The sequence below is a fragment of the Diospyros lotus genome, chromosome 5, assembly GCF_014633365.1.
Source record: "Diospyros lotus cultivar Yz01 chromosome 5, ASM1463336v1, whole genome shotgun sequence".
NCBI classification, from domain to species: Eukaryota; Viridiplantae; Streptophyta; class Magnoliopsida; order Ericales; family Ebenaceae; genus Diospyros; species Diospyros lotus.
In genome coordinates this window covers 42,383,151-42,642,903 of record NC_068342.1, presented here as the reverse complement: position 1 = coordinate 42,642,903, position 259,753 = coordinate 42,383,151, and the positions used below count along the sequence as shown (strand labels likewise).

Here is a 259,753-nt window from a genome sequence, read left to right as displayed (position 1 = left end):
CAAGATCAAAAATCTTAAACTAAACGAGACATAGTATAATGCAGCAGATACATTAACATCAAAATACCGTGGCCTACCACGAGTTCCATACAAGGTATTTCTACACTAAACTACGTATTACAAACTACCAAATGACAACATCATTATCTTACAACTATTCATACATAAATCGAATTACATACTAAAGCCTCCAAAAAGATACAATGACTATCAAACTAAACACCATTGGCCCTGAGCTGGCCACGTCCTTGCCCTCGCAGCAGTCCCTGGCTGGAACATTGAATGTTTCAGAGGCATAACCCATGTTAAATGATAAAACATTTAAGTGATGGCATGAAACAATTTACTGAATGCATGAAAGGCACACGAGCATGGCATATACAGACAACAACAACATGTAACACGTCTAACTTGAGAAATCTACCTGGCATACTCAACCTCCCTAGCATACTCAACCTCTCGTGGAAAATTCATTCCACACACCGTTGGGGTTGACCTTGTTGCGACATACTTAATCCCTCGAGTGCCCTACCGTGTCACTCGTTCACCTAGATTAACCTTGTCCCATTCTCAAGAAGACCCCATCTCGTTCCCCAATGACATAACAGCGACACGAAAACCAATACCCCGATGATATGAAAATCACACACCATGCACCGACTCTTTTATATAAGTAAAAACAGTTGATGCAATATACCACATGTTCAATATGCATACAATGCCACAAGTAAATAAGTAAAACGCCTACATGTTATAACCCAAATTTCGGAGGGTATAACCGCTCACAAGAACTTGTTTAAACACATACAACCTAAGCTCAGGAGGGTAGAACCGCTCGCGGGAACTTGTTTAAACACATGCAACCTAAGCTCGGGAGGGTAGAACCGCTTAGCTGAACCCATTACACACACACCAAATCATTTTCAAGGCAAAGGGTAAGACTGGAATCGAACCACTCATCTTTATTCGACAAGTCAATTTGCACCTCGTAATGCGTGCTGAGCCTCAAAATGCGCGTCTGAATAATTTCCTGGCTTTGATATGCTCCTCTAGCCTTAAATTAATTCTCAAAATTTTTTGAGATTTTTCGGAAGATTTTCCCTATTTTTCCTCTATTTCTTCCATTTTCTTTTTTTCCTTTCTTTTCTTTTTCTTTTGCTTTCTTTTCTTTTCTTCTCCACTTCATCTTCTTCCTCCAGCGCCTGCAACTCCGGCGCGCACAACCAGCTTTGCCGCAACGCCGCGTTTCCGGCCTTGCTGCCGCCCACACTGGCCGCAATCGCCCTCACCGGCCTCCTCCGCTGCACCCACAGCGCCGTCGCCAGCCGCCATCACCACAATAGCTTCCCTGCACGCTGCAACCTTGCAGCAGCTGCCATGGTCGATGCTGTTATGTGGCTAGCTTTGGCCGCCCCCGGCCTCGTCGACCGCCGCTTTGGCCTCTACCGAGCTGCCCTAGACCCGCCATACCTAGCTGTGCCATCGCCTTGGACACCCGTGCTTGCTGCCCACCTCCTATGCATGCTGCCATGGCCGTGGCTTGCAGCCATGGATGCTGTTCAATCTAAGGTAAGTAATTTTCTAATTGTATAAGTTTTGTTGTATAGGTATTTATATCGGTTTCATATGTCACTTGTTGCAATATAATTCACTTGTACCCTAATATATATTAGGAATTCTCAATTGGTATTTATATGTTGGTATTCATATATACCAGTGTATAACTGATAGTTGTATTGATATTTATATATCAGTTATGAAATCTTTATCGGCATTCATATATCGGTAAATTTTATATCGGTTTATTATCGATATATGTAACCGATAGTTGTATTGGTATTTATATATCGGTTATGAAACCTTTATCGGCATTCATATATCGGTTTATTATCGATATATATAACCGATAGTTGTAAGAGTTTATTGCATCGATTTTCGATGTCGATTACGAGCGTATATTTATAACCGATGGATAATTATGACATTTTGTTTAAATCCTTGCAGCACATCTGTAATACCTAAGAGTTTCTAAAGGACTCAAGGGTAATTTATCCAGGGGCAAAAAAAATGAAATTATTAGAAGTTTTGGGGTTTGAGTATAATTTCTTGGAGTTATAAACAATCGAATTGATTGAAGGGAATGCCCCGGAACATGAGTATCTTTGGAAGAAAAAGTATGTTGTGGATGAAAATAATATCCCATGTTTCGTTTGGTTGTCACGTTGTTTGGATGAGTTTGGGATACCAAAAAATAACTATGATAGCAAATTAAGTCATCGAATTAGCAGGAGGGAATACCTCGAGACTTAGATGTCTAAAAGAAAGGGTATGAAGTCATCAAGCATATCAAAGCGTGATTTATAACATTGAAAGAAGCCAAATCAGAGACATTTTTTGGTATAACGTCGATTTAGCCTAAATTACCGAATGGTTATAGGAAACCTTTGGAAAATTAACGAAAACTTGAGGGGGTTTCAATTTTTCATAAGAAACAACTCTTTAGTGGTTTTGGGATGAAACAATAGTCCGGTGAAGACGTTGGGGCGAAATCGTCCTTATCGAGTAATCTTGGAGTTATTAATGTTTCATTTTCGGTATTGTAATGCAAATTAATTTGAGGATTAAGGATGTAAATGTAATTAGAGATTTACCCAAGTAAATTTAAGATGAAATTTAGGGTTTAAATATGTAATTTTATGTATTATAGTGTATTAAGTGATATATATACATAAATATATATATAGGTGCGTGTGTAATATCCCGAAATTTGGAAATAAATAATAATTATAAATATCGGTATTTGAAGACATTATTGAAAATTTGGGAATTTAAGAGGAATTATTTATTTATGTGGTTTTGAGGAAAATAAGGAATTAAAGGTAATTAATTAAATTATTTGGAAATGGTTAATAATTAACAATTATTGTATTTGTCGTAATTATTAAATATTTGTGGGTTAGGGAGATAAATAATAATTTGTGTATTTTGAGGAAATAGGATATTTATGTGTTTAATTAATTTATTTCAGAATATTTATGGAAATAAACAAAAATGAAAGTAAATTAATTTAGTGGATTTTCTGGAAACTATGGGGTGAAAGTGTAATAAGAGGAATTGGAGATAGGGGGTGTATGTGGTATTTTCGAAAGTTTTTGAGTGCTGAATGCAATTTGCGAAAGTGGTCGCAAATCACTATAAATTTAATTGGTGCGCATATATAGTTGAAGGCGAGCGCGGGCGCGAGCGGTCGCGTGCGAGGGCGACCAGGTGGGCGATGCGAGATCGAATCCACGTGGGCGCGCGCGAGGCTGGGTTTTGCCAATTTTAATTGGCTAAAGAGGGACTGAAACGACGTCGTTTTGGCCCCAAAGGCGGTGGCCGCGAGCATGGCCCAGCGGCTGCCATGTGGCCGATTTCGGCAATTTAAAGGCCGATTTCGGCCTTCTTCGAGCAGCAATTGCAGAGGACAAAAATGGCGGAAGAAGATGGCGCGCACAGTGAAGAAAGAAGGGAAATTTTGGGGAAAAAATTCAAGATTTAATGTGGTTTAATCGCGATTTAATTAGCCAGGTACGTAAATAAATATGTATTAAACATTTTCTACGGTTGAAATTTTATTTTAGGTCCAAATTTATTAATTTTGGGAGTTTAATTTATTTTACAGCGTATATTAATTTGGCGGTGTTTAAGCGTGGAAACGCTGTAATCAGCTTAAACGAGGCAAGCTCCTTCTACCCTTGCGATCTCTTTCCATTTTGTGAACCCCTTTCCTTCCCTTAATTCGTTTTGATTTCGCGTATTAATTATATGAATCGATGATTTTATTGGCATGATTTAATTTAAAATAGCTATGAAATTTATTGGGATTTTATTTGTGGTGCGCCTACGTGGGATTTTAGATGATTAAATTATTTATATTACACAGTTAGATTTAATTAATATGAGCCACGATTTTATTAATTGCTAGAGAAACGTTTTACTTCGCAACAGGAGTGCAGGAAAGGCAAGGAACGGCTGTGTAAAGGCAAGCTCCTAACCCTCCCTTCATGTTCTTTAATTCCCATGAGAGACTCTGTGGTTTCTCCTATTTTATCCCATCTCTTACTCTGATTCGGTGCCTAGCATTCTTTATTGAATTATTATTCATTTATTTTAATTTAAATTAAATCCGAGGCTTTTAGAATTTTATTCGTTGTGAGCCTACGGGGGTTTGTACCCCCCCTATTCCTTTTGGGAATGATGCTGAACTAGCCTAGGGACTAGGTTCCTAGACGTGCGGGTTTATTTATGATTTTTCTCGGATTTATTTATGGTTCGGTTAGAGCTATCGAGCAGTGGGGCAGGGGTCGACTGTTTGGTGATGTTGTGGTAGACTATTGTACGGCCCTGCAGTGGACCGTCGGGTGGACGCTCCTAGTCATTGGTCGTTGACCGGTGCCGGGCACTGCTGACTAGCTCTGCCGGTATGTGATTTACTGCATGACCATATACATTGTATTACTGTTCATGATTTGATATGCACATGGGTACGGGTTGCATGTTGGGATATTCATTTATTGAGTATGCTTAGACACAGACATTCTAGCTTGGTTAGGTTGCATCCAGCACAGGCATATGCATCGCGTGTGGTTTACTATGTGGGCGGAGCATGGCCTGATGTCTAGATGTATGGGCGCCAGTGTATCACGTTGATGCTCACTATGCCATTGCATTTTTATGTGCATTGCATGGCTACTGGTAGTATATAGTTCTCGGGCGGGAGTACCGTTCCGAGGGAGCCTATGGCTCGAGTGTCGGGAGTACCGACCCGGGACAGCGTGCGCAAGTTTGTTGGAGATACATGTTGCCTCTTAGTGCAGTGGCAAGTTGGTATGGGACTTGGGTGCCGTGTGTCTTGTGTGGGCTCCAATGACCGGTATGTGCTTTTATTATGTTATATTATTTTGTTATAGCGTCGCATGGCTTGTGTGTACCTGGGGGTTTATTCTGGAGAGAGTTTATTGGATTTATACAGTCTTTAACCTTCTTTTCCTTATGCTTGCTGAGTCTCTCGACTCACTTTGCTTTCCATCATTCCAGGTAGTGGCAGTGTGGGCCATGGCAAGGAAGTCAGCTTTTAGCGGCAGAGTCGGTATGGTGTACAGGCAGTCCCGTTTGTCCCTGTCAACTCTGATGTCTGAGTAGGATTTACTCTATCATTTTGTACTGTGCCAGGTCTTTTCTTGGGTCTCGTGTATGTCAGCACAGGAGTCTGTGTTTATTTATTTATCATGTGACCACTGTGCTAGCGGGGTACCCGTAGTGCATGCATGTGTTTAGCTTCGCTTCCGTTGTTCTTATTTTTGTGTATGCATGTCAGGGTGGTTCTTGTCTTGTGTTTCATTCTTTTTCTCTTTCGTAGGCTCTCCCGTTCGGGTAGTCCGGGTGGTTGGGATATCCAGGCGGGGGTGCTTACAGCGTGTATGCTGGAGGCAGCTTCCGAGAAGCTTTATGGCCGAATTGCTTGGAGTAATGGTCAAGTCTTGCTGGATGAGTGGTGGCCAAGCCAGTTTTAAGGCGGTGGGTTGCATATAAAAGAGGGAGAGCTTGAGTGGAATGAAGGGAAATGGAAGCAAAGTGGAAGCAAGGTGGCCGATAGTTGCAGCAAGAGGATGAGTGACCAAAAGCTTGAAGGAATGGCTGAGAGCTTGAAGGATCGAAATGGAGTGTTGGGAGCAGTGCTGGTGGCCGGAGGAAGCAACAGGGTTGGTTGGAAGTCGATGGAACTGGCCGCAATGAGCTGGACAGCATCCATGGCCACAAGAAATGACCATGGTAGCAAGGTTGGACGGCTAGCGAGCAGCAACAGAGGAGGCAGGCGTCCAACCGGGCGGGGGCAAGGGAGGTCGGTGGTGGTCGCGACGAGCGTTGGAAGTGGCCAAAGTTGGCCACACAGCAAGTTGCGGCCATAACTGCAAGCTTGCTGCGGCTGGGCAGCATCCATGGTGGCGGGAGCAGCTGCGATGATGGCTGCTGGAACGTGGGGTGATGACCAGCGGGGTCGGGAAAGACCGGCGATGGCGGTGGCAGTAGCAGTTGGCAGCTGGCCCGCGTAGAGGGCTGGCTGAGCAGCTGGTTCACACGCGGGAGTTGCAGACGAGAGGAAGAAGATGAAGTGGAGAAGAAAAGAAAAAAAAAAAAAGAAAAGAAAGGAAAAGGAAAAAAAAATAAAATAGAAGAAATAGAGGGGAAATGGGAAAAAATAGGTAAATCTTTCGAAAAATCCCAAAAAATTATGCAGATTAATTTGAGACTAGAGGAGCATGCCAAAGTCAGGAAATTATTCAGAAGCTCATTTTGAGGCTTAACACGCATTACGAGGCATAAATTGACTTTTCTAATAAGGTGAGTGGTTCGATTCCAGTCTTACCATTTGTCTTAAAAATGATTTGATGTGTGTAATGGGTTCTGGTGAGCGGTTCTACCCTCCCGAGCCTAGGTTGCATGTGTTTAAACAAGTTCTCACGAGCGATTTTACCCTCCGAAATTTGGGTTATATCGTGTAGGCGTTTTATTTAAGTACTTGTGGCATCGTATGCATATTGAACATGTGGTATATTGCATCAATTATTTTTACTTGTAAAAGAGTCGGTGCATGGCGTGTGGTTTTTCATATCATCGGGGTATTGATTTTCATGTCGTTGTTATGTCCATGGGGGACGGGATGGGGTCTTCTTGAGACTGGGGCAAGGTTAATCCCAGTGATCGAGTGACACGGTAGGGCACTCGGGGATTAAGTATGTCGCATTAAGGTCAACCCCAAATGTATGTGGAATGGATTTTCCATGGGAGGTTGAGTATGCTAGGGAGATTTCTCAAGTTAGACGTGTTGCATGTTATTGTTGTTTGTATATGCCATGCTCGTGTGTGTTTCATGCATTTAGTAAACTATATCATGCCATCACCTAGATGTTTTATCATCTAATCTGGGTTATGCCCTTGGAACATTCAACATTCCAGCCAGGGACTGTTGCGAAAGCGAGGACGTGGCTAGTTGAGGGCTAACAGTGCTTAGTATGATAGCTGTTGTAGCATTTTGAGGCGATAGTACTTACTTTGATATATGTATGAACGACTGTGTGATAATGTCGTTATCATTTGGTAGCTTTGTACAACATATTTTGTTGTGGAAATAATATGTAAGAATCTCGTGGAAGGCCACGACATTTTGATGTTATTATATCTGCTGTGTAATATTATGGCTCGTTTAGTTTAAGACTATTGATCTTGTTAGTTAAACGGGCATGACTGAGGTTTTTGGGATCTTATGTGTATGTGAGGATTATTCTTGGAATCACCGCAGGTGTCGGCCTGTGTGTGCATTTGAAGGTTGTTCTTGATGCACCACACGTGATGAACTTGAAAAAAAAAAAAAAAAGATTCCCGAGAATTCCCTTATAGTGACCCGCCTGGCGAGGCGAGGTGTTACAACAAGGACACCTATGTGTATATGCTTAACAAAAGAATGAAATAATCAGAGATATACAATAATGAGTTATCATTGGTTGATACAACATTTGCTGTAAGTTCTATAACAATTAATATATCTCAAAATCTTTATGTGGAATTTACTGTTTATTTTGGAAATTAATCCTGGATCATTTTAACCGTACACAACAAACATTGAAAAGTGATTGAGAACTGTATAAGACAGGTAAATGGAAGATGTGGGATGGCCACGACATCTCAGTAGTACTTTTTTGAGTTTAGACAGGTTACTCAACCCCTTTTTGAACGTGGATAACATGTTATGCCCTGCAAACATCGATAATAATCACTGGGTTCTGGTTAGGGTTGATATGAGCTCTCAACGTGTTCATGTTTACTCCTCTACCAGACCCATTGGTTATGAAAATAAGTTTCAATACATGGTAGAGATGATTCCAAAATTTCTAACAAAATGCGGATTCTCCGATTTGAAATCTGAATTTGTTGTTGTTGTTGCCAAAATACAACAATTAAAATTTGTGATGTGGGGTCCACTCGAGCTCGGTGTCGGGTGAAGTTAGGTTGCCATAAGAGAGGTCACCTCAAGGGAGTTTGCTGCTAGGATGCTCACTGCAAAGATTTCGTCACTAGCTCTTGCCATAAGGTTTTTTTTCCACAAGGCTTCACCACTAGCTCTTATCACAAGGTTCTGTCACAAGGTTCTGTCACAAGGCTTCGCCACTAGCTCTTTTTGCCACTAGATCTCGCCACAAGGTTTTTCCACAAGGCTTCGCCACTAGCTCTTGCCACAAGGCTTTGCTTTCGCCTCTAGCTTCGCCGCAAGGATTTAACCCTGTTGATGCTTAGAAATGGGTTAGAAGGCTTGCGGGAATCTTCCCCCACGAAGACTCTCCGATGCCAAAGTTAGTTTTGAATCTCAATGACTATTCACGAAAACAGTAAATGTGCATTCAAAGTGTCTAGATTTTACCAAAATTGGAAGTCCCTTTCAATGTTCTGTAACTAGGTATTTATAGGGCACAATTCTCAAAGATGCTTGGTACTGACACATGTTGCTTGTTGAATGAACCATGTTCAAGGTTTGTTGCTGCAATAAAGTCATTGCTACAACGTCGCAAGCCTTGCGACCTACTGCCGCAAGGCCTTGCCACAAGGTTTTTTTGCCATAAGTAACTTCGCTATAAGGTTTCGTCACAAGGCTTTAACTTTGCCGCTAGGTCTCGCCACAAGCTTTTTTACCACAAGCTTTTGCCGCAAGGCTTTAACTTCGCCGCTAAGTCTAGCCGCAAAGATTTGCCTTCGCCATAAGGTCTCGCAGTAAGATTTTACCACAAGGTTTCGCCTTCACTCTTTCGCCACAAGGCTTTGCCACTAGCTCTCGCCACAAGGCTTCGCCACTAGCTTTTTCCCCACAAGGCTTTGCCATTAGCTCTTTCGCCACAAGGCTTCGCCATTAGCTCTCGCCACAAGGTTTTGCCATAGGACTTTGCCACTAGCTCTTTCGCCACAAGGCTTTGCCACTAGCTCTCGCCACAAGGTTTTTGCCACAAGGTTCTACCACAAAGGAGGCTCGTGGCACACTGCCGCAAGTGGGCTTGTGGCATACTGCCGCGAGCTTTTTTATTTTTTCTTTAAAAATTCTCATTTTTTCTCAACCTATTTTTCATGGCATAATATGTTATATATACATAGTGTTGTTGCCAAAATACAACAATTAAAATTTGTGATATGGGATCCACTCAAGCTCGGTGTCGGGTGAAGTTAGGTTGCCATAAGAGAGGTCACCTCAAGGGAGTTTGCCGCTGGGATGCTTGTCGTAAGGACTTGCTCTTCTCGCCCTGTCGCATATCTCCTCAATCCAGCAACAAAGTGCCTTCCGGAAACTTTCTTGTGCTCAAATGCAACGATACCACCGGACTGGGAGGCATGGAGCGTTCAGAGCAAGGAGAAGCACACGTAGCTGGATTGAGGAGATATGCGACAGGGCGAGAAGAGCAAGTCCCATATGTAGCGCACGCTAGTCAGGAACAACACTCATTTGGGTAGTCTTCAATTTCAAATGGAAATCTCGTGGGAACTTCAAGAATAGCTCCACCCACGGTCTTAGTCTTAGATTATGAATTATTGCGGAAGAATTTTGAGGAGCTGAAACAACAGAATGATGAACTCAGGATGAATAATGAGAAGAATATGAGAAGACTACAGGAAGTCATTGCTTTGTTACATGAAATAATGACTAACATTCACATTCCCCATATGGGACAAATTGATACGAGTGGAAAACATCGGAGATCCCAAGACAACCCTCCAAGGGCCCTTCGGTAGGGGATAAGAATCATAACTCCAATGCTGAATAGCCAAGTCCCGGAAGTAACAGACTCGAGAAGGAAAAATAATAGGAGGGCAAGAAAATCTCCCACGTATAGAGAGACAACAGAAAACACCTACTGAGGAGTCCCTTATGACCCTTCTCTTTGTCAAAATGAAGTGAAACAGGAAACACTCAATGTGATTGACATCAAACACCTCATAGAAGAGGTGCTAGAGTAGAAACAAGTGATGATGGTGCCAAAGGTGACTCCCCTGAAAGGGTTCCCTCTATCAAAGGAACTCCAAAGGCAACCAGGGTTCGAACTGCCACAACTTTTGGTACACTCAAGAAGGGAAGACCCCGAAAAGCACTTGCAACATTTCGTTGCAATGACCGTGTTGCATGGATGGAATGAGATCACTAGGTGCAGGGCTTTTCTGCTCTCCCTGGCAGGACAAGCATAGCAGTGGTTCACTGAATTACCAGCATGACATATACGATCATTCAAATAGTTAATGAAAGAATTTCTAAATGCATTCTTCGTCCATCTCCAAAAGAAGAAGAGTGCAATATATCTAATGAGCTTACAGCAAAAGCCAAATGAATCCCTAAAACAATACATTTAACGATTTAGAGCCGCGATGCAGGAAGTAGGGATCTCCCAATAGGATTGGCGGCATTAGCCTTGCTAAACGGAACTACATACGCCCCTCTTAGAAGATCCTTAGCCCCGCTTAGAAGGGAAGTGATCACATGATAGCTTTAGCCTAAGCCCGCTCCCGAAGGTCAAGTTGCCTAGTGGCAATCTGGTGTTGATGACTATGAGCTGGCCCGGTATCACCAGAGGATCTGACGCCTATGACCGTAAACTCACCCGGATCCCTCGTTTGAGTTCGATGCTATGCCTTTTTGGCTAGACCCAACTCCTCGATTGATCTGGTGTCCAGGTCTCCCGGCAAACTCGGATGCCTGGTAGGAATTTCGCGCCGGACTACTAGCCAAACCCAGATCCCTTGAGGTAGACTGGCACAAAGAAGGCATGAAGAGATAACAATTTGAGTCACCCTATGACAATTCTACCATGATCTCACTTATCGGAGTTGAGTCACCCAGTTGCAGTCTAGTGCCGATGACCACATGTTGGCCCGGGATCACCAGAACATTCGATGCCTATGCCTGCAGACTCACCCAGATCCCTCGCTTGAGTTAGGTGCTATGCCTTTTTGGCTAGACCCAACTCCTTGGGTCAATTTGGTGTCTAGGTTTCCCAGCAAACTCGGATATCTGGTAGGAATCTCGCGCTAGACCACTGGCCAAACCCAAATTCCCTGAGGTAAACTAACCCCGAAAGACAAACATGGAGAACACAATAGCTAGTGCGCTATAATCTGCGCTTAGCATTACAGGGTGTACCGAAGCCTGTGCCCGTAAGCTCATTGGGATCCCTTGGTCGAGTCCAGTGCTATGCTCCCAAGCTAGACCTAATTCCTTGGCTGATCCGGTGCCTAGGCCTCACGACAAGCTCGGACACCCAGCAAGAATCCCGCAGCGGAACCTATATCTCGAGGGCCTGGTTGCCCAGAGATAATCTGGTACCTAAGCCCCCGGTCGACGTAAGATCTTCGGGTATCTTGGAACCCTTGATTGAGTTCAGGTGCTAGACTCGGTTCCTTGGCTGATATTTTACTCTTCAATTTTTTCTAAAGACAAAACAGAAGAATGGGGGGCAATTGTTGTGCCATGAAAAATAGGGTGAGAAAAAATAAAAAGACTTACAACAATGTGCCACAAGCTCACTTGCGGCAAAGGGCTTGTCGCAAAGGCCTTGCGGCAGTGTGCCACGAGCCTCCTATGTGGCAGAACCTTGTGGCAAGAGCTAGTGGCGAAGCCTTGTCACAAAAATCTTGTGGCGAGAGCTAGTGGCAAAGCCTTGTGGCGAAAGTGCTAGTGGCGAAGCCTTGTGGCGGAAGAGCTAGTGGCAAAGCCTTATGGTGAAAGAGTGAAGGGCGAAACCTTGTGGCAAAATCTTACGACGAGACCTTGTGGCGAAGGCAAATCTTTGTGGCTAAACCTAGTGACGAAGTTAAAGCCTTGCGGCGAAACCTTGTGGCAAAAAACCTTGTGGCGAGACCTAGCGGCGAAGTTAAAGCCTTGTGGCGAAGTTGCTTGTGGTAAAAAAACCTTGCGGCAAGCCCTTACGGCGTTGTGGCAAGGCCTTGCGGTAGTGTGCCGCAAGGCCTTGCGGCAAAGACTTGATTGTAGCAACACACCTTGAACATGGTTCATTCAATAAGCGACACGTGTTAGTACCAAGCTGTTGGTCCCTTGACATACAATGGCCACTCAAGAGAGGGGTGAATTGAGTGATTAAAAACTTATTGAATCGATTCTTTCCTTTTTAAAACTCTTGAGATTTTCTTATACACAAAATACACTTGTTATAAATATATATGTTGTTTGGAAATGATAGCAATATAAATACACAAACAACCACAATATAAACACAAGATATATAGTGGTTTGGTGTATCCAACACCTACTTCACTCTCTCAAGGTCAAACCGACACTTGAGGTTCCACTAAAACCACCACTAGGTTTCCACACAATAACACCTAGCCGAGATTTTCCCCTTAGCTCACCCCGGAAACTAATATAACATAATAATACACCTAAATTACTTGGGCTCTAGGATGCCACTCACAATCCACAATCTAATACAAATAAATTAATCATATGTCCAACACACTCGGACTACAGTGGATATCAATAAAAAACAATATACAAGGAAAAATGAAATGATACAAGTTATCAATAAGAAGAAAACTTATTCTTTGCCTTGAGGCTCCAATGGATAGATCTTTGAAGCTCCTTGGGCCTTGGATTGCTTTGATTGAGTGTTTGAGAGCTTGGGTGTGCTTTAGGAAGATAGGAAATGGTAGAGCATTAGCCTCCTCCAGATTTTTCCTCTTGATATTTATATTGGGGCTCCCAAAATGACCTGCAACGGCTCCAAAAATCCGATCGTTGGAGTCTGGCAGTCGACTGCTCTAACCGACAGTCGACTTCGCAACACCCATAGTCGACTCTTACTGCCGACTGTTGACTCTCACTCAACCCACAATTGACTTTCTCACAGACAGTCGACTCTCATTGACCTACAGTCGACTCTCATTGACCTACAGTCGACTGGGCAAAACCCACTCTCGGTTACCTCGATTCTGCATAAACAATGCTCGATTATGTCGACTGATGCACATCCACAGTCGACTACCATTTTGACTTACAGTCAATTGTCCCTCATCGGGAGTCGACTCTCAGTCCAGATTTCAGAAAAATAAGATTTGCTTTGATAATACAATACATAACATAAATTCATTACAAGATATTTACTTAACAAATATCAAAAATCCATTAGGGGTTTTAAACATAATAAAAATAGTTTTACTAAAATTATGTTTTGTTAAACATCAAAATACACAATAGGTTGATTGGAGCAACTTGGCTCAACACAAGCATTCTTGAGAATTGTGCCTTATAAATATCCAGCTACAGGACATTGAAAGGGACTTCCAATTTTGGTAAAATCTAAACAATTTGAATGCTCATTTACTGTTTTTGTGAATAGTCATTGAGATTCGAAGCTGATTTTGGCATCAGAGGGTCTTCGCGGGGGAAGATTCTCGCGAGCCTTCTAACCTATTTTTTGAGCATCAACAGGGTTAAATCCTTGCGGCGAAGCTAGCAGCAAAGCTAAATCCTTGCGACGAAGCTAATGGCGAAAGCAAAGCCTTGTGGCAAGCGCTAGTTGCGAAGTCTTGTGGCAAAACCTTGTGGCAAGAGCTAATGGCGAAGCCTTGTGGCAAAACCTTGGGGCGAGAGGTAGTGGCGAAGCCTTATTGTGAAAGAGCTAGTGGCGAAGCCTTGTGGCAAGAGCTAGTGGCGAAACTTTGTGGAAAAAAAACCTTATGGTAAGAGCTACTGGCAAAAACATTGTGTTGAGAGCTAGTGGCGAAATCCTTGCGGCGAGCATCCTAGCGGCAAACTCCCTTGAGGTGACCTCTCTTACGACAACCTAACTTCACCCCACCCTGAGCTCAAGTGGACCCCATATAATAAATTTTAATTGTTGTATTTTAGCTACAACAATTGTAAATGATAAATATGAATTAGAGGTTGAGGACGTTCTGCAGCAAACTAGTTAAGCAACATTTATTTTATTATTATTAGTTGGAGTTGTTTTGATTGTGATGCCTATTAATTTTTGTAACTTGCTTACAATTGGCAAGCATGGTGATTGTGGAATTTTTGTTTTGAAGTTGATGGAATTAATGGCCCACAAAAATCAATTGTAGAAATGACCCAGTCAAAATCTTCACAATTCAGAACTCGAATGGTTTAGGAGCTTTATGGGTTTGCAATATTGGATGCAAAGGATTTTGTTGCCAATATTGCCGACAAATCCAAGAAGAGAAAGACAAATTGAACAATGGTTTTGTAGTTCTTTTTAAATTTACATTCTTTACACATAGTATATTCACATAGTCTTATGATTTACTTGGTACATAGTTGTAATTCTTCGTACATGGTGTGTACACGTAGGCAGAATAGTTGCAATGATAGTTGTTATTCTTTGTACATAGTTGTAATATAACTGTAGATTTATATTATTGTAATAAATATTTAAATTTACAATCATTTATATAGGTATTTAAATTCTTGTAATATCAGTGGAGCATGTATCAGTATTAGATGCACTGATATCGGACATGTAATCGAAATAGGTAAACTGATATTAGTCAAAATATCGGCTGATGATTGACTCAACATGACCGATATCCTTTGCATTTGTTTTCATCGACTTACATACATAGATTACATGACTGATGTCCTTTGCATTTGTTTTCATCGGCTTACATACATAGATTACATGATCGATATCCTAATATGCAGATACTTCTGGTTAAAAATATCGGCCAATGATCGACGCAACATAAATGATATCATTTGCATTTTTTTTCATCGGTTTACATACGTCAGTTACGTGATTGATATATATGCACTGATATCCTAATATGCAGATATTTCGGGTTAAAAATTTCGACCGATGACCAACGTAATATAACCGATATCCTTTGCATTCATTTTTATCGGTTTACATACATCATAATGATAATCGATATGTCCAAACCGATATCAATCCCCAAACAATTTCTTTGAATACTAGAATGATACTTGTTTCATTGTTATTACCATCTTTGAACATATATTTAAATATTTATTACAACATTGTCAAAAACAACAAAAATATGGGTTCAATACAAGAATTTTGTACTAGACATGTTCCATTCTTGCACCTTTCTTGCTGCCTTTTTTTTTTTTTTTTTCATACAGAGTTATTAGATTTGAGCAAGTTTGGCGATTGTGGCTAATTTGACCACAACGACCACATTTTACCCTCATCTTCTCTCCACCAGCTGAAGGAATTCGGCATGTCTTGGGTCTTCTACATTTGCGTCTAGTTGCCGACGGTAGTAATTTAATAGATGCACTTTCATCCTGCACGATCTAATCAGCTTGACTGTCCACCGACATAATCGGATCGGCATAGGCACACAACAGAGCCTCTGATTGGTAGTATGCAAACAATAAAGTGTATGTGTCAATATTGCGTGAACGTACAATAGCCAGGGCATGTCCACATGATAATTTATCGAAATCAAACACTCAACATGTGCAAGTTTTCGCCTCGAGTCTACTATGCCACCAGAGTTACCATCTTTGACATTGAATCTATACATATTAATCGGTTCTGGTTGCCAATATTGGGATAATGTCAATCTTTTGGCTATTTCTCTAGCCCAAGAGGTGAGATGTCCACCCATCTTACCAGCATGACCTCGTCTCTCATAAAACCATTGTTGAAGCATATTCCTAATATACTCCATCAAACATTAAATCGGCAATTTACGTGCATTTACCAAAGCTATATTGAGGCATTCTGAAATGTTTGTCGTCATTATATCAAAAAGTTTCCCATCTGAATAGGCACATGCCCAACGACTAAGGACGACCTCTCTAGTATAAGTCCCGATGGCTGAATCATATCGCTTGAGCTCATTAAATAATTCGTGAAATTCTGATTCTCGATAAGCCTTTGTTGCCTTGTAGAACAAAGTATGCATATTTCCATGCTTGAATTTAACCTTAACGTTCTAGCCAATGTGATATATACAATGTACATGTAATGCATTAGGGAACACCGTCAGTACCGCCTTACTGATTATGCTTTTATGCCTGTCAAACACAAATACCAAATCAGGTATCTCATGGCTAATTGCTTATCGCAATTTAGTGAATAACCATTCCCATGAGCCATCATTCTCAGAATCTCCTACTCCCCATGCTATAAGATATACATTGTTGTTACCATCTTTGCATGTGACAACAAACAAACTACCAAGATATTTATCCTTGAGAAATCAAACGTCAACTGCAATTACATGTCACATTTGGCTACGAGATTAGACAAGGCATGCACTAATTGCCATAAATAGGTACTTGAATTTGCTCTCACTATCACTCTCGAATTCAGCAATTGTCCTAGGATTTTTCAATTTCAACATGTACAAATAAGATGACAGCAATTGGAATGATTCCTCCACCCTCCTCGGATCATGTCCAAAGCCTTTTTCCCGCAATCACCAAGCCTTTGAATAACTTATGTTGATCCCAAATTCCTTGCGAACATTGTTGATAATGTTCTTAGGCTAATGAATACGCTTCACATCTTTGTAATAGGGTTTTACATGAGAACCAATTACTATGCTCTTCGCTTGGCAATGACCAAGCTGCATTATTGAAGATGAACATGAATGAATATTTACATATTTTATAACTACTCAACCAAAATAAGTGCCAAGCGTTGTTGCCCTCAACCACCATCGACACTGATTGTGCTTACACTTCATGTATAATACCTTTGTAGTTGACTTTACCACATTGTATTCATAATTCTTTCTCAATGCTAACAAACTCATCATTTGATGCAATTCAATTTTTTACGCGCAAATTTGGTTTAACTCAACTTCTGACATCTCGGACGATGTTCTCAATTTTTAAACATCAATTCCAAGGAAAACTTCTTTAGACCCTACTCTTGCATCATCACAATTAAAAACATCTTCAAACTCTTGTCTATCATCACTTAATTAACATCTTCAACACGATGTCTAGCATCATCACATTTGACATCTTCTGTAAGGCCCAACTTCTGGGCCTTATATTAAGAAGGCCCAAGACTTGAAAACCCAACCCAAATGGCCATATAAAAAGCCTTAGGGTTCCCAGCTCATTCCCTTTTCTTCTTCTTCTTTCCATTTCAACGCACTCTCTCCCTCTCTCTCATTTTCTTTTTCAATTGGTTTTGCAAAATCTAGCCATTGAATCTTGAATCCAACCGCATTATCACCGTGAAATCAACCCCGATCTACAACAAGGTAAGCCTTTTATTTTCATTAGCTTTATTTTTAGTTCAGATTTGTGAGAGATGGATGTATACGCGTGTGGGTGTGTTGGCCGAAACTTTAAACCTATATCTAGAAAGATCTAGCCGTTGGATCTTGTTGGTTTTTGGGTATGTTAGTCAATGGGATTTGAGGTGTTAGATGGCTGCCTCGGATCGTCAAAAAATGACAGTTGCGATGGCCGGCGACGGTTGGCAGTGTGCATTGTAATCTGGCAAAAAATTGAAAGTTAGATATACGAAGATCTAGCTGTTAGATTTTGATGGTTTTTGGATATGATGGTCTACAAGGGTAAGAGAGTTGAGTGGTGGTCTTAGATCGCCAGAAAATGTGGCCGGCGGGGTCAAACAACTTATTTTTAAATCTGGCTAGAAATTAAAAACCAGATCTATAAAAATTTAGCTGTTAGATTTAGCTTATTTTTATATGCATTAACCCCATTAGCTAGGTGTTTCAAATGGTGGGTTATGATCGTCGGAATCTTGGGCCGGCGGTGGTAGCTGGTGGTTGTCGGCGGCGGCGACGACAGTGTAGTTGGTTAGTCTATTTTTATTTTTGGGGTTTTGGGACCGTTGTGGTAGCCAATGGGTTGGTCCACATGTTAGGTGACTTGAGGTTTATATTTATTTAATGCTCATGTGATTTGATGCTTTTGTTAGGTAATTTTGACTCACCCCTACCGAGAGGTGTTTGAGGGAATCCCGTATCTGCTACAACATTGTGAGTGGGTGATTTGCATTATGGTGGTATTTATTGCATTCATACCCTTCATTATTCTAGTATTCTATGTATACTGTTCATGACTTCATTTGTGATTTGCATACAGGGGAAATTAGAATCCATATTATTTGTTTTGCACATATTGATACCTGTGAGTGATTGTCTTTCTGTTAATGTGGATCGTGAGCTATACGTGATATATTACATGTGGCAATGACAATTCTAAATGTTGGTATGAAATGTGTGATAAATGGAGTAACAGTTAGAACCCTGTATCGTTAACCATAGTAAGGGTTAGCCGTTGGTGCACCACATATGTGTTAGGGTGTGAGATAGTCCACCTTGGATGGGCGTGAGATAGTCCGCCATTATTGTTTATAACCGGGGTGAGATAGTCCGCCGAAGTGGATCTTGGTGACGTTGAGATAGTTCACACCAAGGAAATGATATGTGTGAATTTGGTTTTAATTGGTTTACTCCCAATGTGCATATTTATTCATCATCTCCCATCCGATATTATATATTATTTGAAATGTCATGGCATGACGATTTGTATTCGTTGCACATATTTTATATTTCCCCCAATTATAATGCATGTTACCCCACTAAGCCAGTGTCAGGCTTACCCCCCTTAATATTTTAGATTTTGTAGGTCGGCATACATTTTGACTGTATACCATAGCCACGTTTTGGTATAGCATATACACATCATCTCACGGGGTTATGCATGGGAAGGTTTAAGTTCTTCTTGTTGCAAATTGGCAACTTGCGAATATTTTTGTAAGTACATGCTTATTTTTGGGCCTAGGACACCCTAATTTATGTATACATGTTATGGTAGCATTTTTATAAATGAAATGAATGTTTATGTGTTAAAGGGATGTGTGTTTTGCAGGCTTGCTATCCCTTAGTGGAGTCTTCGGCTTCTTAGGGGGTAGTGTCGGTCATGGCCGTGGAGTTTTGGGTCGTGACATCTTCAAACCCATTCCCATCCACAGGATCGTCACAATTAATATCATCGTGCAAACTAGTCGTAGTCATGTTCCTTGTGGCCTTGTTGTTCAACCATATTAGACTATCGCTGCCCAATTGTATCACCAGAGAATTACTACATCCTTAATTCTTTGCAACCTCTTCATTATTTATAACACCAAAATTTAGTTGTGTACTCGGTTGTAATTTGTCCACAAAATCAACACACAATGAGCTTCTAGATTATATTCGAGAGCATTCAACTATAAAACACTCAACATCTATATCACTTGAATCTCCATTGGAGGTGCAAATAGATCTAGCATCTTAAACTTGTACTTCAGCTCAACCGACTTCTCAGCATGACTAAAATTGAACCTTTTATATATGGAACTTACCAATTAGTCGAATGTGCAATTTGGCTTCACACATATTACACAACAACATTTATTGGCCACGTATTTATATTTGCCTCTATCAACATTATATTCCCATCGATCTCCATACATCACGGGTACAAATATAGGTCTATGAGTTGCCATTCCTGTAAATTAGAAAAAAAAAAAAAAAAACATACCGGTTCTGTAAGTAAGAAAAGTTATCGGTTATTTAAGGTTATATCGGTTTCATAATATTAGACGTGCAAGAATACATCAATTACTATATATCGGTTTACATAAAATTAAAATCGATACAAGTATACCGATATAGCATTTGTTATAAGTGAAGGATCATCTCGAGGATACATAGCATGCAACGGAAGCGTTTTTAAATAAAAACTTTCCTCGTATTGATTAGAATCTATGAAACTTACTTTTCCTTCGGATTATCGGAAGGAATGAAGCGATAGGAGGAGGATGGGCAGGAGCTTCTTCTCGTGGTGGAGATGACGGCTGTCCTGCAATCCTTCGGCTCCTTCGCATCAGAACTTAAACGTTCTCTTGATCTTCCAAGGTATGACTCAAAACTTGTGGCCTCTCTTTTGGTGAAGAAGAGTAAAAATAAAACCCTTAGGTGAAAAACAACCAATGAGAGAATATATATAGGGAGAACCCTAGGGTTAAAACCCTAGTAGGCCAAGTTCATTTAATTAATTTTCTAATTGGGTTAGCCGAATTAATTAATTAAAGAACTAATGAACTATTATTTTATTCTAGCCCAATTAATTATGGACCATTCTGAATAAAATAATTCTCTCTCAATGTAATTCACCCAACAAGCCAAATGTATTAAATAATACATGAGTTATATCGAGCTACCCCGGGGACCAAAAGACAAATTATTCATGGCTACTAAAATGACCAAAATATCCTTGCTACCTAGTAGCTATATTTTGTCATTCTAAGTGTTCCAACTATCACCATATGGTAACACTGACCCTACGAATAATTTTGCATATGCAATGTCTTTTACCTACTAGTGTAATGACGAAAATACCCCTCTGCGTAACACCCATCATTTAGAAAGGAATAATGTACTAACACCTCTCTAAATGATTTCTACCATCCTTAGATCACTAGTCCAATAATCCGTGACTACTCGAATGTACTTGCTTATCACTGGGAGCTACCCAGAAGCACACACTCTTAAGTCACGTTCCTAGGGCCCTGGATTATTTGATTATTTTTGGACAATCACAAGGGGGTGAATCACAGAAACTATCTTGTATTAGTCTGTCTTAGCTAATTAGAAACCATACTCCCAACTCAAAAGGTTATTGATCTTTGATAGACCTCACCTACAGTGAATCTAAGAATATAGCTCTAGGTTCACTAGACCACCAACTAATACTCAAGCATTAGAGTACTCGTCCACGTAGTAGCAGTGATAGACTAGCTCCATGATAATTAGTACTTTGTCATTAGCTTCTATCACAGGTCCACTCTACGCATTCCAAATGCGCTTGTACAATTAGAGTAAACGGACTGTTTACTGGCTAAGGCAAGCCATCCTCCATTAGGATCTATTGCACAATGATCTTATCATGATAGAATGCCCAGTTCTATCAAAAGATCAAGAGTAATATTTTCTTGCTTATTAAGTACCCACGATTCATGCCTAACTATGAAGAACGACCCATCACATGAATCACTTACTTAATAGCATGGACACTTTTCCAACAATTAAATGCAAATAATATATGTGCCATAAACTGACTAAAAGAAACATCATTACCATAAATTAAACAAAACGTGTCTTTAGGGCATACATTTTCAACAATAAGATATATGTCGGTTACTATATATCAGTTTACATTAATTTAAAACCGATACAAGTATACCGATATAGGATGTCGGTACATACATACATATCCTTATATATCTTTTCACAACCGATATATGAACTGAACCGATATAAAACTGTTATATGTATTTTTTGATCACATGAAGCGGGTTAGACTCAATCCAGCAGCTTGGCCCAATTTCTTGAAGCCCAATAGGCTTGAGCTCATCAGAACAAGCTCATACATCGTTGAAATCCGACCTCAAATCGCGAAACCAAGCGAGCTCTTAGCAATATGCTCAACGAGCTCCTCATAACGCTTCAAGCTCGCTGGCCTAACTGATTAGCTTGCCGATCAAACTATTCAACTCGCATAACAACATTGTTGCTGAATAACCGGAGGCAGGGACCCATCCACTTTATTTAAAGCAAACTAGATCCCTCGTAATGAGGATCCCACTCTCGATTTTATGCAGATGATAAGGATAACTTGTCCCTCATTATATCATTTTTATACTTTTTGTATTTTATGCAATTGTAAACACCATTCACTATAAATAAGGGTTAAAAACACATTTGTAAAGGAGAAAAAAGAGAATAACATACTGTTACTATGCCAGGATAATCAGATAATAGTTGTGGAGTAAACATCGTTCTGGTCGAACCACGTAAAAATTTATCGTGTACGTTCTATTTTATTCTTCCTCCTTGCATCTGGGTTTATTTATCTCATTGTCGGCCTACGAATCACGATCGGTTAAATCTAAACGTCGATAAAAATACTTTTGGGGATGATTCTGGTTTGAACCTATATCAGTTGACATATATCGATATCTAACCGGTACATCAATCGATATATGTTCAAACCAATGAAATGCATACTCTTCACTCAATCGAACTTTAAAATGCAGAACGAGAACGACGTTCATTTGCATACCCATTATATAGTCCTTCAAAAAATCTCATCAAATAGGATAAAAGACTCTAAAATCACCCAAAAAGAATACCAATCGTCTTTAGCCAAAGATTTTCAAAGATAAGAAAATGAATGCATGCTTACAATGACTTTAAAGGCGATGACTGACGAAGAAACAACCTTGCATGTAGAGAACAGAGGATGAGCAAGAGAGATATTTTTGGACAATGGATGATTGTGGATGTGCTTGCGAGACGAACATGAAAGAATTATAGGGCCAATTTAAAGTGAGGGCATTTTTGTCCAATAAATTCTAAAAAATCATAGTTTTGCAAAGATTTTTAAAGAGTCTTTGCAAAGTTATTTTCCCGAACTACTATTTTTGCAAATTTCCCTACTAATCATAAAGATCCCACTGTTTAAACAAACACACTGGGACTAATACTATGGGGAAGAAGGGGATTGGAGAGTCGGTGACGAACCCGACCAAGTCATTTTGGAAACACCCACAAAAGTAGCATCGGAGGAAGAGGAAGTGGAACACACAACAGACGACAGAGAGCCTTCTTCCGGCGAGGCTGCCCCCCCCTCTCTCTCTCTCTCTGGTTTGCTCGCTCGCCCGCCGGCCCTTGCCACATTGATTGCGCCACGGAAGGGAGGGCGGAAGAGGGTCATCATCAGTCTGCTATTATCACTGCCGCTTTCCAGGTCCTCATAGTCTCTACGGTGAGAGGATTTAGATATAGTAGGTTTAGGGTTATTCTTTATATCCTCGCCCTTCTTCTTACTGCAACCACCGCCAACTCCTCTTCTTCCTCCCCCTTTGTATATATGCATACACGTACAATTTCTTTTATTTCTTTCGGCGTTCGCCCTCGTTTTGTTTCGTATATTCATCCGCAGGTGTATCATATCCATGATTTTAACCTCTTAACAGACTTTCGCTCGAAGCGGTACAATTCCTTCATAATTTCCTCAAAGCGGCCACTCCTTGATCCCCTTTTCATTCTCAATCGCACAAGCTGCCGCACTCAGGAAGGCAGGTATGCTCTCTACATTCTCCTGCACTCAGGGATAGTGACCGACCCACAGCGCATTCTACAAATCCCCTTTTGTTTTCTCGTTGAAAATTTGGCTTGGATAAGCGTAGCAATCTTGTAAACTTCTGCAAGCCAGAAATATTACCACCACCTCCTGCAAAAGTTGGAGATTTGAAATGACACTACTCTAGTTGAACTTCTCACATTATTCAGTGAGGCCTAGGGTTTACAGAAGAAAACTTTATTGCCCTTTTTTTCGTGGCAGAATTGACTTTCCTTGCTATTTGGGAAAGGGAAATAACCATGACTGATTATAAGACTCGTGATGGCAAGGAACCCATGAAAGATTTACAGGACGGGGTTACCAATGATACCTCGATGGTTGATGCAGCGGTTGCAGAAGAGGAACAATTGTCTCGCCCAGAGGAGACCCAACTTGGAAGCAAGGATTTCCCCTCCTCCAATGTCTCACAAACTGGAAAAGAGTCTCCTGAATTTGATGATGCAAAAAATGAAAACAAAGAATCCCCTCTCCCAGATCATGCCCAAAACCTAGTTGCAACTGCAAAGCTGTCCCCGATCAAAGATTCTAACCACCCAAATGTTCAAAGTATTGAATTTCCCAATGAAGGTATTGAACTACAAGGTTTAACCGAACCTTCTGTTGTAATCTCAGCCCAGGCAGCTATTGATGCTCGTATAGGTGCCAATGTAAATGAGCTACAAGTCAACAGCGAAGAAGTTGATGGCACTGTGGAACTGAAGAATGGGCTGGCTGCGGTGGAGTTGAATCCAGATATTGTAACGAATGAAGAGGAATTAGTTATCGGCGAATCAGGGATAGAGCTTCCATCTGGAAATGATAGAAAGAACAAGGCATCTAACACTGAAGTCAGCAGGGCAGAGTTGTCGCTGGAAAATGAAATAAAGGAAAAGGAATTCAGTGTTGGGGTAACTGAAATAGAGTTACCTCCTGACAGTGGAACAAAGGAGGGGGAATTAGACAATGTTGTGACTGGGACGGTGGTGCCACTAGTTAATGAAATAAAAGGAAAATTAAACCATCCATCTACAGGGGTGGAGTTGCTACCAGACAATGAATTAAAAGAAGAAGCGCCAAAGCCTGAGCTGGATGTAGGGGATCCAGCTGTGAACAAGAGTTCAAACAAGTCATTCCTCTTGGAACCAAATGTTACTGGGGATGATGAGCCAGGAACAGAAGAGGAGCAAGCAGCATTCATGAAGGAGCTGGAAATTTTCCACAAAGACCGTTGTTTGGAATTCAAACCACCAAAATTTTATGGAGAGCCACTAAATTGTCTCAAGTCAGTTCTGTTTAACTCTAATTGTCAAATTTATCACTGAAAATTTTGGTGCCTTCCTGATTTGCACTGATGTTTATTTTCTTTACACGAGTTAGGTTATGGAGAGCAGTCATCAGACTTGGTGGCTATGAACAGGTTACCTTAAGTTTTAGTTGAACTGATGTATTTTATCATATTTTTCATATTTATTATCCTTTGTGCTAGTTTAGTTAAGCACATCCCTTGTAATTTATGTTTTACCAGACCTTGAAGGAAATATCAGATATAATATGTACATGACTCATTTGATGAGTTAATTAGGAATCTTATAAGTACCCTTGTTCATAGTATCTGAGATTGGCTGAACAATTATATTAGTTCATACATGATGCCTATGAGCAAGTTAGCAAGCTTGCTGAAGTCCACCATGGTGGTGTCTTTGAAATGATAATATTTTGCTACTAGCTTTATCCTCTACCCCATTTTTGAGCATTTTCCCCTATGTGTTACTTTTGGACTGCAGATTTTTTTTTGATTATCCATTGAGAGACTTGGAGAAATCTTGTGGAAGGTGTTGGAGAAGAAAGGAGTTTCGATTGCTTATATGCATATTTAAGGACATGTATTTTCAAGCAAAAATGTGTTAGGATTTTTGGAGGAGATACTGAGGCTTTCCCAAATACAATTAAATTACATCAAGGATCTACATTGAGTCCTTACCCTTTTGCTTGGTATGATTGAACTCACAAAACACATCCAAGTAGAAGTGCCTTGGGGTATGTTACGTATAGATGATATTGTCTTCATAGATGAGACAAAGAAAACATGAATAATAAACAAGAATTATGGAGAAACACCTTGGATTCCAAAGGTTTTTGTTGAGAGCAAAAATAATAACATAAGAAGAAAAAATTAACTCTCTATCTAACAACTTAAGCTTTTAGATGAGATGATGATTAACAATTCAACATGGCACTAGAACAAGTAAAGGTCTTGAGTTTATATCTCACCACTACCCCAATAATTAAATTGTTGGACATGTTTGGACTAGTTATGCATTGAAGTTTGGCCACACATGTCGAGAGTAAAAATAATAATATAAAAATATAAAGTTAAACTCTAGCCAAGTCTTAACAACTTAAGCTTTTGGATGAGATGGTGGTTAACAATTCAATTGTTTTAAACTAAGTAGGCCAACACATGCAAAACATGAGTGCAATTGAGATAGGAATGTTACTTTGGATGTGTAGTCATACTTATACAAGAAAAGACAAGATAAGAAACAAAGTCATTTGCAATAAGGTTGGTATGGCACTTGTTGAGGATAAGATGAGGGAGAAGAGGGTTTTGACATGCGTGGAGGGTTTGGTGAAAAATCCTTAAACATGGCATAGGATATAATGACCTTACAGAGGAATGGACATTGATAAAGATTGGAGATCTTGAATTTATGTACCCAAACGCACTTAGTAGGATAAATGTATGTGATTATTGTTGTTTCCATTAAGAGTTCAAATCTTTATTTTATAGCATTCGTAAGCAGGATACATGCTTGCAGTTCTTCTTGTTTCCATTTAGTGTAAAAATATTTATTTATTTATTTTTCCAAGCTAAGTTGTCATGTACCTAGGGTTTTGATAGGGAATTGAGAGAAATTAGAGGGGAAATCAGATTGAGAGGGAAGAAATGGGGGAGAATAGACAAAACATCAAAGAGAGGGAAACCAAAGAGACCGAGAGAGAAATCAAAATATTCAATTATCAATTCAAAAACATAATCCCCCATCCTTAGCTGTGGCTTGTATATAGCCTACTGTCATGAACCTAGGGTTCATAACAGGGTTGGATGGGCAATCGGAAGAATCCAATGGAGTAGAATTGAGAACAAAAAGTTTAGAGGGATATTTGGACCAGTGTTCTAAAAGGCGCTAGGCGCTAGTCGGGCGCCAGGCTGGGCGGCGCTTAAGAAAACTGCTATTTTTTTTATTTTTTAAATTTTGTGATATAATTTGATGTTATTTTTAACTAAATCAAAGTTGAAAAATATTAATAATGCAACATAAACCAATAATATATAGAATTAAGCATGAGAAATAAATTATTGTAATTAATAAATAACATTTTAATTAGTCATACAATCAATACTATAAGCAAACAGCTAAGTGGATTTTTTGGAAATATTATAGAATATATATAATTAATAATAAAACTAAATATAAATCTATAATTATATATAAATATTAAATAGAAAAGAAAAATAAAATAAAATAAAAACAAAAAACAAAAACGGAGCAAATGCCCCAATAACCACACAGAGAGACGGGGAGACGGGAGAGAGAGAGAGAGGTTACGACAGATGGAGCTTGCCGCAGCGGAGATGGAGCTCGATGGCGAGGACGGGGGTGGCGACGATGACGCTGAGGACGACGAGGACGCGACAGATAAGAGGCGGTGACGATGAAGCTTGGCGGCGAGGATCGAGCTGGACGCAACGACAGCGGTGAGCTACTGGCGGGCCGATGAAGCTTAGCGGTGTTGAGGCGACAGCGTTGAGGCGGCGACAGCGTTCAGGTGAGAAGAGAGAAATAGGGAGATGTTGAGAGGTTCGATTTAATGATTTAGCAAAAAAACCCCTAAAAATGGCTGAGCCAACGAGTTGGGCGCCAAGGCGCGCAGGCCGACTAGGCGCCGCCTACGCACCCAAGCCGGCCGATTACTCGGGCCGGCGCCTAGGAGGCCCGACTAGGGCAATTTCGGGGCGGCCAACGGCCGCCTAGCGCCTAGGCGGCCGCCTAGGCCGATTTTTAGAACACTGATTTGGACAGAAATGGGGGAAGGATGTAGAGAGAAACGAGAGAGAGAAGTAGAGAGAAAATGAGAGGGAAAATTGTAGAGAGAGAGAATCAGATTTTCTTTTCATTCAATTCAAGCATGCTTTCTTCCTATAACATTGGCTTATTTATAGCCCACTGCTCATGCACCCATGTGCAGTCCGTTTGGCCTCAACCATGCACCCATGTGCATAACAACTGAAATTCTAACAAATTGCAAAATACCCTCTAACAATTATTTATATCTCTATTGCAATTTTGCCCCTCTATTGCTTCTAGGGTCATGACAATGCACCCATGTGCAATACAACAAACAACCTAACTGCCTATTAGCTAAGGACAAAGCCCTATAATAGAAAATATGAAAATAAAATTACAATTATTGTGTAATGCATGAAAACTCCTATTATTCTATTTACTAATCTATCCTTGGGGTCATGACATAAGCTTCTTTACAGAAACTACTTTTGGTAGATGGTTTGTTTGGATAAGTAACTCAATTAAATAGAATGGAAGAATGAATGTCTTAGGGGGGCATACCTTGTATAGAAAGCCCTAGGGCTTGACACAACCAAGGATAAGCATGTATAAATCTAGTCCACATAACTCATCCAAACAACTAAACAAAGACTTAGATTGAAAGGGACAATCCACTCCCATCCACCAAAAAAAAAAAAAAAAAAAAAAAGAGGAAGGAAAACTAGAGAAAGGTTTCCTTTAAAATAGTTAGAGAACACTTTGAGCCTTTGACAACTTTGTTATTATGTTCCTTCTACATGGAGTCCTAAGCAAGGTGTGAGGATATCGCTACTCTTGGTAAGAAGAAAACCTTCTACAATCTGGTGATGGTCTAGTGACTCCTAAATGAAAAAGAAGAGACCACATGCTTCATGAACCACCTTGCTGTGATAAAGAAGGTGATAAGTTATCTTATTGGTTCTCTTGCACGTGTGGCGTTATCTGTTACTACCTGCCTCATTTTCTCATGTTGTTAGTATTAGGTATTGCCTAAAGGCAAAAAACCAAACATAACAGGATACTCTAGCGGCTTGTTTGGTACAAGGATTAGCTAGAGGTTTTGCCATCTGACAAGGTAAACTCTAAACCCTAAATAATCCCACTTCCCACATGAGATTAATCCCATTTTGGTGTGATTAATTTCTCTGTCTTGGCCCATTATGCCCCTGATATAAAAGTTTCTCTCAACCATTTATTTTCTTTTTTCTCTCTCATCTCCTCTCTTCCATTCTTCTCTAGCTATCTCTCATTTTGGTCGCTGGTGACACCATTATTTAATTGCTTATTATGCTCTTCCCTACCAAATGTAAGAAGAGATAAGGAAAAAAATAATATTGAGTAGCGATAATTGTTTGATTCATTTTGTCATATCTCCTATGTGTTATGGTCTATTGTAAGGTACGAGACTTGTCCCACGTTGGGAAGTATGGGCTCTTGGTGTGGGGTTTATAACCTCTTGGTCACCGTTCCCTTAACATCTAGATTTTGGGGGTGAGTTTTATCCAAAGGGTTGTAATAGTGGTATTAGAGTCGGCCCCATGGCTCCAACCTGCCAGTGTGGCCTTGGCCGGGGCTGTGGAGCGTGGCTCCAACTTGCCGACGTGGGTGCTGGGACTGCGGAGCGTGGTGGTATGTTATGGTCCATTGCAAGGTATGAGACTTGTCCCACATTGGGAAGTATGGGTTCTTGGTGTGGGGTTTATAACCTCTTGGGCACCCTCCCCTCAACAACTAGCTTTTGGGGGTGAGTTCTACTTAAAGGGTTGTAACAGATTGTCAAGTATTGGGAGGGAGACTTGAATTCGAGAATGTTTAAGAAAAGAGAAAGGGAGAGAGAGGAGAAGAACAGGGGGAGAATTTGGAGGGAGGGAGAGAGAGAGAGAGAGGGGGGGGGGGGGGGGAAGAATTCAATTCACATTCAACAATGAATTCCCATCCTCTCGCGTGAGAGCCTTTTATAGGCTATTCCCAGTGATTACATTCAAACCGAGAGTATTTTGGGAAGGCTATTGTAACAGAATCGGTTAGCTCTCGCTAATACAACTAAAATTTCAAAAACAAAAATTATAATGTGACCCTTGGGTCGTGACACTCTCCTCCCCTTCAAAAACATTCTTGCCTCCAAGAATCCTTCACAGTGGGCCGATAGCTCGTGGGAATCGCGTCAGCAACTTTGGTAGGTACTCCCATGTGGTATGGTCTAGTTGTAGCTGTGACCATTGGACCAAGACTTGTGTTAGGGGCACTATTCCTTGATAGACCACCCTCCTATCTAGGATGGCCCTCGACTCCAGGGTCTCTTCGAGTTCATCTTCTATTGCTGGCAGTTGTTGGCTGGTAGTGGCCCCCGGTTCAATGGATTTCTTGAGCAAAGACACATGGAACACCGGGTGCACATTAATTCTTGTAGGCAACCTTAGCTTGTAGGCCACCTTCCCCACTTTAGCTTCCATAGGGGCCAAAGTACTTGGGATTGAGCTTGGATGCAGGTGTTGAGGTGAAGGGTTGTTGCAAGAACCTCTTCACTAGCTCCTTCTTCAAGATGGAGAGCATGTCCCTCCTTTGTTGTAAGTATTGCTCCTGTTACTGTTTTGCCTAAAGTAATTGAATGCTGGATTTTAAGAAGAAATCAGGACGAAATAAAGATGATTTGGCAACAGTTAATTAATAGGGCATAAATGTAACTAATTGTTTTATTAAGGGTAGATTTGACCTTTTATGAGTTAGTTATTTCTCCCTTAGATAGTTCCGCCCCTCTAGTCTATATATAGAAGGGTGCGGAGGTCAGTCTTTATCATCAAACATTCATATCTTTCATTCCTTGTGTTCGGATACAGTGAGAGGCGAGAGTAAGAGCTGTGCGATCCTAGTTCTTGTTGTCTTCATTAGAGTATTGTATTCGAGAGGCAAGGTGGAGTGAAAGTGGGGTATTCTTGTACTGGTTTCATATTCGTTTCTAGTGGATTGTTTGCTTCTTGGATTGCTGGATGTAGTGCCATGTAAATGGCATGAACCAGGGTATATCTTGTGTGTTGCAATCTGGTTTGATTTTCTCTACTTTTAATTCTGTTTTTATTTTCTACTTTCAGTATTCAATATTGTTTTGAATTCGGTGAGGTTCTTGAGTGATTCTTGAGAGATCATAGTCTCGGTTTCAACAGCTCCATTGCTGCTAAGCTAGAAGAATTGCTACCTATACCTGGCAAGAGAGGGGGCTTGTACTCGAATGTCATGTACTTAGGGTTAGATTGGCAATCGGAAGAATCCGATTAAATAGAATTGAGAATAGAATGATTGGAGAGAGAAATGGGACAGAAATGAGGGAAGAAATTAGAGGGAAATGAGGGACAATTGCAGAAGGGATGGAGGGGGAGAATGAGAGAGAATTCTAGAGAGAAAAATGAAAGATTCAATATCATTCTAAAACATGAAAATCCCTTCTGTTTACAGTAGCCCTTTATATAGGCTTATCTGGTTTCTAGCTGAATGCATAACAACCCCCATTTGATTCTAACCATTTGCTAAAATATCTCCTAACAAACTGTTATAAGCTTATTATAATATTACCCCTTTATTGCTCCTAGGGTCATAACAATTTTCCCCTCCTTGAGAGAGTTATTATCCCCAAGAACTTGCAGCAAGTAGCCATTGCTCTTCATCCAATTCTAGCCTTCTCTATTTGGTTCGTCCTTATTTCTTTCTTTCTCCTTCTAGGTCTTTTCTTCTTCATTCTTAGGTTCTCATCAACTGGAACAAAAATGATGATTATTGCAGTCACGGCTGCATTTATCTCCAAGTAACATACCATTTCCCTTGGGTTTGCAATAGCTACCAAATTAAGATTGTTGGTACCCATTGTCTGAGGATTCAATATGATGCCAAAACCTGTCAATATGTCCACATTAAGCGCCTTTAATGAATTTAGCTGCTCCCTACCGTAGGTAGCTGAAACCTGCAACCCTACAACCCTTAAACGACGATCATTCTGAAACTCACACATTCGACCAGTTACCACATATGTTCCCCTCTTCTCATCATCTTCAATGTTGGTTGTTTTGAACCCAGAGGGTTGACTAACTAGTTCTCCCGCCATCTGTTTATCCGTCAATGCAATAGACAAGTATTTAGATTTGCCAACTGGAGGAAGAACCAACGTAGTTGCGGGAATTTCGTTCCCTTCTGCAAAACCTATGACTTCTTCACCTATCTCCCTTAGCTTTCCCCCAGCTACAACTGACTTCCAAAATTCCTTGCCACTTTGAATTTGGTGCTGGTGGAGAGAACTTTTTCCAGGGTCATAACTCGTAGAAGATTTCCCTTGTCTGAAAGATAAATCAACATCTCTCTTTTTAGCAAGTGTGTCCCGCTCCCCTGAAATCCCTGCTTTAGTTACCTCTATTACCATTAGCACTGACAACAGGTTCGCACCTTCTGCAATTTGGCTTGCCCTTTCTGAAATGACAGCAACACCACCATATTGTTCAATGCTAGAGCCTTTTATGTTGGTGGTAAGATATTCTCCAACTATTGCTGTCTCCACCTTCTCACTGCCCATTTTAAGCCAATCTAAAGAATCCTTAGCTTTCAGTAGGTCCAAAATTGGAGGAAGGATTCCAGCCCCAATATCTGTGTAGATTAATGGTCCTTCAGTCAGATTTTCCTGATCCAATGCTATTCCATTTCCCACAAACTTCTGATTCGGAACACCACCAAATCCTTAAGCCCATGCACTAGCCAACGGGGGTAACAAGTTGGCATCTTCCTTGTCAATTTCGCCTAAACTGGTATACTTCTTCCACTCCGCCTTGGAGGTAAGCAGTGAATCAATTTCCCTCCATCTTGACTTCTCTTTCAGCTGCTCCATTTTAAGGAATTCATCTGGGTTAAAACTTCCACGATAATTATCGAAGAATTCAGCAGAAAAGTTGTAGGAATACTTCTTAGTCAGTATCATCGCAAACTCCTGCAACTGCTCGTGTAACATACAATCGAATTCTTTGCACGCTCCATGTATCCCACTGCTTGTTTCCTTATCAACTTGGCTAGACTCATTATACAACTTTTCCCATGCCTGATTCTTCTAACTAAACTGCTCATGATTCTTGTTATTTCCAACTAAAAATGCATCCTTCTTCTGCTGGCATTGAGGCTCTGACTGTCTCATGTGTGCACTGTGATAGGATACCAGATAGAATTCCAATAGCAATCAAATAGCAATAGTTTCCAATACTTTTCAGCAAGAAAACAAGAATAAACCAGGGCATTCGAGAGGCCCTTAACTCTCCCAATTCTTCTATCAAAAACCAGCTACCCTCTCTCTCTTCTTCTTAGCTACTTATACCTCTCCTCTACTCCTCTCTAACCGAATTCCCTTGCACATGCAGATTATTCCCTTAGCCTATGGATTACAAAACTACCCCCCATGCACATATGCTGGTTGTAACAACTTGCATGTGCTAATTCCCTATTCTAACCTTCATGCATGCTGCTGTTTGTGATGTCTTTGGTAGGTCCGGTACACCGGTGGCCTATCATTACTCCCCTCAAGGTGAGACTCCCTCCAAATTACCAGTTTTCCATATTATTTGTTAGCCCAGATTTTTAAGATCAGAAGTAAATGGCGCATAGCGATAAAGATAAAACCATTGCCAAGAACAAACCCCTTTAGGATAGTAGTGCCTAACCCAACATAGGCCTTCTGTGTACCTCAAAACATCTTTCTGTATCATCTCAAGCTCCTTGGGAGTTTTGACCCCAAACTTTTCTTCATAATATCTCTCTTTCCATCCTGGCTCCCCTAATTTGACCTTGTTTTCCTTGGAATTTTCAGAGTTGAAAACGCCAGGACTCTCTCGAAGCAACTCCTTCAGTTTTGTTTTCAAGTCTTCCTTATTTTCATGTGCCTCACTTTCTAGATCATTCTCTGCTTCTATAATAGCAACACCCAAAGTGGACCCAAATGACATGCGTGCAACTTTCTGTGCTCTTAGACCATTATGTAGTCCAGTTTGAAATGGTGAAGGTGAAGGACCTGACGCAAGACGAGAGCCATGATATCGAGCAACAGGGATGACAAAATCAGGTTTAACTTGAGGTTCTATATAGTCAGATATGCACTGGAACACCTCATTAAAAATGGTAGGAGATGGTTGGACCCTTGATGGCGCCCCAATCATCGGTACGATGCCCTTCTTGGATGTTACCAGATCTGCTGTCCTTGACATCAGATTCCTCGATCTTCTTCCTCGGCTGCTTAAATGCCTTGGCTGCTTCCCGTCTCGTCTTGAACTGGACGAAGCTGTAGCCCTTGGTCTTACCCATGACCCGATCGAAGATGACGTTGTAGCCCTCAATCTCGCCGTATGACTCGAAGGCAGGGACTAAGGTTTCTCGCGTTGTGCCCCATGCGAGGTCGTAGACGACGAGTTTGTGACGAGATATGTCGCGATTCGCGGCATCGCGGAGGCGAGTGAAGAGGAAAGCGTCGGGCACGGCGGCGCCGACAAGGAAGTTAATCCGCTAGTACTTGGTGTAGGGCTCGAGAAGTTTCTGGATCTTCTCGGGCTTGGTCTCACCGGAGGAGGAATTATCGTTGGCGTCCGAATCAGACTAAATTGGCATCGCGGTGTCTTTGGTTGGGACTGGAGCTTGGTATTTTTGAATCTTCTTCTTCTTCTTGCGTTTCTTCTTGACGCTTTTGCTGTCACCTTGTGGTTGTCTAATCATCGGCTTTCCCTTCTTCGCCTTCCCCTTCTTCACCATTGCTTAAGCAGAGATGCGATGGCAGTGTCCTATGGCTTCGTCTTTCAGGTTTGCTTTCTTACCCACACGAATCTCTCTTCGTCTCCTTCGCTCCCACTGGGCCCATGGAAGTGCAGCACCCTCCAAACATAGTGTTGTTGTGTCCGTCTTCTCCTCGTCAGCCAACACTGCAACTCCCAACTCCTCACCCGTCGCCTTAGCGACAGCCGGAGGCTAGTGTGATGAGGTGGGGCTGGGCATCACCCATTTTTGTGCCATCATCGGAGGAGGCAATATCACTACCCACTGGTGATTCGAAATTGGGGACGAAAGGGCCTGACCTTTGTTTGGGCCGGGTCCAAAAAAGCTTCCACGAATCACCAGATTCATCTCCTCAATTGGTTGGGCTAGGTCCATCATCTGCTCCAGCCCAATTGACCTCGATGCCCTCATCTCGGCTCGGATGACCGGCTCCATTCCATTGATAAAGTGGCCCTCCAGCAACGCCTTTGGCATGCCTGTGAGCGGTGAGGTCAGAGTCTCGAAGCCAAGGCAGTAGTCCTTGACGGACCCCCACTGTTGAAGAGCAAGGACCCTTTCTTCCACCGTGCTTCCTGCGCGGGCCTGAACCTATTCCTCAACATTGCCTTGAGCTCCTCCTAGCTCCTCACCTGTTGTTGTCTTTGCTCCCACTGTAACCAAGAAAGAGTAGCTCCTTCAAAACAAAGAGCCGCTGAGTCCAGCTTCTCCGCATCGGACAACTGGTTCACAATGAAGTAGCGCTCCGCCCTAAAGATCCAGCCATCTGGATCATCTCCCTCGAAGATGGGTATTTCCAGGCGTCTCCCATGGTACTGCTGCCTTCCATCACCATCGACCCAGTTGCCCCCTTTGTCACTTCTCCCTCCAGCTACCGGCGTTCCCTTCCTTGACAAGGGCGAACCCGCAGGTTGGTCTTCCTCATCTCGCTTCCCCTTCCTCCCTTTCTCCCGGTCTTCCCATCTCTCCTCGTTCTTCCTCTCCCGTTCTTGCTCTTCCCACCTCGTTCTCATCCAAGCGAATCGTTCCAGCAAGCTCGCTGCCTTCTTCCCCATCGATTGAACCATTGGCATCAAGTTCCCGTTGCATGCCTTCCATCCTCCCTTCCAATTTCCCTACTCGGTCTGTCAAGTTCACCATTAGGATCGTTGACGCTCTGATACCAAATTGATAGGATACCAGATAGAATTCCAATAGCAATCAAATATCAATAGTTTCCAATACTTTTCAGCAAGAAAACAAGAATAAACTAGGGCATTCAAGAGGCCTTTAACTCTCCCAATTCTTCTATCAAAAACCAGCTAACCGAATTCCCTTGCACATGCAGATTATTCCCTTAGCCTATGGATTACAAAACTACCCCCCATGTGCACATGCTGGTTGTAACAACTTGCATGTGCTAATTCCCTATTCTAACCTTCATGCATGCTGCTGTTTGTGGTGTCTTTGGTAGGTCTGGTACACCAGTGGCCTATCACACTACTTCCTAAGGCTTCACAAGCAGGACATCCCATTGAAAATGCAACATCCTTCTGCTGCAATTGAGGCTCCAATGGTCTCCTATGTGCACTGCTCCCCTTAGTCGACTTTTCACAAACGACATACTTCAAAGACTAAGGAGTAGGAGTTCTGTACATCCTTCTGTTGCTATCTGAAATTTTCGTTAAACCTAACTGCAACTTCTGAGCCAAGAGTTACTTCTCCCCTTCGGTTATGATCGGCAATCGAACTCGTTGGAATATTTTGCTTCGCCTCACTAAACACACCTGCAACAACCTCGAAAAAATCAGTCGTAAATCAACTTGCTCTTCCGCTTCTATGAATTGTCGGATTTTCCTTCGAGGACGTCTTGTCTGCTCAACCACAATCTTTGACCAACACTTACTGAATTTCAAACCAAGAGTCACCAAAGGCATTGTCAGAACCAATTGGCCAAGTCGGCTCCAGCACAACCTCCCGAATGGATCGACTCTATTATTCAATCCATTCTTTGTTGTGCCCAGGATTGCTTCCTACGATCCTTTCCGTTCCACAACCAATTCACCTATCAGTGTCGTCAACTTGGACGGAATTCCTTCACTCGTCGTCCACTCCAATTGCGAATCGTCCTAGCTGTCTCGTCTTGGATTCTAGACAAGATGACCAGAGTCTTAGCCGTGAGCCAATCCCTTACTTCTCCTTCAGATCCTAGCCGACACTTCTTTCCTTGTGCATCAGAATCAATTCCGAGATTCAATGGCTGTCTTTGTCTTCAAAACTCGGACAGGAGTGCCCAAAGTTTACAGGCGACTATCGCCTCACATCAGCCCAGGAGAATCGCTCACCCAATGACCGTCTAAGGAGTGTCGAAAGTCACCTGAATTTAGTGCCTCTGATCTGCAACTGAATTATTGATCAGAACCGACTAACATGATGGATCATCAACCTCCAGACTTGCTTGCGATTTGCACACGATCGCTACAAATTCTAGGTTGTTCGGACCTACATCCACTTCTCGCCTTGGTTGATGGTTACAACTTCCTAAATCATAGCCGAGAGACCAACCAAGCTCGCTGGCATGTTTGAACTCGCCAATTCCGTTGAATCTCCAGACCCTAGTTTAATCATTGAAATTGATTTAAGTAGCCTTCAAATCAAATTGGAACCACAACCAAGAATCGTTAGCTCTAATACCAGTTTGTTATATACCTAGGGTTGGATTAGCAATCAGAAGGATTCGATTGAATAGAACTGAGAACATAATGATTGGAGAGGGAAATGTGATAGAAATGGGGGAAGAAATTAGAGGGAAATGAGGGAGAATTGTAGAAGGGAACGAGGGGGAGAATGAGAGAGAATTCTAGAGAGAAAAATATAAGAGATTCAATATCATTCCAAAACATGAAAATCCCATTCGTTTACAGTAGCCCTTTATATAGGCTTATTTGGCTACTAGCTGAATGCATAACAACCCCCATGTGATTCTAACCACTTGCTAAAATAGATCCTAAGAAACTATTATAAGCCTATTACAATATTATCCCTTTATTGCTCCTATGGTCATGACACCGAACACTGCCTCAAAGGGGCTTCTCTTGATAGCACTATGGAAACAAGAGTTGTACCACCATTGAGCCAGTGGTAGCCACCTGTTCCAACTCTTCGGTTTAGTAAAACACATGCACCTTAGGTAGGCTTCAAGACATTAGTTAACCCTTTTCGTGTGGCCATCGATTTGAGGGTGCTAAGCAGTGGACATCTGTAACCCTACTCCCAGCTTCTTGAACAATTCTTGCCAGAAATTGCTAGTAAAAATTGTCCCTGATAGATACTATTGTCTTATGGACCCCATGTAGCTTTACCATTGAATCCAGGAACACCCTAGCCACCTCTTGGGTTGAGAAGGGATGTATGAGACTGAGGAAATGCCCAAATTTTGTCAGTTTGTCTACCACTACTAAAATCATGTCCTTGCCTTCAGATTTGGGTAAACCCTCCACAAAATCCATGGGGACCCCTTCCCATGCCTATTCTAGAACCTCTAGGGCTGCAACATGTCAGGATATGGCACTTGCTCGTGTTTACATCTTTGGCACGTCTCACACACCAGAACAAACTCTACCACATCCTTCTTCTGTTTTGGCCAAAAAAACAGTTGCCTAACCTTGTGATAGGTGGCCCTGATCCTTGAATGACCCCCTAAGGGTGAGCAATGTAGGGACTTCAATATCTTCTCTTTCAACCCCTTATCATCTCCCACAACCAGCCTTCCTTGAAATCTAATGAGGCCATCATATATTGAGTATCCTCTCTCCCCTGCATTTTGAACTGCCAGTTTGGGTAAGATTTCTTTCACCCACTCAGTTTGCTCATAAATTTGCACCACTTCTTTCATCCATTCTGGTACTACTGCTATGATGGCGTGGCATTAACCCTCTCTGTCACTGCCCTCCCTTCTTGATAGGGCATTAGCCACTAATGTTTTCCTTCCCATTGCGGTAGAATATGGTATAATCTAGTCCCAAGAGCTTAGATACCCCTTTCTTTTGAAGTTGGGACTGCAATATTTGCTGGGATAAGAATATGAGGCTCTTGTGATCTGTTAATTACAAAGGAGTTACCCTCTAGATAATGGCTCCATTTGTCCACTGCCTTCAACACTGCCAACAACTCCTCCTCGTACACACTCCACCCCAAATGCTTAGGTCCCAAGGCTTGACTGATGTAAGCAATAGGCCTCCTCTCCTGCATTAGGACTGCCCCTATCCCTTTGTCACAAGCATCCGTCTCCATTGTGAACTGTTTGGAAAAGTTCGGTAGGGCTAATATGGGGGCTTGTGTTATAGCCTTCTTGAGGGTCAAGAAGGCTACTTTAGCTTGAGGATTCCAATGGAAACCTTCTTTCTTCAATAGGTCCGTTAAAGCCTTGCTAATCACCCCATAATGCCTTATAAATTTTCGGTTGTAGCTTGTCAATCCTAGAAAGCCTCTAAGCTCCCTTACAGATAGAGGCCTTGGCCCCTCCACCATTGTTGTGACCTTGCTGGGGTCAGTTTTAACTCCTTCCCCTGAGATAATATGCCCCAAATATCCCACCTCATTCTTGGCAAAAAAACACTTAGATAGGTTGACATACAATTGATTCGTTTTAAGGACTTCAAATGTTGTTTTAAGGTGGGTTATGTGTTGTTCAAGGCTTGGATTGTAGATTAGTATATCGTCAAAAAAGACTAGGATGAACTTTTGGAGGAAAGGGGCAAAAATCTGGTTCATGAGTGCTTGAAAGGTGGCAGGAGTGTTTGTAAGGCCACAAGACATGACTACAAATTCATATAAGCCTTGGTGGGTTCGAAAGGCTGCTTTGGGGATATATGTGGGCTTTGTTAAAGGACGGAAAAATAATTCTTCAATCTTATTCAAATCAATGGGATACATGCTAATATATAAACAATCTTCCTACTAAGTTAGGAAGTTTCTAAAAAACTAGACAAGAAAGTCTCTAAATCTATTTTGGAAACTATACAACTTAGGATACCACTCAAAGATAGAAAGATACAACAATATTTATAACATACATTCCTATTCTAGAAAAAGGAAAAGACATTAATCCCAATCTTGCTCTGATTGATTGACACAAATTGTTGATAGGCTTCATCCGGATTTGGTGGTATCCGGATCGAAGGTCTAGCTTGGAGAAAATCTTGGCTCCTGCCAATTCATCCAACAAGTCATCTATAAGAGGAATGGAGAATTTGTTCTTGATGGCGTGAGAATTGAGTTGACGATAGTCAACATAAAATCTCCAAGAGCCATATTTCTTTTTTACCAACACAGGAGATGCAAAAGAGCTTTGGCTTGGTTCAATGAATGAAGTGGCCAGTATGTTGGAAATTTGTTTTTCAATCTCAGCCTTTTGGGTGGGTGAATAGTGGTTGGCCCCAATATTTACTGGGGTAGTTTAGGGCTTAAGGGGAATGGCATGGTTCAGAGATCTTTGGGGTGGTAAGGAGTTAGGCTCTTTGAACAAGTCCTTATACCTATCCGAAACTAAATTCAAGCCATCTATGGTAGTTACCTGAGAATAGGTTGAATGGAATCCCCTCTTCTCACACGGTTGAGGCCCCATCTCTCATCCTTTGGTTCTTCCCTTTCCATAGCCTAGATTGAATAGAGCTGTGTGATCCCCCCCGCCCCCCCCTCCCCCTTTTTTTTTTCTTGCAATAGCTTATGCAACTTATTCCCTTTAATCATCTTACACTTCCCCTGTTCCAGGCTGCCAGCCTATGTGAGTTTCTTACCCTCTATTTCCACAGTCACCTCTAGCTTGTTGAAGTTACAGGTGAGTGGATTGGATGAGGACTCCAGTCCACTCCAAGGACAATATCGCAGCCCCCTAACTCAAGGATCCTCAAGTTAGCCCTGAACTCATAGCCATGCATCACCCATTTTGAAATCAACGCACTTACAATGGCTGTACATCTTGTGCCCATTGGCCATGGCCACTGAAAGTGGGGTGGTGTGGGTAAGTCTACATTTCAACTCACTAGCAATAGCTTCATTCAAGAAGTTGTGAGTGTTGCCACTGTCGATCAACACCATCAACCTCTTCCTCCCAACTTGTCCCACAACCTTGATAATCTTCCCAGTAGGACCTCCCCTTAGAGCACGAAAGGAGATTTCTCCCTCTTATTGTCCTTGATCCTCCTCACATGCATCCTTTGTCTCCTTACTTTTTTCTTCCTGTTTCTCTTCCCCAATGTGTTCCTCTTACTCCCCATCTTCTCCTTCTATATCGAGCAAGTGCCTCCTGCATTGATGGTCGGGGCCGTATTTGTCGCCCGCATTTGAAACATAATCCCAACATTCTCTTTTGTTCCATTGTTGGGGCTCGATTAGCAGGGGCATTAGGACCCCCTTTTGCTTTCCCCGTGGACATAGTAGGCATTAAAGCCTTAGTGTTGCCCCTTGTCAGGTAGCTAGCAGTAGGCATCGCCCTTGGCACCGATTTGTTCCTCTTGTAAATAGCCTCTAGCGTTAATTCCTATAACCTTGCCTTCTCCGCTGCCTCTCTCACCGTGGTTGGCAACAATATTTTTACCATGGACCTTAACTCATCCTTTAGGCCATTAATGAAACTTGGAACAAAATATTGATCTGTAAGAGTGGGTTGAGCACTCCACATCAATGCCCCAACTCCTCAAATTTCTCCTGGTACTCAGTGACCATTCCCTTTTGTTTAAGTTTGTTGAATTCCTCAATGACATTGGTCATGTTCCATTCTCCAAATATAACACATAATTCTTCTGTGAAATTAATCCACTTCGCCCCCATGCCCCTAGATTTGGACCATCCTTGGTACCAACAATCGGCCGCATCATTAAGATATGCCGTAGCCAAGGTGATCCTCTGATTCTCCGGTATGTGATAGAATTGAAAATACCTCTTACACTTTTGGATCCACCAACGTGGTTTGGATCCTTCAAACATAAGTATCTCTAGCCTCGATAGGGGGCCTTGGCTAGATCTAGAGGAGTTCAATTCTCTTACTTGATCATTCACCTCTTCGAAGTGTGAATTTCCCGCCTTTGAAGCTCCCTGTGGCCTAGGCAGAATGCCTGGTCCCGATGACCCCATCTCCGATGCTGCTCGAGGAGGGAATTCCGGTGGCAATTGGAATTGGGGGAGTGTAGATAGCATGTTAATCACGTTGCAAATCTGCTGATCCATAGACTCCCTCATAACTCCGTCATGGGAAGCCACCATATCCTCTCGTAGCTCCTCACGAATTCTACGCATTTCTTCCCTATTCTGCGTCACCACGTCCTAAGTTTGGGTGCGCCCAACCTTCGTTGCCTCCATCCTATTCTCCAATTGCTTTAGTCTAGTGTCTTCTACCATTTTTCCAGACTTCGCCTAAATCGTGATCTCGCCCAATTCCGTTCTACCGTCACCAGATCACAGTCGAGGATGACCAGCTCTGATACCAATTGTCAAGTCTCGAGAGGAAGACTTAAATTCAAGAATGTTTAAGAAGAGAGAAAGGGAGACAGAGGAGAAGAACATAGAGAGAATTTGGAGAGAGAGAGAGTTTAGAGGGAAATAATTCAATTCACATTCAATAATGAATTCCCATCCTCCTGCGTGAGAGTGTTTTATAGGCTGTTCCCAGTGGTAACATTCAAACCGAGGGTATTTTGGGAAGACTACTGTTATAGAATCGATTAGCTCTCGCCAATACAACTAAAATTTCAAAAACAAAAATTACAATGCAACCCATGGGTTGTGACACTATGATCAAGATAATGGCTGTAGCTGTATAGTTTTGTTACATTTTTGGTTCTTGTTTTGCTTGTCTTCCCAATTCCACCTCTTCATAGGTTGAAGAGAAATTTGAATTTTGGTTAGCGTGTAGGACATCTTTTAGAAACTTATGTTGAATTGTACCTTCACTTTTGTTGTTTGATTTTAACTAAGCATGTTGACATGATTATAACATGGTTTTGGCACCATCAGTTATGGAAAAACAATTCAAGTTGCATGTCCGTTTTCCCTATGGCAACTGCAGGTGACATCATGCAAGTTGTGGCGGCAAGTTGGAGAATCATTCAAACCCCCAAAGTAAGGAGTACCTAAATTGAGTGTTAAACTATATTTGATTCTAGTTTAAGTGACTTAAAAGGAAGTGATATTTGTCTTTCTGTGTCAGTTTTTAAGATTTTAACAATGCTTTTATATGTGTAGTGTTATTGTTTACTTGGATAATTTTTATGACATCATCTTGTGCCCAGTATATGTATAAATTGTTAAGATGCTAGCTTTGAACTTATGGTTGGTAGAAGTATGGTGCAGCACTTTGTGTTCCAAATATGAAATCATAACCACTGGTTTGTTGTCACCTTGAAATGAAACTGAAATTAGGAAAAGTTTAGAATATTTGTCTAGTATAGATTGACCCAAGGACAGAATGTTGAAACCCTTAAAAAGGAGGCAATTCTTGATTGGTGAATAAAACTTGTTGGAAATCACAATTATAGAAAAAGAAAAACTATAGAAGAAAGGAGGGCAATTATCATCATGCAATTTTCCTCATATGGACAGTTATTTTTGTCAGCAAAGAAAAAAAGAAAAATACTGAACAAATTTTCTTGTTATAGATGTTTCTAATCTCTTCTGGTGTGGACTTCAGCAGTGGTTGTTCAATGACTTATCCAAATCTTCTGTTTCCATCTTTGAATCTTGATATTTGAGAGTTCCACATATTTGATATTTGTACTCTGTTTTATAGTAAATCAAACATCCAATGTTTTTTGCATTCCCCTCCTTTTTCATTGTTTCACTTTTCACCTTAAAGAGTTACTGTATAGATAACTCAAAAGTTGAAATTTAAAGTGGAATCTTGCTAATGGCTGTCGTAACAAAAAAGGTTAAAGCATTACCTTGAGCAAGTGAAAATGAAAATTTTTGCATCTGTTAACAATCAAACTTAAAACATGTTAAAATAGTCTTAATTCTTTTCATAGACATGAGCAAGAGACACATTTGTGTATTGTTACCAAGCAAGCCCCTTACTTCCATCTATGGATCAACTTTCTATGCTCTTCCTTCACTCTTTTTATTGACAGCGATTATAACTTATTTTATTTTATTTTATTTTAATTGAAGTATGGGCCTAAGTTTTGCAATGTTTAATCTTGTGCAGGACCTGCACTACTGTCTCATGGACATTTCGGTGTTTCTATGAAAAGGTTATGCTCAAGTTGCTTTATTATTTCTTCCCTTTTTCATTCTATTCAATTTTTTAAATTTTCATGACTACTATCTTCTCATTGTATTTTGCTCAGGTTGGTTGACTCTAGTTTTGAACTACTTATTCCTATTCAATAATAAGTTATCCTGTGATGTGTTACATGGCATTGAGTCACAAGTTGACACTTATGTCTAGCCATGTGAGTTTGGTGGAGGTGGAATTCTGTGGTCAATTGTGTTCTTGAGAGTAGTTGAATGGTTGGAGCATACATCAGCTAGGTGCTTGGATAGCCATTCTAAGTAGTGTGCTTGACAAAGTCGGTGTTTTTTTATGAGATTGACAGTTGGCCAGGGGTCCGATGCAACTAACAAAATTAGAATTGGAGTGTATTACATTTTGGTAACAACATTGTGTTCCCCTAGTAGGGTAATGTTTTCTCTTGTCAGGTGAGAGATGGCTCAAATGCATATACAAGGGATGTGAGGTATTTGGCTTCCCTTAGTACTAAACAAGTGAGGTGAGTTTTAGTTGACGAGTGATGATTTGGGGTTGGTTATTGTGAAAGAAAATATTACGTGAAGCTGCTGTTTCTAGCTGTTAATATTGTATTTGATGTGTTGTTCTTTAATTATGTTATATTTGTTATTGTATGGTATAGTAGACAATCTTAGTCTTGCACTTATGTTAGCGCCTCTATTATGTTGGTGGTTTAGGCTCTTGCTGAGTATATATAGTCAGCATAGCCTTATTTTATGTTGTCTTTGGATCATTCTTATATTCAAGTAATATTCAAAGCTTTTCTTCCTTTTCCGTTTGTGCCCTAGCCTCTGCCCTTGCTTGTCAATCACATGGTATCAGAGCTGCGACCAAGGTCAATGGCATCCGATACAGATCATAGTGCCTTCTCTTTCCTTCCACTCATTCATCTTCATCTTTGTCCTCTGCCTCACAGTCAGATTTTGCTGCGAATCTGCGATGGCGAAAGCTTTCAGCTACATACCTATTAGGCTTGATCCGAACAACTATATTTTTTGGAAGGCGCAAATTTCAATAACAATTCAAGCATTTGACCTTCAGTCATTCCTCAATAAAGCACTGCCTCTAGCTAAGTACGTGACAGATCCTAATGCTGGCGAAGATGGAGCGCCTATGATGAATCCAAAATTTTTGAGTTGGATGCGATCGGATTAGCTGCTGCTTGGGTGGCTTTTCTCAACAATTGACAAGGAAGTCTTGACGCAGGTGATTCATTGCAAATCATCTGTCGAGCTATGGTTGTCACTTGAAAATTTATACTCTTGTCAAACAATTGCCAAGTCTTTTCATTTGAAGCAGTAGCTTAGGCCAGTTAAGAAAGATTCCTTTCTATAAATGACTACATTCTTAAGATCAAGACTATAGGCCGCTCGCTTGCTGCCATAGGAGAGCCTCTAAGTGATAAGGATTTGCTTCTTGCAATCCTCAATGGATTGGATTATGAATATGAGACGGTAGCCAGTCTTATCACCTACCAAATGGACAATATAGATCTTGAGAAGGTCTAGTACTTATTACTGATGCATGAGCAAAGATTAAATTCTAAGAATTTGGCACATACTTCATCTGTCAATGTTGAGTCAATTATGCCATATTCTATCCATGTAAATATGACTGCATACACACTGAGGAGTTTTGGAAATTCGGTGCATAATAGAGAAGGTTTGCTCCAAATAGAGGTGGTTTTGTAAATCGAGGGGGAAGAGATAGAGGTAGACAATCGAAAAAGAGGATTTATTGTCAGCTTTGTGGCAAGCCAAAGCACTTTGTTGATAGGTGTTTTCATCGGTTTGATAGAAACTTTCAGCGAAATTCTGTTCCTATGTCTAGTCCAAATTTTGGAAGGCCTCCAATGGTTTCCCAATCAGATTCGCAAGCGTTTCTAGTCTCTCTTAGTGATTCTAACGAGGCCTACATGAGTGATCTAGGTTATGTCCAAGGAACTCATTATAATAATTTTTCTCAGCCTATTGATAATAAATCTTTGTCACAACCTTCTTTAACAGATTCGGCTTGATTTGTTGACTCCGGAGCTACAAATCACTTAATCTCAATCCGTAGCAATCTCTCTCTTCATGCTCCTTACAACAGTAGTGATAAAGTCTCCGTTGCTAATGGTAAGAAACTCATTATCTCTAATGTTGGTCTTGGACATTTGTATACTCAAACCAAACCTATTTCCACTATTTCTTTGCCAAATGTTTTGCATGTTCCTAACATGAAAAAGAATCTAATTAGTGTTGTTGAATCTAGGATCGGATTTCTCACAATAAAACACTCTCTCACACTCAAATATCTTACCCGATAGAACTAGAAACACAAAAGAAATGCAAACAGAACAAATAGAAAACAATAACAGAAATAAGAGAGTCAAGAACTTATCCTGGTTCAGGCATGAAAATGCCCTACATCCAAACTGCCGAAGACTTCAGAAAATCCACTAGAACAGAGTTCAAGATTACAGCAATTCCCTCTCTCTCTTACACCTAGCTATGAATCAATAGCCTCACCTCTAAAGAATACCAAGGACTGAGCCTTAGCTCTCTCTCTATTCTCTAGAACTTGCGCAAGACAGAAGACAAATGAATGAATCGCTGAACTCTCATAATACCCGAGAACCTACCTGCCTCTATTTATAAGATATGGAGGCGGTTGCAACATAAGGACTGAAATGCAATAAAAGGAAATACAAGGCTTACTCGGAAATAACTTGAGAGAAGATATTTCCTTATATTCTAAACACATAAAACATAAGAATACAATCATTTCCCAACAGACAATTCTGCCCTTTACTGAGACTAACAGCTAGACTAAAACAAATTCTAACAAGTGTCTCACAACTTACAATAGACCATGACCTTGTTGATGAATGTAATTGTAGCTCTTGTTTGATTAAGGACAAAAGTACCGAGAAAGTGCTACTCAAATGATGTCTTAAGGATGGGCTTTATCAACTAAGTTCAGCACTTGATCTTGTTGTTTCCAGTGCTCCAGCCCAGCCTATCGAGTCTAACTCTGTTGCTAGTAGTATATCTTTGTTAGAATGTAATGTTTTTCCTATAAATAAATGTAAGGGACAACTTTCATTTTGTCATGGACAGCTTTCATTTTTCCTAGTGTTCATATAGCACAAAATGAAAGGATGTATCGTCAATGGCATGCCAAGCTTGGGCATCCATCATCTAATATACTGCATTTGATTCTTAATAAAATTCATCTTCCTTGTTCTCATTCCAATATTTCCTTTTGTGATTCGTGTAAGATTGGAAAACTTCGTCTAACTTCCTTTTGCTGATTGTCCAATTACAGTAAAGAAACCTCTTCAATTGATTTACTCAAGTTTGTGGGGTCCTTCTCCTACTTTGTCTATTGAAGGACATTGGTATTTTATCATCTTTGTGGATGCCTATACAGGATATACATGGCTATACCCCTTAAAACTTAAATTAGATGTCCTGTCCACATTTATAACCTTTCATAAACTTGCTAAAGTTTAGTTCCAAACCAAACTAAAGGCCTTACAAGCAGACAATGTGGAGGGTTTAAGGTGTTTTTACCCTATCTTCATAGCTCTGGCATACAACCACGTTTTACTTGTCCTTATACTCACCAACAAAATGGTGTTGTCGAGAGGAAACATAGGCACATAGCAGAAATGGGGCTTACTTTGTTGTCTCATGCCAACATGCCATTAAAATTTTGGGTTGAAACTTTCCAAACAGCTATCCATATTATCAATTTGCTTCCCTCCTCTTCTCTCAGATTTGAAATACCTTTTGAACTTCTCTATCACAAGCAGCCTAATTATCTAATGCTGCAACCTTTTGGCTGTGCTTGCTTTCCTTACCTACGCCCTTATAACAAGCACAAGTTTGCCTTTCATTTAACCAAGTGCATTTTCATTAGGTATAGTCATGTACAAGTAGGTTATAAATGTTTGCATCCTTCTGGTCGAATTTATATCTCTCGACACATGCAATTTAATCCAGATGAGTTTCCATTCAATCGTTTATTCTCTTCTCCTACTACTTCTCAGCCCTGTACAAATGGATTTTCAACTCTCTTTTTCGAGTCTCTTTCTACTCCTACTTCTTCTACAGTAGCACGACCCATGTCTTCTTCCTTATCAAACACTACTTCCTCACAATCCACAGATTCTTCCTCTATTAATTCTCCTACTACTGCTGCCATTCCTGAGCCTTGTTCTAGACCTGCAACTCGTATCGCTAAACATACAGTTGTACCTCTTCCTTCTATTCATCCTATGCTTACTAGGTCCAAGGCCAAGCAGCTTCAGTTTACCTCTCATGCCCTAACAAGTTCTCTAGTGCCTAGTTCTGTTCATGAGGCCTTTTTAGACTCACAATGGGTTAAGGCTATGGAGGAAGACTTCACAACCTTGTAGCATAATCACACTTGGGATTTGGTTCCATTTTCTGAGGATATGAACCTCATTGGCTGCAGGTGGGTGTATAAGATTAAGTATAATCCTAATGGGACAGTGCTTAAGCACAAGGCTAGGTTGGTAGCCAAGGGTTTTCTTCAAACACCAGGAGTTGATTATGCTAAGACTTTCTGTCCAATTATTACAGCTCCAACTATTTGAGTTCTATTCATCGTAGCTGTTACCTTTGGTTGGGACATACAACAAGTAGATGTTAATAATGCCTTTTTGAATGGAGATTTGACTGAGAAAATTTATGTCTCAGCCCGAGGGGTTTATTGATGCTCGGTATCCCTCACATGTGTGTAAGCTAAGCAAATCACTCTATGGCCTTAAATAGGCGCCTTGAGCCTAGTACACTAAGTTGAGAGTTGCTTTGTAGTCATGGGGATTTGTAAGGGCTGTGTCTGATGCCTTACTGTTCATTAAAGGTATTTCTCAGTTTGTGCTAGTTGTATTGGTGTATGTTGATGATATATTGGTCACCGGTTTTGATTCTACAACCCTTGGAGCTTTTATTCATGATTTGGACACAAATTTTGCTCTAAAAACTCTAGGAACTTTTCATTACTTTCTAGGCTTTGAAGCTCACAAAAATCACACTGGAATTTATCTTATAGTCTAAATATGCTTTGGATTTGTTGAAGAAGGCAGGTATGCAAGACTGTAAACCATGTGATACCCCTATGAATTCTGTTGTGTCCTTAACTGATGAGGGTGATTCCTTTGACAATCCATCTCTATACCGTACCATCATTGTCTCCTTGTAATATTTGACCTACACTAGGCTAGATATATCTTTTGCAGTCAATAAACTCGGTCAATTTTATCCTCTCCTAAACAACAGCATTGGATAGCTTGTAAGAAGTTGCTTAGGTATCTCAAGGGTATCCTTGGTCTTGGCCTATTTTTCTCACCAGCACCTATTGATTTACCATTGATTGTATATACCGATGCGGATCATGCTGATTGTAAGGTTAACAGGCGGTCTACTAGTAGTGTTTGTGTGTTTCTTGGGCACAATTTGATAGTTTGGAGTTCAAGGAAGCAAACAATGGTTGCTCGGTTAGTTGGAGAGGTTGAATATAGGGCTATTACTCAAGGGGTGACTGAAATATTATGGCTGAAGTCTTTGTTTTCAGAGATGGGGTATCAGTGTAGTCAAACACCAATAGCGTGGAGTGATAATATGGCTGTTAAAAGTATTACTAAAAATCTGGTGTTTCATTCTCGCACTAAACATATTGAGATTGATGTACACTTTGTGCGAGAAAAGGTTGAAAATGGTGAGGTTGAAATTCGGTATGTGCCTACTATACATCAGTTAGCTGACATCTTCACTAAGGGATTGCCAAGGAACATGTTTCGGTGTTTGTGTGATGGACTCAATCTAAAGGTATCACCTATTCAAGCAGCCTTAGCTTCTCAAGCATTTACAGAAAAACAACTGGTCAGAAGGGAGTCTCAATTGAGGGGGAATGTGAAAGAAAATATTACATGAAGCTATTGTTTCTAGCTGTTAATATTGTATTTGATGTGTTGTTCTTTAATTATGTTATATTTGTTGTTGTATGTTGTAGTAGACAATCTTAGTCTTGCACTTATGTTAGCGCCTCTGTTATGTCAATGGTTTAGGCTCTTGCTGAGTATATATAATCAGCATAGCCTTATTTTATGTTGTCTTTGGATCATTCTTATATTCGAGTAATATTCAAAGCTTTTCTTCCTTTTCCGTTTGTGCCCTAGCCTTTGCCCTAGCTCTAAGAGCAGGCTCTAAGAGCATTTTGTAGGCTTCATGAAGGCGTGGCAAGTGGCGCTTAGCTAGTAGTTTCAAGGATGGCTTGGAGGATTGACATTGGGAATTACCTTAAAGAGCTAGTTTATGTTTAGTTGCTTATAAATGTTTCTTGTTTTAGTTGTGCTATGCTTGCTAAAAACTTTAAGTGGGCAGCATTGCATTATTGGAAGGGTGCTATATCTTGCAAGTGATATTCAAATTGATTAGCTCAGCTTGCTACTTGTAATGCAAGAGCACATAAATCACTGGAGGGCTTCTGCCTAGCACATGACAGCAGATTGTGCATCTTAGGACATGCGGAGCTTAGCATTTGTAACTTGTAATGTGTTTCTTTCTTTTGAATGCCAACTCTAGGTTTGGTTGCAGTGTGTATTAGTTATCAGTGTGCATTTACATAACCATTGCCATGATTTCAATTGGAGCCTTAAAGCCTGGAGATGCAAGGATTAGCACACTACACAGTATTTGGTATAGTTTGTAATAGGGTGATATTGGGCAAATGAATTTGTATTGTCCAAGTGCTTGAGTATGTAATAAAGTTGGAGATTTGGTACCTTCACAAGCTGTTTGACTGGTCAAGGTGAAACTCGGTTTTATATACTAGTTTTACTTCCAAGTTTGTAACAAACAGGCCTAAAACAGAAGTATACTGTTGGTTATGTATATTATTGGTACAATATTCAGAAACTTGGTTTATTCTGATTTATATGTTGTGCTTAATAGACTTCATTTGATTAGATATGGATCACATATAGAATGATATTAATCAAGGTATATTTTTTGTTGCTAGAAAACTCATGATGTTCTTATTTGTACATTTGAAAGGAAGTTGTCATCTCAAGTACAAGTTTTCCATCCTGCTTGAAATATTTCAACTATGGATATGACATGTTTTAGCCAGTGTTACTCCATCAGTTTGTTCATTCTTCCCTGAGTTTTTGGAGTCTCTAACATTTGCTCTTGTAGGCGTTGCTAGAATATGAAAAACATAAAATGCGTAGTGGTGAGCTTCCATTTACCGATGCTTCCTTTGCAGAGCCTGTGAGTGCTGGTGATCCAGTAAGTTCATACATGTAACTGTGCACTACATATTCTAGGCTCTTTCATGTGTTCAAGAATGAATGTTTTCTTTTATTTGTAGCAAGAATGTTCGTGTTTCTGTTAGTGGTTTTGATCACAATCCCATTACTATATTCAAAAAATGTCCAGGAACTTTGATACTATTTATTTATTAAAAAAAAAAGAAGAAAAGAAAAAAGAACTTTAGATACCACTTGATTTCGGAAAGGAAATTAGACATTGTTTTAATCTATACAAATGCTTAGGTGGTGTTCTCTTTGTGTTTTAATTTTGAGTTTTGAGTTTTGAATTCATTTTCAATTTTGTGTTTTGAGTATCTGTTTTGAAATTTTTAAAAACGCGTTCTTTTTGTCATTTTGAAAAACTGTTTCTTAAAATAGAAAACTGGAAAATGCATTTACTTTAAAATTTTGAGAAAATTTATTTTATAATATTTTGTTAAATAAATTTGATTTAAAATAAATTATAAACATTTATTAATACATTATAAATTTAATTCAAAGACTTTAAACTATAATTCAAGAGATAATTGATAATTTAATTTTAGAAATGAAAGAATGTAATTATAATTACAAAATAACATAACATTATCATAGGTATAATCCAAAAATTTAAAAATATTTAAAAAAAAAATTATATTACATATTTAATTTAATATTTAAATAAAATAAAACAAAAAAATAAAATAAAACAAAATAACAAAAAAATCAAATCGTAGAGAGAGGAGCCACAGCAAGCAGGAAGAAATGAAGAGAGGAGGAAGGAGATGGGGGGCGATCAACGGCGGTGGGTGGTGGAAGGCGCAATGCTAGGGTTTTGGTCAATGGCGGTGGGCAGTGGCGGGCCAGAAGAGAAGAGAAGAGAGGAGGAAGGAGACAAGGGGCGATCAACGGCGGTGTGTGGTGGTGTCGGTTGTGATGTGAGGGTTTGCGATGGGGGCGGTCGACAGCGATGGTCATGGTGTTGTTGGTGGAAGCAATCGGCTGCGATGATGGCGATGGCAGTGGCGGGCCAGAATCTCAAAGAGGAGAAAGGAGACGACAGGCCAGAAGCTCAGCGATGGCGGCGGCGGTGGTGGTCAACGGCCAGAAGAGAAGAGAGGAAAAAATGGAGAAGAGAGGAGAGAAAGGAGAGGTTTGGTCTTTGCAGCGGGTGGGTGGGGGGGGGGTGGTGTTGGATGTGTTTTCTGTGTTTTGGTAGTTTTCAGTGTGTTTTCACTGAAAACACCTTGTTGTTTTGGGCTTTCTTTACAAATTTTTTTCTTGTTTTCAAAAACGCGTTTTTAAAAATAGAAAAGAGAACGTGTTTTCAGTGTTTTGAAAAATTGAAAACTCAAAACGGGTTGAAAACAACAAAGAGTATAGGCCCTTACTTTGCCTCCCACTAGTATTTTAATTTGGTACTGGAGACTCTCATTACTCAAGATCATAAAATATTCTATTGGAAGAGTCTATAACAATAGGGACATGCGACATGCAGGTTTTTGAAATTCCTCCTTTTGTGCTTTTTTAAGAATATTGTAAAACGAATATACTAGGGTGACTGGAGTGATTTGATTAAAATTGAGGCTGCTCCTATTTATCCCAAGTGAAATGTAATTTACCATACTTTGCTATTTCAAGCATTGAAGTTTTAGGTAATGAAATAATTTACAAGTTGAACAGTGTAGGTGATTGGATTTTTTTCAAGTATTTATTTATTTTTTTTTAAGTCTCACATGTATTTATATTTGTTTTTCCTTGATCAGAACAGCACTTTTGGAGTAGGTTTTCAGAGCATTAGCTCTTCCTCTCCTAGTTGGTTTACTCATATCCTGTTCCACTAAAAGATTTAGAAGGGCATTGGCAATGTGTTTGGTACTTAAGTGCCTAAAAGTTACACTAATCCATTTGGCCTTACCTTATGACCTTGGTCAATTTTCCTATCCCTCTTTATCACTCCAAGATAGCATCCCATGCATCGCCTTTTATGAAAGATCCTTTCTGCTTTGAGTGTTATGATGATCTTCTTTCTTTTGTTCTTTTGGAAATCCTTGGAAAGCCCTTACCCTTTTGTTCTCTTGTGCAAAACCATATCATTGGCAAATAGACACCAAAGTAAAGAATTGAGGAGGGGCTAGAAATAGTCATATTCAGTTGAATGAGGCAACGTGCACTGGTGGTTGTGGTGGCTTCTCTACTATATGGAATGGAGCCTCTCAAGGTGGTTGACCTCTGAGGTCTGCTCAATCTGTGCCGAAGAGAATGAGTTCCATTTGCTGAAGGAAGAACTGGAAGGCTGGTGTTAGACCAAGCAGGAGCAACAGCTTTATAGATGAGGAAAATAAAAGCCTTTCTGTGAAGTTTTCTTTCACCTCTCCCTGTTGGTTAGCTGTGTTTTTGTTCCATTTTAGTTGGGATCACTTGGCAACTGCAGAAACAATATATCAAGCCCTAATCCCACTAGGTGTGTCAATACATTTCTAGCTTGCCAATCATTTCTATTTATGGCCATATCTTCCATAAGGCCTTTATAACTTGTATTATGCCTAAGAGTTTCCTTCAAATTTTTTTTTTTTTGAGTCTTTCTCTTACCTCTTTTACTAAAGACTCGTCCTATTCCATCCACTCTCCTCATGGGAGCCTGGATTGATCTTCTTGTCACATGACCAAGACATCTATTACCATGTGTATATTCCTTGGATGCGATTTCATGACTTTTTGTTTAAATTTTTGTTCCCTTTTCTAACCCAAATTGTTATTCAAGCGAAATAACATCTGTGTGAATATTTTATATTTTCTATTACAGTGTGTATGTTCCTTGTTTTGCAAATCTAAATGTGAAAAGCATATGAATATATCCAATACTGCTTATCAAAAAATGAAATATAACAAAATAAGCATCCACTAGAAGGCAAGCCTTGGTAGTGACAGTAATGTTGCTCCTTTGAGATTGTGAGGTCATGGGTTAGCATTGTGGAAACCATCTCTTTGCAAAGTAAGGGTAAGACTGCATACTCCACTGACCCTGCACTCACCCTCACAAAGCAGGGTTCATTGTGCACTTTTTTTTTTTTTAAATAAAACATTCAATAAAGATATATTGCTGGCCATTTTGTTTGATAGGCCAACTTTTAACTGTTTTCCAGGTTGATGCACAATCTTTGATTAATTTTGTTGATGCAGTTACATGAAATTTTCTGTTTTAGTTCTACCCTTCTCAATATTTAGCTAAACTAGGAACAACAATGTAATTAGAGGTTTTGATTCAATTATGCAGTCCAGTGACAAAGTTGACTACAATTTTGACCTTTTAAAGTTATTGTTGTTGGGTAACATATGTACATTCAGTTATTCATGTGCCTTGATGTTAACACTTTCTTGGATCAAGATTTAGTAACTCCGTACTGATTGTGGGCCACATGTAACACCTGTTATTTGCTTACTGTGATGTTAACCAACTTCTGAATATGTGCCTCATATATGTATAACTTAATTTCATGTAACAAAATATTTTCTCCTCCAAATTCATCACTTATGATTTGTATGTTTCAGTTGCTAAAATTTCTTGGCTATCCTTCATGGTAAATTTCCAAATCTAACTAGTAAACGGGCAAGCAAATTGTGATATAAAGGCTTTGTATGACTTCATATCTGATTACACTTTCAAGCTTATTTTATGCAGTCAGGCATGCAGCAAGCATCACGATCTGGCACTGGCCGGGCTAGAAGAGATGCTGCAGCTCGTGCAATGCAGGGTTGGCACTCTCACCGTCTTCTTGGGAATGAAGTTGGGGACCCAATTATAAAGGTTTGTTGAGGAAAACAGAGATATACCCCCTGGAAATATTTCTTGTTGGTTGGTTTGCTATCTGTTTCTTAGTTGTCCCCCTTGGGGCTGAGAAGTGAAACTAATAACAGAGAAAAAAAAAAAAACAGAAAGGTAAAGATGACATGTGGTGTTTTCTTCTCCCTTCATTAATATGATGTTCAACTTTTGTAGGACAAAAACTCTACCTCGACACCAAAACGTGAAAGGCAGCTTAAAAATATTGGTATAATTTCTCAACTTAGTCTACATTTTACCATGTTATAGGCGCCTTAGTTTCCTATTTTTTATCGATGATTCAGGTTTGCTTAAACGTAAAAAGGCATCTCCTGTTGAACGTGCTGTCAAAGCTGCACGGCTGAAAGCATCTAAATCACAGTTAAGATCACCACATTTCTGTTTTGTGATCGTTTTGGATGTGGCAAATTAATTTCCTGGTGATTTGACATAAGTTGCTTACTAGATAACTCTTGTCTTTTTTTCCCCCTCTTATACCGTGTTTACTGCTAGTATCCTGATAATGTTCTACAGCTTTCTATTGATTCTTTTAACCTATACTAACTTTTTGCTCCTATAATTTTAGTGATACCAGAGTTCAATGTAATACCATGGAATACGTTATTGTTGCTTAATGGAAATATTCATGCCTTCTAAGAAGGCCTTCTGATGGACATGGTCCCATCTGTCCTTAACAACGTTAAGAACATAATCCTAATATAACTGGAAAGGGGACCATGTTAATGCAAAGAAAATTTTCCTTCAATCTTTTGATGTCAAAGGAGTCTAAGACTGTCCCATTCCTTCATTTAGTTGATGGAGGGACTTTTTTCCACATTGTTCTTCTCTATGAATTTGTATTATTAATGTAACTTCTATAAGTCTATTGATATTATGAGTGCTGTGCCACCAACCTTAACTTAGTTATGTGACTGTATTGTTATGGTTTTCACCAATTTATTCTTCCTTTTTGTCAGATCTGATACAATGGTTGTTGAAATTGGCCCCCCTGCTGACTGGGTAAAAATCAATGTGCAGAGAACTGTATGTCTGTCTTGCGTAGCTCTTCTGTATAGCATGGTGTATGGTGTATGGTCTCTGTGGATTTTAACTAATTTTACTTTGTTGAGTATGCAGAAAGACTGCTTTGAGGTATATGCTTTGGTTCCTGGGCTTTTGCGTGAGGAGGTTAGTAGAAGAAATTCTCCCTGTTCATCACTTTTGTTTGATCATTTTTCTTATCTGTGACATAATGTTTCTGTAACTTCTGAAATTGGCATGAAGCGCGTAGCGATGGTTTTATGTCAGGGTTGGCAATAACTAATTTCAATCCTGGATGTTGGAGCCAGACTTGGATCAGATTTGTTAAGATTAGGAGCTCTTTAGATACTCTCAATACTTTGTTTTGCCAATTGTCTCAACACTCCTCACCTGAAATCAACTAACAACAGAAAATATAAACTGTAAAATACAAGAACAGAATTTAACAATGAAAGGAATGAAAGAGATACAACCAAACCAACACAAGAGGCGCACGATGTATCCTGGTTCAGGCCGCAAACACAGCCCTACATCCAGGCACGAGACCAATCCACTAAAAATCCGGGAAAAACAGTTTTCAAGAACCCTATCCTCTATCACAGAGTACACTGCCACACACACAGATTACAAAGAACTCTCCTTCTCACAAAGCCTTTCCTCTCTTTACAGCAATTTCACTTGCATTCAGAGACCAAAATGAAGGATAGTTTTGTTATGTCCGACTGCCTTGCCAACTCCTTCTATTTATAGACTATAAGAGGCATTATTTACGGTCTTTTAATTTAGGCTACACAAAGACTAAACTAACCCTTATAATAAAACACCTAAGTTAACTTCTCTTTAACTTAGAATTTCCAGCCACATTCATTCGCTTAAGGGATCTACTGTCTTCTTAATCTTCTAGACAGATTCCTCAATGCAAAAACCCAACAAGATTCTACTCACAATTGGAATTCTCTGCACCTTGTGAATTCTTGTCCTCTTAAAGTATTCACTGGATTAGCAAATAATAATAATAATAATAATAATAATAATAATAATAAAGTGTTCGCCGATGTCACCACCACAGTTGCTACCTGTTTTTCTACGTTTAAACAAACATAAGATTGTTACCCTCTGGACATCCACATGCCATCAAAAATTTATATTTGCTTTCAGTATATAGAAATAGCACTCTTTTATTTATCATATACCATTATAGTATCATCTAGTATTTTTTCTTAAAAATGTGTGAACACACACACGGAGAGGGGTGGACATAATGCCTACTAGCATTATAAGAACTGTCAATTTAGAAGCAAAGGTTCTAGAAAGTGAGTGCATGAGATGAGTTATTGAGGCAGTTTGGCTTAAAGTTTTCAATTGTTTTTTTTCTTTTTTGGGCTGGGATTAAGGTTTTCAAATTTGTTTGTTTGTTTGTGTTTTTCTTTTTCTTGCTTGAGGCTCTAGGGATTTGTCATGAACCTAGGGTTCATAACAGGTTTAAGGGTAATTGGGGTGGAATTGGGGAAGTTAGATCAGAGGAGATATGGGGGAAGTTAGGGAAGAACAGAAAGAGAGGGAAATAACGAGAGTGATTAGAGAGAAATTGGAGAGAGATTGAGAGAATTCAAGAGAGGGAAATGAGAGATTTCAATTATCAATTCAAAGATGATTCTTCTCCTATAACAGTGGCTTATTTATAGCCTCACAGCCATGGCACCCATGTGCAATACAACTGTAATTCTAAAAAGTATTATATCTTTATTACAATATTGCCTTCTATTACCCTAGGAACATGACAATTTCCCCTGCCTTGAAACATTTCTTGTCCCCAAGAAATGCCAAACCTCCACAGCTTCTAGTATGCTTTTTCTTTCTCTTCCACAGCTTGGATGGAGAAGTTCTGAAAAACCTCTGTAAGCATAACAAATTTGCAATGGTTCTCATGTCCTTGAATATTTCATCACCCTTCGCAACGATATTCGCAAACGCCTTTACATGCAGCAATGTAGAAGTGTCATATTTAGGAGTTGCTGCAGCAATTCTGGTTGTAGCAAGAATGAACAGAGCAACAAGAGCTTTGTTCTCCACCACAAAACTCTTGGCTTCCTTAGCCTTTTTTCTTAGCTGAAATCTTGTTAGGAATTTATTTGCTGAAGCCATGCTCTCTTGCATCTCCAAAACAGTATTTTGCTTTATCAGTGCAAAACACTGTAACCCTCCTTGAGAATTGGCATTGTCCAACTTATGCAAAACCTCATTTCCGATCCTACAGCTTGAATCAATTCTTTTCGGTAGCTGTCCTTCAATTACAAGCCGTCCCCATACTTCCTTATTAAATCCAAACATCTTCACAACATTAGAAGATATCCCAGCTAAGGACATACCTCCAAGCATACCATTTCCAACAATAGTAAGGGACAAAAATTTCCTTGCCCCTGCTGTCCGGACATACTGGTTGCATAGAAAGTGACGAGAAAGTCCCACAGGTTCCTCAATGGCTGAAACCAGGCCTCCATCACAACCTTCATCCCAAACATGATTTATAATCGGGTTATCTAATGAGATAATAACCCTGGCTGGAATATCAATTGCAAGGAAGTCATCTTTGTAGCAGTTCCCTTTCCCAATCTGATTTATAGGCTGTTTTTCAACCGAGTCATCAGCCTCACGCCCTTGAAAAACGTGGTTCACACCAATCTCCTTATCCACCCTCCTTTCCTCTCCGGCATCCTGAGTTATCAATGATAGGTTCCCTTCAGTTATAGCGCTAGCTTCCTTAATATTGACTGCAGTTTCAGCTGGAATCTCTTGATTCCATGCAAATAATTCAGCAACTCTTTTTTCTTTGTGCTTGTCGGAACATCCCTCTGCATGAACGTCTTTTTCAAAAAGTTCCATTGGTTCCTTTGGATAGGCTGCACTAGCAACCTGATTGTTATAGCTTTCCGCCTTGTTAATTTTGCTTAAACTAGAATACTTCTTCTGCCCACAGTCAGAGGTATGCCATGAATCATTTTCCCATCGTTTTGAACAACCCTCCTTAGGCTGCTGTATTTTAGGAAACTCCTGAAGCAGTGATGCTTCCTTTACCACGCCCTCCTCATCTTTTTTTGCCTTAGACATTTTAACATCCCATTTTGGAACAAGATTTTTGTTCCCCTACCTTGGACGCTGAGATTTGTCCATGGGGTTCCGATTCTAGGGATGAGTGAGGTAAGGATTCCCCACTAAATTAGGTTATGCTCTAGTTCTTCGAGGACAGTAAGGAGTAGTTGTAGGATTTGGTAGCGTCTCTATAATAATCGGATCAGAATATTCTCTAGAAAGCAAACAAGCAGGTAATCTAACCTGATTCCGTCTGGCGAACATTATCATGCACTGGTCCCTCATCTAATTTCTGAAGTCATCAATAATTTCACGCCTGTGATTGATCTCCTCTTGCAATAGATTGGCAACACTATTCAACTTCTTTTCCAATGCCGATTCTACAGATCCAATACTGTTTTGCCTCGTTGTCATCTTTGCCGACACTTACTGCCATTGAGATTCCTTGTGCTTCATCCCGATATCATTTGCCATCAAAGTTTAAATAGCTGGTGGATAATCGATCGCCTCGAGGATTGATAGCTAAGAAACCACTTCCGTTGGAATTAGTGCCTGAATTTAGTTTCCTCCACTAGCAGATCGCACCACCTCTTGGCTCGCTTGCTGCCAAAGCTTCCTATTCTTGTCTCAAATGCCTTCCGACTTGGAAATTAGCAACCTCGGGAATCGGAACTCACAGCAACGAAGTTGGAGGAATCCGTCTCTAAACAAAATTCACCTACTACTTCGAGCTGAAACTATTATGCAGCGATGGAAGGAAGAATCAACAACCTAAGATTTGTTGCAATTGCCGCCACCAATCAAGACTTATGACGGCCACGACCCACACCCAATCATCGTCCAATGGCCAAAGGACCCTGGCTCGGCTTCGGAATTCAAGCGACTTTGTTTGGATTGCCACTGTAGCAACTGCCGGCAACCGATCTGCCAAGAATCAACTTCCTGTGACTCCCTCGGTCCTTAAAAACGGCCTGCAGCAACCTAACTCACCTCCGACTCTGATTCTAGGAGTGGCAAATTGCAAGTGTTATTCCTCTTCAAGCCGAACCTGTTGCAACAATTTCCTCGATTCCCTCAGTCCTTCAAGTCGCCTTCCAATTTAGAATCGCCCAGCAGAATCTGTCTTCTATGCTGATCGATTCTGATGTAGTCGAGACTCGATACAATTTGTCAGATTCAAGCCGGAAATTGCTTGACTTGCTTTGCAAGTCAATTATAAGCAAGAATTACTGAGATTTGCAGCCGAGAGTCAACCTCCCACTTTGCTTCCAAGTTCGCACCGAAAGTTACGAAAATCGCCTTGCTAAATCGCATTCGCTGTCTAGATCACTAGCAGTCACTTGGCTCGCTCTCAATTCCACTTGCGATCTCCCTACTCACAGCTTCCAAAGTCACCCGAACTAACATTGAAACCGCTTCTATACACCACCTACCATAGTCGCAATCTACCGGCTCTGCTTCACCTTCCTTGATGGACTATACAACTCAGAGAATAGCAGCAAATCAACCTGCTGCTCCGCCTTCACCAATCGAACCTTGTACTTTTCCTCTACAATTCCAACTGAGAGTTCGGCGTTGGCAATTAATCACATCGGAAAGCAATAGCCTATAACCGATCAGAATTCACTTGGCTAGACTGCTGTCGAATTCCAAACCTAAGTGCTACGACAGCCATAAATCACCTTCATGCATCGGAATCCTTTCCAAAAATCAATCGTCTCCTGTATTACTTCAAGCTATTTCAGAATTTAAGTGACTGTGCCTGAATTCATTTCTGAAGTCGCTGGAAACACCGTTGGAACCTCCTATGAACAGCAGCCGAAGAACAACTGCTCTGATACCAATTGTCATGAACCTAGGGTTCATAACATGTTTAAGGGTAATTGGGGAGGAATTGGGGAAGTTAGATCGGAGGAGATATGGGGGAAGTTAGGGAAGAACAGAAAGAGAGGGAAAGAACGAGAGTGATTAGAGAGAAATTGGAGAGAGATTGAGAGAATTCAAGAGAGGGAAATGAGAGATTTCAATTATCAATTCAAAGATGATTCTTCTCCTATATTAATGGCTTATTTATAGCCTCACAACCATTGCACCCATGTGCAATACAACTGTAATTCTAACAAGTATTATATCTTTATTACAATATTGCCCTCTATTGCCCTAGGAACATGACAGGATTATGCTTTTTGAATCTAATTTTTTGTTTGTTCATGTAATTTGACACAAGGGTGAGAAATAATAAAACTTTAAAATTTGTGAAGAAAAGGTTATGGTACAAGGCAGTTAGGTTCGTCATATTGTTGATTAAATGAAGGTCATTAAGTGAATGATGAAAATTTGTGTAGAAGAAAAGCTTGCGATATAGTTTTCTATAAGAGCTTTCAATATAGTTTATGGCTATAGAAACAAGAGGCACCAATGAATTTAGATCTTCCTTGTATGAGAGATGAAATTGTACACAGAAAAAGGTGTGAACGGGAGTGCAGCAAGGGTGCAGCTAACTCTGTTTACTTAGGACCTGTTTGATTTTGTGTTTGTTTCCTATTTTCTATGTTGGTTTCCAAAATTTTGAAAATGAAAACCAAAAATAATGTTTGATTTTGTGTTCTATGTTCAAATACATAGAAACTCAACTCAAAAAAGTGCCAAAACATGGAAACACCAAAATGGTGGTTCCACCCTAATTTCCTTTTTTGTCATCATAAATGATATAATATATTATTAATATATTATATTAATTTAATTAACCATTGATTAATTTCATATTTTTTTAAATATTGATTAATGTATCATAATTGAAAATGTAATTATATTAAGAAATAATATAGTTATTAATTTTATTAATATATTTGCAATAATGATATAATTATATCAAAAAGTTGAACATAAGCACAAAAATCATACAATATTTTGTGTTTCTGTTTGCAGATTTTTAGCAAATGAAAAATCTAAAAGATGACACTAAAAATGAACACATAAATATTAAGTTAAAAATTTTTGTCAGCTTTACTTCATCTCAAGCTTATTTTCTTGTTTCCCTACTTTCTACTGTTTTGCATCACATTAGGAGATATCTATAAAGCTGACAGAGAAAGAATATTGAATTGCAGAAAGTGAGGTTTCTTTCTGCTGATCTAGATCTTCTATCTTCTGTTGTTAAATTGAAAAATGTTGCTCCCTAAACCACCATCCTTGTAAAGCTTTTGTTTGTTGTTTCTGTATTCACATTGCAATTTATTAATATAATTTTAATTGTTTCTATTTTATTTATTTTTTGAATTTTCTAGAACTTCCCTTTTAACATATCTTTATTAGGATCGTGATGTATCAGAATAAGGAGATAGGTAGACACAAATTAGTTGGTCCACATTGAATGTTAGGAGTACAACTCTACTCTAGCATGCTGATTCTTGTAGAACTCCATACTAAAGGCCTCAACAATAGAGAACTCACATATAAGTTTAACAAAAATTGGAGATAACTTCAGTAATATTGATTAAATTGTAGGGAAGAGAACTTACTTTAGTTTTGTGAAAATCAATAATAATCGAAATCCCTGTTGAGGTGAAAACTAAGAAAATTACAGAAAATTTTCAAGAATAGAATCCTGGTTAAACCTGGAGAACCCTAATTTAGACTTGTAATAATATGCCTAAACTGACAGAATTAAAATCAGGATTGTACAAAGGAGGTTATTAAATATAGGAAATTCTTTTAACTTTGATGCCCTCAGTGATAAGCCAAAACCAATATAATGACTTTTGGCCCCCTTTTAATATAGTTAGTTGCACTTCTTCCCTTGCTTTCTGCCACTGCCACATTTGGTGCAATTTTGAGATTTTGTTATACAAGTTCAAGCATTGGCAGCAACAGTAAGGTTGCTTTTTTGTGACTTGAGGGTCATGGGTTCCAATTGTGGGAACAAAATCTCTTAGTCTTTACGAAAAAAGGTAAGGCTGTACACAAAAATGACTTTCCTGCCTCATGCGAAGTGATAACTTTCCCGACTCATATAAAAAAGGCAATGGGGACTTCATCATTTGTTCCATGAACTCATTCATGTTGCAGGAGTCCTTGAGTTTCAGGGGGGCCATTTGGCTGAATTGCTCGAAGTTATTTGAGGATAATGAACAGTTTATGATTGATAGCAGTATCCCCCCCCCCCCCCCTTCCCATTGTCCAATAATTTCAGCTCGCATTTGCATTAAATTGCGACTGTACACGTTATTAAGTAATAAATTTATATAGAACTCGATGCATGTAATCAATCAATTGTTGCATTTATGTTCATAGAGACATGCTCTAGTTTATATTTCTGATGGTACCTGAATTTTCATTTATCCATACATTTCCATTAAGAAACTGCCTGGAATACGACACATCTTGGAATCTTGGATCATGCTCTTGCTATGCCTATAATATACAGCTTATGGTCTCAGCTGGTGTGTTAAACATGCTTTGTTTCTTTGGGAAAATCAGGTTCGAGTCCAGTCTGATCCAGCAGGGCGCTTGGTTATATCTGGTCAGCCAGAGCAATTGGACAATCCTTGGGGCGTCACTCCATTCAAAAAGGTTTGTACTATTTTATCTTCTGAAAGCGTGTATATAATGCAAAAATCGAAGCCTGGTCTAAAGCGTACTAAAATCAGATGAATGAAACTGGCATAATTGCGAGGGGTAGAGATATATACTTGGAACATATCTGCTTTGAGGTCAACTGTTTTGTTTGAACTATATAAATAATGCATTTGTTATCGTTTTCTTGCTTCTGTAGGTTGTCAGTCTACCTTCTAGGATTGATCCTCATCAGACCTCTGCTGTGGTCACCTTACATGGGCAGCTGTTTGTGCGAGTTCCATTTGAGCAGCCGGATCTTTAGATGTGTAGGGTGTATTATGTTTCTTGTGCATAAATTGCTCTAACCATCTCTGGGAAGAGAGTTGGAGTTTTCTTGGAAGAAATTATAGGCTTTAGATATATACATAAGTAGCAACTGGATGCATTTTATGCTTGGGGCGCTAGTGCGTGGAACTGAAGCTTTACAATGTAGCTAACTCAACCAGTATGATATATACAACGTAGTTGAATAGTGAGGAATTATTGTGGTTTGGCGTGTCCTTAATTGGGCATGGGGCTGTGTGTGTGTGTGCGTGTGTGGGTCTAGTGGCGATATATATTATCATCAATGGATCATGGGAATGCAATGATCCATTGATGATGCATCCTTATTTATAGGATTGATGCATCCTTATTTAATTGATGGTAGGTATTCTTCATTCTTCTTCTTTTGAATACTAAATTTCATGTCTCATTAAAGATCAACACTACAAAGCACAAACTGTTAAGAAGACAGCATCATCATCTTTACTCAAATCAAACAATGAGCGAGAGGCTTCTTCGTGAACCCCCCCCCCCCCCCCACAATTACCATTTTATGATAAATATATATGTGTGTGTGTGTGTGTAGATCTGGACCACCCAAATTAAAAACCAATGCAATGAAGAAACAGAACTAGCATGTACCATGACATGCTGCTGCTCAGCTCAGCTCAGCTTGAGCTAGGAATAGGATGAAGCCTAAAAATTACAACCATCTTCTCTCTTAGATGATCTGTTGTACTTCATGTGACTCTTGACGAGCTGCCCAGCTGCAAGCGCCGACATTAGGGACAGCTCCCCGGCAAGAACAGATGCAGCTACAATAGTGGCCAAAAGCCTCGAGTTCGATCCCGGCGATTCTCTGCTCGCACCCTTCACCCCAAGCAGGTTCAAACACGCCGCCTGAGATGCGAGCTGGGTGCCTCCTCCCACCGTGCCCACCTCAATGGAGGGCATCGTCACGGAGACGTGCAGGTCCCTGCCATCCTTGACGGCTTCCATCATGGTGATGCAGTGAGAGCTCTCCACATTTTGCGCCGGATCTTGCCCAGTAGCTATGTAGATTGCCGATACTATATTACTGGCGTGGGCGTTGAACCCGCCCAGGGCTCCCGCCATTGCAGAACCAGTGAGGTTCTTGAGCATGTTCAGCTCCACCAAGGAGGCGACATCCGTCTTCAGCACCTTTTTCACCACTTCTTCCTTGATGATGGCCTCGCATACAACTGATTTGCCCCTTCCTTCTATCCAGTTCACAGCCGCAGCCTTCTTGTCGGAGCAGAAGTTTCCTGCGATTAACACATTCAATTATAAACCATTTCAAAGAAGAACCAAATCTTATTCTTTTTTATTTTTATTTTAATATCTCTCTCTCTAGAAAACTGGGAATTCATTCCATTCTGATCCGAAGGAAATTACCAGAGATGCCCACAACGTCCATGTCAGGGAAGTCATTCCCTAGGAAATCCAAAACGTTCTGCACCCCTTTGGACACCATGTTCATTCCCATGGCATCACCCGTGCTGCAGGAGAACCTCATATACAGATTCTTCCCAGCCATGGCGCATTTGATGCTCTGGAGTCTGGCGAATCGGCTTGACCTGCAAAATACCCAACAAATTTAAAAACAATAATTAGTTTTCGGAGCAGAAGTAGAGAAATCAAGAAGAATTCAAAGACGCCAATTACCTGTTAAAAACAAGGGCCAAAGCCTCGAAATTGCGGGGGTCCTCCACGAAGAACTTCAATTGGGCGGCCCTCAGGGCTGTGGGGAACCTGACAATGGGAGCCCTGGTCATGCCGTCTCTCAACAAGACGCTGGTGGCGCCGCCGGAGGCGTAAATGGCCTTGCATCCCCTGTTGGTACTGGCCACTAAACAGCCCTCCGTCGTGGACATCGGAACCCAATACTCCCTTCCGTCCACCAGCAGGGGACCCGCAATTCCCACGGGGATTTGAACATAGCCAACCGGCATCTCGCAGCACTGGCCCAGAATGGACTCGTAGTCAAAGCCATCCAACGGCAGGCCGGCGAGGGACTTGCCCGTTGTCCTCTGCAGCGCCTCCCGTCGGATGGCGGCGGCTCGGTAGCAGTCGCCGAGCTGGGACTCGAGGGCATGAGAGGAAGTGGTGCCTGCGAGCACTGAATCGACGATCACCTCGTCCTCGTCGTCCATGGAAGGAATTATAAGGGGGGGCTTGGCCTTGGGAGAAGCGAGCACTGGCAGTGGGGGAAGGGGGGAGCGAGCGTGGAGGTCCTTGAGGTTGAGGAGGGTGATGTCGTCATGGAGGTCGAGGTCGAGGTCATCGTCGTCGGAAGAGCGGCAGGTGGTGAAGGGGGAGGAGTGGAATAACAGGGGGGGGATGCCGAAGAAACGGAGAAGGTAGAGGAAGGAGGAGAGGAAGGCGAGGAGGGCGGCGATCTCGGAGAGGGAGAGGAGGTGGAGAGGGGTGAAGTTGCGGATCTTGTCGCGCCAGCGGAGGAGGAGGAAGTAGAGGAGGGAGAAGAAGAGGGAGAAGAAGAGGGCGCTGGCGGCTAGGTCGTGGTGGTGGTGGAGAGAAGGGGCGGAGGAGGAGGCCTTGCTGTTGGGGTTGGGATTCAGCGACGACGGTAATCGACGGCGGGCGTCCATCATGTATAGTCCGAGAGTGAGGCACATAGTAGTGCTGCTAGTAGTGGATACTGCACATATTTATAGTGAGAATGGCGTGGCGGCTTGGCTGCACTTGTGATGGAGTCAAAGGGCGAAAGCAAGGAATCTATGGGCTGTTGCCATTGGCTATCATTGCTGGTTACTACTTACAAGTGGATGACGACACCCACGGGCACACACGGTATACAATATATATAATATCAAACAATGGTTACCTTCACTCATCCTTCCTTGCTTTGAACACACCCCATATGGCTGGCTGGCTTGGGTGTTGGGTCATCATCATCAGAAGAGCCATTTCAGGCCTCCTTGCTCTTCACTTAGAGCCTGCCTGCCCATTCTTCCCTCACCATCACATGCCTAGAGTGAATTCTTACCATCTTATCTTATCACTCTTCTTAACTATTTACTACCACTTACTTTCCCATCTCCCAACAATTAAGTAGTCCCAGTACCACTCTTGGACAATTATGGTTTAATTAATTTGGAAGATTACGTTACAAGAAAACAAGAGAAAGAAGCAAAATTACGCTGTGGCTTGGGGGGGAGGGGGCGCATCCTCTCTATAGCTTTCACTTTTTGAGTCCCAAAAACAAAAAAAAAAACATTATCACAGTTAGAGAACTATGGGGCCTATACATGATTGGAAAATGAGGCTTAGAACACGCTGCACTTCTCCCGAACTGTGCTCACTCCGCACAAGCTCAACCAACAATGGGAATAATTGTGATGCATACCTCCTAAACGAATCACTAACGAATCCGCTCATGATCCGCAATGCCAACACCACCAGAGGAGTCCTGGCTGCCAGCTCTTCCCTTCTTGCTGAAGCCAAGGGCAGAATCCAGTGAACCTTCTGCTGCTGCTGCCGGCGGACTGATTCCAACCCCGAACACTCCAGGTATATCTGCACCACTTTGCCGCATACCGACACAAGCTCCGGCTCTACGTTCAACTCTTCCGACACCAATCCGTTATTCACAATCAAATCATGCAGGAAATTTAGGTAATTCTGGTAGGACTCGATTTCAAAGTGAACGATTGGGGGTTCAGGGATCTCCAGGATTGAGCATGCTCTCTGCAGCTTCTGCTGAAGCCCCATTTCTGAGTTCAGCTGGTGGGCATGCGATGCAACCGACGAAAGTATATCGACAACGACCCTGATGTTGCCCGATGTCAAGTACTGCTGGTGCATCTTGAACAGATCGGTAATGACCTGCGCCACACGCAAAACATGAGACGAGATCTTGAAGCAAAATCAATACGCAAACTGTGAAAATTCAAAAGCTTCTACTCCGTGAAGCTTATGTACTCCTTTGGCAGAGAATAAATAAAGACCCTAAAAAAATAATACATTCCATTGTTGTGTCATGAAACCCAGTAAGGACGAACATGCCCCATGGAATCGTGTTCTGATACAGGCACTACACTAGTAATTGGGAACATGTTATTGATAATTTGAGATCTTTATATATTAAGGAACATCTAGGAGATGCACACAGCAAGAATTAGCAACATATATATGTACGCAGAGAGAGAGAGAGATAGAGAACCTGTACAATGAGAAGCTGTGCTGCTATATGACTCTTCATTCGTGAAACAACATATGCCACTGTCTGCAAGTTGTCATCTTCAGAATCTTCATTGCTCAATTCATGATCAGAAGCCATTTCTGAATCATTATAAGAATTAGCAACATCCGGGACCTCAGTTGTATCCATGGTTCGCACAAGTTTCCAAAATCCTGGCAATGAAGCAGCAGCTGACTCTTTCAAAGAAAGAAATAGATTTCTCCATTCATCTTCAGAAAGTCTGTCTCCCAACTCAACCGCCAGGCGGGTAAGTGCAGCAACCCCAGTGCTTGCCGCACCTTGACCAGGACTTTTTATGAAGCCCACCAGTATTGACACTGCTCCATGTAGTTTAGACCGCAGCATACTGAAGAAACTGACAAATAAGTCTACTAGACATTGAACAGCCACTGCAGAGGTTTCAGGATCCCAGATACTTCCACCAGAAAGCTGGTCATCACCCGTTTGGGTTTCTTTCCTATCACGTGCACATTTAAATATGGGGAGAACTACAGAATTGAAAACATTGTTCCACAATGGTTGTGAAAAAAGATGACCATGATCCTTTAAAATATTAAAAAGCACCTCCAAAGCACCCTTTCTGATGGCTGATCTTGGATCTGAGGTTAATTTTGATAAACCTGAAATAACATTCACAAAAATAATGTGCGTCTTTAGAGGAAAAGCATATATCCACCCTAGTCAATCAAGAAAGTATCACACTGAATGTAAGAATATGACCCTCACAAGACATAGACGAAGCAATGTAAATTAAAATGGCACAGGTACTTCTCCAGGGATTTCTATAAAGGCTGTGGCATTGTTGCATACGGATGAATAAAATACGTGGCTTCTTCTAATTAGAACATGGACATCATGATAAGGCAAGAAAAAGCTTCCTAATGAAAAAGCAAAAATAGATGATAGAAGTAAATTGTACTGGTTTTTAAGTATGATCAATTATTTTCAGTCATTGATCAAAAGAAGGTTTCTTATCAAATCTTTCTAGGAGGAAAAAGTCTTAGACTTTGAGCCAAAAAAAAAAATTGTCTTGCCTGGAATGTTAAGGGAAAAAGTTACCTGCAAGCAAAGGAACCCAATAGGATGAATGATCATCTTTATCTGTGACAATTTGTCTATCTGAATAATTATCATTATTTCCTACTGGAACAGATAAATCATCAATCTTGCTCTTCTCATTGGAAACAAGTGCCCCATCTGCAAGTTTGACAGCACAGAACCGGAGAAAAGCAATAGCATTGAGGCTAACATCACTGTTAAACCTACTATTTGTAAAGGTGATGAGGCATCTAACACAATCAGTAAAGGTCACAGCCTCGGTCTCTGTTATATAAGGGAAATATTCCCGTACTATCTTTTCCATGGTTTCAAAGGCCAACAAGACAATGTTCTTCCTTTCATCGGCAGCAGCAGCTGTAAAAACCTGGAAAAAGAGAAGGTAGATGTGAAATGCAGTATATTTGCAGGGACCAATTTAATTATCAACCATTTCAGATAGGACGATTTGAATAAAACACACTAGTTACATGCAGGCACTCGTTCGACCTTTTATACAGTAGCACAAGACCTAATGCATAAAAGCATCATAATCTAAAAGAGTAATTCTAAATAAGCTGGACCAGTAATCTCTTCAAGATCATATACAAGCCAGAAAATGACTAAGAATTTACGGGTGGAAATAAGAGAATCCATGTAATTTTAATACAACTCTTCTTTACCCGGACAGATTACTTCTGAGTTCTGTCCACACTCTCTCTCTCTCTCTCCTCCCCCCCCCCCCCCCCCCCCCCCCCTTTTTCCAAACTAAAACTTCAACAGAGCCATTTCTAATATTATAGAAGGAAGTAGTCAGATTCTTGATCAAGTATCATAAACCATCTATTTTTGGAAAATTAAGAAAATGTCACAAGGGCAATAAAAATAGGAAATTGTTGGAAGCTGTAATCATACATACATAAATATGTACTTTTTTGGTCATATATTGAATATGTCATGCCATGATTTTTTCACTGCCAATATCACATTGTATCCTTGCGTGTTCATATTGGTGCTTCTGAAGAAAAGGAGTTTCTATTTGGTAAAGATGATTGTAAAGATTTACATACCATAAAAACACTCTTCCAGCCAGATTTTACATTACTGACTCGGCTGAGGACCATCTGTGAAATGCACCTAACTATTAGCTCCCTGATTTCAGCAGAGCTGCTATTCTGCATCACAATTACGAATGGTCTCAAAAATTCATTTTGGAAATTGTAGTTTGCCAACTCCTCTCGCTCTAAGAATTTCATGGAAAGTTGCCGCAATGAATCCATGACAAAAATTGCAACAGAGAGATTTTCTGACAAGCCAACAGACACAAAGAAATCTGAAAGAACACTCCATATACGAGACCACACCAATCTGATTCTGTTTATATTGTAGTGCCTGCAAAAAGAAAAAGAAAAAAGAAAAAAGAAAAGAAAATATGGTGTGATTGCATGTTTGACCCCATATCTCCTTGACGCTTAAGTTGTAAGCAAAAGATGCAGCATACATCTTCAGGAAATGTTTGAAATCAGGAAACTTTTATAAAGATTAGAGATAATGGAGACAAAACCACGGAGATAGAGACTAGAATCTTACGCAACTTCAACTATTTTTGTGAGGCTGAATACACGAGGATCTGTTGGAGACTGCAACTCTGACATGGAAACTTTGCAAAGGGCTTTCACAAAAGCTACAATTGCCTCACTATTCAACCTTTGGCTATGAGCAAATATATGATTCAGCTCAAAATTCCCAATTTGCTCAAGCAGATTCAAATTTGAAATGAAGTTATTAATCTGTTCAGGGGTTACCAGCCCTGAAGAATTGACTCCAATGCTAGTACTGTCGTATGAACCCCCTCGAACAACAGCCATCACAGCTGGATTGTGGAGAGATCCTTTTCTCTTTAAAGAAGGAAAAGCAGTGGAGGACTTCAGTGTTTTCTCATCTGCTTCATTGGATACAGTGAAAAATGAAGCTTCAGATGGTGCTCCCTCCCCCAACAGTTGTAGATTCTCAAATCGAGAGAGACATGTTAAGATATGTTCCCAAGATTCCTGGAGATAGTTCCCATCTTCAATTGCAACTGATATTATTGCCTGCCAAAAGTAAAAATCAAAAATCAAAAATAAATGTTGGTGAATGTGTATCACAAGAACTTGCCTACAAAAAGCACTTGGTATCGGTGCTGGATAAGGAACTAAAGTGCAATAACTCCATATACAGAGGTAATCTAGCCACCAATTAAAACTTCAATATAGGGGGGAGAGAGAATAATAGCGTTAGATAAGAGGCAGGATGATCTATTAGGCAGACTGTAATAAATGGGAAGGGACATAGCATGCAAACACTCATTCTGCAAGCACTCCTAAACATTCACATAGGTTATAGTGTTAACCAAAACATAGAAACACTCATTTCACTCTTGATATTGCTATAAAGACTGCCTAAATATGCTTTCAAATCATATACGTATATATATATATATATATATATATATATATTAGGACAACCACCTTGACAGCATCAACATTTTTTTGCTTCATGTCTGCAGCACAGTGAAGGTAGGTAAACTTGGCAACAGTTGTAACGAAAGCATCTCTCTGGGTCTGCATACCCATCACTGCAGTGACATGCACAGCATGTCGAAAGCCCTGTAAGCATTCAGAAGTAGCAGTCCTGTCATCACTCTGATCAAGTGTCACACTGAATGCTGCAAGCATTGGACCCCAGCAGACCTCCACCATAAACCTCAATATTGCAGCATCTGTGACAGAATGGTAAACGCTCCTGCAACAGCAAATGGGATTGACTCCATCATGCTTTTCTCCAAAATAGAGGAAAGGACATATTGGAAGCTCATGACATTTAGTATGGCCACAAATACAGGCAGGAAGAAATCAAAGTTATGATCATCCATTAAACAACCTATTGAGATCTTCTAATTCAATAGTTAAAGAAAATTTCAACCTCAACTTCCCCCCACCCTAGACCCCCCAAAAAAACAAACCCAGAATATATTTTCTCCCAGCCTTTTGACATACAGACAACCTTACCTAAAAAAAGAGAGTAACCATGAAACAAGAGTAAGACAGTGAATAAATCAAACTTTGGAAGTCTATATCTTACTCTGATTTTCCTGAATTTGCTTTAAATTGCTCTTGAATGTTCTTAATAAGAAGCCCATTTGCACTCAATGGTTTCTCATCCGTCTGCTTCCAAACTAGGTTGAGAATACCATCCAAGCCCAATAGTTTATTTAGACTGTTTGCCTGCTTGCTCTGTGGTGCAGAGGAGTCGGAATTCATCTTAATTTCATTTTTCACAACTTGATCATAGAGAGCACCCAAATACTCCTCCAGTAAATCCTTGCCATCATCAATCCCGCGATTATTCCGAACGAAATCAGCCTTCGTCATCTTAGTGGCCAAAAATGTGATATAGAACATAGTCAGAACAAAAAAACAAAAACAAAAGAAAAACAATTCCAATGTTTAATTATTAAAATAATCAACGTTTTCTTGTCAAAAAGAAACAAAATTTCAACATCCATGATTCCATATATAGCACATGTATATCTGAACTCCCTGGTTCATAATATTTAATCAAAATTTGGGAATAGATGTGGAAAGAAATATTTAGTCAAACAATCACAAAAAACAGAAAACCTATATAAATGGCAGATACTGTCTTTAGGAAGATACAGTAAAGACATTGACAAGAAAGTAAAAGATGAATTGAAAGCCAGTATTTGTTCACAAATTACTATGTTTTTCTTGGTTTCAGTAGAGAACTAACAGTGACAAAGGAAAAGAATATGAATAGGGCTTAAGCCTCCTTTGCACAGAAAAAGGAAAGAGAAGTAATATTAGAAAGATCAAACAGTGAAAAAAAATTTGTTAGACCAAAGGATAATACATATGAATGACAAAAGTAGAAAATGGTGGAGACAAGTTCAGGCAATTCACCTTATCTTTTACCATGTTATTGTGAGCATCTGTGTTGAGCATTATCACAGAGTAAGCAAGAACATAAGCCGTGTCTGCACTTGTAAAGGAATTTGGATTGCATTTACAATAACGTTCAGCAAATTTTTCCATAATACGGTCAATTTTTTGTGCCTCTCCAGGTAACCTGAAGCCTCTTAGGAAGAATCTAATTGCTTCACCAAAATCCATTCTTTCAAAGTTAAAAGAATCCACATAAGCATGCATAACTTTTAAAGCAAACTCCTGCCTTTCGCCCAAATAGTCACCTATCACAGTTTCATTGAGGCCAGCAGTGTTCTTCAAGAAACAAGCCACTGCTTCAGGAGAATTGCCAATCTTTTTTGTGCTTATTAAAAAGTCAATTCCCTTGGAAGGTTTTCTGTTGAACAATGAGACACCTTTCTGCATATAAACAGTAAAGTTGTCACCACAACCAAACCAAATTTCTTATGCGAACAGAAAACTGTATAAAGGAAATCAGAAACAATTTTATAGCAAAGAAAGTTCTCAAGGTAATAAAAGTTTCTTATGCATCTTAAGAATGTATCCCAACCATCCTCCACCAGTTTGATACATTAAGAGATCAGAATGTATAACTGGCATTAGAAAACATTATGGAAATAAGGCTATTCTCTCTTCAAGTAAACCATTATTTAACCTGGAGCTCTAATTTGTAAGCCCGGCGTTGTTCAAGGGTAGCAGCATTTGAGAATTCAGAATTTGCTTCTGAATGCATGTCATAATCAGGGAGAGTGCCTTCTTCTCCACTAAAGTTCGTATAATTCACTGCTGAACTGCCATTATCAGTGCTCTTTGATGGGCAAAAATCTCCTATTCTCAATTGCTGATCCATCCATGTTCCCATTGACTTGATGATCCTAACCAAACATTTCACAGATTCAAACCGGAATGTAATATCCTGGGCTGGAGACAAAGTGGTAGTTGAACCAGGAGACGGTCCTAGAGCAGTTTTCAGAAGACCATTGACAGTCCTGCAAATATCTGATGGAATTAAAATAGTTTAAATACAATTGAAGAAACCACAGTTATCAAAATGATATGGGAGCTGATACAATGGAAAAATAGCATGAGCATATTTACACAACAACAACACATCCAGCCTTTATCTCATTATGTGGGGTCGGGCTACATGAATTCTAGACTTCTATGTGGGTTGCCCCAACAGATAGTTTGTCTAAAATTCATATTTAGATCCGACTAAGTTTTACGTTAGATGTCGGCTACCTAACGCAACCCTCCTCCTTTATCCGACCTTGGGACCTGCAGTGGATAACATCCCTTGGCGGAGTAATGATGAAATGAAGTTTCAACACCATTTTCATATAGAGAAGTTTCATGAGATGGTGGTGAATGAAGATAATTAATATAGTTGTGTTCCATCACTTAGTTGACATGGTGAAACCAACAAGTACAATATGGAAACACAATAGAACATGAGCATATTTGCAAGGGAAAAATCCGAGGAAATTGTGAGCTCTTAAAAGTAATCCATATTTCAAAAGTTTTGCATTATGAAAAAGAACCAGCCATCAAGATAGTTTTACAAAGAGTATAAAGCCCTAGATCAATCAGTATCATTCAGTGGCAATCATAATTCCCCTTCTCCCTTTCTCTCTCTATCTTTGTGTTCTCAACTAGTCCAACTTTAGTAGCAAAAGGTTGCATGTTTGACACATGCCTGTTCCCTCACCAGTGGTTAGGGAGGCAAACTGCTCATAATAATGGTTTCCTACCTAAACACTTCTGTAAAATACTGAAAGGAATAATTTCATTCATAACTCAATCTGTACATGATTAGTCCTCTTATAGAGGAAGAACAAATACAACATTGGAAACACATATCACACAAGAAAGGAAAGATATATGTATAGCATTTAGGGAAGTTTCCTAATCCTGATTTAGGCAAATATTCTAAAACAGATTTGGGAACTTTTAATTTAGAAACTCCTTGATAGATCAGCCAGCACACCCTACACCTATTTTCCTTCCACATATTCACGGATTCACGGGAACCAACACTTCCCCTCAAGCTAGAGAATGTATGTCTATCATTCTCAACTTGCATATTAGATACTCAAACCTCTTAACTGCTAGTCCCTTAGTCAACACATCAGCCACTTGTTCCTCGAATGGAACATAGGGAATATGGATTAGGCATGCATCCAACTTCTCCTTAATGAAGTGCCGGTCTATTTGCATATGTTTTGTCCTGTCATGCTAGACAGGATTGTGGGCGATGTTGATGGCTGATTGGTTGTCACAAAATAACCTGATTGACCCTTGAACCTTGATCTTTAAGTCTTCTAGAATGATCCTTAGCCACAACAACTCACATAGGCCAAGAGCCATTGCTCTAAACTCTACCTCACTTCCTCTTGTCACAACACTTTGTTTCTTGTTCCTTCAGGACACAAGATTGCTACCCAAAAACACACAATACCCACTTGTTGACCTTCTATCAGTAATAAACACAGCATAGTCAGCATCCGTAAATCCCTTGATGTCCAATTCACCTCCTGACTTGAACATAATGCCCTTACTTGGAGTAGCTTTCAGGTAGCTCAAAATTTTTCTCACTGCCTGCATATGCTCCTCGGTTGGGCAGTGCATAAATTGGTTGACAACAAATGCAATGTAGGAATGCACTCTTCACATCCAACTACTGTAAGTTCCATCCAAAAAAGGCTACTAGAGATAGAAGAATTCTCACAGTAGTCATCTTTGCTACCGGAGCAAATGTTTCAAGGTAGTTTATACCATATGATTGAGTATAACCCTTGGCTACTAATCTGGATTTGTACCTTTCTAGAGTCTCATTAGCCTTGTATTTTACATTGAAAATCCATTTGCAGCCAACAGGTGTAACCCCTTTGGTCTGGACACTAAGTCCCATGTATGGCTCTTCTTTAGTACTCTCATCTCATCTAGCATAGCCTGCTTCCAGTTTTGATCATTTAGAGCCTCATCAATTGATTTAGGGATTACAATGGAGTCCAAAGATGTTAGGAAGCCCTTGTGGTTTTGGAAGAGGCGATAGTAGGACAGGAAATTAGCTAAGGGGTGCCGGGTACAACTTCTAACCCCCTTTCAAACAACAATAGGAAGGTCTAAATCCTCATGAATAGAATCAGTTTGAACTGTGGGTGAGGGTTGTATGAAGTCCTTACCTTGAGCAGGGACTGATATTGGTGCATGCTGGGGCTACCTACGTTTGAATACATAAGGAGATCCCTTATACCTTAATGGATGCTGCTATTCTTGAGAGATTGCTTACTCTTGCTCAAGAGCAACTTGATCATCACCATGGTCATGGTTGCTTCTTGAAGGGTAGGTAGGAGACTAAGGAGATGGGATAGGAGATGGAGGAGATGGGATAGAGCCAGGCTGCACAAGAGGCTGATCAGTATTTGAACAAATAGGAGAGGCTGCTCTTAGGTTAGGAAAGAAGAAGAAATCATTATCATGGCTTTGGTCACCAACCAGAATCTCCCCCTAGTGACCAATCGGAGATGAACCAAAAAATGGAGTGGATTCCACAAAGGTCACGTCTTTGGACACATAGAACTTCCTAGTAGGGAGATGATAACATTTATATCATTTTTGAGTGGGTGAGTAGCCTAGGAAAACATACCTAAGAGCTCTAGGATCAAGCTTATCCTGACTATGTTTAGGTATGTGAACAAAGGAAACACATCCAAACACCCTTAGAGGAAGAGGAGTATGCAAGAATAGCTCTAGAAAAATGTGATTAAGTTACACGGAATCCCAAAGTCAATTGTATCGGATTGTAACAAAATATTTACCAGCCTCTTTTGGAAGGAGCTCATGAAAATCCTAGGAACCAAACTCCTTATGTCTACAGCATACCATCCAAAAACAGATGGCAAAACAAAACGTGTTAATTAGTGCTTGGAGGGGTATCTACGGAGCTTGCGTTTTGTGCAACTGAGGGGATGGCACAAGTGGTTGGCAGTGGCTCAATGATGTTACAATTCGAGCTTCCACAGCTCGATCAAGATGACACCTTTCGAGGCTCTGTACAGTTACAAGCCAAACCTACTTCTTGCCCTAGGAGGTCACACAACAGTAGCAACAATTGAGGCCTATCTACAACAAAGACAAGAGGTGCTAAGAATGGTAAAAGAGGAGCTGGCCAAGGCGAGGAACAGGATGAAACAACTAGCAGACAGGAGGAGGATCGAATGAGAATTCTCAGTGAGGGAAGAAGTGTACCTAAAGCTCAACCAGCAGCACTTCAAGGCACTGACCAAACAACCCATATCCAAGTTGAAACCCAAGTATTATGGGCCATTCACGATTTTGGAGAAAATAGGGGCAGTAACTTACCGATTGCAACTGTCGAAGGAGGCGAGAATACACCATGTCTTCCACGTCTCTCTTCTTAAGAAGGTCATGGGCACACAAAGATCTACACCCCCAAATTACCTCCTATGGTAGGAGAAGCGCCTTCAGACGTCGTACCAACTGCTATTGTGGACAAAAGGGTCATACAACGCAATGGAGTTCCTCTGATCCAGGTGTTAGTCCAATGGTCTTCCCTTCACTCTGTCAATAACACTTGGGAATTCTTGCCAGAGCTTCTCCAATAATTTTCCAATGCTGCCAGCTTGCTACATATTTCTTGCGGACAAGAAATACTTTTAAGGGGCAAGGATTATTATGGTAGTTAGCTGAGTAATCTAAATAAATGTGTAGTTAGGCTACTATAATTTGAATTTCCGTTTTAGCATGCTGGTAGAATGTTCCAGCATGTTGTTAGCTATTGTAAGCACACATGGGCAAGGGACCAACCGTTTTTGGTGCCCAAACTTAGCCCGGATTAGTATAAGTAATTGATCAAGCACCAAACTATATATGTTAAATGAATTTGAAAATTAGTTTCCCTCCAATTCTCTGTCAATTCTCTCTCTCTAAATTTCTTTCTCCATTCTGATCTCTCTCTCTCTCCCAAATATCTTCCATTTTCTCCCAATTCTCGTTCTCAATTCCTCGAGAACTCTCTTGTCAGATTTGTAATCTGACACACCACACATCAGAATGGATTAAAGCAAATGGTTTAGAAGAAATCTTATTACTGATAGGGTAGAACACCCTATGATGTTTAGAGATAACACATACATCACATTGAAATTGACTTGGATCTAGGGTACCAAATAAAGCAGAGAACATATTCTTTAATAGGGTAAAATGAGGATGACCAAAGCGGTAATATTGCAGCCAAATTTCCCTATGATCTTAGGTGACCTGAGATGAGCAAGCAACCTACAACTAATCTCTTTTAGGATAAGTCCCCTCCTTCACTAGGTAGCACAACCCCTTGTGTTCTCTAGCAGCACCAATCATCTTCCTTGTTGTCATGGCCTGAAATTCACACAAATGAGGGGAGAAAATTGCACGACAATTCAAATCTTTGGTTAGCTTATGAATGGACACAAGGTTCGCTGACAAATGTGGTAAATGAAGTACCAGTTGGATAGGAAAGTTAGGACCAAGAGTGACCTTGCCTTGTCCGGTGATTGGAACTGATGTTCCATTGGCTATTGTGATTTGTTTAAAGGTTGCAAGTGGTTGATAGGAGTCAAACACATGAGGATTATGGGTTATATGGTCAGTTGCTCCTGAATCTAGGATCCAATATCCTTTTTATCAGTTTTTGAGGTAGAAAAGGAAGCAAAGTGAAAGCAACTACCTAGATTACCTTGAGCGAGTGAGCAGGCTCCATCCGGAAGAGTCTTTAGGAACGACTTGAGCTTGCTGATCTCATCTAAATTCAATTGAGTAAGGTCAAAACCCGAGAGGAGTTCTGTCTTATCAACTAGTGCTTCTTTTTCTTTTTGCCCCTTGTTAGATAGACATGCCTGGTTCTTCGTTTCCAAGTTTTTGAAGCCTCCCATGCAGCTTAGAACAACTTCTTTCCCATGAAACTTAAAGCAAGTATCCCAGGTGTGCTTTGGCTTCTTACAGTAAGTACACCATAGGCCTTCTCTATGGATGGTTCTAGATTGGGCCCCTGCTGTCCCAGCCCTAAACCTTGCTCCTTCTCCTTTGTTTGTCACCATGGCTGAACTCTCTAAACTATTTTCACTAAGCATAGCAATCCTCCTATTCTCTTCACTTCTAACTATAGCAAACACCTCATTAAGAGACTGGAGTTTCTCTCTACCCAGGATTTGCACCCTTACTTGGTCAAATTCTAAGTTAAGACCAACTAGGAATTCCACAATTCTCTCTTTCAAATATTCGGCTAAAAGATGAAGCATCCACACTGCATACCATTTTGATATTTTGATAATGATTTAACTCTAGCCACAATCCATTCATCCGGTTATAATATTCTGTAACAGTCATTCCCCCTTGTTTAGTATTACTAATCTTGGTTTTAACCTCAAAAATTACTGAGGCATCTTGGGTCTTAGAATAAGTTTGCTTCACAGTCTCCCAAATCTCTTTTGTTGAAGCTAACAACATGTAGTTCTTGCTTATCTTTGGTTGCATGGCATTCCAGAGTCTTGACATAATCTGGGAATCCTCAATGTCCCATGCTGGGAATGTGGGGTTAGCAGCGTTTGGAGGAGGTGCAGTCAAATGATTGATCTTCCCACGACCCTTGACGAAAGTCCTCACCAACTAGGCTCATTGCAGGTAGTTTCTACCATCTATACGGTAGAATTGATAAATGCTAGGCAACTCTCCTGCTACTGCTCCATTTCCAACTTTGGTTGGCTAATCCACTGGTGTGGATTCTCTAGTTGCCATGTAGGGGGTGACTTCTGAGATCTAGGACATTATTTCCCTTATCATCGAGTAAGAATCAAGGCAGCAATGAAGGCTAGGATTAATGCTAACAAGCACAGAAAAAGATGTGCAATGAAGGCACACTAAGGTTTAGGAGGTATCGGTGACTCTGATACCATGTAAAATACTGAAAGGAATAATTTCATTCATAACTCAATATGTACATGATTAGTCCTCTTATAGAGGAAGAACAAATACAACATAGGAAACACATATATCACACAAGAAAGGAAAGATATATGTACAGTATTTAGGGAAATTTCCTAATCCTGATTTAGGCATGTATCCTAAAATAGATTTGTGAACTTCTAATTTAGAAACTCCTAGATATATTAGCCAGCACACCCTATGCCTATTTTCCTATCCTTCCACATATTCATAGGAACCGATAACTTTTTTTGGGGGGGTTTTGGGATTTTGGGTGGGGGGGAGGAGACCAGCTCACTTGTATCCCCCAGTTGAGATAGACGTATAGCAACAATTCATCGGGGGTTTTCTTGGGTGGGATAAATTTGCTCAAGTCACATCTTGGCCCAGGGCTATTCTGTTCAAGGAGGAATCAAAAACAACCATGCCATGAATAGTGACACTGGTTATGTTAGTTTTAACAAGTAATTTAAAAGAAATTAGTCCTATTTTGATTCTGATTTATTGTGGAAAGATCACAGCAAATAGCTCCAACCTATTAGAAGTACTCTTTCCAAGGACTGGATCAACTCTAATATTTCATTTTGGAGTAAAATTGCAAATATAAGTAAGTTATGTTTCCATCTAAATATGATGATTTTCGAATAAAATCTCAACATAACCAAACCCCCCCCCCCCCCCCCCAAAAAAAAAAAAAAAAAAAAAAAAAAACAAGAGCTAACAAGAGAGGATTATGTATTACAATCACCAACTTCTGTCGTCATCATTATCTCCACAAGCCTTAACCCCACCAAGGTCAACTAATCATATCCTCTTTAAGGATAGAGCTGTCAATGGATCACTTGACCCGATGATCCAACCCGAATTTGACACAAAATTAGTGAGTTTGGGTCGACCTTTAATAGGTTTAGGGTCGACTCGATAAGAGTTTATTGGGTTCGGGTTGATAATAGGTTAACCCAAAAATGACCTGATAGGAAGACAGGTTTAAAAGGGTTGACACGAAACCCAAAACCAAAATTGACTTGTTATGACCCATTAATTAAAATATCTATTAATTTCTGGCATGCCCTTTAACAACTTTTCTAATTTTCATTCTTTCACTTTTTGCCAAGTCATTTTTCATACAAGACTTTAATATTTTGATTATGTTCCAACTTGTATCATGGATGAAGGATGTATTGTTCTTAGTTTGTCTTGACTATTTTGTATTGTTAAGAAAAATTAGAACGAAACTAATTACTTAATCAATAATTTGTGGGTTACTTTATTTTATTTTTAGTTTTAATATTTTGATTAGTATTTAAATTCAAATAAGTACTTAAACAAGTCAGTGGGTCAACCTGATCTGTACATGTTAACGTTAATAGGCATTTAACAATTTAACCTGTTTACCTATTTAGTTAACATGTCCAGGTTCAAGTTGAAGGTTCTTAACCCAATAAGTTAACAGATCAACTTCAGGTTGAACCTTAACAAATCATGACCCGTTAGTAACCCGACTCGAACCCAGCCTATTTACCTATTTTGACACCCCTATGTAAGGCTATTATATCCCTCATCATGCCTAAAAATTTCCTATCAATATCTTTGTTTTCGACCTTATTTGTTAAAAATTTCCTTTCTTCCATCCACTCTCCTCGTATGTGTATCTATTGGGCTGCTTCTCAAATGTCCAAACCGTCTCAATCATGACCAACTTCTATCACTATCATCATCAATTGCATCTTATCCTAACCAAGTTAGGTCAATAGTATGACATTCATAACGTCAACTGACTTCTAAAAGTCACATTGACAATTCAAATTCATACAAAAAGAACAATGTGACAAAATTTTATGTTGGATGCCCTTCCTAATGTAACCCTCTACTAAGGAGACAATGAGATAAAGTTTCAAGTTTCAACATTATTTTCATATGGAAAAGTTCCATGAGATGGCAATGAATGAAAATAATTGATATGATTGTGTTCCATCACAAGGTTGATATTGTGAAACCAAAGAAAGATATATATGTTTCATTAACAAATTACTATCTTCAAATATTTTAGATAAGTGTTATCAAGAATGTATAAATTTCCTGTTTGCATTGAAGATTGAAAACTTGGTATTCACTTATCCAATTTATTTTGCAAATCTCGTAATTCCATACAAAAGTTTCAGACTTTCAGCCTATGCAGATATGCTACACGAACTTGAGACGGGTAGGCATGGACATTTTTACGTGCCAATTTCATCTAATTCTCATGCCCAAGCACACAGCTAGATCTCATATTTCTCAATTAACTATTTTGTTTCCTTAGAATATCATAAACCTCTCATTCAAATATAGAGTATTCATGCATAAAACATGAATGCCGAGCATAGTTCTCATGTAAGCTCCATATTTAGTTATACTTAATGGGTGCATCTTCAACTAGGAATTTTCCATCATCATTATTATTCTTTGATAAACAAATGTATTAAAGATGAAGCACCGTAAACCCTAAAAATAAACAAAAGAAAGGCCATATATCTGAAGGCCTATAAAAGTCTTCCAAAAGCTAAGTGAAAGAGGAATCAACCCCAACCACAAACAATGGGACACAAGAACAGTTACACCTTCAACTGATGAAAAGGCCTCTCTGCTCCACCAAAATCTCTTTTGGTTCTCTCCTCCTACAAGCTCCACATCAGACAAAAGGGAGCTTCAAACCAAACATGTGTCTAGCCCCTCGAGGGGCACCCATACACCAAGAGTATCAAAAATCAACCATGGACAAAGCCACAAAGGCATTATCCCATGTACATAGAGAAGAGATGAGACCAAACCCAAACATCAAACACACACCTAGGCAATGAACCAAAGATGATCCACAGATTCTACCCACTGTTCTTGTACAACAATCCATTTCCTCACTCTCAAATTATTAGTGATGAAAATGGCACCATGGGTGGCAGATGAAGAAGGAAGCTTTGGAGGGAATTGATTCCCCAGGTCAAAAGGCACACTGTAAATAAAATATACTGAAAAGGATCCGCTCCCAAAGGCCACCAATTCATATGTCCTCCCCTTCCCCTAAAACAGACTGAACCTAAAGAGTAACAGAAAAGCTATCATAGAGTTGATCTTCCAATCCTGCAGATTAGATCTAAAGCCATGCGCTCCAGATAATGCTATCAAATGACAAAAGGAAGCACTCAGAATGGGGTCCCTAGACCTAGCCTACTAGAAGGGATCCAAGTTAAATTTTGCACAAGGGCCTGTACGGCTGTACCCCATGCCAACTATCCAACCAACATCTAACTTAAGCCCCATTCATACCCCATGCCAACTATCCAACCAACATCTAACTTAAGCCCCATTCTCTTAACTGAGTTAACTTAAAGAACACATGCCAAATACCTATAATGCCTTGCCAAAGACCCAAACTGTTCATGCCCCTAGTGCTCCCCATGGACCATCCACCCCTTATGCTACTGTATTTACCCATGTTTACCCTGTTCCAAATACCATTTTCGTGCACAGCAAACCTCCAAAACTGCTTGTCCAAAGAGTTTGGTTAAAGAGATTGAGATTTCTGATCCCCAGGCCTCCACAAGCTACCAGGAAGCAAATCATATTGCAAGAGACAAACTGGTTCTTGAAACTAACCCAGGCCAGCTCAAATGCATCAGCGAACTACTTATATATTAAATACTAAAATATAAAACTTCATAAAGACAGTTTATTTTCCCATAAGCTGTCATATGGACTCCAGATCAGCTTGATTGTTTTCTTATGCTCCTGAATCAGAAACTAGTTCTCAAGCCAATCCCTTTAGAGTTATTCAAATCTATTAAACAAAGACATCAGATAAGTTACCAAAGAGGAAATAATGATCTGAATATGCATCATTATTTTCCATGGTTCAGGGACATTACTACGTCCAAGAGACCAATCTCTTCTCATACCTCTCTCCACTTCTATCTCTTTTTTTTTTTTGGTAACTGAAATATTGTTGGCAGTTGGATTTATCAGTTGATTTATTTCATTAATCTTTTGAGTTGTTGTAATCTAGTAGGGGTCCTAATTTATAGGAGAGTAATCAACTCCTATACATTAGGAGATTTGTTAGGAGGTTGAATAGTCTTAGAATTATTCAAGGATTAGGAGTATGTGTGTTATAAGTAAGATTGTATTAATTAGTTTTGATATATAAAAGATTAATTCTTGTTCTTTCACATGGTATCAAAGCCGATTGTCTAGGGTTCTATAGCCTTCATCGCTGCTATCTTTGGTAGTGCCTCTAGGGTTTTGTTTTTACCCTATCTAGCATTTATCGCCGTTGGCACTCTCCAACTTGGTTTTCAGCCGCCCAGCCATAGCCGCCTCTTCCCTATCTTCCCTTCTCCCGCATCTGTCGCACCTCCTCCATTACTGTCGTCGCCGAATCCACCTTCTATGAACAAATCGACCATCGCGCGCCCCCCAGTGTCGTTGCATCTCCTGCCGCCTTCTTCTCCTTTCTTTGTTTCCACCGTAATCACGCCGTTCTCTACCGCTGCCACAGATCTGAAGCAGCAACTGCTGCCCCCAGCCACCCCTATCTTCAACCTTGATTACTGCAAGTTGTCTCTAGCAAATGAATGGTAGAAAACTCATATTCTAGCGGGAACAGTGGAGAAGCAGCCACTGAAAATTATGTAGCAGGTGTTAGTTCGAGTGCCGGTATTGATTTTGGGGCAGGAGTAAATGAGCTTCTTGGAATGCTACTACCCTATCGATTGGATGGTAAAAACTACCTCCAATGGGCGCAACTGGTTCAAACTTTCCTCAAAGATCGAGGAAAACTCAGACATCTTACTTCTCTTCCTTCGGCAGCAACTGATCCCAATTTCCAGGTATGGGATATAGAGGATTCTCTTATTATGTCGTGGCTATGGAATGCCATGCAACCTGATTTGAGTAGGAATTATATGTTTCTAAGTACTGCTAGGGAAATCTGAGAAGTAGCTAAGTAAACCTACTCTAAAGTGCAAGATGCATCGGTTATATATGAAGTTAAAACCAAGATAAGTAGTACTAAACAAGGGGGGATGACTGTTACGGAGTACTACAATAGGATGAATAGCTTGTGGTTGGAATTGGATCAATACCAAAAAATTAAGATAGTGTGCAGTGCTGATGCTGCAACCCTTAATAAGATCATGGAAAGGGATAGAATTGTTGAATTTTTGGCTAGCCTTAACTCGGTTTTTGATCAAGGGTGCAGATTCTTGGCCGAGAGAAATTGCCCTCACTCAATGAGGTATTTGCAATGGTAAGTGAGGAAAATAGGCGGGCAGTGATGCTGCAGGGGGCATTCACTGATGGATCATCTTTATTGTCAAACAAAGGAGAAGGATCAAGGCAAAGAGGTGAAAAATCAAGGGCACAAGGGCGACCTAACAACAGAGAGGGACTTTGGTGTACATATTGCAAGAAACCTCGGCATACCCGAGATAATTGCTTCAAGCTCCACAGAAAGGAAGTAGTCCTAAGAAAAATGGGAGGATTCCCAAGCACAACTACTCGGCCTAGCACTCAATCCTATCTATCACACATGGGACAAGAAAAGGATGGAACTATGGAAAAGCTGGAGGAAAATTTTAGTTCAGATCTCACTCTTCTCAATAGTGAGGAAATCAACAAACTGAAATCTTTTTTAAAGACCATACAAGATGATGGCAACTGCTCCTTGGCTCATCAAGACCTTTCCAGTAAGCCCTTAGGTAAGTTTGTTTATTCTGTAATTTTTCCAGCATCAAACACTGATAGGAATGATACTTGGATCTTGGATTCCGAAGCTACAAACCATATGACACCTAACTCCCATGTGTTTACTACCTATCAACCCCTTAGGGCCACAAAACAAATCTGCATTGCTAATGGCAGAACAGTCCCTATAATCAAACATGGCAGTGTTTATCTAAGCCCAAACATAACCCTTAACCATGTTCTTCATGTGCCCCAATTATCAGCCAACCTCCTCTCTATCTCTCAACTCACAAGAAACCTATACTGCCATGCTGTTTTTTCTACTAAGGTGTGAGTTTCAAGCAATGAAAACCGGGAGGAGGATTGGGGCTGCTAGGGAAACAAATGGGTTGTATTGCTTGACAAGGAAAGCAACAAAGAACCAGCAACCAGTGGCTTGCTCCTCTCAAATTACAACCATCACCAAAGCTGCATCACTACCGGTTGGGTCACCCACCATTTTCTTTATTGAAATCTATGTTTCCAACTTTATTTCTTCCTTTAGATCCTAGTACTCTTCATTGTGATGTATGTGTTATATCCAAACAACATTGTGTGTCTTACCCAATTAGCAATAAACTCCATTCTATTCCATTTGCATTAATTCATTCTGATATATAGGGTCCTTACAAAATTCCTACCTATTCTGGGACACGTTGGTTTATCTCATTTATCGATGATTGTACTCAAATGACATGGGTTTTTTCGCTAAAAGACAAAGCAACCATCCAAACAATCTTACCAAGCTTCTGTAAAATGATAACGACTCAATTTGGAACTCCCATAAAGAAATTTCGAACCGACAATGCTCGAGATTATTTTAACTCTTATATAAACCACTTTTTCCTACAAGAAGGGATCGTCCATAAATCTTCTTGTGTGGATACTCCACAACAAAATGGAGTAGCTGAAAGGAAGATGAGACATCTCCTTAATGTAGCTCGAGCATTGCTTAACATCATACCATACCTAAAATCTTTTGGGGAGAGGCTGTCCTTACGGCCACATTTCTTATTAACAGCATGCCTACCAAAGTTCTAAACCAATAAAGTCCTCTTTCTTGCCTCACTACTTACTTTCCTGACTCTAATTTCCACACCACTCTTCCTCTTAGAGTATTTGGGTATGTTTCCTTCGTTCATATTTCCAAATCCTCTCGGGATAAGCTTGATCCAAGAACTGTGAAGTGTGTCTTTCTTGGGTATTCCCCCACACAAAAAGGATATAAATGCTATCATCCTCACACTCGCAAGCTCTATGTCTCTAAGGATGTCACATTTGTCGAGACTGTTAAAGATTGTCTAGAGTTAGTGATAGGTTAAATAAACAGTTTTGTATGCGATTTTCAGTACTTGATAGGCGGGTGGCTTTCTTGTAATAATTTGTTATTAATGGAGGGCAAAACCGATAATATCATAACCGGCCCTAGGTAATATCACCTTATTCTCTATAAATAGGGTAGGGGGGCTGAGGGATAGAGAACCGCATGTTCTCTTCTGTTTTTGCGAGAGCCTAGAGAGTGAGAAAACTGTGAATTAGAATAGGCTTATTCATTCTTGGAAGGCTTGTATTGTGAGAGAGAGAAGAGGGAAGTTTTGTACTATTTTCATCAAATAAATAAGGCTTCTCGATGGTGGTTTCAATGCTAGATGTAGTGTCAATTCAATTGGTATGAACCAGGATAAAAGGTTGTCTTCTTATATGGTTTGAATGTTTCTTTCTTGTTCTGTTCTTACTTAAATTCTGTTCTTTATTGATTGTTTGTGTTGTGGTGTGTTGGGCGATGAGTTGTGAGTGTTTGGAGGGGTGTTTGATCGGTTTATTGGAGGGTTTAAAGGTTACCAGTGCTCCCAATTTATAACAAATTGGTATCAGAGCTAGGCCTCTCATCAAGAACTATCAAGAACTTAGAATTTCATCACATACCCACAGGAATGGCTTCTATAGCCTTTGCCGCACGGTATGATGTTGAGAAATTTGATGGCCAAAATGATTTTAGCCTATGGAAGATGAAGATAAGAGTCCTTTTGGGAAATCTTGGACTAGAGGAAGCCTTAGAGGCTAAAAAGCCTATGCCCGAAACCCTAACTGAAGTCCAAAAAGAGGAAATTAGGGATAGGAGAAAAGAAACCAGCAAAAGAGCCTTTAACACCCTTATTCTAAGCCTAGGAGACAAAGTCTTGCGAAAGGTGTCAAAGATGTCAACCACGGAGGAGCTTTGGAATAGGTTAGATTCACTTTATATGACTAAAACCCTCTCCAACCTGCTGTTCTTGAAAACAAAATTCTTTTATTTCAAGATGAGTGAAAATCAAAGGTTGCAAGATCATATGGACAGTTTTAATAAACTGTGTTTGGATCTTGAGAATATAAATATTAAGTATGAATATGAGGATAAGACTTTGGTCTTATTGCACTCTCTTCCTAAGTCCTATGAAACCTTTGTGGATATCTTGAAACATGGAAGAGATAAGTTGACCCTAGATGATGTGATAGGAGCTTTGAATTCCAAGGATTTGCAGCACAAAGTAGAGTCCCAGAAATCTACCATAGAAGCTTTGGCAGTGAACTCCAGAACAGAAAAAGGAGACCCTAGTTTTAAAGGTAGGTCTTGGTCTAAGTCTAGGAGTGACAATAAAGTGATTAAATGTTTTCATTGCCATGAAGAAGGGCATATGAAGAAGAATTGCCCAAATAGGAAGAAAGAATCCCAAGAAAGAACCAGCCCCAAATGTTCAAACACCATGTGTGGTTTTGGCTATGAGAGTGTGGATGTCCTATAGTCTTTCTAGGCATGAAGAAAAAATAGCATAGGTCCTAGGGTTAGGGTGTAATTCTCATAGGAAAAGGGTTTTTTTTTTTACCCATAGAGACATGGTGGAGGGGAAATGGTTTGTCTAGGCAACAACTAAGGTCAAGGAAATTGGAGATGGGAGAAATTAGGATGCATGGTGGAGCTGTTCCAAATTATTAGAATCTGTAAAATATGTCCCTGTTTTTTAATAAAAAGCCTAATGTCCTTACGAATAATTAGATAGTGAGAATTGGAGTCCTAAGAGTTGCTAGGATCTCTTAGAGAGATGGAAGCAACCCTCAAGAATAGAGGATATGTGGTGCATGCTTGCAGGTTTTGTGGATAAGCTGCAGCCACTAAGGATAGCCTATGATAAGTTAGGTTAGGTCATTTCTTGAGGATAGCTCACAATGGTGAGCAAGAATTAGGAAAGGTATCTAAGGCTAGAGATATTACAGGATGGGAAAATTTGCAGGTGTATAGGAATAGGAACCATGTAGTTTTGTCTAGATCTCCAAACGTAGAAGTCTCCAAAATCAGTAAATCCCATTAGAAATCAGTTTCTAGGATGTTTTGGGAACCTATCTAGGCCTTGTCTCATGGTGGAGCTAGGTGAAGTGTACCTAGTAGTGATGGTGTGTCCCTAAGGAATTCCCAAGCGTATATCAGCTTGCTGGAATTAAGTATGAGCTTGCTGGAAATTGCTTCTGGTGTGAAAGGCTAGGTGGAGTAGAGTTGTGGAATAGGTATGCCTAGGTCTTCTAAAGCTAGGGTTCTTACCTATGTGGGAAAGCTCTACCAATAGGACATAAAATTAGCTGTTTCTAAGTGCAAGGGATGAAATCTGGGATGCTGTGTAAAGAAAACAGCAAGGAGAAACCTTTGGGAATGTCCAAAACTAGCCTATGAACCAGGATATAGCAATAGGGAAATCTGGAAAATGTTTTGGTCATATTCATTGTGTAAGCATGGTGGATTGTGAGAGGGAGAAAGCTAGTGTTTAAGATGGTTTTGGCTCTTGCAGTGAGGATCCTTGTGAACAGTGAGGAAAAATGGTGTGTGCAAGTGTGTACTTGTATGGTGTAGCCATTATTGATCAAAAGTCCAGATTAAGCAAGGAAAGGGAAGGAGAATCATATTGTAGGAAATGAGCAAGGGAATAAAAGGTCTAGTGTTGCCTAGGATGGGTAAAAGATAGAACCACTAGTAATCTACCAGTGAGGTATGGAATGTTAGGTTTGAAGGATGCTTAGGCTCAGGTTTGAGTGCTAAGGAGTAGGCTGGAAAATAGAACCTCTTGTATAAGAAGAGGTGATGCACTCTTGTCCAAATGAATAGCATGGAGCCATGTAAATTTGGGGAGAATGTTGGTCTTAGATGAAAGATCCCTTATTTTAAAGGGGTGGAGTGCTGTGAAGTGTCTATTTGAGAATTAAGGAAGGTGCTGGAAATGGGGAAAAGTCTAGGAAAAATGCGAGACAAATGGCCATTGTGTAAAGCAGCACATGCAGGCTTAATTTGGATCAAATAGGTATAACTAACAGCCATTATCCATGTGGAAACTAAGGGAAAAGTGATCTTATAGTATAGCCAAGGGATAAGAGGCTAGAGGGAAAGGTAACTAGGTAAGCAAGGATTGGTTGCTTAGAAGGTCTCTCTAGGTATGAGGTATGATAGTAGTTCCTTAGGTAAGATATAAGATTGGAAGAGTCCAAAAGGGTTAAAATTGAGTGCATAAGGAAGCTGTGAATATTTCAGTGGTATGCATAGTATATTGATAGGCAGCTTTATTAGTATTTTCTCCGAAATAGAACTCTCAAAGTGTAGCTGAGTGTTTAGATCAGTGTTTGAGAGTGTGGGAGGAAGGATAAGCTGGGAAATACTAAGGCATAGAGATTGGAATAGGGTTTGGACAGCTTAAGGCAGCCTAGGTTACCCTAATCGTAAGCACATCTTAGTAGACTAGTAGGTAGAGATGAGCAGTCCTGTTTGTTTGAAGCAAACATAAGAAGGGAAGACAGCTATAAATCCAAAAAGACCAAATATGGGAGCTAGAAGTAAGTTTAGCAGTGATAAGGTCTATCCGGGTGGGGTACACTGGTGTTGTGATGCTGTATAAAAGTTTGGTCACTTTGGGATTAATGAGTAACATTGAGTATGGATTTGGTTTATGGTGGAGTGTATGTAGACACCATGTAGAGACCAATCATATTGATGTTAGGAATATATTCATAAGGAAGACCCTTGAGGAGGTAGATAATTCTAATGAGAGTTGCAAGTTTAGTTAAGTTAAGTGCAGCTGAAAGTATTGTCCTAGGTGATCCATTGGTGAAATTTACAGCATTGTATTTGATTTTCTTAATGTTTGTTGATTGATTTGATGAGCAGGTTATCATGCAGGAAACCAAAGAAAGAGCAAGCCAAAAGTTTTTGATGGATGAAGATGGAAGTTATCACACTCAAGACAATGGTGGAGATTTGTTAAAGATTGTCTAGAGTTAGTGATAGGTTAAATAAGCAGTTTTGTATGCGGTTTTCAGTACTTGATAGGCGGGTGGCTTTCTTGTAATAATTAGTTATTAATGGAGGACAAAACCGATAATATCATAACCGGCCCTAAGTAATATCACCCTATTCTCTATAAATAGGGTAAGGGGGCTGAGGGATAGAGAACCGCATGTTCTCTTCTGTTTTTGCGAGAGCCTAGAGAGTGAGAAAGCTGTGAATTAGAATAGGCTTATTCATTCTTGGAAGGCTTGTATCATGAGAGAAAGAAGATGGAAGTTTTGTACTGTTTTCATGAAATAAAGAAGGCTTCTTGGTGGTGGTTTCAAGGCTGGATGTAGTGCCAACTCAATTGGCATGAACTAGGATAAAAGGTTGTCTTCTTATATGGTTTGAATGTTTCTTTCTTGTTTTGTTCTTACTTAAATTCTGTTCTTTATTGACTGTTTGTGTTGTGGTGTGTTGGGCGGTGAGTTGTGTGTGTTTGGAGGGATGTTTGATCGATTTCTTGGAGGGTTTAAAGGCTGCCAATGCTCCCAATTTATAACAGACTACTCCATTCTTTGGGTCTACCCAAGCTGGTCACCAGGGGGAGACTTCCTATGGTGAGTCGAGTGACATCTTCTTTCCTCTACCATCTTCCTAGTCCACTTTTCAGCTTAATGCCAATCCTCATTCGGTCTCTAGTGAGCCTAGTCATGCCTCTAATCCTAACCCTACAGCCAGTCTATCTCCCCAGCACTCAAACAGCCTTAAGCCTTAACCATGGAGATGATCAGGCCAAATTTGATGAGCAAGAAGCCTGCCAGTGGCTGCAAGGAAGATACAAAGGGTCTCCCTATATATAAACAAAAACAGCCAAGCCTAGAAGACCAGCAAGCTCCAAACTCCTCTCCCATTCAAAGCCAGGATCACATGCAGACAATACCTCCAGCCTCTATCGGCCAAATCCTTGATGATATCGACCTTCCCATAACTCTTAGGAAGGGAGTTAGAAGCTGCACCACCCAATGGCCAATTACCTATCCTATCATGGCCTCTCCCAAAACCATAAAAGCTTCCTAACATCTCTAGATTCAATTATCATTCCAAAATCAGTAACTGAGACTCTAAAAAATCAGAATTGGAAGCTTGCTATGCTTGAGGAAATGAGGGCTTTAAAAAGGAACCATACATGGGATATTGTGGACAAACCTAAGGGAGTTAATCCAGTGGGGTGTAGATGAGTTTTTAATGTCAAGTATAAGGCCGATGAGACACTTGAGAGGTATAAGGCAAGGCAGGTAGCTAAAGGCTACACTCAATCATATGGGATTGACTACCGAGAGACATTTACATCACTGGCAAAGATGACCACAGTTCATATTCTCCAGTCATTGGCAGCCTCATTTGGGTGGAATCTATAACAAGTAGATGTTAAAAATGCGTTTCTCCATGGAGATTTAGAAAAGAAAGTGTTTATGGATTTACCACCAGGATTTCATAAGGGACTCAGTGGGAAGGTATATTGGCTAAATAAGGCCTTATATGGGCTCAAACAATCCCCTAAGGCTTGGTTTGAGCAGTTATCTAAAGCCATGCATACTATCGGTTACAATCAAAGTTGGGGGGACCATACCTTATTCATCAAACACTCGACAAGAGGAAAAGTTACTGTGCTACTAGTATATGTGGATGACATGAAAGTAACTGGCAATGATGAAAGAGAACAGGCAAAGCTTAAAGAAAGGTTAGCTAAGGAATTTGAAATCAAAGACCTGAGTGTGCTCAAGTATTTTTTGGGAATTGAAGTAGCTTATTATAAGGCAGGTATTTTGCTCTCTCAAAGGAAATATGTACTTGATTTATTAATTAAAATAAAATTGATAGAAGGAAAAGGGGCAAAAATTCCTATTGAACCTAACTACAAGCTATGGAACAACCCTACTAGCAAGTTTATAGACAAAGGAAGGTATCAACGACTAGTTGAAAGATTGATATATCTCTCTCACACAAGACCAGATATTGTCTTTCCTGGCAGCTTGGTAAGTCAATTCATGCACGACCCAACTGAGGAGCATATGCTAGCGGTTAGAAAAATCTTGTGTTATCTCAAGGCTACTCCAGGTAAAGGGATCCTATTTAAAGCAGGAAATAAATTAAACATTCAAGGTTTTTCAAATGTAGATTATGCAGGGTCCATAACTGATAAAAGATCTACAAGTGGCTACTATGTATTCCTAGGAGGGAATCTGGTATCCTGGAGAAGCAAGAAGAAAGTGTTGTGGCAAGATCAAGTACAGAGACAGAATTTAGGGCTATGGCCCTTGCTTTATGCGAAATTCTAAGCCTACGAATTGTTCTTGATGATCTAAGAATTTTAGTCCAAGACACAGTTAAGTTGTGGTGTGATAACCAGTCAGTAATCAGTATAACACATAATCCAATCCAACATGACTGGACTAAGCATGTTAAGATAGACAGGCACTTCATAAAAGAGAAGTTGAAAGCTGAACTCATTCCCCTACCATATGTTCCATTAGAGAAACAAGTTGCTAATATATTAATAAAAGGGTTGCCAGTAAAAAGATTTGAAGATCTAGTAAGCAAGTTAGGAATGTGGGATATCCATTCTCCAGCTTGAGGGGGGAGTGTTGGCAGTTAGATTTATCAGTTGATTTATTTATTAATGATTTGAGTTGTTGTAATCTAGTAGGGGTCCTAATTTATAGGAGAGTAATCAACTCCTATAGATGAGGAGAATTGTTAGGAGTTGAATAGTCTTAGAATTCTTCAAGGATTAGGAGTATGTGTGTTATAAGTAAGATTGTATTAATTAGTTTTGATATATGAAAGATTAATTCTTGTTCTTTCACAAATATATATATATAAGGGGGGGTGTTGAGAAAAAAAAGCTACCTTAAGGGGAAAACCCAGTACAAAAAGACTAAATGTCAATCAAAATATATATCCCATCAAGAGAATAAACGAAGGAATAAAAGAAACAAGGTGTCAACCAAGACAATAAGAAAAAGGAAATAATAACAGATCCCTTAAACCCAAGAATGGAATGCCCCAGACCATCAAATCCTCTACTATTTCTCTCCATCCAAAGGTGGCACACAGCAGGGAAAAGAACGAAAGAAATATAGCAAGTAGTCATAAGTGTTTATGCTCTGAGGATGGTTAAACATGATGCCAAATGAATAAAAAATCAAACAGTGAATATCGAAAACTACGAAGATAAGGCCCCAAATTTCTCCGGAACCAAAACAATGACAGATCAAGTCATCGAGAGACTCACGACTCTCCTCGCATAAGAGCCACAAATCAACCACTAGGCTATCTATTTGTCAAGTCCGGAGGATCTAACTAAAGGATTCTCGAACAATAGGCTGATCGAGAGAGTTGGGAGAGGGAAATCAGAGAGAATTGAGGGAGAAAGAGAGAGGATTTCAGAGAATTAAGTTGTAATATTGCCTGAAAAATGCCGAGAGAGAGAGAGTACCCATATATAGTTGGGATACTAGCCCCTCACGTGCGGTAACCGTTTACATCATTGGGGAATGTACAAGCTGCCACAACAACAACAAATTCTGTACCATACCCCTACAACCACTAACTAACTCGCACCTAGATTCTTCTTTTATTACATTTAGTTTCTCCATTACATTTAATTGCTATACTACCCCTTATATCACGCAGTATGTGACAATTACCCTGCCCTACAAAACTTTTCTTGTCCTTAAGAAACGTGGAGGAGGCTAGCCACGCGAGGGAACTGGTTAAGGATGTCCGGAAGATACTCTCATGTGTTATTCTCCAAGTGTAGATCAGAACACTTAATGAGAACTTGGGTAATTAGGGCTCCCTATCTGTAGATCACCCTTCTGTCAAGTATAGTTATAGGCTCCCGAATAGGAGCTTCAGCCTGGGGAAGAGTTGGTAAGATGGAGTTTGCTAGTTGTGCCTCTACTGCCTTCTTAAGGAGTGAAACATGGAACACCAGATGCATATTAGAACCCTCTGGCAACTGTAACTGATATGCAACTGTTCCCACCCTTGCAGTAATTGGAAAGGGACCATAGAACCTTGGATGTAGTTTGGAGCCGGAGTGAGGAAGTAGGGTTCTTAGGTGTCCTGACTTCAGCTTTAGATACACGATGTCACCTACCTAAAATTCCCTCTCACTCCTCTTGTCTGTAAATTGTTTCGTCCAATTTTGGGAATTAGCTAGCTCCTCCTTAATCACCTGCATAGCCTATTGCCTCTGTTGTAGGTATGCATCGAGGGCTGCCATAGTTGAGTTGTCTCCCACATATGGCAGTAGGGGTGGTTTGTAACTATAAAGGGCTTCAAAGGGGGACCTTTTTATGGTTGAATGGTGGTTGGAATTGTACCACCATTGAGGCAACGGAAGCCATTTGTGCCATGTCTTTGGTTGAAGGAAACAAGTACACCTGAGATATATCTCCAAGCACTGATTAACCCTTTCGATTTGCTCGTCCGATTTAGGGTGGTGAGCACTGGACATCTTTAGTTTCACCCCCAATAATCCCATCAACTCCTTTCACAGTAGGCTAGTAAAGATTTTGTCTCTGTCTGATACTATAGCCGTAGGTGTCCCATGTAGTTTAACCACTTAGTCTAAGAACATTTTGGCCACCTCTTGGGCAGTGTATGGATGAACCAAACCCATAAAATGCCCATATTTGGTGAAGCGATCCACCACTACCATAATGCAGTCTCTACCTTATGATTTGGGCAGCCCCTCTATAAAGTCCATTGAGATATCCTCCCATGGACCCCCAAAGATATTCATAGGTTGGTGTAGCCCGAGTGTTGTCGCATTCTTTGACTTGCACTGCCTACAAGTGTCACATCTCATTACAAATTCCATAACATCTTTCTTAAGTCCTGGCCATTTGAAGAGCTATTTGACTCGATGGTATGTGTTTACAATACTCGAGTGTCCCCCGATGGGAGAGGCATGCAGTGCCTCTACTATCCTCTTTTTTAGTGCCTCCTCTTCCCCAATCACCAGTTTCCCTTAGCATCTAATCATCCCATTTGTTAGAGTGTAACCCAATTTAGATGAAGGGTCAACCTCTAACTGTTGCAGGACCTCCCGGGTCTTCTCACTTGATGTATAGCTAGCAGCCACCTCTTGGCACCAATCTAGGACAATGGTTGTGATTGCAGCTACACTCCCCTCTTCAAAACACCTGGATAAAGCATCCGCTGCTATGTTTTCCTTACCCTTCCTATATTGAATCACATAGTCCAAACCCATTAATTTAGTCATACATTTTCGTTGTAACTGTTCAATGATGATGGCGACACAAGAGTTAGATTGGGACATCTTAGTAACTCCGAAGGGAACGTGAGCTATACATTTTATCGACGCATAAGTCCAAATGAAATAAGATAAGCATTAAAAAAGATGAAAAATCATAAGGCGGTGGGACCGGATAATATACCAATAGAAGCATGGAAATGCATGGGAGAAGAGGGTATCTCCTAGCTAACGAAATTATTTAACGCGATTCTTAAATCAAAAAAGATGTCAGGTGAGTGGAGGAAGAGTACTTTGATCCCTATATATAAGAACAAAGGAGATGTTCAAAACTGTGAAAATTACAGAAGAATTAAGTTAATGAGCCATACCATGAAACTCTGGGAGAGAGTAATACAGCAGAGGCTCAGAAAAGAAACAGAGGTCTCAGAAAATCAGTTTGGTTTCATGCCCGGTAGGTCAACAATGGAAGCTATATACCTACTGAGGCGCCTAACGGAAAGGTATCGGGATCATCAGAAGAACCTACATATAGTGTTTATAGATCTAGAAAATGCCTATGATAAGATCCCTAGAGAAGTATTATGGAGGGTTTTAGAGAATAAAGGAGTCCGAATAGTCTATATACAAGCCCTTAAGGACATGTATCATGGTGCAGAGACAAGGGTCAGAACATGTGGAGGGGATACTGAACCGTTTAAAATTACAATAAGATTGCATTAAGGTTCTGCACTAAGTACACACTTATTTGCTTTAGTAATGGATAAACTCACTAAAGATATTCAGACAAATGTGCCATGGTGTATGCTATTTGCAGACGACATAGTGTTGGTGGATGAAACAAAAGAAAGAGTGAACACTAAGCTTGAGTTATGGAGAAACAATTTAGAATCTAAGGGATTTAAATTAAGTAGAAAGAAAACAGAATATATGGAATGTAAATTTAGTAAGAATGCAAGAGTAGAGGATGTTATAATAAAATTGGAAGACCAAATCTTACAAAGAAAAGACCATTTTCGATATTTGGGATCAGTGATTCAAAAAGATGGAGAAATTCACGAGGATGTCACACATAAAATTAAGGCAGGTTGGCTAAAATGGAAAAATGCATCGAGGGTGTTATGTGATGATAAAATCCCATTAAAATTGAAAGGAAAATTCTATAGGACAGCTATAAGACCAGTTTTGTTGTACGGCTCAGAATGTTGGGCAGTCAAATACCAACATGAGCAAAAGACGAGTGTAGCAGAGATGAGGATGTTAAAATGGATGTGCGGCCATACAAGAAAAGATAAAATTAGAAATGAAGTTATTTGTAATAAGATAGGAGTAATGCCAATAGAGGAGAAGATGAGAGAGATTAGACTAAGATGGTTTGGTCATGTGAGAAGGAGACCAAGAGACGCTCCTGTGAGGAGAGTTGATGAAATGGAACAATTAATCAAAAAAAGAGGTAGAGGCAGACCTAAGAAAACTTTGAGGGAAACATTAAAGTTTGATATGAAGTGTATGGATCTCAATGAAGATATGACAAAAGATAGAAATACATGGAAGTCTAGAATTCATGTAGCCGACCCCACATAGTGGGATAAAGGCTGGATATGTTGTTGTTGTTGTATTTTCGTTGTAACTGTGTATGCAGCTTCTGTTGTAGCAAAAATTTAAGGCTCTTGTGGTATGTCTTGATCACAAACCTTCCCCCCTCGAGATAATGACACCATTTCTCCATTGTCATTAGTATTGCTAGAAGCTTCTTTCCATAGATGCTCAACCCTAGGTGTCTTGGGGCAAGGGCTTGGCTAAGAAACACTATAGTTCTGTCTTCTTGCACCAGGACTACTCCAATACCATTAGCACTCGCATCTATTTCTAAGATGAATTGCTTGTTAAAATCCGGCAGGCCTAAAGTTGGTACTTCACTCATGGCCTATTTGAGCTTACAAAAGGCTTCCTCTGCCTTAGAATCCCACCGAAATCCATCTTTCTTCAATAGGTCAGTAAGAGGTCGACTGATAATACCATACCCCTTAACAAACCGGCGATAGTACCCGGTTAATCCTAAAAATCCCCTCAATCCTTTCACATTGTGAGGCCTTGGCCAGGCCACCATTGTGGCCACCTTACTAGGGACAGTGCTCACCCCTGAACTAGATGTGATATGCCCTAGATATTTAACCTGCTACCTGGAAAAAATACACTTTGACTCCTTAACATATAGTTTATTGAGTCTAAGGATCTCAAAGGTAATTTTTAAGTGGTTTAGGTGTTGTACAAAGGTAGGGCTGTAAATTAAGATGTCATCAAAGAACACTAGGATGAATTTATGTAGGTATGGTTCAAATATTTTGTACATTAACGCCTGAAAGATTGCAGGGGCGTTAGTGAGGCCAAAGGGCATTACGAGGAACTCACAATGCCCTTGCTGAGTCTTAAAAGTTGTTTTAAGAATATCTTCAGACCGCATTCTGATTTGATGATAGCCTGATCGAAGGTCTAGTTTGGTTAAGACATAGGCATTTTTTAGCTCATCAAGTAGATCTTCCACAATTGGAATAGGAAACTTGTTTTTTATGGTCATGACATTGAGTTGACGGTAATCAATGCAAAACCTCAATGATCCATCCTTTTTCTTAACAAGTAATACCAGTGATGCAAAGGGACTATGGCTGGGTTGAATAATGGATTTTTGCAACATATCTTTGATGAGTTTCTCTATCTATGTTTTCTGTCTGGGAGGGCATCAGTAGGCTCTTAGGTTAACAGGCTCTACATTAGGCTTAAGATTGATAATATGGTCATAAGGTCTCTTTAGTGGTAGGGAACTTGGCCCAAAAAATAGGTCCTTAAATCCAATTAACAGCATGTTAAGAGAGTCAAATTCTTGTACCTACCATGGCTTATGAGAACTGCTGCCCACTGCCTCTACCAGATGACCCTCTTCTCCTTGTTCCCCGAGGGTGGATTCCATGGTATGGATAGAAAATAATTGAGCCACCTGTGATAACTTGCTCTTGAGCATCCTGTGCAGCCTCTTTCCCGAAATCATTTTACACACCCCTACTTCATGGATGCCCACTAGGGCCTTCCCCCTTCCCTCCTTCTCAAACGTGACCTCCATTTTATTGAAGTCAAAACTAATAGGACTGACCTCCTTCATCCAGTCCACTCCCAACACTACGTCACAACCTCCCAATTTCAACAGCCTTAAATCAACTACAAACTCTTCCCCATTCAACTCCCAGCAAAACCCCAAGCAAGATGACTGACTCACCACCTTGTTTCCGTTTGCTACGGTCACCGATAGTGGATGTGAATTAGAGACTTCACACTTCAACTTCTTGGCCATGGTTTCATCCAAAAAGTTGTGGGTACTCCCACTGTCAATGAGCACCAATATTGTGGCATTTCAAACTCTCCCCTCTACCTTAATAATCTTGCTATTTGCTAACCCCTTCAGTGCATGCAGGGATATCTCCCCTCTATCTTCTTCCTCCTTTTCCATACTCTCGTCCCCTTCTTCTTCTTCTTCGTCCTCTTCCGCTTCTAACAATAACAACTGTCGTTTACATTTATGCCTCACAAAGTACTTATCTTCCCCTATTTGCAGGTGGAGTCATTGTCGAAGGTAAGGCCAGGACATTCTTGCTACCTTGCCCTGCATCCCTGCCTATAGCCCTGTTTTTGGGGAGCCACCCTCCGGTACTCAACCCTTTCATCTGACTCCTTTGTTTCTTTAACATGGCCTCGATAGTCATCTCCTGCAGCCTTACACTATCAGTAGCCTGCTTAACTATCCGGGACTGCATCATCTTTACCATTGGTCTCCCATCTTCTCCTAATCCACTGATGAAACTTGATACAAAATATTCTTCAATTAGGTAGGGTTGGTGCATTACCATTAGCGATCTCAACTATTCGAACTTCAATTGATAGGCCAGCACCGTCCCATCCTACCTTAGCTTATTGAACTCCTCGATCACATCCCTCGAATCTCTGTCCCCAAATCTCGCACAAAGGTCCTCTGCAAATACATGCCAAGGACTCCCCTCCTTCGATGCGAGCCAACTCTAAAACCATGCATCTCCCATATCGTTCAAGCCCGCCACGGCCAAACTTACCTTCTGCTATTCTTGAACTTGATACAATGAGAACACCCTTTCACACCTCCTTATCTCCACCATCTTGGATTTTCACCCTCAAATAGTGGAATCTCCAATTTCGCCATTGGAAAATTTGGTTGGGTCCAGTTCGCCTGCACTCCATTCCTCCTATTTTCACCCAGGGTCTCTATTTCGAATTCAAAGTCCAAAGTTCCCCCCTGACATTGCTCCACTCCCACTCCAGGAAATATGGGCTCCGTACTTTCCCTAGGCAAAAATTCCAGCAACAGCCTCCCCAGCTGTTGTGATGCAAACACTCATCTGAACATTTGCGTCAGCTCCCAGTTTTCTTCACGCCACCTCCCCATCACCTGATGAATACGGGTATCCACCCCAGTTCCAATCGAGGGTTCCAAGGATCCCAGCCTCAACTGCATCTTTGCCATGGCTGTCGTCACTTGCTGCAATTGGGACTCCATCTGCTTCATTCGCATCCCATAAGCCATTGTGTCAATATAGTAGTATCCGCCTGACGCCAAAGAGCGAGCTTTGATACCAGATTATCAAGTCCAGAGGATTTGACTAAGGGATTCTCAAACAATAGGCTAATCGAGAGAGCTGGGAGAGGAAAATCAGAGAGAATTGAGGGAGAAAGAGAGAGGATTCCAGAGAATTAAGTTGTAATATTGCCTGAAAAATGCCGAGAGAGAGAGAGAGAGTACCCATATGTAGCTGGGATACTAGCCCCTCACGTGCGATAACCGTTTACATCATTGGGGAATGTACAAGCTGCCACAACAGCAACAAATTCTGTACCATACCCCTACAACCACTAACTAACTCGCGCCTAGATTCCTCTTTTAATACATTTAGTTCCTCCATTACATTTAATTGCTATACTACCCCTTATATCACGTGATACATGACACTATCATAAGAAAAGCACAAAGAGAAACATAGCAGAGAAAGAAAGCAATCTAAAATGGGGATTTCAATCTCCATACCCATCCTACTAATAGATTTGCTTCGATCATGAAAAGCATCATAACAACAGGATTATATATATATATATATCCATCCATGTACTAGCCTCCAAGCCATCCCTCCTCTCTGTGCCTGTCAGAGGATGATCCTGAAGCATCCCTAAGAATGTTGTCATCAAATAAGCCTTCCAATCTTGGAGATTGTCCTAAAACAAGAAGAGCAAGGAAGGAAGAAAGCACTCACCCACTGTCACCTCATGATTCGCAACCAAGCAAAAAACGTATGGACAACACCCCCCACCCCTCAGGAGCTGGTGTACGAGGGCTTATGCCCACAGCAACTATCTAACTGAAACCTAATACTTTCCCCATGCTTAACCTCAAAGCCCATGGTCCGACAAAAATGATGCCTTGCCAAAGCCCAAACTCAAAGGGTAAGGAAATGGAATCTGAACACAAACTATCCTAAGAGCTCCCATACTTTCCCCCACCTACCTTCCTCCAAAAGCTATCCCCCCCAAAAGAGCAAACCTCCAAAGTCACATACCGAAAAGGGCTTATTAAAGAGCAAAGATTAACACCCAACACACTGTTCCACCAAAAGACAAACATTTTCCCAGCTCAAAAATTAGCACTTGAATCATCCCCAATACCCCCAAAATAAAGTGCCTCTAAAACGTCTCTAACCCTAACATCTAATTTAGGCCCCAAAAAGAGAGACACCATATACAACAGGAGGCAAGACAAGGTGCTCTTATAATGGTAAGCCTCCCACCCTTTGTCAAATATTGCTCTTAGGGTTTCCACAAACCCTTCCATATCAACTTGGCCTTTGAAAATTGAACCAAGGAGAAATAAGTAGTGGGTAATTTTACTCAAAACTGTGCGCAGCACCAATAAAAATGGTCTCACTCTTGGCTAAATTAATATGAATTTCCTTACAGACCATTGATTAACAACTTACCAATGTGATTATTCCTTCTACAGGCATATCAATCCTATGGAAATATTTAGGATTGTTATCACCTAGTGTCAGATGTCTACCTCGCTAAAATTCATAACAAGGGAAGCATATCAATGAATAGCACTACCAATACCTTTCAAATATATTTGGAGCATCCACATCACAGTCATAATTGACAAAAATATCAATAATAATCTGAGAATCTTGAGAGATCTTTTCCAGTAAATTGAGGACAGTCATCTTCTGTAAGAAACTAGGCTGAACTACATTCTCAAGCACACGCAGGATGAGCATAGGAAAGAAAATTCCAATTTCAGCTTTCAGTGCTGATCTTAACTTTGACAACAAGCTCTTGAATATTGAACAGAGAAGCTGGTAAATAGTCATAACTGACAATGCACTGTTCTTTAGAATGGATAAACAAAGATACTGCTTGACAGCATTAAGAAACCTGAAGCAAAAGAAAAGAAATATTAGCATTCTTATTTTAAAATAGGAAAAGTAAGACTTTAGAGTGACCAATCAGAACCAGGGAATGAATACCATGATTTATTAATGATATAAAGAATTGGCATGATAGAGTGGAACAACCTACATAACAACATATACAGAAATAAAAGAGGAGTTCAGTATCAGAACAAGAATAAAATGTTGCAATCTAAGGTTGTGACGGTGCAGGCCATTAAACTTAAAGCACGAGAATCCCTCAGGACTGAAAAGGGCCTAAGACTATCAATATCAACCTCCTTGAGGATAGGCAGGCCCATTTTTCATAAGAAAAGGTATAATGAGGTCAAAGTGGAGACAACTTGACTTCAAGATCAATAAGATTCTCATGCAAGAATCCCCTCAAAACCAAATGAGGTATGAAAGGGTCAGTTTGTACGACCTAGTGAGCTCCTCGGGAATCAATAAACAATCAAAGTATGGTTTCTCTCAACCATTGAAGAGAAACAATTGAAATGTCTTACCAAGCCTATAAATATACCTTATTTATATAATGTGAAACTATATTGTTGAAGCTAGATAAAATTTAAACATTTGGACCTTCGAGGCCTTTGTTCTCTCTACTCTATCCCATTTCCTTCACCTTTTCTTATCCTTTTCTCTCTTCACTTTCTATTGTCACTCTAGGCTTCTCTACACCCTTTCTCGTTGGTTCTTCTTCCCCTTTCTTTCCATTGCTATGTTACTCTCCTATCAGGTTCTTTCGTTTCTTTCACCTTGACATCAAGATCTTCTCTTATATTATGAATCTTCTTCTTCACTGCCCATGTATCACTTCCCCTCGACTGGCTCTCCTTGTACTATGCGTCATAACCGTATGAGCAATAAAAGAGTATTATTGTAATAGGATAGAATAGTTTGTTAGGAATATTTTAGCAAGTGGTTAGAAGCACATGGGAGCATGTGCTAGGCTGTTATAAGGCAAATATGCCTATAACAGGTTGCTGTAATGGTTTGTTTCCTTATCTAAGAAATTAATGAATTGAAATCTATTTTTCTCCTCTTCCAAATTCTCTCCCCTTTCTTGATCTTCATCTCCCTCTTTTCTGTTTTTCTAATCCCCCTAACACTTCTTCTAATCTCTCCCTCATTCTTCCAATTTCCTCCTTAATTTCCTTTTGTTCTTGGCTTTAGCTGAATCGGATTCTTCCGATTTCCAAACTGATCCTAAGTTAAGCCCTAGGATCATGACAAATGGTATCAGAGCAGTTCATCCTTGGTTGTGGTTTTGATTTGAGTTCCAACAGTGATTATCGGTGAGTTCCTACGGTAATTATCGGCTATTGATAGGCGATTGTTTCCAATTCGATTTGGAGGATATTAAGATCGATAGTGAACGAGAGAGAGCAAAGCAATTCTCGCCAACTGCATCAATTAATCCTAAGTAGTTAGAAATTGAAAGATGAGTAGCGTCAGGAGGTGACGGCCGGAACTCGGGCAATTCTTGTCTAATGTTGAAGGCGAAGCAGGCCAAGGGAGTTCCAACAGTGGCTCCAAGAAGATTGCAATAGAGCCAGGGTTCTTCGGCCACATCGGTGATTGGGTGATTCGATTCTAGGTGAATTTTGGCTGAACCTCGGAATTTGATTCCGCGGTTGAGGAGGAAACTGTGGTAGCAAGATCGGCTTGAAGAGGAACAACACTTGCAATTCGCGACTCCTAGAATCAGTGTCGGAGGCAAGTTAGGTTGCTGAAGGCGACTTTGAAGGACCGAGGGAATCCCAGGAAGTTGATTCTTAGCGGATCGATTGCCGACAGTTGTTACAACGTTCAATCCAGGAAGTCGCGATTGGTGCAAGAGTTTAAAGCAAACGCGAACAGCTAGGACGTCGCGATTTGGATTTGGGAGTGTTGCGATGCAGTGGGTTGGACTTGGGGGTGTCTCGATATAGCGGGTGTTGCGATTTGGACTCGGGAGTGGGGTGTAGCTATTGAACTAACAATGAGTTCTGGTGATTTTGGAATCAAAGGCGATCGCAATTGGGCTGGGAGCCTTGGACGGTGATTGGGTTGAGAAGAACTGCCATTAATTTCTAGAAGGCACAACAGGCACTCTTGTTCCGAGTCTTGAAGAGGAAGGCGGACAACTGAGGCCGAAAGAAGAGGCGCAACTAGGAAGATCGCTGAACCATTTCAGTTCTAGCGAGCAATGAAGGCATGAAGTAGACCTAGATCCGAGTCATCTAGAAGCTATAGCTATCGCGAGCAGATACAAATCCCGTGACCGCGACAACTCTCTGTTATGTTCTCGTGATCAAATTCCTGCTGGATTTCAGAATTGGATTCCGACGTGCTAGGAGGTGAGTGTCGACTAATACTTTAGGCTTGGAAATTTGAAGGTGATGGGGCCAATTGGTTTCGACGGTGCTTTTGGAGACGCCTAAAGCAGTTCCAATTGATCAAAACTTATAGACGAATACAACCTCCTTGATTCCGATGGAGGAATTCTTGGCTAATTGGCCTTGAGGCAGTTGATCATCCAATTACTATGATGTCGATTGTGTTTTTCGACTGAGAGTCAGACGCTCTAGGAGACTCTAGGAGACCAATCAAGTTGCTAGAACTATGTAACTCCTTCTACTACTACAATAGACCTGACCTTGAAGCAGAACAGTGGCTGCAATTTGACACTTCTTGGATCAGCTTCAGGGTGACTGTTGAGAGGTACATACTGAAGAGAAGTGAGGGATTTAGGATGTACAAAGCTCCTGTTTATTGGCCTTCGAGTTGTCCTACTCATGAAGCTAGGGGAGGCAGTCCATACATGGAGCAGATGAGCCTTCAATTGCAGCAGAAGAAAGCTTTCTTTTCAGCTGGAATGGAGCCTCAGTGGAAACCAAAAAAGGCTGCATTTTCAGTTGGCAGCAACAGGGAACAGAAGAAGGGGATCGACCAAGTTGACAAGGAAACAAGAAGTGTAATTCATGAAGAGTGCGAGAAATTTGGCCGTATGTTCCGCAAGAAGCTACAAGAGTTTGAGATGATACTTATTAAGAAGTATCATTATAACTTTTCGGTGGAATACTTTGATGATTATCATGGAAGTTTTAATAAGGAGGACTTCCTTGAAATAGAGCAGCCAAATGAGAAGTCAAGATTATGGAAAAGCGAATCAATGCTTACCTCCAACATAGAGTGGAAGAAGGATACCAATTTCAGCAGAACTATTAAGGAGGAGTGCAAGATCAGTGATGAAATTGGTGGTGAATGGCATTGTTCAAAAGGAATATATGATGAACAAAGGAATCTATGATAAACAAATTGATGGGACAGCAAAGGCAAAGGGACAATCTGAAATTGTAGAAAGAGAGGTTCACAGAGAGGGAAATTCCAGCAAACACAAGGAAGAAGGAGTTGTTGAATTATTTTCATGTAATCAAGAGATTCCAACTGAAACTTCAGCCAATATTAAGGAAGTTGGCGTTGTAAATGAAGCGAACAAGTCAATGGAAACTCAGGATTCCGAAGATGAAAGAAGATTGGATGAGGAGATTGGGGTAGACCACATTCTACAAGAGCAAGAAACTGATCTCGGTGATGCACAGCCTAATCTAGATGTAAATCATGTTAGGGAAGAAGGTCGAGATGAAGGCCAAGGGTCAGTCATTGAGAAATTGTTGGCTGGAATTGAAGTGGCAGCAGCTCCTAATGTTAATACTCACAAACAGCCTTGGTATGAACATTCAAGGTAAGTCTACAAGTTCCCATTGCTACATTTCGAGGCTATTGTTGATATTTTTGCAGCAGAGCATGGCTGTGGATTGAATGGGGGTACAATAACAACAACTATGGTTGTAGATCTGCTTTCCTTACTTGTAGTGGATGGTAATGAAGTTTTCCCTAATGAAATTTTGGGCCAATTTATACTCGGAATTAATCTTGAAAACCTAAGAATGAAGAAGAAGAGACCTAGAAGTAGAAATAAAGAAAGGAGGATGATCCGCATAAAGAAGGTTGGAATTGGATAAAGAGCAACGACTACTCGTGGCAAGTTCTTGGGTCAAGAACTCTCTTAAGGAGGGGGAAATTGTCATGACCTAGCAATAAAAGGGTATTATTGTAATAGGATAGAATAGTTTGTTAGGGATATTTTAGCAAGTGGTTAGAAGCACATGGGAGCATGTGCTAGGCTGCTATAAGGCAAATATGCCTATAACAGGTTGTTGTAATGGTTTGTTTCCTTATCCAAGAAATTAATGAATTGAAATCTATTTTTCTCCTCTTCCAAATTCTCTCCCCTTTCTTGATCTTCATCTCCCTCCTTTCTGTTCTTCTAATCCCCCTAACACTTCTTCTAATCTCTCCCTCATTCTTCCAATTTCCTTTTGTTCTTGGCTTTAGCTGAATCGGATTCCTCCGATTTCCAAACTGATCCTAGGTTAAGCCCTACGATCATGACACTATGCTACTAAATCTTTTTCCACCTCTTTATATTTTCTTGGGACTCAACTAAGCTATTTCATTCTTGCTCCATCAATGCTGATTTGTTTAAATCTAATGCACTTGTTTTTGTAGGGTGGGGGGTTGTTTAACATCAACTTGGTACAAAATTCTGGAACATTTGCTAAAGAATCTTCTCAATGTTGGGGTCTGGCTTCTCCACTTTGACAAACATCAATGTGCATATGTAGCATGCACAGTACTAACTGACCACACATTTCTCTTTATGGACACAAGAATGATAATTCCCTGAAGTTATTACAACAGAGAAAGTACTTGTATCATACTCTTTATGAAAAGAATTGAGAAAAAATAGATGTCATACGTGAAGCCATAAGAAGTGCTGAGGAAGAAATCAAAGAACTAGGCAGAGATAGTCCATAACAACCATCTCCTTATATTGGTTCACTTACTAGCAAAGAAATAGGCATCACAATCAGTGGCACATGCGAGAAACTAACATGTGTTGGAAGTTCTGTGGTTACAAGTATTCAAGAAAGGTGAAAACAAAATCCTAAAGGAGGCAACTTGTTTATCTGGCCATAATGGTATCATCAATCAAAAAGCAACAATTATGTCCAGTGATAAGCCAACAGTAATCAATCGTACGCAGCTTACTGCAAGAAAAAAGCTATACAGCTAAATTAAAACACAATCTAATTGTAACCACTCAAGCATCAAATCCCAAAATAAAGACGTCCACATGAAATAATAACAAGGGATAAAGTTTCCATAACAACTTGCCTCTCATTTGCACGCCAAGTTGGATCCACGTTGTCCATGATTACGTTAAGAAGCTCCAGAGACAATATCTTCCCCCTGAGAAGGATGTGATCATCAGGCTGTTCCTGAGATGAGAACTTCATTGATAATTTACACAAATTTTTGAAAAGCATAAAACCATCCTCCCGAATCTTAGAGTCACCAGTGGAATCAACCGTTTCCTCTAATTCCGCATTGTCCACTTTAGCTTTTCCATCCAACGTGGCACTGGGAAGAAGTCCATTTTGCATGTCTGGGAGAGAATTTGAATCAACAACCCCTTCAGTAACTTGCACAACCTCGTGCAGGAAGTTCTGCGCGAATTGAATTGAACTTCCTTCATTCAAGTTCCTGTCCGAGAACTCCAAGAGCTCGGAAACAGATACGGTGCGAAACTGAACCAGCGGGGAGTCGTGTTGGACCCTGGTGAAAATAATGATCATCATCTGGGCAAGAACCGACTTTGCACAGATCTGATTGGTGCCATTGGCGCCACCAAGATAGACATTGTAACAGGTCCTGACAATGTGGACGAGGCAATCGCCCCTGATGAGGACAGAGGGAGATCGGACGGCGGAGAGCAAGACCCTGAGGACGCTGAGCTCGACGGCGTCGTCCTCGCCGACAGCAGCGGTGCAGTTGCAGACAGACTCGAGGAGGCGGGGAATGAGGGGGGAGGGGAGAGGGTTCGGAGGAGGAAGAGGGGCGGTCAATTTCGCAGCGGAGGATGAGGCCAAGGGAGAACAATCGGAAGGCGCAGTCGAGGGCGGGCTCGACGAGCTTGGGGGAGGCGGAATCGAGGGCGAGGAGGAGGGGCTGGAGGACGAATTGGGCGTCGGAGGGGTTCGAGAAGCCGTACAAGGGGGAGCAGGAAAGTATCGGATCGGGGGAATCGGAGAGGGTCTGGAGCTTGTCGAGCACGGATTTGCAGGCGGAGACGATGTGGGAGTGTTTTCGCCAGGCGGCGTTCTTGATGATCTTGTCGAGCGATGGGCCCAGCACCCGCCCACACCTCGATTCCCCTCCTAGCCCTCCTCCTTGCCCACTCTGCGATGATGAAGAAGAAGAAGACGACGACGACGACGGGGCTCCTGACATGATGACGACGATGGTAATGGTGTCATACGAACAAAATCAGCGAAAACAGACACGCAGGTAAAGGTGGGTTATCCCTCAGAGCGAAGCGAAGAAACCCTTCTTCTTGAGCTTCAGCTTGAGGTGTACGTCTTCTTGCTGCCTCCCCATCGTTGTCGCTCGCACTGGGCGGCGGTGATCAGTTGCCATCAATTCGGGCGTCGATGGTGATTTGATAGATGAGAAGCCGATCCACTCCAAGAGGCAAAAACAGAGGTTGAATTTAAAGCAATGCGAGCGAATCCAAGTGTTAGAATATTGACTCGCTCACTATTATTATTATTGTTATTATTATTATTATTGTCCTCCTCCTCCTCCAGAGTCCTCCTCCTCCTCCATTGATGTTACGTTATGCTGCCAAATTTTTTTATTTAACATTGCGCCTGCGTCAACAACGGAGAGTCACACAACACACGGATTTAGGCCAAATACATACTTTTATTCCTCTTGTTTCTACGTTTTTTTTATTTAGATATTTTATTATTTTAATTATATTATTAAATTATATAATTTTAAATTAATTATATATTTTATCATAATTAAGTAAGCTAAAATATTCAAATTACACCTCACGTGCATGTCAATTGACCATTATCTCCGTCGTAACTTATGATCGATGATGAAGATAAGCGTAAACCGTCAAAAAATGACGAGTAAAAGCATCAACTACATGCAAAAATAATAGGTGTAAGCCATCATCAATAAGAAAAAGTAAAAGGCAAATAAGTGACTTTTTTGTCAATAACTTCACCTCTTCACCTTTTACTTTTTTTGACATATGACAATCTACACCTTTTTCTTTATTGGTCACAAATTATGACAAAAATGGTGATCAATTTATACACATGCAATATCAAGTGTGATGAGTTGTGTAATTGATTCAAAATTAAATAATTTGATAATATAATTAAAATAAAAAAATATATTAAGTACAGAGACTATAATATGTATTTGACCCATGAATTTAAGTTAATATCTCTCTCTTCCCCCATTAAATGTCAATTTTTTTATTTTTAATATTTCAAAGGGTATGTGATTTTATAAAAATGACCCATAAATTAAAAGCAACATATTATAGTTGAAAAGTAGAACATTTATTTCAGAGATTTTGTTTTATTATTTTTATGCTCACTTGTAAACAGAAGATGGTGACAACACCGACAAGAGATTTATATTCAGAGCGAGCACAAAGTCAAATAATAATAGTGTTAAAAGTAACTTCTTTGTCATTTATAAAGACAGCTTTCAGTTGGTTTATTATCCAGCATTCCACTCAAACATGCATGACCAGAAATAAGCTCCACCATATACACAAATTAAGCGCCCAGCATTCCACTCAAACATACATGACCAGAAATAAGCTCCACCATATACACAAATTAAGCGCCCACCATGCTCCAAATCACAAATGTCACAAGAAAACTCTTACCACTTAACTTGCTCTTTATCATGTCCATTAATCAAAATCTTCTGATGATCTATTATGTGTCCTGTCGCAGTACTGGTAAAGCCAGAAGAAGAAGAAGAAGAAGAAGAAGGAAAATCTCAGCTGGGTACAGTGGCAGCAGACTCCAAAACTGTTTGGTCTTCAAATGATTCCCATTTGATTTCCCTCAGCATCTTGAACCTTTCATCCAATGTCACAAAGCCAGCCTGCTCGGATACAACATTAGATGTGCCAGCTTTGTGGAGGAGAACCACACTAGCCCCCATGTCAGGGCCGTGAAGCTTTCCCGTAAGCAATACCCGAAGGGGCATGAAGAGAGATTTTCCCTGGAATGGATCGCAAGAATGAGCGTTTTACTACTTCCATTAATACAAAAAAACAGAGGAAACCAACAAGATATTGCGCATTTGCAGTACGATGAATCTGTATGAAAACCAACCAACCTTGCGTTTCAGTGATTTACCAAAACTCTTTACCCACTTCTGCCATCCAGGGTGGCCTTCCCCGAGGGCACTTGCCAATTCACCGCTATCATAGGCAGCCAACAAGCTAGATGAAATTTCGGGCAGCCCATCTTGCAAGACAGGTTTACCTTCTGAGCTGCACAAGGGCACAACCACACAAGGGAAAAAAACAAAATCTCATGGATCTGTTACCATTATAAATCAAATTTAGTCCCATAACTGAATGGTTACATGTAGACTTATCTGATGGCCTTGAAACTATATATTTCCCCGAATTGACATATATAACCCATTCCTTGAATTGCACAAAGATGTCTATGTATCCTAAATAATCAGTAATATCAAATAAAATAGCTAGGCTTGTTGGAGGAGGAAAACCTAACACAATAGCTAGAATATACATTTGAAGGGAAATCATGGAATGCGTACATTATTTGAACCAGAGTAGCAATGTACATCAATATTGAGGTCCAATGAATTGTATCAAGATTTTAAGATTTGAGATCTTCACAAGGTCCACAATCAAAGATCACACAGAAACTCAAGGGTATATTATTACAGGCATGAATAGCGAGCGATGGAAATTTCAACCTTCCAAAATATAGTTCTACAAAAAGTAAATTATCAGTGGACTCTTGTATTGGATCTTTGTTTGCTGGTGTCTTCCTCGGTTCTGCTGAGTGGTGACAATCACTGAGGTCCGAAAGGCCATAGTCAGTTTGCGTCAAAATGAAACATAATTAATGGGCTCAACTTACAACTTACAGTCCGAAAGGCCATAGTCTCGCAAAAAAAATGAGAGTTTTGCCCTCCCTCCCTCTATGTACCAGGTTTTTCTAATTTGCTGCCAAACTGACAGCCTGTCCAATCTTCAAGTTCACAATCCCTACAATGACACTTAGTAAGTTTGCCATTTCCTAATACCTCTTCTATACCTAACATAAGATCATGACTCTAATCCACGTGGTGATAAACTTTTTTCTTCTCTCTTTTTCTACCCAAAGAGTGTTGATAAAGTACATCCTCCAAGAACACATGCATATCTAAAAAGTTCCCTACATGTTGATACCCAAGCAATTAGGCACCATACTAAAGTTCCCCACACATCATAGGCCATCCTCAATATTCCTATGAATAGTTTGTAGAAGTTTCATCCTAAAGGCTTTCTAACAGTTGCCAAAGCAAAAAAGGTAAGCCAGCATGGATGAAATATGAATGGCCCGGACACTTGATCCAAAAACATGCTAAATAATACCACATATTGGAACATTTAAGCAAATAAGTCCAGGAATCACCTTGCTAGAGTAGCATGCAAGGGGTAAGATAACAAGTTTGAAAGCACTTTGTCTGAATCTGTTATCAAGTCGATTCCATCCTTTAGCAAGTGAACTGCCTCCTGTTCATACAGATTTTATGCGAGCACATTTATTTATGCAGCCAGATAATACACAAAATCCTACAAGTAAACGCATGGAGACAAAAATAACAAGTAAAACTAAGTTTTATGATACAATAAAGAATATACCAAAAATTGCCTACAAGCGCCAATGCGTTGCATTTTGATATTCTCTTCTGATTTTCACTTAGATAAACAAATTACTTAGAATACCCTTATTAAGCATTAAATATATGGGGCATCTGGTTGAGGTTCCTTCATGCTGTCAATATATTAGATGATCATCTCTGCCACAATGGTGAAGATCACAGAACCATCCAGTCACTGATACAGTACTGGGGAGTTGTTTTTACAAAATTAAACCACGAAAGAGTCTTACTTCTACAAACAGTCCCTCTGATTCAGTGAGAATGCCAGTATTCTTCCAGCGTTCTCCTATAAGTTTTGCTAACTTCTCCGATGAAAGAGATTTTAAATGCTGACCATTCATCCACCTTTAATTAGTAAGAATACAAAGGAAAAGCTATCAGGAAACTATTGAACGTCAACAACTTGCAGATTAATATTAATCACACTTAACTTTCACAAAATTTACTGAATGAACTATATGCTCATGGCATCAAGAAAATTAAAACAAACAATCATGACCATTCAACATGTTTGGATGAATTTTCCAATGATAGAGATCCTAAATGCTGGCTGTTTATCCATATTTAGTTTGAAAAGTACAAAGATAAAAGTTAGCAGGTTACTATTGACTGCCATAATGCCTTGTAGAGTCAAAACATTTCACAATACTAATACCTAATAATAAATACCTCACTGTTTAACAAATATACCAAGTTATATGCATATGGCATCAAGAAAATCAAAATAACCTTCAGAAGTTGAAAGGCCGCATTCACCTTAACTTAGTGGAGTCAAAGACAGCCCCACTCTTGTTGACACGGTCAATCGAGAACTTTTCAACTGTAAATGGCATGAGGAAAAAAAATTAAAAAGACCAAGTTACATTAGTCAAGAGTTGAAATATCATTTTGTCCCTTAGTACTAGCTCATACACTAATACTACAAACAAATAAAACAAGGAGGAATGACTAACCGAGATTCTCTAGGGTAAAGAATTCATTTTCAGTACCATCACCCCAACCCAATAATGCTAGATAGTTTACCATTGCCTGAGGCAGATACCCCATCTCCCTGAACTGTCAGATGACAATTACAAAAAACTGTTCATATTGGAACAGACTACATTTACAACAAAAAAAGAAACTCTACTCTTAGTAAGGAAACACTAAGGAGAGTTGTAACAATTAACAACCTGACCCACTGAAGTTGCACCATGCCGTTTTGAGAGTTTGCTCCTATCCGGAGCAAGAATTAAAGAAACATGTGCAAAGTAAGGCATTTGGAATCCAAGAGCCTACAATGGAGAATCAGTTCCTATATAAGCTTCTTCCAGCATTAATGGAAGAGATTAATACAATTAGGAAACCCCCAAAAAAATTAAATTTCAGGGTTATAAGATCCTCACTTCATATATTAATGCTTGCCTTAGAGTATTTGGTAAATGCTCTTCTGCTCTGGAAATGAAAATTTTGATGGGTTAAAAAAATTACAAAAAAGTAAGTAATGCCACTATGTGAACACAAATCAAAGAAGCAAGTAAGAGAGGATGAGAGTGAACTGTTTCAATCGAAAGGTCTAAGGAGGGCATACTCACACAAATGTTGCAGTAATGTTTACCTTATAACATGGGAGATGGCCATCGTAGCATCATCTACAGTGACACAAAAGTTGTAAACAGGTTGTCCATTGCTTCTCATAATCACAAAATCCCCAAGTGTGTCCAAGTTCCAACTAACCTTCATGATACCACCAAACAAAATTAGAAACCAAGAAACAATTAAAATTACTGAATGTCATCTGAGCTGGTCATAACCACTGACCTATGGCAAAATGGGAAGGATCCCTAGGTCAGGCTTTTCCAGCCAGCACAGTAGGTAACCAGTTAATTTGGAAATAAATAAATACAGAGTTAGCAAAGATATACGGCCTTCTAAGTTCATTAAAACACTAAATATGCCTGCTAGTCTTGACAGATATTATATGTTTTTTCTTTTTCATTAAATATCTTTGCAGATTTTATATGCACAAAATCAAACTATAGGTCACTTTATCAATGATGCACAACCATGCGAAGACATTACTGTTTGGCATCCAATGAAACTCTGAGAACAAAGTTACCTCTCCTCGTATAAGATCATGAATTTGCAGTCTCCCTTCCTTTGGCACTCGAAATCGATATGTATAAGGGGTTCCCTTTTCCAGCTCTTCTTCTACTTCTTCATCTGTGGCATGGGCCCATTTTCCAGTATATACTGGAGGCAGTTGCTTTAACTTTGCAATCTCCTTCATTTTTTCTAGTTCCTGAAAAAATAAAAAATCAAAAAACTTAAAATGATACACAGACACAAGATCGCATCCACTAAGAGCCCAATAGTAGTGAACTTAAATTGATGCCACTCTGAGTCTCTGAGCAGGCTAGAAATGTACAAAAGAGTAGTTACAGAATTTCTGAAGAGTTCTTTTTTATGGATGTCAATTCCAAGAGATAATACATACTGACTTTTTATCGGAGAATGTGGAATTTGAAGGTCTCAAAGTAGTCCTATTATGCTATTTCAAACACTAAAAACAGAAGACAAAAGCAACAATTTAGACCATATAGAAATGCACATCCTGTTTGTCATGGCCTGGATCCTGTAACCTAAGCTCATTAGAAAAAGAAAATAAAAATAACAAATCAGACAGATCCACAAAAAATTTGGGGTATCAGGTGATATTCAACGAGTGCAGTTTCACTTTCAACCAGAGTTGCACAAAAATTCCATCTATAGCTCAAATTATGATTAAAACATCAGAGAGAAGCCAGATGCTGCACACTTAGATTAAACCAATCTAATTGATTCCATACAACACGAATAAATCAGAGAATACATCAAATAAAAATAAGACATTGATCCATCTCTCTACTAGATTTCAGATTTACAAAAGGCTTAATGGGCTACAAGCTCCAAAAGTAAGACAGTCCTATGGTGAATTTGTCACAAAGTTACATACTGACCAAACAATATTATTCAACTATATCCACTTCCATATTGTCCATAAAAATTGCCATACAATTTAAGGTTCCAAAAATAATGACAAATTCAAATGCATATAAGTCTTTCTTCATGCCCAATGAGAACATAAAAGAAGCAACACCAAAACAACTGTGTACTTTAGAAGCTTCAGGATTTTCACCTGAAAAATGGTAGGAATGAAAGAACTTACCAAGTAGATAAAAAATAATAATGTTAATCGTCTACAGGGCAATATGTGCAAAACATTACAAAACACATAACATAAATATCATAATGCATATGATATAATTTGTACCAAACTCTTTGCATTATCCTTTCACTATCACAACAGAACTAGTATTACCACTTCTTGTCAAATTCCCAATCACAACTATAATCAAGTTTGTGTAGCCCCATTTTGATCACCTCGCAAATGGCACAAGTACTATGTGAAGTAGAGACTTCCAAGTTCCAATCACCTAAAATAGCATAAGCATCATGAATTGTTGGCTCTACAGTCAGAAATCTGATGGGAATGAGTTACCATCTAACCAGGGCTAGGGTCTTTCACTTAAAAGCTCTATTCATACTTGCTTAATGTTCTCATGAGATCCTAGCTCACACTCATCAATTTCCCAACATTCTATAACCATTTTCATTGTCACAATGATATCTTCAAAATACGAGCATCACCATTCATGTATCTCACACAAATGTACCTTAACACCAATCATCTCAACTATAAGCATATAAATATCTCATCATTAACAAAGTTCATGGATCAAAAAATCAAGAAATAACTTTTTACATTAAAATTCATAATCTACTCAAAACAAGAAATGATAATCGATATACAGCATTTTAAGTGATGGACAGTTGCAAAAGTTAGTGAATCCCTCAAGGGCAGTCTTACAAGCCATAGTTCTCAATCTCAACCAATAGAAAAAAGAACACACTGACGAATGTGAAGTTCTCAGCAAGTAGAACAACTCTAATTCTAGGCCCAAAGAAAAAGATCTAAAGTTTTTCCCTCCAAATTAAAGGGCAATCAGGGGAAGTGAAGATGGTGAGAAAGGGATGCATATGAGAGAAAGACAAGAAATATAATGTTATCTAATGCAAAAGGCTGTTATCATACTCCTTGAGCTGAAGAAAGATTGTTTTGCCCTCTGAACATATCATAGTACCAAATATGGCTCTAAACCCATTAAAATTCATGGAACTAATTCTCAAATATTATGCTGTGAAAATGTTGTTTTGACGTCCAAAAACATGTATTGCATCCCATCACACTCATGGACCCCATAACCAAGACGATAATCAATTTTTTGAGTATCAAACAAGCATGCTAAAATCACTCACACCCATCATAAAATTTTACAAATATATCCTTGTGACAATATATAAACAATCATATTTATGCAATCAAAGAAAAAGAAAATTTTGGATACATAATTTATTTTATTCTCCTCTAAACAAGTTGGTCATAAGACAAGTAAGACAAATTATCTGGAAAAGAGCAAACAAGAAAAAGTATAGCTTAATCCCTGCAATTTTCAAATGACACAAGTGCAACGTAGATTTGGAAACAAACACTGCTTAAAGGAAAAGCAATTAAGAGGGAATCTGCCAGATTTCCATCCAAACAAAAGGGCCTACACAGAACACAGAAATACCAAACAATCTTAGATTTTAAAATACTGAACTCTATACTTCAATATGGAACAGAAAAATGGCTAAATCAGATTAATCTGAAGCTCCTCCATCACCATGCCAACAGATCTTTAGGTATTGGTAAAGGAAAACAAACAAATGCCACTTTAACCATCAGCAATCTCCTCATTTAAATTAGTACCATAGCTTTTGATCTTGAAAACTAAGAAAAAGATCGAAACACATAAATTGAATTAACATGAGTCTTAAATTTTACAGATGCCCTTAAGCTATGTCTGGGACCAAGATTTGTGGGAGGAAAAGACAAGGAAAATAAATGTTCTTATGAACATGAAAAAATGCACGTGTATATATTATATATTTTTTATTATTTTTGTTAGCGGATACGGTAGCTCTAGTTATGGTAAGGATACGGTAGCCTAGTTATGGGAAGTCTTGAAGAAGTGATCGTGCCTCTTTGTAAGTTTCTATAACCAAATTAGGATACTTCCTAATCTGGTCTTAGGAAAGTTTCCTAATGTTCATGTATATTGTTTTCCTTTGTAAATATGTAGTTTTCCTTTCTTTGTATCTTCTTTGTTTCCTTTCTTGTATTCATTCTCCCTCCATAAAAGAGGGTCGTGTACATTCTTTAAGAAATAAGAAAAGAAGTATTTTCTACATGGTATCAGAGCCACTCCTTGCACCCTAACCCTAATTGTGCCTTCATTGCACATCTACACCACCCTTAGTCTGGACGGCACTACTTCCTTCAGATCGATCATTGCTTCCCTTCAGATCGGTCTCTTAGAGCCCCGCCTCTACTCTTCTTGCATCTGTTTTTTCTTTGGCTATACCCCTTAGGCCTTCATTTCCATCTAGTCGATCACTCACCATGTCAGAAGTTTCAGAAGTCACACCCGGTATGACAACTGGAGAGTCATCACCGGTGGACCAGATTGCTAGTGCAAGTACCGATGCTAGAGCTAGGGCGAGTGCTGGAGTTGGAGAGCTACCCAAGGTGCATCTTTCCTACCATTTGGATGGTAGGAACTACCTACAATGGGCACAGCTAGTAAGAACTATACTCAAAGGTCAAGGGAAGCTTGGACACCTCACCTCACCTCTCCTCCACCAAAGGCTGTTGATCCATTCATTCCAGCCTGAGACGTAGAGGACTCCCTCATCATGTCATGGCTATGGAATTCCATGCAACCCGAGGTTAGTAAAAACTATATGTTTCTAGCTTCTGCTAAAGAAATTTGGGACACCATAAAGCAAACCTACTATAAGGTTCAAGATGCCTCGGTAATCTTTGACCTTAAGACAAAGATTAACAATACTCGCCAAGCCTCTTTAACTGTGACTGAGTATTTTAATAAGATGAGTGGGCTTTGGTTAGAACTCAACCAATACCAAGAAATTAAAATGGTGTGCTGCACTGATGCTGCCACTCTTAACCGGATTTTTGAGAGGGATCAAGTTGTGGAGTTCCTAGCAGGTCTTAATAATGAATTGAATTTGATCAAGTAAGGGTTTAAATCCTTGGTAGGGAAAAGTTTGATAGGTCCCGATTCATGGGACTTACCAAAGAAGGTCTAAGAGGCAGGGGTGGGGTGGTAAATTGGCTGGCTGACATAACAGCTAGCCATGTGCGTAAGGGATAGAGTGGGAAAATTGGGGGGTTGTGTAACAACCCAGCAAGTGTGCGTAACAGAATGCGGTTGAGGGGGGAGAGAGGGATACATGTAGAGGGTGAAGATATTGAGAAGGGGGGAAGATTTTGGTATTGAGTTCTTGGGAGAGTTAAGGGCCTCTCGAATTGCCCAATTTTCTTGTCATTTTGTTAATTTCCAGCTTGTAATTTCTTTTGATTATCAGTATCCTATCATTTGGTATCAGAGCGTTTCAATCCTAATGGTGAACTTGACTGATCCAGTCGGTGATTTGGAGATGAGGGTGGAAGGCAGTCCACTGGGAGATGATGCCATGAGGAGTGCGTTTCAAAAGATGGAGAGACACCTAGCGAACCTGTTAGAGCTGTTCGCGAGGATGCAAGCGAGATGGGAAGAACAGGAGCGGGCGAGCAAGAGCAAGAGGAAGAACGAGGAGAGATGGGAGGAGCAAGAGAGAGAGAGAGAGAAAGGGGGAGCGTGATGAGGAAGACCAACCTGCGGGTTCGCCCGTATCAAAGGAGGGAACGCCGGTAGCTGGAGGGAGAAGTAGCGAAGGGGGTGGCTGGGTCGATGGTGTCGGAAGGCAACAGTGCCTTGGGAGACGCCTGGAAATACCCATCTTCGAGGGAGATGATCCAGATGGCTGGGTCTTTAGGGCTGAGCGCTACTTCCTGGTGAACCAGCTGTCCGATGCGGAGAAGTTGGAGTCGGCAGGCCTCATGCTTTGAAGGAGCGGCTCTGTCGTGGTTCCAGTGGGAGCAAAGACGACGACGGGTGAGGAGCTGGACGGAGCTCAAGGCGATGTTGAGGGATAGGTTCAGGACCGCACAGGAAGGCACGGTGGAGGAGAGGTTCCTTGCGCGTCGACAGTGGGGCTTCGTCAAGGACTACCGCCTTGGCTTCAAGACTCTGACCTCACCGCTCACAGGAATGCCAAAGGCGTCGCTGGAGGGCTCCTTTATCAACGGACTAAAGCCGGTCATCCGAGCCGAGATGAGGGTGTTGAGGTCGATTGGGCTAGAGCAGATGATCGAGGAAAAGATGGAGGGGATGCAGAAGGGCGTCGACGCTAAAAGAGGGGAGGTGCAGTCGATGGAAAAGAAGGTAGCAATCAGGCGGAACCAGTTCGCATACTTGAGGACGAAGTGGGAGGATCCAGAACGGGAGAAGAAGAGCAACGCGAAGGAGGGGGATAGACCTTTGGAATTTACCCAGAATTCTGAGGGATCACCTGGAATCAAAATGGGTAGGGAGTTCAAGGGTGGAATTGGAGGGAATTGGCGTCCAGACGTGCGGGGAAGAAGGCTGGAGATGCCGCTCGTTAAAGGTGAAGAACGTGAGAGCTGGATATTCCGAGTCGAACGTTACTTTGCGGAGGCTGGGATGACTGATGAGGAGAAGTTAGATGCAGCAGTATGGTGTTTGGAGGGTGTTGCATTTTCATGGTTCCAGTGGAAGCAACGGAGACGAAGAGTGAGAAGCTGGGAGGAGTTGAAGGGGCTGCTGAGGAATCGCTTAGGGTCCATGCTGGAAGGCGCGGTGGACGAGCTGCATATTGAAGGGGGATTGGCAGTTGAGCAGATCAGGGTGTCGCGAGGCAGAGTGGTTGTCGACGACGGCGGTGTCGGGGGGTTCCACGGCGAGGCAGAAGGGCAGCCGACGATCGATCCATTTAAAAGGCCACGGACGACTGATTCGGTGACAGCCAAGGAGAGCATCTTGCTGAGGAAGGGGGCGCCATCAACGGTCCAGGTTGTCTGGTTTTGATTATTAGCCCAGTTTCTCAGATATTTCACATGGGGTGGGCTGATGATGGAGGGCCCCCCATATATTCTCACCATCATGAGCGGCAGGGTGCCTCGTCCAAGCAAGTTATGATGGTGGAAGGGCAGCCTTTTTCTAGAAGTCAAGGGCTCAATTTGCATTCTGTTGAGGAGCCCAATGGGATTGACCCAAACATCTTAATTAATGATGAGAATTTAGGCGAATTTCATGACGAGGTTGAGAAGTGGCCAGTCATGAAACAATTGACAAAGTCAAGGGGCTGGGAAGTTGTATCAATAATCAAGGATGCAGTCATTGGAATGGGAATTGCTGAAAAACAAAAACCTACTACAAATGGGTGCTATGAAGAAAGAGCACAAAGTGAGCCTCCTATCAATCAAGAATCTAATGACCCTAATGTTGCCTGGAATGTGCCACTGCAAGCATGCATGCACAAAATTCCTCTTGCTGAAACAAAACGAGGCCATCTCTTCTCCAAAGTTAAAAAGAGATGGGATTTGATGGCTGGGGTTACTAAGGTTGACCAGATTCTCAACCTAGAAGGGAAATTGATTGCTCGCGACAAGGTGGAGATCATCAACGAGGTGGAGGAAAGGATTGGGGGGCTGGAGTATAAGTGGTCTCTACCCCCATCATATGTGCTAGAGGAGCTCATGCAATGGAAGGGACTACCCTCATTGGAAGCTACTTGGGAGCCTTACCCTTTGATCCAACAGGAATTTCCATTTTTCCACCTTGAGGACAAGGTGAAAGTTGGGGGGGGGGGAGTAATGATAGGTCCCGATTCATGGGACTTACCAAAGAAGGTCTAAGAGGCAGGGGTGGGGTGGTAAATTGGCTGGCTGACATAACAGCCAGCCATGTGCGTAAGGGATAGAGTGGGAAAATTGGGGGGTTGTGTAACAACCCAGCAAGTGTGCGTAACAGAATGTGGTTGAGGGGGGAGAGAGGGATATATGTAGAGGGTGAAGATATTGAGAAGGGGGGAAGATTTTGGTATTGAGTTCTTGGGAGAGTTAAGGGCCTCTCGAATTACCCAATTTTCTTGTCATTTTGTTAATTTCCAGCTTGTAATTCCTTTTGATTATCAGTATCCTATCAAAGTTGTCTTCCCTGAATGAGATGTTTTCTATTGTAAGAAGTGAGGAAAATAGGAGAAGGGTTATGCTCAATGAGATAGGGATAGAAGGATCAGCCATGGTTTCAAATAAAAAGGAAGGAACATGATTTAAGATAGGCAAACCAAAAAATAAGCCTACTAACCGTGAGGGGCTGTGGTGCACTTTTTGTAAGAAACCTAGACATGCCCGAGAGACATGTTTCAAACTCCATGGGAAAGGGGTTGTCCTAAGCAAGATGGGAGGCTTAAGAAGCATGGCACAAAAGAATCAGGCTCATGTTTCCACCAAGGAGCATGAGGAGGAGGACATAGCTGGTAAGACAGAATCTTCTTCTACTTCTGATCTTGCTCAGCTTAATGTTGAGGAAATCAACAAACTGAAGGCTTTCCTTCGGACTATCCATGATGGAAACTGTGCATTTACCCAGCAAGGTAATTGTTTACATTCTGCCTCTTTTACTGCCCCTAAAACTGATAAAAATGATATTTGGATCCTTGATTCGGGTGCCACTAATCATATGACCCCTAATCAGTTTGTTTTTGACCCTTATGAGCCTATTATCACTTCCAAACAGATTACTATCGCCAATGGAACTTCAATTTCCATTAAAGGTCAAGGTACAGTCATCCTTAGTCCCAATATTACTCTCAAAAAAGTGTTGCATGTTCCAAACCCATCCACCAACCTTGTGTCTATTCATCGGCTTACTTATGACTTGAATTGCCTTGCCATTTTTTCCCCTAATCTGTGTGAATTTCAGGCCTTCAAGATGGGCAAGATGATTGGTGCTTGCTAGGGAACAACACAGGTTGTACTTTTTGGTGCACAAGGGAGGCTGCTCTACTGGAAATCAGTTGTCCAAGGTTACTAGTTCTTCTTAATTCACCTCTAATCCTACTACTCAGATTTGGCTACAGCACTATAGGCTTGGTCCCCCTCCTTTTCTTCTTTTAAAATCAATGTTTCCTTCCATGTTTAAGTCTCTAGATCCTAGTGCTTTTCAGTGTGATGTATGTGTAATTTCTAGACAACATTGTGTGTCTTATCCTGCTAATAATAAAAGGTCTCCCAAGCCTTTTTCTTTGGTTCATTCGGACATTTGGGGACCTTCTAAAATACCAAATTGTTCTGGGGCTTGCTGGTTCATTTCTTTTATTGATAATTATACTCCTATGACATGGATTTTCTTATTAAAAGACAAAGCGGCTGCTGGAACCATTGTGCCCTAATTTTGTAAGCTAATTTCCACTTAATTTCACTGTTCTATTCAAAAATTTCGAACTGATAATGCAAAGGATTACTTTAATAATCACTTGAATCAATTTTTCCAACAAGAAGGGATTGTCCATGAGTCTTCCTGTGTCAACACTCCACAACAAAATGGAATGGCTGAACGGAAGATGAGACATCTTCTTAATGTTGCTAGGACTCTTCTCCATCATCATCATGTGCCTAAGCATTTTTGGGATGAAGCCATTCTTATCGCAACATACTTGATAAACCAGGTACCCACCAAAATCCTCAATCACCAGTCCCCATTTCAGTCTATGTCTACTCATTATCCGGACCTAACTTTGCATTCCCCTCTTCCCTTAAAGTCTTTGGCTGTGTCTCTTTCATTCATGTTCCCAAGCAACATAGAGACAAGCTTGATCCTAGGGCTCTAAAGTGTATTTTCCTGGGTTATTTCCCTACTCAAAAGAGATACAAATGCTATCATCCCCCTACCAAGAAGTTTTACACTTCTAAAGATGTGACCTTTGTTGAGACCACACCATTCTTTTCTTCACCCAAGGCTGGTCACCAGAGGGAGAATTTAGTTGAGGGTGACCACTCTTCTTACTATGGGAATGTACTTCCTCCCTTAGAAGCATCCCCAATCTCTATCCCACAGCAATAATACTCAGCTCCAGCCTTACCCGAATCTCGTTCTCAATCTCCCGTGGCCTCTAAGTTCCCTCAGTCTCCTCTTGCTGCCCAAACTTAGTCTAACATTAGTGCACCAGCCGTTCCTCATCAAGAACAGCTATTAGTAAGGCTTAAAGGATCTCCCTATGTATTAAAAAGGAGACAACCCGCTCTAAACTCTCAGCAAGCATCACCATTCGATCCTAATCAAGGTAATGAATTTATATAGTCTTTTGTTCTAGAGCCTTCTAACTTAATCTGTGATGATCTAGACCTTCCTATTGCTGTTAGAAAAAGGGTCAAAAGCTATACCCAGCATTCCTTTGCTAATTTTTTTGTCCTATCATCAATTGTCACCAAGTTACAAAGGTTTCCTAGCATCATTGGATTCAATTATCATTCCTAAATCAGTAGATGAGACTTTAAAAGATTAGAACTGGAAGCAAGCCATGTTGGAGGAGATGAGAGCACTGAAGAAAAATCAGACATGGGAGATTGTTTCTCGACCAAAGGGGGTCATGTCGGTAGGTTGCAAGTGGGTTTTCAATGTGAAATATAAGGCAGATGGGACATTGGAAAGATATAAAGCCAGGTTGGTGGCCAAAGGATATACTCAATCCTATGACATAGATTATTTTGAGACATTTGTCCTTGTGGCAAAGATGACAACGATGAGAATTCTTATTTCATTTCCTACTTATTTTGGATGGAAATTATAGCAATTTGATGTAAAAAAAAATCCATTCTTACATGGAGACCTAGAAGAAGAAGTTTTTATGGATTTGCCTCCAGGATTTCAAGAAGGAGATGCCGAGAAAGTATGCAGACTCAAGAAAGCTCTTTATGGGCTCAAACAGTCCCCAAGGGCCTGGTTTGGCTGATTTTCTAAGGCCATGAAGACTATGGGATACAATCAAAGCAGGGGTGATCACACTCTCTTCATAAATTTATTGCTTTGCTAGTCTATGTGGATGACATAATTGTCATAGGTGATGATGAGGAAGAACACAAAGCGCTGAAAGGGAATTTAGCCCAAGAATTTGAAATTAAAGATCTTGGTGTCCCCAAGTACTTCTTAGGAATTGAGGTGGCCTACTCTAGGGATAGTATTTTTCTATCTCAGAGAAAATATATCTTGGATTTGTTGGCCGAAATAGGGCTGATAAGGGGAAAAACGTCTAGTATTCCAATAGAACCTAATTGCAAATTGTGGCAAAATTCTAGCAGTTAACCAATTGATAAGGGTAGATACCAACGGTTGGTTGGTCCTTTGATATATCTCTCCCATATTAGGCCAGATATCACATTTGTTGTTAGTCTCGTAAGTCAATTTATACACAACCCAACTGAAGAACATATGTAGGCCGTAAGGAAAATCCTTGGCTACCTAAAAGCTACCCCAGGTAAAGGAATACTGTTCAAAAAAGAAAATGAGATGGATGTTAGAGGCTTTACTGATGTTGATTATGTTGGATCCCTTACTAATAGAAGATCAACTACAAGGTATTGTGTTTTCCTAGGTGGAAACCTAGTGTCTTGGAGGAGCAAGAAACAGAGTGTTGTGACTAAATCAAGTGCAGAATTAGAATCAAGGCAATGGCTCTTGGTATATGTGAGTTGCTTTAGCTAAGGATCATTTTAGAGGACTTGAAGATCGAGACTCAAGGTGCACTTAGGTTGTTTTGTGACAACAAGTCAGCCATAAGTATTGCACACAATCAGTATTGCACACAATCTTGTCCAGCACGATAGAACAAAGCACATGAAATTGATCATCACTTCATAAAAGAAAAGATAGATGCAGGCCTCATTCAAATCCCTCATGTTTCATCTAAGGAACAGGTGGCTAATATTTTCACAAAGGGTCTAATGGCCAAAAGGTTTGAAGATCTAGTATACAAGCTGAGAATGACAAATATCCATTCTCCAGCTTGAGGGGAAGTGTTAGCGAATATGGCAGTTCTAGTTATGGTAAGGATACTACAGCCTAGTTATGGGAAGTCTTGAAGAAGTGATCGTGCCTCTTTAGAAGTTTCTATAACCAAATTAGGATACTTCCTAATCTGGTCTTAGGAAAGTTTCCTAATGTTCGCGTATATTGTTTTCCTTTCTAAATATGTGGTTTTCCTTTCTTTGCATCTTCTTTGTTTCCTTTCTTGTATTCATTCTCCCTCCATAAAAGAGAGTCGTATACATTCTTTGAGAATTAAGAAAATAAGTATTTTCTACAATTTTTATTTTTGTTTTCCTTTCTGTAAAAAAAATCCTAGTTCTGAACATTGAAGCAAGAGCTTCTAGGGCATGAAAAGAAAACGTGAGAAGAAGAAAGAAACCTCACTGAAATTCTTACTAATTCTTACTAAATGAAAAATGAAAATCAATACAAGATAGAAGGTAAATACTCAACTATCCTTGATAACAGATAGTTGTTGCAATCTGCAACAACCAGCTAACAACTAACCACTTGAACAATAGCCTAACTAAACAATCATCACTTATAACAATACAACAAAAGTATAAACATTACAGTTACAACAATATAAGGCAACCACATCATAACATAAAAAAGTCCACGACAGCTACTCAAACATTATATCCTTCTACATTCTCCCTCAAATCAAACTCCATGGTAGAAGAAGCTACTTTGATCTTTAGGCTATCTGAAGTGATAATAGGATTGTGATGCACTGGTGACAACTTAAGACCAAGCTTGTCACATAAGAACAAAAACCTATTCCTTGGAAATCCCTTAGTAAAAATGTCAGCCAACTAATCAAAAGTAGGAACATATCTGATTTCAACTTCACCATTCTCCATCTTCTCTCAGACAGAATGCACATCAATCTCAATGTGCTTAGTACGAGAGTGAAATACAAGATTTTCAACTATGCTCTTAGCAACTAGATTATCACTCCATATAATTGGAGTATTAACACATGGATCTCCCAACTCAAAAAACAATGTCTTCAGCCACAAAACCTCTGTAACACCCTGTGCAACAACTCTATATTCAGCTTCTCCAATCGATCTAGCTACCACAGACTGTTTCCTTAAGCCCCAAACTACCAAATTCTTGCCAAGAAACACACATAACCCACTGGTGAATCTCCTAGTGGCTTTACATCCTGCATGATCCGCATTTGTGTACACAGTTAAGGATAAATCACTAGGAGAAGGAGAAAACAGTAGGCCTGAACCGATTGTCCCCTTAAGATATCGAAGCAGTCTTTTACAAACTAATGTCACAACTCTAATGTGATAATGAGAACAACCTTCTAATTCAATGTAAATTAGATAGTGTAATAGGGATTATGGAGAAGAAGAAGAAGGTAAAGAGAGATTGGAATTAGAGGGAGAGAAGAGAAAACACACAGAGAGAGAGAGAGAGATGAGAATAGAGAGAAGATATAATTTCTATTGGATTTCACACATGGCTCTACAAGCCAATTCTAGAGGATATTTATACGTCTAGCCTAGGTGCTGCCACAGCAGATCCCCACCCTAATAACAAACTATTTTGTCTTTTTCCCAGGTCTCTTTACACGTGACCTCCCCTATAGAATATCTCTAACAACCCCCCCCCACACCCCCACCCCCACCCCCCACAGTTGTAATATCCAAACTAACACAAATACATAAAGTAAATAAAGACATAACAACATAACATAAAGGAAATGAATAAGAAGATGTTGAAGTTTGCCTAGAGTTTGTGCGGTAGAAGATCAGTAAAGTATGGAAGATTATTGGCTGGAAGTTATTAAACATTTAGGGTTTTTTAAGCCAAAGTGTAATTAATGTAAACTTTGGGGGTCTAACTGTAATTTCCCTATAGTCATTAGTTATATGGGGGTTCTGCCTCCTCTATAAATAAGAGGGCAAGGCGGCAGTCTAACACCTTCCTCTCTCTTGCCAAGTTCTCTTCTTCTATTGTGAGTATTCTTTGTTCTAGAGAAAGTGAGTCATATGTATTGTGTTCTTGAGTTTTCTTGGAGTGAACAAGGGCTGTACTTGAGCGATAGGATTGAGAGAGAGGTTGGGCTTTGTACTGATCAGTTTCATCCTAATAAAAGGCTGCTCTTGGTGGGTGTTTGAAGGCTGGATGTAGGATTGCCAAAGGCATTCCGAACCAGGATAAAATCTGCGCCTAATGCTGTTTGGTTTGATCTTTTTATTCTGTTATTTCCTTTTCTGTTGTCCATATATTCTGTTTCTATTCTTTCATTGCATCCGAGAGTGTTTGAGAGAGTTTATGTGAGGGTTTTCTCGCCTAAGGTTGTAACCTAAGAGTCCTAAGGTTAACAATTTGGTATCAGAGCCTCCCCTAGGATCAAGAACTGCTTTCTTGCAAGGTTTCTTTATATTTCTTGTTGATTTAATCTACCTACTGTCTTCGGCCATGGCTGCAACAAGATATGATGTAGAGAAATTCACTGGCCATAATGATTTTGGCCTTTGGAGGATTAAAATGAAAGCTTTACTAGGGAACTTAGGACTGAAATCAGCCTTAGAAGAGGAAAGAAAATTGCCTGAAACTCTCTCGGCAGAACAGAAACAAGAAAAGCTAAAACAGAAAGAGGAAATTGATGAGAAGGCCTTTAATACGCTGATTCTTAGCCTTGGTGATAAGGTTTTAAGAGAAGTATCCAAGATGACCACCGCCCTATCCCTATGGAATAGGTTAGAGACCCTATATCTAACCAAGACCCTTTCTACTCGGTTGTTCTTGAAAACCCGCTTCTTCTCATTTAGAATGGGAGAAGGTCAGAAATTGCATGATCATATTGATGATTTTACAAAGCTGTGTTTGGACCTAGAGAACATAGATATCAAGTATGATGATGAGGACAAGGCCCTCATTCTCTTGCATTCTTTGCCTAAGACCTATGAGACCTTTGTTGACATACTAAAGCATGGCAGGGAAAAACTGTCACTTGATGATGTAATTGGAGCTTTAAACTCCAAGGAACTGCAACAAAAGGTAGAGGTAAATAGTTCTCCAGGAGATGCCCTAGCAGCTTTGTCTAGGCCGAAAAAGGGGGATCAAAGAAATAAGGATAGGGGAAGATCTAAGTCTAAAAATAGTAGGAGATCTGTTAGGTGTTTCTTATGTCATGAGGAGGGCCACATCAAGAGAAACTGCCCAAACAAGAAGAAAGAAAACCAGGAGAAAACCAGCCCCGAATGCTCTAACACCATGTGTGGTTTTGGCTATGAGAATGCGGATGTCCTATAGTTTTTCTAGGTATGCTGGTAGAGTAGCATAGGTCCTAGGTTTAGGGTGTTCTTCTCATAGGAAATGGGTATTTACCCATAGAGACATGGTGGAGGGGGAAATGGTTTGTCTAGACATCAATCTAAGGCCAAGATAATTGGAGATGTGAGAATAGGAAGCATGGTGGAGCTGTTCCAGAATATTAGAAGCTGTAAAAATGTCCCTGTTTTTAAATAAGAAAGTCTAATGTCCTTAGGAATAATTAGATAATGAGAATTGGAGTCCTAAGAAGTTGCAAGGATCTCTTAGAGAGATCGTAGCAACCCTCAAGAATAGAGGATATGTGGTGCATGTTTGCAGGTCTTGTGGATAAGCTGCAGCCACTAAGGATAGCCTATGATAAGTTAGGTTAGCTCATTTCTTGAGGATGGCTCACAATGGTGAGCAAGGACTGGGAAAGGTATCTAAGGCTAGGGATATTAGGGGAGGGGAAAATTTGCAGGTATATAGGAATAGAATCCATGTAGTTTTTTGACTAGGTCTCCATATGTAGTGTTGCCTAGGATGGGATAAGTTAGAAGCCAAAGGTTAAGTTACAAGTGAGATATGGAATTGTCGGGTCTAAGGAGTCTTATGCACTATTTTGAGTGCTAAAGAATGGGCTGTCAAATAGAATCTCTTGTGCAGAAGAGGGATGCACTCTTGTCCAAATGAATGGCATGCAGCCATGTAAATTTGGGGAGAATCTTGGACTTAAATGGAAGATCTCTTAGGTTATAGGGGTGGAGTGCTGAGAAGTGTCTATTTGAGAATTAAGGAAGGTGCTGGAAACGGGGAAAAGTCTAGGAAAAATGCTAGACAAATGGCCATTGATTAAAGCAGCACATGAAGGCTTAATTTTGGATCAAATAGGTATCACTAACAGCCATTATCCATGTGGAATCTAAGGGGAAAAGTGATCCTATAGAGTAGCCCAAAGGAATAGAGGTTAGAGGGAATGGTAAGCAAGGTTGATTGCTTAGAAGGTCTCTCTAGGGATGATGGTAATTCCGGGTGAAGGTATAAGGAATCTGATCCCTTTAGGATAAGTCCAAGGGTTGAATTGTTGAGTGCATGGAAAGCTATGTGTATTTCAATGGTATGCCTAGGGAAATGTAAGGCAGCTTCATCGGTATTTGTTCATGAAGGATTCTCAAGGTATAGCTGAGTGTCAAGATCAGTTTTGAGAGTGAAGAATAAAGGGAGAAGCTGGAATTTCTAAGGCATAGAGGTTGAAATAGGATTTGGATAGCTTAAAGCAGCCTAGGTTACCCAATCTTAAGCATATCTTGATTCCCTGGTAGATAGTTAGAGGAGAGTTAAGAAAAGAAGTCTAGCAGTCTTGTTCTGAAACAAACATGAGAAGAAAGGCAGTGGTAAAGCCTAAAGGCCGGATTTTTGGGAGCTAGGAATGGAGTCTAGCTGTGAAAGGTCAATCCGGGTGAGGTGCACTGTGTTTGTAATGCTGTGTAAAATTTTAAACCCTTGAGGAGGATAATTTTTAATAAGAGTTGCAGGTTTAGTTATTGCAGCTAGAATTTATCCAAAGAGTGGTCCATTATTATGTTTTACAGCATTGATATGTTTTTCTTTGATGTGTTTGTGTTTGATTTGATCAGGTTTGTGTCCATCACTCATGTGGAGAGCAAGTTTTTTTTTGGCTATCGGATGAAGAACTCAAGGCAAATGGTGGAGATTTATTGAAGTTTGCCTAGAGTTTGTGCGGTAGAAGATCAGTAAAGTATGGAAGATTATTGGCTGGAAGTTATTAAACAGTTAGGGTTTTTTAAGCCAAAGTGTAATTAATGTAAACTTTGGGGGTCTAACTGTAATTTCCCTATAGTCATTAGTTATATGGGGGTTCTGCCTCCTCTATAAATAAGAGGGCAAGGCGGCAGTCTAACACCTTCCTCTCTCTTGCCAAGTTCTCTTCTTCTATTGTGAGTATTCTTTGTTCTAGAGAAAGTGAGGCATATGTATTGTGTTCTTGAGTTTTCTTGGAGTGAACAAGGGCTGTACTTGAGCGATAGGATTGAGAGAGAGGTTGGGTTTTGTACTGATCAGTTTCATCCTAATAAAAGGCTGCTCTTGGTGGGTGTTTGAAGGCTGGATGTAGGATTGCCAAAGGCATTCCGAACCAGGATAAAATCTGCGCCTAATGCTGTTTGGTTTGATCTTTTTATTCTGTTATTTCCTTTTCTGTTGTCCATATATTCTGTTTCTATTCTTTCATTGCATCCGAGAGTGTTTGAGAGGGTTTATGTGAGGGTTTTCTCGCCTAAGGTTGTAACCTAAGAGTCCTAAGGTTAACAGAAGACAACAAAAATTGTAAATGGGCTGCCAATGTCGCACCAAAATCTCTGTGTGTGACAATTGCCCTTCCCAAGAAATGCTGAGGAGGCTAGCAGTCCTTGGGAATCGCTAAAGGAGGCTTGGTAAATACTCGCAAGTGTTGTTTCCTTTGTCCCCATGCTCCCACTTAACCAGCACCTAAATGAGAGGAACCCCATGGTTATAGATCACCCTCCATCCAATATTGCTCTTGGTTCTTCCGCCCTTTCCTTTTCCTTAGGCAATGATGGTAGTTCGGGATTGACTTACTCTTTGCCTGATGACCTTTTTAAGAGAGACACATGGAAGATGGGTTGAATTCACAATCCCTCTAGAAGATGCAATTGGTAGGCTACCTTTCCAACCTTAGCTATGATAGGGAATGAACCAAAATACCGAGGAGTTAGTTTCATAACCAATCCTTGAGTAATGGACCTTAAATGGGGGTGCCTCAGCCGTAGATAAACCTCCTCCCCAACCTCCAACTCTTTGTCACTTGTCCTTTGGTTTTCATACTGCTTCATTCTTTTTTGGGCTAAGGTCAGTTCTTGTTCCAGCTGTCTAAGTACCACCCTCCTTTGCTGTAAATACTCTTCTACTGAAGCAATTGTAGCCTGTCCTCTTATGGCTGGTAATACAGGGGGCTTATAACCGTAATTAGCTTCAAATGGGGACATTTTTAGAGTGGTGTGGTGGGTAGAATTATACCACCACTGGGCCAATGCAAGCCATCTATGCCATTGGTTAGGATGTAGGATACAAATGCACCTAAGATAAGTTTCCAAGCTCTGATTCACTCTTTCCGTTTGCTCATCTGTTTGGGGGTGGTAATTAGTTGACATGTTAAGTTTTATCCCCATTGACCTCATCAACCAAAAGGTGCTGGTGAATATTTTGTCTCTGTTCGATATGATAAATCTTGGAACCCCATATAGAGCCACCATCCGGTCCATGAACGCCCTGGCCACCTCTTGGGCCGTATAAGGGTGAGCCAAACCTATGAAATGTGCAAATTTAGTAAACCTATCCACCACAACCAGGAAACTATCTTTCCCCTCTTAGGTAAACCCTCGATGAAATCCATGGACACACTTGTCTAAGCTTGGTCAGGTATTGGTAGGGGCAGAAGCAATCCGAGGCATGCAACATTCTCATACTTGCACCTCTTGCAAGTGTCGCAAGATAACACAAATTCCCTCACATCAATCTTCAATTTTAGCTCTTCAATTTTGGCCAATAGAACAGCTGCTTCACCCTTAAATAGGTATTTTGGACCCCTGAATGTCCCCCCAAAGGAGACTCATGCAGTGATTGTAATATTTTTTTTTCCAAAGGTTCCCTTTGCTGCCAATGACCACCCTGCCATGAACCAGCAGCATCCCCTCTCTTAGGGTATAATCATCAGTTCCTTGTGATCCCACAACCATCTTTGTATGAATTCTTACACTTCCTCATCCCCTTCGTAACTATCCACCACTTCTTTACACCACTCCGGTACCACCATGGTAATGGTTGTCAAATTCCCATCCTCATGGCATCTTGAGAGGGCATCTACTGCCACATTCTCTTTGCCCTTCCTATATTGTATTGAATAATCCAATCCCATTAATTTGGCCATCCCCTTCTTTTGTAGTTGAGTTTGCAACAAAAATTTCAAATTCTCTTGGTCCGTTTTAATTATAAATTTCCCCCCCTCCAGATAATGATGCCACTTATCAACCGCCATCAAAACCGCCAAAAATTCTCTCATATATACTTAGGCCAAGTTGTCTCCCACTTAGAACTTGGCTTAAGAAGGCTAAAGGTCTTACCTTTTGGGTTAATACTACCCCAATGCCACTCCCACAAGCATTTGTTTCTACCACAAACGATTGGCTAAAGTCGGGTAGCCCCAAAACAAGAACCTTACTCACTACCCTCTTCAACCTCTCAAATGCTGCCTCGGTCTCCTGCCCTCAACTAAAGCTTCCCTTCTTTAAGAGGTCTGTTAGAGGTTTACTTATGGCCCCATACCTTTTGACAAATTGACGATAATAACCCGTCAGCCCAAGAAATCCCCTCAAGGCTCTCACTGTGGTGGGTTTGGGCCAAGCCAACATAGCTTCTACCTTCTTAGGATCAGTACTAACCCCTGCCCCTGAAATTAAATGCCCCAAATACTCCACTTGATTCTATCCAAATGCACATTTTGGCCTTTTGATGAAAAGTTGGTTAGCTCTAAGGACCTCAAAGGTGGTTTTTAGGTGACATATATGTTGGTCCAAGGTGGGGCTATATACAAGGATGTCATCAAAGAATACTAGGATAAATCTTCTTAGGTATGGCTCAAAGATTTGGTTCATTAGTGATTGAAATGTGGTCGAGGTGTTGGTGAGCCCGAATGGCATCACCAAAAATTCAAAATGGTCGTGATGAGTCCTAAAAGCAGTTTTATGGACATCTTCGGTGGTAGTTGGATCTAAGGTCAAGTTTTGAAAAGAAATGGGGATCATGTAATTCATGCATCAAGTCCTCTACTAAGGGTATAGGGAATTTGTCTTTAATAGTTAAGGCATTCAATTTACGATAATCAACACAAAAACACCAAGATCCATCCTTTTTAACTAGGAGGACTGGCGATGCAAAAGGGCTTTGGATATGCCTTATGAAGGATCGGTTCAACATATCCTTCACCATCTTTTCAATTTCGGTTTTCTGGATTAGAGAGTACCTATAGGACCTAATGTTGATGGGTTCAGCACCAAGCTTAAGGTTTATGGAGTGGTCCAAGGCTCGGGTAGGGGGTAAGGCTGTGGGTTCAACAAATAGGTCCTTAAAGTATTCCAACAGTTCATCAATTAGGTGTTGAGAATGTACTTGATCAAGTTCCTGGGGTTGAGACGTGACAATCAAGTGTACTTCCCTTTGCAGCACCTTCTCGGACCCTTCCTCCACTGTTATAAGTGAGCCTTCCCCCACAACCACTAGTGAGAACAATTGGGACAGTTGACACCATTTGTTCTTGAACATTTTGTGCAGTTTCTTGCCCGAGATCATTTTGCAAGATTCGGTCTCCCTCCCCCCGGGTCAGTGTCATTTTTTTCCCCCCTTGTCAAAGGAAACCTCCATTCTATTGAAATCGAAACTTATGGGGCTGACCCCCTTCATCCAGTCAACACCCAACACCACATCACATCCTCCTAATTGTAGCAGTCTCAAGTCTACCTCAAATTCCTCTCCTTACATCTTCCAAGTAAACCCATGGCATGCCGATTTGCTAAGCACTCTGTTGCCATTTGCCATTGTCACACTTAGGGGCTGAGTTCTTTGGAGAGGGCATTTTAGCCTCTTAGCTATTCCTTCGTCAAGGAAACTATGTGTGCTTTCGCTATCAATTAGGATCAACAAGTTATGATTCTTCAAACTCCCCTCTACTTTAATTATCTCGTTGTTAGTCACTCATTTGAGTGCATGTAGTGATATTTCTCCATTGTTTTCTTCCTCTAATTCACCTCCATCTTCTACTTCTTCTTTGGGCCCCTCAGTATCATCCTCCTAGTCTCCTTCCAACAATAAAATTTGCCTCTTACATTATACTTATCCCCACACCTAAAACAAAGGCCAACCAACCTTCTTTGCTCTCTCAATTGCTCCCCATAAGGCACGGTGTTGGACCCTGCCCCCTGTTTCATTCCTCCTCCACTCTTGCCTACCTCCCTGTTAACATGCTTGACTCCCCCACTGGTTGATCCCACCATTAGCCCATTATGTTGTTGTCTTTGCTTCTTCATAAGTGCTTCTACAATCATTTCTTGTAACCTTGCACTTTCAAATGCTTGTTCTACTATTTGGGGCCTAATCATCTTCCCCATTGATCTTATATCCTCACCAAGACAACTCAAGAAGCTTGATACGAAATAAGCTTTAGTAAGGTGTGGGTTTTGTTGGGTCATATAAGACCTTAAATCCTCAAATCTTTTTAGGTACATGTCCACACTTCCAATTTGTCTTAGCTTGTTAAACTCCTCAATGGTGTCTACCCTATTTCTTTCTCCAAATCATTAACATAGTTTGGCTACGATCTCCTCCCAAGTAAACTCATTTTGCAAACTTAAACATCCTTGAAACCAAGCGTCAACAACCTCATTAAAGTAGGCTATGGCGATTGTGACTCGCTACCTCATTGGTATGTTGTTCCACACAAAAACCCTCTCACATTTCTTTATCCACCATCGGGGGTTAACCCCCTCGAATATAGGAATTTCCATCCGGGGCATGGTGAACCTCGGGTGCTGCCCATTAGGCGCACCATTCCTATTGTTTCCCACCACTCCTTCCAACGTTTCCTCTGAATTGGCCTCCATTTCTGCATTGGCACGACCCCTGTCTCCCTCATTTATATGCAACAGAGGTTCATTTCTATCTCTAGGGGGAAAGTTTTCAGCCACCCTTACCTGGTTTTGGCGTGTGAACATAACCATAAATTATTGCACGTCATCTCGCAGCCTTGCCATTGACCCATCTAGCCTTTGCTCCATCCCTTCTAGCCTCTGCCCCATTCCTTCCAGGGCACCTTCCATCCTACTATCCATAGCCTTGATAGCCTCTCAGTGTTCTGGGCTTCTCTTGCCTCCATCAGACCCATTCTATTCTGAAGCTTGGCCATCGTTGAGTTAACTTGCTACAATTGCACCTCAAAATTTTTCATACGAGTTCTATCCGCCATCCTTCACTTCCATTACTATGCCTAGGATCAGTGCTCTGATATTAGTTTGTCACAACTCCAATGTGACAATGAAAACAACCTTCTAATTCGATGTGAATTAGAGTGTAATAGGGATTATGGAGAAGAAGAAGGTAAAGAGAGATTGGAATTAGAGGGAGAGAAGAGAAAATAGAGAAAGAGAGATGAAAATAAAGAGAAATGATAGAATTTCTTCTAGATTTCACACATGCCTCTATAAGTCGATTCTAGAGGATATTTATACCTCTAGCCTGGGTGCTGCCGTAGCAAATCCCCACCATAATAACAAACTATTTTGTCTTTTTCCAAGGCCTCTTTACACGTGGCCTCCCTTATAGAATATCTCTAACACCCCCCCCCCCCCCAATAGTTGTAATATCCAAACCAACACAAATACATAAAATAAATAAAGACATAACAACATAACATAAAGGAAATGAATAAGAAGACGACAAAAATTGTAAATAGGTTGCTAATGTTGCGCCAAAATCTTCGTGTGTGACAAGTAACCAGTGTTGTATCTTTGAAAAAGACAAAAATTGACTCAACTTATTAACCACAAAGGCAATGTCCGGTCTAGTGTATGTCAAGTATTGTAGAGAACCAATGATAGTCTTATAGAGTGATGGATCAAAAAATGAACCACCCTCATTAGTCAAAGAAACTCCCAAATTCACAGGTGTGGCACAGGGTTTGCAATCCTGCATGGCTGCCTTTTTCAACGAATCTAAAGTATACTTGGATTGAGTGAGATAAATGCCACTGTCATCTCTATGCACTTCAAACCCTAGAAAGTAATTCACTGAACCTAGAGTTTTAAGGGCAAAATGAGTATCCAAATCCTGAATGCAAGTCTGAAAGGTTGTAGAATTAGAGCCTGTAACAAGAATATCATCAACATACACCAAGATGAATAACACATACTTAGAGGTCCTTTTAATAAATAAAGAAGCATCAGAAACAACCCTTATAAAACCCCAAGCCACCAAGGCAGCCCTCAGTTTTGTGTACCAAGCTCAAGAAGCTTGTTTGAGACCATAAAGAGACTTCTTCAGTCTACAAACATGAGAGGGAAACTGAGAATTAACAAATCCTCTAGGTTGCGACATAAAAACCTCTTTAGTTAGATCACTATTGAGGAAAACATTATTAACATCTACTTACTGAATAGCCCATCCAAAGGTAACAGCCAAGGAGAACAACACCTGAATAGTAGGGGCCTTAATGAGAAGACTAAAAGTTCTAGCATAGTCAATCCCGGGAGTTTGAAGAAACCCCTTAACCACTAATCAAGCCTTATGAGAACTGATCCATCAAAATTATACTTGACTCTAAACACCCATTTGCAGCCAATAAGATTCATATCATGAGAAAATGGTACAAGTTCTCATGTATGATTATGCTACAAAGCAGAAAACTCCTCCTCCATAGCCTTAACCCAGTGATAATCTAAGAGAGCCTCATGAACGGAATTAGGTTCTAGGGTACTCACTAAGGCATGAGGAGAAGTGACAACAAGCTGCTTAGATGTAGACCTAGTAAGCATAGGATGAATAGAAGGGGCTACAGTAGCTTTAGGTTTAGGTAAATGGGATTAAACTGAATGTTGATCATGATTAGGAGTCAAGTGAGAAGGAGAAGAAGAAGAAGAAGAACTAGCAAAAAGAGGAGTAGATAAGGCAGGAATGGAGGGTTGTGCTACTTGAGGAGAAGAAGAATTGGAAGAAAATGAAGGAAAAGATTGAAAGAACAAAGTAGAGAAACCATCAAAAGCTTACTGATGTTTAAAAAAGGAGCAAGAAGAGGATGAAAACAAAGTAGTAAATGGATACTCATCAGGATTGAACTGCACATGTCTAGAAACATAAATTTTCCCTGACGGATGCAAACACTTGTAACCGGCTTGAGCATGGCTATATCCAAGAAACACACATTTGGTAGAATGAAAATCGAATTTGTGCCTTGTTATAGGGTCTAACGTAAAGAAAACAAGCACAACCAAAAGGTTGCAACAACAGGTAATTAGGTTGTCTGTGGTAAAGCAATTCAAAAGGAGTGTAAAACTTGAGAGGAGAGGTTGGTAACAAATTGATGGTGTAGACAGCAGTTTGAAACGCTTCTACCCAAAACTTTAAAGGAATGTGAGCATGGGTTAATAATGTAAGACCCATCTCAGCTATGTGTCTATGTTTTCTTTCAACTACACCATTCTGTCGGTGTGTATAGGGACATGTAAACCGATGTTGAATGCCATGGCTATGAAGGTAGGGTAAGAAGGCTTTAAATTCTCCCCCATTATCAGTTTGAATAGCTTTAAGTTTGGTCTGGTACTGTAGTTCAGCAAACTTATGAAAAGTTATAAAGGTGGCCAATGCATCAAATTTTAGTTTCAAAGGATATAACCATGTATATCTAGTATAGGCATCAACAAAAATAATGTAATACCTATATCCTTCAGTGGATACAACAGGAGAAGGACCCCACATATCATAATAGATCAATTCTAATGGTTTCTTTGATGTGATTTCACAATCAGCAAAAGGAAGCTAATGTAATTTTCCAATTTTGCAAGAGTCACAAAATGAAAGGACTGAACGTGAACAAGGAATATGAATCTTATCTAAAATCAAATGCAGTACATTAAACGAGGGATGCCCCAATCTTGCATACCATTGTTGACATACATTGTTATTTTGGGCTATATTTACATTGGGAGACAGTTCATGAGAAAATGAATTCTGTCTTTTACAATTATTCAAAGAAGAAACACTACTGGAAAACTCATTAAGCTTGATGGATTGGACTAAGTTGTTGTTAGCAGCATGACCAAATGTTGGAGCCAGCTGATAAAGTCCATCCTTAAGGTGTCCGCGAAGTAGCACTAACCTTGAACCCCTGTCCTTTCCTTAATCAAACAAGAATCAAAATGAAATTCAGCAACAATATTTTTGTCTCTTGTAAGCTAAGAAACACTAATGAGATTTTTCTTCATATGAGGAACATGAAGAACATTAGACAATGAAATGATAAAGGTAGGATTTGTCCAAGTATATAATTGACTAAGGCCAATATTAGAAATAGGAAGTCTCTTACCATTTTTAACGGCAACTTTGTCAACACCGTTGTATGGAGCATGCAGAGATAGATTGTTTAGGCTGGAAGTGATATGGTTTGTTGCTCCCGAATCAACAAACCATGAAGGTTCTCCATGATAAGGAGGCAAAGAAGACAGGGATAGGTTTTCTGAAGGCTGAGGGAAATTACCATAGTGAGCCCCGTGGACTGAACCTACTTCACTCAAGAAGACTTCATTAGAATCACTTGGGGCAGCTATATATGCTTTTGGATCTGATTGTGTAACAGTTCTAGGCCTTCCAAAATTTTGGCTAGGAGTCCTTTGAAAGTTTCTATCGAACTAGTGGTAGCACTTATCAACAAAGTGACTAGGTTTGCCACACAATGGACAATAGACTCTCCTACTAGTAGATCTACCACGACCTCTTCCTCCTCTATTCATATAACCACCTCCTCTAGGGTTCACAAATGTCACAACCTTGAGGGTATTTTTGTAATAAAACCTATAGATGCATAAGCGATTGTATTAAGCAGTTACTGCTTTAACTACTTGTACCTATTCGGTTGCGCCTAACAAACCAAGGGTGCTAGCCTATAAAAGGCCATGTGAGGAGGATAGGAATCATCAATGAAGAGATGGGTTCTTTCCCTCTCTTTTCTCTCTCTAATTCTCCCTCCTCTTTCAAATTCTCCCTCCACTTTCTTCTATGTTCTTAATTTCCAGAATTAGCCACACCTCAAATCCAAGGCATGACAATAGATCCATTACCATTTCTCAGCCAGTATGAAGCAACATTAACATGCATGGATGAAGATGCAGCAGAATCAAAATTGACAGCAGAGTGTAGCATATTCTTAGCAGCTAGTCTTTGCACATGCATCAACAACAAATATTGGACTTTCCCCAAATCTATATTATCCATTTGATAGGTAAGGACTAACAACAGTTTCATAATCATGATCTAAACCATTAAGGATAGCTAGCAGTAAATCTTTATCGTTCAGAGGTTCACCAATGGTAGCAAGAGCATGCCCTATGGTTTTGACTTTCAGCATATAGTCGTTTACAAAAAGAAAATCCTTCTTGATTGACCTCAATTGCTGATTTAATTGAAAAGATTTAGCGATAGTTTGCAGAGAGTACAGACTTTCAAGGGAAGACCATACCTCCGCAGATAATTCACAATGAATCACCTGTGCGAGTACCTCTTTATCGATTGTAGAGAAGAGTCATATGAGTAACAACTGATAAGATCTAATCCAATTCATGTACTCTAGATTGACAACAGGAGAACTAGACTCACCGACTACCAGATCTAATACATACTTCACTGGAGACGGAGATTTGTTAAGGAATGGAAGAAGATCGAATGCTCTGATCATTGCCAAGATCTGAGCCTTCCAGAAGATATAATTGCCAGAGTCCAGCTTGATAGCAATATAATTGAAGGCTTTCCCCATTGCCGCAAAATCAGATTGTGAAGCTGATGATAAGGAAGAGGAGGAACGAGGTAGAGAAGAGGAGGAACTGAGATCTGGATTAGAAACCATTGACGTATGTCGATGGCTCTAATACCATGAAGCAAGAGCTTCTAGGGCACAAAAAGAAAATGCGAGAAGAAGAAAGAAACCTCGCTGAAATTCTTATTGATTCTTACTGAATAAAAAATAAAAATCAATACAAGATAGAAGGTATAGCTAAGTATTTATACTCAGTTATCCTTGATAACAGATAGTTGTTGCAATCTGCAACAACCAGCTAACCGCCTAAATAACAGCCTAACTAAACAACCATCACTTATAACAATAGAGCAGAAGTATAAACATTACAGTTACAACAATATGTCACAACTCAAGGGTAGTTAGAAGGGTATTATTGTAATAAGGTTGTAGTAGTTAGTAGGAGGTACTTTGTGAGTTGTTAGGAGCACATAAGTGTTATTTTTCAGATTTTATTTCCTGTTGAATAGCCTATAAATAGGCTCTAATATGTAGAGAAAGGCATGTTGATGAATGAAGTGGATTCTTATCTCTCTCTCTCTCTCTCTCTTTTGATTTCTCTCTCCCTCCTTTAATTCTACCATCCAATTTCTCTCCCTAATTCCAATCACAACCCTAGGTAACCCTAGGAATGTGACAAATGGTATCAGAGCTGGTCCTTCCTAGGCTATGATTTTGGTAAATTTGTATCAACTTGGTTCGAAATTGAGAAGCGAAACAGAGCTAGTTGATTCTAGGTTTTGACTGGCGATTACAAGCATTTGTTCCATCAGAGTTTAAAGGACTTGAAGGCAAATTGGAACCGAGCAGAGTCAGGCTAACCTTGGTCATAATTCCGACAATGATTATTAGAAGGGATTTTCTGGAAGCAGGCAATTCCAGGCGTGAGTGTGCGATTCAAGAGGGCGACCTCGAAAGCAAAGTTGTGCATCAAGTTTTTGAAATCCATGATGAGAAGCAATTCCGATCAAAGCTGCTAAAGCCAAGGCAATTCAGCGCATCTAATTCCAATGGGCCCGATGATTGTCGGTGCTTCAAGTGAGTAAAATTCAGTGGATAATTGAAGCAAAGGTGACTGAGGCAAGAAGGAACGGCACCGACGATTCTTTGCGAATTGTGAAGATTGGGCAAGAAGAGCGAATTGAAGCAGATCCAAATCTAAGTGGATTTAGTGAGGTGAATCTGGAGGCTGAACATATTCAATCAAGTTTCAGAGGTGAAGCATAATTCAAATTGAGAAACAGATTGGAGCAATCAACCTGAATTTGGAAGGTGAATTCAGAGCTATTGATTGGAGACAGAAGTGAACAAGCAAGGTCGAGACAATCGTGCATCTGTAGCAATCACGGGCAGTTGCAAGCAACTCTAGCAATCGGCAACTGCTGTAGAACTTGGAACGAATTGAACTCAAGCCAATTCAATTCCAGCGATTCCGACGGAGAATTGCCCCTCGGCTTGAAAATCTAGGAGGCATTGATCAATCAAGGAAGGTGTGCATGTGACCAAGTCTGCGATTGGAGATTACTAGCAGTGCTTTCGATCTGAGTTTGAAGGAATTTTGGATCACATTACTAGCAGCGATAGGAACAATGGATTTCAGCTACTGCAGTTGCAATTCAAGAAAGCGATTCACCTTCATCGCAACACAGTAGCTGAGATCCAGAATCGAAGCACGTCTAGAGTAGCTAATCCAAGAGGCGAGTTCCTTTGATCAGTTATAGACTCAGAATTGAAGACGCAGTGGAGGCATGGTGGTTTAGATGATACAGGCTTAAGTGGATCTTGAGTGAAGCGAGAAGTGTTGTCATTGTATGTGACTGAGTTGCGACAGCAAGTGCGATTGGAAACGGTTTAGATGAGAATTCCGTAAGCAACGATTCTCAATTGACTTGATTTTAGTTATGATTCTCAACTCAGATTGGGAAGTGGTGAGAAGTGAAACGGAGCAATTAGAGCCATTGCAATCACTATCGGACTTTGGAGAATTTGATTTGGAGCCTGTTCAGTAGCAAGAATTGAGATTACTGAACTGAAAGCAACCATTGCAGGGTTGAATTAGATTTTGGGGATAAAGGATTGCTAAATTTTAATACAAGGAGGAGTTTCCGAAGGGATCCTTAGAGGCTGATCAAGAGGCTGTTACAGGATGTAATTTTAAGGAATTGAACTGAGGAGATGGCCGAAGGACTAATTGTTGCAACAAATAAAATTAAGGACCTCTATAGGCAGCTGGACGATTTTTTGATCCTGCGTTCACATAAATTTCATATTGCTAATCGGACTTTGTCGACCTCAATTCCAAGTGCTGATTTGCCCACTCTTGCTCCATTGGCTATTCCAGTGTTTGACAGGGATAGGCTAAAATGGTGGATCGGGCAATATGAATGGGTGTTCTACCAACACCGAGTAGCTGAAAATGAGAAGGTAAAAATGGCTGCAACTAATCTGAATGGAATTCCGTACATTTGGCTCCAGAATTGGAGCTGGGGAAGGGTGGAATTGAGCTGGCCACAGTTTGTAATTGACTTGTGTAACCGGTTTGGAGAAAGGACCAAAACCTATAATATCAATGGAGCTTCTAAGGCTGTTAATCTGGAGATGCAAGAAGCTGATGAGGAAGAATAAGAAGCGGAAGAAGGGATTGAAGAATTAGGGGATGGCAATCCAACAGTTGGCAGCATCTCAAGCACCCCCACTGGTATTGAGAATCCAAATGCTAAAACCCTCAATATGACACCGTTGGACGAGGTAATTGTTGAGGATGAAGCTGAGATATTCGCTAGCAATCCGAGAGCCAAAGATCTTGAAATGGAAACGACCACAACAGCCTTAGATTGTAAAGATCTTAAATCTATTTCTCTTGAAAGAATAGGAATGGAAGGAGTCGCTGAACTATCTACTATAGATCAGGTAACTCCAATTGAGAAATCAGTCAATTGGGAGGAAACCTGTGCATTAATCGAAGTGGATAACAATGGAGGGCAGTTTAAGATTGGTTAGAGGTTAAGAAAGGATGCTTGCATGAAATTGATTATACTAAAACCTTCCAACAGTATGTTTCTGATCTGGAGCAATGGAGGATGCAAAAGGATAAAGCGAAACAAGATGAAAGGAAGAAAGGGAAGGGATTCTTTGTTGAAGGGACCGAGACCCTTGTTGTTTTGCTTATTCATGTTTTCATGGGTGTGACAGCAAGACATAATGTTGTTGCTGCTAAGGAGAAAGAAAAGAGAAAGCAAAAGAAAAGGGAAAAACAAGATAAGAATAAGGAAAAGCGAAGAAGAAACCAATGGGTGAAGAGGCATTGGATGAAGAAACAATGGCTTGGTTGTAATAAGTTTCTTGGGGACAAGAAACCTTTCAAGGGGAGGGGAATGTCACAACTCAAAGGTAGTTAGAAGGGTATTATTGTAATAAGGTTGTAGTAGTTAGTAGGAGGTATTTTGTGAGTTGTTAGGAGCACATGGGTGCTATTTTCCATATTTCATTTATTATTGAATAGCCTATAAATAGGCCCTAATATGTAGAGAAAGGCATGTTGATGAATGAAGTAGATTTTTATTTCCCTAATTCTCTCTCCCTCTCGTTTCCTCTCTAATCTCTCTCTCTCTCTCTCTCTTTTGATTTCTCTCTCCCTCCTTTAATTCTATCATCCAGTTTCTCTCCCTAATTCCAATCAAAACCCTAGATAACCCTAGGAATGTGACACAATATAAGGCAACCACATCAAAACATAAGAAAGTCCACAACAACTACTCAAACATTATATCCTTCTACAAACATAACCCTAAAGGGTGCCAAAATTCTCACTTTCGCATTCTGAGCCAAATTTATGTGTGCCAGGAAGTGGTTACATGCTACAAGCTGATATTCAAAAACCTAGGTCTTGTAAGAAGTTATCATAAGATCATGCAAAATGAAGAGATATTAACCAATTACCTCATTAGTACAAAAGCAACGATAAACATGACCAGATTTCAAAAGCTTTTTGGCATGCTGTTTATACAAAACATTTCTTTCAGATTGCCGATAGGGACCGTAGTCTCCACCAACACCAGGACCTGCACAATTTTAAAGTCTTTCATAATCAGCATTATTTCCAAGGTATTAATGCAACTGGGATCAGAGAAGGGAAGCATAAAATATAACTGAAAGTGAAGAAAACATAAGAAAATTCAGATGTCTGCATGGGACAAGGAGGGGCAAGCTAAAGTCTGACATGAAAAATGGTTCATTTTCTTGTTGCTAGACTCCCACTTTGTCCAAACCTACCGTTAGCAGCTGTTTGCCTTTATTGCTCAGGGGCTAAATCACGTAGCCCCGAAGGAAGTCTGCTAACCAAGAAACCAGTTTGATTAACTTAATTAATACAAATAATGAGGCTAAATGTGAGGGCGGGGGGGGGAAGGAATTGTACAACATTTCAAAAGCATTGAGCATTCTTTGCTTCTGCTTATTTATTTCTTTCTTTCTCATGTTTGGAATGAAATTCCCTTGATAACTACCACATACATGTCAATTCCACCAAGTTAAACCAACAAAGAAACCCTAAACAAGACAAACTAAGTTGTTAAAAAAAAAAAATTACTCAGACCAAGATCAACCAAACCCACAGATGAAAAGATGATAGACTTCAAGCGACAGAGCCAGCACGTGAATTTGTACAGATAGACCAAGTTTTCCCTCCATGGAACCCCCAGATGCAACCGGTATAACTCCAAGTAAGAAAAGAAAATCTCAAGATGTGGAGAAGCAATTCCAAATTTAAGCCGAGCTCTTATGGAACGAAATGCATGTAATTGTTTCGCCCAAATCATAGGGGCAGAAGTCCCTATTTGGGAAATGAAAGGACAAATGTCTAAACATGGAAAATTGCGGAGAACCAGAATAAAATAACAGAGAAACAGAAAGAAAGGTGTAGTAGTAGTGGTGGTAGTAGTAGCAAGCAAACCTTCATCCCAGTGAAGACCGAGCCAGGAAAGATCGTGTAACATGGCTTGCTCAGACTCAGCGGTGGACCTCTCCAAGTCGGTATCTTCAATTCGGAGAACGAACTTGCCAGCGTGGGACCTAGCGAAGAGGTAATTGAAGAGAGCAGTTCTGGCGCCTCCAACGTGGAGATTACCAGTGGGTGAAGGAGCAAAGCGGACTCGGACTTGTCCACGGTGGTGGACTTTGTTTGGAGAATCGGCCGGCGCGGATGCTGAGATCGAAAAGCTTCTGCTTGTCGTTGTCCGGAAACGAGACGACGCAATATCAGCAAGGGAATATTTAGAGCGTAAGGATGGAGAATGAGGGAGGAAGATTGGAGGGGCCACTTCCGGAATAATCCTAATTCTCAACCATGGCGATCCAATTGCCCCCAGCGCCGTCGCCATTGCCGTGCCGGGCTAGCAGCGTAGGAAAGAAGAAGAACAAGAAAACGACGATGCCGACGGCTTCCAATGGATAACCCCTTTCCAGTTCCAGCACGTGCTGGTCTTGGGCCTTGGGCCCTGGGCCGGCAGGCCCAGATTAAAAGATTCAGAGAGATGTATCTGATCCGTGGCCGTTGAAATTGGTTTGATGCTTGCTTTTTCTGCATGTAGAGACGAGAGGAGAGAGGGGAGAGAAGAGAGGGCGATGACGATGAATTGGCGTCCAATTGCTACTAGTACTACGCCAAGTAGCCCTTTCTCAGGCTCGGGGGGACTGCAAGAGTTGGAATTTCTTCTTCAGCAGCGACACAACGGAAGAAGAAAGCAGCAGCAGCCGCTGTTACTGCAGCCGCCATTTACGATAACAATGAGGGACAGGAGCAAAAACCGAAAGCCCCTTCAGCGGGGAAGAAGTCTCAGCACCGAAGCCATCCACGCTATTCAGGCCTTGAAGCGAGCCCATCATCATCATCATGCGCCTCTCCTCCACCGGGCTTTTGCCTCCAACTTCAAGCGCTTGCTCAAATCCGATATGATGGCCGTTCTGCGCGAACTCCTTCGTCAGAACCAATGCCTTCTAGCACTCCAGGTCTCTCTCTCTCTCTCTCTCTCTCTCTCTCTCTCTCTCTCTCTCTGTTAACGGTGGAGGCTATTGGAAAAAGAAATTAGTTAAAGAGAAAACTTTAAACTGGATATCACAGGTTTACTTACTTCTCCCTTTAATGTTTTCTGACTGCCTAATCTGGATGAACACCTTAAATAAATTTGCAACCACAACAGTCTTATCATATAAAACCAACAACTTGAACCCGGCATTGAGGATTCATTTCTGAAACTGCAATAGCCAAATGACTAGTCAAAGCAACAACAATCTGCCACAGTTTGTAGAAAAACATCAACTTCCCCGACTTTGAATTGTTAGCAAGCGCCCTCATACAAACCTTTGTTTGTTGTTTGGTCATCCCATTTCCCAGAGAGTATGAGGCAGCCTTACCCTTTTAATCTCCTCCTGACTAGTCCAAAAGGAAACAAGGGTGGTTCTTTTTTCTTTTCTTCTTATGGTTTGGAAATAAGTCCCTTCTTTGGTGGATGTTTCCAATACAAAATCTTCTTCCGTATAACAAATGGCAATAAGTTTTTCTGTCCATTTGCATTACATCCTTTTTCATCATGCACTTTACATCTCATCCACTAGCTCATTTGATAACCTATTTCTGCCAAACTTCCCAATTTTCTAGAACTTACCTTTCTAGGCCAGTGGCTTTCATGTGGGCACAGCAAAGATTCGAGATTGTTTTTGGCAGAAATTTTTTTTTCCCTACTTTCCCTAAGGGGAAGCAAGGGGCTTTTAGAGAGCTGGATCACTTGATCCACTAAAATTGGTATAGAAAATCAAATTCTTACTTTTCAAGAGGTAGGATGCTGTAGATTTAATTTGATCCTTATTTTATTTGACATGGGGTTTCAAATTTTGTTCGAGTTAGTGGTCAAATTGAGTGAAGTATAGATTTAATTGGGTATATCGGGGATCAAATGTTCAAGGGAAGTAGTGACAACTTGTGCCTTACCAGGAGGATTTCATCTAAAGTTCATGCGTTACGTTCACGAGCCTAGCACAGGGAGCATTTAACAGATTAGCAAAAAGCCTGTATTTTTACTTCCATTAGGTGATAAATGATACTTTTTAGGAGATAGTTTGAGCTTCCTAATTGTAACACACAGCATTGGGCTGTTATGATGTTATCCTCCATGTCAAGTATGCTGGATGTTGTATAAACCACAGTAATATAGGTTTTAGAGGAGTTTCTGAAGAAAATATTCTCGAAATTGTGTTTTCTGCTTTAGTTTGTAACTCTTTGCTTACATAGGTTTTTTGGGGCCAATGTTTGTAATAAATGAGCCGTTACATGCTGAAAATTGATATTTTCCAATAGAATAAGAACTTGTGCATATTTAGGTACTTGTGAGTTTATTTGGTTCAAAATTTCAGGCAAGGTACCTTTATGACCTTCAATCAACATTTCTATCAATATTACATATTTAACAATATCAAATATAAGCAAACCTCAGAGTTTTTTGGTTACATCAAGCACAAGGTGGGAGAAGAAAAAGAAAGAAAGAACATCTTTTAAATTCATTTATAGTCCTAGAAACAGTTTGTATCAATGCTCATGATTCTATTAGTTCTACATAACTTCAAACCAAATGTCTTTGCTGTATATATGAGCCAAGAGTACCTGATGATGAGGCTCTATCTGTGTTTCACAAAGCACGCAATTCATTTTTCTAATAATTCTCCTAATGATCAGTGACCTGTCATGAGTGGATAAGATGCATAGCTAGGCACATAAAAGATGAATGCTGAGGAGTTTTATTTTGAGGACTTCATGCATTAGGTTTAGGACCAAATGATAGTAGAAGCTTTGTTTCTAAGAGCTATTGTGTCAAGCCCTCAGATTGTGGGCTGGACAATTGAAGGAATTCGAATTGAATTCCAGAAAGAAGAATTGAATTTTAGGAAGAAATTAAGCAGATAGACTGAAGAAGGGAGAAAGGAAGAATGAGAGAGAATGAGAAAGAAAGATAGATGAGAAAAAGAGATAGAATATGGAAAAGAAACTTCTGTATTATTCCATAAGATCCCCAACCTATTCTACAACAGCCTTATTTAAAGGCAATTGCTTCCTGCTAGGTGTTTTAACTGTCAGCTAGAGTAGTTGTATTATTCTAACTACTTAACCACTAGCTGTTACAGTTAGTTACAATAGTTTTCCCAAGACTAATCTACCCCTGGGTCGTAACATATTGTAACATTTCCCACTGGCACATGTCAGTTGGTGGAGCAAGCCAAATACATTTTTAGTAGCCACATGACATGGTAATCCAATTTTTGCAGTAGGATCAAATTGGTTTGTGGCTATTTCTGACTATTCTGCAAAATAATGTAGTAGCAGAGTCGTATAGAGAAATATTATGAAAACATTTTTGCGAACAACTTGGCACTCAAACTAAATTTTGTACAAATATTAAATGCTTGCATACATGAAGTTGAACTTGTAATGAATCCAGAAATGGTATGAACTTATACTCTAGGCTTTTGGTGATGATAATGTGTGCAATAGATATCTATTGGAAATAACGCTTTGTTAATATTTTGCTCATACATCCTGCAGCAAAATATTTGAGCCATCTAGTTGTATTCCTTTTTGTATTGTTCTCATTTTCTAGTCTAGAAAAGAACTGATCGGAGGCTATGTAGTAATGTTGTTTGCTGTGTCCTTTTTCCTTTTTCTCTTCTAGATTTCTTGGATATCTTGAATTTGACAATTATCAAATGGGGCATGGAATACTTGTTCTGTTTTTGTTGTCTTTAACATTTTAAAGGTGTGTTGTAACTGCTATGATTGTGATGAGTGATGATATTTGCATTTCTTGTCTTTGCTTGATTAGTACAAGAGTTGCACCCTACTGACATTATCTACGCATTGCCCTTGCCTGATCTAGGTTTTTGAGCATGTTCGAAAGGAGTACTGGTATAAGCCTCAGGTCTCATTGTATGCTGAAATCATATCAGTTTTGGGAAGCAACGGGTTGTATGAAAGCATAGTCGTTGTCTTCGAAGAATTGAAAATGGAAAATGGTTTAGATCCTGATCGCGAGGCCTTGAATGCGCTGTTAGAGAGTTTGATGAGTTTCAACAACCCAAGACTTGCAATGGAGTGCTTTTACTTGATGAAATTATTAGGATGCGAGCCAGATAAATCGTCATTCAGAATATTGATAAATGGTCTAGAATCGAAAGGGGAAACGGGCCTTTCAGCTGTTGTTAGGCATGAAGCTGAGAAATACTACGGCCAGACTCTGGAGTTGTTACAGGAGGAGGAGGAGAAGGAAGAGTTTGCAGTATGCTGAGACCGAATGGATTTAGTATATATGTAGACAGGACTGAGCAGGAGAGCTTGCACCACACCACTGGGGAGAGTACACTGATGGAAGTTTCCTCTTTCCAGTGTTGCCCCACAATTGGCTTCACCACAATAATATTCAGCTAGCAGCTTGATTATGTTTCCGAGACATTTGACTAGTTGCAATAGTTGTAAACCTGAAACATTTTCTGCATATATATATGTGTGTGCGTGTATGTGTATTCCAGTAAACTGATCAAGATACATAGCTTGTGAAGTGTGGTACACTGGAACTGTCTTCTAGCTTGGACGATGATGGGTTTAAGGACTTGAAACGTGTGAAGTAATTTAAGAAAAATGGGGCTTTTAACATGTGCAAAGTGTAGTGTCATTGAGTTGAAACCATGTGCATCTTCAACAGAGGATAATGGTTAACGTAATTAACAATGTTCCAAGGTTCAAAAGGGAAGACAAGCCAGACAGAATTAGAAACACGGGGCAAAAATAAACACCAGCCCCTCAAATGATTGCACGTTCCATCACCATGTGCATCTTCTTCTTGAAATACAGCAAGAAAGCCAACATCTTGGGACCTACACACACCACGCTAGAGTAATGTTTTCAACTTTCCTCATCGTCTCTACTTTTGACCTGGAAGAACCTCATCGGATGGATGCCGTGAATGCCGGAAAAAGGTGAATGGGGGTCTTGGCGATGGCTAGAACTGCTTTCCCTGAAAGGTCTGGCCGAATCTCCAGTTGGGGGGGGCAACGGCATAGGAGGTGAGGGTGGTTGCGGATCTGGTGGTGACCTCGAAGGACAGAGGTTGGCCGACGAGGTTGAGATTGGAGTGCCAATTCTGGCCCCAGTTCCTGGCCATGGGGATCCAACCCGTCTTGGAGCCCTTCACTTTTAGAGCAACCACTTCGCCGTCGGAGCCCACGTTGGTGACCAGCACTTGGCAGAAGAAGGAGGTGCCGTACACCGTGAACCGCACTCCCCCGCTTCTCTCGCACTTGACCCTCCTGTACTGTACCGGGACAACATCGGCGGTGGTGCGTGCGATGCGGGAGAAGGCGGGCTGGGACATGTCAAAGTGGGCGCGAGGGAAGTTGCACCAGCCGCCGTAATCGGCGGGGAGGCCGTAGTTAGGGGGGCAGAAATCTGTGGCGGTGAGAGTGACGGAAGGGGAACCGGGAAGGCACCAGAGGATGTGGTCGACGCAGCGCACCTCGAAGCAGCCGCCACAGCTACTCCCTCTGTTGAACAATATGCTGCTCAGTGCGGCGGTGTATTCGCCGTAGCTGCTGCCGCCGCTGCTTCTGTGAAGGTCCCCGTACCCACATGCGCCTTCTGCAACAACAACAACAACAATACAATCAACATGTAATTAATAATATACATATTTGAGCTGCACATGCTCTTGCTCTTGATGATAATGCTTGGATCGGAACAATTAATTAATTTCACGAAACATAAGGGAATGACTTATTATTAATTTTACCTGTGATGATTGAACCATCGGTTGCTAATGTTGCGGTGGCAGATTTCCATTCGGCTTGTGGGTTGGCGGCAGCCCTGCTGCTGCTGCACCTTTGAAGCAGAATCAGGCATATGACTGTGAGAGGCAGGGCACCCATCTGATCTAAGGTCTGATCGAGGAGCCGCTATAATGAGGGGGGGCCTAGTCTATATGAAGCCCATCTCTCTCTCTCTCCCCTCTCTCTGCAGAATCCAAATGGGTTTCTTCTTCTTCTTCTTCTTCTTCTTCTTAGCTAGGCTTCTGCTTCTTCCTTCTTGGTCTAGCTAGAAAGACGGCTGCTTACTTTCTTTCTGAGCCTCAGGAATGCAAAAATAAAATAAATGGGTCTCAAAAGGTGAAGCTACCAGACCTGGATGTCCTCCAGTTGTTGTTGGTTGAAGATCAAAGTTGGATTGGGCTAGATAGCTGCAATAAAGAGTTCACATTTCCTACTCTGAGAAAATGGAAGCGGCGGCGGCGGCCGCAGCAGCAGCAAACTGTAAAATTGTTAAATGCTCCTTCCTAATGGCGGAAGGGAAATGAGATGCAAGTCAAAAAGTCAAAACTCAAATGCTTTTTGTTGTTGAAGGTGGGGGAGACAAGGGGAAACAAAAGGCCCCAAAAATAGGTATCCAAGGCCAAGGTGGGAGCAGCAAGCAGCATTCAATTTCAAAAGCCAAGCGCCTGTACTGGGGGACTCTTTTTATTATTATCATTATCATTATCATTATTGGAAGGAGAAGGAAAAATCTTATAATAAATGAAGAGGTTGCACTTCACATCCTATCTTCTAGACTTCTACTACTACTGCTACTGCTGGCTGCTGCTACTAAACAAAATATTATCAAAAGTAGTTTTTGTCAAATCCTCAATTGAACTTCACCAGTGCTAGCTCCTCCAAGTTTCAAACACCAGAAACAAGATGCCCAGTCTCATTGTCTTCTTCCAGGTGTCGTAGTGACAGGCCCAGTCCCAAACCAAAACCAAAACATTCTTTTGGAATCTTCTGAAAGCTCAAGGCCCATAACCCATATGTTAGAGACCACTATCCAGAAGCCCTTTTGAAGGAACTATACATCGTACACTAATCAAATATACTTCTTTCTGCCTGCCATTCAAAACGGGACAAATTGCAGAAAGGTCGGTTTACTACCGAGTGACAGATAGGAGCAGCACCTGAGGCTTATCCAGGATCTTTGATGGTTAAAAAAAAAAAAAACAAACAATCAATCAATCAAGCAAACAAGAAAGATTTATAGGAGCAAGGAAGTTTAGATAGGATATAAACCGCTTTTCTGCTTGCAAACAGTTTATCCATATTCATCATCCATTCATCCAGCCATCCAGCCAACCATCCCAAAGAAACCATTGTCAACATTTCTTCAGTTCAAAAGTAGAGACAGAAATCCAAACACACATCACCATCCCATTCATCATCTATGCCTCTCCGCCATTTTTCTCCAATTCTTGCAGAAAAATTGGGTCATTGGCCAGCAGCAACCTAGCACTGTGAATGCCACTAAAGCAGGCAGGCTTATGTTAGTTCTTATGCCCAAAACAGACAATTAATTGGCTTAAACTAAACATATTCGGGGAATGCCCCGACCAGGTTTATTCTAGTTCTTTCTGTACCAGGTTTATGTAAAATATCCAAACTACCCTTATCTCCCTATGATGTCTGTCAAGGGAACAACCAAGGCTTTCGGCATATTGTTGCCCTTGCTGCGGATGAGCATTGAATTGTTTCTCTTGATGCCACTGCTATTCTCATTTTTGTTTTTCTGATAGTGGGCACAGGCTGCTTGATCCAGCGTCCCCTCTCTGTAAACAAAGACACTATCATCTTCTTCAATTCGACGCCACTTCTTGCTGCGGTCATGAACTTTATGGAGTGGCATCCCCCTGAAATCAAATTGAATTTATATAGATAAAAACACACACACACACGCACAAATTTTTGACCATTGTCAACACATCAACATCATGATGACTAATGCTGGTTAATAAGGCTGTGACGACTATTCTTCAAATGGATTGACAATATAGCAAGATATTCACCTGTTGCACTAAATCATTACATATTTATAATGCCAATCCTGAAATGGAATTATGTAAATATTCTCTTCAAGACTTACTCAGAAGACAAGATGATATACTTTCAACTAGATATACAAGTCAGGATTGGGAGAAAATGAAGTGCCTAGCCAGCTAAAGACAAAGGCATATCCAGCTTGCACAGCTAGCTCAGTTTCTCTACAGGGATAAGCCCGCAACCGTCCAAAAGCATTCATCTAATGAGTTTATTTGGCAACAGGGATGTCAGCACTTGAAATCTTTGCACCCACACACCTCTTTTCTTTAACTCTGATGAGCCATTCTAATTGAATTAGTGCTTCATTGTCAAATTCAAGTACAAAAAATTAGTCTATGCAAAATTTAGGGATCACTAAGCATATTCCATGTCGCACATTTGCAATGAACTAAGTTCAAAGCCCAAGCGGGTAACCATAACTTTATTGAGATTCCATTACATTTCCATCAGTGCAACTATAGCACTGGGTGATGTTTGACATTCAATATAAAGAGTAGAGCAACAACTATGGAAAAGGTTGAAATTTGAAATGGATAAATATTAGCGTCAGCCAACAGAACGATAACAAACACCATTTATATCCCATGCAGAAAACAAATGACAACCATACACTACTCAATTATTTCAAAGTAACCTCACCTTGAAAGCATATAATTTGAAATCATAATAAATGCTCTCTATTTGTCTCTCTCTCTCTCTCCCTCTCAAATCTTCATACAACCAGTACAGAGCTCGGATAAAAGAAGAGGGCCACGTTAAGAAACTGACACTCTTGCAAAATTTTATTAAATACCTTCATAATGGAGTATAATAAATTAGTGAATGTCATCTTCATCATATATAATATTAAGCAGGCCTTTTTAATTTTTGACCACTTGCATTGTCTTTTACCATGCCATATATCAAATATGCTACAAAGGATATATGATGAAGATGGATAAATTTGCATACAAGTGCTAGCATGTTATGTAAAATCTTTTGAATAATTTAACCTTTTTAAGATCAAAATGTTTGGGAAAAGAATTTAAACATATTAAAGTAAGTAAAACACATTTGCAAGTATTGAAAGGACAACAACGCGAATGTATGATCAGAAGTGCAGGACACAAAGTCGTTGAAATGCAAAATATTGATCCAGAAGACCAGCCCAATATGCCTAGGTGAGATGATATAGTGTGCATTACTTACCATTAACGTTTTGCTTTTTCACACGATGACCCATCAACCTTAGTTATAAAAGTAACTTGGGAGCTCCTTTTAGTCCTTATGAAATCTCTCATAAGTAGTGCATCTAGCATTTGTGTGTGTGCACATGCAACTATATGTGCCTTTCCGTTGAAGAACATGTAGTTTCAGGTCATTAAGCCTCCCTACAACAGAGGTCATGGCATATATATATGAAGGTATAAGCATTCATAATGATAAATGAGTTTCTCAAGCAAATGCGAGAATAACCTCAAATTTGCATCATAAAAGTCTGTGCAATTAAGAAGCCAATCCCTAAGGAAAAAAAAATAAGAAGCCAAATCTTTTTGCTATTTTTCTCGTTAATTGCAAATCTAGATCAAATATGGGAAAGTACTGCCAGATATGAAAAATGCGATAACGACGATAACAAGGGCTAGCAGGTAATGGATGCATTAAGCAACCAAGACCAAAAGACCAGCAGTATCTAAGGTTTACCGAATAAAATTGTTAGGGCGCTTCAGAGCAAAAGGTTTCAACATTCTTGATCGAGAATGATTCAACCTACTCCTTATGTGATCGGTTAATAGTTGCGATAATGTAACAGAAGAGGAAGGTGCCTATTCCTGATGTAGAAAAATGAAATTTCCTTCTAAACGCCTAAGCAATGTCTATTTTAGGTTAAGCATTTATATATCAATCCACAGCTAAAGGAATAAAATTTATCGGTTGATGTTTGAATGCATTGTCACAAAATTGATTTACTGCAATTTAGGATATCCATCCATCAATCTACTGCTCAGCCAATGTAACAGTTGCCATTCAATTGTCTGTCCCAAATATTGTCAGCAAAACAGTGCAAACACGAACGCATAAACGAGATGTGAGAAAAACAATTTTTTTTTTTTTTTTGAGCCAAGTTCAATGGCAGTCAGTTGAAACCTTTTTCTTGGACTTGAAGAAATGTAAAGGTGCTAATTAAGTCCAGAAGCTTTAAATTTCTTCTCTTGAGACTTGAGAGGAACAAACTAATGACTATATCTATTTGCATCCAAACCAAAAGAGAGGCAGAGTAAGAAGAAGACATGATGTGCCATTACATCCTGCTGCCCATTGCATTCACATAATCAAATCAAAGACCAAGGAAAAGAAAAAAAAAAATTGAATCAAACAAGTCATACAATATAGTTGATGTAACCGAAACAAAAACAAAAGGGGAACAGAGAAAAAAACCCAAGAAATATATAGGACAATAGAGAGAAAACTAATTAAGAGAGAGAGAGAGAGAGAGAGAGAAGTACCGAATGTGGAAGATATCAGAGATGTCCGGTCGGCAGAGATGGAAGTTGAGGGCGTCCAAGAAGGCGGAGTAGGTGTGGAGGTGGAGGCCGTCGATTCTGGGGTAAGGAAGGCGGGGGCTTGGGGGCGGCTGGTCGGGGGCGGGGGCGGCGACGGCGGCAGAACCACAATAGTAATACTCCCTCCAATCGGCGGAGGGCGGAAGGGGAAGCGGGACGAAGCCGAGGGTGGCCATGATGGGCTCCAGCTCGTCGTGCGCCATGACGGGCTTGAAGTTTCGGGTATTCCACAGTGCAAGCTTTCTCATACATTCCCTCATACACTCCTCCATCAACATGATCGAACCCAACCCGCCTTTCTCCTCTCTGTTCTCGTCCTCTCTTCTCTTCTCTTCTCTTCTCTTCTCTTCTCTTCCTCTCGCTCTCTCTGTCTCGCTCTCTCACATTGCCCGCCTGATACTCTCCCCTCTGTCTCTCTCTGTCTCTCTCTCTATTGGGATTTTTACTCGATGATTTGGGCCGGACGACGATGACGATGGCCGTAACTAATCGCCACGTTTTCAGTTTAATTTCCTGAAAAGAAAAATATAAATAATAATCCCAATTAGATAAATAACCCTTTTTAAATGCAACAATTAAGTTGTATTAATCAATTAATTATATTATTATTATATTTCTAAAAGTCAGTAACGTATACGTTTCTTACGTTCCTCCCCCCCCTCGTAGTTTCTCTCTCCCAATTTCACTTTTACCACTTATTTTTCTATATTCTTGTGTACCCCCATCTAAAATATCTTTTATTTTTATGCAAGGGTTAATCACGACATGACATGTGTCTCGCCAATTAAGTAATGCCATGCTTTCTCTTGTTATATTAAATAATCTATTTTACATTTTGAATTTTTCTCCATTTAACATGAGAATCTATCGTCCATTATTATCGGAGATCTCATTTATTTGTAATAGAAAGATAATTCCACCGAGAATCTCGCATACCCATTAACGACTAAACTATATAAACAGAACAATCCCTAAAAGAAAATACAAACGCATGATAAAACTTACTCGTTATTTTGTTTCTCATTCTCTCACGTGCATTAACTTGTCTTTTGAAATAATATATTAGTTTGAAAATAGTTAAACTTATACCTTTATGTTAAATGGAGAGTTTTTTTTCAATATTGTGAGAAATATATTTTTATTAAGTAATTTATAATAATTCTACCCCAAAATTAACAATAATTTATAATACTCCATCCAAAATTACCAATAATTTATAATACTTAACTATTATGGACTATTATTAATTATTGATAATTTTTAGTATAATTATTATAAATTTTATGTGTCACGTCAATTTGTGAGAGTTGTTTGTCAAATTTATTTATAAGTATTAATCAACATAAAAATTAATCATAAAATAATTGATGTGTCATAGGCAAAAACATATTAAAAAGACCAAAAAAATCTAAAAACTAAAAGTAATTTTTTGAGGTAAAAATATATAATTTTTTCCCAAATCGATAGGAGTCCTTACAAAGAGCAAACAAGATAACTCTATCATTTGAAAAACCTTTCAAGGGTTTTACAAAAAAAATTAATTTTGATTATAATGAATAACGATGAATTTATAAACGCCAATAAATTACGAAATCAATATAACAAGATATCATTTAATTTGATTAGCGTCTTTATGGATTTCAAAATCAAAATATGTTAATTTTGATAACAATCTAATTTTGATTAGCATATTTTATGGATAAATCAAAATAAACGTTTGTATCTTTATAAATTATCAAGATAACAAGATAATGTTTGTAGATGAATAACAAGATAATTTTAATAGATTTTGAAACGTCAAGATAAACGTTATTCATAAAAATCATAATACTAGTGAATCTCAAAATATTAAAATTATCATTATCTATAATAATTATAATTATATGATGATTTAAGAAAAAGTTTTATTTTCCTCTATAAATAAGCATGTTATGTAACAACCGAGAATTTCGTGAGGTTTTAAGTATAATTTATCTTGGGCCATAAGTGAAGTCTTTAGCGAATTAGGATTATAACGTAATTATCGGTAGGGGAGAGCATTCGGTTATAACCGACCGAACCGTCAACTTTTTTACCAACCGAACCGAACCGATCATAGCCTACTAACTGAGCCAAACCGAAAGGATACGTTAATTGAAAAATTGAAACCGATATAACCGAACTTCACTAAAACTTACCGAATGGGCAAGCATGATTGGAGATAGAGAGATGCAGCTGGGTCGGTGTCGGAGGGGTCTTGAGAACGATAACCAAGAAGGCCGACAGGCATGAGCGAAGCGATGGACCACTGGTTTGAACTTTTTTTTGGGACAGAATCGATGTCGTGAGGCTGAGAGGTTTGGACTCTTTTTGGGACAGAATCGATGGAAACGCTAAGCAGCCTCGCTTGCCTTCTCACTAGAACACATCTGCAACCGCCATTAACTCCTTCCCACGACCATCACTACTGCCGCTGCAACTTCAAATTGCCGAAGACATCTCTACAGTCCCAAACACCCACAAAAAAACACCATCCTATCTAAGGGAGAGAGAAGTTTGGAGGGGTTGGGGTGGGGCCGGTTCAGTGGCACTGTCGAGTGCTGCCACCTTGTTGGATGAAACAAAACAACATCAAGGATCAAACAAAGAGAGAACAAATCAGAACCTGTGGACATACTCAACAATGTGTTTGTTAATTTCATCAGGCTTCTCTTGGTTGATGTAGTGTGTTGCACCTTCAAAGACAACAACTTCATCCAACTGGGGTACATCCTTATAGAAACCACCATTGTGGTTGTAATCCTTGGCTCCTGGGAGGTTAATGAAGGGAACCAGAATGTCAGGGTCACGTGTGGGGGGGGAGTAAACCGTGGGTGGCGTGAGGGAGAAAGAGAAGAAGCTTGCGTAGGGGGGAACCGTCTGGATGACAATAATTAAAACCATAGGAGGTAAAGTAGGGGAAAACAGTAGGCGAACAAATTCGATTATTTTGGTTATTCGGAATTTTTTATAAATATAACCGAACCGATTTTTAGCTATTTAATTGACCGAACCGAACAAACTAATTCGGTCAATTCAGTTGAACTGAAAAATTGCACATCCCTAATTATTGGTATAATTTTAAATGATTGAATCAACGGTAAGAAATGCTCGAAAATCTAGACATTTAAGGAAACCGATATGGTAGTAACGAGCATTACAAGATAAAATTTATAACATCAAAAGAAATCATACCAGAAACCATTTTCGGTACAGCTAGGATTCAGGCTAAGAAATCAAATGATCGTAAATGACTTCCGGGAAGTCAATGGGACCCTGAGTATGTTCATATTTAGCATAAGGAATAATTCTTAAGTGATTTTGGGATGAAACAAAAGGATTTACGATCGAATCGTGCATTTGAGGCCTAAGTATAATTTTCGATTATATTTAAAAAGATGGAGAAAATGATATTTTTCAAAATTTATCAGGCCAATTGAGAAACATGAAACTTATGGGTGCATGTGGTGAAATATCAAAGTATAAGGACTTGAGAAAGATGGTCAAAATGGCATTTGAAGAAAGGTTGTGGTGGAAGTGTAATTTTCAAAAATGTTGTATCAAGGCATGGTCGAACCTGCCACTGCGCATGGGCCAAATCTAGCAATGGGACAGCCCTATCTCAACTAGGGTATGGCCATTTTTGGCCTAGGATGCGTGAGGGCGAAGTTATGGCTGTTGATTGACCGAAATGAGGTCAGGTTTTGATCATCTTGTATTTGAAAGCAATTCTAGAGAGTTTGGTGAGATTTCATCAAGGTTTGAGTGGGTTTTGAAGTTTCGCCAGAAAGTCACGATCCGCATGAACCAAGGAATAAAGCGGTCGTTTGAGGTTGTTCCAATCATTTTTTCGAGTCCTAAGGTGGTCCATTGTGTTCGTGAGGCATGGAAGAACAAAGGGAAAGAGATCGAGGTTTCGTGGTGAAACCAGGTGGCCGACGACGAGCAGCTCATCGAGAAAGAAGACTAGAAAAAGTGTGCAAAACGCAAGCGTCAGGCCAGTGGCAACACGTGAAGAAGTAAGTAAAATAATAAAAGGAAAAAAAGGAAAAAAAGAAAAGAAATTTCAAAAAACAAATCTAGAAAGTTTTGAAAAAATTGGAAAATTATTTTGTGGATTTTGGTAGAGGAAAATTCTGGAAAATATTGGAGGAATTATTTATTTTGTAATTTTTAAGAAAAAAAAAGGGAATTATGAAAATAGGAGAAAATTTTCAGAAAATTTCAAAAAATTAGGAATATTATTTTATGAATTATTGTGGAAAAATACTTGATGAAGTATTTATTTTAAAATATTTGAAAAAAAAAGAGAAAATATAGAAAAATTATAAGAAAATTAGGAAAAATATATATTGATATTATTTTGAATAAATATGATGTCCAGAGATCATTGAGGCTTGGGCTTGAGCATTAGTACGATTACTTGAGGTTTGGCACGAGAATCGAGATGGCCCAATATATGTTCAAGATGAGAGTTTATACTTTAAACTTGATTTATCGTGAGAGTTCTTACCCTAAACTTGATTTACTGTGAATGTTCTTACTTAAAAGTTGGTTTTATTTTGGGTGGTTTGATCCTATATATGATATGTTTATACAAATGATTTGACTTGTGATAAGTTGTTTGCATATGGATGGTTCATCCAAAATGGTTATTTACATGTGCATTGAATTTTGTACTTTATATTATGTGCATGAAAATGTTGGTTTTTATATGATGCACGATCTATAATAGTAACATTGGCATGTTAGTGTGATGTCCTTGTGGGATATGGGTTGTCAACATGTGTTATGACACTTGAGTGATAGCACTCGGGATGCGTGCTAAGGATTAATGTTATATGACCCATTTGGGATGGAGTTGAGATAGACTTCACCCTATGGTACTCAAGTGACGAGGCTGAGAGTAGATACCACCCCAAGTGATGAGGCTGAGAGTTGACTCGAGTGGTGGGGTGAGAGTGGACATCACCCAAGTTCCTTTGAGAAATAACATTATTGCCTAGGTGGACGTTGGTTCTGATGATAGTGTTAATCCTCTTGTGGCAAAGGTTGTGTTGAGATCCGAAGTGCTTTTAAGTGAGAGCGTAATGCCTAACATAATATAGAGGTGATATCCAGATTCATGCATTGAGGTTATCTCTCTTAAGCAGAATTGTGTTATGTCATTGTGTCGATGTGGTTATGTTGCCTTTAGAGATATTGCATTTTTTTCGATTTGTGTTAAGTGTTGTGTGAGATTCTCTTGGGATGGAACACATCGATTTTATTCATGATTTTACATATATTCATGAAAATGTTTTAAACTATCGCTTAGATGATTCATCATCTAATTTGAACTTTGTCACTGAAATATTCAAACGTTCCAGGTGAAAGTAGATGCGCAAGAGGAAATGAAGTTCTCGGGATGTAGCTGATGGCTACATATTAGATCTTTTGTAAGTCTTTTATTATGTATAAGATATTCAGTTGTCGATATATTATTTTGATAATGTCATGTTAAACATCGATAGTAAGATTTTTATATTATGGATAAAGAAATTACGGTTGTGTATTATCGAGATTTTGATCTTGCTTCCGCTGATGTGATGATATTACTTATATTATCTTGTTCTTTTAAATTGATATGCTGAGATGATAGATTGAGATTTAATTTATGTTGAGTGTAGGATAAAAAAGAAAATTCCCGAAATCGATTATCTCTAAAGGTGAGTTATCCTATCCTATATGATATGATTGTTTATTATGCATGATATTTATGAAAGATATGATTCATGTTGTCATGTTGTCATATTGCATGAAAGTTGTGATATTTGCATGACATGATATTATTGTCATATTGATATTTGTGCATGGAAATGGGATGTCACCTTAAAAGTGTAGCCGTAATTCCATAAGGGTAATTGATAGAATAACGTTAGGATTATCTTACCAGAGGTGCCAAGATTCTACCTATGATTCCATGACGGGCTTCTAGGCTAGAGAAGTTATATTAGGGCAAATGTTTGTTCACGTTATTGTATCATACATCCATATATATGTTTTTGGACCCTCACTAGAAGTTTCATCTTCTAATGGATTATACCTTGAAACATTCAACGTTCCAGTTTAGAGTTGCAGATATGGCAATGAGATGATTAAGACGTAACGGCACATGATGACATGGCCGATAGATTTGGTGAGTTGTCTTGGTATTTGCTTCCTCATAAGGATTCAATATATATTATTATACTGATGATCATGTATAATTGTTATGGATTAATGTATTTTTGAGGTATCATTAGGTTGTATCATTTAAGGTACTAAATTGTTATATTTTGATGAAAAAAATATTCTTAACATTTCTAAGTTGTTTAACGCTCGGAAAAAGCGAGGCGTTATAAATGTACGCTTATAAAAAGTTGGGTTGTTACGTACTATAATTTTAAAAAATATACGCCTCTAATACTAATTTCAATACGATATTCAAGTATTCAATATATGACTTAAGTATCGGAGTGTTTGCATAAAAATTTATCTACATCGCCTAATTGTTCTCTTTCTTGCAAAGTTCAGCCGACTTGAGAATAACGTTTCCAATCAATAAATCTATGTTACGTTCAAGCGACAACAATAATACAATATACGAAATTTACATGATTTAGCTCAGTAATCTATATTCATACCAAACACTATATCATGTTAATCTAAATTGACTAATTTCACCACTTAGCTAATTGTTACGTTATATCATCAAACAAATTATTGGGTATTATATATTAAACTAAATATGCTTGTTTAGGTGTTTAAAATCATAATCATGATTAGGTCTACCAAACCTATCTCAATCCTTTAACTTTATCTTATTTGTAACTTAATAAATATGTGTTAATAACATAAAAGGATATTATGGGAGTTTAAGAAAAAAACAATGGTCTTGCTTGTCAGGAAATAAAAAGTACACCAAATATATGGTTCAAAAGTCAAAAACATAGATTGGCTACTGTGAGCGAGTAATATTTTGATTAAATTAAAATTATTAAATCAGGTAAAATTGATAGGTTGGTTTGGTTTTTAAATTTGAGTATTTTGGTTATTTCGATTTTGTTTGATCTTCTTATTAAAAAAATTAAAATAATTAAATCGAATGAAATATAAAAAAATAATGTTATTTTTTTTACTAATTATATATATATATTTTAGTTTTTCAATTTGTTCGATCGATTCAATTTTTTTAATTTTTTTAAATTTTTTGATTTGTTCTATTTGAACATCTATTTATCTATTTATCTGACTCAATTTGATTTTTAATTTTTTTTTAATTTATTCCATTTGAACAATTTGTAACCCAACTTACCAAATGTTCAACCTCAATGCTACACATACAAATAAATAAAAAAATCTTAAATATATTTTCATGGAGTGGCACTTGATAGTTATATTTTATTTTTTATTTTAAGTGAATTTTAAATAAAATAAGGTTTGATGTAATAATAAAATTATTTAAAAAATAAATGTTATTTAGAGATGATCAAATAAAATATTATTTGTGATAATTATAACTTAAAATTCTAATTCAGTGATTTAATTTCCTAATTTGACCACAATTAAGATTTTGAATTTAATTATGATTAAAATGTTGTTAAATTCAATTTTGACTATGATTTATCTTATTTAAAAAAATATCATTGTTATGGGTAATTTCCAGACCATATTTTTTATGAACTGGATTCAACCCAGCAGGCTGACCCAACTTCTTGAAGCCCAAGGCCAAGATTGTCAAAGTAAGGTCGCACATCGCCAAAATCCAAGCTCAGACCGCGAAATCAAGTGAGCTCCCAACGATGCTGTCAGTTAGATGGTCGAACCGTTCAGCTCACATAATAAAAAAGCCACGGAATAATAGGATGCAATGCCCATTTGTCTTATCTAAGGCAAACTAGACCCTTGATAATGTGGAATCTATTCTCGATTTTATGAAATTGATAAGTACATCTTGTCTCTATAATATTATCATTTTATTTTGGATTTTATGAAAATTGTAAACACTCTATACTATAAATAAGGGTCAAAGACCTTTGTATGATGGATGAACAATAATGATATATTATTACTTTGCCGGATTAATTAGAGAACAATCGTGGACTAACATCATTCTGACTGAATCACATAAAAACTTTCATGTGTGTGACTTATCATTTATTCTATTTGTTTCTCCTATTTGCATTTATACTTATTTTCTCATTGCAGACCTACGAATTATGGTCAACCAATTCTGAACGTCGACAATCATCATGACTCATCTTTTGATTATGATATGATTTTTTGTGTATATTTATAAATAATTTTAGATATATAAACAAGTACTTAATAACCATAAAATTTGTGTGGTAATATAATTTTTATTGTAGTAATATTTGCTTAATGATATTTTATTATTTTTGTTCGTAATTTTTTTATTTAAATTTTATATATAAAATTATGTATTTGTATGTGTGATTGATGGTTTAATTGTAGTTCATTTTTTTTTTTATCAAATTTGGTAACATTATTAAGATATAATGAAAAAAGACATCCAAAATAGTTTAGTAAAATTTCATAAAAATGTCCAGGTGGCGCGTATATTTTGTAATTTAATTATTTTAATAAAATTTTATTTTTATTTATTTTAACAAACACTGCGATGAAATAAGTTACCGAACACTTACTTGGAAAAATTGAGGAATCAACTTTTTGAAAATGCTGTTAAAATAATTATAGAATAATTCATCAATTCAAAACTGCCAGTTTTCTTCTCCGCTCGCGAGCATCAGCTCCCCCAAAATCAATGGCTAGGGCTCCGACTAAGCACGGCCGCGATCAAGCGCTGGTACGGCTTCTCTTTCTCTCCCTGTATCGGCTTCTGCTTTGATTTGTCTTCCATTATCTCCTGTGTGCTCATATTCTCGTAATTACTTCATTTGGAAGGATTTTGTGGAATCGGAAGCAAAATTTGTTTGTTGGGTTTAGGTTTAGTCCTTAAACTTTGGAACTTTGATGATCCTTTAGGTCGGCCTACCAGAACTTGCTATGCGACTTGTTCCTTTCGGTTGTGTCACTAGACAAACAAAAGCAAGCAAATGAAGATTTTGGGTATTGTGCTTGACCTAATACTAATTGTGTTTGCAAGATAAGTAGAGAGAGAGAGAGAGAGTGTGTACGTAATTGGGAGAAATAAATTAACCGCCATGCTTTGCTGGAGTTGCTTTTGTTGGAGAATTTGGTAAAAAAAAAACCCAGTATTTTGAATCGTGATAAATTCCAAACACAAATGAACTGTAAAAAAGAACATTTATTCTATTATTTAAGCAAACACTAGGTTTGGCGTCCAACGCTTTTTTCATTTCCCAAAATGTATTATATATATATATATATATATTTTGCTTAAAGAAACTAACAATCAAAGGAGTTGACCTGATGACCTTCAAATCAAAATAGAAGAAGAACAAACTTAACATTACGCCAAAACTCATCTTCATTTAAAAAAAAAAAAACTGTGACCACCAAGTCCAAGTGCCACCCCTCAAGAGCGAGCCTTCATTTGGGACTTTCTATCTTTTTACTTGCACGTGTGGAGCAGGGGCCACCCCTCTAGTTAAAAATAAATAAACATTAATTAAATCTATAAATTAGGGAGAAAAACTTATCCTGGTAAATGTCACTTTATGTAAGAATGGTTTGCACCCCGCTGTGATTTGGTGCATTGGATTATGGTACTCTACCTTTAGCATTTATATACTTCCCATAAACAATGATCAATTGTCTCAATATGAAAGAGAACAAATATGATATTTTCATAAAGTTGTGTAATGGAACTGAATAAACTAATTTAGATTTCTCTTTATGTGTACAAATTAACCTCATCATATGAAAAAAGCACCCCTTCTATTGGTGTGCATGCATGGAAGAAGAGAATTCCAAGAGTTAGCCTATTGTTAACCACCACCAATAATGTTAATATAGTACACACGATTTTGAGATTAAAATCATAACCTACACATGAATAAATCTGAGTAAAGCACCATTAAAGATAATACAAATTATCTAAACAAGAAATCATAATAGTCAAGTACATAAATTTTATAAAGACAACTAATTTGGTCAATATAATTCAGACCATCATAAATTAAAATCATAACCTACACATGAATAAATTAGAAAAAACACCATTAAATTTAAATAATTATTATCTAATAAGAATCACAGCAATCAAGCACATACATTTTATATTTAATACTGGAATTAATTTGTATATTAAAAATTGTATTTTGAAATATATTAAATTACTAATAGGTGTTCTATGATATTAAAAAGAAATGAAAGTTGTAAAGCTTCAAAAACAAAATTTGCTGTTGTTACTCTTAAGAGACCTACTGGGGAGTTTCCCATATTCTTGTTTAGAAATAGAACTTCTAGCACACAAATTCTTATCTTTGATTTTCTTATTAGGCTGATTTTAGTGCTGGTAATTTTAATTTCAAGATAAGTTCAGTTGAAGAAAGTAATACTCATCTAGTTTTGTTGGAAATTAAATAGATTTGAATGGGTGATTTTCGTAGATTCTATTGTTCAAATAAAATAAGAATACCTATTTTTACATGCTGTAATTTCTGTTTGGAACATCCAACAGGATTTCCAGGGGTTTTTGAACGACTTGCAGGATTGGGAGATGTCACTTAATGACAAAGACAAGAAACAGAAGATGCGAGGCCTTGACAAACGTGATATGGTAAAAGTAGAAGTGATTAGAGTTTTTCCTTTCATTGCTATCGTGGAAGTCATTTCATATTTGGAATTGGGGAATTGGTCTTTTGTTAGAGAAATCACAAGTCTTATTTCACTGTTGATATCATATTTCATCTAGTCAGTGGTATATATAATGAATTGGTGTTCTGTAAATGATGTTTCTATATTTTCTTTCTTCGTTAATCAAATGAACTGTGCACTAACTGCACGAGCTTAGCAACATGTTTGGATATTTTATATTCTTAAATAAAAATTTTGATGGAACCCCTGACGAAGTTGTAGTCTGAACAATGTGACTCAACTTATCTGTGTCCTGTGAACATTTTTACAATGATCACTTGTGTGGCTAGTTGAAGGTGTCCATGTGACTGTATATCTATTATCTATCCATACCTCAAATTTTGATTTCATTGTTGAAGGTGTCATCTCCTCAGAATATTGGGTTAGTTGGTGAGGATAGAAGACCCATGACAAATGCTCCTGCATCTCATAGTTCAAGTACAGTAAGACAATATCATTACTCAACAAAATATGATACAATCAGGAATTTGTCAAGTGGTTTCATGCCAGAAGAGAGTTCTCTTGATGCTGCATCAGAGAAGGAATTGGTATGATTCATTCTGTTAAAAATTAAATTATGATTTGTCTGCAATTGTAGAAATAGACACTCCTGATATTGACCTTCACTGTCCATGATTTTCAGGGAAATGAATACTTTAAACAGAAGAAGTTTCAAGAAGCAATTGAGTGCTATTCTCGGAGCATAGCGTTATCACCAACTGCAGTAGCTTATGCAAATAGGGCAATGGCTTATCTAAAAATAAAAAGGCAAGTTTTCTTTAGAAGAAAAACAAATTTTACATGGAAATAGTGAAGAAATGGTTGCAGAGGATATAGATCCATTTGTTAGTATCTGAAATTTTGGATCATGTGTGATGAAAGCCAATGATCTAACTGCCAATTTTGTGCAATTGATTGTCATATCAGATCCTTAATATAAAGCTGTCTCACTTCTCTCATCAACAAACTTGGACCTTTTGCATTCTCAAAATTCAACCCTGTACGAGAAAAGATAGGACATCTTTTAACATGTATAAAAATTTCCATGATGAGTGTGGCAACCTTCTGCAAGCCATGCTGGCCTATTGTGATAGCATTTGTGCCAATTGGTTAATGGCCACATGAAACGCATCATAAGTTTACAATTTCAAATTTAGTGACGAGGACAGAGTTCTAGATGTTTATTTCTTTTCTTTGGAGAATATTTTGTGAAAAATAGAGAAACAATTGTATTTCTTCTTTTTTTCAATGATACATAGAGGTTAGCTATATATACATAAATTTCTAACAATAAGAGAAAGCTATATCAAATCCCATAATTTGTGGAATCTCCTAAGAATAGGAAACCAACTAAATCAGCCTAATTGATCATAAAATCCTTCCTAAAGTAGCTAATATAGAATCCTTCCTAAAATGGCTAGCTATACACAGTTTTTCCACACTCCCCCTCAAGTTGGTGAATAGGTATTCTCCATTCCCTACTTGGATATAATATTCTCGAACATTGAGCTACTCAACCCTTTGGTAAGAACATCGGCTAGTTGACCATTTGTAGGAACGTAAGGTGTGCAAATCAAACCACTTTCCAACTTCTCTTTGATAAAGTGTCTGTCAACTTCAATATTCTTCGTTCGGTCATGCTGAACTGGATTGTGAGCTATGCTAATTGTAGATTTATTGTCATAATAGAGTCTCATCATTCCATCCCATTTAATTCTCAAGTCTTCTAAGATGATCTTCAACCAAAGTAGTTCACATATTCCTTGAGCCATTGCTCGAAATTCAGCCTCAGCACTAGACCGTGCTACTACATTCTGTTTCTTACTCCTCCAGGTCACAAGGTTTCCTCCAAGAAAAGTGCAATATCCAGAGGTTGATCTTCTGTCAACAATTGACCCAGCATAATCAGCATCGATGTAAACCTCAAGGACTAAACCTCCATTTCTTTTGAACAGAATCCCTTTTCCTGGTGTCCCCTTAAGGTACTATAGAATCCGGTGAACAACTTGCAAATGAACTGTCTTCGGATTGTGCATAAACTGACTAACTATACTCACTGCATATGCTATATCTGGCCGTGTGTGAGATAGGTAAATGAGTCTTCCTACCAGCCGTTGATACATTTCCTTGTTAACTGCCGCATCCTCTTCTGCTTTCCCAAGCTTAAGATTTGGATCAATGGGAGTGCTTGCTGGTTTGCATGTAGTTTTACCCGTTTTCTTGAGAAGATCTGTAACATACTTCTGTTGTGAGATAAAGATTCCTTGCCTTGAGTGTGCAACTTCAATTCCAAGAAAGTACTTCAACCTTCCTAATGCTTTGATCTCAAATTCCTTGGCCAAACATTGACCTAACAACTGCTTCTCTCTATTATCATCCCCAGTTACTATTATGTCATCAACATACACAAGGAGAGCTGTAATTCTCCCTGATGGAGAATGTTTAATGAATAGTGTGTGATCTCCTTGGCTTTGTTTGTATCCCATAGCCAACATAACTCTTGCAAATCTTCCAAACCATGCCTGTGGTGATTGTTTAAGACCGTACAAAACCTTTTTCAATTTGCACATCGTATGATCAGCCAAGTTCTTCCCATAACCTGGTGGAACTTCCATATAAATCTCTTCTTCTAGCGCTCCATGTAGGAATGCATTATTGACATCAAATTGTTGCAATTCCCAGCCATAATTAGTAGCTAGTGACAGCAATACCCTAACAGTGTTCATTTTCGCGACCGGGGCAAAAGTCTCTAGATAATCAATTCCATAAGTCTGAGTGTATCATTTGGCTACCAACCGTGCCTTGTATCTTTCAATTGACCCATCTGTCCTGTACTTCACCGTATACACCCACTTGCAACCCATTGGTAATCTTACCAGTTCCCAAGTTTTGTTCTTTTCCAATGCCTCCATCTCCACATTCATAGCTTGTTTCCATTTTTCATTAGACAATGCCTCGGACAAGGTAGTAGGAATGGTGATAGTATTAAGACTTACAAGGAAGGCTTGGTGATGTGGTGAGAAGTTTTTAAATGATAAAAAGTGTGCAAGGGGGTATAGAGGTCGCTTTGTACACTCTCTGGTTCCTTTTCTGATGGCAATTGGAAGGTCTTGGTCATTACTATCCTCCTGAACTTCAGTTTTAAGTTGTAATACAAAGTCAGAAATTGTTACCTCATTCAAGGAATCTGGGTTGGACTCTTGGACCTGCATAGGTTCAGGAATAGCCGCCTTCTTTCTCACAAACACCTTGCCAAATCTCATATCTCCAGGAGCAACATCTCCAAGAGCAGAATCAAGTTGTTCTTGTGGTATTTCTGGCATAGGTTCAGGAACAGGTTGTTTAGGCATAGAGTCAAATGAGTTCCTGGGCATATGGTGGGGAGATGATGAACAAGAAGGAATCGAATTGAGCAAAAGACTTTCCTTGTCTTCCCTAATTGAATTCTCCCTCGAAAGAGAAGGATGGGAGAAATACGATGCATGTTCATTGAATGTGACATCCATCGAGACATAGAACCGTTTGGATGGAGGGTGATAACACTTATACTCTTTCTGAGTAGAAGAATAGCCCACAAAGACACATTTGAGAGCCCTAGGATCTAATTTTCCCATGTTTGGACTATGCACATGGACAAAGGACACACACCCAAAAACATGAGGAACAAGGTGAGAGGTAGTGGTGAGGGTTGGATAAAATGTGGAAAGGACATCCATAGGACTCTTGAAACCCAAGACCCGAGAAGGCAACCTATTAATGAGATGAGTGGCTGCAAGAACTGCTTTCCCCCAAAAAACCTTAGGCATATTGGTCTGAAACAATAGAGCTCGAGTTTTTTCAAAGAGGTGACCATTCTTCCTCTCCGCAACTCCGTTTTATTGTGGGGTATTCACACAAGATGATTCGTGAATGATTCCTTCTTTTTGAAAATAGGGAGTAAGAATGTGGTTGAAATAATCCCTAGCATTATCTGACCGGAACCTTTTGATAGTAAAACCCCAAATTGAGTTTGAATCATGGAGCAAAAATTGGGAAGAACTGTACTAACATCAAACTTATGTTTGAGTAGAAAAATTCAGGTGACTCGAGTACAATCATCAATGAAAGAAACAAACCATCGTGCTCCAGACACATTAGAACTGGTAGATGGACCCCAAATATCACTGTGAACCAAGTAGAAAGGAATATGACTTCTTTTATTGCTAATTGGAAAAGGAACACGTCTGTGTTTGGCAAATTCACACACCTCACAATGAAAATTTTCAGTAGCTAAATTGGTAAACAAGGAAGGAAACATAAGAGCAATAAGCCTAAATGATGGATGTCCTAGTCGGGAATGGAGATGCTGAATTCTTTCTCTATTAGAGGGAACACATTCTGATATGAAGGAATGGGATAAACTGCCCTTGGTCATGTTCGATTGACTACGTGTCTCAAGATAGTAGAGGCCATTCCGTTCGCTAGCACGTCCAATCATCCTCCCTAAATCCTTGTCCTGAAATACACAATAACTGTCGTGAAAAACAACATTACAACATAAATCTTGGGTGAGTTTTTGTATAGAGACAAGATTAGTGGACAATTTAGGAACATGTAGGACATTTCTCAAGGTTACTGCTGAGCTTATTTTGACATCCCCTACTCTAGCTATAGTGGCTAAGGAGCCATTGGCTGTGGCTATTTTCTGATTGCTTGGACAAGGAGTATAGGTGAAGAAACATTGGGATGAGTGGGTCATATGACCGGTAGCTCCTAAGTCCATAACCCAAGAGTTGGTAAAGACTACACTCGAGGCATTTAATCCAAAGGAAAATGGAAACTCACCTAAATATGCCAAAGAGCAAGTACTTGAAGGCTTTTCAAGACTTCTAATAAGGGATCTCACCCTCTCAATCTCCTCTTGGTTGAGACTACTCGGCTCCTGTGATGCTGATTCACCTTGTGGTACTGCATCCATGTGAGCTTGTCCATTGTTTCGAGGTTGATCCCCTCTTTTTAGTCCCCATTCACGGCTTGAAGGCTTACCATGAAGTTTCCAGCACCTTTCTCGTGTATGCCGAGGCTTCTTACAGTAAGTCCACCACAATCGATCACGGTTTTGGGCTTTTAATTGACCATTCTTTCCTCCTTCAAAGGCTGTTCCTTTCTTCGTGTTTATGGCTGATCCTTTACCACTAGCCACCATAGCCGAACTGTCAATGGTTTGTGGTTCAAGCATGACCCCTCTTCTACTTTCTTCTCCTCGGAGCTACAACTTCATTAAAACATGGGACCTGCAGCTTTCCAAGGATTTGTATCCTTACTTGGTCAAATTCTAGATTAAGTCCAACCAAAAAATCATAAACCCTATCTTGTTCAATGAAGTTCTTTAAGACCACTGCATCTTGAGAACACTCGGTCTTTTGCACTCGGTAGTGGTCCAATTCCTGCCACAAGGCTTTCAGTTGATTTGCATATTCTGTGACTGTTTTGTTACCTTGTTTAGCAGCCATAGTTTTCACCTTGACTTCATATACTTGAGCTGCATCCCTAGCCTTGGAGTAGGTTTGCTGCATTGCATCCCATATATCCTTGGCAATGGCTAAGAACATACATGTATCACTGATTTCAAGTATCATAGAATTCCATAACCATGCCATGATCATGGAGTCTTCTTCATCCCATGCTTCAAACTTGGGATCTGTGGGTTTAGGGCCTGTACCAGTAAGATGAGCAATTTTTTCCTTTCCTTTCAGCACAGTCCGGATGAGTTGAGACCACTTAAGATAGTTCTTTCCATCTAACCTGTAGGTAGCATGAATACTCTGCAATTCTCCAGATTGTTGAGACCGGACTTCCTCTTCCGATTGGGTTGTAACAGTTGCTGTCCCAAGTGTAGTTTCCCCAACGTCTTGACATCTTCCTCAACTAGCCTCCTATGCGACTAAGGCTGTTTCACTACAGAACTGGATTTGGTGGCAACGTCAATAATGATCGTTGGCCGCATTTGTAGCACTTCCGACGGTTGCCTTCTAGATCGCGGCTGCCTCTGCTCGAGTTTGCCGCTGTCGAATCTAGGGTATTCTAATTGCGGAAGTGTCGATCAGTGATAGCAAGGATGGAAGCACGGGCGTTGACCGCGACGGTGAAGGCGGACCTCTCAATCTGGGCAGAGATGGTGACAGACTTCTCGATTCGGGCTTTTTATGAACTGGCGATGAAGGCCAGTAAGAGTAGAAAGAAATCGCACTACTACTAGAGGCGATGGTAAAAAAAAACCCTAGGTGATGAAGGCAATTAGGGCCAGCAAATCCTAGAAAACCTGCTCTGATACCATGTGAAAAATAGAGGAACAATTGTATTTCTTCTTTTTTTAAATGATATAGAGGTTAGCTATATATACATAAATTTCTAACAATAAGAGAAAGCTATATCAGATCCCATAATTTGTGGAATCTCCTAATAGAATAGGAAACCAACTAAATCAGCCTAATTGATCATAGAATCCTTCCTAAAGTAGCTAATATAGAATCCTTCCTAAAATGGCTAGCTATACACAGTTTTTCCACATATTTTAAGAATTATAAGACCAAAAACTTTCAAAACATTTATGAATAGAGCTCTCTGAAATAACTATTAAGATTCTTTATGTTTTGGCATATTCCTAATCCGTTGTATCCTGAATTTTCTAACTTTAGATAGCATGTTACTATTGTATTGCATCCATGTCATGGTTAGAGTCTGGTCTTCTTCCATGGACAGTGAGATACCAAGGACATCTTTTATGTACCATCCTCATCCTTCTGTGATACTTTATGGCCATGAGTCTTATAAAGTAGTCCAAGACACTGACCTACTTGCAAGAGGTATAAGCCCGAGAGAATGCCCCCAGATCACTTGGACATTGCCAAGGCTTTGTTACACAAATGGTCTCCCTTGGTGAATACACCACTAGAAATTTTTATCAGTTTAGTTCTGACACACAAATGGAAAATGGTTGGATAAAGCTTGTGTGCTGATAGAGCATTAACATGTGTGGGAGAAGAAGGCATCTTATAGGCAACAGAATTATTTGATGTGATCCTTGAATCAAAGAGAATGCCTGACAAATGGAAGAAGAGCATTCTAGTGCCCATTTACAAGAACAAATGAGATATTCAAAGTTGGGAAAATTACAGCAGGACCAAGCTAATAAGCCAATACTATGAAACTTTGGGAGAAGGTGATTGAGCAAATGTCAAGAGGAGAAACTAATTTGGTTTCACATGTAGTACATCAATGATAGAAGCTATATACTTGTTGAGGTGCCCGATAGAAAGATCTAGAGGTAAACAAAAAGATTTACCCATTGTGTTAATAGACTTGAACTAAGATAAGAGTCACCAAAATGTTCTATAGAAAATTTTAGAGAAAAAGGGGATCTAAGTTACATATGTATAGGTTACTAAAAATATGTGTTGTAGAGTAGAAATAAGTGTTAGGACAATGGAGGAAATGTTAAGACATTTTCAATGACAATTAAATGACATCAAGGATCTAACTGAATCCTCATCTCTTTTATTTACTGGTGGTTGAAGCCTCTAAGCACATTTAGGAAGAGGTGCCTTGGTGTATGTTATTTGTAGATGACATTGTCTTGGTGGCTGATACAAAAGAAGGCATGAATTTTAAATTTGAGCTACTAAGGGACACCTCAGGGTTTAAAAGTTTCAAGTTGAGCGTATTAAAACCAAATATGAAATCTACATCTAGTAAAATAAAGTGTGGATGTATGAGAGTAAGACTTAAAATCAAGTTATCCTAAGAAATTATTAGTTCAGATATCTTGAATTAATTGTTCAAAAAGACATATACATTATTTAGGATGTTGCACATAAAATTAAGGCAATGTGGTTAAAAAGAAATTTTTATGATGTGTTATGCAGTTCTAAAATCTCTTTGAAGTTAAATGAAAAAAATTATCTGAATACTACAACACTACTTTTGTTGTATGGCACAAAATCTTAAGCAGTTAAGCACTAACGTGTGCAAAATATGAGTATTATTGCGATAATGTGTTGCTATACTACAAAAGACAGAATTAAAAATAAGTTCAGTGTGGTTCCTACTGAAGATAAAATGCATGATGCATTTAAGATGGTTTAGTCATGTGAAAAGAAGACTTTTGATGTTATGATGAGGATAGTGAATGGAATGGAAAAAATTTGTAGGTAGAGAATGGCCAAGAAGAATTTAGTGATAGACTCTTAGACTTGATATAAGATATAATGGTGTTACAAAGGATATGGCTGTAAATATAGATTAGTGCGCTATTCACATAGCCGATTATATAGGATTAAGGCTCGGCATGTTGTCTTGTTGTAGTGTTTACATGTCAAATCATTCTACTTTTTAAATATTACATATTTGAGAGGGAACTATTTTTACGTACAGAGCCTTACATTTTACTTTCTCTTCTTGTTGGTCAATTAGATTTCAAGAGGCTGAGGATGACTGCACAGAGGCCTTAAATTTAGATGATCGTTACATTAAAGCATACTCACGTCGATCAACAGCCAGAAAAGAACTTGGAAAATTGGAAGAATCAATTGAAGGTATGTTTCTAATGAATACTCGTTCTGTTAAAAATAATTGAATAATTGAATGATTTCTGAATGCTGATGGTTTAATATTTCTGATGTCTGATGTGGTAAAGCTAACTGCAGATGCTGAGTTTGCCTTGAGGTTGGAGCCTCACAACCAAGAAATCAAAAAGCAGTATGCTGAAGTCAAATCATTATATGACAAGGTAAACATTTTACCCATAGTTCAAATGTATGTCTTTCTGGAATTTAGCATACAATCAACATTTAGCTGATTCAGTAACTTAATGCTTTTGTTCCATTGTGAATGCTCAGGCTTAAGATGTTTAACTACACATTGGGTGGCAATGCTTTAGGAGAACTAGGAAACCATGACGAACAACAAAGTTGCTCATTGCTGTCTGAATTGCAGTACCATACACTTTTTCCATATAGATCTTTTTACTTAATGGAACTGGACACTTGAACCTCACTGTTTTAATTGAAGCACTGCTGAGGATCATAATACAGATTTGAGTTTGAGTTAAGATTGATGTATAATCTGTAATGGGCGAACCTGACTGTCTAGCAACTGTTTAGATCAAATTTCTACATGGACTAGCAGGATTACATGGAAAGTGGTGCCTCTCTGTCTCTCTCTCTGTGGTAATAAATAAGAAAACGAAGTTAGCTGGCTTTTGTTTTTTTTTTTTTTTTTTTTGGGGGGGGGGGGGGGGGTAGGGGTCCACACAAGGCACCCAACTGAGCTGCTGGGGAGAAAGCCTTGTGAAAGACAGGAAAGAAATAGAATATGAGCTTGAAACTGAAGAAATAATGAGAAACAATAGAGCCTCTGGGGAAATATATGAAATGCCAAACTGCATGAAAGGCTTTACAATTCTGCTCCCTCCATAGGCGCCACAACCCCAAAATGGCAGAAGGCCTTACAACTGTCTTTGCTCCAAAGAAGACATGGTGGCTCTCTCACACAAACCAGAAGCCCTCAACTGACTTTGGCATAACTCACTGTAATCCAGCAACGCTGGAGAAGAAGCCCCAAGCATCTCTGACCAGTGGAGGTTCAAGTGGATGTGCTGCATAGCAAAATGCTACCTGCTTCTGTTTTTCTGCTTTTTTTTTTTGCTAAGACCTGAATCTGTTTTACAGAAGAGCTGTGGTAACTGTCAGTCAAACTCATAGCAGTCATGTTTGATTTTTAAAACAGGAAATGCTGAAACAGGCATCTGAATCCTTGAGAAGCTCTGTGCAAGAATTACCAACAGTGAGAAAGCCAAAGGTAGAAGTGAACGGACAACTGGGGTGTGCATCAAATAGTTCTGAGAAAATGAGAGCTGCTGCTATTCAGGAAAATAGCAACAAGGTGCTAATGCCATTGGCTTTTGTTTTTGTTTTCTGATTGCTGTAATTTACTTGTGACCTACTTTCTGGGGTAGTGTTTATTAAAATGAACAACATAAGATTGTATCAAAATAAGGTTGGAATGTTTTTCGGACTAAAATATGGAATGGTCAAGATAAAACTGAGAGGCATTTTAAGATTTTTATTAGACTGTTTGTTAAATTTTTTGAAATGCATTGGGAGACATATGTGTCATTTTTTTCTTATCTGTAAAGTTCAAAATAAATTTATCTAGAAAGAGGGAAGAGATACATTTATTTGAACAATCCCAGATAAGAAGTCACGTGACTTCTTTTCCAAGAGTTGCCAAATAAATTTAACAAAACACAATGGAAAACACTTTTGTTTGAAATGTTTTTCATATTCCACTTTTTCTAGCCCATATCTTGGTTAACAAATACTATCTGGGTGGACAAAAGTTGGAAAAATATTTATGTCAGAAGTTCCTATCTTGATACATTCCCAAGGAGCAGCAACTGTATTCTAATTGTTTTGGGGACTTCATGGAGAACAATAAGTTGATGGCCCACTAGTTAATGTTGCTTATCATTCTTTAACTCACTTGATTTGGTAATGGTAAATGAATTACAAATAGCAAAGATCAGTTGTTCTACAAAAATCTGATCATATTATAAGAATTGAGGAAATACTTAGCATAATGCTATTGTATAATCCTGAAGAAGTTGTTTCAATGTCATATTCTTGAGGCTTAAGATTAACAGTTTTTTTTGCTTGGTAATATTAAGATCAATTTTTTGTGTCAGCTAAAGAGTGCTTGAGGTTCCTGATTTACTGGAATAATTTGCTACGTTTGTTCTTGAGAAGTTGGTGCAAGATTCACATCAAGTTGCTAGTTTTTTTATATGTTGTTTTTTCTTTTTTGTCTTTATTATTGTTATTTTTTTGTTGGGTGGGGGGTGTGGGGGAAGGCTTGGGAGTGGAGATTGATATGGAAAGCAGTAAGAATGGTGATTACTGTACTTCCAGTAGCCATTTTAGTTTATTTTCTCTAGAATATGACGTGTCCTATTATTTTCCACTGAGTTTGCAAATGCTGCTGCCAGGACAGTGACTGCCAGCAAGTTCCTACAAAAGCACCTACATCTGTGCTGGAAATGGAAAGCAAACGCTCTAGACTCAGAGAACAAGAAGTCAGTCCCTCTCATAGAGATGCTGTTCAGAGTTCTGATTTTAGGAGTTTTAAGGTCTTATAATTAGATCCAATTTTAAGAGTTCACATGGAACTGAATTTTTTCCATGGAACTGCATATAATAAAGATGAGGATTTTCAAATGGCATGGTTCTATGGGCACTTACCATTTTCAAGTGGATGTATTTTGAGTCTGAAAACTTCTCTCACAAAAAATTTAGTTAATTTTTTTAGTTTTTAATATCAGCTGAGGGCCAGCCTTAGTTGCAACACTAAGGTTGCTCCTTTGTGACTAGAAGGTTAGAGGTTTGGGTTGTAGAAACAGCCTCCTTGCAAGCAATCTGATCCATACAAAATGGGAGCCTCATGCATTGGGGAACCCCTTTAGTTTTATAATATCAGAAAGATAGAGAAATCCAAGTGAGTTGTACATTGCCGGGGAGAAATGTTTTCCTACATGTGCAATTGTAAATTACATCTTATAATATTCCATCTTACGGTATTCTAGGCAATTTCTAATGCTGGTGTTGTTCCCATTTCATCCTTTGGTCTCTCTTGCAACTGGTGTTTCCTTGTATGATTGTTTTTGTCCCTTATGATGTTTCACAGGGAAATCTTGAAAAGCAAGAGCTGAAAGCATCAGTGCAGGAGCTTGCTGCTCGAGCAGCCTCTTTTGCTAAGGTTGAAGCTGCAAAAAACATCACACCGCCAAATTCAGCTTATGAGTTTGAGCTTTCTTGGCGAGGACTTGCTGGTGACCGTACTTTACAAGCTCGTTTGTTGAAGGTCTGCAATGGTGATCCTTTTGTACATATATATATATATATATTATATATATGACTACATTCTGATACTTTGGTGAAAGTACCAGCTACCTAGCTGGTCAAGTATCTTGGAGACCATTTATCACTACCTTCACCTAGACTGGAGAGTTTTTTTTTTGGAAAATGCTATTGGTACACCCATTTTGTACATCTTGAGCTACATAAGGGGGTATTATGACAAAAAAATCCCTCATGAGGCGCATAGAAGTGCGTGAGGCGCATAGTATTTTGGTCATAATACCCCCTTATGTAGCCCAAGATGTACAAAATGGGTGTACACCTAGCATGATTCTTTTTTTTTTTTTTTTTGGGGGGGGGGGGGGGGGGGGAATGACTACTTGCATCAGTAGCTATTGCTGTTGAACCAATGACAATACATTTATTCATTTGGAATTGGAAGAATGGAATTTCCAGATGAATATCTATCAAAAATCTTATTTTACTTATCCAGCCAGGTTGACAAACTTATGGTTTATTAGCTAACCAGAACTGTCTTTGTGCTAGCCTGATTTTAATTCCCCTAGATGCCTATCATTCCATAGTTGAACTAATGGCCATTCATGCTTGCATTTTGAAGTTGGGGCACCATTCTTCCCGGTGCTCTTTGTTTGGACGTTATGTTATTTCAGCTGGTTCATCTATGTAGCTCCTGATCATTTTTTTTTTGAATGTTTAGGTCACATCACCAGTTGCACTACCACAGATATTTAAAAATGCCTTGTCTGCTCCAATGCTAATTGACATTATTAAGTGTATTGCCACCTTTTTCAAGTAAGTAGATGATTTCTATCTGGTAAATTTTCATTTTATTGGGTTGACATGTCTGGCTGTCGAGAAATTTTATGAGACATGTTTGTATTCCTGTTTTCTTTATTGCTTAAATGTCATGGTTTATCCATTTGGCAGTGAAGAAATGGATTTGGCTGTGAAATATTTGCAGAATTTAGTCAAGATCTCAAGATTTGACACAATCATTATGTGTCTTGCTTCTACAGATGGAGCTGGTATGTTTTCATTAAATGACCTTTATGTGAAGTTTATGTACTTCTTTCCTATAGCATCATCATTATTGTATTAGAAAATGAAAAATTTCCAGTAATCACTGTTTTGCATTTCGAAATCATCTTCACTTGCCAATTTTACCACGTGATCTCACCTGCTGCACAAAGGTTGCTTGTTTAGTGGAAGTCTATGAGCGGTATAATATTGATGGAAAAGTTTGGAAAAAACCATCTGAGACTGACTGTTGAGTGGTATAAGATGATCATGGGTTTGGATGGGTTCTTCAATTATGCAATGCCAGCATGGGATACATTCGCTAGTGGTTAGGTCAAAATTAATATGGCACAGAGCAGACTGTCAGAGACCAAGATAGTAGGGGTTAAATGCCATGCAAGCACCATGGAGGGGATGCGACATGGAATGACTGGATCAACCGCATGCATGAGCACTCTGGACCTTCTAAAATGTTCCAACACTTTCTAGTGTTCTCTAGTATGTTCTATATTGTTCTTGTATATTCTTTAATGTGAAGGGTTAGAATATGAAGGGTTAAAAGTCAGGTAGATGGAAGGATCATTTTCGTAAGCCGTTAGATCACTTTGATCTCAACCGTTGATTGTGGAGATGGATGGCTATATATACCTCCACCCTCCCCTATTTGCACACACTTCAGTTTCTAATCAAAAGCGTTCTCCAAGTTCTCTAAAGATCACTCTCTAAAGGTTGCTAGCTTCCTAAAGTTCTAAGGCACCAGGAAAGTTGACATTTCCCCGAGGGGGCTCAGTACAAGCTAGGTGCCACATACTGGCTCGGGGGGTCTGCGGATAGTCTATGGAAACCTAAAAGGTGGTGAGGTGCAAGAAAGCTGGGAATTCAATAATTTGTGATAGTGGAAAAGAGAGAAAGTTGGGACTATTCATTGGAAAGGTGCTTGTGTTGACTAATTATGTGAAGAAAACACACCTGGACTAAATATTGTGAGATAAGACCCCCCTCCCCAACCCCAAAAAAAAAACGAAACTGGAAAAGTTGACTTTACATATATTTGTTTGATCTCAAGTGTTTACTGCTTGAAGCTAATATATTTTTGGACTTGGTACTCTTTGCTTTTTCTTGCTCCTCTTGTGGACTGTAGTATTCAATCACCAAAGAAAGTGTCTGCACTTTAACACTAATCTAATCTAATGTTTAGGCATTCTTAAAGAGGCAAGAGGTGAGTTGCAATTACAAATGTTATTATATTATTATGGGTTGTCGTCTCCGCTCTCTCTGTATAACTTTTCTAATCGTTATTTGAAGCCAAATTTATAGGTATGTGTGTGTATAGAACAGAAGAATGGTTGTTAATATAATTGTGGTGGGTAATGTTGACAATGGATTGATTTCATGTGAACAACAGATCTGCAGAAGATATGGGATGATGTATTCTGCGGCAATTCAACTCCAATGGAGTATGTAGAGAGGCTTGATAAATTGCGCCCCAGATATTGCCGGAAGCGGTGATGGATACCGGTTTTAAGGAAAGCGTCACAAACAATCAAATTGTTCTCTCTAATCTCTAATATCATTTCACACTTATGTTCCTGTTATAAGAGTGCTGCTCTCTCTATGAGCTTTGGTTGATGAACTTTTTTAATTTTTTTTAATTTTTTTTTTTTTTTTGGGGGGGGGGGGTCAAGTACAGTTCTAATACGATATGAAAGAGTTCCCATCCAGTGATGCCCGATGTCAATATATATATATCCCCCAAGTCAGAAATCCAGTTCAGCAGCTAGGTATGTCCTATTTCATTATGAACCCTTTATTAGTACAGTCGAAATGGTCAATGGAGTTTGACATGAATGGCATTGATGGCAGAAGGGGGTCATGTGATTGCAGTGTATTTATATTATTGATGAAAATTGTACCTGGTGTTGTAGTTGAGCCCAGTTATTTGTTATTTGCAAGCGGCTCTACGTTCGGGCTGATAAAATTTCATTCTAGTTCGTTTCTTAAAATAAATAAATTGAGTTTAAATTTAATTTTGAAACTTAATTTTTTAAATGAGTTAAGTAAAGTTTGATTCGTCAAAATTCGTAAATATGTTTAATTAAAAATTTATGAATATTAATAAATTTGATTAAAAATTTATAAATATACTCGATTAAGGTTGTTTGTTTAAAAATATATTATTTAAGATAAAATTTATTAAATTTTAAGTTATTATAATAATATAATTAAATTAAATATTTTTAAAATTATTATATATATTAATTTAATTATTTAATATAATAATAAATCAAATGAAAAATTAAAAATTTGACTTTAGAAATGAGTGCGATTTTGTTTGCCTCTTGACGGGGTGGAACATAATCCTTAGTCTTTTGAGGGTTAAAACTAATCGAAGGGTAATCAAATAGCAAATCAAAGTATTGTCTTTCTGATAATTTTAACCCTCAAAAGATTGAGGGGTATGTTCACCCCGTTAAAGGGGCACTCTTAGAAATTAGTTCACAATACAAGTTTGAGTTGAGTGAATTTTAAGCTGATTTGATTGTAATCTTAATTGTATTTTATCACCGAAAGAATTTGAAAAGAAAAATTGATTTCAAGAACAATTGTTGTCCGAATTTAACTTTTAATGACAAAAGAAAAGAATTCAATATATATATATATATATATGTGGCTAGAATTAGAGGCATGACCATGCTCTAACCGCTGACTGAACAAAGACTAACAAATGAAGAGCACATATATACATCATACGTACATGACGATAGAAGCATAACTAACAATACAAATGAACAACATACATGATGATGGCCTAATTAAGCAAGCCGTTTGATGAGGTGATATGATGATGGTCTAATTAAGCATGCCGTTTGATGAGGTGATATGATGATGGTCTAATTAAGCATGCCGTTTGACAGTTGAAAAAGAAACCCAAAACGAGCAAGAGAACCACTTTCCCCTGGTACGTACCATTTCATTTTCATGGAACCACCCTACCCTACAAAAGAAGCCATATATATATATATAAAATAGCAAGCATGTGTGACATATATATATATATTATTTATTTCCTTGCAGTACATAGATTCAACTTCATGGGATTGGGGAATTCTTCTTCAGCACCACTGCTCCAAAGGGTTACCTTATTCCTTGTAAATAAGTAGTAGTTCGAGACACACAACAAACACTAGAGAAACATATATGCTGCAAAAACGACAGCATATTCAGAGACTTGCCTAGAGGGCTAGTAAGCATCAAAAGCAAAGCAGAGCCAATTAGAGGGTCCAATTCCCCTTTGGCTGAGATCATCACAATCATAATATATATATATATATATAGCTTAGAGAGAGAGAGAGAGAGAGCTTTCAAGAGATATGCTTCTCAATGGCCAACTCGTCAATCATGTGCAGCTTGTTGAGGGGATTGAAAGGATGGATCTCATCACAATACTTGCAAGGCACTGGCAGCATATGAAGAGAGCCAAGCCCCCGTCCCCAATCAAGTGAAGACTCATCATCCGTAGCCACAGGAAACTTACGCGCGATCACAACCGAATTGATAACGTCATCAGTGGGATGGAAAATGGACAGCACCTCAAAGCCTGGAAGATCACAAGGATTAACCACCGGATACAGAAATGCCCTGGCTCCATGGGCGCTCCTCAGCATCAGAATGGCTCCCGGAGCCATGTACTTAGCCAAGTGATCAATCACTCGAAGCTTTTCCTCCTTGTCCATACCCACCAGAGCCGCCAAGAACACAACTTGATAGTCTTTCAACTCACTCTGAACGTCAAGAATATTGGACGTGTGGAAGAACATTCGGCTGGAAAGGTCAGGGTCGGATGAGACTAAGCGAGACGCCAGTGAATTGGCGAGGGGGTCGACGTCATAGTTGTGGAAGGTGGTGGCGTTGAGGTGGTTCCTGGCCAGGACAAGGGAGGTGAGGGGAAGAGGGCCCGAGCCCACGAAGGCCAGCTTTGTGGGGAGCTGATGAGAGGAGTGTTGGGAGAGGATATTGAACTCAGTGAGGCTGAGTTTGAGGTAGTTGGACAGGTATGGGAAGAGGGTGAGATGGGCAAGCGGGTAGTCAAATGATCCCAAGATGGTGGAGAAATGTCTCTCTAGGAGTCCTTCGGCTTGCCCGGATAATCTAATGAGCTCAGACCTAATCTCCTGAACTCTTTTGCTCAGCTTGGTCACATCAATGGGGGGGGATGGAGAGATGCAGGTGTCCACAAGCTGAGTGAAGAGCATGTTGACATCTTTGCAGGGTTCCAGGCTTTCAAGCCTTGAGATTTGATCATACAAGTCACAAACTTTCTGGATCAGATCAAGCTCTTCTAGGCAAGCCATAGCAGGCAGCTGAGAGGTTCTAGAATGAATATATTGATTTGAGAGCAGTTGGAGATCTCTGTCTCTGTCTCTCTCTCTCCCCCAAGTAAAGATATGTTCTTAAGCTATCTATGGCACACGACACGCCCTCCTCCCCCTCCCACAAGCCCTCTATTTATGGAAGTTGCAAGGAGGGGCCCACAGCTCTCGTGCCCCTCCCACACGCCCTTTATTTATACTCTTTTGTTGCATTACGCAGAAGGAATATATAATTAAGGATCTTTCTTCCGTATTTTTTTTACTGGATTTATTTATTTATTTAAATAAAAGAATCTTTCCTGTTCAAACTTTGCCTAGCCTAGCCGGTGCTCATCTTTTCCAACTTAAGTTATTCAAAATTAATCCCTTCGTTGTTAATTCAATAATATTCATAGGAAGCATGCATATAATCAATCAACCCCCTGCAGGTAGTTTCTCCAAAAATGAATGAATTTGCAAGAACCCATGATATTGAAATTAGTGCTCAGATGGATAGTGAAGAGTATAAAGGAAGGGTTTAAGGTTTAGATAGAGATAATAAGTTTAAGCATACCCATTAATTAATGCACTTAATCTTGTGTATGCAAAACTCAATAAGGCAGAATTAATGGAGTAGCATGCATCAGTAGCATACTCCCATCAATCATGGGTCTGAAATTGGAGTAGCCATTAGCTAATTATGGGTCTGAAATTTTGAATTAATTAGAAGTCAAATCATAAATAAAAGCCACATCCTGCATGCCAGTAGTTAGCTAGGTACCTTTAAGTTGGATGAGTTCTGTCTCTTTTCTGGGTGATGTTTGCAGAAGGCATGAAGCATGCATTCAGGAAACTATACAAAGAGTCCAAGCGACTGATGGCTGAGACAATCTTATTATTATTGCTATTATTATTATTAGATGGAACGTTTGAACATGTGGGGAAGGGCTAAAAAAGAAGAAAAAAAACCATAACCATCCATCAGCTAGCAATCTACTTCAGAGCTCCCAATAGAAAATGGAATTTTAGTTGGTAGCTGGATTCTCTTATTTCATATGCTTTCCCACTTACTCATTTATATTTTTTTGACTTCATATATATACACCCCATATCAGGGGTTTTATATGTATATATATATATATAATAACATGTCCAGTCTTTATCCCATTATATGGGATCGGTTACATGAATTTTAGATTTTCATATATTTCTATTTTTTGTCATATCTTCATTTAGACTCATACACTTCATATCAAACTTTAATGTCTCTCCTAAAATCTTATATTAATTAATTAATTAATTACCTTAATGAATTTTACTACAATATTGTATTAATCTTGAAGGAAACGGATTTTATGTGTAGCCATTCTTATTGTAGTCATGTTGGCATAATTTGGTTTCACACTAGTACTTATCTCTCCATATTTTTTTTTCAATTAATATGAATCCAAGCCTAATATATATATATATATATATTGAGTTGACTATTTTCAGTCTAGACTGTACTATTTTTTGTAATTTGACTTTCAAATATTTTAAATGCCATTAACAACTCTTTATTCTTATACACTTTATTAAATGACATTTAAAACATTTCATAATTCAAATTATTAAAAACAAGTACATTTGAACTGAAAGTAATTTTACATATAAGTGTGTGTGTATAGGGCAAAAAGCATAAAAACTCCAATTTTTTTTGTGAATTTGTAAATTTATCTAAACGTTTCAATTTTGATAATTATATCCTAATTGATTGCAATTTTATCCAATACGTGAAATAATTTGAGAGGCATATGTCATTGCTGAAATTGATTTGGGAGGCGTATGTCTCTTAAATTGATTTCAAATGTTAGATCAAATTGTATCCAATTGAACCATTTAGGATACAACGGTCAAAATTGAAACATTTGTATAAATTTGAAAATTTGTGAAAAAATTTGGGTTTTTTTACTATTTACCCCATGTATATATATATATATATTAATTAATTAACAATATATAGGATTCCTTCCACACCCCCACAACACCTATATATGGTTGGAGTAAACCCCAATCATTTGATTTAATCAAAGAGCACAGAAAAAATATTGTTTTATTCTTAATTTAATCTTAAAAAAAGTTCCAACAATGTTATCTCTCAGTATAGTCTTAGCAGTCATCCTGCAGTTGAGCCATAGAAAAAGTGTTACTGCATACTTGGCATTGTATTCCAGCAATAGGATAGGTATATGATTTGATGTCTCCTAATTAATATTGATGTTTTGTCCAAGAAATTAAACAAGGTGGCTTATGCAAACTTGAATGGCCACATAATAAATAAAGCCTCTCTCAAGCTCCATTGTCAGCTCATCAAAACTCGCTCTTCTACTCCTAGTCATCTCTATAATATTAATATATATATATATATATAATATGATGGATGGTGACCATCTTCTTTTTCCTTTATTAGTTTCATTCATGGAAACTTCAAATAAGAGATTGATTAGTAACTCTTTAACTTTAGGTTAATCAACATGCTGTGCTGTTCTGTCTGTGCTTTGAAAAAACAGAAAAGAAATTGCACAACAATTGTAACAAACTTGAGCAAACAGACCAATTAATTAATGATTCAGCTGACTCACCTGCTCTTCCAGGCCAGCAGCTCAAGAGTAGGAGGATCGAGCTCTATTATGTCCCAATTCCTAGACAGATCAGAACCCACCCACTGCATGAATACACCTCTGCTGCTGCTTCAATATTCTTCTTCTCCTAATCCTCTATAGATAGAATAATAAGGCTGTCTATTAGTATTAGCCTCACCAGAGGCTTTCAAACAGCAGCCTTTGTCCCCCTTCCTTAAATCCCCCACCAAAACCTACAACTCATGCTATCTAACTTAATTTGCAGATAACTAGCTTCCTACGAATTTAATGCTGTAACTTGACACAAACAATGAAACATATATAGCAGCCTTGATCAGGGTTGTTCTTCCAGCATAGAAGGGAGAGAGAGAGAGAGATGGGTTCCATTTCCCAGAGCAAGGCCATATCAACCCAATGCTGAAGCTACAGATATAAAAAAAAAAAAAGGAATTCTCTACAATGACAATGTAGATCAACTAAAGGGATGTGGTGCAGCTTGGTAGCACGTTTGCTCTGGGTACAAAATGTCACAGGTTCAAATCTTGTCATCTCTACCTATTACTTCTTTGAGCAATAACAAGGGATCAATTGAGGTATACTAATTTTAGATATAAATGTATAATTTTTTAATCAAATAATAGTTTTCCAGGGGTTGCTTTTTGCAGCTTACTTTTAGCCTTGCATGGGCTGCATGCATGCCTGCTAGGCTGACGGGCCATGTCCCAGCACAGCACCCCCAACTGTTCGCACCGGGCCGGGCTGTACCATGTCAAGGCCTGTTTGACATGTATACTTCCCTGCCATTTCTTCTGCCAGGATCCACCTGCCTCTGATCGGCAGCCTTCTTGAGCTATTCTTTTCTCCTCTCATTCTGCAACAGCTGTAATCATAGACTCCTTGACATCTAAAGTTTCCACTATTGTGTTTTTCAGTGGCTTGTTCTAGTAAGTTTAGTATTGATTATACGAAAGTGGTTTTTTTTTTTTTTTGGTCTAGATTAAAGAGGAAGGTGGGGACAATCAAGGTAGCAACCCCTTCTAGGGATAGCCATCACGGCCCTTCCTCGCTAGGGAAGGTAGTTGGGTTTGGTTGGGTGGTAAACAAGAAGGTTTCCTTTGGGTTGTATTTTGCTTCTTGAACTAAGTTGACAGTTTCAGTACCAGTACACTCATCAGAAACAGCTCCAGTGCTCTATGAGTTTCCAGATGTCATCAATATATAGTTGCCACTCATCAGAAGCTCAATAGGCATCAAATTTTATTACGAACCCACCCTTTATCACCAGAATTAATGATCTTAGGAGCAATTGAGTTAGTTTGATCTAGAAAACTGCTAGATGAACAACAATGAAAGCGCCGCCACCACTAGCTAGCCATATTATCATTATTCAGGGAAAAGTACGTCCGAAACTTCTGGGGTAGGATACCTTCTAGACCTGCAACTATTTTGCTGATTTCATGTCGTTCTCCTTTCTTGAGGTGAATTCTCTTTTCAATAAGCACTAGATTTTGACAGCCAACAACATAATTGAAACACTCTTCTTCCACTTACTACAATCCAGGAACATTTTAACCATATAACTTCGATTTGCTTTAAGTTTTCAATTAATAAGCATCCACCTCCATCTATGTGGAAGGTGGATTTGTAGTGTTATATTTACTAGAATCTGATCTCTGATCTTACTATTGAAGCAACCCGGGAAGAAAAATTGATATTTCGGTTTAATGTCAATTCAAAATGGTCAGAAGGATGCACTGGTCCAAATCTACTAGAATAACATATTTAAGACCTAATCCCACTATGTGAAATCCGCTGCATAAGTTCTAACTTACTGCTCATTTTTATCTATGATCTTATCTTCTGTAAGGCTAAATTTAATTAACAAAAATTAATGATCAACAGCTGCAGAGGAAAAATGGGTTATATTTCAATGCTAAGTGCTCAGTACTGACAATATATAACAAAAACTAACAAATGCAGACTTCACATGCGTGGTCTCAGAATTCAACTCAAAAATTTCTTTCTTATGCAACTTTCATTAATTCATTGGATGTGTTATCTTTTTTGCGTATATGAAAGAAGAAGATAGGTATGATATAAGAAAAACCAATAATACAAATGAAGAAGTGTGAACAACATTCATACTGCTGAAAGAAACTGTTCAAATCTATGTGATGAGGTGATATAAAAGTATAAGCATGCCACTTGACAGTTGGAAAGAAACCTTAAACAATCGAGAAAGAAAACCGTTTGGCTAGCTTGCACCATTTCATGGAACCTGAAGGAGCTCAAGCCCCCAGGAAAAGAAGCTATGAAAGAGCAAGAAAAGTGATACACACACACCATATACTACACATACTTTTATTTCCTAGTAGCTTGCACCAAGATATGCAAACGAGCAGGCACATGAGTGGTGTTACCCATGTCAGGCATATGCGCAAGTCACTACACAGCCACATGCCAAGGTAGTTGATGGCAGTTGCATAAATAGAATATTTCGTGTCTCCAGGTTGTTGGAAGAGTCAATCCTAGGTGGTTGGGGATGTCAACTGCAAGGTCATCGTGCCTATATACAATTGCATCTGGGACCAATTTTGATCATCAAGTGTTAAGCCCCGAGCCAAGTCCTTGAATTCACGGTTGAATAAAGGTTGGGATTTATTCCTATACTTTGTGGACCAAAAGTAGGACGTTATCAGAGCTAGGTTAGTGCTCTTGTGAGGAAAAGATCCTACATTCAATTAGGATTGACCTCCACTGTTATGGCTCTTAGTTGTTTTAACTGTAGAGGCTCAAGCCAAACCTCTACAATTTCATGCAAGCCTATCAGGGTCTTTCATAGCGCATGGTAGGCCTGCTTCCTCAACCTAATTCCAATTTCCAGATTTCTTAGATCTCTCTCAGGCTCCTCTTTCTAACCTCTACGTACTTTCTTCCTCTTGCAATTAAAGGTGAACCCAATGCAAAAGGTTCCTATATTGCGGGCTCTAGGGAAGGTCAACTGTACGCAACCTTGCCATTACTTTGCAACGACGTCGTTTTATTACTTGAACCTATGACCTCCAAGTTATAATAGAGTAACCTTAACGTTGCGCCAAGACTCACCTTCTTTCTTCCTCTTACAATTCTTTCAAATTTTTTTTCCTAGTATCTTATTATTTGATCAGTCCTAGAGTTTGGCCCCCGTACTCTATACGCAGATCTTGATGTCATTCATTTATCTTATAGCATTTCTGCCTATCCATTGAGTCTTCTTTCTCCACCTTTCTACATTTGTTTCCATGGTTACTTCATCCTTTGTTTCGAAAAGATGGGAGTTTGAATTCTTCATCCAACTCTACAACTTTGATTGGAACTTTCTGTTCCTTAAAGATAATAATTTCTTTAATGTTCGTTTGATGTATCCCATTCCATGTCATAATTAACCTACCTAAAAGAAGCTAGAACATGCGCACACACTTGCTCACCCCGTCTTCCTTTCAACTACGTTCCAGAAAGATTTATACAATAAAGGCCTCAAAACAGCCAAGCAACTGCCATCCACAAGTTTGGTAGATAGGCTAAAATGTCCACATGAATTCCTGTACAACAATTCAAATCTACAATCTCCAAGAAACGACTTTTAACCTCCATCATATTGAGACAAACAGACACACATAAGTAGAAAAATTACAATGCAACCCCCCACCCCAAATACCTGTAGAAAATTGAGTATGCTCATGACTTCAAGGACTCCAAGGAAGTCTTGGAAGGCTGCAACGAGCATGGAAGGCACCATGGCTCAAGCAAAGAATCTGGCCTAGCAGGACTATCCAGTTTTAGCCCACTCCTCTCCAAGACACTGATCGTGGACTTCAGCCTCTCAGTCAATTCCATTGCTTGAGCCCTCAACACATTGTTCTCTGCCTCAAACAGCATGTGCCTCTCTCTGGTCTCATCAATTTTGCCCACAATGCCACTGTTCTCGCATTGGAGCCTGGTCATTTCACTGGTTAAGTCCTCCAGCATCTTCTGCTTCCTCATCCTGGATCTTCTGGCTGAGTCTCTGTTGGCGATCATCCTCTTCCTTTTCCTCTCATCCATCCCTGCGTAACTCTGCTCCTCCGCCAATGCGTTGGAGCCACTGCTGGTTTGTCCAACTGTAGTCATATTGTAATCAACCAACAAAATCTGTGAAAACGGGAACTGGGAAGGGAAAACAAAGACATGGGTTTCCAAGAATGGGATTTGAATGCAAGAAAGAAATAATCAAATGAGAGGGGAGACGGTTGATTCAGGAGAAGACATTTTGTATTTTGTGGATTGTGTTCAATGAACAGAATCCATGTGAGTTTGTGGCGATTCAACGAAAAGGGAATGCAAGAAGTGGAGGAATTTGAAGGGAAAACAATCAAGTTTGAGGTGATTTCTTATGAGAAGACATAGAACCAATAAAGAAGCACTACTGAGGAGGACTGGAGAAAACACACACGCAAGCGGGTGATGACGTTAGTCATATATATATAGATTGTAGGATCTCATTATCGTCTAAAAGCATGACAGCAATCGTTCACAAGCAACAGAAATACCCGCTTGCTGAGACATAACAACAAAAAAACAAAAATTGTTGAAAAATAAACACTCAAAACCCAGTAGATTCACTCAAAAAAACTTGGGCACTTCACAACACAAGCAACAGAAATACCCAGAAACCAAGTAGAATAACACAAAAGAAAAGTTGTGTTGAAGAAAGACGACCAAGAGAAACTCCCAGAACCCAGTAGATTATGAGATGGTGAAGCGGATAAGATGATGATGATGATGATCGCTGCTCAGACTCAGAGCCAGAGGTGGGGGTGGGCTGCAGTTCATAGGAGGATCAGATCAGTATCTCAATCTGGTGGGTCGATGCCAATCTTCTTTAGAAATTAATATTTGTTCATATAAAAGGTATCAATCAAATCAAAATCTCCCTCTTTGTTTTGATTGATTGATTGATTGCTTGCTTGGTTTTTTTCTTGCAAGCATCAAATTCTAAATGTCGTATTTGTTTTGCTAATGAACAAATATTGGTGATTTCTTGTCGTCTTCTCTCCCATTCCAAGTCACATTCACATTGCCCTGACTGAAATCAGACATCCTGCGTACTTAACCTTCTAACTGCCTAGCCGCATGCTCATTGTTATTATTATTATTATATGCAATCTAGTCCCATTTATTTATATAATAATGACTTTTACCGTTGGTATTGTTATATTTTTTAAAATAATTAAATTTATTAAAATAATTCATAGTTACCAAAAGAAAAAAAAATTACTTTCAAGCAAAAATATGTATAACTCTTAATGATGGGTCAAAATTGATCGCCACCGAATATGTTCTACATTGAATGCGTTTCAACCTATAAGGATAGGATTCAATTCCATAATATATTCTCTAATAATTAAGTGAGTTTAGTTATTCGAAGTGAAGATAAGTAATTCATATATAATAAATAACATACTTGTTTTTAAAATTCGTATATTTATATATGTGTATTATGAGGTAAGGAAGAGTCGCAATTGTGTTATATTGATGGTCATATCACAACTCCAATTTGAATAGGTACCGAGATAGAGATAAAGACAAACTGCATATAATTTTGTCTATATACTATTTACGTACTTACTACATGTAGTAAGATGGGACAAATACATCATGCCAAATGTATTTATTATCACTGGGGTTTTTTACTTATAATTTAGCTGTAAAACTTATTAAAACTTGCTTTATTTACTAATTTGATGGAATGAAATGCAAAAACCTAACAATGAACATCTAGTAGAACTAGTTTCTCACTTTATTGTCAAATTTTTTTAGTGGTTAAGGACCTATAAATGCTTCTTATTTTTAGATAAGATATATTTATTGTATTTTATTTAACAATCAAATAATTTTATTTATTGATTAAATTATTCAGAACATAATAAATTTATCATAAATTAATAGAATTGTTTAAGCATTAAAACAAGATACAATAAATGTACATTATCTGAAAAAAATACATTTATTACTGTTTAATCATTACCCTAACGACACAATTATCTATATTATTTATTATTAATAAGCAAACACTCAATTTTACTGTCATGAAACCATATGTCAATACTTTATGAAGCCCTGAAATATTATTTTTCTAAGATACTCTATGTGTATGATTAAAAAATAAAAAGTAATTATACCAACAATATTTGAACTAATAACCCTTGAATAGTATGATTTCTCAAACAACTTTACCGCTGCATCAAATATTATTTTGTTTAAAAAAATTAAAAAATAAACAGTAACTATTAAACATTAAATATGATTTTATTTTATTTTTTTACACAAGACATCACATAGAACACCTCTCTAATTATATATATGAAAACATAATGCAAAACTAACTACTACTGCGTGAGACAGAGAGTGGTTTTGACACACAAGCACTCAACCAACAGCATTCCTGTGGACAGACAGGGACTACCACGCACACAATTTTTTAATAAAACTCTCTGGCACTGCATTATTAGTTTAGCAAGTTCATTCTTCTCAAATTCCATAGAAAATTCCTCATCTATCTATCACCTGCACCATTGTTGACAAGAACATGCACCTTAGTGGAGAGATATATCAAGCAACTAGTAAGTGCAAAATCATAGAATACATCTGTTGTTACTCAACAGGAAAGGCATGAACCAACCATCCAACAATCACTACAGTTGACAGTACCAGGAGAATCCCTGACCTAATGCAATCAAATGAGAATGAACAGCACATATATAATGCCGGCTAGCTAGATGTTTCATATGGATGGATGGCTTCAGGGCAAATTGAATCTTTAATTCCAGGAAATTGTGAGTTCAAATCTTGAGGTTATTTGCTTGCTTGTGTTCTTGTCTGTTCTGTTGGAGCACCTTAATTAGTTTATTCTGTTCCCATGATTGCCTATGGACCATCTAGGAAAGCTTTTGATATACATTGTTGGGGCTGTTATTTAACAAACTAAGCAATTAACACAAACTGATCTTTGGTGTTTCTCTTCATTTATCCTACAATATCCTCCACATAATTTCAAAAAGCAAGCAGTTAGGAAGAGAGAAAATCTGCTTCTCCTGTCCAAGTTACAGTTTTCCTTTTTTTTTTTAATCTATATTTGGCTGACTTCAAAACCCAGCTCTCAAAACCAATTGTACAACTGATCAGTGACCAATTAAATAAAGCAATTGCACCCCATAATATTCTGATAGAAGCATGAAAATGCATGGGGGAAGAGGGCATTTTTCAGTATAAAAAATGATACCTGACAAGTTGAGGAAGAGCACTTTAGCGTGTATTCATAATGATAAAGAAGATGCTCAACGTTAGGGAAATTATAGAGGAATCAAGCTAATGAGTGACAATATGAAACTTTTTGAGGCAGTATTGAGCAAATACTAAGAAGAGAACAAGCCAAAAACCAATCTGGTTTCATGCTTGCAAGGTAAAATAAAGAAATCTGCATACGAACCAAGTCCCCTAACAGAAACATATCGAGGTGAACAAAAAAGGGTTACTTTTTTCACGCAAGATACAACCCGACAAAAATCAAACTTTCTTTCTAATAAGAGAAGTCGCACCTCCCACAAATAAAACCATCCAGACAATAAAATGACAAGGGTTTCATTTTCTTTTGGGAAGGGTTCCCCTAACATCAAATAACCTAACATTCTGTTATTTTGTCTTACAATGGCAACACGGATGACTAGGAAAATAATAGGCGTGCTTCAGCCCCCTCGCCCAAAAACTATAAAATGCCAAAAGAGGCAGCCTACCATGTCTCCTTACAACACAGCTAAAAAGAGATGCTGATGATGAACATACAAGGTCAAATAACTTGGAATGAAACTGTGTGTGAAAATCTCATTCCACATACTAGGAATTCTATGCTAATTTGAGAAAACCATTTTACTTTAAATGGATAAAAACAAATAGTATCCCCCTGCTCTTACAAATTAGAATTAGATGAAAGTGACATTTATTCACATGTCTACACCGGATGCATCCACTCTGTTGATGTAATGGAACATGGAATTTATATATTAACATGTATAAGAACTTCAATCCATCAAAGCAGAAAAATAACATATATAAGAACCTCAATCCAACTATGGAGGTTCTCTATATTTTGTCCATGGGATTTACATTTTATCCAATGTTCCACCTTTTGCAAGGACATTGGACGAAATGTAAGAGAACCTCCCTCAATGCTTTATCAGATTAGAACAGCTAATGCTGAACGTTGCAAAGCTATTTTTCTGTACTCACATAATCCAGGAAGTAAAAGCAGTGGTTTAAGTATTTTGAAGCAAGCACCCAATCAATTCAGAGGCATCTAATATTGAGGTATAAACAACATGCCACGAGGACTCAACTTAGTTGTCCTCTATACTTGCCCTGAAAGAGACCTAAAAGAAGTTATCAAAGAATTAGATTAGTTGTTCCTAGAGCATTAAGAGTTGATTGAAAGATTATACAAATGCCCCTCTATATCTGGAACAAATCCCCTCTCGATCATTTCATCCTTAATGATGTCATAGGTTGTCCTATTTGGAACCAATCCTTTCTCTATCATTTCATTGAGGAGCCTGTTTGCTTCTCCCAACTTACCCTTCTTGCAAAGGCTTTTAATTAAGATATTATATGTCACAACATTTGCCCGCCTCCCTTCTCTCTCCATACGTGTCCTTACAGTCACAGCTGCACTAAGATTTCCTTCTGTACAAAAACCATCCATCACAATATTGTAAGTCAAATGGCCAGGAGTCACACCTTTGTCAAACATCTCATCCAGAAGTCTCATTGCCTTACTTGACTCCCCTCTCTTGCATAATGCACCTAATTGAATGTTATATGTTATAAGATCTGCTTTCAAACCCTTATTTTCCATGTCATCTAGAAGCTTCCTAGCTGCTTCCACGTTTCCCTCTGCAAGAAAACCACCAAGTAAACAATTATAGGTTGACACATTGGGAAAAACCATCTTTGCCAGCATTAAATCAAGCAATTCAATAGCTTCTTCCAACCTTCCAGCTTTAGAATAAGCATCAATTAGAGTATTAAATGTTAAAACATCTGCAGCCAAGCCTTGTTCACTGATGTCATCCAACAACTCCCTAGCTTCCTTCAACATTTTCTTTTTGCAAAACCCATTGATAAGGATATTAAAGCTAGCGATATTCAATTTCATGGCTAACCCCCTCATCTCATCCCACAAGGCAAGGGCCTCATCAAGTTTGCACTTGCTACATAGACCATTAAGCAAGCAATTATATGGAACAATATTAGGTTTCAAATCTTGCTCTTGCATTTCCTTGAACAGCTTCATAGCAGCAGATACATTTCCATCCTTGCAAAACCCATTAATAAGAATGTTATAAGTAATTTCATCGGGGCAAATCTTCTTCGAAACCATATCCTTTAAAAGTCTGTCAGCTTTGTACATTTTCCCTCCTCCACCTTTCTTGCAATATCCATCAATAAGGATATTATAAGTAACTACAGAAGGCATAAGCCCCCGCACTTTCATATCCTCTAGGACATCCCCTGCCTTCTGTAACTTCCCTGCCTTACACAACCCGTTAAGAACAGTATTGAAAGTAATCACATCAGGCTCAACCCTCCTCCTTATCATCTCCTTATACACTATCTCAAGAACCCGGAATTTACCCTCCTTAACCAAAGAAGCCAACATTGGATTGCAAGACAGCAACGACACCTTATACCCATAATCTCCAGCCCTCTTAAAAGCCTCAAATGCCAAATCAGTTTTCAAATTCTTTGCATAAGCAAGTATTAGCATGTCAACAATAATTGAATTAGCACAAAATCCACCGCTCATCGAAAGTGTATGAAAAATTGAAGGATTCGAGTGCATTTCATTCTTAACAAGATGATGCAATAAACTCCTGGCCTTTCCATACTTGTTTGCATTTACCAATAAATGAAATATTCTACAGTAGAGCTCGAGGCTGTGGAAAACTCCAAATTCCTTCTCTGACCACTTGAAGTAGAGTTGAATCACATCAGGGTTGGCTCCAGATTCGAAAAGTAGCTTAAGGAAACTGTTGGGATTTGTTTGTTTGGTTAGGGTTTTGAGGTTGGACCAGTGCTGTTTTGCTATGAGATCGGAAACCCTAGCCATGTTGAGCGTGACTGAATCAGGGCTTGTGGCAGCTGAATCTGGAGACGAAAGTGGAATGCTCTGGACTTGGCGACAGGGAGTGATGGGGGATATGTAAATGTAGAATCTTCGTTTTGGAAGACGGAGACTGCTCAACCAATCCATGGGGCAGTGACTGCGCGCATAAATTACTATCACCGGGAGAGAAGAAAGAGAAACGCTGTTACCGGTGAACAACATGAAACCACCAAGCCAAAAACAATAGCAATTGCTGTTCTATTCAGAGGCTGTTTGGCTTACCCATTTTTTTATCGCTTTTAAGCTATTTAGCTTTCAAGTTAAAAATTAAGTAACGTTTAAGTTGACAATGTATTTAGATAAATGTACTTTTAAAGTATCAATTAATATTTATGTGTTTGGTTTAAAAGAACTGATAAATTACTAAAATTTGACAAAAAGACTAAAATAGACATGATGCAAAATTTTATTATTAAATGTTAATAAATTATACATAATTATTAAAAATATATTAATACAATATTATTATATATGTTATATATAATAATAATATATATTATTTTGTGTTATATTTACATATAACATATATTATGTTTATTATTGCTATTATATATATATATATATACACACGCTGCATGCAGTGATGAGCAGCAGCCGATGGTGTGACCCACCAATCAGATGGCGATGGCAACCCAGTTGGATGACGACGACGACAGATCTGGAGGAGGGGCGACGGCGGCAGCGAGTTTGGACGAGGGGCGACGGCGACAGTTGCAGCGGCAGTAATCTTCGCTTCTGATATGGGGGAAGAGAGCAAGGAAGGAGAAGAAGATGTAACTTTTGAGGGCATAATGGTATTTTCGTCGGTCAACGACAGTAATCTTGTAGCGTTTTTTGCCAAAGTAGGGGGCACCAGCTTTTGTAAAACGCTATTGTAATCGCTTATAAGCTATATAGTTTTTAAGCTAATTCTTATTGACAAACACTTCATCATAAAATGCCATATAGCGTATATGCTGCATAAGCAACTTAAAAACAGTCAAATCGCTAAGCCAAACAGCCTCTCAATTGGTCCATGACTGTATAAGGAAAAATAATTCAATCAGAACATAGTCCAAACAAAGGAACTTTTAATTCGAGAAAGGATGACAAAAAGCTTACCTCAAGTTGGATACAAGTCTTGCAATTGAGTAGCTGCTAATTCAACCAACAATAAGAACAAACTGATACATTATATTAGGCATGTGAAAGGTTAAGACAAGAACAAACTAAAACAAACCCAGAAGAATTCAAATTCAACAATCAGTAAAAGGTTAACACAAAATGCATCCATTATGTGTTTTCAGCAGAGGTGCTGGGGACAACAAATCTGTATTAAATGATATATATGTAAGCATTATATATGCAGCCAGAGTTGAGCAAGCTAGTATCCTAAAAGAAGTCCAGACTTTGGAATGAAATAAACAAAACAGAGCCCGATCTTTGAATAAGCAACATATTTTGATAAAACAAAAGCTTAAATTTGTTATAAGTGTTGAAAAAAAACCAATAAATCCATACTTCAACACAAAATGCAGCAAAATTTGGGATACCATGCCATGTTCTAAGATTGTTCATAGCAACAAAATTTGTTCACGGCAAACAAAACAACAAAATACAGCAAAAAATGGGATACCTCTCAGATTTAAATTGCTGTGAGGTCGAAGTGGGAACGGTGTGACGCCATTGAGCAGCAGCAAAGAAGCCAGAGATGATGAGACGCTGTGACGCCCGATATGTGAAGCCGGATCCGAAACGCCGTGTCGCCGGAGATGACAGGGCGAACGGAGAGAGGAAGATGAAGCAGCATCGACAAACAAGGGATTCCAGAAATAGCAGCAGCAACTTCTGGCGACGAAGGGACACCAGATATTGACGCTGCCGCCGAGATGACTGATGCTGCCGAGGGAGGAGAAGGGGGATGAGATACTGACCGCTGATTATGGGTTGTGCATTTGGGACATCGCTTCTAATTTTTTTATTTGTTAAGGGTATTATAGTCCTTTTAAGTGCAGACTTTACTTATTTTTTATAATTCAAAATATTAAATATTTTAAATATCCCTCCATATAAATAAAGAGTTAGTTAAAAATATTTAAAATATTTCATAACTCAAACGACAAAAAAAATAAATGCAGTAAAATACTCAGCCTCTTTTAAAAAAAATTAATAAATAATTTCATAATTAGTGTTAATCAACTTTTAAGTTTAGCCAAACATCCCCTTTTAAGATTTAAAACTAACCAATGCAAATAAGGCCCAACCAACCAAATAAATAATAAATTGGTCAAAATCTCATATCAAATATAAATTTTAGATAAATTTATATCCAATTACTTATAAAGGTTAAATTTGAAGGTTGTGTTAGATTCTTCTAAGAGTATTCTTTGAATGATCACCCTTGTGTGGCTCTCGGTACTCATATTCTCGATTATGACAAGGGAGATAAATTGTTAAGAGCATTATTATTCCATCTTATATAGTAAATTGGTATCTAATCATTAAGTTATGCAGAAATATAAACAATAAACATATATGATATAATATGAAAAAAGACAAACAAAATTGACATTTTTCATAAAAGTAAGGTACATAATATAGGGAAATTGCATAAATACAAAAAAAATATTGTGATATTTTTGTAAATATAATTTTTAATATTAAAATTATATAAAATAGTTATTCAATTTAAAAATAACATACATTCTATAATGTATTCAAACGAACATAAACATAGGTTTTATAAATATTATATACATTTATATAATAAGTATTACATACTATATATTACATACAAGGTACTGAATTAGAAAAATAAATATTACATATAGTCATACACGATACATTTACTTATTCACATAATATATGTATACACGAACATAATACATTACATACATAGTATTGAATTAGAAAAATAAGTATTACATACATGCACGTTACAATACTTATCCATATAATATATATATACACAATACATTTGTATAACATAAATTAATAAATATAGATAATAAGCAAGATGGTTGTCGTCAGTTGTTGATCAAAAAACCAACCCAACTAAGAGTTTTGTATTTGTGAATCGACGACGATATAGAACAATTAGAGTTGTGAATTGATTTTGTGTTGTATGGAAACGGTGGCATCGAGCACAAAAATGTTGATTCGTGTTTGTGAATTGACAGCAGCTCAACCTAATTTGTGTTTACGAATTGATGGCGATATTGAACAATCGAAGTTGTGAATTGACACCGAATAACCAGAGTTGAATTGAATTTGCTACGTGGAAAATGAGGCACCAAGCACTGAAATGTCGATTCATGTTTGTGAATCGAAAACCACTAAGTCCAAATTGTATTTGTGATTCAACAACGACACCAAGTAATAGGAGTTGTGAGTCAATAATGGCTCCAAGCATAAAGTAATCGGGCAACAATGATGAACTACGATAAGGGTTAGAGATAAAGTGTAACATCCAGCATCGAGCTATAGGAAATACCAAATTAACTTATTTTGATGGGTCTACACGAACTTCCTAGATGTCATCCATTCTTGAGTTACCATAGCTCAAACACGCTCAACTCGGAAGTTATTTATCTACATTCAGTTCAAAAAGTATCCAGCTGGTGTTGTTTATTTATTTACCATTCTCGATATATATATATATATATACTAGCTTCTCTAAAGTCTCTTATTAGACTTGATCTTGAGCTCTTGTGGTATTACATAAAAGAGCCTTATGGTAGTCATGGAATCATAATTAATAAACGCTGGTTATAGAAGAAATTATTTCAATCTCTAACTCACTTTGTGGACACATGTTTATTTATATATTTTTAACTTATTACAAAATGAGCTAAAACTTTCAAAAAATTGCAAAAACGTTTTTCAGCATTTCGAAAGACAAAATCGACACTTCTAAGACGTTTCCTTGCATCATAATCCAATCACATGGATCATAGGTTTTGACGAAAGTAGGAGCCCATGCTAATTACAGCATAAGATTTACAAAAATACTAATTTTGTTTGTTTTTAGAGAATGTGTATTCAATTGTCTTCAAAAGGATTTTCACTCCATCTATAACGGCCCGTCTCCTGAAGCCTCCTCGTGCACAAAGAGGATTCATGACAGGGTCATTACTAAAATGATACCGAACAATAACACAACTACAACTCATATACAACCCTTATTAAAATCATATTCTTTTTCTTTTTTTTTATATAACATCTCAAAATCGTCATTACATAGCTAATATTCGTGTGCCCATTTGGCTTACATAATACACATCTATATCAAATATAAAACATTAACCTTAACACAAGCACAATGACACCCAAGACCTAGATTCGGGAAAGCTTTGTATTTGTTATCCTGACTCGATACTCCGGACTCAACTCTGTCGTATGCATATGCGATCTCGAGATACTTTTACTTGGAATGATGGAAAGCAAACGTGAGTCGCAAGACTCAGTAAGCTCAGGAAAGAAAGGCTGTAGGATACAAACATGACTCTCCCCATAACATCCCATGCAATTCATGCCAATGCAACGTCATATCATGCCATGCCCAATACCTGCCTTATTTTCTAGATGCATAAACATATAATAAACTTCACATAAACAGTCCTTGGAGTCCACATCAAACACACATTCGCACCCAAGTCCCATATACAAACCTGTTAGCAGTATTTTATAAGCTACCTCCATACCATTTCCTTTGCATGTCCATTTCTGGCGCTTACTACATAATCTGTTGCCGTGGGTCTCACCCCATGGTCTTATTGTCACAGTAGGTCTCACCTCAAGGTCTTTCCGTGGGCAACGCTGCCGTGGGTCTTACTCCCAAGGTCTTACCGTGAGCCACGCCTATCACTCATACTCATTACTTATAGCCACACATTCTCACCATGTAGTGCAACAGTTAGGAAATGCAACGGCTTTTGCAACATAAACGTGATGACAAAGCCCCCATAAACCAAGCATCAGACCATGCTACACCCACATAAGAATTCACACATGCGAAATGCCTCTAAATGCACCGGCTCACCTAAAGAACCCAAGTTAGCTCTTAGATGAACCGGGTTGCAAATGCTCACACACCTAGTCACACACAAAGCATGCCCCAACAGTGAATGCAACCCAAGCCCTATATAGCACACATCATGATATGCACAAACCAAAGTGGGAATCTGGCAGTACTAGCTCTTCTGGCTCGTTTAGCGCTTATCTTAATAGCCGATGACTGACGCCCATACATCCAGCCATCAACTGCCACGACCCACGATTGACAGTCAGTGGCTTTGTACCCCATACCCTTAGACACTCATAGACGACATTAAACTTAGCCACTTAAACTCATCATTTCGCATACTTTATCCAGAAAAACATAGACACCATTATGTCATTCGCAATCTCGTCACTTCTCATACACAATAAACCATCTCAATATATATGTTACCACACATTACACTTTTCCCAGTAAGACTCTTCACATATCCCAATTAAACCGTAGTTCAATATTCTAAGAACTTAGCCCCAACGTGATCGGCATCATTCTCAAAGGAAAGCGAAGCGATACGAAGCTTCGTTACGGTCGAAATGAAAGACACCGATACATCATTGCTTAGTTCATTCTATTAACAATAAACTCATTAATAAAATATAAGTCATATGGTGGTTACCACGCGAATTATTATTATTAATACATAGAACCGAGTCTCGGTGTGGGAGAGTGTAAAATATGAAAAATAACGAAGATTCTAGCAAGAAATGAAGAACACGAGGAGAGGGTTAGGAGCTTGCCTGAAATCAGCCGATTCCTGCCTTTTTTTTGTTCCCGTTGTGAAGTAAAACGTTTCCTAACAAGTAATACAATCGTGACTTAAATTAATTAATTAATTATAATCACGTAAACTGTATAATTTAATCGTATAAAATTTATAATTTAAACATATATTATTTATACCAATTTTACCCACTTACTTAAAAATTTTAGACACCAATTAATCCCAAAATCCCATTGATTTTCCTCATTTATTTATATTTTCTCCCATTTTTCAGTTATCGAGCAACTCTTATTTCTTCTCATTTTGCTCTCTATTTAGACATCAGAATGGCCAAAATTAGCCTTAAAATGAAGCCAAAATGAAGCTTAGCGGCCAAGGCAATTGGAGGGCCTAGCTTGTGCCACGTGGCGTGCTAGCAGCTGCACATGGTTGAAAAATTCAGCCATTTTCCTCGCGCACGCAGCCCCTCACGCGGAATCGAACCCGCAACCTCGCCCAGGCCTATCTCACGAGCGAACGATTTGACCTAGCTGCACCCTCACACATATAACGCGCTCCATTTAATTTAAGGGACCCTTGGTCCCTTTTTCGAAATCACACCAACACCTCTTATCTTTTGAAATTCACACACACCCTCTCATAATATTTACACTAACACTCGAAACTTCCGAAAAACTTCCAAAAAAACTCCTAATTTAATTTATTTCAACTTTTCCTTATTTTCATAAATATTTTAAAATAAAATAATTAACTAGTTACTCATTTCCTCAAAACAATATAAATAAATATATTTTTCTAAAATCTCAAAATATTCAATAATGACTTCAAATATCAAAATTAATAACTATTATTTATTTCTAAATTTTGGGATATTACACCATCTTTTGTGCTTTGTGGTATATGATCATATAAATCACAATTTTCTTGATGTCATTAGGAAAATTTGTTGCAAGTGATTTATTAAAGAGTAATGAATAATTAGGTGTTCAAATTCAGTTATTGTATAATGGACATGTAAACATATTATATTCTCGAAGCTTATCTTATATTTAACGAGAAAAAAAAATATTATTACACTTTAATAAGTTCAAAATATAATAATATGCGTAAATTATATATTTTTAGAATGACGATAATATTTACACATCACATATTAAATGTAAATAAAAAGACACAAATATTCTTCAAAAATCACAACATAATTATTTTTTAATATTCCAAAGAATATTTGTATATTTTTATTTACTTTGACTGTGTAAATAACAATTTAAGTGCCTAAATAACACCACACTTTTATTAAATAATAAATTTTAATTCAAATTAGATTGAAAACCGGTTCGCCCGCGAAATTCGGTCCAAGTCGGGTCGAATGGGGATAAATCCGTAATTTCAACAGAATAGAAGCACAATCTTGGAAACCCGCCGCATAGAAGGGTTTAGGGAGGGCTTTGGCTTCTGCTCACAAAAACCATTTCTTTCTTCTTCCCCAAGCTCTCCAGCAATGGCGGTTTCTCTCCGTCCACGGCTGTGATTTTCAGCAAACAAGAGCTCCCCATCCCTACCGTCTGTCATGTTGAAGGCCTTATCGTCCTCGTGTCTGCGAGGTCGAATCCACGCCTCAACCACCCCCACCCCCTTATCGCCGCATCTCCGCCACGCGAACGAGTCGAACTCTCCATTGCTCCGCGTCTTGTCCTCTCTCAAACGTTCTAACCCGAGGAACCATAATTTATGCCACAGATTGTTTTTCTGTTCTGATTCGAAGGATGGGTCCGAGCCAGTCGAGGCCGCGGCCGAGTCCAAGGGGGCTGAGGCCGAAGCCGAGGAAGCCGAGTCTAATAAGTCCTCTTCGGCCATTGTGCCAACAGTGTTCAGGCCCGAAGATTATCTCACGGTTAGCTTCTCAGATACGCGCACAAACATATGTTCGAAAACGTTCCTTTCTCTGTCATTATTTTTATCGAAGTTTTGGGAGATAAGTAGAGCAACGAACAATGTGATATTCTCACCTATTCGCTTTTCCCTTTCTTGCTTAGTTGTTGTAACCGCTTAAACATTAAGTCCAATTGCATTTTTGTTTCTTCAATTCGCTTGTTTATTCTCTTCCTTTTCACTAACAATACAAATTTTATTTTATTTTGTTTTTGATAATTATCATTTCTTGTGACTTGAGAAGAGGCGCTACTTTCTTGTGAAGGAATATGATCATTTGATTGTATTTCCCTGCAACATGTGTCTGTAGTGAGTAGGAGTTGGTGTCTGACTGCATTTAGGAAAGGGGATGGTGGGGGTGGGGATGTGGGGTTGCTGTTCCAACTTTCTGTTTTATGTCGTTTTCCCCTAATGTGGCAAATTTTAAACCATGTATGTGATGATCGTGAAAGTTTGATTGCCCTTGATTTTGGATTGAATGTCTATAAACCAAAATAACATAATAAACATTAAAAAAATCCAAAATGGGGAAAATCAAAGAACTTGTCAGCGGAATCAATCTACTACATGATAATTTAAGTACTGTTAACTTACTACCCTATCTTGGACAATGTACCCCTGGACCTCCGGTGTTGAAAATCACAACTTGCATGCATGTCTTCAACACTACTGACCAAGCTAACTCAACAACACAACTCTCAATGAAAATTTGTGCCCTAAATTCACAGAGCCTCTGGAATCCATTAGTAACTCGTCAAAGATTCAATAGGCTTATATTGTACCACCAAGGATTGCTCTCTGACTGGAACTAGAAATTGCTAAGAGTGCTGACCAATGAATGGTGAAATTTGCCTTGTTTTTCTTGGAGCACACGCTGAAATTATGAGATGGTTGATGAATCACTCATGAATGCCTCCTTGAGAAGATTGTTATTTTTTGAGGTTGACCTAACCTGACCTCTGGATTCTAATCTTAACCCTCTAGATTATTCCAATTCAGATCATCCTGACCACACTCAGGCTGTGGTCAAGATATGGTAGCTACTATAATTTTCCACTTCCTTTTCTTTTCCTACAGATTTGAACTAGCAAAGTACCACAAACTTTAATTTCCTTTTTGACTTCCAAAATTTTAGAATTTGGAAGTGATGAATATTCTCTTTGCTATTGCGAGAATCAGATAAAGTAAAAAGTGAAAGAATAACTAGGGGAAATCAATCATTCACCCGTAAATAATTCATTAGCTTTAGGAGAATATTTATACAAAGAGAAATCTAAAAAATCTCCTAAAAATACTCCTACTTTACCGTTGTAGATAACCTACATTTAATTTTACAAATATACATTAGATATATCTATAAAACTGCCGACCTCTCCCGTCTTGCCTCCATCTGGCACTCGTGCCCCCCTCCATTCTTCGGTTCGTGCCGACTCCAGGGGTCACTTCAGAATCTTGGGTAAACTCCGTTGGCCATTCGCCCCCATGGGTCTTCGCTTTCCTCTCCCGTTCCTGTTCATCCCATCTTGTTCGCATGATGGTGAATTGTTCGAGCATCTCCGCGACGTTCCGGTCTATGGCTTGAATCTCTCCCTTCATCGTATCGACCTTCTCCTCCAGGTCCCCCTCTCTCTCGCTCAAGTTTACCATGGTGATCGGCAACTGCTCTGATACCAAATTGATAGGATACCAGATAGCAAATTCAACAGCAATCAATATCAATGGTTTCCAATAATTTGCAGTAAGGAAAATAAGAACAATAGGGCATTCGAGAGGCCCCAGCTCTCCAACAATCTTCTACAAAGTTCCACACCTCTCTCTCACTCTCTTTCTCTTATTTATACCTCATCCTATTCAGCATAACTGCCTCTGGCAGTACATGCTGGTTTGTTTTAACAAACCAGCTATTTCCCCTACTATCCTCCACCCATTTTACCTCCTAGCCCCTGCCCCTTGTGCTGCCTTTGGTAGGTCCAATGGATCGGGGGCCTATCATGATGTTCACTGCATACGCAATATTTGGTTGTGTGTGAGATAGATAAATTAATTTTCCCACCAAACGTTGAAATCTTCCAGCATCTACCAGTTGTTCCTCATTTTTCTCCCTTTTATTTTTCCAGTTAGGCTCTAATGGAGTGCTCACAGGCTTACAACCAAGTTTTCTCATCTCTTTTAGAAGATCTAGAATGTATTTTCTTTGAGATAGAAAAATACCTTCGCTGCTTTTTGTTACTTCAATTCCCAAAAAATATCTCATCTCTCCCAAGTCTTTTACTTTAAAAACTTCATTCAGTTATTGCTTCAACCTTTCTATCTCTTGAGAATTCTCTCCTCTTGATGATTATATCATCTACATAGACTATTAGGATAGTTTTCTTACCTTTGCAATCAACTTTTGTAAAGAGAGTGTGATCTGCTTGTCCTTGCTTGTATCCTAGGTGGTTTAGTGTGTCACTAAACCTTTTGAACCATGCCCTAGGAGATTGCTTTAGACCATACAAGGATTTTTTCAATTTGCATACCTTTCCTCTTGTTTCTTTCCTTTCAAAACCATGGGAAATTCTCATGTAGATCTCTTCTTCTAGTTCACCATTCAAGAAAGCATTTTTTTTGTCTAGTTGATAGAGTTTCCAGTCCAAATTCACTGCTAATGACAATAACACCCGAATAGAGTTAAGTTTGGCCACCGATAGAAATGTTTCCTCATAGTCAAGGCCTTGTGTTTGAGCAAAACCTTGAGCTACAAGCCTTGCTTTGTATCTATCCACTCTCCCATCCGAGTTGTACTTTATGGTAAAAACCCATTTGCTGCCAACTGTGTGCTTTCCATATGGAAGATCCACTATTTCCCAGGTGCCATTCTTTTCGAGGGCTAGCATTTCTTCCATAACCGCTTTCCTCCATTTTCCCTCTTGTAGTGCATAGTAAATATCCTTAGGGACAGCCTCATCATTGATGATTTATGTAAATGCCTTGAATTTAGAAGACAATTTTGAATATCCCAGAAATTTAGAAATAGGATACTTAGTGCAAGATCTGATTCCTTTCCTCTAAGCAATGCGAACATCTAGATCATACTCTTGCTCATGTTACTGCTGCACTTATTCTTTATTTCCCTGAATATCAGCCTCCATTTCAAACTCTTGGTTTTGTAATTTTTCTAAACTCACCCTCGGTTTAGATGATATGGATTGTTGCTGATACTGAGTGTCACGAGGCCTCCTTTAATACACCAATAGTGGTGGTTCAGTTTGAATTTGATCACTCTTCTGGATTTGGCCTCTTTCATTCTCTCCCCCTTGATCAAATTCAGACACGAGTGATGGAATTATCGGATTAGAACTAGCGGGAGGAATCAAAGAAGAAGAGTCAAGAACTAGAGGAATCCAATGGGTGACTGTTTCTGGGTGAGAAGTTGGCTGAAAAAGCGGCTGAGTTTCAAGGAAAGATACATCATAGGAGACAACAAATTTGCGGGTATTAGGATTGTAGCATTTGTATCCTTGTTGTGTTGGAGAATATCCCAAAAAAATGTACTTGATGGCCTTAGGGTCTAGTTTGGATGAAGAGATTGGACTTTGCTGAACAAAAACAGTACATCCAAACAGTCGAGGGGTAAGGGAGTTTAGGACTTTATCACGATGATGGAAAACATCAAGAAGAACAACTAAAGGAGTCCTAAACTTTTAGACTTTGGAGGGTAGGCAGTTGATGAGATAGGTTGAGGTTAATATGGCTTCCCCCCAATATGAATTTGGAACAGAAGTAGTGAACATCATGGATCTTGCTGTTTCAAGTAGGTGACGATTTTTTCTTTTAGCAATTCCATTTTGTTGGGGGTTATAAGGATATGGGCTTTGGTGAATGATACCATGCTCAATTAAATATGAATTAAACTCATTGGAGAAGTATTCTCTTCCATTATCGGTTCTCAATACATGGATTGAAGTTTGAAACACATTCTTGACCATGTGATGAAACTTTTTGAATATCGAAAAAGCTTCAGATTTTTCTTTCATTAAAAATACCCAGCACACCCTTGTATGATCATCAATAAAAGTGATGAACCATCGTGTATTAGTGAGATTTGAGGTACGAAATGGCCCCCAAATATCAGTATGGACTAAGTGAAAAGGTGTGGAAGGAGTATAAACATGATTAGGGTGAGATTTTCTGGTCTGTTTTGCAAGAATACACTGCTCACAAGAGAAATTATGAGTTTTATTGCTATATAAAAAGGGATACACGAATTTAAGATATTCAAAGCTTGGATGTTCTAATCGCTGATGCCATAACATAATGTTTGAATATGAAGCAAGAGCTAAAGAATATAAAGACTGAGACCTAGATGTAATAGAATGATCATTCCTTGATGTTTGATAAAGCCCTCCTCTCATCTCAGCACTGCCAATCATTTTCCTTGAGGATCGATCCTGAAAAACACAAGATGATTTGGAGAATATTACACAACAATCCCTGTCATTAGTCAATTTGCTTACTGAAATTAAGTTACACTGCAAGTCCAGGACATAAAGAACTGATTTAAGCATTAGACCTCCTATCACAACTGTTCCTTTTCCCTTTGCCAAGGATATGGTACCATTAGCCATAGAAACATTCATAGGTTTATCACATAATTCAAAATTGGACAACAAATATAGAGAACCTGTCATATGGTCTGAGGCACTCGTATCTATGATCCAACTGCTGGTAGGAATTCTTTGAGATACAAGAGAGTGTGCAGTATTACCTTTTGTGATTAAGGAAGCCACAAGAGTAGGATTATCTGCATTCTCGGTTTTGACCACCTGGGATTGACTGATTAATTGTTGTAAAACTTCCAGCTGATTTGCAGTAAGAGTAAAAGGTGTTGAATTCCCCTTCTCGGCTTCTACCATATAGACTGATTGGCCTGCTATATGTGCTCATTTTCTTTGATTTCTAGGCTTCCAATTTGCTGTTTTTTCATGGATTTTTCAGCAAGTCTCTCAAGTATGATAAGGTCGGTTACAATGATCACACCATTGTTTTTCTCTTACAGCCTCTCCTTTAGAGGATAAAGGAGTCTTGCCCTTAAAAGTGTTTAAGGCTGATGTAGGGGAATAGATTTCATTGATAGGGTGTCTGGACTCTGGGAGCATAACTTTCTTCCCTCTTAACTTCAGCAAATGCTTCCCTGATGGTTGGGAAGGGTTTCATCCCTAGCAACCAACCCCTAACTTCATCTAACTTTGAATTTAAGCCATGAAGGAAATCAAAAACTCTCTTTTTCTCCATCATCTTACCATATTTTCTACTATCTGCTGTGCACTTTTGATCTCATAAAAGAGACCCATCTCTTGCCACAAAGCTGTTAAAGTATTGAAATATTCAGTGATTGAGTTTGTACCTTGTTTTGTGGTTCGAATAAGAGACCTAACTTGAAAACATTGGGCAGAATTCTCTAGATCAGAATATATTTCCTGAACAACCTTCTATATCTCACAAGCTGTTTTGTAGAAGAGATATGTCCTACCGATTTTAGGCTCCATTGAATTTAGTAACCAAACCATAACAATGGCATTCTCGGCTTCCCATATACTTGAACCAGCAGACTCTGTATTTGGTCTCGCCACATCACCAGTTAAGTACCCTTCCTTGCCCTTGCCTCTAACCACCAACAGGACTGATTGGAACCACTCTCGGAAATTGGTTCCATTCAGTTTATGTTGTGTAATCTGAAGAGAAGGACTTTCCAAGGCTGTTGTAAGAGATGGAGCTGCAGGAAGAGTCCTTGCTGGAGGAGGATTAGAGGTTGTTACCTCACTGCTAGAGTCATCGACCATCTTGGAGACTCAATCCGTCTACCTGGGATGGTTTTAAGAAGGAAAAAAAATTAGGTCAACAGGAATCTGGCTCTGATATCATGGAAGAATAACTAGGGGAAATCAATCATTCACCCGTAAATAATTCATTAGCTTTAGGAGAATATTTATACAAAAAAAAAAATCTAAAAAATCTCCTAAAAATACTCCCTACTTTACAGCTGTAGATAACTTACATTTAATTTTACAAATATACATTAGATATATCTATAAAACTGTGGATATATTAGCTGCTGTTGATCCTTTTAAACTCCTTCCCCATCTAGGACTGTTATCTTATCTAAACTCCTTCTTCATCTAGGAGTTTAGTTCGTGACTCATGCCGTGCTTCTTATACCTCGGTTTCTTCCAACAAAAAGCATTTCATGAATGTAATCTAATATCTTCTAAATAACCATTTAAAGCACATTCTTGGGTGCTTATTTATGGCCTTTTTCTAATTTTTTTTTTGTCCCTATCAAATTTCTTTAGCTTGATTCCTATAAAATTTTCACAATTTTGAGCCTTTCCTTTATTCTTGTAAATGGGCATTAGAGTACTCCTCTACTTGATAGACATCATCTTCAATTTAAGAATTACATTAAATTATTTTGTTAACTATAAAATGCTTTCTTTTGGGAGCATGTTTTAGTAGCATTGGTAAATTTGCTCCTTTTTGATTGGAAGCTCACGTGTTTGAGTTGTGGAAACAGCCTCTGTGCAAAGTAAGGGTAAGGTTGTGTTAAAAAATGACCCACTCTTGCACTAGGACACTCTAATAAAATGCTTTCTTGTCTCATGCATTTCTGTGCTTTTGTTGGGATATTATCTACTGTAATTGCTTTATCATGCTTCATCTATTTTATAGCTTGCTTCATTTCATTCAGATAGATACATGTATAGAATATATAATTCCTACTTCTTTAGAATTACCAAGATGTTCCAATGTCATTTTTGTTCCTCCACTTTCATTCAATAGCTTTGAAAATACTCATTTCGTCTCTCCTTGATTGCCCCTTGTTTTACTAGTACCTTTTGATTTTTGTCTTTTATGAACTTCACTTGGCTCAAATCTTGCTCTTGCATTAGCTAACTTATATGTATCTCGTATGTTGTTTTTACGTCAAATCGGTGGTACTAATTTTTGTAAACTTTTGATCTTACTTCTTTGATTGTCTTTGCTTCCTTTTTTATTTAGTCAAATTTAATTTTCTTCATTGCAGCATGTATGTGGAGTCTTTTAGCAAGCTTTATTGGTTCATGATTTTTTGGTTTGGGGCTTTTTCCTGGGACTTGTCAGAATTATTTTTGTTGTGTTTCAAACAACAATAGCCATCTTAATTCACATTGGATTAGCCTTGCCTTCCATGGCCTAATCTTTTTGCCACAGATTTTTTTAAATAACTTATTTTTCACCTTTTAAATTATGCCATTTGATTATTGGGCTTCGTTTTACACCATTCTTCCTCTATTTTTTAATATGGATGTCAAGGACCATAAGCTTGTGTTGAGTAGTTAGGTACTCTATTCGTGTAACATTAAAATCCTTACAACATAATGATCCTTTTGTCTCATAAGAAACTAGTCTATTTAGGTAGGTCATAAGCCATTTTTATGCACAAGTAAAGGTTCACCCCATTTCTCGAACATGGTATAGCTATGATGAGTTTATATACAACAAAAATCACAAACCTTAAACTCACAGGTGGGTATGATGAAATCATATGCCATGGCGAATTCAAAATAGCTTTTACCTCATTATTTCTTTCTCCGAAAGCATCAACTCCATGTATATCTCCATACTCATTTATTTCTCTGTTCACATGACTATTTAATTCATCTCCTGTGATGATCTTCTTTCATCTAGGTATTCATTGCAGTCACCCCTCTTAATTTTTTTTATTTTTTTTTCATTAACTCTTCTCTCAATCTAACTTGTGAATATGCACCAACAATGTTAAAAGTGAGTGTATCGCATTTTTTGCCTTGTAGTGCAACATGTATTGCGTGTATCGTATGATACAATACAATTTGTGCGTTTCACACGATATGGCCAATAAAAAAATATGTGCTTCAAGTGGAATTTTTTCAGCCTGGTCAATGCGAACAGTCCTAAAAAATGCTGCTGAGTATAAAAATCAAATCATTTTAATATTCAAAAAAATCATGCAAGACTGCAAATACGAAGTCATATAGGAATCTGAACAGTCATAACAGATTCCAGAGCAAATTATTGCTGGCAACTGAGCTAAAAAATATACATCAATAACCAGGTTAAAATTAACGGTCTCTCGAATACTATTGCTCTCCAAGAAAGTTTACTTCTGGTCTTTGTCAAATGGTCTCTGCCCAGCAAATGAACAGTCTCTCGACTCTCTCCACTCTTTCCTATTTGTAAGACTTATGATTAATTTTGGATTCCTGGTAGTTTTTGTAGTGCCATACACAATATCAATATTGTTAAACTTGGTTAAAATTATTGTTTTTGAGTATTTTCTTCATGTTACAGATAAAAGCATCTTTTATATTTCTTTTTAAGCTATTTATCAAATTGTTACTGTATCATACAGCATATGATTCACGATACAGAAATTAGGCCCTTTGATTCACGATACTCATCTCAATTTGACAACTATGATTCATACTCTATTCCTTGTACAATCCTTCCCGAGTACCAAAAGTTATTTTCTTACTCAGCCAACATTTTAGCCTTCTCGCCAACTCATCTCATTTCTTGGAGATAAAAAAATATTAATTCTTCTCTTGATCATCATGTACACCGCTTCCACAGATTTTTACTTAAAAGTTTAACATTTCATGATCCAATCCCCAGCTATTTGTTTTGGACTAACTTTTTTACTTGTTTTCAATCACATAAATGTGAGAACACTTGCATATTTAACAAAAAAATATGGGCATCAAACTCTTTTTTCATTACACCCTACAGATACAACGCATTCTTAAGAGGGTTAGGCTCAAACAAAATAATATTTTGTCTAGAATTGGTGTTGAAAGATTCAATAATTTCTATGTTGGTTCTCAGTTACCTAATGCAATCCTCCTTTATTTGGATTGGGGGGAGTAGTCATTCCACAAGTGGACTAAAAAAAAAAGTGAATGTAGGGGGAAAAAAGGCAGAAATGCCGTGCCGACATTACTTCACGACACATAAGAGAGGCTGTAATGGATATCATAAACTAGCATTAGCAGCTCGCCCTTTCACAGCTGGAAAACGTGCTAGTCATACACCAAACGTTTGTCGTTTATTTGGCTTTGGTGTAAAATATTTACATTCTCTAAGCCATGTCTTTTGTCTATATGAAAGTGTCCCATGTGTTTTAAGAATGATTTCTTCTTAACCAACAATGAGGTGTGGATGATGACACTCCCTTGAATAGAACATTCGATTGAAAAACTAGTTTTTATCTTTGCCTTCGGCAACTTCTCTATTAATCTTGTTGAAGTTTGCCTAGAGTTTGTGCGGTAGAAGATCAGTAAAGTATGGAAGATTATTGGCTGGAAGTTATTAAACAGTTAGGGTTTTTTAAGCCAAAGTGTAATTAATGTAAACTTTGGGGGTCTAACTGTAATTTCCCTATAGTCATTAGTTATATGGGGGTTCTGCCTCCTCTATAAATAAGAGGGCAAGGCGGCAGTCTAACATCTTCCTCTCTCTTCCCAAGTTCTCTTCTTCTATTGTGAGTATTCTTTGTTCTAGAGAAAGTGAGGCATATGTATTGTGTTCTTGAGTTTTCTTGGAGTGAACAAGGGCTGTACTTGAGCGATAGGATTGAGAGAGAGGTTGGGTTTTGTACTGATCAGTTTCATCCTAATAAAAGGCTGCTCTTGGTGGGTGTTTGAAGGCTGGATGTAGGATTGCCAAAGGCATTCCGAACCAGGATAAAATCTGCGCCTAATGCTGTTTGGTTTGATCCTTTTTATTCTGTTATTTCCTTTTCTGTTGTCCATATATTCTGTTTCTATTCTTTCATTGCATCCGAGAGTGTTTGAGAGGGTTTATGTGAGGGTTTTCTCGCCTAAGGTTGTAACCTAAGAGTCCTAAGGTTAACAAATCTTCCTGGTGAATTGTTGGGCACATGTTTTAATATACAGACAGAAAAAAAATTCAAAACGCGGTGCTATCACACCCTAATTTAGTGAACAGAATGTACTTTTTCTGTCTTTTATTTTATTTTAATTTTAATTTGTATTTGTTTTTATATATTTGATATGTGTTCTTTTTTGGTTCTCCATACAGGTTTTGGCATTGCCATTGCCGCATAGGCCATTATTTCCAGGATTCTACATGCCAATATATGTGAAGGTTTGGCTGTTTTTTCTGGTTGTATAAGTTGTGGAATAGTAATGCTGATATAGGTGAAGTCTTGCTGCTTACCTGAGGCTATATATTATGAAACAACACTATCATTGAACACTGCTATTTGTAGTTGTTGACTTTGTGCTACAATTCTATGTGCTACTTTTGGCCCCTTTTTCCTAATATTCTGGCTGGGGGAGGGGGCTCTCTCTTGGTTTTCCTAATAAATGGTTCTGCTGTTAGAGACACTCAGTTGAAAGTTTAGTTCTTTGATTAGTAACAGACGTTTGGAAGTCTGATGATCTTCATAAGCCCTAAGTTGCAAGTCATTCTACGAGACACTGAAATTAAAGGTCATATTGGTTTGGTTTGTCTTATAATGCCTCATGGGTACAGTCTCATACCCCAGCATCTGGTGATTCACACTGCAAGTCTTCGTGACAATCCAGAACTGCAATTGAATCACTTAGTAATCCAGTTTGAAAGTGTAATCTTGGGAGCACTTAGAATTAGTTTATTTAGACAGAATTCACTGCCTCACAAGTGCACACACTCACAGTTTGAACAAACACAAAGATCAAATCGATATCAAAGAAAAAACAGAATGAAAATTGACAGAAATTAAATCAAACCACAGAAGAACACAAAGCTTTTATCTTGGTTCAGATTGCCCCTTAAGACAATCCTACATCCAACCTCTAAAACCTCCCGAGAGCAGCCTTCCTTTGATTATCAGAATGCGATCAGTAGTCCCTCACGATTACAAGCCTTCAAGATTACAAAGGACTATTCTATTACACAGCCTTTCCTCTTTCACTTTCTCGTGAGAATGATACATCGCCTATGCCGAGACCTCTATCCGATTTATAGAAAATAGGGTGTTAACTTCTAGGAACCTTATAACCGGTATAGATATTACCAGTATTAACCCCCAACTTAAATCTAAATATAAGATTGTCACCGCCTATCTATATCCTCTAAATTCCGATGCATTCTTACTGTCAATCATCAGATTACTCGAGACAACACTCTTAACAGAAAGCAATTTGAAATGTGAAAAATTTTGACAATTTATTAATATGAGATTCTCTCATGTGTTATGTGGATGGGTTCTGAAATTTGTTTATTTGGGGTTTCTCCTTACTAGTTATTCCAGTGAAGGAGAACAAGGAAAAAAAAAAGAAGAGCACCACTGCTACCATTTTTCTGGGAGGGTATGGGAATTATTTGGTTATGTATATTGTCTGCTCACATATTTCTTACCTGACAGGATCCTAAATTACTAGCAGCTTTAGTGGAAAGTCGAAAAAGACAAGCCCCTTATGCTGGAGCTTTTCTTCTTAAAGATGAGCCTGGTAATGATCCTACTGTAACGGCAGATACAGACAAAAATATATATGAGCTCAAAGGAAAAGATTTGTTTAACCGCCTCCATGAAGTTGGTACACTAGCTCAGGTATGTCAGTTATTTCAAGTCTGTTGTAGTATTCCTTAAGATTTTTGGCTAAGCTGAATGCAATCACAAAAGATGCCTATCAATGATTAATGCTATTTTATGCTAATGTATTTACCAGATTACAAGCATCCAAGGAGACCAGGTAGTACTTATTGGTCATAGACGACTTAAAATCGCAGAAATGGTGAGTGAAAGTACTGTGGTATCCCAAGTGTTTGTATTATTCAAAGCACTCATTTCTTGTGTCTCAGTATATGCATGATATTCTGTTACCTTCCCCATTATAATTTTGTTCGTCTGCTTGAGATATATTTAACCTTTCACTGAGGCCTAGTTTCATGGGGTTGAGGTATGTTACTTCTGTGCAGGTCAGCGAGGATCCTCTTACTGTGAAAGTTGATCATCTAAAGGCATGCCTTTCCTTTTTATTTTTAGTTTCTGAAAAAATTTCCCCCCCTCATTTGAATGATTAATTTTAATCTAGAACTTGATGCATTCTATGACTTCTAAGTTCATTTTGCTTTGCTTCTTTCTTATTCAGTCATTGTTCATGTTGCAGGATAAGCCATATAATAAAGATGATGATGTTATAAAGGCAACATCATTTGAGGTTATATCAACATTGAGGGATGTTTTGAAGACAAGCTCTCTTTGGAGAGATCATGTCCAAACCTACACTCAGGTGTGGCCCTTCTCCCAAAATTTTAGATTTAATGTTCTTCTTCATGCTTATATTAGCTATCCCGCCTGTATGCCTATCTATCTTTCAATGGCACACATGGCTAGGGGTTGGGTGGGTAATGATTAAGAATGTTTCTTGAATATCTGGTCTTGTTCAAAGCTTTTCTTTTCTACATTCTCATCTCAATATCTCAATCTAGTGAAGGTTTTTGTCCTTCTAGATTTAGGGAGTTCTCAAACTTATTTTTGTGAATTTTCAAACATTTGCTTTCAAATTTCGCAAACTTATTGTAGCCATGCAGCTTTGTAGTTCGTTTGATCCATTCTATTATTTTAATTGGCTACTTGGGCTACAATCTATCTGTATTAGTTGTGGTTGTGCTCTCCTCGGGCCCAAATTACTGCTATTCTGTCTCTGTAGTGATTGTGCTTCCAGTTGAGAAACACACAATGAAGGAACAAATGATGCTTAAGAACTAGTAATGAGATGTTAAGTTTTAAACAAGTGTTGTTAATTGTAAATTAAAAGAATGGGTTATAGATTAAAACCCTGATCAAATTGTTGTAATGTGTTTAATGACCATGGTCATATCCAATTCTAAGCCATGGACCAATTGTTGGATAATGACTTAATATGTATTTCCTCATTCTATAACATTAACAAGTTAATTTTTAGATCAAATCCTTTTATGAGTATGTGTTATCTTTGATGACAGTCTCTTCTTATTATGATGGAATATGCTTACGTAATCCGGTTTATGTATTCAATTCTGTCATGCCTGTCTGTAAGCAATTTATTATTTTTAATCCTCAAAGGTTCTTTATAAAAAGTGATTGTTTGTCTTGATTATAAAAGTTAAGGTTTCCATGATAAATTCTATTACTTCTCTAAATTCACACTAAGAGATGTATGTAGTCTGTTCATAATGGACTAAAATTTAATTGTGATTTGATTCTTTGAATCCTGTAGTGATTTTTTTTTTTTTTGTCTTTCTGCTCCATTATATCTGCAGCATATTGGCGATTTCAATTATTCAAGGTTAGCAGATTTTGGAGCCGCAATATCTGGTGCAAACAAAGTACAATGCCAGGAAGTGGTTGAAGAGCTAGATGTAAGAAGAGTGCCATTTATTAATTTTCGTTGCTCTTGAGCTGGCCTCCTTATGCCGTTTCTTTTAAGAATAAGGTTCTGGCTATTTTGCTTATTAGGAAATATGATATTAATAGTCTGGCTCTTTTTAATTTTCACTATAATGAAACTTACATTTTACTTTTTCAAAGTGCATTGAAAATTTCTGTAGAAAATATTTGAGAGAAAAGAACAATCTGCTTCTTATTCACTCGGCCAAGAGGTATAAATACATGAATATAAGATACCTACTCTTTATAGAAGTTTACTCTATTTACAAGATATTTAAACTATTTAAAATACAAACTAACTATCTCTTTTTTAGGAATGCAGTTGATTTATCTCCTTCTCCTTTTATCTCTTTATCCTTCCTAGAATTTAGGCTTCCTTATCTTCATCAAATCGATAGGTTCTTTATCCTTGAATCTCAGCTTTCTTATCTCTGACAGTTTCTATATTTCCACATTCCTTCTCAAGCTAGGCTGAATATGTTATTGAGACCAAGCTTGTAGCTTAACTTACCAAATAGGCTTCTTGGTAGGGCCTTAGTTAGAATATCAGCTACTTGATTTTTTGTAGGAGTATAGAATAGTTTGAACACTCCTTCTTCTATCTTCTCTTTGATAAAGTGCCTATCGATCTCTACATGTTTTGTCTGATCATGATGGACCGGGTTTTTAGCAATGCTGATGGTTGATTGATTATCACATAATACTTGAATTGGCTCTGTCATATTTACTTGTAATTCTTGGAGTAGTCTTCTTAGCCATATTTCTTCACAAAAACCTTGAGCCATGGCTTTGAACTCAGCCTCTACACTGCTTCTAGAAACAACTGATTGTTTCTTGCTGCACCAAGTGACTAGATTTCCCTATACAAACGAACAATACCCAGAGGTTGATCTTCCATCTAGGATTGATCCAGCCCAATTAGCGTTACTATATATTCTGATCCCTCAGTTTGTTGTTTTTCTAAACATTAATCACTAGCCTGGAGTTAATTTTAAGTACCCGAGGATGCGATAGACAGCTTCTAGGTGCTCTTCTTTGGGATCATTCATGAATTGACTTACAATATTTACAGACAAACCTATATCTGGCCTGGAATGAGATAGGTATATAAGTTTTCCAACCAACCTTTGATATCTCCCTTTGTCAACTGGTGTGCTCTCTTTGCCAACATCTAACTTTGTTGTAGATTCCATAGGAGTATCTGTTGGTTTGCAACCAAGCATCCCTGTTTCATTTAGGAGATCAAGAACATACTTTCTTTGGGAGATTGAAATCTCTTCTTTTGACCTTGCAACTTCCATACCTAAAAAGTATCGTAGACTTCCTAGATCCTTAATTTCAAATTCCCTTGCAAGGACTTCCTTAAGGCTTTTTATTTCAGTAGTGGCATTTCTTGTAATAATGATATCATCCACATAGACAATAAGAATGTAAATTTTACCTTCCTTGGAGTGCTTGATAAATAAAGTGTGATCTGCTTGACATTGATTATATCCATATTTCTTGACTGCCCTTGTAAATCTCTCAAACCAGGCTGTCGGGGACTGTTTAAGTCTATAAAGTGATCTCCTTAGCTTGCATACTTTGTTTCTTGTAAGCTTCGTTTCAAAACCATGTGGAATTTCCATGTAGACTTCCTCTTCTAGATCACCATTTAGAAACGCATTTTTTACATCTAACTGATGTAGAGGCCAATCCAAGTTTGCTGCTAGAGACAGTAAAACCCTAATGGTATTTAGTTTTGCCATAGGGACAAATGTTTCTTGATAGTCAATACCATAGGATTGGGTGAACCCCTTTGCCACTAGTCGAGCCTTGTACTTGTCAATCCTTCCATCCTCCTTGTATTTTACTGTAAAAACCCATTTGCAGCCCACAGGGTTCTTTCCGGGGGGTAAATCAATAATATCCTATGTCTTATTCTTCTCCAATGCCTTGATTTCCTCAAGAACAGCATTCCTCCACTTAGGGTGTTGAAAAGCCTCTTGAACAGTGTGTGGAACCTGTATTTTTTCCATATTTGAAACAAATGCACTGAATTTGGGTGAGAGACTCTTGTATGAAATATAATTTTGTATAGGATGTTGTGTACATGATCTTACTCCCTTTCTCAAAGCAATAGGCCAATGTAAATCCTTATCATCTGGGGAAGTAGTGTCCGAATTCTCACCAGTTGCAGGATCTGAATTCTGGTCAGCCTTTTGATCAAGTCTAAGGCATGTTTGGTCCTTACTTTCCTTCCGGTTAGGTTGTCTCCGAGAATAAACTTGTAATTCCTTGGTAGGAGAGGAATTGGGGGCTGTATGGACTGGTTCTTGAGGCTGCTGGTTACTGGTAGATTGCTGATTTTCAGTAGGTGAGGATAGAATATCCCAAAACTGATATTCCAAGAAGTTATTTTGAGTGTTCGCCCCCTGAATATCAAGTTTGGGATAGTAGGACTAATTTTCAGCAAAGGTTACATCCATAGAAGTGAAGAATTTCTGAAGTTCGGGAGAGTAGCATTTGTAACCTTTTTGATAAGGAGAGTAGCCGAGAAAAATGCATTTTATAGCCCTAGGATCAAGCTTGCTTCGAAGGTGGTTGTGAACATGGACAAATGCACAGCAACCAAAGATTTTTAGTGGGAGTTGGGAAAGGGTCCGAGTGTGAGGAAAGGTAGTTAGGAGAAGTTGACTAGGGGTTTTATGCTTGAGGATGCGTGAGGGCATTCTATTAATAAGGTAGGTGGCTATAAGAATAGCTTCACTCCAAAAATGTTTAGGAACATTGGTAGAGAACAATAGGGATCTTGTCACTTCTAGAAGGTGCCGGTTCTTCGTTCAGCAACCCCATTTTGTTGTGGGGTATCAACACATGAGCTTTGATGTATAATGCCTTGTTGGGAGAGATAATGACCAATAATAGAGTTAAAATATTCCTTGCCATTATTAGTCCTTAGGATCTAAATTTTGGTATTAAATTGTCTTTGCACTATTGAATGAAACATTTGGAATATGGAATCAGCTTTAGATTTATCTTTCATAAGAAATACTCAAGTAAGACGGGTATGATCATCAACAAATGAGATGAACCACCGAGCCCTAGTAATGTTTTTAACACATCACTATGAACCAAGGAAAAAAGGATAAGATGGAGTATATGGTTGTCTAGGATAAGTATTTCGAATATGTTTAGAGAATTGACAAACTTCACATTGCAACATATGTGGATCTTGATTCTTAAATAATGAGGGAAATAACATTCGAAGATACACAAAATTTGGATGTCCAAGTCTATAGTGCCATAACATAATTGCACTATTATTGCTGGAATGAAAATTAGATAAATAATTAGAGGCTCTAGAGGAGTAATACTTGCTGATTGGAGCAAGTTTATTGCTAGAAGTAGTTTCTTGAAGGATGTATAGTCCCGAACATGCCTTAGCACTGCCAATCGTCCTCCCTGAAATCTGATCCTGAAATACACACTGATTTTGTGAGAATTTAACCACACAATTATGATCAGCTGATAGTTTACTGACTGATAATAGGTTGCAATCTAAATTTGGCACCAAAAGTACTGAGTTTAAGGTTAGATCTGTAGAAATAGCCACTGAACCCACTCCAGCAACCTGTTATAGTGATCCATCAGCGATTTTTACCACCCAATCTTGTTGGCATGGTTGAAATCCAGTCAGGAGATTGTTATTTCCAGTCATATGATTTGAAACCCCTGAATCAACAACCCAAACAGCAGAAAAATTACCTTTAGTAGTCAAGGCATGAAGAGAGTTACCTTTATGAGCTATAGAACTGGATGCTAAAGTAGGAGACTGAGTGATCTGGGCTTTGTCAAACATATTTTTAAGCCATTCCATTTGTTCTTTGCTGAAAACATTGGGTGATGAAGTTGCAGTTGTCTCGTCGGTTGAGGCTAGAGATCCTTTACTTTTCCTTTCATGTGCTGGCTTCCAATCAGGTGGCTTTCTATGGATTTCCCAGCAGGTTTCTTTGGTGTGTCCTGTTTTGTGACAGTGATCACACCAAGGATGCCCCCCTTTTTTGTTTAGATGAGGTTTGATGACTCCCCCGAGTGATTAAGGCTGATTGCTCCAAGGCTGGATTTGTAGGTTTCAACATGACCTTCATCCGGCTCTCCTCTCTTCGTACTTCCGCAAACGCCTCTCTAAGACTAGGCAAGGGCTTTGTACTAAGAATTATTCCTCTCACTCCATCTAGATTTTTATTCAAACCTATAAGAAACTTGTATAGCCTTTTCTCTTCCACAATCTTCTTGTATCTTGCTGAATCATCTGTACACTTCCATTGGATAGTATCACACTTATCCAATTGAAGCCAAAACTTGTTTAAGGAGTTAAAGTACTGTGTAACATGAGAATCTCCTTGTTTTAGATCATCAATCATGCTTTCTATCTCAAATAATTCTGAAGTATTCTTAATATGAGAGTATGCTTCCTTAGCAGCCTCCCAAATTTCTTGTGCAGAGTTATAAAGGGGGAAATTCTCACCTATTTCAGTTGTCATAGAGTTGATGAGCCAAGACATCACCATATTGTTTTCAGACTTCCAAGTCTTGAACCCTGGTTCTGTTTCTCCTGGTTTGATTGTGCTTCTAGTCAAGTAGTCATCCCTACCCTTGCCGCATATGAACATCAACACTGATTGTGACCATTGGAGATAGTTCTGTCCATTAAGTTTGTGTCATGTAATGGCGAACATGTTGCTGTTGTCCATGGTTACAGCATTGCTGTTCGGTAGGAGTACAATCTCGGATGATTGGCTGCTGCTTCTGCTGGCCATTTTGAGTACCAGCGGTCTTGCGATTCCAGGTAGAGAGTGGTTGGGGAACAGCTGATCGGCTGCTACTTCTCTAGGGTTTGATAATCAGGAGGAAAATAAACCTGCTCTGATACCATGTAGAAAATATTTGAGAGAAAAGAATAATCTGCTTCTTATTCACTCGGCCAAGAGGTATAAATACATGAATATAAGATACCTACTCTCTATAGAAGTCTACTCTATTTACAAGATATTTAAACTATTTAAAATACAAACTAACTATCTCTTTTTTAGGAATGCAGTTGATTTATCTCCTTCTCCTTTTATCTCTTTATCCTTCCTAGAATTTAGGCTTCCTTATCTTCATCAAATCGATAGGTTCTTTATCCTTGAATCTCGGCTTTCTTATCTTTGACAGCTTCTATATTTCCACAATTTCCACCACCTGTTATATATGATATTAATAGGAAACTTACTTTTGGTACATTTGAAGAAATAATCCTCAAGTATTTGTAGTTGGATTTGGATTATCTGATGGGGTGAATTTATTGGATTGTACATTATTTTGCTTTTGTGAACGGAAGTTTCTCTTTATGTTCTTTTTTGTTTTTTGGGGTACCGAAGGGGGTTCCAGGTTTTGCCTGACTAGTCCCCTTATGGATCCATGCACCCCAACCTGTGCACAACATGGACTGGGAAAGTCTCCACCCAAAGGGTGGTGGTCATGGCCCCAAGAATTAGCATACGTGCTGGCACTTACATGATTCAAACATGGATCAACTCCCGTTCTTTCCAATTCCATGCCAGCCAAGCCAACATTTGGGGTTTCTCTTTATGTTCTTTATATGCTTCATTTACACCATATTTCCTTCCATTTCTTTTTCTTAGTAATAAAATATATACATACATATGAATACCAGCATCTGTATGTATTGTATAGAGAAGTTTGTTGCCATTATGGTACTCAGCAGTGTGGTTTTGTTTTTCTCACATTCATGATCTGGGGACTAGCTTATGGAAGTTTTTTGTTTGTATTCTTTTTAGTGAAAAAAAAAAAAAAGTATAAGTGGATGCCACCCACTTACAACATGAGATACCTGTGGCTGTGGAGAGGTTCTCTGCAAGTCACTTTCAGTGCCACTCAGTTATGTCCTGTTCCTTTGAATTAATAATTTTGCTGCAAAAGCAAATGGTATATCTAGCAGTCATTAGGTTTCAACAAATCAGCAACATGGTTAGGCACTAGTAAAGGATAGGTGGTGTACTTCTAAATTATTACACGAGTACAATGGTACATCTCTTTTTTTGTTTTCATTCACCTGCATGCGAAGATATTCAACAAATATTTCTGAACAGGAACTTGTTTCCAATCTGTGGTAAGATGTTTGAAGAATGTTTTCCCAATCCTATTGTTCACTTATTATGTACTTGTAATATTTTCTGTATCAGGTCTATAAAAGATTAAAACTTACTCTGGAATTAGTGAAGAAGGAAATGGAGATCAGTAAGATTCAGGTACATCCAGTAGTGTTTTCATGCTGATGCACTTCATGGTTCTTTAGTGCTCATTGGTCAGTAATCTTTTTGGATATTGTTAGGAATCAATTGCAAAAGCAATTGAAGAGAAAATAAGTGGAGAACAACGCCGTTATTTATTGAACGAACAGATGAAAGCTATCAAGAAGGTAACTGAAAGCCTTAGAATCATAATCTTTTGGTTACAGTTTCTGTTTATTTGTTTATATATGTGAACTGTGTTCCTGTACTTCCAATAAGAAAAATACTGAACACTGTGACTTCGAGTTGTTGAGATGCTTGAAAGTTTGTTTAGTGGAAAAAAATGATGTACCTTGATGCAGGAATTGGGATTGGAGACCGATGACAAAACAGCACTGTCTGGTTAGTTATTTCTCCAATTCATTTATGTTAGAACTTGCCACTGTTGGACATTTCTCGTCTCTTCGCATTTTCTCTTGGTACTTATACTAGAGGTGTCTGACAGCTCCTGTACTCAGTATTTGATTTTCCTAGCAATATCTTGTAGGCATTTGAATTGAAGGCTGTGTTGTTATTCAAATCCAATGACTGTTAAATACTCCTATCCTTTAATATTTGTACTGGTGACTGCTTTTTGTAGAACATGTAAAATGGATTTTGTATCTAGCCATATTAGTGCCTCAGTGTTTATACAAGTCAATCTTGTGGCATTGTAACTTGGAGTACTTTGAGCATAGTTTTTAGGTGGACACTTATTACATCAGAAAATGACCTAGAAATGGTTGTGTTACACTTTCTATGGGATTGTCAACACTTTTTTAGCCTGGATCCCATGGATTCAAAGGAGTTCGTTGAGTAAATTATAAATAAAAAATAAGATTCCTCTCTCTCAGTTTAAACTTTTAGGTGTGATGAGAGTAAAAATAATAATATAAAAGATAAAGTTAGCTCTCTATCTAATAGTTTAAACTTTTAGATAAGATGGTGGTTAACAATTCAATAAGGTGAACTAATGGTTGAGTAGAATATAGTAAAGGAGTAGGTATAGGTGTTCAAATCTCACCTCAACTCGATCATAGAGTAGTTGCACATGCTTGGCCAAATGTGAGGATAGACATTAACATAAATGATAAAAGAGGGAAGCAGCAGTGCCTATGAAGGGATTGATAAATTCCTTCTTCATGTCTTCACTTATAATTGATATACAGGTTATTTTAAAAGGGCTTTGGGAGGGAGGGAAAGGGATGTTTTCCTGGCATATGATAGGTTTTTTGGACCAAAATATTAGGTGGTGTTCTTTTCATGTTTTAGTTTTGAGTTTTGAATTCATTTTTAGTTTTGTGTTTTGAGTGTATGTTTTGAGATTTTTGAAAACACGTTTTTCTTGTCATTCTGAAAAACTGTTTCTTAAAATAGAAAACTAAAAAATGTGTTTACCTTGGAATTTTGAAAAAACTTATTTTATAAAATTTTGTTCAATGAATTTAATTATTAAATAATAAAATCAACTTTTTGTAATGAAATTCTACTATTAAAATAAAACAATAATTTTGATTAATAAATTACTTTCATACATCTTAACAATAATTTATATTAAATTATACACTTAATTATAATATATATTTTAATTATATGTTATCTTATATTTTTAATTTATATTAATTTATATGTTATCCTATATTTTTAATTATAATATATATTACATTTTTCTACTTTTTTTCTCTTTTTTTTTTTTTTCCTTTTCTTCTTTTTTCTTTTCTTTTTTTTTTTTCTCTTTTCTTCTTCTCCGGCGCCCTGCATCTTCTCTGGTGCCGGCTACCACCGTCGGTCGGAGATTCACACGATCAAAGCCTACCATTAGAAACTCCAAGCCAAGGGGGTTAACATACACAAAAATATGCCAGATTTAACGGTTGGATTTTTGTAGATCTAATTTTTAATTTTCAGCCACAAGTGAATAACGCATTGCCAGTTGCCATCGGCCACCGTGGCCTATGATTTTCGGTGATCAGAGGCAACGACCCAACACCAAAAGGCCCATCGACCAACAAACCCAAAAACCAGCAAGATCCAATAGCCAAATCTTCTTAGATCTAAGCTTAAATGTTCGACCAAACTCAACACCCGCCTATATATGCATTGCCAGTCGCCACCGGTCACTCTGGCCAGTGGTTTCCGACGATCAGAGGTAACCACCTGACACTCAAAGGGCTCATCGACCAGCATACCCAAAAACTAGTAAGAAAAGGAAGAGAAGAGAGGAGAGAAGAAACAAGAGGGGAGACAAAACCACTAAGAGAACGACGGGGGGCAGTCGATAGCGGTGATGGTAGTGGCGGTCAACAGCTGAAGGAAGAGAAGAGAGGATAAATGAGAGAAGAGAGGAGAGAGACGAGATATGCTGGGTGTGAGAAATTTTTTTTTTTTTTGGGGGGGGGGGGGGGTGTTTTGCGCGTTGTGGGTGTTTTCAGCATGTTTTGGCTGAAAACATCCAAAACAACAATTGTTTTGAGTTTCCTTCACAATTTTTTTTCTTATTTTTTAAAATGCGTTTTTGAAAATAGCAAAATAAACGTGTTTTCAGTGTTTTGAAAAACTGAAAATTCAAAACGAGTTGAAAATAGCAAAAAGAACGTAGCCTTAGGGTTTTGTTCCATATGTTGGGGAAGAGGTTTTAGCTAACCTCACATTGTAACACCCCGTTTTTCCGAGCATTAAATAACTTGGGAATTTCGAGAATATTTATTTTTTTTCAATATAAATTATTTTCCGACAATCCCGTTTTACCTTCTCAGCATACCAAAATAAAAATTAATAAGCTAAGACAGGTAATCGTCACATATGCGGAAGTTTAAAATCGAAACCTGATATGGTACATAACTGAATTCACTTAATCATAACATAAGAATCTGTATCATCATATTATCAAATACTTAAATACATGGAGACTTAACATCAAGAGATAACAACTAAGTACCTCAAATGATACCTCAAAAATACATTAAACCATAACAATTATACTTGATCATCAATATAATAATATATCCTGAATCCTCATGAGGAAGCAAATACCGGGACAACTCGCCAAACTCATCGGCCATGTCATCACGTGCCGTTTCGTCTCAATAATCTTATTGCCATATCTTCAAGTTATAACTAGAACGTTTGAATGTTCTAGAGACATAACCCGATTAGAAGATGAATCTTCTAGTGAGAGTTTAGAAACATGATACATGAATACATGATGCAATAACATAAACAATCATATGCCCTAATGTAACTTTCCTGGCCCACCAGCCCAGCACAGAACCCTAGGCAGAATCCCGACCTGTTTTCAGGATAATCCTAACGTTGTTCCATCATTTGCCCTTGGGAATTACGGTTATACTATCGGGGCGACATCCCAATCCCATGCACGAGTATCAATATGTCAATAATATCGTGCCATACAAAAATCACGACTTTCCATGCAATATGACAAAATGATCATAACTTCAATAAATATCATGCATAATGAAACAATCATGTCATATATAGGTTCTCGGGATAAAACCACTCACCTTAGCACGAAGTTCAAAATACCTCGAAAAACGTGAATCACCTCAGTTTGCGTGCCAACCTAAAAAGTAACGCAATCATCAAGATCCTTGTCCAAATCACTTCCTAGCCAATCATTTCCAAGGAAAAATCAATAATCTAATTTTTTCACATTTTTTCTTATTTTTCTTCTATTTTTCATAGTCATAACTTCTTCCAAAATTCAAAATAAATACTTAATCAAGTAATTTCTTGAATTTGTCTTCATGAAAATTCCTAAAATAATATTTCTAACCTCCATAAATTTTCTGGTAATTTTTTGAAACATTTTCCTATCTTTTTCTAATTAACTTTCCTTTCAAAAATTTAAAATAATTATTTTCTCATGCAATTTTCCAACTAAAAATTCATAAAAACAAACTATTCCTTTTTTCTGTATTTCTGGACATTTTTCCAAAATTTTATCCATCTTATTTCTATTTTTACTCTATTTTCCTTTATTTTCAGCATTTAAAAATAATAAAAAATACCTCCGGTCATCTTCTCCGGCGCCGGCACTCTGAAAAATTAAACTGACTATACCAGAAGATGGCCTACCTTGAGTCGAATTTGAGCTTGAAACAACACCCGGAAGACCTTCCAAGCAAAAATCAGTTCGGCTCCGGCAAGATTCAATTTTTCCGGCAACGCTCCGATCACCCCTCATATGAACTCCAAAATTCCTCAAAATTTTCAGAAACAATCCTCACTTCATGGGCAACAAAAGCCCTATGGTTTGGTGCCTCAATTTGTTCATTAACGAGGTCGATTTGAATCTCAAATCTTGCAAAACTCTTGGCCACCATATCCTCTATTTATAGCCAAATTCGAATCCCAAAACGACAGATCTCGAGCAACCCAACGCTTCTGATGTCTTCTCTTGCCCTTAATGAGCCCAAAACCCATTGAAAGTTGCCTCAAAAATCAATTTACAATGGATAAAAATCTAGTTTCTTTCGGTCGAAAGTTGGCCGTTTTCGACCAAGCCAAGGCCGATTGATGGCCTAGATTCGACCCAAGAGCATCCTAGACTACTTTCCTCGGGTATTTGGCCACCGAATTCGGTGATGGGAGGTGGTGGAGGAAGCTTTGTCAGCCATGGCAAAATTGCTCTTTGTGCAATTTTGCAAAATTGCACTTTGACCCCAACTTCTTCTCATTTTGAACTTTTGGTCCTTTTTTTGAAGCCCCTGAGCTTCCCAATAGTGCTATTGCGACCTACAAGTTCTATACTTTTCATTGCATCCCCGAAGATTCCGAAAAAATGTCATTTCGACCTCCCTCCGGTAAAATTAAGAAATTGGACTTAGGCCCGAATCTTCATTTTGGTCGTGAACCCTTTCGTTTTTTCCTGAAACTACTGAAGGGTTGTTCTACATAACGAATATGAGCCCTCTCAAGGTTCCGTTGAGTTCCCAGAAGTCTCATACGATAATTCGATTTTGCAGCCTAAATCGCAGTTGCATTTTAGCTGTATCGAAAATCGTTCCTGATTCGACTTCCCTCGATGCTAAAAATCATTTCTCGAGATGCTCTTTAATGCCACATCATTTTTCTTTGGCATCTCGGTTTCAGGGTACTTTCTGCAATTGATTCGGTCAATTTTTCGGGCTATTTAGATACCAATCTTCCCCGAAATTTCATTTTCTTAATAAAATGCTTATTCTCCAATAATCCCAATTTATTGGGTATTACACACATAGTTGGAATAAAGGCTTAGTATGTTTTTGTATATTGGGGAAGAGATTTAAGAAACTATTCTTGCTTTTCTTTATGCCAGGTCTTTGCTTTTCTTTATGAAACTTGTAAATGAGCTTGAGCATTTGCTGGACTTGGTTGGATTTGAGCCAGGTGCAAAGGTAGCCTGAGGCTGGCAAGCTGAACTTGGAAACCTTAACTTTGAATTGACTTGTTCAAAACCCCTGGTTTGATGTTTGCATTTTAGTAATGATCTAATTGTATGTGATGGTGGACATGATTCTTGTTTTGTACCTTGGTGCAGCAAAATTTAGGGAGCGAATTGAGCCAAAAAGGGAGAGATGTCCACCTCATGTAATGCAAGTGATAGAGGAAGAACTGACAAAACTTCAATTGCTAGAGGCCAGTTCAAGCGAATTTAATGTAACACGTAATTATCTTGATTGGCTGACTGCGTTACCTTGGGGTGATTACAGGTTTGCACTCATCTGTTAAGATATAATGATCCTTATCATGCGTAGTGGCTAAGCTTGATGAGATTACTGCACATTCTGCTTGCTTCATTAATTGGCGTACCTGTTTTTATGCCTGAGGATTTTAATTTTGTTTTTGTCTTTATTTTTAGTTTTTTTCATTGCAGAACAATTCTTGCCACTTAGGGGAACACCTTAGCATAGCCTGCAGCACACCCCCCCAACCCCCCAAAACAAAAACAAAAAAAAGTGGTCCCAATAGAGAGTTGAGTTGAAGTCCTTTCAAATTGCATATGAGAAAAATACTATGCACGGCATTTCCTATATTTTAGCTTTTAAGATATTGTGTTATTTCTGTCACTTCACAGAATTGCCTGAGCAGCAGTGTGATTTTGGCTAAAAAATCTGTGAAGATTTTGGGACTAGTAATGCGTTTGAAATAAGGCTTCAGTTTTGGAGGCACTCGTGTTTCTTGTTATTGGTGTTATGGCACATTCCAGCACATTCCAACCGCTTCTTTTCAAAAGCGAACACAAAAAGACTTAATCCATTGATACTAATATGTAACAATGGATCTTTGTTTTATTACTTTCCATTTTTATTTTCTGAAATTCATTTCACTTATTGTTTCCATTATCCTCATTTGACTTGAGTGTTCAAGAAGTTAACATTTCTCAAATCCAAATTAAATTTTTACCGGTCTTAAATTGTGATAGAAAATTTTGATTAAAATTGTGGGAAACAGGCCCAAGGTTTCTGAATCTCAAATTAAACTAAAGCCTGTTCCATTTCTTTAGGTCATCCTACAACATCTTCAATTTTAGGTAAACTATAGCTATGACTTCTTGAAGCTAGATAGCCATTCCACCACTCCTGTGCTCTGCTGGGAAAAACCTCAACTTTCAATTGCACATTCACAAAGATAAATATTTGTGCTTCCTCTACTCACCCTTTAGTATCCAATGAAATGGGAAATATGATCCACACTGATTGAGGCAAGGGCTGTCTGATGAAATAATATACCTTTTTTGGTATTCTCGATTTGCTTGCCCTTGTCTTGAGGATACTTGTGGCAGGCATGTATGATTAAGACTTATTGTTAAAAGAGTTATAAAATTGAAAGGTACAAGCCAGAGGAGAGTTCCTCAGGATTGTTGATTTGGGTGGATGAGATTTTGACTTGGGCTTGTTCAGCTGGTGGAGTGGCAGATGTTTTAGCTACCTGAAGCATGAACATATAATGGGTTAAGGTCCAGGGCCAAGCTAGAAGGGAGGTTAGATTCATGGTGATTGAGATTTTGGGGTGAGAAGGTTTTGTGGCATTTTGGTTCTGTGCAATTATTAAGTGCAATGACTAAGTAATGGACCTCCCTTCATTTCTCTCATGTTTTCGCTGATTGAATAATTCACTTGTGGTTGAGTTTGGTAATAAATGAATGCACTAGGGAGCCTTCCTAACCCTCGCAAAGCTGGAAACTTTGTGCATTGGGTGCACCCTTATTTACATTGAAGATTCTCAGATGAGTTCTTGTGCCATTGATCATGTCATTCACCACCCTGATTCTGTCACATTTGTTTCTACTATTATTTATGACAATTCTTGTAGACACTGTTTGTGTTTTAGATGCTTGGTCCATAGTAATTTGAATAAAACTTCATTATCCTAAATCCAATCTTGCAGTCATAAGCTCAAATTTCCATTTCTTGGGTTGTTTTCACCTAAACTTTTGGTGGCTGACGGTGACAGTACATTTCAAAGTGGACTTCTAAAACCCTCAAACATGTTTTTTGACATTTCCAAATTGAGTGCAGTGATGAGAATTTTGATGTCATTCGGGCACAAAAAATTCTTGATGAAGACCATTATGGGTTGGCAGATGTGAAGGAAAGGATATTGGAATTCATAGCAGTGGGAAAACTTCGAGGAATCTCACAAGGTTTAATAACACTCCATTTGATTCTTCTTCTTCTTTTATCATTCCTGATTTTCCAATTCATTTCAGGATTATACATCTCATGTATCATATTATAAATTTTTTAGTGTTGATGCAAGTCTAGTATAGTTCCAGTTACAATTCACATATGAAATTGTTTATAAATTGGAAGTACCATTGTTCTATGGAAAAATTGGGATTTTTCTTTATTATTTATTTTATTATTATTATATATATTTTTTTTTGGGGGGGGGGCACACTTTGGAAAGGGCTTTCTGATCATATGAAACAAGTTCATTTTTGCAGTTGAGCCTTATGAGTGAGCTGTTGTTTAATTTCTTTTTTGTGTTTATTGTTTTTCTCCATTCTTTCTGGCAAAGAACATCATTATTTTGCTCTCAACTCTTCCCTCTTGGGAATTTCCTCAAGAAACCTCGAAAGTGCTCCATTTTTAGATGAGGAAAATTGAACTTGGTAATATGCTGTTTCTAAAAAGAATAATCTGCAATCAAAAGGAAATAATTCTTTGAAAGAATTCGATTTTAAGATTGACAATAACAAGCTAGCTAACATTCAATTAATCTCTCAGCCTCCTTTGTCATACTTAATTTGTTATCATTATCATCTTATTGCTCCCCATTGTTCTTCTTTTTCACTTTGGTAGATATGCAACTTCACACTTCGAGGAACTCCATTTTGCTTTGTTTCGATGGCCAAAACACTTATGTTTCCTTAGAGAATGACACGAGCCGTTACTGGAAAATTGAAATTCCAATATTTGCAACTTTAACATTCTGAAACACATCAAAGCTCATCAAAACATTGCGAAACACTGCAAAATAATGATTTGTTTCCACAAGATGAGGATAGGTATAAATATCCTCTTTGGGAGTATATCATTGAAATTATATCTTAATTCTTGTTTCTTTTCCTGACTCTGTAGTCCTTCGACCCTTTCATAAGAAGAATATGGAATATTTGAGTTGACCTGAATGGACGTGCACATACAATTATTGTTGTGTTTATCGCTATTATTATTATTATTTATTTATTTATTTTTTTTTTGGGGGGGGGGGGGGGGGGGGTTGTTAACATATCTCCTCTGTGTTCTCCCTTTAGCTTTTTGTAGTTTTGTTTTCTTTACTCCCTCTCTCCCCACCCCCCCTGCATGGAGCAGAGAGGGGTTGGGTTGGGTGAAGGCCAGAGTGATCCTTGTTGCAGCTTGCTATTGTAGTATCCACATAGTTATCTTGTAATGTAGGTCACATATGTGAAATTTAAAAGATGTTTACTTGTATTTTCTTAAACTTGAGAGAGGTTCTAAAGACCCTTATCTTGGCACTCTCTGCCAGCAATTCCTGCATGCTAACATAAATGCATCTATACACAAGACATGATCCTCCATGCTGCTCACTCCAGCCCACAACACATTCTCACACGCACTTTCAACAAAAAACTATTTACTTAGCCAAAAAAAAACTTAGCATAAATAAATAAGGGGGAAAAAAAATGCTCCCTTTTCTGCTTGCTTCCTTTTTGCAATTTAAAAGAAATCGGGTACAAGGTTACTGATTCTTTTCCCTAGTCAATCTCAGGAAAGATTATTTGTCTCTCTGGCCCTCCTGGAGTGGGCAAAACTAGCATTGGTCGTTCAATTGCACGTGCATTGAACCGTAAGTTCTACCGATTTTCTGTTGGAGGATTGTCTGATGTTGCTGAAATAAAGGTAGACCATTAACTTTAGAACTGCAATACAAATTAATAAATGACTGTACATTAGCATTGTGCAAAATCATTCTATACTGTTGACTTCCAAAACCACATGCAGGGGCATCGCCGAACCTATATTGGTGCAATGCCAGGAAAGATGGTGCAGTGCTTGAAAAATGTTGGCACAGCGAATCCTCTTGTCCTAATTGATGAGATTGATAAGGTATTTTACGGCTGGCTTGATTAACTCTACAACTGATTGACTCTTTTCTGTACTCTTCAGAATGGTTGTCTTTGTTGTACACAAATGTCTGACAAGTTGAAGCTTATGAATGTTTATGATGATGATTTGAAGTATAATCTTATTTTCATGGCAGTTGGGGAGGGGACATACAGGGGACCCAGCAAGTGCAATGTTGGAGCTCCTTGATCCAGAGCAAAATGCTAACTTTTTAGATCACTATCTTGATGTTCCAATTGACTTATCAAAGGTTAGTCATTGTATAGTGGTATCAATCCACAGATTCTGCTTATGACCAGAAGTTCCAGATTTTCTTACTGGGCAGCCTGCACGTTTACCAATTTGCTGCTTTGAATTCTGCTTGTTCAATTTTATAATGAACCTTGGTGGATTCTTATCTGAATCTGACAAGTCTCATCAATTTGATCGTCTGTTTCTTAGTTAGGATTCTGCTAAGTTGCATAAATTTAATGTATCAGTTACCAAGAAATGAGTGTTGTAGGATTACTGTTGACTGGAATTATATGAATTTATGTTTTCAAAGAAAATGATTAACCGTGATCTTTGTCTGTACAACATTTTAGTTATTCATGGAAAAGAAAACAAATAAAAGAAGGAATTTTTCTTCTTCTGGATTTGCTTCTTTTCCAGATAAGTAATAGATAGATAAGACCACACAGTACTTATGTATTGCTATATTTGTTCTGATCCATCAAAAAAACTTGTTAGAGATCGCATATAAATGTCTGACAGAAATGGTAACTTAGTTTCACCCCTATTATATTAACTGCCCACATACTCATAATGACTGTATATTTTAAATTTTAAAGAGTTTGTACTTCAATTGTGTGAAGTACACTGTTGATATACAAATTTACTTTTCTTCATATGCATGATAAGGTCTTGAATAGGGTTAGTGATTTTGAAATTTCTTCTCCATTTTCTCTTTTTCTTTTTCAACTTTACTGGTGCATCATGAGTTGTATTAAGCAATATAAATAGGGTGATCATGAAACCATGCCTTTACTTCTCTTTGCAGGTTCTTTTTGTTTGTACTGCAAATGTCGTGGAAATGATTCCTAATCCTCTCTTGGACAGAATGGAGGTTATTGCTATTGCTGGTTATATCACTGATGAGAAAATGCACATTGCTAGAGATTATTTGGAGAAATCTACTCGAGAAGCTTGTGGCATAAAGCCAGATCAGGTGCTCACTACTACCTTTTTCTATCTTCACTCTTTAAAATTGATGTTTGTATCTCTCTCTCTCTCATTTTGGAAGGTAACATAATTGAACACTTGTATAACTTTCTAACAGGGAGATCAAGATTGTGTAACTATTCATGTTTTGGAATATTTCCTGTATATTCTTGGAGTATCAATACATTATAAGAAAAATATATTCCTGATAAATTATTCAGTAATTTTTTTTTTAATTCTGCACCATGGTATATATTACTGGCTGTCAAAGAAAATCCTGACTTAGCTAAAGTTCTGTGGGATTTTTTTTTCTTCGAATTGTTAAAGTGGTTTTACTAATTTTGGGTTATTTTGTTTTCAAGCCATGTTTACATCTGCATAGGTAGTCACATACATTTGACATGACCACTTACATAGACATACGCTAGTTAGGGGTGGAGGAGGAACACTTTGGTATCTATTTACAAGAATATAGAAGCCAAGATGTTGGAAAGCCAATTAGGTTTCATGCCTAGTAGGTCAATAATGGAAGCTATATATTTGTTGAGGTGCCCAATGGAAAGATATAGAGATAAACAAAACGATTCATGTATGGTGCTTTTTAGATCTAGAAAAAGCTTATGACAAGGTTCCTAGATATGTCTTATGGAGGGTTTTAGAGAAAAAAAAAGTAGTTTGAATTGCTTATATATAGGTTATTAAAGACACGTTTGATCAAGCAGACAAATGCTTTAGAATATGTAGAGGAGATACTGAGGCTTTTCAAGTTATAATGGGATTACATCAAGCATCTACATAAGCCCTTATTTGTCCTAGTAATGAATGAATTCACTAAACATATCCAAGCAGAGGTGTTGTACTGTATGCCATTTGCAGATGACATTGTGTTGGTGGATGAGAGAAAACAAGGCATGAATATTGAGCTTGAGATATGGAGGAACACTTTAGAATTTAAAGGTTAAGCAGAGTGAAAACTGAGTATATGGAATTTAAGTTTAATAAAAATATTAGTGTGGACGATGCTATATTGAAACCAGAAGATCAAGTCATGCTAAGAAAAGATCAGCAGGTATCTTGGGTTATATCGGAAAAGATTGAGAGATTAACAAGGATTTTTCCTCTAGAATTAAGGCATGATGGTTACATGGAAAATTGCATCTAGTGTTTTATCTAATAGTAAGATTTCATTAAAGATAAAAGGAAAATTTTATAAGACAACTATAATCTAGATTTGTTGTATGTATGGCACATAGTGTTTTATCCTGATTTGAGAAAAATTGAACCATGAATATTTTCTTATCTTTGACCAAAACCGACTTGTCTCCTCTTTAATTTCAACCAACTTATTGAACTGAATTTTGACTAAAACCAAAATCATATTTAAGGGCCTTCCTTTCAAGAATTCTTAGTATGAGTACCTTCAAAAGCATTTGAATATTTTGAGGTTTCAGCTGAATTTGTTTTGTCCAATTATTGTTCAAATGAAATTGGGATTTTCATTTTTATACCTGGTGGAGGAGTTCTAAAATCTTGGTGTAGTAGACATCCGTTCTTTGTCATCATTGCTTTGCTTGTATTGTTCTTCAAAAGAATTCAGCAAGTTGCATAGCTATTCTCTGGTGTATGCATGTCCATGTGATATTGCTCATTGGGCTGTATTCACATGTGGTTAGTTCTATCCAGTGTGGATACAATGATCATTGCTACCACCAAGGTAGCCATATAGCTGGTAGTCTTGCCACTTTAACTTCATCTCATGGTCCAGACATTTTGTGTACTAATACTGTTACAATTTGCGTGATCAACGGATGATACTGCATGTGTCTTTGTTGTAAATTTCTTTCATTATTAGTAATTCTATGGATACTGCAAAAATTGCCAAGCTTGCAGTTTTTCTGGAACTTTAGTTGAACAAGTTTAACTAGTTGAGACAAATGTTTGTCTTTGCTTGAGTATACTGGCCTGCTAGAAAACAAGTTGAATTTTAGCACAATACGGTGATTTTTAATCTTTCCCAAGTTGAATTTTAGCAAATATGGTAGTATGGTTTTCAGTGACTTGCCATTGATTTTTCTGTCAATTACATCTTGATACTTCGATAATCTTAAATTCAGACATGTTTGGAGCTTCCTTGGTTCTAATATTTCCATATTTCTAATAATTTTGACCGTTGACCCTTGAGAACTAACTTGTTTCAGGTTGAGGTAACTGATGCGGCTCTCCTTGCTTTAATTGAAAATTACTGCCGGGAAGCTGGTGTCCGGAATCTTCAGAAGCAGATTGAGAAGATTTACCGCAAGGTTTTCTGCAATGTTTATTTTAATTTCTCACAAGTTTTGAGTTATCTGGAGCAGCCACATAGAGGACTGTTATCAGCATTTGTTGATGCTTCTTTGGGTTATACTTTCCCTAATTGGTTAGATATACATGAATTATGGTGTTCACAAAGGGGTTGTTTGACTTACCTCCCTATTGCTTAGGTGAAAGGGCACCTAGGCCCCAAAGCTTACAGGACCAAGGCAGGGACCTCCCCTTCCATTAGTTGAGCAATTGTTTTTGTGATATCAGCAGGAACTACTGGAGAACAACGGTCGTGTAGATTCCTGCCTATTATAATACTAAAACTTTTGGGTAGGGAGGGAGATGAAAATGACCCTGAGTAATGAGTTATTTTAGCTTTTGCGTAATGCCAATAATATTTGTCATTTCCAGATTGCCCTGCAACTTGTACGGGAAAGAGAACAAAATGAACCTCCAGTTGGAGGTCCAGATGTGGGACCTAATGAAGTAAAAGCAGACTCTGTCAGTGAATCTGGTGAAACAATGGTTGTAGCACAGGCTGAGGTCTTGACTGAACCAGTAGACAGTAGCAGTATTGAAATGGTGTCTGAGGCCTCAATTGGAACAGCGAGTGTGCAGAAGGATCTCTCAGCCAATGAAAAGCAAGGCTCGGCGGATCAACTTACTGGTCCAGAGGTATTAATGAATTTTATATTACCTTTCAGAAAGGCCAAAAAAAAAGAAAAAGAAAAGCTATAAGATGCCAGTGAAGGAAGAAATAGTCTTAACATGGATTTGGCATTTCTACTAATATAAGTTATTTGTCTTCTATTTTTGAAAATTCATCCTTTTTTCTTTTCCCTTTTACTGATTTTGATATGCTTAATTTAAATCATGAATTCCTTGTAGAATGTAGAAAGAATTTTACAGTTGGTGTTCTTGCTCTGTTTAGAAATAAGACTTGGTTATCATTTTTGGACTTTACCTTAAAAATTTAGGCTGCGTTCTCTTTGCTTTTTAATTTTCAATTTTGAGTTTTGAATTTATTTTCAGTTTTTTGTTTTGATAGTCTATTTTTAAAAAATTGAAAACGTATTCTCTTTGTCATTTTGAAAAACTATTTCTCAAAACAGAAAATTAGAAAATACGTTCTCTTTGAAATTTTGAAAATATTTTTTTAATGATATTTTATTCAATAAATTTGATTATTCAGTAAATTATAAATATTTAATGTTAATATATTATTAAAAAATATATAAATTTTAATATTAATGAATTTTGTAATATTTTTTTCCATTACAATAATAAAATATAAATAAATGTGTTTTGAGTTTAGAGTTTGTTTTGGAGTAAAACACTCAAAATAACTTTTTGTTGTTTTGAGTTTTCTTTACAATTTTTTTTTTTTGTTTTCAAAAATGCATTTTCATTATTTTAGAAAATTAAAAACTAAAAATAACTTGAAAACAGTAAAAAGAACGCAACCTTAATTTTTGAAAATACTGAAGCAGTTGGTTTCTGTCTAGAAATCCTTTGATTTAAGCATGTGATACCTATTTTGTTGACAATTTTCATCTTGAAGGCCAACAAGGAAACTGACCAAAAAAGTGAAGTGAGTAAGACAGATGAGAAAGTTTTGGTTGACACATCAAATTTGTCTGATTTTGTTGGCAAACCTGTTTTCCATGCTGAACGCATATATGATCAAACACCAGTTGGTGTTGTAATGGGTCTTGCTTGGACTGCAATGGGTGGTTCCACCCTCTACATAGAGACCACTCAGGTTGAGCAAGGTGAAGGGAAAGGGGCTTTGCATATCACTGGTCAACTTGGAGACGTGATGAAAGAAAGTGCCCAGATTGCTCACACAGTTTCCAGAGCAATATTGCATGAGAAACAGCCAGACAGTCCGTTCTTTGCTAATTCCAAGCTTCACCTGCATGTCCCTGCGGGAGCCACTCCAAAGGATGGACCCAGTGCCGGTTGCACCATGATTACATCGTTGCTGTCTCTTGCCACGAGGAAAGCTGTTAAGAAAGACCTAGCAATGACGGGGGAAGTAACGTTAACTGGGAGAATACTTCCTATTGGTGGGGTAAGTCAAGTCAACTGCAACAACTTCCTCTTCTTTTTTTTTGTCATCTTGATAAATTTCATCTTTAATGCTTAGGTGGTTAAAAGCCTGGATTTGAACTGTCCTTTACTTCTCTCTTCATGGTGAATTTCATTGCAGCCGTCTGTCTCCTACTGGCACATGATATATGTTCACAAGATTTAGTAATTTACGTGTCATTTTATTGAGTTGAGCATTGAACCCTGCCCCCGTGCCTTATTTTGCATTGAAATCAGGTTAAGGAGAAGACTATAGCAGCAAAACGCAGTGGCGTGAAGACCATCATATTTCCTTCAGCTAACAGAAGAGATTTTGATGAGCTTGCATCCAATGTGAAGGAGGGGCTTGAGGTTCACTTTGTAGATGACTACAGTCAAATATTCGATTTGGCTTTTAGTGAGGATCAGCATATCGAAAAATAAGGCACACTTTGCCATCTGTTCCTGCAATATGATCTACAATTTTCTGGATTCAGACGTCCATCTTCTTCTCCAAGTGGCTGCCTATATTTATATATATATATATATATATGCTTCAAACCAACTTGTAAGCTGTTGTTCAGCACAAATTTGTTTTTCTTCTTCTTGTTGGGGTGGGGGGGTGTTGGTTCAATTCACTTGCTCTCATTTTGTTTTTCTTTGTCCAGGCAAGTAGAGAGCATCAGAGTCACTCAAAACATGGTATTCAAATAGCGTATTAATTAGCTAAAGGTTACGTTAAGGTTGTTTGGTTCACTCACTTTGATTTGATTTGAAGGGAGGATGGTCTGGGCCTGATGGTGGTGGGAAGCACATTACAGTGACTTCTTAAGGCATAAATAATATAGTTGACAGGGAACATATACTGTTTGTGAGCTGAGCTGAGGTGGCTGGCTGGCTGGCTGGAAAAGAAATAGTTATCTTTGTTGTAGTAATGGCCGCCAAATACAATGTTATTCCTTGTGATTTGTACGAAAATTACATAACCACCCATTTGTGATTCAAAATAAAATTTGGCTCCTAATTCTTTTGTGGCCTGGGTTAGAGTCTCAATATATGTGTGTGTATTTATATACATATGTGTAGCTTTAAAGTAGACCTTGATTAATAGGACACTACAAGCTTTTAGGGTAAGTTTGAGTTTGTTGTTAGGTTGCACAAAAATAAAAAATGGAAAATAGAAACAATATAAATTGAAAATAAGGAAATGAATTTTTTTTAAAAATTAGGGAGTAGAAACGGGACGAAATGTGTAAATAAAAAAATAAAATTTTTTAAAAATAATTTTTTAATTTAAAAATAAATATAAATTTTGAGTTAGAAACAAAAAATATATTTTTAAATCGATAACGTGTTTTGTTATTTTTTTAATATTATAAAATAGTTTATAGCTTTAAAATGTATTTTTGATATTTTTTTACGTATAATAAAAAATTATTTTAAAAACATTGAAATAGTATCTCTAAGATATTTTTATACATCATATGTTTTGTATATATTTTTTTATTTTTTCTTTTAAATTTTAATTTCAAGTTTACTTAGTATAGAGTCTAATTCACATAAAGAAAATAAAAGAAAGCTAATTATTAGATTATGTGGTACTTTTGATCCAATCTAAAAAATAAAGGAAAATTTTACTTACATTCTTATATTAATATAATATAACATATTATTACATGAATAATACAAAAATAGTTTTTAAATAACATTTTTAAGATATGATAATAATTTATGTAATCATCATAAAATCTAAGATGGGGTTTGCTACATTCATTTAAGTTGCTTAAATGATCACTTATTTGTTTTTTTAATAATATATTATACTATTTATTATTATTATTTTATGTTTTAAGGTTAAGGTGATATATAAAGCCTGTTTATTATTATTATTTTATGTTTCTAAATTTGTGGTTAAATTTTTAACAAGTGATATCATTTTGATTAGTAGAAAGTATCGAATAAAATACATTCTTAAAATCAAATTATGGAGATCTATGATATATGAAAATGTTTGAAGATGCTATTTTGGTGTTTTCAAAACATAGTGTTATTAAAAAGTCAAAAAATATTCCAAAAAAAAAAAAAATAATGCTGAGACTGAAATATTATTATTAGTACAAAAATATTTCTTCTATCATTCCCCTAAATGAAAAATATTTTTAGTATTTAGAATTTATCAATCTCTAGTGTAAATTCTAACAAATAAAAACAATAACTAAGCGTTCCGAAAAATTATTCAAACAAGTAAATTCAAAAAATAATATAGAATATCATATTGAGGACCTAACTTGAAAATCACAAACTTAAAGACTATAACCTACGAATTAAAACCCTACCCTAAAAAAAGTGTAAACCATCAAAATTTGAAAGCGCAAAACTTTGTATGTCACTAGCAAATGACCCATTAGAAAACACCATCTAGGAAATAGGACACTCCACACCCCCAAATATTACGGTTACTTTCCAGACAGGAGCCAAAAGTCTAGTATTCCTCCCATTTCTTCAACTCCATGCCGTCTGGAGGGCACTTCTTTCCAGTTTGTTGAGAGCACTGTCCCATTCCACTCAACCTGTAGGAAGATCAGAAGAAGAACAACGTTACTGGGTCTATTATTAAGCCACAAACACAATCAGGGGGGCACAAGCATTTGATTTCATAAATGAAACCAGCACAGCACTGGCTCCATGTACAAGATAACCAAACTAAACAAGTCATTCCCTTCCCTTGTTGAATTCAGTCATGGCAGGCAGCAGGCTAGGCTGCACCTCATATGCAGGATTAAGATGTGCTAACCCCATCATTCAAGTCCAGTGGAAACAGATTAACACAAACCCAAAGCTCCATCCATTTTACAGTTTGTTTTTAAGCGTGCAATACAAAAGGGCTAAATAAATAATACTTAAATTGTATCATGAGATGTGATAGCATCTTTGCTTGTGGGGTCTCTGTTTTTAGTTTTGGTTGTTGCAGAAGCAGCAAAAACAATGGAACATGTTCTTAATTAAATTAGCAAAAACAACACATCTTTTGTTTATTATTAAACTGGGGATGTTTCAAATAAATATCCACAAAATATATAGTTTCTACAAACAACCCATCAACTGTGTTTCTCCCAAGCCATTTGAGAATACCTAACCATGACCATATGATACAAGTAATAGCAGTACTGTTCTATACCAGGAGGACAAACAGTAAAATGCACTAGCAGAACAGAATTAAGCAGCAAGGACCCAAAATTTTATGAAATTCTTTTTCCCACTTATTTATAGTATTTCAAGAATTGCTTATAAGAACTGCTTTCCTATTTGCTTTGGACCCACCATTTAAGAATTTAATCAATCAAATACTCAGAGACTCTTCAAGCACTGCACTCAGTTGCTCCTTAGACTCCAAATTCTCAGATTTTAAACACAAATAGGGAGTGCTCTAGTCCTCTTTTAACACTCGAGGAACCAATCTTCTAGTCCATCCAGAACAAATATTTACATTTCAATGCCACATACAAGTTGCCCTTAAGGTCATAAACCATGTAAAACAAGCAGCACCAGTTGATTAATCAATAATAGTCGTGTTAATCTCCACTTGGAGCCATGAAGATTCATTTGGTTAAGGTACAAAAACCTACCGATGATATATTAACCCTCTGTACAAGAGCATTTTCCCTGTTGAATTCAAGAGAAGTCCACTGTATGGTCTCAGCTTTGGCTAGGCCAATTTCAATCTTTGTAGACCAGACAAAACAAAGGGAAAGGCTGCTATCAACAGTCAACTCCAACCAATGCATAAAACAGAACTATATTCAAGATCAGATCAGTTAGACCAGCATTCCAAACAATGATGTATTGCAAACAATTAACTACGTGGACATCTTCCTCATTTCACTGATTTTAAATCTGCAAAAGATTAGTACTGTCCTCAATCTTTCTACAACCTGTCCAATTGAATACATACCTGATCCCACAGGATCTACGTACACAAGAACAAATATACAACAACATGACCCATTTGTGCGTTACCTTTCCAAGTAAACGAGGCTGAAAATTGTAGGTACTTGGCCAGGAACATCAATGGTGGTGACACTAAGCTGTGAGGCATCCAAACAAAGAAAAACAAATGCATGCATATAATTAGGCACATATTTCTTCCAGAAGTTCAAATAAGCACTTTATGATCCATACAGAATAAATAGATAATCAAACAAATATTGAGTAATGTGAACATACTATTTGTTCACCATAGTCCACAAAAACATTTTTTCTGATAAAATTCATGCCTGCAGGAAGAATATCACTGGATTAACACTATCCAAACCTGTGGAGCACAATTGTATCACACATCATATTGTGAAACTATCCAATTTTTCAATGAGAAACTCGCAGTTTGGCAGTTTGAACTAAGGCATCAAATACGTTGTTGAAGTATGAAGGCTTCCCAGCATTCCCACATAAAACTGCAAACGAAAGGAACAGAAAGTAGCCACTACCTGTATTTTGGTTTGGGTGATGGTGCTGCTGGTTGAGCATCTTTTCAAATTCCAACAGTTTTGTCTGTCAATTCAGCTGCTGGTTCAGTTGCAATACTGATAGGAGTTTCCTCCAATGATCCTCTGATTCAGTATGCAAAATGCACCAATCAGATTAAAAAGCTAAATAAGAAGTTAAGTTGCCCTTCACACACACTTTCTTATCTACAATGGTATTCTTACATATCGTCCTTCCTAAACTATTATTATGGGGACCCTTCTTTTAATTATGAAAAAAGGGAACAAAATGATTTTCATAAAAATAGGACATAATTGTATCTAAAAGTTAATATATTTAGTCTAAGTTCTATGATCAAATCATTACAAAACAAACCCTAACTTCACTACTTGTAAGCTTCTCTACGATATATATATATATATATATCCCCTAATTTCTCATTTTAGGATTTTTTAAAATTATTCTTATTTTTTTATTTTATTCAACACAAAAATAATAACTTATCATAACAAATTTTACTATAACAACCTAGCTATATAAATTTTACGTTTTATATATGGTACTTAGCTAAAATATAATATATTATTTATACAAAAATATAATTGTGGAAACCAAAAATATGAATAAGTTTTAACCAAAAAAAAAAAAGTTTATATTGTATGGTCGAATCATTAGATGATAAACCATAATTTTTTTTCTTTTTTTTGCGATATATCTCGTAACTTTTAATGAAGAATATCCTTTATTTTTAAGTAATAGATAAGGACAATGAATTAATTTTATCTTCATCAATAATAATTAATGTGATTAGTTAAAATTAAAAGTTGTAATTATCAAATTAAAATAAACTAAAAATAGAAAAGAAAAAAAATCAAGAGCCACTGATCTAACAAGCATAAGTCAACAAAATTCTTTTTTCCAAGAATTTGTAAAAATTATCTTATGACTCATATGATAATTAAATGAAATATCTCATCAGATAAATAAATAACAATTATATAATATATTAGAATATAATTAATATAAATATTTTATCAAATATTATGGTATTTATCTAATGAAATAATAAAATCCAATATCAAATATAATTTTATTAATTTGATGAGATAATTAAAGAATTTAATAAGATAATTGATTACTTATAAATTCTATTTGATTAAGAAGATATGAATGATAATTCCTAAAGAGTTTTGATAAGAGACTACTTTTATCATTATAAATAAAGGATTTGGTGATATGTCTACCCAACATCATCAAAGTAATTATAATCATATTTTATATCAATTATTACGGTTGAAGTGAAGGAAGAAAAATTAGATTCCGGTATTTTCATCATCAACCGACAATTCTCTTTACAGCTTAATTTTTTATGGATTTAGGTACGTATTTAAGTATTAAATTACATGAATTATATGAGTTTTATCATTTATGAATATAATCTTTAATTATATGTTTTTATTGTACATGTAATATTAGTGTCAGAGTCTTCGTTTATGAAACTTGTATTTAGTGTTTAAAGTTATGTTTTCTGTATTTTGTGTAAATTAATTGTACATCGCCGTTGCGGCCGCCGCCCCTCTTTGCTGCTGGTGTCCCTGCGTCTTCAATTGCGGCGGCTTGGATTCTTCTCTGATTTTGCTTCCTCCATCAGTTCTTCTCCCATTCATTCCCTTCTCTGTTCTTCCCTGATTCAATCCCCTCTCTTCCAGCAAGATCCACCACTGCCTCCAATTGCCGCTGTCGCCTCCTCCGTCTGTATACATACAGATATATACATAATATATATGCATCAATTTCCTATATATATTATGTATACGTACACCTTCATATATATATATATATACACATACAAATATATATTATGTTCCCGACTCATCCCTGCGTTAGACATCAGCTTCGTCCGCCGCCTCCATCGTTGGCATCTCCATCGCCCGCTGCCTCCATCGTCGGCATCTGCCCCTGAGCAGCACTGTGTGTGTATAACAACACTGTTTACTGTGTACATTTGTATTAATATAAAATTTTAATAAATAATTATGTATAATTTATTAATATTTTATGATAAAAAATTATTAGACATCAATATATTTATTTTATTAATATAAAATTTTAATAAATAAAAGTGAATAATTTATTAACAAATAAAATTTTATTAGAGATTAATATGTTTAGATTGTATCAATAATTTATAATTTATTAATATATATCATATTTATATAAAATTGAATACTAAATAAATACACATGTCACACACGTGTACTCCTATTTTAAATTTTGAGGTGTTTAATAGGTTTAAAATTGAAAGTTGAAGGGTTGATAGGTCCCCACTCAAATCTAGGGGACAAAATGGTTAAACGAAAAAAGTTTGAGTGTGTCTTTAGCCATAATCTAATCGATCAAATTACTTAGAGAGATTTGACGTGATTTAATTCGGGGCCGAAATAAGAGGTCTAATTAGGGGAGAATTTTAACTCTATTATTGGCTGGATTACATCAGTGTCGGACAACATAAATGATTTGATATTTTTAATTGTTTTGATTTTTTAATATGTTTGATTTGAGTATTTATTTGGTCGAGTTTGTTAAGTTTTAGAAAAAATTTGGTCCATTCAATTTGAGTAATTCAATTGATTCAATTACATCCATATCTAACTCGATCGAATTACTCAAATTGAACAGATCAATTTTTTTCTAAATACGAACCAATTTGATTGAGTAGATGCTCAAATCAAACAGATTAAAAAATTAAAAATATTGAACTGTTTATGTTGCCCGACACTGATGTAATCCAACCAATAATAGATTTAAAATCCCCCTCTAATTAGACCCCTTATTTCTGTCTCCCTAAAATTAAATTACGTTAGACCGCTCTGAGTAATTTGATTAATTCGATTACAATCTTATCTGACAGATATAGTTAAAAAGGACATAAAATATGTATAAATTTTATTATAATTAAAAAAAATTATTATTTATGGTTATAATTGCAATTATTAAAGTAACTATAACATTAACTAAACAAATCAAAATTAATAATTTATATTAATATTTAAAAAATATAAAATTATATGTATGTATGCATATATGTATACATACGGGGCGGGGTGAATGGCATCTCTAAAGGGGGGGGGGGAGAGGGGGGGGGGGGGGAAGGAGGAGTGGGTGAAAGGCGGGTGTGTATGTGGGTGATGGTGGGGAGGAGGGCTACATCGAGTAACATAAGAATGTCTTATACGGGTAGGAGATCAATTATGTCAAAAATTAATATATTTAGTCTATAAGTTCTATGATTAAATCATATTAGAAAACAAACCCCAACTTCACTATTTCTAAGCTTCTCTATGATATATATATATATATATTCTTAATTTCTAATTTTAGAATTTTTATTATTATTATTTTTTATTTTATTCAACACAAAAATAATAACTTATCATAAAGAAATTTACCATAACAACCGACCTATATAAATTTTATGTTTTATATATGATACTTAGCTAAAATATAATATATTGATTATACAATAATTTAATTGTGGGAATAAAAAATTTGGATAACTTTTAATCAAAAAAATAGTTTTATTGTATGATCGAATCGTTAGATAATAAATCATAATTTATCTTTTTTTGTGATATATCTCTTAAGTTTTCATGAAAAATATTTTTTAATTTTAAAAAATAGATAGAGACAATAAATGAATTTTATTTTTATCTCTATTAAAAATTTATTTTAAAAATTTATTTCTTAAAAGATCAATCAAAGAGAACCCCTACCAAAAAAAAGGGGGGGTTCATGAGTGGATATCCAGTTATGAGAATCAATAATAATTAATGTGATTAATTAATATTAAGAGGTGTAATTATTAAAAAATAAATTATAAATAATAATTAAAAAAAAAAAGAGTCAAGAGCCGCCAAATGAGCTTCTGACCTAGCAAGCAGAGGTCAACAAAAGTTATTTTCTCAAGAATGAACTGACTCTCCCCCCCCTCTCTCTCTCTCTCTCTCTCTCTTTTGTTTCTGTCAACAACAAACCTTCTTCTTTAGCCATATACATATATATATATATATATATATATATGGTATCATATGTGTATGGCTGCCACCCGATTCTTTCTTTGAAAGAGATTAAGGACAGCAGTATCAATCTGGATTGATCAGAGAGCCCGGGGTTTGTGTAGAGTGAAATTGTCTCTTGAAATCAAGATAATAATCAATAGAATCATGGTTGGATTTGGGGAGAAAAATTATCAGAAGCTGCCAGCGCCAAAAACTAATGGTGCTTCTTCTTCTTCTTTTAATTCACCTCCAGGAGCAGTGGCAGACGTTGACAACAATTCCCAACCCCTGAGGGTCAAGATTTCTTTGCAGGTTCTTCTTCTTCACCGCTGCATTCAATGTTTAGTTAGTTCGTTAATCGATTATCTTCAATTGGTGAAATTAATAATTAATGTTCTTTGTTCTTAGGGATGTGAAATTGTCGTCTCTTCCGACGACAAGCCTCCGCTGGGTTTGAAGCTGGAGAAAACGGAGCAGTTTCTGAACAAGATAGCGACGGCGATGGCTGCATCGACGACGGCTACAACACATCACAATGTTAATTCCATCGTTCGGCAAAGATTGATTGAAGCACAGCCACACCCATACCAACTGCAGTTTCAACCTCCTCCTCAATATCATCATTATCGTCAGCAGCGGCCGCCAATACCCGATAAGTTGAAGGCTTCAAACTTCGCCGCCATGTTCATCAAGATTGGTTCTTGGCAGGTATACGCATAACCAACAAACTATGCCTACAATCTTCTGTTATGATTCTGTCATGTGTTTTATGTTTTTTTTTTTAATTATTAATTATATATTAATATATTGATCATTAGAATGGCAAATTCTGAAATTAATTAATTAATCAGAGCTTGAAAATGAGTTGATTATTTATAGAGGACGGCCATGAATGAGGGAGAGCTGGTGGCGAAATTTTACTACGCAAAAAAGAATATCGTTTGGGAAGTTCTAGATGGGGCCTTGAAGAGCAAGATCGAAATGCAATGGTCGGATATTGAGGGAATTAAAGCTACCATCTTTCATGATGACCTTCATGCACCTGGAGTACTAGAACTCGAGGTTAATTAATTACTTTTGATTAATAAATTTTCTTTTCTATCCTCTATCAATCAAGGTGTCAATTGAGTTCTTGGCTTAATCAGAAAATTGATCTCCCTTTTGCATGCGCAGTTAAACCAACCACCCCAATTTCTCCTGGAGTATAATTCGCTGCCGCGAAGGCACACTCAATGGAAAGAGTCGGAAGATTTCACTGGAGGGCAAGCTCCCATGTGCAGGTGTGTGCTGCCATGGCCCATTATATATTAATTAATTATATGCTCATCTTTGAATAATTAATTATGTTTGCTAATTAATTAAGCTGGTTATGGGTTTCTTTGATCATTAATTAATTGTTGTTCAGGAGGCACCTAATCAAGTTTCCTGGAGGAGTTCTTAACAAACCCTATGAGAAACTCCTACAATGCGACCCCCGACTGTTGGAGCTCAGCCAGAGAGCTTTCCCGAGGATGGAGTCTCCCTACTTTTACCCAGAAAGTACCTTCAATGTCACCACATGCAATGATGTTATCCCTTTCAATTCCGGATCAGCTGGAGAAGCCCATTCCTCTTACGGCCACATGCTCCAACACTTCTTTTCTCATCTCCCTCCTACTGCCCCACCTTCTTCATTCTTAGTTTCTCCCCCCCATCAACTGGTTCAGTATCCCAATTCTGTTCGTTCTCTTCTGGGCTCAAATCCTCCACGACTACCACTTTCAGGCAACTTTCAAGCTCCTCCTGACGTTGCTGCTGGTTTTCCACCACTTTCGGATGGTCAACTGGCTGCCGCGTACGAGAATCTTGTTAATGATAATCGTCATTGGCATCGAGGAACACCCAGTATTGTTGAAAACAGTAATATCTTTTACTCAAGAGACCAAGATGAGATTCAAAGGCTGCCACCTTTCCCTAATCCTTTGGCGGCAGCACCACAAGCCTTTCCCGGCAACCCAAATGCAGCAGCAGCTAATTATGGCGTAGCCGCTCCCAACGCTGAGAACGCACTGAATGATATTCGACACCTTTTAAAATGGTATTCGCGATCTCTATCTTTAAACCAGAGACCGATGCCTATGATGATCAGTTCATCCACAGAGCCATTCAGGGCTGAAATTAATGCTCCAGGTAACAGTGGACTGAATGCCCAGTTACAGCAGCAGCAGCAGCAGCAGCAGCTACTACACCAGTATAAACCAAACGAATTTTTTCATAGTGAAAATTTCAGAGAGGATGGTGGCCTACTCTACCCGCAGCCCCTCCATAGCTTGCCTCCACATATTTTTGATGACGAGAATGCAATGACGTCTCCTCCGGAAGCTGATGATATTGATTATGCATTATCTTCCAGTGGCAATGGGACCCAGCCACAACAGTAAAATATTTGGGGGGGAGGGGGCGCAATGCACGGGCTGAAGTGGGTGGGGACTTGGTTATGGTACATATTCTGAAAAAGGAAATATTAAATTATGTAGCCTTCTATGCTGGTATGGATCTAACCATAAGTACAACAACAAGAAGGACAAAATAGTAGTGTACTAGTCCGTAAACCATCTCTTGTTTTCCATTTCCCTTGTGGTGGAAATTTTCAGACTTAAAAAGGGTTTTTATTTTTTTGCTTTTTCAAGTTTACTGCAACAACTGTAAAATCTTTGCCTTTTAATCTTAGATGAGCATGAATACGTATGAAGTTAAACAGTAAATGTACAAGTTTTTGAGTTGAGTCCATATTCTGCTGTTGTTATTGTTGCTGTCGCCGCCGCCTAAGATCGTCCATCGTACATAAATTCATGAATGTTGTGTAAATGGAAATACAGCATGTGCTGTCATTGCCCTGTCAAGCAATGAAATCTTGAATCTTAAATCTTTTTTCTGAATTAATGGGATCCCAAAGCAGTTGCAGGATCAGATCAAATTAATCAGTTTCTCTTTCTTACACCCAACCCTCCCTTCCTTGTACAACTTTGTAATTATAGGACTCTAATTTAAGCTAATATTGGGTAGGGTAAAGTGACCACCCTTAGAAGAGAATTACAAGCTGGTCAGAACAAATAGCAGCATACATAATTAATATAATACTTATTGAGTTAAAAAGCTCGCTTTATCAGCTTGGCTATGGCAAGAGCACAAGGCTTGAGGTTTCGCCTACTCTCTCTTGAGTCCGCCGGCAGGGTAAACTATGTTGTCACTTACTGTAAAACAAAATACAGAAGTTGATAATCTTTGGACTACCAAGCTAGCTCAGTTGCATGCAACTAACTCACTCTACATCTGCAAAACTCTGGGATTGTTGCACTTGGCTAATTAAGAGGCACCTTACTGGAATCATCTGGCACATCGACAGGCTAGCTAGAACCACTTGGAGCTTCAGTTGCTCCCACTTCGCACTTCATTGCCTCAAATCCTCTTTTCTTTGCTGCGGAATCTGAATTCTCCTTTCCCTTCTCCATCTCTTTTCCCTTGCCTCTCGAGCTCTCTTTCTCTTGTTGTTTCTTCAGTTAGGTTTCAGCATTTTATGGAGGCTCAACGCCACTTAATCAGCAGAATACCCCTTCAACTGTTTCATTTATCTCCTTACCCAGCCCGCTGCTGTCCAAAATCAACTCCTAAACTGATTTGGAGGCCATCTCGAGCACTAAAGTCTTGCAAGACAACAAGAAGATAATAAATCGATGCCATCCAGTATATATGATGCAAGAGAAACTGGTTCGTCATGAAAAATTAATCTGCAATTCTAAATCATGAAAACAAAGTATGATTGCAGTACAAGGTGCTATAATTCCCAAAATTCATGCAAACAGTTCCCAAATATGCAGATCTACATAGAATAGGTAAAACAGAATTAAAATGGAAACACTGCTTTATACAACATAAGTTGCTGAACTGCACAGAAGATTTTCTAAGTTTTAATTAATTTTTAAATTGCGCAGATCTTTCACAAAGCTTGTTTTAGTAATGCGTCCAACAAAGTCCTCCCTTTGAAGGTTTCTCATCACAAAAAAAAAATTAGGAAGGAAATATAATGCAATGTACACTAACAAGGCTTGTGCAGAAAGAGCTAGTCTATAAGTCCTAGGTCCTATGACCCCTTCAAGCATCTCTACATTTCTACAACATTAAGATGGGTATGCAGCCATATACGAAATGCAATATTCAAAACATTATATAATATACTAAATTATAAAGTACGTTTTTAAATTATGTGAAATGTTGATATAATTATCTACCTACCTATACATTATACATTCAGTTATAGAAAGCATTTTCTAATTAATCTTTCAACTCCAATTTCTATTGAATGGCTGAATCTCCAATTAGAAAATTGAAAACTCGATTTTTTATTTTTTCAACTTTATACCATAAATTAGAAAACATCTAAAAAGATGTTTTCTAAATGTTCTAGAAATGAATGCTATTACTTTTTTAAACATAAAATGTTGGAGCATTTTAGTTGTAAGATTGGAGTTAAAAATTAGAAAATGTTTTATATAACTAAACAGGTCCTAAGCGTTTTCCTTTCTGATCCATACCTTTTATTTTCTTTCATACAATATGTATAAGCAAAAAGTTTTTAAACTAATTCATACCAAATGCATTTTCAGAATTCATATATGATGATTTAAAGCAACAAATCTAGAACATGACAATGATTGGTTTAGGTCCAAATTCACACAAACCTCAAACAACTCAACCCACGAGCACCCATAATTACTTTCTCCCTTCATGAGATGTAACATAGCAAGCATCTCAGCAATTCTCTCTCTCTCTCAACTCACCTTCCATGACCTCCAAAGAGTCCCAACCCTAAACTTAGTAATGTGTCGGTATGACTAACTAGTCTTGGCCCATAGATTCTTCCAGTGATTAAAATCAACAATCTTTCAACCAATGCTATATATATTAAATCTATGAATTGTGATGTTGAAGAGTTGGTCAATTTCAAATGACTATGTTTCTAGGATACAAATGGAACCATCTTCCATAATCACTCTATAGGATATTTCAGAGAATTTGGTGAATGACAGCACTAGCAATGCCATGAGATTTAAGATCAAGAACCAACTCAAAGCTAATGTAGGTATCATCTCAAATTGAATGTATTTAGTTGAGAAATCCTATTATTTGATGTGTAGTGCTAGCTTATGGATTTGTGGTAAGTACAATTTCAGGAATGCTAAATTTTGATACCTTGATGAATTTGAATAGATTGATGCCTTTTCAATTTAACTTCTGGGATTCACATGCAAAGTTATGATGACAATGTTTCCATAGCTTTGGCTAACAGCTCCCATTTGGATTCAATTTAACAGCTCCTTTTTAATTTAAACTTCTTGTGTTGGTTGTCTTTGAAAAGTAATCACTGAGAGTTGTTCATTATCGTTTTATCATTTTTTCCTCAAAAATTGTATAGAACTCATGGTTATACTTGTTTTAGTGTTGCTTTAAATCATTTTATATGAATTTCATAAATTTTGATAATTCATTTGGTTTGAATAAATTTTAAGACTCTTTGCTTATACATATTTTATGAAAGAAGATAAGAGGTTTGGATCAAAAAGGTAAAAAAAAAAATTAACTTCCCTTATTTAAATATTTAAGGAAGCAGAATCAAAGGATTAAGAAGACTGTAATATCTCCTTCCATTCAGGCTAAACTCTCAAACATATTGTAATATTGTTATGGCATAAAGGGAGAAAATCTAGACGAGAGGAGAGGGGGAAAATCCCAGGGATAAGGATTATGTTCCATTCTTATCATCTGATTGAATAGCAAGGAAACTAGATCTGTATGTTTTGGAGGAAAGAAGAGAGGACAAAAGTAAGAAAGGGAAAAGAGCAAGAAGAAAAGTGGGAAAAGGAGAAGACACGGTATGAGAGATAAATGTTAATAAACAAATCTCAATAATTATTTTTCAAGCGCAACCAAAAACAAGAAGTTCAAATAAAACAGGAGCTTTTAAATTGAATCCGAATGGGAGCTATTAGCCAAAGCCATGGAAACACTGCCTTCACAACTTTGCATGTGAATCCAGGCAAGTTAAATTGAAAGCCAACATCATATTCAACTTCATCGAGATATCAAAATTAACATTCCTGAAGCATAGGTACCACAAATCCATAAGCTATTACTACACACAAATAATAGGTTTTCTCAACAACTAAATAAATTCAAGCTGAGATGATACATACATTAGCTTTGAGTTGGTTCTAGAGCTTCATCCTCATGGCATCGATAGTGCCATCATTCATTAAACTCTCCAAAACATTATCCGTGTGGATTATGGAAGATGATTCCCTTTGTGTCCTAGAAAGATATTTTTTTGAAATTTTGATTAACACTACAATTTAAAAGATTCAATACAACATTGGTTTAATGATTGTCGGTTTTGATCCCTGGAAGAATTAACGAGTCTGAGTGGTTAGGCATACCAGCAATACTGGGTAGGGTTGGGACTGCTTGGGAGGTTAACAAGGTGAGTGAAAAGAGAGGGAGATAATCACCAAGATGTTTGCTATGTCACCACTCACCAAAAGAGAAAGTTATTATGAGTGCCCGTGAGTCAAGTTGTTAAGTTTTGTATGAATTTAGAGAACTTATTAAAATAATACTGCAATTTTAGAATTTATTTAAAAAATATTGCAGCTTTCAAACTATTTATAAGAATGGTACAACATTTTCCAAGTCAACATCAATGGCACTATTAAAAATATAACAGTGTAAAACTCGCTTCCATGAACAGCGAGTCCGTAAGGAACTCGCTCCTCATGGGAGCGAATACCTGGCGCAAAGCACTTGCACACTGTAGCAAAGCACCTTTGGCGCACATTCCTTGTTGCATTACAATACAAAAGGTGCAAAGCACTTTTGAGGTCTCGCTCACGAGTAGTAGTCTGTTGAGAACTCACTCATGAGAGCAAGGTTTACACTGATGCTTTTCATGCTACCATTGATGCTAACTTGGCAAATTGTTGTTGTATTCTTATAATTTGAAAGTAGTTGTATTTTTTAAATAAATTTTAAATTGTAGTATTTTTTAAAAAAAAATCTGAATTAGGACCCGAACCAATCATCATCTTGTCCAGAATTTTGTTGCTTTAAATAATTTTATATGAATTTTGATAATTCATTTGGTATGAATTAATTTCAGGAAAGGAAAACAAAAAGTATGGATCAAAATGGAAAAAACTCAACTTCCCTTATTTAAATATTTGTGGAAGCAAAATCAAAGGATTAAGAAGCAATATGTAACCCTGTAATTCCAGCTTTTTCTTCTTCCCAAGATTAGCAGCAAAAAATGAATTAAGTTACTAATTTTGTACACATTGTTAACATAGATTAATTCCTCTTTGCTCTAATCCATCAACATAATGAAACCCACCCGCCTTGCTCTTCTTTTCTGCTGCTTTCTTAACAATATTACTTGCCTTTCCTCCCTTTGTTATCTATCAAGATTGTAGGATGTCCTTCCACTCGATCAATGCAAACTCCCATACATATCGTAATGCCACATATGGCAAAAAAAGAGGAAATTTTGGAAGGGAGGAGGGAAGAACATCCCAAATGCAATGATTATGTTTTCATTCTTTTCATTGGATTGAACAGGAAGGAAACTTGATTCTGTATGTCTGGGAGAAAAGAGGGGAGGATGAAAACGAGGCAAGCCAAAGATGAGGAGAGAAGTAGGAAAAGGAGAAGATAATATATAGAGAGATGAACATTATGAACAGATCTCAGTAATTACTATTGAAAGCCAACCAAAACAAGAAGTTAAAAAAAAAAAAAAAAATGGGACCTGTTAGCCAAACAAATAAATTTAACACTGGCTTCACAACTTTGCGTTGGAATCCAAGCAAGTTAATTGAAACAGCAACAACATATTCAAATTCATCGAGATATCAAATTTAATATTCCCAGTGCACAGTTACAACAAATCCAAAAGCCAACGCACATCAATTAATAGCTTTCTCAACAACTAAATGAACTCAAGCTGATATAATACATACATTACCTTTGAGCTGGTTGATAATCTTCAGTCTCAAGGCATCGATGGTTCCGTCATTCGTCAAACTCTCCAGAACATCCTCCGGAGTAATTACGTTAGATGATTTCATTTGCATCCCAAAAAGATACCCGTATGAAATTTTGATTCACTCTTCAACGCTGCAATTTAAAGATTCAATATGACGTTAGTTGGAGGATCATCAGTTTTGATCACTAGAAGAACCGAGAGGTTGGGATTGGTTAATCAGACCAGCAATACCAGGTCAAGGTTGGGTAGAGATGACAATGGGGAGGGTAGGGGTAAGGGACTCCTCACCCCATCCCCACACCCGCATCTCGTTCCCATTCCTAAAAGCCCCTCAAGGTATTTTTCTTAACCACCCACCCCCATACCCATATACCCAGTAAAAAGGCAAAAGAAAAATATCAACAACAATAAACAAAGGAACATGACAATAATGCAAAGAAAGAGCTAAAAAGTAACAACTGCAAGATTTTAAAATATACCGGTTTACAACTCACAATGCAGACAACAAACAAGTATTATTACCAATCATCCTGTCCTAAAATTAATATCATTACCAATCAGAAAAAAAGAGGAATTTTCAATAGGAACTTGAGTACAACTGAAATTTTCGTGCTCTTGGTTAATTAGGCAATGAACCAAGACAAAAACTGAAATCAACAACATACTTTATAAGTAACAACTAATAAGCATTTTCAAATGCCTGGAAATCTGGAAAATCAGGTCTAGTCGGGGGCCTTGAGGCTCCTCTTGCTGTAGAAATGAGTTTTGACAAACAAAAGCTGTGCTCATTAATCATCAAAAATGAAAATTTGTCTGTTTGCCTACAGAATACACTAATAATAGCGAAGAATACTCATCACGCTCCCAAGAAATTCACGAAGAAAGAAGAATAGTCGTCATGCTCACAAAACCAAATTATCTGTGCAAGCAATCAAAACCAGAAGAAGAAATTCAGTAACAGAGAAGAAGCGACAGAGTCTAGAGTAGACGGTGTACCCGAGGGAGAAGGAAGGGCAAGAGGGCCCAGCCCGGCGATGGAGGCGATATGGGAGAAGGGTGCCGATTGGGAAAATGAAAATGAGGAAGAGAGAGAGAGAGAGAGAGAGATTTGAGTTTGGGGGCTTCGTAACAATGCAATGCAGGTTCATTGAACCCAACCTAGGCTGTTGAGAGATAATAATAATAATAAAAATAATATTTTTAAGTACATACATATACTACTACAATGAGGGGTGGGTGGGTTATTATTGAACCTACTTACTAATCTAATCTAGACCACCCTTGAAAGTGAGTGCAAATGTAGTACAATTTTTAAGTACATGTATGTATGAAGTACAAATAATTATATTATAAATTATTTTTTATAAATTTTAACATGTTTTAAATTAATTTAAAATATTTAAAAAAAAAAAAAATCAATTGTAGAATAATAACATGATTTTGATAACTCATTAAACTTGTTTATCGTTAAATGTTATTGGTAACTTGAATGATAGGGTATTATTCATTCATTATTATTATCTAACATTTGTTAGGTTAGGTTGGGGGAGGACATTTTAAAAAAAAAAATGCTATTGGTACACCCATTTTGTACATTTTAAACTACAAAATAGAATATTATGACAAAAAACTCCTCATGAGGCGCATAGAGGCGCGTGGAGAGGCGCAGGATATTTTGGTCATAATACCCCTTGTATAGCCCAAGATGTACAAAAATAATGTACATATAACATGATCCTTTTAAAAATTACAAACCCAAAGTGGAGTCGTCGAGATAAATGCCGAGAGATGTTTTGTTATGTTATATATATTGTTATTCTAATAAATAAATACATATTTTTTTACTACTTAATAATAATAATACTATTAGCACAAACAATTCAATTCTTGACTAATTAAATATATTATTATTATAGTCAAGACTGCATACAAAAACAACAACCTCCTCCTCCTCCTCTAGTAGTAATGGACAACAACAACCACCCGGGGCTCTTCCTTCCTAAAACCACCTTGTATGTACAAAGACGAGAGCAAGAGAGAGAGACTGTCTGTCAAAAAAGATAGGTAGGTTGATCATACAATGAAATTCCTCAAAAGATAGCGACCGTATATAAAGTTAGGATTTAGGATTTATGGCAAAGAAAGAATAGATTATTATGTTGATATTTCTGCTGCAACTCCTCCTTCCTCCTTTCATCTCCTTTGCCTGTGCTTAGAATTAGAAGAGGAGCACACGCACCAGCAGCATGAACAACTTCCGCCAAAAAGACGGACGGACGGACAGTTAATATAGATAAAAGAGAGTTTCATTCTCACAAGACTGGGCGGCGCTTCTCATCTCATCGACCATCTTCTTCATCTCTATCCAAGGCTGCAGACAGGAAGCTCAAGATGAAGTTATCAATGTCCCCTTCCAGGACAGAGTCGGGATCTGAAACTTCCTGGTTGGTTCGAAGATCCTTGACCATCTGGTAAGGCTGCAAAACATGTATCAATTAATGGCAAAGAAGCCCATCATATGTATATATATATATATATATATATAGCCGAGTGTAGCCAGCCAGCCAGCCAGCCATTCAAGAATAAAATGGAAACCGAAACTGTTTGCCTGCATACATGGAGCACGTAAGTGCGAATCTGGTTGCCCCAACTGATTTCTGTGAGCGATTGTGTATGTTGCGCGTTCATCTGAGCCTGGCGAGCCATCTCAAGCTGGTCGAGGCGGGCTTGAAGAACCGCCATCGCAGAAGCCTTGTTTTGATGCTGTGACCTGTTTTCACACCAAAACCACACAACCATTAAAGAATACGCCAACTTTTTTAGCTCCTTACATCTCCAAACCTTCCAAGCACAGACACATGATACTGAACCTTTCATTTTGGCAGGTTGCGGTGACCCCTGTAGGAATGTGGGTTATTCTCACAGCACTTTCAGTTGTATTTACGTGCTGGCCACCGGCTCCCCCAGCTCGGAACCGTTCAATTCTGAGATCGGATTCATTAATTTGAACATGGGTCGATGTGTTGCCCAAGATTGGTATTACAGCCACAGCTGCAAATGAAGTATGCCGGCGTTTGGCACTATCAAACGGCGAAATGCGTACCAACCTGTGGACTCCTACCTCTGCTTTGGCATACCCAAATGCATACTCACCGTCAACTTTGATTGTAGCCCGCTAAGGTAGAGAGCAATTCAAGGTCAGCAAAAAGAAATCTACTGAAGAAGACGTAGCATTTGATGTTTAGAGGAGCAAATGAGCGTGATATACAACTCAAAGAAAAGTACGCATTACACATCATCGTTGCCATTGCATGAACACAACAATCAATGTTGATATGCACACGTGAACGTGGAAACAAATAGTAGGTATCCTACATTCCACACAACAAAAATTCTTGATAAATGGCATGATGCAAGGCCCACTTGAGTGCTTGCTTGCGAAAGTAAGCCGTTGTAGGACTGGACCTTATTTTCGGCCTTCATATAAGTTAGTTCAACATTGATTTGGATTCACATACAGCTTCTTTGTTTCAGAAGATAAATGCAATTTCGGTAAACCTTCAATTTCCAAGGCACTGGTAACCCACGGGTATATTTTCGTTATGCATTATTAGATCTTTATTTATGTACCT

General features: G+C 38.5%; 13 protein-coding genes and 1 long non-coding RNA gene across 32 annotated transcripts in view; 4 read left to right on the top strand and 10 right to left on the bottom strand.

Moving 5' to 3' along the window:
- The first annotated feature begins 22,569 nt into the window (after positions 1–22,569).
- On the top strand, positions 22,570–63,744 carry LOC127801133 (AT-rich interactive domain-containing protein 6-like). Of its 2 annotated transcripts, none has more exons than XM_052336004.1 (14): positions 22,570–22,879; positions 23,091–23,192; positions 23,459–24,518; positions 24,614–24,653; positions 42,170–42,222; positions 43,304–43,349; positions 50,596–50,688; positions 54,373–54,498; positions 54,691–54,742; positions 54,819–54,894; positions 55,491–55,557; positions 55,651–55,701; positions 63,124–63,216; positions 63,419–63,744. In XM_052336004.1, exons 3-14 carry the CDS (start codon positions 23,497–23,499, stop codon positions 63,521–63,523), a joined length of 1,824 nt encoding a protein of 607 aa, XP_052191964.1. In that variant the 5' UTR covers positions 22,570–22,879; positions 23,091–23,192; positions 23,459–23,496; the 3' UTR covers positions 63,524–63,744. The 2 variants fall into 2 exon arrangements, with proteins under 2 accessions (XP_052191964.1, XP_052191963.1); XM_052336003.1 differs by having other exon boundaries at positions 23,091–23,196.
- A 239-nt stretch (positions 63,745–63,983) lies between these two features.
- On the bottom strand, positions 63,984–66,464 carry LOC127801134 (3-hydroxy-3-methylglutaryl-coenzyme A reductase-like). The gene is made up of 3 exons (XM_052336005.1): positions 65,212–66,464; positions 64,942–65,123; positions 63,984–64,811 (listed from the first exon to the last, which is right to left on the bottom strand). The coding sequence occupies exons 1-3, from the start codon at positions 66,180–66,182 to the stop codon at positions 64,222–64,224; spliced, it is 1,743 nt and encodes a 580-aa protein (XP_052191965.1). The 5' UTR covers positions 66,183–66,464; the 3' UTR covers positions 63,984–64,221.
- A 172-nt stretch (positions 66,465–66,636) lies between these two features.
- LOC127801132 (brefeldin A-inhibited guanine nucleotide-exchange protein 1) lies at positions 66,637–109,266 on the bottom strand. The gene is given in 12 exon segments (XM_052336001.1): positions 66,637–67,392; positions 67,730–68,388; positions 68,828–69,191; positions 69,874–70,195; positions 70,394–70,896; positions 71,314–71,587; positions 71,927–72,216; positions 72,766–73,188; positions 73,445–73,778; positions 102,282–102,599; positions 107,840–108,546; positions 108,548–109,266. Coding segments are annotated over 12 exon segments (5,202 nt in total). The 5' UTR covers positions 108,956–109,266; the 3' UTR covers positions 66,637–66,792.
- A 921-nt stretch (positions 109,267–110,187) lies between these two features.
- Positions 110,188–145,824, bottom strand: LOC127801046 (glutamate--tRNA ligase, chloroplastic/mitochondrial). Of its 3 annotated transcripts, XM_052335856.1 has the most exons (12): positions 145,398–145,824; positions 144,386–144,507; positions 114,546–114,728; positions 114,045–114,163; positions 113,833–113,881; positions 113,620–113,721; positions 113,401–113,503; positions 113,204–113,267; positions 112,678–112,792; positions 112,198–112,298; positions 110,882–111,038; positions 110,188–110,764 (listed from the first exon to the last, which is right to left on the bottom strand). In XM_052335856.1, the coding sequence occupies exons 1-12, from the start codon at positions 145,822–145,824 to the stop codon at positions 110,537–110,539; spliced, it is 1,770 nt and encodes a 589-aa protein (XP_052191816.1). In that variant the 3' UTR covers positions 110,188–110,536. The 3 variants fall into 3 exon arrangements, with proteins under 3 accessions (XP_052191816.1, XP_052191818.1, XP_052191817.1); XM_052335858.1 differs by lacking the exons at positions 110,188–110,764; positions 110,882–111,038 and adding an exon at positions 111,054–111,226; XM_052335857.1 differs by lacking the exons at positions 110,188–110,764; positions 110,882–111,038 and adding an exon at positions 111,239–111,595.
- A 187-nt stretch (positions 145,825–146,011) lies between these two features.
- LOC127801049 (protein THYLAKOID ASSEMBLY 8, chloroplastic-like) lies at positions 146,012–150,053 on the top strand. Its single transcript, XM_052335863.1, has 2 exons — positions 146,012–146,452; positions 149,368–150,053. The coding sequence occupies exons 1-2, from the start codon at positions 146,012–146,014 to the stop codon at positions 149,773–149,775; spliced, it is 849 nt and encodes a 282-aa protein (XP_052191823.1). The 3' UTR covers positions 149,776–150,053.
- Positions 150,054–150,168: 115 nt separating this feature from the next.
- LOC127801050 (expansin-A20) lies at positions 150,169–151,913 on the bottom strand. Its single transcript, XM_052335864.1, has 2 exons — positions 151,273–151,913; positions 150,169–151,121 (listed from the first exon to the last, which is right to left on the bottom strand). The coding sequence occupies exons 1-2, from the start codon at positions 151,406–151,408 to the stop codon at positions 150,487–150,489; spliced, it is 771 nt and encodes a 256-aa protein (XP_052191824.1). The 5' UTR covers positions 151,409–151,913; the 3' UTR covers positions 150,169–150,486.
- Positions 151,914–152,201: 288 nt separating this feature from the next.
- LOC127801051 (uncharacterized) lies at positions 152,202–156,366 on the bottom strand. Its single transcript, XM_052335865.1, has 2 exons — positions 155,869–156,366; positions 152,202–153,192 (listed from the first exon to the last, which is right to left on the bottom strand). The coding sequence occupies exons 1-2, from the start codon at positions 156,201–156,203 to the stop codon at positions 152,952–152,954; spliced, it is 576 nt and encodes a 191-aa protein (XP_052191825.1). The 5' UTR covers positions 156,204–156,366; the 3' UTR covers positions 152,202–152,951.
- Positions 156,367–164,639: 8,273 nt separating this feature from the next.
- Positions 164,640–181,723, top strand: LOC127801047 (uncharacterized). Of its 3 annotated transcripts, none has more exons than XR_008022936.1 (12): positions 164,640–164,791; positions 166,592–166,690; positions 167,127–167,315; positions 167,411–167,535; positions 175,219–175,340; positions 175,452–175,534; positions 176,533–176,688; positions 177,791–177,877; positions 178,486–178,662; positions 179,377–179,471; positions 179,641–179,704; positions 181,102–181,175. XR_008022936.1 is itself a non-coding variant. In XM_052335859.1 (12 exons), exons 1-12 carry the CDS (start codon positions 164,750–164,752, stop codon positions 181,203–181,205), a joined length of 1,377 nt encoding a protein of 458 aa, XP_052191819.1. In that variant the 5' UTR covers positions 164,640–164,749; the 3' UTR covers positions 181,206–181,723. The 3 variants fall into 3 exon arrangements, 2 of the variants coding, with proteins under 2 accessions (XP_052191819.1, XP_052191820.1); XM_052335859.1 differs by having other exon boundaries at positions 179,607–179,704; positions 181,102–181,723; XM_052335860.1 differs by lacking the exon at positions 177,791–177,877 and having other exon boundaries at positions 179,607–179,704; positions 181,102–181,723.
- A 908-nt stretch (positions 181,724–182,631) lies between these two features.
- LOC127801048 (nicotianamine synthase-like) lies at positions 182,632–184,190 on the bottom strand. Its single transcript, XM_052335861.1, has one exon. The coding sequence runs from the start codon at positions 184,046–184,048 to the stop codon at positions 183,059–183,061; it is 990 nt and encodes a 329-aa protein (XP_052191821.1). The 5' UTR covers positions 184,049–184,190; the 3' UTR covers positions 182,632–183,058.
- Positions 184,191–190,383: 6,193 nt separating this feature from the next.
- LOC127802283 (bZIP transcription factor 53-like) lies at positions 190,384–190,815 on the bottom strand. The gene has a single exon (XM_052338000.1). The coding sequence runs from the start codon at positions 190,813–190,815 to the stop codon at positions 190,384–190,386; it is 432 nt and encodes a 143-aa protein (XP_052193960.1).
- A 2,088-nt stretch (positions 190,816–192,903) lies between these two features.
- Positions 192,904–198,838, bottom strand: LOC127801045 (pentatricopeptide repeat-containing protein At1g09820). Of its 9 annotated transcripts, none has more exons than XM_052335847.1 (3): positions 198,519–198,838; positions 198,005–198,066; positions 192,904–197,922 (listed from the first exon to the last, which is right to left on the bottom strand). In XM_052335847.1, the coding sequence occupies exon 3, from the start codon at positions 197,063–197,065 to the stop codon at positions 195,155–195,157; it is 1,911 nt and encodes a 636-aa protein (XP_052191807.1). In that variant the 5' UTR covers positions 197,066–197,922; positions 198,005–198,066; positions 198,519–198,838; the 3' UTR covers positions 192,904–195,154. The 9 variants fall into 9 exon arrangements, with proteins under 9 accessions (XP_052191807.1, XP_052191811.1, XP_052191812.1 ...); XM_052335851.1 differs by having other exon boundaries at positions 192,904–197,016; XM_052335852.1 differs by having other exon boundaries at positions 192,904–197,000.
- A 5,255-nt stretch (positions 198,839–204,093) lies between these two features.
- On the top strand, positions 204,094–240,563 carry LOC127801044 (lon protease homolog 1, mitochondrial-like). 2 transcript variants are annotated; one of them, XR_008022935.1, is made up of 21 exons: positions 204,094–204,556; positions 214,693–214,758; positions 216,023–216,208; positions 216,327–216,392; positions 216,577–216,618; positions 216,768–216,890; positions 217,903–218,001; positions 224,260–224,325; positions 224,409–224,495; positions 224,670–224,709; positions 229,886–230,057; positions 231,867–231,991; positions 233,584–233,714; positions 233,817–233,921; positions 234,076–234,189; positions 234,979–235,146; positions 237,338–237,439; positions 237,852–238,115; positions 239,002–239,514; positions 239,769–240,078; positions 240,179–240,563. XR_008022935.1 is itself a non-coding variant. In XM_052335845.1 (20 exons), the coding sequence occupies exons 1-20, from the start codon at positions 204,233–204,235 to the stop codon at positions 239,952–239,954; spliced, it is 2,979 nt and encodes a 992-aa protein (XP_052191805.1). In that variant the 5' UTR covers positions 204,094–204,232; the 3' UTR covers positions 239,955–240,563. The 2 variants fall into 2 exon arrangements, 1 of the variants encoding a protein (XP_052191805.1); XM_052335845.1 differs by having other exon boundaries at positions 239,769–240,563.
- Positions 240,564–250,998: 10,435 nt separating this feature from the next.
- Positions 250,999–257,295, bottom strand: LOC127802671 (uncharacterized). Of its 5 annotated transcripts, none has more exons than XR_008023323.1 (3): positions 257,118–257,295; positions 256,096–256,252; positions 250,999–251,825 (listed from the first exon to the last, which is right to left on the bottom strand). It is a non-coding gene; the product is annotated as an uncharacterized LOC127802671 (long non-coding RNA). The 5 variants fall into 5 exon arrangements; XR_008023324.1 differs by having other exon boundaries at positions 250,999–251,817; XR_008023320.1 differs by having other exon boundaries at positions 256,101–256,252; positions 257,118–257,293.
- Positions 257,296–257,999: 704 nt separating this feature from the next.
- Positions 258,000–259,753, bottom strand: part of LOC127802664 (peptide chain release factor PrfB2, chloroplastic) — a 12,204-nt gene continuing 10,450 nt past the window's right edge. The window contains exons 5-7 of the mRNA XM_052338608.1: positions 258,992–259,296; positions 258,738–258,891; positions 258,000–258,598 (exon numbers count right to left, since the gene is read on the bottom strand). Of these exons, the coding sequence (XP_052194568.1) occupies positions 258,461–258,598; positions 258,738–258,891; positions 258,992–259,296 (597 nt within the window). The 3' untranslated portion in view covers positions 258,000–258,460. The remainder of the gene's footprint in view (positions 258,599–258,737; positions 258,892–258,991; positions 259,297–259,753) is intronic.

Coding starts and splice junctions, on each gene's coding strand:
- LOC127801045 (XM_052335847.1), bottom strand. CDS start 197,065: ATGTTGTTCACCGGTAACAGCGTTTCTCTTTCTTCTCTCCCGGTGATA.
- LOC127801050 (XM_052335864.1), bottom strand. CDS start 151,408: ATGGGTGCCCTGCCTCTCACAGTCATATGCCTGATTCTGCTTCAAAGG. Junction 151,122..151,272: donor CGATGGTTCAATCATCACAG/GTAAAATTAATA, acceptor TTGTTGTTGCAG/AAGGCGCATGTGGGTACGGG.
- LOC127801047 (XM_052335859.1), top strand. CDS start 164,750: ATGGCTAGGGCTCCGACTAAGCACGGCCGCGATCAAGCGCTG. Junction 167,316..167,410: donor CTGCATCAGAGAAGGAATTG/GTATGATTCATT, acceptor CATGATTTTCAG/GGAAATGAATACTTTAAACA. Junction 177,878..178,485: donor CTAGACTCAGAGAACAAGAA/GTCAGTCCCTCT, acceptor GATGTTTCACAG/GGAAATCTTGAAAAGCAAGA.
- LOC127801049 (XM_052335863.1), top strand. CDS start 146,012: ATGCTTGCTTTTTCTGCATGTAGAGACGAGAGGAGAGAGGGGAGAGAA. Junction 146,453..149,367: donor AATGCCTTCTAGCACTCCAG/GTCTCTCTCTCT, acceptor TGCCTGATCTAG/GTTTTTGAGCATGTTCGAAA.
- LOC127801133 (XM_052336004.1), top strand. CDS start 23,497: ATGACTGATTATAAGACTCGTGATGGCAAGGAACCCATGAAAGATTTA. Junction 24,519..24,613: donor GAGCCACTAAATTGTCTCAA/GTCAGTTCTGTT, acceptor TACACGAGTTAG/GTTATGGAGAGCAGTCATCA. Junction 54,895..55,490: donor CTGAAAGCATCTAAATCACA/GTTAAGATCACC, acceptor CCTTTTTGTCAG/ATCTGATACAATGGTTGTTG.
- LOC127801044 (XM_052335845.1), top strand. CDS start 204,233: ATGTTGAAGGCCTTATCGTCCTCGTGTCTGCGAGGTCGAATCCACGCC. Junction 214,759..216,022: donor ACATGCCAATATATGTGAAG/GTTTGGCTGTTT, acceptor CTTACCTGACAG/GATCCTAAATTACTAGCAGC. Junction 235,147..237,337: donor GTGGCATAAAGCCAGATCAG/GTGCTCACTACT, acceptor AACTTGTTTCAG/GTTGAGGTAACTGATGCGGC.
- LOC127801051 (XM_052335865.1), bottom strand. CDS start 156,203: ATGTTGATGGAGGAGTGTATGAGGGAATGTATGAGAAAGCTTGCACTG. Junction 153,193..155,868: donor TCTGATATCTTCCACATTCG/GTACTTCTCTCT, acceptor ATTTGATTTCAG/GGGGATGCCACTCCATAAAG.
- LOC127801048 (XM_052335861.1), bottom strand. CDS start 184,048: ATGGCTTGCCTAGAAGAGCTTGATCTGATCCAGAAAGTTTGTGACTTG.
- LOC127801046 (XM_052335856.1), bottom strand. CDS start 145,824: ATGGCGACGGCGCTGGGGGCAATTGGATCGCCATGGTTGAGAATTAGG. Junction 112,793..113,203: donor TTTGACTCCACTAAGTTAAG/GTGAATGCGGCC, acceptor TACTAATTAAAG/GTGGATGAATGGTCAGCATT. Junction 110,765..110,881: donor GTAAATCACTGAAACGCAAG/GTTGGTTGGTTT, acceptor GATCCATTCCAG/GGAAAATCTCTCTTCATGCC.
- LOC127802283 (XM_052338000.1), bottom strand. CDS start 190,815: ATGACTACAGTTGGACAAACCAGCAGTGGCTCCAACGCATTGGCGGAG.
- LOC127801134 (XM_052336005.1), bottom strand. CDS start 66,182: ATGTGCCTCACTCTCGGACTATACATGATGGACGCCCGCCGTCGATTA. Junction 65,124..65,211: donor TTGGCCCTTGTTTTTAACAG/GTAATTGGCGTC, acceptor GGTATTTTGCAG/GTCAAGCCGATTCGCCAGAC. Junction 64,812..64,941: donor GGACGTTGTGGGCATCTCTG/GTAATTTCCTTC, acceptor TGTTAATCGCAG/GAAACTTCTGCTCCGACAAG.